Source organism: Podarcis liolepis (assembly GCF_965112155.1).
Source record: "Podarcis liolepis genome assembly, chromosome: 6".
In the NCBI taxonomy this organism is placed as follows: Eukaryota; Metazoa; Chordata; class Lepidosauria; order Squamata; family Lacertidae; genus Podarcis; species Podarcis liolepis.
This window is the reverse complement of record NC_139559.1, coordinates 16,148,827-16,437,184: the sequence shown is the minus strand read 5'-3', so window position 1 is coordinate 16,437,184 and position 288,358 is coordinate 16,148,827. Positions and strand designations below refer to the sequence as shown.

General features: G+C 43.9%; 3 protein-coding genes and 1 long non-coding RNA gene across 6 annotated transcripts; 1 reads left to right on the top strand and 3 right to left on the bottom strand.

The window, feature by feature from the left end:
• Nucleotides 1–97,403: 97,403 nt before the first annotated feature.
• On the bottom strand, nucleotides 97,404–122,654 carry CBLN4 (cerebellin 4 precursor). Its single transcript, XM_083508300.1, has 3 exons — nucleotides 121,664–122,654; nucleotides 110,887–111,003; nucleotides 97,404–99,015 (listed from the first exon to the last, which is right to left on the bottom strand). The coding sequence occupies exons 1-3, from the start codon at nucleotides 121,952–121,954 to the stop codon at nucleotides 98,818–98,820; spliced, it is 606 nt and encodes a 201-aa protein (XP_083364426.1). The 5' UTR covers nucleotides 121,955–122,654; the 3' UTR covers nucleotides 97,404–98,817.
• A 20,997-nt stretch (nucleotides 122,655–143,651) lies between these two features.
• Nucleotides 143,652–225,373, bottom strand: LOC310709012. Of its 3 annotated transcripts, XR_014527289.1 has the most exons (18): nucleotides 225,028–225,373; nucleotides 198,590–198,724; nucleotides 196,097–196,183; nucleotides 190,698–190,871; nucleotides 190,348–190,496; nucleotides 181,301–181,474; nucleotides 179,539–179,938; nucleotides 177,172–177,334; nucleotides 174,380–174,491; nucleotides 172,797–172,887; nucleotides 171,546–171,632; nucleotides 168,302–168,454; nucleotides 157,996–158,125; nucleotides 157,835–157,867; nucleotides 155,736–155,839; nucleotides 152,897–152,980; nucleotides 145,782–145,873; nucleotides 143,652–144,599 (listed from the first exon to the last, which is right to left on the bottom strand). XR_014527289.1 is itself a non-coding variant. In XM_083508062.1 (17 exons), the coding sequence occupies exons 1-17, from the start codon at nucleotides 225,061–225,063 to the stop codon at nucleotides 144,495–144,497; spliced, it is 2,217 nt and encodes a 738-aa protein (XP_083364188.1). In that variant the 5' UTR covers nucleotides 225,064–225,370; the 3' UTR covers nucleotides 143,652–144,494. The 3 variants fall into 3 exon arrangements, 2 of the variants coding, with proteins under 2 accessions (XP_083364188.1, XP_083364189.1); XM_083508062.1 differs by lacking the exon at nucleotides 145,782–145,873 and having other exon boundaries at nucleotides 225,028–225,370; XM_083508063.1 differs by lacking the exons at nucleotides 145,782–145,873; nucleotides 198,590–198,724 and having other exon boundaries at nucleotides 225,028–225,369.
• Nucleotides 225,374–240,140: 14,767 nt separating this feature from the next.
• On the top strand, nucleotides 240,141–242,516 carry MC3R (melanocortin 3 receptor). The gene is made up of 2 exons (XM_083510060.1): nucleotides 240,141–240,313; nucleotides 240,536–242,516. The coding sequence occupies exons 1-2, from the start codon at nucleotides 240,160–240,162 to the stop codon at nucleotides 241,564–241,566; spliced, it is 1,185 nt and encodes a 394-aa protein (XP_083366186.1). The 5' UTR covers nucleotides 240,141–240,159; the 3' UTR covers nucleotides 241,567–242,516.
• Nucleotides 242,517–268,830: 26,314 nt separating this feature from the next.
• Nucleotides 268,831–271,300, bottom strand: LOC310709158. The gene is made up of 3 exons (XR_014527369.1): nucleotides 271,202–271,300; nucleotides 269,728–269,845; nucleotides 268,831–269,546 (listed from the first exon to the last, which is right to left on the bottom strand). It is a non-coding gene; the product is annotated as an uncharacterized lncRNA (long non-coding RNA).
• Nucleotides 271,301–288,358: the final 17,058 nt, after the last annotated feature.

Genomic DNA, 288,358 nt, shown 5'->3' with positions numbered 1-288,358 from the left:
TGCTGGCCACATGACCTGGAAGCTGTCTGCGGACAAATGCCAGCTCCCTCGGCCTATAGAGCAAGATGAGCACTGCAACCCCAGAGTTGGCCACGACTGGACCTAATAGTCAAGGGTCCCTTTACCCTTTTTAAGATGCTACTGGAAGGATTTTTTTAATTTTGTTTTGTCATTGTTGTTGTTATTGTTGCTATGCTGTGTTTGCACCTCATGCTAAGACAAACCCATCCAGCTGGATTTCCCCAGCCACTCTGGGTGGCTCCCAACAGAATATTAAAAACATGATAAAACATCAAACATTAAAAACATCTCTAAACAGGCTTGCCTTCATATGTCTTCTGAAAGTCAGATAGTTGTTTATTTCCTTGACAACTGATGGGAGGTTATTCCACAGGGCGGACGCCACTACTGAGAAGGCCCAATGTTGGTGGCTCCCTTTGCTTCCCCTGGGCTTTTTAGCTCAGTATGTCATGGCAGCTAAGCCAAAGTTTGGCTTAGCACGTGGGCCAACCCCAGGATTGTGGTTACCCACAATTCATAGCCAAGGTTTGTCCTATGGTTACAGGTTTTTGGTCAAGGGGGAGAGAACTAACCTATGATCCTGGGTTCAGGTGACATGCTAAGCTTAGCTTTGATTTAGCTGCCACCCTGAGTCAGACCATTGAGTCAGACCATTGGTCCTTCTAGATGAGTATTGTCTACCCTGATTGGCAGTGGCTCTCTGGGATTTGTCTCCTAGCCATACCTAGAGAGGCTGGGGACCTTCTTCATACAAGGCAGATGCTCTACCACTGAGCTACTCAGAGTAGACCTATTGAAGTTAATTACTATGACTACCTTATGTTTATTCATTTAAATGGGTCTACTTGTGAGGAAGACTAGCATTTTCTGCAACCCCCCAAAAAAATAGTGGAGCAAGATTATTTGAAAAGGTAAAACTAAACTCAACTGATTTCAAAAACAAAACCAGTAAGTTCTATGATCTCGGGTGCTTAGTATTCAACCTCCATAGCTTCTTGTGCCTTAGCTAAAGCTCTAAGGAAGACGTCATAAGGTAACTTTTTCCACGAGGTTTTTTCAGATCCGGACGTACAGGCCCAAATGACAACAGTATGCAATATGTATATTTACAGCTTCTTATGGATTGTACTGCATGCTTCAAGTGTTGTTTGTGAGATTTATCTTTCTAATCTAGAGGCAGTCGTGAAAGTTTTGGCCAGATAAATATTTGTCTTCAGTGGTATTTGAGACAGGAAAATATAACTCTCCATTGGCAGGAAGAACCTGCAGGAACAGTCCATATGTGATTGTATCCTCAAGCAATCTTACCTAATAGCCATTGATGGACCTCCATGTCCTCCATTAATTTGTCTTGTGAACTAAAATGAACTTTCTGAGAGAGCCAGCAGTCCTAAAATACTTACATGCAGTCAATTTAAATTGACTAAAAATCAATGTAACTCAGTGCCTATGCAGAAACCTTTTGGATTGCAGCCTTTTTAAAAAATGTGTTGCTATAGATTATTTCTCACTTAATAAAATCATAGGGATGGACAGACTCTTGGCATTCAAGCCACAATAATGCACTGTCTGAACTCTCATATTTGAAATCAGCAGCACTCTGAATTCTTCAGCTAAAGGTCTTAATCTTGGCTGGATCATGCCTATTATCTTTGGCAGGTGCCTCATATCCTAGCTTTGCTGGTTTTTCATCACATCCTATTTACTTTAATGCTGTTCTGTCACATCCACACCATACATTTAAAGTGCACACCTTCCACCATAGAATCCTGGAAACTGTAGTTCTCCCCTCTCAGAGCAATAATTCCCAGAAACGTTAATAAACTACAGTTCCCATGATTATTTGGGGAAGACACGTACTTTAATTGTTTCTTATGGATGGGACATCAATCTGTAAGAATACTGTTCCTGGCAACCTTGAGATCATTGGATAAAAGTACATTTTTTCATTGTAATTAAAACTGTTTTAGAATGTTTTTGCTTTATTTTTTAATAGCATGTCTGTTTCCGCTCTACTCTCCTTGTGGAAGAAGGATGGTTAGCTGTGATTCGTGCCTTGCAGGGGGTTGAATGAGACAACTCTAGGGTTCTCTTCCAACTCTAGAATTCTATGATAAATTCAACAAAGAAATAAATACAGTACAGTCATACCTCATGTTGCGTCCGCTTCAGGTTATGTGTTTTCGTGTTGTGTCCCGCGGCAACCCAGAAGTACAGGTTACTGCCCGGGTTTCGCTGCTCACGCATGCGCAGAAGCACTAAATTGCACCACCATGCTTCTTCCCCAACTTTCTAATTGAGGCAAGTCTCTGGTCTGAACTATAGTTGAGAAATGAAAAGCAAAAGCAAATCCTGTGCAACTAGAGAATAGGAAAAAGTTAATGAATGTACTTCCATTTTTTTTGAATGAGATGGTGTGAAAGTGTCTAATTCTTTTTACCTCCAGATTACACTTTCTGGCTTCTAATACTGCTGAATTTTGTTAGTACCAAAGACTTAGCCAATGGGTTTCTAATTGTTTTCTTTTATCAGCATGGCTAATGAAATGTGCATGATAAGGAGCCACACTAAGAGTCAAATGAGAGTATTAAGAGTTTTTCATATGTCAAGAGTTCTGTGTGAGAAATTAAATTAGACTTCAGACTTATGGAAATTTATAACTCAGACCATGTCATGGGCTGCAATATTTAATTAAAATGATAATATATTTTGCTGCAGAGAAGTGAAATTATTTTAAACGAAAGCTATTTCTTCTGGGGTCTTATTTAGGTGGTGAATTAAAAGATGTAGATATGTACAGATAAGTAATAAGACCTTTGGGGACTTTGGCCAGTGCTTATTGTTGCAAGTTTGCTACAGCCAATTCAAACAATCTTTTAGAATTAATACTTTCTGTAATCATAATTAATGCATTAAACAGAATATTTTTTTCTACACTCTTGGTCCCAACCCTCCCCCACTCCCACTGTAATTAGAAATATAAAAATCAGCTCCAGACTGCATGAGCCCTGATGGACCCTGCTAATACATCAATTTCTTTTATTTCTGAGTCAAGCTCAAAAGGAAAACTGTGTAGTGAAAGACACCACAATTGAAATGACTTATGCTGACCAGTACAATTTTCTCTCCTTGTATAGTCTGTTTAGTGTTACAAAAATCATTCAAAGCCAGATTGTTGGTGCCACACATCTCCTCTGACCTTTAAATCAAATTTAGTATTTCACTTTCTAGTATGCCACCAAGCAAAACTTGACAGCTTAATAAAGTGGAAATTTTCAGCAATAAATCTAACATCTCTTTTCCCCTCCCCCTATCATTCATGGGGGAGGAAAAAGAGAGATCAGAACTCTTTGGGCTTTGCTTAGAAATGTCTTCAAAACAACTGCACACACGAAACAGGATTTAGTATTGTCAGAAGTGAATGTCACACTCAATTCCATAACAGAACATAGTACCATCTTTTATTGTAACAGCAGCATTGGTGGGTGGCACAATATTCCAGAGACACCATAAGTAAAAATCAATTAGTTGGACAAAGAGGTTGTATTACTGTTGGTGAACTGCGAATTGCCGCACATCCTACAAATGCAAAAGGAGCATTGAACAAAAGGATGCTCCTCAGACAGACCAGCTCACCTGCTGTGAGTTACACAGATTTAGATGCAGCCTATGCTCCCAACAGAGAACTCCACTTATTTCACCTGGATTGCCCTATTAACTGCCTCCCAAGGAAGATGTGTTTATGGCTAAGATCCAACAAAGACAGTTTGGTTTTACATTTGGATTTTTCAAAAGCAGTTACTCATATTAACCACATAGTTGCCGTTATTTAGCAAGGAGGATTTGCTCTGCTGAATCGAGTCAGTAGTAGCCCATCAGATGAGAAGCCCACAAGAAGAATGTTAGTGAAGCACCATTCTCCCCACTCGTGATTCCCAGCAACTGGGATTCAGAGGCACACTGTCTCCAACAGTAGAGATAGGAGCCATGGGTAGATTTGCCCTACGTGAGTTTGTCTAATGCCTTTTTTTTTTTTTAAGCCATCCAATTTGGTGGCTATCACTAAACATTTTGGGAGCTGTTTAGCTATGTGCTCTCTGAAGAAGTGCTCAGATACTGAGCCTGTGAATACACAAGGGTAGGTACATTAGCTGGGCTAAATGGCCTGAATCAATTTCCCTATGAAGACTGGGATGTGCATCCCTATTTCCGGCTCCTTTGAGACTAGCTGCCTGCAGCTAGAGCTGGTCTGGGACAGCTACAGAGTTGAGTATGTTCTGATTACTCCACATAGGCAAACTCAGCCCTCCAGATGTTTTGGGACTACAACTCCCATCATCCCTGACCACCGGTCCTATTAGCTAGGGATGATGGGAGTTGTAGTCCCAAAACATCTGGAGGGCCAAGTTTGCCTATGCCTGCTCCACAATAACAGAGTATTATTAAAAAGCTGCTAATACTGATGGCTCTATGCAGTTTTGGCATTCAGAAGCAGTATGCCACTGAATACAAGCTGATGCAGCAGGAGCATAGCAGGGTTGCTTGGAATCATAGAATTGTAGAGTTGAAAGGCACCCCAAGGGATATCTAGTCCAACCCCCTGCAATCCAAGACTCTCAACTAGATCATACATATACAGTCATACCTTGGGTTATGAACGCTGCAGGTTGAGCGTTTTCGGGTTGCAGACCGCGCCGAACCCAGAAGTACCAGAATGGGTTACTTCCAAGTTTCGGCACTCGCGCATACAAAACAAAATGACATCATGTGCATGCACAGAAGTGCCGAAGCGCGTCACACACATGTGCAGACACGGCGCTTCGCTTTAAGCTGCAAATGTTGTGGGTTGCGAACGTGTCTCCCGCATGGATCACGTTCACAACCCAAGGTATGACTGTAGAACTGAGCACACAAATGTGTGTGTGTATATTCAAAATACCAGGTTGGTATGATACCCATTTAGCAAAGAACATTGCATTTGGTCCTTCATTGCACTGAGACTAATTTTGTGAAAATGTGCTTGACTTCCCGATAAAGTCAATGTAATTTTCGGCACATAAGCTACATTTACAATTCAATGGATTCTTAACCTGTTCTGCAAGAGCAAGTCATGGTGTCTTGATTTTTTTTTACAGCATTGAGCCCTTGACCAAGTACTTCACATTAGCCACTAGACTGTGTCATAAGAGAGTGAAGTATAAATGTTAAGAACAGAGGGCACTGCCTTATGTCGGACTGCTGGTCCATCTAGTTCAGGATTCTGCACACCTGGGATAGAGGACTGCTGAGGACTACATTTCCTCGGACATAATCTGTCAGGGCTGCAAACTAGCAGTGAGCAGGGCTGGAGCTATTTTCCCTCTCTCCTTCTGCCACTCACTTTCTCCCTCTGCCACCCATTTTTCTCACTCTTTCTACCACACCTTTTCATCCTCTCTGTTCTGCCTTCCTTCTACTTTTGCTTCTTTGGATTTTTTATTTTTTTTGCTTCTTACCACTCACATAAATGTTAGGTCAAGATTGCTTGCTCATGATTTACACAGATTTGCAGCACCTCTTCATCTCCTGCTCTAGAGGGTAGGACTCGAACCAAAGGCTTCAAGTTACAAGAAATGAGATTCTGACTAAACGTCAGGAAGAACTTTATGACAGTAAGAGCTGTTCAACAGTGGAACAGTTTCCCTCAGGAGGTGGTAGACTCTCCTTCCTTGGAAGTCTTTAAGCAGAGGTTGGATGGCCATCTGTTATGGATTAACTGAAATTCCTGAACTGCAGGGGATTGGACTAGATGACTCCCGGGGTCCTTCCAACTCTACAATTCTGTGATTCTAATATTTCATTCAGATACCTTCACAGACCTACCTGAAGATTCTGGGCATTGAACAATAGACCCTTTGTGTGTGAAATATGTCTTCTTTCACTATAAAATCTTCCCATCTTGGATTTCCTACAGAACTCCCAGGTCTTCCCTACTCTGCAGTTCCTTAGGACACATTGTGTACAGGCTTAAGAGGATTGCCAGCATGTAATCCCATTAGTGATGTAGTGATGTGTGGAAGTGATAGCTGGACCATAAAGAAGGCTGATTGCTGAAGAATGGATGCTTTTGAATTATGGTGCTGGAGGAGACTCTTGAGAGTCCCATGGACTGCAAGAAGATCAAACCTCTCCATTCTGAAAGAAATCAGCCCTGAGTGCTCACTGGAAGGACAGAGCCTGAAGCTGAGGCTCCAAGACTTTGGCCACCTCATGAGAAGAGAAGACTCCCTGGAAAAGACCCTGATGTTGGGAAAGATGGAGGGCACAAGAAGGGGACGACAGAGGATGAGATGGTTGGACAGTGTTCTCGAAGCTACCAACATGAGTTTGACCAAGCTGTGGAAGGCAGTGGAAGACAGGAGTGCCTGGCGTGCTCTGGTCCATGGTGTCACGAAGAGTCGGACATGACTAAATGACTAAACAACAACAAATCCCATTATTGTTCCATGCATTCCTTCTAGCAGGTATATACCATTACTCCTGAAACTCATTTTAATAAGAAGATTTTCTAAGATTTATTCCAGAACCAGAGCATATCCAGTTGGCCACAGCTTTCCCATCCCTTTGCATTTCCTCCCATCCCTAGTTTATTCATATTTGCATATGCATTGAAAAAACACAGCAAAGAGCCAGTCATACCTATGATTGCATAAATTATTTTCATCTAGTTCTGTACCAATGCACACATTCACCCTTGCATATCTATATAACAGCCTGCAAAAATCATTTTGAAGCACCCATCATTCACTCACTCAAGGGGGTCCAGTTTGCATGAAAGGAAGCATGAGGAGAAGTGTGGGGCTGCATGAGCTAGCCTAACCATCCATGCATATTGACCATCCATGTACATTGGAAAGGAATACTTTGAGCATTCATCTATTTCGGAATATTTCCTGGGGAAGGAAGCTCCAATGTCCTCTGCAGAAGGCCTATGGATATTTGTAGTGCATGTTTCTTGGCAAGCTACAAATTAATATACACTCTGGCAAAAGGAGGTAGGCTCCCTGCTCTGGATGTTCCTCCGAAGACAACCACAGATGAATGTGCTCCCAGAGTAAAGATACGTTATCTCAAATTGGCCTTATATTTAAAGAGGAGGTGATTCAGCATTTTGTGGTGTCAGCTAATGAAACTGCTGGGGGAAATCTGCAGATGAAAAATAGACAATTAAATAGTTTCTTTGCAAACAAAAGAGAAAGAGGATTTGCATACCTCCCTCCAGAATGATGACTTGACTTTTCTTTCATCATGAATGTAGACAAAAGGGCAAATGTATATTGGAAATAAGTGGGAGGGCCACTTGAGGTTTGTTGAGTTATTGGCATTGCTGGTGCTGACATTAGCAGCTGCAAAGCTTCAGATAGGATTATATACACACACCTATCTTCCAACCTTTGGGAATCCAAAATAGGGAGATTTAAACTCCCCCCCCCTCTCTCTCTCGGATGTCCCCCTCAGTGGACAAGACAAAAGTAAAGATCCAATGTCGCTCCCATTTTGAAAGTGGGCTTATGTTTGCCTCTACTTCTCTGCCTTCAAGAAAGGACTCATGAGAGATATCGACTCCTATTACTGACTGACTTGGTGAGCTGCTGGGTTTGACGCTCTCAGGACCTGGCATGTGCCACCTGCTGGCACATTTGATCATGCCAACTTGAGTGATGGAGTTGGTTTGGAAATTCTATACTTGCCTGTGCAAGTTTAACCTTCCAGTGCCTGTTATGGGAGATTGGTCACAAGTTTATTCTTTGTTACTATTTTGAAGCATGCAACATTTTATGAATTCCTGTCTTGCTGAGTCTTCATTCTGGGTGTGGGGCAATCAGATACTGTTTTCTTTATTGCAGCTTACTATATTTTAAGCATGTAGATAGCAGTGTTTAGTGGTGTTTCAGCCAATAGGATTTTAACTCTGTATCTGAATTAGTTTGGATTGCTTCTCCCAAATTCCAAGCAAGAATTTTGAAGATGCCAGCCAAGCTTGAAGCCTCAGCAGCAGTTTGAAACCTTGTTCCACTGTTTGAAAATTCAAATGTCAGTATCTCAATTTAGCTGGCCACCAAGGGACTAATTAGGGTTCTAATGTAAAGTTTTTAAAACTCTGCTAAACCTGAGCAGCTAAATAACTCAGTCGGAAATCTTCCATGGCTTCAGATCTGATCTCTGTAAGCAGTTCAGTTTAAGTATGTGTGTCACAATTAACTTGTAGAAGAAGCTGTAAAACTTTCATGGCAACTTAGCTGTGTTTTGAAGTGGTTTGATCTAAAAAGCTCAGGTCCTCCATTTACATTAATTGACAGTAACATTGGTTTGGTAGCCACAACGACAATGAAATCAAGCAGAAGCACTAGGGAGACTGTGGAAATCAGGAGTGGGGGAGATATGCTGTGGAACTGCGTCCTGCTCTTTGAACGAATTGGTGACTCTGAACTTGTCATGCAGGCACAGCTTGAACTGGAGAAATTCAGAAGATGAGTCACTCATCAGCTTAGACTGAAATGATATATCCATTTAGCTGGAAATAAACACCATTCAACTCATTTCCAAGAACTGTAGAGTTGGAAGGGACCCTGAGGGCCATCTAGTCCAACCTCCTGCAGTTTGAACTTACTTGTTTAGGATGGGATCATTTGTCTGATGCAACAGCTACCACTACTGCTGGACAGAGAAAGCCAACCACTAGTTAGCTATACATTGGTGGTAACTCTCTGAACTGTTGTATTAATTTGTAGATGGGCTGCATTTGATGACTTCTCAGAAATTTTGGCCAGAAGCAAGGTTAGTAAGTTTTACAAAACACCTATCACCAGTGTAATGAGTATGGGTTGCTCGTGCGTAAGTTGCCGCCTCTCCTGGCTAGGTTGCCTGGTTAAACCTTTCTGCCTGGACAGCCCTTCACTTCGTGGCTGCCTCAGTCGCTAGCAGAATCCGTCAGTGGGCGTTTCTTAAACCTTTTCCAACATAAAAGTTGTTTGACGCCAAGTCTCCTCGTACTCTCTCTGCGCGGAAGTCTTCTGCGCAGGGAGGGCGTGGGTAGCGGAGGACCCGTGCTCTCCCCGCTGGTGTCCGGTGAAGAGTCCTGGAGCCCTCTCGCCGATTCCCCCATCTGCCCCCCTTTATCCCTGGTGTTGCGCTGATTTGCTTCCCCATCTGCTGAGCTGCCTCTCTCCCTGCTGGGCCCTTCTCCAGCATCATTTGAGAGCCTTCCCTCCACCTCTAGCTCCGATGTCAGTTCCCTGACATCCAGTTCCTAAACAGTTACACCAGTCACAGATCCATTTCCAAGCACAATTCAAAGTTTTTATAAGGTCTAATATGCTTTTAAAGACATTTCTGTTAGCATTTCACTCCTCCGTTGCTAGATATGGGATTGTTAGATCACATGTCTGTGTTTACTTTCTAGGCTTGGAAAGTGTGAGAATGGAAGCCTGTCTAATCTCTCTTCCATTTGTGATTGTACTGTTGTACTTTCTCTCTTTGTCTCTTGGAGAAGAATGACATGATTCCCTTGTCCTGTATATATTCCTTAATAAATACTTAGAATGCACACACCAAGCTCCACTTCGTTTCTGCTCTGCTCTGCTGAGTTGAGAGATTGAGCGTGCACATAGACTTCTGTTATGTGTCGCTGGAAGTGTGCTGGGTGGGACTGGAGATCTATGGATGCCCCAAGCTGCGCTTCATCAGGAAGATGTCGGAGAGGTTTGTCTCTCCCAGGGGCTGCATGGACCACCAACAATTTCCCCTTCAAAGTATCCTGGGTACTGTTCATAGATCTACAATTGTCGGCACCCTTAAGAAACTACATTTCCCAGATTTGTGGGTGTGGTTGTTTAAAGGTATGTTGTATACACAGCACTCGCTACTTAAAGGACAGACTACATTACATTCATCACCTGAACCTGTCCTCTGCGTGTCCCTCCAAATGGGCCCATGCAGTTCATCGTCAGCATCTATGGGCAGTGGCTTTCCAGGGTTTCAGTGAAGGGACATTCTCAGTCCTTTTTGGAGATGTCGGGGATTGAACCTGGGACCTCCTGCATGCAAAGAAGCTTCTCTGAAGCCATTGAACTGCAGCCCTTCCCATCTGGTGTTAGGTTGGGCAGTGGCGTAGCATGGGGGGTGCAGGGGGGGGCCAGCTGCACCGGGCACAACATCTGGGGTTAGGGTTAGGGGGCGCAAATCCACGGGTTAGGGGGCGCAAATCCATGGGTTAGGGGGTGCAAATTACTTGCCTTGCCCCGGGTGCTGACAATCCACGCTACGCCACTGAGGTTGGGCACAGGCAGAGAGAGGGTTGTTTTAGTCACAGCACCCTGATTACACCCTGCCATCCCCAGAGAGGCTTGCCTGGCACTGAGTTGTTTCTCAAGGGCAAGTAAAACATCTTTATTTGTCTGAGCCTTCTAGAATAGAATGTGTTAGGGCTGTTTGCATTTTATCAAGGTTGATTCATTTTATGCCTCTTCTTCCACTCTGGTCTTCATTTGGTGTGTTCACCATTTTATGTCCCACAAGAAGAGTCCTGATGGATCAGACCAAAGGTGCATCTAATGTAGCATTCAGTTTCCCTCAGTGGCCAGCCAGATGCCTCTGCAAAGCTCATAAGCAGGACAAGAGTGCAATAGTCCTTTCCTGCTGTTACTGACATACATACACATGCACGGCTGTCCACGAAGGCACAGGTCAACTCTGTGTCCAGGGCAGCTGTCTACCAACTCCATCTGGTACACCAGATGAGATCCTACTTGCCCACGCACCGTCTCACCAGAGGGGTACAAGCTCTGGTTATCTTATGCTTGGATTACAACCATGTGCTCTATGTGGGGCTACCTTTGAAGGTGACTTGGAAACTACAACTAATCCAGAATGTGGCAGCTCAGCTGGTGACTGGGAGTGCCTGCCGGTACCATGTAACACTGGTCCTACCTAAAGGATCTGCATTGGCTCCCAGTACATTTCCAAGCATGAGTCAAAATGTTGGTGCTTACCTTTTAAAGCCCTAAATGACCTTGGCCCTGTATACCTGAAGGAGTGTCTCTACCTCCACTGTTCAGCCCAGAGGCCTTCAGAAGACCACCTTCAAAGGCCTTCTGGCAGTTCCCTCACTGCAAGAAGTGAAGTTACAGGAAACCAGACAGTGGGCCTTCTCAGCAGTGGTGGCTTCCCTGTGGAACGCCCACCCATCACATGTCAAAGAGATGACTAACTATATAACCTTTAGAAGACATCTGAAGGCCGCCTTGTATCAGGAAGTTTTTAATGTTTGACTGATAGGGGTGGGGGGCATAAATAGAAAAAGAAGATGAAGATGAAGAAGAAGAAGAAGAAGAAGAAGAAGAAGAAGAAGAAGAAGAAGAAGAAGAAATAACCATTGTTGATCTGCTAGGGTGTACTTGGCTAAAATGTGGGAGAAGGCACAAGCACAGCTAGGTAGCCCCACAGTTGACCAGGTAATGATGATAGCATCTCAGCCATGGTTAACTAAACGTCCCAAGCTACAATGCAAGTGTTTGATCAAAAGTTCTGCTTAATTTTCCAGTGAAAGAATAAAACCCCAATTCACAACGCTAATGGTAACTCATTATTAACTTCACATACAGACTAAGTACCTCACAGACACCAAGTATAAGCAGATGTGTGCCAAGTGATTACAATAAGTATCCACACTTTACTCAGCACAGCAGGAAAGCAGGAAAGATGTGTATACATCCTGCTAATATAACCTGCCTTCCCAATAAGCCTATTCAATATGCATTGATGGGCCATTATTTTCAAACAACCTGTAATTTTAAGTCCATCACTGCAACCAATCTAAAGGCGCAATGGATTTGCTTCCTAAAATTCCCCTCAGAATGAAATACTCTTCCGTGAACCTTCTGTAAAAACAACAGCCAGATAGTCTATGGATTGCTGAGGAACATTTGATGTTCCAAAATACTATTTGATATTTGAAACCTAATATGCAAGGATATTTCTTTTTTGGATGGGGTGGGGAGGGATCTGTTGGTATACTGTCATGTTTTGAAATTGACACTATTGTTGGCATTCTGCAAAGATCAAGACATCTGTTAAAAAGTAGCATTCTGATGTGCTGCAGCAGAACACCACACCCAAACAATTTCCCTTCCAAACAGCTAAATTGATTTGATTTGATTTTGATTTCTTAAAGTTATATACTGCCCTTCATCTGAGGATTGCAGGGCAGTTTACAGTATAAAAACACAAAAATACATACCATAATAACAAAACAACAACATAAGCACCCAACCACCCACACAGTTTAAAAGTCCTCTTAATTAATTGTTTAATTAGCCAAGGGCCTGGGATTTGATTTTGATTTATTAAGCTTGATTTTTAAATGCAGTGACTACGGGGACAGTCATTTCATATCTAGAGTAGCATCTCCAAGATGGACAGAAAGAGTAGCACCACTAAGATAAAAAAAGTGTTAAGTTATAAAAAGTATAATTTATATACAGTTATAAATATATAAAGTTTATATACTTTATATATTTACACTATACCTAACCTAAGAGACAGCCGCTGATTTTTTAAGTGGATTCAATGTTTGTGGTCCTAGTGGCTGAATCAAGGATAGAAACCATACATCCAGCCAGAGGCAGAGCAAGGTGGGGGTGGTGGGGGAGGTTTGCCCCAGGTGTCATCCTTAAGGGGAGTGACATCGCCATGGGCAGCACCCCCTGGGATGTTCCCCACCACCGGCTCACCCCCCTGGGATGCAGGCTGCCGCTGCTAGCTCCGCTTCTGCCCATCCCTATGTGTGCCGCGCGGCACGATGCACCCTGTCCCTAGCTCCTATAGGTGCTGTGTGATGCAGCGCTCCCTACCCCTATGGGTGGTTTGCCCCGCCCCTGGGTGCACCGCCCCAGGTGCCCAAGAAGCTTCCTCTGCCACTGCATCCAGCACCCATCTGAAGGGCCATTGCCTCTCCAGGTGAGGCTACCTGAAACCCTGGATAACTGCTGCCAGACAGTATAGACTATCCTGATCTAAATGGCACTTGGGTATAAGGCAGCTTCCTATATTCCTTTGTGCAGTTCCTCGTCCAGCAAGGAGTACATTTATGGACTCCTGCATCCATGCACATATAGCCGGAAGTGGTTCACTGGATGTGGTGAAGCCACAACTCGAGCTTTCCAGCAGGGGGATCATTGTTGTTGTCAGGGAACTGACATCGGAGCAGAGGGGAGAGGCGGTACTTCCCGATTCTGCAGAAGAAGGAACGAGTAAGGGTAGAGAGAGAACGTCATCTGGGGAAGAAAGTCCAGGTGACACCAGGAAGAAGGAAGAGGGGGAAAGCATCTTGGAGGAGAGGCTCCGAGACTCTGGCACTGAAGGCAGTGAAGAGAGTGGAGGGCCACCCCTGGGCACGCCCACTCTGCGCAGAAGGGTTTCGTGCAGAGAGGGGAGGCGGAGATTATCCGTCAAGGAGCTTCTATGCTGGAGGAAATTTAGAAGACGCCCACTCACGGATTCGTTGAGCGACTGAGCAGCAGCAGCACCCAGGCTGCTCAGTCAGGGAAAGACACAACCCACCACTAAGCAGTTTGGAACCGCTAGAGGTTTACACACAAGCAACCCCAATTCCCGTGACAGTTGTTTACTGGGAGGGGTGAGATGGTGGGTTGATGCAAATGTCCTGGTGGAGCCAATCCAGTGCCCCTGCTGTAGGATACAGCTTCTAATTGGGTTGGGGGCAATGAGGAGTCTTCACTGACACATTTGGGCATAGGGTATCGGATGTAATTCCATTTCGATGAACCTCTGTTTCACTGAACGCTTTGTATCCCTCTTCCACCATCTCTCCTGCCAGTTTTGCTCAGGTCATTTGGATAAATGGAGTGCATCATTAAGCGATTCATCTCAGCAACCTCCGGAGCATTATGCATTCACAATAGGTACATATCATATGGCTTTGCAGGTGCGTTCACATGTGAAATTGCTCGATTTGTGTGCTGTCGCAGGAGGGTTTTTTTAATGAAATCTGCTTTGCAATGGAAGGTCTGCAGATCCTTTAATTGAAGTCAGGATGCGGAATCATAACCAGTGGCGCTACCGACATGTGTGTGAATGGTGCAGTTTTGGCTACATAAAGACTTGACGCTCCAGGGATGTGTGTGATATTAGTATATTGAATTGTGCTGCAGTCTCTTCGTGTGCACACAGCTATGTTTTCCCAGCATTGTTTTCCCAGTTCTCTGGGGGTGTACCTTCAGCACTACCTCCAAAGGATAGTTAAAGTTGGGCATTTGCAGGGGCGCCGACTTATAAAAAATATTGGGGGGGGCCCATCCCGGGGTCCATACTGGCGGCAGGATGGCAGTGGTGCTTTTGCATGCAAGAACTGGCCTGCCCTCCCCAGGCTTCGCGCCGGGAGGCGGCCACCCCCTCCTACCAACGTCACCTTAGCCGAACCCATAAAAAAAGCCCCGCTCCGGCGGCGGGAACTCCCGTCCCCTCCATTCTCCCCTCACCCCGGTCCCTCGCCGGCGACGAAGACGCCGTTCCTCGGCCCCACGGCTCCATTCCTTTCTAAAGTCCCGCCGCTGGGGGTCTTCCTCTGACTGACCGACCTGCCCGCCCCTTCTCAGGAGCTCCCGGTCACTTTGGGAGGCGTGCGCCGGAGTCCCCTGTGCGGTTTTTGGCAAGGTGCCTAATAATTTTCTTAAATTATTGGGGGGGCGGAGCCCCCCCAAACGAATTTTTGAGGGGGCTCGGGCCCCCTCAGGCCCCATGGAGTCGGCGCCTATGGGCATTTGACAGGACCATAAGACTAGGGACTAGGGACATGGTTGGCGCTGTGGGTTAAACCACAGAGCCTAGGACTTGCTGATCAGAAGGTCGGTGGTTCAAATCCCCGCCACGGGGTGAGCTCCCGTTGCTTGGTCCCAGCTCCTGCCAACCTAGCAGTTCAAAAGCACATCAGAAGTGCAAGTAGATAAATAGGAACCGCTCCGGCGGGAAGGTAAACAGCGTTTCCGTGCGCTGCTCTGGTTTGCCAGAAGCGGCTTAGTCATGCTGGCCACATGACCCGGAAGCTATGCGCTGGCTCCCTTGGCCAATCAAGCGAGATGAGCGCCTCAACCCCAGAGTCGGTCACGACTGGACCTAATGGTCAGGGGTCCCTTTACCTTTACCTAAGACTAGTAGAGGGTTACTGCCCTATGTGTGTTTTCATTTCCATTTTGCGCAGAGTAGCCAAGAAGATCAGATGCAGCCTTAAGATGATACTCAGTTTGCAATTCCTGACTCTTTCTGTTTAAGAGGGGACTCAAGGTGCCCTGTCCTCACCCCCTCTCCCCAAATCCTGTTTCCAGGTGAAACTCTGTTCTTCTTCTTTTTGCAGAGGGTGTCTGTGTGTGGATTTCTTGCTCTTCTGAAGTTGTGTGCTTTTTCCTATTTTGCAGCCAGCTCTACAAAACCAGGCTTCCAGTCTTCTGCCAACTGTGCCTATGGGGATTAAAATTACTGTCCTTGGAAAAGTGTGTGTGTTTAAAACCAAACCAAACCAAAGGGCAATTGTGAAATATGGCAAGTGATTAGTATTTTAAACACAGATTTGAACTAGCCACCAGCAATCTTTCTTAGTACCTCTCAGAAAGTTTGCTTTGGACGACAAAATTAGAACAATTAATGTTGACAAGTTGGGTACTTTATGCTAACTCTTGGTCGGAGCCAAGGGGGAAAGAGCTTCTTATATCAGAAACATTTCCATGTAATGTACATGATTTCTTCATGAGCTACTAGAGTTGGACAAGGAGAAATGGGGATCCTTTGGGAAGCCCTAATGCAATGTTGGGCTACGTTATTAAAAGTGTCATTAATGTAGGTCTATGAGGGCAAAGAGAGAGAAAAGGAGAAAATAACATACTATCATGAATTCTGCTCATATTAATCCAGAGCAGACCCCAACATACAGTTAGCAGAGTAAAAACATAAAAACGTTGCAGGAGTCCCAGAAAACAGATCAGAGGTAATTAGCATCATCCAGCAGACCTTTATTTTTACTACTAAAGACAAATGAGCTTAACAGTCACAAATCCATACATCGTCAGGATTGGCATAATCCATAAGAAATCCAATTGCAGTAAACTTAACTTAAACTTACAATAACACTGAAACCTTAACACTTAAACATACTATGTACAGAACACCACACCAGAAGGAAAGAGAGACAGAAAGTGAAACTCAGGCTCCTTCAGCATGACCTTCAGTGAAAGAGAAAACAGAACCAGTTTGAACCACCTGTTCAGCTTTTCTGAAGGAATAACCCAAACATCAGGAACCTTCTGCTTGTCTCTAAGCAGAATAGAAGCTTGCTTGTTAGCTAGAAACTTCCAGCTTGCACCAGCTTGTAGCACACAGAGAAGCTTCCAGAATCCTCATGAATTAATTTAAACCCATACTTTCAGTACCAAAAAATGCAATCTGACACATGCAATGTTAAGCAGTGTATTCATGGATACATTGCAATGGAGATAAAGCCAGGAGGTTGTATGCAGAACTATCCAATCCCATTTATGCTGGACTGGGGCGGAAGAGGTTGGATCTAGTGGAGAAATCCTCCGCCCAGCAGTCCTTGTTGAGCTGGCCTTCCATCAGCACTGATCTCCCACTTTCACTTGCCAAATATGTGGGCAGGTGGAAGACATGCTGGTGGGTTCTTTACCAGCAAAGACCAACCTGCCTGATTTCTGATGACAGGGATTTCCATAGAGTTGGACTCACTACACTCAACTGATGACTTCTCATTGGCATGAGTCATGTTTCAGATTCATGGGATGGGGAAACCATTAACAACCACCTCTTAATATTCTCCAATTTATGGATTATTGGTTGAAGTGTAGAGTTGGAAGGGACCCCGAGGGCCATCTAGTCCAAATCTCAACTAAAGCATCCAGGACAGATGGTTGTCCAACCTCTGCTTAAAAACCTCCGGTGAAGGGGAGTCTACAACCTCAAGAGAGAGTCTGCTCCACTGTTGAACAGCTCTTACTGCCAGAAAGGTTGTGAGAAGGAAGTCAGTGACAATGCACTGGTTGCTGGTTTAGTCATACACTAGCAAAAAGAAAAAAGAAAAGATGAGGAAGATCTTGAAACTAGAAATTATATTGAGCATGGTCTTTGAAGGGCCTTCTCCAAGAAGGAGTTAAAATAAACTTGAGTAGAATTTAAAAATGAAAGAGTTAAAATGCTGGAAGAGAAATTGTTGCTAGGCATGAGTATTTGGAGGAACCTGGTAGCAAATTCACCTAGCATTGGATCATAGACGAACAAATTAGCTGCTGACAGGAGACACTGTCAGAAGTCAAGTGCCATCGCCTGTAAATCGAGGAAAGATTTGCTCTGCTAAACCTCTCAGGTACAGCGTGTGTTAGACATCCAAGCCTTTGAGTTGAGAATCAAACATAGCGCTAAATAAATGTACAGGTCAGCCTCCGAATACTAGAACTGCAGTGTCAAATGTTGGATACCATTATCTCTGAGAAGCATTTCAAGGTTAAACAAATTATGGGAGGCTGAGTTACTGCTGGTCTCTGGTGAAGACTCCGTTTTCTAAAGAAAGTTGGCTTGCCTTTGAACCACACAATTCTTTGCATCCCTTTGTGACCACATTAAATGTTTCAAACAGCCTTCAAGCGAACAAGAGCAGTTCCCACTCAATGTTCCCACTCAAACATTGTTGTGTGAATATAGCAAAGGAAGTGGGCGGGGCATGCTCTTTTCCCTGCACCATTGTGGGTTCCTCCCTGCTCAGTCAGTAGCTCCTTCTGTGCCACTTTGTTGCTGTTCTTTAAATGAGTTTCAGCTTCTTTGCTTTCTGAATTTCCAACCAATATTGGATATAGGATTATGTGGCCTGCCTGATTAGGCAACAGTGTTATCATTTAACCAAACAGATTTTTGGTTATGTGACCACACCACAAAGTCAGTTCAGAGAGAAGGTCAGAAACATTGCCCTTTCTCTGAATGGGTGGCAAGCAGAGACCTCTGCTAGTTAAAAATAAATAAATCACAGCTGTTCATGACCATCACCACCCCTATAAAGATGTCTAAGTGGGTATCCTTGAGAATTTTTAGTGGGGTACATGTGAAAAGCTTAGGAAAAGCACCCACTCATTTTGCTCTGTATTTTCTTACATGAGCATGACTTGAATGAAGGAAATAAACATAAGCCAGGTATAATAATAATAATAATAATAATAATAATAATAATAATAACAACAACAACGGGTGGTGCTGTGGGTTAAACCACAGAGCCTAGGACTTGCTGATCAGAAGGTCAGCGGTTCGAATCCCTGCGACAGGGTGAGCTCCCGTTGCTCGGTCCCTGCTCCTGCCAACCTAGCAGTTCAAAAGCACGTCAAAGTGTAAGTAGATAAATACCGGTAGGTATCGCTCCGGTGGGAAGTTAAACGGCAATTCCGTGCGCTGCTCTGGTTTGCCAGAAGCAGCTTAGTCATGCTGGGCACATGAGCTATACGCCGGCTCCCTCGGCCAATAAAGCGAGATGAGCGCCGCAACCCCAGAGTCGGTCACGACTGGACCTAATGGTCAGGGGCCCCTTTACCTTTACCTTCTTACATGAGCATGACTTGAATGAAGGCAATAAACATAAGCCAGGTATAATAATAATAATAATAATAATAATAATAATAATAATAATAAATTTATACCCCACCCATCTGGCAGGGTTTCCCTAGCCACTCTGGATGGCTTACATCATATATAAAACATAGTAAAATATCAAACATTAAAAACTTCCCGATACAGGGCTGCCTTCATATGTCTTCCAAAAGTTATGTCATTCTTTATGTCCTTGACATCTGAAGGGAGGGCGTTCCACAGGGAGGGTGCCACTACTGAGAAGGCCTTCTGTCTGGTTCTCTGTAGCTTTGTGTCTCGCAGTGAGGAAACCAGCAGAAGACCTTGTGAACTACCACTCCCATTTAAGAAAAACCAGACAGTGTCAGCATGCTTTGAATACTGAGGTAGTGAGAAAGCAGCTAAGACACAACTCTCTCAACTTCACTGAAGAATTCAAACAGTGCTTTTCTTCTAGAAAAATGGTGTTGGTATTTGAGTACTCTCAGAAAAAAAAGCACTGGATTCAAGGTATATTCCAAAAGTCATAGCTTTTGGAAGTTAAACTACTTTGTCCATGCCTGGAATGGAGAACTGCATTCCACCGTTCACTGTGGAGTTATAGTAATAATAATTCAATAATAATAATTTATTACTTCCCTAGCCACTCTGGGCGGCAAAGTAGAATGGAATACATCAATTCCAGCATCCACCAAATTTTCTGAGTGGAATCAAGCATTTCAACTCATCCCCACTCTGAAATGTTCCCTAGGTATGTATCTAACTATATTTGACTTTTCTTACAGTGAATGCAGCCTCAAATGATGTTCTACAGGATTAGTGAAACATATGTTTTCCCCCCAATCCTATGACATGCCATATTTTCAAATGTCATGCTTCCATGAAGAACTTAAATGTCACATATCACACTGTGAAAAATTCAAGCAGAGTCAGCAATATTTTATCTTAAGGCTGGTGTGAAAAACTGCAAACTAACTTTGGGAAACCATTTTTTGAAGTAAGTGTTGCTGGCTAAACTGCTTTCTGATTTGGGAGAACAGCATGCTCAGTTCTTACAAATTGAACAGCCCCACATATTGCTAGGTTTGTACCATTTTAGGAATCTGGGAGATAATGCCTCTTAAACTAAATGAGGATTGGGGAATCTGTCAACCTCCAGATGTTGTTAGGCTCCAGCTCCAGCCAGTCCCAACCACCACAGCCAATGGTCAGCAATTATGGAAACTGTAATGCACTAACATCTGGAAGGCCACAGGTTATCTACATCTGGTCTAAGTACAGGTAACTGCATTTGTATATCCTTCTCCTGTTTATTCTCAACAGCTCAGCACCTTGGTGAGGAGGGCTAGGCTTCTTTAACGTTTGGCTCTCCATTGTGGTAGCAATTCAGATGTTTCTCTCCATCTTTGCTATTTGTATTGGGGGAAAGCTCCTGTCAGATGCTGTGTGGTGGTTGCTCATGAGTAACCAGGCAGGACTCCGACCTGTCTTTTACAGGTTTTATTGTGCAAACTATTTACAGTGCAGATGCACAAAGTTCATGTCTGTCTTAGTCACTTGCAGAATCCGGGAGTGGCCCCTTCTGGCTTCTCCCCCAACATAAGAACTTCGGTACCCCAAGGCTCCGCCTCCCCTCCTTGCATTTGAACCCTCTGGGCAAGGTAGGCGACGGACGTGGCATGCATCCCTCCTGGCCAGCCTGGCTAGGTGAGGCGCCGGGGCTCTCAGCAGCATCCTCGAGCCCTTCCCTCACTTGGCTGGCCCCGTCCCTCTCTTCTCCACTGGAGGTGTGGCTTTTCCCACCGCTGGAAGAGGAACTGCTCCTCAGGAGTTTCGGAAGCTCCCTGTATCCCAACAGCCCCCCTGCCTCCCTCCCCTGTTCCGATGGCAGTCCCCTGACAGCTCCCATTGGAGTTAATGGGAAATCCCCCCCCAAGAAAAGAAACTCCATGCAAAAATCAGTTGCTAGGGCCTAATGTGAATCAGGACTAGTTTCAGCAAGTGCAAAAGCATTTTTAAAAAAAACACCCTGCCCTCAACACAAAAGTCCCAGTCTGAATGACTCGGCCTTTGCCTGGAATTTATATTTGGAAATAAACTTTAATTTGTGAGAAAGGCGGCTCATCTTGTTGGCTTTCAGGCTGTAGGATCCTTGCAGCAGGAGCCTGAGTTCTTCCTTATTTTAGACTGGCTTGGTTCTTAATTCCTTGTGAAGAACTGTCACTGAAACACAACAGCTTGAATGCCGAATGCTAGCTTTTCAACAATACTCACATGAGTAAAAAAAAAAGGGGGTGATCTTTTGCTAGACATATTCTCATTATTACCAGTCACACACAAAAAATGCATTTTCAGTTTTAAAAAGACACTCTTTATTGACTTATCTTGATATCATGCACTTTTCCTTTGTTCTGTGAAAGATAATGAACAAGAAATCCAGATGAGAGAAATTAAGTACAATAGGACATGATCACAAGAAAAAATGTAAAAATACAAAAATTGATTGCACTATTTTCATGTTGATTCCCTCCCCCCCCCCCGTATAATTCTTTTTGTTCATCCTTATTTGGAATATATAAGTAATTAAGTCTTGCAAGTGGATTGTTAAGCAAGAATGCTCATCAATTACGTTTTTAATTTATTGTTGTGTGATGGAGCTTCTAAATCATGTTCCTTCATGCTCCTGCAACTAGGCTATGCTGCACTACGTGTGCTCTGTGTGTGGCTGCATTTTAACAGTGACTGTCTACCAACTCCAGCTGGATAGACAAGATGTATCAGGAAAACAGGAAGACAGAGCTGCTGGAAGTGTATGTTTGGGCCATAGCTTTGTGCTCTGCAAGCACAAGCTTTCGCATCTATTCTCTACTATTTCTATTTGAAGAGATTTTGGGTAGCAGAGCCGAGTAAGGCCATAGTTTGAGACCTCATAGTGACACTGGCAGCCACAGTACGCAGTATATCAGCTTCATACCTGCAGTGTGTGCTACTTCATGGCTTGTTTCAGTGTTTGGATCAAGGATGGACAACCTGAAATCCCTCCAGTTGTCATTGAATTGCAACTCCCATTATCCCTTACCATTGGCCAGGGTGGTTGGAGCTGATGGAGTCCAACAACATCTGGTGGACACACACGTTCCCCATCCCTGTGTTAGAGTGATGGCCTAGGACCAGAACTACCCAGGTTGAAATCCCAGCTTAACCACTGCTCAGCCTAAACTGAGGATAGTGATCTTGTGGTTCTCCAGATGTTTCTGGACTCCATCCCCCAGATCCAGTCAGCAGGGCAAATGGTCAATGATGGTCATTGACAGGACCAATGGTCAATGATGATGGGAATTGTAGTCCCTAACCCTAATCAAAACTGTCATAGGGTTGGGAGGGAAGAAGACAGAGCCGGCCCAGCTATTAGGCAGGTGAGACTGGTGCCTCAGGTGGCAGAAGCCCCCAGGGTACCCCACCGCCCCTGTCTCCTCTGCCAGTGGTAGAGAAGCAGTGGCATCACCGGTGCCAATTTTGGGTAAGATCACATCCATTTTGGGCAGAGCTCCTGAATTTTGAAGCCCACACAATTCTGAGACACACCCATTCCTCCTGTGGGTTCTTTAGCCTATGCACAGAGCTTGGAGAAAGGAACTGATCCACAGAACCAATCAATTTGTGACTTGGCTAATAAGCCAAATGAAGATTTCTCAAATCTTGATAGTGGGCTGCGGGAGGTAGGGGTGGACTAGAATATTGGTGCCATTGATTATTTTTACATGTGCATTTTTTTGAATCTACTGGGATCCACTGGGATAAATAATAAAACCTGGCAAAATAAATCTGGGGAAAGTGGTTTCTTGCTTGGAAAAGTATAAGAAGCAGCTATCACATACTTCTTTTTGTGAATTCTTAACCCATATTCATAGCTGTTGGACAGAGCTGGGGGAGAGAACATCAGCACAAGTAATCCGATCCATTTGCATTCATGTTAGTAATCTGTTTGCTTTTTCATTTTTCCAAGGTGCTTGCTGAATGACAGCATGCTCGCTGAACTGTGGGTAAACAAGGCAACAGGAACACCAGCAAATCAAATTATTAAGCTTCATTCACACCAGTATTTGCAAAGCCTTTGCCAAAACCTGTTATCACAATAGGCTTTTCAGCATCAGTAAATGCAAGAAGCGTCGCCTTTTTCAACCGTGGCTTCCATGGAGAGGTTCCATGTCTCACGCAGTTGCTTAAAATCACAAGACTTATGATAGCACACAAGTAGAAGCAGAAATGCTAGTACAGCTGTCCTAGTGCAAGGAAAGATCGGGAAAATGTGCAACAATATTGAAGAGTCCTACACATGTTCCAAATCCCACAAATTTACTAGGGACAGTCTCTATTTATTTAGTTTTTGGTTGCCATTCCTGTTACACAGGTATTCAGCCACACTGTCATTTTAAGCAAACCTTAAAATGTGCACTTAAAAGAATATGCCTCCACCTTCTGACACAGAAATATAACTTCTGGAAATGCTAGGGAGGAAGCCAAAGAATGGCAAACTGAACCAGGCATCCTTACCACATTGTCATGTTCCCCAAAGAGGAATTGTTTCAAAGTGGCAGCATGCAGTATATAGAGCAGGCAGGAAGTGTTCAGCAGATATTTCGAACCACAATTCCGATCAGTTTAAAGTTGCACCAAACCCAAACTCCATTCAGCAGTGGGGAAGCTGCTGATATTGGGTCTGAGTTGCCAGGTCATGTGACCAAGCTGAACAGGCTTAGGATCCAACCTAACCCCCCCCCCCCCTCTCATCCCACACCTACCATGTCCCAGAACACCTCCTTTGGGGGACTTACCTTAACTGAGCCCCAGGTGAGCTGGATCAACAATTTATGATAGCATATTTTTGGCTGAATCAGGGTTGGCAACTTCACACGGACTGAGCCAAGAATCGCACAGATGAGCCAGAGATCTGATGCTTGCTAAACTGCTCATACCAGCAGATCTTGACAAAATGTTGCCCCCTTAATCTCACCCCACATCCAATGCACAATTGGGAAGGGAGAAAGTTCTATTGAAATCAGTTGTGGTGCTTTCTTCTGAGTAAGCCTAAACAGGACTGGAGCAGACTTCTTTTTTAAAAAAAATAAAAATCAAAGTTGCTTTCACATCAGTTTTCACTTCTGAGCTGCAGAAATAATATTTTATTGATAGTAGGTTTCCCCTGCTGCATTGAATTCCAGCCCAGCTTCCCAGGCTCAATATATTTTTGAATAACTATTTTTAGTCTTTGGCGCTCTTAACAATGCACCGTCCAATAGGCAAAAAGAGAGGCCACTGCAAACATGGCAATGTGCACGCAGCAAGGCGTACAGCAGGTAGAAATATGTATCCTTTCATTGATGTTTTTTACATTGTCTGTGACAATGCCTGGATTCTGTAGCTGGAAAACCGCTTGACGAACTCATTATGTTCTCAAGTTTTGTGATGCAGGAGATAGCATGCTGGCCCTGGGTACGAGACAGGCAGTTTCCAATCCTTGCTGAATCACATAGGTCACTGGTTGGTATTGGATTGACTGCTGGAGACAACAGTGCAATCCTAACCATGGCTGCTCAGAATTTAAGTCCTGGTGAATTCAATGTGGTTTACTCGCAGGTAAGTGGAGCAAGGATTGCAGCTTCATCACATTCAGGGCTCTCTCCCTCGCCCCCAGCCAGAACTCAATGGATCTGGCACCTCTCTGGTAGGCACCATCGCCATTATAAGAGAACAAGGAAGGCATTAAAGGAGAGTTCTGGCACCTTTTTTTCTAGAAAAATAGCATTGATCTCTTCAAAGAATCAACCGAAGAGGTTCCATCTCTGCAGTCCACAAATTAAGCTCCAAAGTTTGAGCTTAAAGGTAAAGGTAAAGGGACCCCTGACCATTAGGTCCAGTCATAGCCGACTCTGGGGTTGTGGCGTTCATCTCACTTTATTGGCCGAGGGAGCTGGCGTACAGCTTCCGGGTCATGTGGCCAGCATGACTAAGCCACTTCTGGCGAACCAGAGCAGCACACGGAAATGCCGTTTACCTTCCCGCCAGAGCGGTACCTATTTATCTACTTGCACTTTGTTATACTATTGAACTGCTAGGTTGGCAGGAGCAGGGACTGAGCAACGGGAGCTCACCCCGTCGCGGGGATTTGAACCGCCGACCTTCTGATCAGCAAGCCCTAGGCTCTGTGGTTTAACCCACAGCGCCACCCACGTCCCTTAAAGTTTGAGCTTAGCTCTGGTCGATATTCCTTTCTGCCTCTACCATGCTTGTCAGGCCCAACATGGAACCATTCTCACCAAACACACAAATGCATATGTGATGTGGGAGGAGAATTCTTTAAGGCCTGAGACCACTATGTTTACCCCATCCAAAGGCTTACTGGATCTGGACATGAAACTGTTTCAAGAGCACAAGTATATTGAACTCTAAAGGGAGGCTGCTATTGCGGGTGCAACAGCTTTAAACAACTTTTATGACAATACAGTGGTACCTCAGGTTACAGATGCTTCAGGTTACAGACTCACTAACCCAGAAATAGTACCTTGGGTTAAGAACTTTCCTTCAGGATGAGAACAGAAATCGTGCGGCAGCGGCAGTGGGAGGCCCCATTAGCTAAAGTGGTACCTCAGGTTAAGAACAGTTTCAGGTTAAAAACAGACCTCCAGAACGAATTAAGTTCTTAGCCTGAGGTACACTACAAAAATGTTCTATTTGTGGGTATAGACATCTGCTTGGACACAGAGAAGAAGACGGTGAGCGAGGTGCCTTGATGTCCTTCTTAAGTTCTTCTTAGTAAGCAAAAAATATGGGCCCAAAGGTTAATTCAGGGCCCAACAAAAAATTATTACTTGATCGTTATGAAGTATGATGGTCATTTCTGTGATCTCCAGGGATTTATGGGATTCATCATCTCTTCCTTTGCCATTATTAGTAGTTTTCCTTTGGGATTGTAGTAACTTGAGCCTGTTAATGACAACAAATGAAAGAGACTTCTAAAAATTATTTATTGACTATCACTTGCTCTTCTGAACATAGAAATAGCAGAGTTAACTATAAAAGAAGCAATAAATAAACAAAAAAGAGAAACTATGGAAAGAAATTGGCTCCCAGTTTCTCAAATAAATATATGGAGCAGCTCAATTTTCTCCTAATTACACTAGAAAATAAGGATCTGTTTTAATAGGAAATAAATGAGATGGGTAACATATTTCTACTGACACACAGAGAGGCTCTGTGTTTTGCATAATTCTCATAAAGCAATACAGTAAAGCAATTGATTTAGTGTATTAAATAAATGATGAAAGTGCAATAAGATACTGATTGTGGTTTGTAAAATATTAATCTTCTGGAAACATCTCAGATTCAGAATAAAGAATTAGGCTGGTTGCACAAAACATCAAATTCCTTTTCTGTTTTAGCTGATTTTACATGCTCCCTAGCCACCATCCTTTGATCCTACCACACCCTTAAAACTGGCCCACATTTGGCATTAAAAACGCTCATAAAACAAACTACTTTCATTCACTGCTACCGGTGTGACTTTTGTAGAATATACATAAAAGTCAGAGATAACGTGCTCTTAAGAATACTAATAGCAAAAACCACCAAATCAAAGCAGGAGTCTCACCTATGGCTTGTCTTTGTTGATGCTGAAAGAAATGAGAAGATTAAAGCTGAAATTATCATTTTTGCTCTGCGTTTCAGCATGCTTTATAATTTTATTTTAACCTTTATACCAATCCTGTGAGATTGGTATAGTTGATTGAGATGGCGGTGATGGTTAGCAAAAAAAAAAAGTTAGCAGTGGGTGGATAACAAAAACAGCCATGGGCAGAACCAGGAGGGGACTTTATCCAATTCATTGAAATTGACCCCTTCCTGACTTAACCCTGTGCCTCAAAGACCAGCCCAACTAACTATATATTATTAAACTGTTGTAGGTTTTTAGGAATGGTAAGTCTGGATAATGTCCTGAGTCCCTTCCAGTTCTTGGGGTCCTGTACCCAGTGAGGGTTGGAATCTAATGGAGGAGGTTGCTGAACTGGTCAGACAAGTTTCTTTGTAAGATAATGACCTTAGTTGGCCACTTGTGTCCTGGAGTACAGGATCAGGTTTAAGGTGCTGGTTTTAACCTTTAAAGCCCTATACGGCCTAGGACCCTCGTACCTATGGGGCTGCCTCTCCTGGTATGTCCCACAGAGGACCTTACGGTCTTCAAATAAAAACATCTTGGAGATCCTGGGCCACAGGCTGGCCAGGGCTTTTTCGGCTGTGGCCCCAGTCTGGTGGACTAGGGCCCTGCGGGACTTGACATCTTTCCGCAGAGCCTGCAAGACAGAGCTGTTCCACCAGGCCTTTGGCCAAGGCACAGTCTGACCCCCTCCTTCTGTAATCCTCATAGAACTCTAGCCCAATGGTTGCCATTAATTTGACTCTAAATTGATTTTAAAATGAATTGATTTTAGAATGTATTTCAATTAATTGATAGTGATTTTATGTAAACTGTGTTATTTTACTGTTGTTAGCCGCTTTGAGCCCGGCTTCGGCTGGGGAGGGTGGGATATAAATAAAATTCTTATCATTATCATTATCATCAGCATCTCAAATGAATGAGCTAGGTTGCAAGAGCTATAACTAAGTGATGGTGCCCTCCAGGCTAATTTCACATAGCTGCTAGGTAGAAGAACAATAGCCAGAGTGGTGTGTGTTAGCTGAGCTGGAAAACAGACTGGAAGCTGTAGACACAGAGACATGCTTGCTCTGTGCTGGATCCAATGCTGTGACTAGAGGAGAAGGAAGATCTGTTGCAGGTGTCAACCCTGTGAGCCCCTCTATCCCATGTTCAGGTTGCACGCATGTGTAAATAAAGCCATATATCTTAAAGACATTGTAGCATCCACTGAACTTCATTCCAAGGAAACAGAATGCTGAATGAGTGCTGGATCCCATGGAATTTCTCACCACTTAGAGACTGGTATGTACTACATTTTTTGAATGATGCTCAGCCTTGGATACCTGATTGTTACAGTAAAAGTACAGAAGCTGTGGTTCCTCAGCCTCCTCCAACAGCACTGATGTACTGATGTCATGTTCACAGGGCATGTTTAAAGGGAGCATATGTAAAGGTTCAAAACTATATGAAGGGAACCCTTCTTTCTGAGGGCCCTTCCCATTTAATCATACCCAGGCATGATGTGGGGGGGGGCATAATTGGAGCAGGATTCATATGATTGGCCATTACCATGTAAGTGCTGAGCCATTAAAAGTTACACCAATACCATTGGATGACATCATGGAAAAGGCACTGTCAATGCTGTTGTAACAAAAGGACACATTGGACTTGGGCAAGTGCATGAAGAGAGCCAATAGGTACCTCTCACTTTGTACCTTCTGCAAAATGAGATGTTGGTACTTGTTATGAGAGAGAGAGAGAGAGAGAGAGAGAGAGAGGTCCTTACTACATGATGGAGCCATCCAGTGACGATGCTAGATACACCTCAGTGGGGAAGGAATTCCACAACGTGCAGACTGTCACAGAGAATGCCTTCTCTTAGGACACCCTTCCCCCAACATCTGAAAGTGGTGGAATGACCAAGAGGGCTCCCCTGTGAAGTGTGCCTGTTGGGATGGAGGTGGTCTTTCAGATATTTGGGGCCTAAGTCATATAGGCGTTTAAACACCAAGGTGACTATCTTGAATTGGGCCTGGAAACAAACTGGCAGCCAGTACAGCTATTTTAAAATAGGCATTATATGAGCTCTGAATGGAACCCCAGCCAAGTAACCTGGCAGCTGCATTTTGGACCAGTTTCCAAGTTGTCTTCAATGACAATCCCACATGGAGTGCTTGGCCACAATCCAATCAATTCAAGTAACACCTTGTGGGGTGGTAGTCAACTAACTTTTACTCAGAGTAGATGCACTGAAAGAAATGAACATGGCTAATCCATTAATTTCCATGGGTCTCCTCTGAGTAGAAGTCTGTTGATACCCCAACCCTGATTATCAGTTTTCGTAGCAACAATCCAGTTAGCTTCATACGCTTCAGAGCACAAGGTAATAGAAGGAAATCCCTCATGTAGGATAGTGTGTTGGCAATACTAGCAACCAAACACCAGCAATACCAGTCACCAAATTCCTTCTCCCACTGCGTGAGACATCATAAGATACTCCACACCAAACCCTACACTTTACTACAGCACTGCACTGGAGCAACTTACAATTTCAGTGTAAGAAAGAGTATTGTTTTTTGCACTCTCATAAGTCAGACCTTTCATTACAATTAATTGCTCCCCCCCCACACACACACACAAATCACACATTGTTATGATTATATTGCTTTTTTAAAAATTAATAAGGTGCCAGACATAGTCTGGCACTCTACGGCGCCTGCCTACCCAGCATTTGGTTATTCCTGCTCTAACGTCTGTTGAAATCGGTGGCAACAATTCAGGAGGTATGACTGAGCAGAGAACCACAGCCAAAGAAAAGTTTAAATTGAGGGCTCGTAATCGAATTGAGATGGAGATGCCTTCTGCGAATAAGGTCCTGAATGTCATCTTTAATTGTAGATGCCTACACTAATTACATTATAACGTAAGGAGAGCCCTACTAGATCAGATCAAAGGCTCATCAAGCCAACCATTTTCTTCTCACATGGTGAACCAGTTGCCTGTGGGAGGCCCCACTTGTGATTCAACTGATATCCAGAGGTAGAGCATAGCCCTCATAGTGAGTTCCCTGCAGAAGTGTGCACATTCTGACCACTGGGCCTGCAACTCATAAGAATTTTTAGGAGGTACTGATTACATGAGCTGGGTCACGGCAATGGTAGGAAATGGTATGCACACGCACACACACACACACACACCACCCAATATCCCCAAAATGTGTCCTTAAAAAGACCCACAAAAGAACATAAAAAGAGCCTGCTGAATTGAACCAACGGTTCACCTAGTCCAGTATCCTCTTCTCACAGTGGCCAACTAGATGCTTGTGGGAAACCCACAAGGAGGACCTGAGCACAAAAGGACCCTCCCCTCCTGCAATGTCCAGCAGCTGGTAATCAGATCAATTACTGCTTATGACCATGGAGGCAGTGCATAGCTATCATGGCTAGTAGCCATTGATAGCCTTATTGCCCCATGAATTTGTCTAACACTCTTTTTAAAAAGTCATCCAGCTTGGTGACCACCACTGCACCTTACGGAAGGAAATTGAGAGAGACCTCAGTGGACAGAGATCTCCGCTGTGGAGCTGCTGCGGATCACACCGGAAAGAAGACAACTAGATGGACCTATGATTAGTGACGAGGGGAAGGAGTACGGAGGCCTACTAGAAACTAAAAAGACAGTTAGTGGGGTGGGGCAGGTGGGCTGCCCATTTTCACGTATCTTAACAATTTCCATTTCCTCATGAAGTCTGTCACTTCTATGTTGCATAAATATGCAGAGACGCCCAATCATATTAGCAGAGGTCCCACAACTGCCTTGCCCCATCAGGCACATTGCAAGGAGAAACTCTGAAATCTGTGGAGAGAAATGAAGGTCCAAGAATATTATTGACATCGTGAGAAATGGGAACAGAGTGAAGAAGAAGAAGAGTTTGGATTTGATATCCCGCTTTATCACTACCTGAAGGAGTCTCAAAGAGGCTGACATTCTCCTTTCCCTTCCTCCCCCACAACAGACACTCTGTGAGATGAGTGGGGCTGAGAGACTTCAGAGAAGTGTGACTAGCCCAAGGGCACCCAGCAGCTGCATGTGGAGGAGCAGAGATGCGAACCTGGTTCCCCAGATTATGAATCTACTGCTCTTAACCACTACACCACACTGGCTCTCGTGACCATCCCACGTGAGGTTTACAACTTTATGGAGTTACATGCATGCCACACCTAGGGTGGAACAGGAAGTATGTGCTGGGAATTGATGTCAAATATGTTCAAAAAAGTTAAGGCAATAATATTCAGGGCATGGATTAAGGTCATAGCAAGCCAGGGTGGGGTGGGCATAGGGTCTGATGGTCACAGTATGCAAAAATTGTAAGGGAAGTTTGACAATGAAAACAATTACTGGTGGAGGAAACTTCCTCCCTGGAAGTTTTCAAGCAAATGTTGGACAACTATTTATTGGGGGTGCTTTAAGCTAGCTCTGGATTTCTTGCATCACACAGCAGGATGAAGTAGGTGCCCTGCGAGGTCCCTTTAGTTCCATAAGTCTATAACACAGAGATAAGGAACATGTGACCCTCCTGAGACTTTTTGCTCCAATAGGAGAGCATGGGCCAGGGCCAGTGAGGGGCATGGCATGAGCTAAGTGAGTGAAGCCAGGGGAGGCCAGGCATTTGATCCTTGAACCTGAGGTTTCACACCCCAATTAAGGCTGTGCTACAGAAACATTAGAAAGTCACTTGGGCTGGCCAACAAGGGAATGCTGCAACAACCAAAACTCTTAAAAACAACGCTTTTAAATCATGAAACACAAGATAATATTTGGAGAGTTGGGAAGCTTGCCATTTACATCAGAAGGTTCTCTTTCCAACAACTGTTGCTGATGCATAATTATTTATGACATTTTAAAGTAACTAGAAAGCGGATCTTGCAAGATAGAGTGGGCAGAAAATATGGAGGATGAATGAATCCTATGAACACCAAATCAACTTGCACATGCATTAGAGACAAATGGAACTTGAGGGAAAAGAAAAGCAATATTTTGGAAGTGTGACTGAAGCAGAAGACACCTGTTCAGCCTTAGCTGGGTGCCTGAGAATAATCTCCTTAGGGTCAGAATCATCTCCAGGGAGAGAAGTTCCAAGCTGGTGGTCATTGAACTTGGCAGGGCTGTTTTCATGGAGATGTGTCAATGAGGTCACAAAGGCATGGCCAGGTTCTGGTTTTCTCTCCTATCCTCCTCCCTTGCAAAGTTTCTGTTGTACCTAAGTTGCACCTTAGCACCTAATTAAACTTACTTTGATTCAGAAGGGGTCATTGCTGTCACAGTTGCTTCTCTCTTGGGAGAAAAGTTGTATGGCCTCTACCTATTCCAGTTCTCTCCTTCTCCTTTGTATGCTGAAAACTGCAAAAAGAAAGAAAGAAAGAAGAGTTGTGGACACTTAAACATTGTAGTTGCCCACCCCAAACTTAGCGGAGGCATGACATGCAAACTCAGAATCCTCTTAGGTTACAACTGAACTAGGACTGGAAGAATACAATGGGAATGATACCACTTTTAGGGCATTGGTCTTGGGCCCAAGAACATGCCCAATCTTGCCACCCTCTCGAGTTCACCCTAGAGCTGCTCACATTGCACGTTAAAGACAGGCACTAAGGCCACTGCTCTGCTCTACCAAAGGAGGAACTGAGAGCCTCCAAAAACATACGTCACAATTCAGAACCTATCTCAATGGTTCTGCTGCACTTCAGGACCTAAAGAATGTAGCATATTTTACTCTCCCCCCCCCCCCGCTTCAGATTTATGGAGTCGAGCTATTATTATCCATAATTGCCTTGCCAAATGACCTGCCCCCTTCCATTCTTGGGATCCTGAGTTTTTAATAGACTATTTTCAGTGAAATGGGACTTAGAAAGCTGGAAATATTACCAAGACGGAGACTGGGATATGCACACTGACAGCCACTTTGGAGACCTTAAAAACTCTTTTTCTGCCATCTTCAGCATACAATCCCCCTTTAAATATTAATGCCAGGAAATGAAATGAACGGAAGGAAATGTTGATGTTATTTTTGATATCAATTGATGGATCTCTTCAGCAAAAGTCTCTTTAAAAAATAAAGCACTCTTTCTGTCTAGCCTTAAATATTAATAGTGATCCTTAAAAACCAATGAGGGAGTTTGGAAACATGCTTCACCTTAATTAGCATACTGAAAAATCCAGATAAGTGGTATAAATTGGACTGGCTTCAGTGAGTTAAAGGGAGCTGCTGGGATCTCAGATTGAGAGCTGTGTGCAATTGGCCTCTGGAAATGCTCCACCATATTTGTGGGCAGAGAAAATGGAGGAGACCATTTCAATCTGCACTGCACATTTAAAGCAATGTAACACCACTTTAACAATGTGTTAAAAGTACTGAGAGTTGTTTGCAGACCCCCATTCCCCTCATACAGGGTTACCATATTTCAAAAAATAAAAACCCAGGACACCCCAAAAGTGTTGTCCTGGTTTTTTTTTTTTTAGAAGACTTGCCTAAAATCCAGGACACAATGTTGCCTTTCAGAAATCCCCCCTGGACATCAATTTCAAATTTGAAATCCCTGGAATGTTCCCCAGGAAGAGGGACTAGTTATTAAACCACTCTGGGAACTGCACCTGTCTCCTAACAACTCTCAGCATCTTTAACGAACTGAAGTACCCAAGATTCTGTGTAGGAAACTATTACTGTGAAAGTGGTATCATAGTGTTTTAATGCATGGTGTCAATGTGGCCTCTGGAATTCCGCAGTCGATGAGATGAGATTCTTAAGGGGACACAGCTTGGAGAGAGTCTTGAGCAGGGGTAGGCAACCTAAGGCCCGTGGGCTGGATGCGGCCCAATTGCCTTCTAAATCCGGCCCGCAGATGGTTCAGGAATCAGCGTGTTTTTACATGAGTAGAATGTGTCCTTTTATGTAAAATGCGTCTCTGAGTTATTTGTGGGGCCTGCCCGGTGTTTTTACATGAGTAGAATGTGAGCTTTTATTTAAAATGCATCGCTAGGTTATTTGTGGGGCATAGGAATTAGTTCATCCCCCCCCCCTCAAAATATAGCCTGGCCCACCACATGGTCTAAGAGATGGTGGACTGGCCCACGGCTGAAAAAGGTTGTTGACCCCTGCTCTTGAGGACCAGCTTCCACCCTTGACCTAAGATGCCCCTCCTTTGAGCTGAGAAAACATTGGCAGAGGAAATGTGAGAAATGGAGGACCATTCAGGAAAGATCTATCAGTGGGTCTAACAGCTAATGAGGAGGAGGCAGTGTTCATACAGGACAGTGGTTGGGAGATTCAAGCCCAAGTATTCAGAGGTCTTAGGATGACAGCCATTATTATTGTTGCTGTTGTCATTCTGAAGTCCACCACAGGTCTGGTCAACCCTCTGAGAGCCGGTTGTCAAGTGGACATGGCCAAAATGTAACAGTAACACTAGAACTCATGGCCATTTAAATAGCATTCTCCAACGTCCTGTGAAGCTGAATGTTGGAAGATCTAGGACACTTAAAAGAAAGCAATTCTTCATGCAGTACATAACTATGGGGTAGCTACCACAGAAGGCAGTAATGACCAACAATTTGTATTAATAAGCAATGATAATGATGGTTATGATACGCCTCCATGGTCAGAGGCAGTAACACTTCTGAACACTAGTTGCTAAAAACCTCCTCCAAGGGAGAGAGTGCTCTTCTGGTTTCCCTCAGTCATCTGATTGGCCACTGTGAGAACAGGATGCTGGGAATTGATCCAGCAAGCTCTTCTTATTTTCTTATGTAAGTTTGGCCTTTTTTTTAAAAAAAAAAGAACACATTTTAGGAGCAAGGTGGAATGTTCTTGCCAATCTGGCACACACTGATCAATACCTCCAAAAAATCCTTTTGAGTTGCAGACCTAGTGCTGCCTGGGTGTACACATGTCTACAGCCAGTTATGTGAGAACCAGAGTGTTTGGACTGGGCATTTATTATTTCCATTTACTGTTCCTGCCCTGCCACCGCAAACTGTCCTCTCTGTGTCAGTATAATACCTCAGGTGCTATTTTTCCTTGGTGACTTATCAATATACCACCGAAAGCTGCTCGCAGGGCCGTAAAAATAAATAAGCATCCATAGTACTTTAGAATTGAACTATTTATTTTGAACTGAAGCCATATATTCCCCAGTTATGGTCAAGAGGGCAGGATAACTAGGTACTTATGCCCCAGCTACAGTTATTTACAACTTTGTGCAAATAACATCCACTCTTTGAAGTCACTTAGTGAGTCCCTTGTGCACTCACCTAATTAATCCAGAGTGAACTCCCAGACTAAAAGTGAGCCTAAGGTTAAGCATTTGTTTTGAAATTTTCCTTCCACTTCCCATTTTAGTTAAAGATTCTTATGGGCAGGGAAGAAGGAAAGGGAGAGAATTCAAGAGAATCCTTTCGAAGGAAGCACTATGGGAAAAGTACCACTATGGCGATTGTTCCATCAGTGCAAGTAGAGCTTACCCAATGGAACCATCTCTCTGCCTCACATGCTGTTCTTGGCCCACTTGGCCAGTTTGGGGGGGGGGGATATGGGAGTGCAGAGTAAGAAGAACACAATTCATCCTTCCATAGGAATTGTTTTGCCCGCAGATGGGAGGTCTGTGCAATCTAGGCAAAATCTTAGGGAGCTACACATGGCACCTCCCATGTCTTCACTCAACATGTTGTAGGGGTTCGGAGCTGCACCAGCTAACCGTACTTTGTTTCCACCATGCTTGATGGCCATGCGTGCACACACATTCACTCAGCCACAGTGGATAGGTCATACATGCATACACAAGGCGGAATCCTTGGCTGCAGGTGCCCAGCTTGCCATTTTCAGCTTGGAATTTTCAATCATGCAAATTGGAGCCAAGAGAGGGAAATGATAGGACCTGTGGCTGCTGCACACAATTGCCCTAATCAAGGGATCCCTTTCCTTCCTGCTGCCATTCCTAGGACTATTAAGCATTAGATGGTGGGTGAGGAGTCTTTCCCTGTTTGTTGCCTTCTCTTTTTTCTCTGCTTTCTGGTGATACTTCTGCTGCCTCCAGGGGTGAAGCGGTTCAGAATAAGAAGGTGAACAGAGTTACACATTCAAAGACATCTGGAATGTTATTGCAAAGTTATTTGTGCCCAGTGCAAAGGAACCAGCAGCAGAAAGTGACAAAACAGGTGACAAAAATCATACACAAAATGATCTTTCCAGATAGCCGAGGGTTATGGTTTGAAGAATATAAGGAACTAAATTAAAGCATCCCCTTGCATTGTTGTCCTGGCAGCTTTTGAGGGTTTCAGGTGTCAGCATATGAATTCCTAACCTAATCAAACAGCTGAGAAGGCAAAGGGAAACAGGGGGGGGGAAGGGGAAAAAATATGGAAGGTTTAGTGTTGAGAGGCTGATGTTCAGATATTTACATTAGAGAATTATCCTAAAGTGAAACTAGTTTTTCACACACACCCTCTAGAAATGTTATATGTAGCGAGGCATTAATGGAGGATGGCAATAAGCACAGGCTTGCTAGCATTAGGCAAGTGATTTCGTATCCCTTTTGCGCAAATTATACAAATCCTGCATTTGGATACATGGCAAGAGCTGATTGATGGGTTTAAGGATGGAGAACTTCATCAGGTGTTATACATGCTGCATGCATTATGGATAGAGCGCCTCACCCATATTACAGATGGAAATAGGCTTAGGGGTGATGTTCAAATGCATTTCCAAGTGTGAAGCTCTGCATCTTATTTGCATGTGCAGTTATAGTAATTGTGCATGTAAATTGGTAACTGAAATATGCAAATTGTTATTTATGTTTGCAATTGCCTGATTGGGATGCACAGCCGTGGGAATTGTTCATTCAGATTAGGAATGCAATTACACACACATTTAATGAACATAATTGCATGGCTGAACTGTATGAAAATCAGTCCATTTAATTCATCTAATCTACACCCTATGGACTGGTACAGGACTGTTCTATTGTATAAGCTATACCCGCCTGTGCCTCTAGGATGCCTCTGAAGACTGAATTATGTCCTCAATAGTGTATTCCATCAGCACTTTCCAGATGTTCATTTAATTAACAGTTAGTGAATACTATTGAAGAAATTCTTATCTACCGAATTCCTTTTCTTTTAAATATAAATCCTACTCATTTAGGCAATGTAGAATGTGGCTCTAGTCGCATTACTTTCCAGAACTGGCTGCAAAATGAAATTTCCATAATGTGTTATCACATTTAGGCAATTGGAATAATCTTTCCCTATTTGGTTCCAAATCTTTGTTTTTAAACATGGCGTGGGTAACATGGGAGAAAAAAAAGAGGGGGGGGGGAGAGAAGCAGGAAGTAAATTCCAGGTTTGATCACAAAAACACCCACCCCACTCACACGCGAAAACAAAGTTCACCACAGCCAATCCCAAACAAACAACCACACCCTAGGCCAACCCCAACCTCTCTCACCACCAAAGCAACACAAGTGAATAGTAAAGAGAAGCGATGACACAAAACCCCACACATACATTAAGTAAAATAGAAACATTGCCACCCAACTCCACACCCACTCACCATGCCCCCTTCACCTCTTTTCCCCTTTTCTTCCTAATGTAACACTAATGTCTCAACAAATGAAACTGATCTGTAGAAAATGTAACTTGAAAAAAGAGAGATTGTGAATACTTTAATAAAATCTTTAATAAAAATAGGTTTTTTTAAAAAAAAGAACTAAGATAACAGGTGACACCACATTGAGAATATCCCCCCCCCCATGAAATACTTAAAGATATGGGAAATCTGTTGTGCTTAAGCCAAATAAATAATAATAATAATAATAATAATAATAATAATAATAATAATAATATTTTTTTATTTATACCCCACCCATCTGGCTGAGTTTCCCCAGCCACAGGGCTGCCTTCAGATGTCTTCTAAAGATAAGATAGCTGCTTATTTCCTTCACATCTGAAGGGAGGGCTTTCCACAGGGCAGGCGCCACTACTGAGAAGGCCCTCTGTCAAAGGCTTCTTCTGCAGAGAGACATCTTTGGGAGAACTCTCCCCCCCCCCTGTGTTTTTGTGTGTGTCCTCAATTCACATGTAATTATTGTAATTATTCAGCATGAACAACAATGTTTTTGGCCGATTAACTTGTTCTTAATACAAAATGACTCTTCTTATAAACAAGTGATTTGGACTGTGGGAGATATGTATGCGAAACCTGGAGATTTCAATATCAGGAGATGCACCACACACAACTTGCTCCTAGGGTAGCCATTTATGCATCACCCTCCAAGTCGAAGAGCATGATGAAAAGAGAGGGTGCAGATTTGCATAAAATTTAGATGTGCCAACTTCTATGCACAGATGTAAATTTAGTTATATTTCTTGTAATAATTCCAGCTGCTCTGGGCGGCTTCCAACACAATATTAAAAACACAATAAAACATCAAACATTAAAAACTTCCTGATAAAGGACGGCCTTCAAGTTGAATAGTTGCTTATTTCCTTGACATCTGATGGGAGGGTATTCCACAGGGAGGGGGCCACCACCAAGAAGGCAAGTCGACAAAATGTCCGTGAAAACTCAGACATATTTTAAAAAGCTCAACAACTTTGTCCAGATTTTCACTTTGGGGATTATTGCAACCTTAACCAAAAGGCCCTCGGAGCTGGATCTGTGTCTGGGCTGGACAATAAGGGTGGAAATGCTCCTTCATGTATATAGGACCAAGGCCATTTAGGGATTTAAAGGTCAGCACCAACACTTTGAATTGTGCTTGGAAACGTACTGGAAGCCAATCTGGATCCTTTAGGACCAGTGTTAACTGGTCTTGGCAGTCACTGTCAGTCACCAGTTTAGCTGCTGCATTCTGGAGTAGTCGTAGTTTCCAAGTTACCTCCAAAGGTAGCACTTGGTGCACATAAAATGGATACAGTTTGCAACCTAGGAATGTTTCCTTCTCATGTAGTTCTTTCATGGCCTTGCCACATGTTGGAGTTAAAAGAAGGTTTCTGCATAGAAAGAATAGTGTTGCCAATTCATCTTATTGGTCCTTCCCCCATGCCTCCAACAGCAATCTAATGTGCAGGAATTAAGCAGGTGGAGCTTTGTCCATTGGCATGCTAGCTTTCCAGGTATTGAGAATGTCTTGCATGATGTGATTTCCTACTCCCTATAAGAAAACTCAAGTGGTGTGGCGGTCCCAATCAGGCTGTGTTATGTGATTCTCCTGAATACATTCTTCTAGAGCTGGTAAACAGGCACACTGAGTTGGAGGGGGCACATCATGTGTGCATGATGTCGCACACATGACATCCCCCCCAACCCAGCCAGATCCACTCAGCCTGCCATCCACTGGATGCATTTTCTGGAGGGGGTGTCTAGGCACACACACCCCGGCTCCCATCAGAGCCTGGCTCCCTTGTGTGAGGGAGTTGCTAAGGCAGCCCCCTCAATATTGGGGGAGCTGAGTTCCATGCCCCAAATATCCACTCCATATACTTGGCACCGCTGCTGGTAAAGATGAGTGGGAAGAGGACCTTGGCTTCCAGCAACTCGGCTCCATTAAGTTACACTCTGAAGCTGCCCAAAGTGCTACACTCTTAAGTCAGAACTTTCCATGATGGTAACACTCTTTTTAAAGGTAAAGGTAAAGGGACCCCTGACCATTAGGTCCAGTCGTGACCGACTCTGGGATTGCAGCACTCATCTCGCTTTATTGGCTGAGGGAGCTGGCGTACAGCTTCCCAGTCATGTGGCCAGCATGACTAAGCCGCTTCTGGCAAACCAGAGCAGCGCACGGAAACGCTGTTTACCTTCCCACCGGAGTGGTACCTATTTATCTACTTGCACTTTGACGTGCTTTCGAACTGCTAGGTGGGCAGGAGCAGGGACCGAGCAACGGGAGCTCACCCCGTCACGGGGATTTGAACCGCTGACCTTCAGATCAGCAAGTCCTAGGCTCTGTTGTTCAACCCACAGTGCCACCCATGACCCACACTCCTTTTAGACATGCATAATTTCGGGACACAGTAATTCAGTTTTACTACAAACTGGATGTTAAACTGATCCCTTTCTAGCCCCGGGAGGAGCGTGGAGAGCGTTGGTGTGACACACCTACACACTGCAGCCGACACACAAAGTAAATACGTCCTGCACAGTAAATTCACTGATGAAACCACAGTTAGCAACCTTCAAGTAAGTTAGTAGCCTAGGACTAATTTTAGAATCATTCTTCCACTTCCTCCCCCACCTTTTTAAGCTTTTCAACTAGAATTAAATGGAGAAGCACTGATGGAGTGTCATTAGTTGTTTTCTTTTTTGAAAAGTAAAAAATAAAACACTGCTGTTGCTGAAGTAAATTAGAAAAGTTTAATGGTCTCACTTCTAAGCGTCAAACTCTGGTCTTCGCCAGCTACTAGGAGGAAGCACTATTTAATTGCTAGTGCAGGAGATCAACAAACTCTATTGATTTCTTGGAAGCCTGTTGCGCTGATAAGTGATCCTTTTAAGAAGCTAATACTGTGAAGATGGTCTTATATGTGGTCAGCTCTCCAAGTCAGCTGGGAAGAGCTGCTTTGAGGCAAACATTGAGCTGGAATCAGGAATGAGAAAATTCACATAAGTTTGATAGGGCACATCCTTGTTACATCAAGAAATGCAGCAGGGTCCACAACTTTGGGCTCACCTTGGTAGCCAACCAAAATTTGTGGTGACTGGGGCTCTAATCTTGTTAATTAGAAGGACTGGGTTTTGTCCCTGCAGTCACATTGAACACATAGCTCAAATGGCACTACCAATGCACTAAAGATAGCAACAAGACATGAGGAAACCCCAGGGGTTACAGAAATTCAACCAAAAATAAAATCTGGCAAACAAAATCCCTGGAGTATCATTGGAGAAACTGAGCATTGGGCACCAAATGCTGACCACAAATTGGAGGAGGAATCACAGCATCATTTTGCTGCTGGTTCCACTTTTCATGACAAATAGCTGTTTGTATGTCTCTAATGAAAATGAATGGGAAATGTGTGTTTTTCTGGAAAGGAGCAGCCCTTTTAATATTATTTTAAAAATTGGAAGGAAATATCTACTGTTAGTGTTGGAGGAAAATGTGAAAACCCTTTATAAGGAAATTATTTTTGAAATTACGAAGGTAAGGGTGGGGTGCAGTCACACTGAGATTTGCTGCTACCAAAACAAAAGGGAAAGGGAAAATAAAACTCAACCTACAGTTTTCAACACAGTCATGAACATCAAGGAGTTAGAATAGGAATCAGCAGATGGAAGCTAATGGGAAAATTTGGCAACCTGGGATGGTGACGGTGGATAATATTGCCACTTAACCGTATTCATATCTGTATTCTTATTTAATTTTGAAGAAACCTTATTAATTATAAAAATAAAGATAAAATACAAACAACATCAAATATGCCGATTCAAAAGGAAAGAAGAGAAGAAGAAGAAGAAGAGGAAGAAGAGGAGGGGGGGGGAGTTTGGACTTGATTTCCTGCCTTTCACTTCCCTTAAGGAGTCTCAAAGCGGCTAACAATCTCCTTTCCTTGGATAAAGTGATTTTTTGATGCCTTGGATTGTGACTATATAAGATGTATCCCATGAATAAATGTAGGGTGTTATCTTCTACTTCCTTCTCCTTCCTTTTATCCCTTCTTCTTCCTCTTCTTCTAAAATATAATGTTTCCACAAACATAATTGGACCATTGGGGGAGGTCTGTGTTCTGTCTCATATTGACATACATAATTTTTTTGGACCAAACAGCATAAAAGTGATCTGATTTAGATTCCACCCCCAGCCTGATTCATGTATACGACACACTCTTTCTATGCCAATAAAGGAGACTGAATTGAACTGATTCCCCCCTAGTTCTTTGATATAAGAGGTGCTCAGAGAGAGCTCTATTCCAGACTCTACCAAACCGAAAATCAACACTGTAGGAGGTAAGCAAGGCTATTGGCATTCTTGCCACTACTAGTAATAGAAAGACCAGTGTCTTTTGAGATACTTTGGAATTTGTATTGCTTTCTGGCAAAAGCAAGGCCAAGGCAGGATATGGTGTTTGTGATTGATCTATGGTTTGAGAGATACAGTGGTACCTCGGGTTACGAACTTAATTCATTCTGGAGGTCCGTTCTTAACTCGAAACTGTTCTTAACCTGAGGCACACTTTCGCTAATGGGGCCTCCTGCTGCCACCATGCCATTCTCATCCTGGGGAAAAGTTTGTAACCCACGGTACTGCTTCCGGGTTAGCAGAGTTTGTAATCCGAAATGTTTGTAACCCGAGGTGTTTGTAACCCGAGGCACCATGGTAATGGTAAAAACCTTTATCTAAAAACTACATAAAGCTTCCCATTCCCACCACATATGCATATAAGTTCCAATAGTATTTCAGCCTTGCCAGCATAGTCGAAAGATATTTGTATTGATGTTGGAAAGGCACTGAGCTGATCAAACCTGAGACCATCTGCATGCAAAGCAGATGTTCAATCACTGAGCTGTAGCCCTTCTCAGATAAATGTATGGTTTCTTGAAAGCAAGTACAGTAAGTCTACAAAAGCTATTCTTAGCTAACTCTGAAAAAGTACCTTGGGCAACGAACTTAATTCATTCCGGAGGTCCGTTCTTAACCCAAAATCTGTTCTTAACCTGAGGCACGCTTTCGCTAATAGAGCCTCCCGCTGCTGCTGTGCTGCCACCATCGCCACACAATTTCCGTTCTCATCCTGGGGCAAAGTTCACAACCCGAGGTACTACTTCCGGGTTAGCGGAGTTTGTAACCCAAAGCGTTTGTAACCCGAGGTACCACTGTACAGTTCTGCAATAATCAGTTCTATATTAGAGAATCCACCAGAGTGCTCAAACCTGTCCAAATAACCTAGAGAACAGTAGGTTGGAGAAGGCTGGAATATACTCTAAGTCAGTTATGCACTATGTGCTGCCCTCTCGATGTTAATTGACTCCACCTCCCATAAGCCCCACCCTGGATGACCAATGGTCAGGGATGATGGGACTTGTAGTCCAGCAGGTTGTAGCAGCCACAGGTTCTCCAACCCTGCTGTAAGTTGTCCTGGTATTACACAACTTGTTGACATTTAGATTTCAAACAGCAGAAGCCAATCTTAAAAATAAAAAAGCTTAGCTGTTTCCCACATTGTTCCATAGTCTTTCTACCATTCAGCTCTCATTGCCCTCAGCAGGCACGGCTAAGTGAAGGAACAGAGTTCTGAGACCTAGCCTCCTTTTCAAAAAGTCAAATCCCTTTCATAAGCTATTTCGCTTTTTTGCTTATCACATTTGTAGGCAAGAGCTTCTTTTGGATTTGCAACAGTGATAAGATTGCCATTAATTGGAATTGCCTGCTCCCCCTTTCCAATCAGCCTTTAAAGTCTTTACTGATAAACATCAAGCTCTTCCCAAAACATATTTACATTTCTGCTGTTTGTTGCACTGGTAGCAAAGTTTGTGTATGCTTCTTGCATTTTCATTACTGTCTCCTACTCCCTCCCCAACTCCACGTATATCTGATCCAATATTACAAATTAAGTTGATTCATCCACAGATATGCAGCTTTACATCAACAATACCTTGGGCCTTATCCTTCAACTTCAGAAAGGAACAGATTCTCTTCATTATACTATGCTTAGCATAGGGAGCACAGACTCCAGCAACAGGTAGTGGTGATGTGAAAGAAACACATTTAAGGCACTATCAAATGACATCTTCAACATCATGTGTACTTTAACCCACTTCTACCTATACATGTAGGGGTTCATAAAAAATAAAAATAAGGGGAAATAGAAGGGGAAAGAGATAAGAGGCTTTCTTCTCTGCCTCTGCTCTCCATGGCAGGTGTTATTTCATGCTATCTTTCTTCCCCCTCTCCCCTTTCATTTTGTTTAGGGTGCCCCCCCCAGTAAATCTAGTGAACCTCTGAACAAAGAAAAAAGCCCAAGGGCCAACTTAACAAGTAGAATAAAATGAAAGTCTGGACAAGAGTGTCCAAGGACAGTGAGGGCAAAAAAGGAAGACAGAAAATGGTGATAAAAGGAGCCATCTATGCAATGCAAGTGCAGAAAAATGGCCCTAAAATGATGGAAATGTTTCCACACATAAGTTAATGAATTTGAAGTGTGGTGTTGAGACGTTTTGGCTCAGCAGTGGGAGTCACATGAGGAGTGAAATCCAGTGTGCAGCACAAGATCCCACTGGCATGTGGTTGGCCACTGAGAGAAAAGGACATTGGATGGGTCCTTAGCGTGATCCAGCAGTCTCCTCTTAAGTTCTTAAATGGATGTCCACACACAGAATGGGGCCTCTCCTTCCTCTTCTCCTCCCTACAGTACTCCACATGCAACATCTGCTCCAAGGGTTGGGAGACTGTCTGCAGCAGATTTGAAGGGTGCAAAGGGAGCTGGAGGAGGAAGAGAAACTGGAAGTCTCATTGCCTAAACACATCTCCATTGCACAAGTGAGTTCACAGGTGGGGAATCATCTGTGAGATTTTATCTAGGATGGGAAAATAAGAAGTAGCTGCTTGAATGGAAATAAAAAGGTAGCATAAAAAACCTCAATACGAAAAGTTTGAGGGAGAACTTTGCTCAACTCTGAAAAGTCTCCCAGGCTGCCATTCTTCATATTCTCCTCATCACTGCTATTACGCAGGGTGGATGAACCTTAACCCTCCAGCTGTGCTCAGCATAACTTGGAGCCCATCACATTAATGTCAGTAAGAGTTATTCACACCCATGGACAAGAGGGCAGCTTTTTCTTCCAATTCCTTTTCATGCACACAGAAATCTTAATATATTCCTTAATGCCATGATTTAATGACAGATCTTATTTTTGTCAACTGGATTTGGTTAGCATCCGATGCCCATAAAGTCCTCAGGAATACTCACAATTGGAAAACAAATCATGTGGGCTGTTGTGTGATTCAATTTGTTTGTGACCAAGCACAATGCTTTAGCCATGCTATGAGGGGAACGATTAAGCATTATAAAACCAGTGAAGACAAAGAATAAGAGGATGGGTAGAGTGATGGCAATGACCTTTACATTAATTTTGCCATGGGTGGATGTATTTCTATGCATGCATGCACACACATGGTGGGGTAGGCCATGGGTGTCTAACTGCATTGCACAGTTTGCCTCAGATGGGATGAAGACCAAAGTTACAAACCAATGGGACAATGAATCAATTTGGTCTGTAGCAGAAGGGAGTCCTTGCAACAAAATATTTAGGGGAAATGGAACACTCCTGACAGGTAAAGGGTTCATCTCTGCAAGTATTTGTGTACCACTATGGAGGGAGGAAGATGGAAAACACAGATTAATGTAGTCATATAACCAGTGCTAATATTCTAGAAAAAGAGGTACCAGAACTCACTGTGAACACCTCCCTTGTTCTCTTTTAATGGCAATGACGCCCACATGAGAGATGCCGGAACTGAGTTCCAGAGAGTTCCAGCTGATAAAAAGCCCTCCATATAAACTCATTATTACTTTCCGTCCATGTTCCTGAAACTTTTGCAGCTCACTTTCTGTTCCTTTCCCAACCCAAGCTGGGTCTGCATGCCTCTGATTAGCCTCCTCTTTCCCCATCCTCACCCCGAAATGGAGACATGAGACATGTAATGGGATTTAAGACAATTGTATTGAATTAAAGGCTTTGTAACAAGAAGGGATGGGGCAGAATTTCAATTCAGTTCCCACTTAAAGGCAAGCTTTCATTCACCTTCCTCTAGTAAGCAATAGACAAGGATAACATCAAGTGCAGGCAGTCTTTCTGAATAAAGATGAATGTTTCCCCTCACTCATCTTGTAAGGAAAATCCACCCTTTCTCTTTGCACTGGGCCATTGAGGTTATTGATCTGTGCCTATTGTAGTCTGCATGCTAAATGCAGGGTGGGTGGGATCTGTTGAACCACCACTACCACCACAGCCCAATATTTAGTGGGGTAAAGCCTAGAGATCTCAAAGGTAGCTCCCAACTCAAATTCCCTCAAGCCAGCAGTAAGGATTATGTTGGGGAAACAATTCTTCATCCCATGGAGGCTTCAATGTGGAGTTCCTCAGGATTCAGTTTCATCTCATATGCTGTTTAGCATCTACCCAAAACTCCTGAGTGGGGTTATCCGGAGGTTTGGTGTACGTTGTCAACAATATACGGATGACACACAACTCTACTTCCCCTGGTGAGGCAGTAGATGTACTTTAAGCCGCACGAGCAGTGGATGTGCTGGACCATTGTCTTGCCTCGGTAATGGACTGGATGAGAGCCAACAAACTGAAGCTCAGCCAAAGTAAGACTGGGGCACTGTTAGTGGGTGGTTCCCTAGACTGGATGGATGGGAAGTTGCCTGCTCTTGATGGGATGAAGGAGCAGGCACGCAGCTTAATAATAATAATAATAATAATAATAATAAATTTTTATTTATATCCCGCCCTCCCCAGCCAAAGCCGGGCTCAGGGCGGCTAACAACAATCAAATAAACAATCAAATAATAACACATTCTAAAAATATTTCATTATAAAAATTAGTTAAAATCAAATTGATGGCAACCGATTAAACAAAATTCTGTGCAGGTTGCCAGAGGAGGGAGTCAGGCTGCGCCCTGACCAAAAGCCTGGCGGAACAACTCTGTCTTGCAGGCCCTGCGGAAAGATGTCAGGTCCCGCAGGGCCCTAGTCTCTTGTGACAGAGCATTCCACCAGTTTGGAGCCGCAGCCGAGAAGGCCCTGGCTCTAGTTGAGGCCAGCCTAACCTCTCTGAGGCCTGGGACCTTGAGGATGTTATTATTTGCAGACCGTAGGTTTCTCTGTGGGGCATACCAGGAGAGGCGGTCCCGTAGGTACGAGGGTCCTAGGCCGTATAGGGCTTTAAAGGTTAAAACCAGCACCTTAAACCTGATCCTGTACTCCACCGGGAGCCAGTGCAGCTGGTATAATACCGGATGAATGTGCTCTCGCAGCGAAGACCCCATAAGGAGTCTCGCCGCGGCATTCTGCACCCGCTGGAGTTTCTGGGTCAGTCTCAAGGGCAGCCCCACGTAGAGCGAGTTACAATAATCCAGTCTGGAGGTGACCGTCGCATGGATCACAGTGGCTAGGTCAGGACGAGAGAGATAAGGGGCCAACTGCTTAGCTTGGCGGAGATGAAAAAATGCCGCCTTTGTTATAGCTGTAATCTGCGACTCCATAGAGAGGGAGGTATCGAAGATTACACCCAAACTCTTAACGGACGGTGCTGGCACTAATTGCACCCCCGCAAGAGATGGGAGTTGCCCCCTCGATCCCATATCGTCCCGCCCCAGCCAGAGGACCTCTGTCTTCGAAGGATTTAACTTCAACCGGCTCCCACGTAACCATCCAGCCACCGCTTCCAGACATCTGGTCAGCGTGTCTGGGGCCGAGTCAGGATGGCCATCCATCAACAGATAGAGTTGGGTGTCATCAGCATACTGATGGCAACCCAGCCCAAAACTCCGGACAAGCTGGGCGAGGGGGCGCATAAAGATGTTAAAAAGCATCGGGGAGAGAATTGCACCCTGAGGCACTCCACACACCAAGGAGTGACGTGATGACAATTCCCCCCCAAGCGCCACCCTCTGTCCCCGACCAGAGAGAAACGAGCGCAGCCATTGAAGGACTGTGCCCTGGATCCCCACGTCGGCAAGGCGGTGGTCCAGGAGTTCGTGATCGACCATGTCAAAGGCTGCTGACAGATCTAGAAGAATCAGCAGCCCTGACCCGCCTCGATCCAGCTGCCTGCGGAGATCATCTGTTAGGGCGACCAGAGCCGTCTCGGTCCCATGACCAGCGCGGAAGCCGGACTGGAATGGGTCTAGAGCAGATGTTTCATCCAGAAACCTACCAAGCTGTTCATCAACTGCTCTCTCAATCACCTTACCCAGGAATGGAAGATTCGAGACCGGGCGGTAATTGGATAGATCTGAGGGATCTAATGATGTTTTCTTTAAGAGCGGACGCACCACCGCCTCCTTCAGTTCCCCTGGGAATATCCCGGTGCCAAGGGACAAGTTGATGATATCCCCCAGGGGGCCCCGCACCTCGTCTGGACACGCTCTAATCAGCCATGACGGGCACGGGTCAAGAGGACAGGTGGTGGGCTTTCCAGCTTGGAGGAATCTGTCCACATCGGCTGGAGATATCCGGTCAAAGTGGTCCAATACTGGACCCGAGGACAGTCGAGGGGCCTCCAGTTCCTTTATTGTATCCAAATTGGCAGGGAGGTCATGGTGGAGCATCAGGACCTTCTCCGCAAAAAAGCTCGCAAATGCCTCACAGCTGTGTGTCAGATTGTTATTTAAATTTGGCAGTCCTTCAAGGGACGTTAAAGACCGAATTATACTAAATAATTGTGCCGGGCGAGAGCTAGCGGATGCAATGGAGGCCGAGAAGTAAGACTTCTTAGCAGCCTTCACTGCCATCTCATAGGTTTTCATAAAAACCCTATAAGATGTTCTTGAGGCTCCGTCACGGGCACCCCGCCATACTCGCTCTAGCCGTCTGAGGTCCCGCTTCATTTTCCGAAGCTCCTCGGTAAACCAGGGAGCCCGGTTTCTGCGGGGTCGCAGAGGGCGCTTAGGTGCGATCTCATCGATGGCTGCCAGGAGCTGGGTATTCCAGCCCTCAACAAGCTCAGTCAATGAGTCGCCAGGGGGAGTAAGGTCCCGCAAGGCTTGACGGAATCTATCCGGGTCCATCAGCCTCTGCGGGCGAGCCCAAATCGGCTCGCCACCTAAGCAGGGTGGGGGTGGAAAGTCAATCCTGGCTTTCAGAGCGTAGTGATCAGACCATGGCACCTTCATCGAAGGAGACATGATCACATCTATACCGGCGCCAAAGATCAAATCCAGCGTGTGGCCTGCTTGATGTGTGGGGCCCGAAACAAACTGGGAGAGCCCTAGTGTCGCCATGGAAGACACCAGGTCCAGAGCCTGTGAGGAGGGAGTGGCATCAGCGTGGAAGTTGAAGTCTCCCAATACCAATAGGTTAGGGAACTCCAAGGCCCAGCCGGCCACCGCCTCCAGCAGGCCTGACAGGGTGGCTGCTGGTGCGCTAGGTGGCCGGTACACCAGCCAGACAGCCAAGCTCTCCTCGGAGCCCCACACCATCCTCTGCTGTCACTTGAGGCTTGTTTGTGAAATGCTCTCCCCAGGTAGGTTTCTTTAGCACCTTCATTATATATCTTTAGTCACTAGACAAAAAAGTTCCTCTTCAACGAGGTCTTAAAGTAAAGGTAAAGGGACCCCTGACCATTAGGTCCAGTCACAGATGACTCTGGGGTTGTGGCGCTCATCTTGCTTTACTGGCCGAGGAAGCTGACGTACAGCTTCTGGGTCATGTGGCCAGCATGACTAAGCCGCTTCTGGTGAACCAGAGCAGCGCACGGAAACGCCGTTTACCTTCCCACTGGAGTGGTACCTATTTATCTACTTGCACTTTGACGTGCTTTCGAACTGCTAAGTTGGCAGGAGCTGGGACTGAACAATGGGAGCTCACCCCGTAGTGGGAATTCAAACAGCTGACCTTCTGATCGGCAAGCCCTAGGCTCTGTGGTTTAGACCACAGCGCCACCCGCATCAACCAGGTCTTGGGCTGATTAATATTCTACGGTCTTTTTAATGCATTTTTGGGGAGGGGTATTGTTTTGTTGTTTTTGTTTCAATTACTTATTTGTGTTTTTAGCTTGCATTTTTATCCTGTGAACTGCCCTGAGATCTTTTGATGAATGGCAGTATATAAATAACAACAACAACAACATAACTAGTGTTGTGCTCAATGATTGGATGAGCACCTACAGTATATGTTGTTGTTGTTGTTGTTTAGTCGTTTAGTCGTGTCCGACTCTTCGTGACCCCATGGACCAGAGCACGCCAGGCACTTCTGTCCTCCACTGCCTCCCGCAGTTTGATCAAACTCATGCTAGTAGCTTCAAGAACACCATCCAACCATCTCATTCTCTGTCGTCCCCTTCTCCTTGTGCCCTCCATCTTTCCCAACATCAGGGTCTTTTCCAGGGAGTCTTCTCTTCTCATGAGGTGGCCAAAGTATTGGAGCCTCAGCTTCACGATCTGTCCTTCCAGTGAGCGCTCAGGGCTGATTTCCTTCAGAATGGAGAGGTTTGATCTTCTTGCAGTCCATGGGACTCTCAAGAGTCTCCTCCAGCACCATAATTCAAAAGCATCAATTCTTCGGCGGTCAGCCTTCTTTATGGTCCAGCTCTCACTTCCATACATCACTACTGGGAAAACCATGGCTTTTACTATACGGACCTTTGTTGGCAAGGTGATGTCTCTGCTTTTTAAGATGTTGTCTAGGTTTGCCATCGCCTTTCTCCCAAGGAGCAGGCGTCTTTTAATTTCGTGACTGCTGTCACCATCTGCACTGATCATGGAGCCCAAGAAAGTAAAATCTCTCACTGCCTCCATTTCTTCCCCATCTATTTGCCAGGAGGTGATGGGCCCAGTGGCCATGATCTTCGTTTTTTTGATGTTGAGCTTCAGACCATATTTTGCGCTCTCCTCTTTCACCCTCATTAAAAGGTTCTTTAATTCCTCTTCACTTTCTGCCATCAAGGTTGTGTCATCTGCATATCTGAGGTTGTTGATATTTCTTCCGGCAATCTTAATTCCGGCTTGGGATTCATCCAACCCAGCCTTTCGCATGATGAATTCTGCATATAAGTTAAATAAGCAGGGAGACAATATACAGCCTTGCCGTACTCCTTTCCCAATTTGGAACCAATCAGTTGTTCCATATCCAGTTCTAACTGTAGCTTCTTGTCCCACATAGAGATTTCGCAGGAGACAGATGAGGTGATCAGGCACTCCCATTTCTTTAAGAACTTGCCATAGTTTGCTGTGGTCAACACAGTCAAAGGCTTCTATACTGATCAAAAAAATGCTTGGGAGGGGGACTTTATATAGCTCTCAATGCAATTTTACATTGGTTGCTGTACAGCGCCCCTGGTGTCACATTTTTATAATGCATTTATAGTGTTATAACTCACCAGTTTAGATTTGTGAGTTAGACTATTGGTCCATCTAGCAGTATTGTCTACACTGACTGGCTGTAGTCCTCCAGGGTTTCCCAGCCCTAACTTGAGATGCCAGGGATTGGATTTGGGACTTTCTGCATGTGAAGCAGATGCTCCACCGCTGAGCTGCAGCAACCTCCAAATTCATCCTCATACCCAGTGCTTGTTCCCTTCTAATCAGCCTGGGTAGCTGATTCTGACAACAAGCAGTTACAACCCAGAGAGCTAGCCTGTGCTTGGCAATTGAGTCAGCATCTATACTAGTGATGTTGCCGACTTTCATCATTTAATATTGACAGCTCATGGTGGTCCCCTCAAATATTATGAGTATTATGGTACAGAAAATTCTCCTCCAGCTTGGATTTTAATATGCATTGGAAAAGAAATCACCCCATGTGTCCAAATCTTCCTGGTACCTGACTCATAGTGTTGCCTTTTAGACACTTTTACTGTGATGTTATATGTATTCAAAATTCTTTGTTCAGGGTCCCTGAAGGGGCTCACAATGAAGGACTGATACAGAGACAAATGCTTTGTTGCTCTCAAACATCAAATAACATCATATGGAATCCAACATAGTGCTAAGACAATTGTTCCATCGGCGCAAGGATTTCTGCTTGCATAATGGAATAGTCTCCTTTTCTCTTCCCCTCTGTGTGTCCGCTAAATCTGTTCTAGCAGTTCTCCCAACCCTCCGAGATAGATCTGGGGAGGCTGCAGGACATGCATGGAAGGAAGGAGAGAGGAGAAAGTTCTGTTGCACAAGCAAAGAAATCATTGTGCTAATGGAAATTGTTAGTAGCAGTGCTTTTTTCTGGGGGGACGCATACACCTAAACATTTTGTAAATCTAAGTTTGGCCTCATTGAGGCCAATATGTATTTCAATATGAGTTGGAAAATGAGAGTACCCCTAAATGTTATTTTAGGGGGGAAAGCACTGGTTAGTAGTATACTGCCCATGGATTTTGCACAATAATTGACACAATAAAACAGAAGACTGCCTTTCTAAAGTTCTGTCTTTCAGGCTGCTGCCACAAAATCTCTTTTGCTGCTTTCCCTCTCATTAGCCGCTGTTCTCTTTTGAAGCTTGAGACTCCTAGCCACAGGCCATTGCATTTATATCTCACCTTTCTCTCCAATGAGCTCAAAGTGGTGTGCATGCTTCTCCCATTCCTGTGAGGTAGGTTAAGCTGAGAGGCAGTGACTGGCTCAAGGTCACCCAGTGAGTTTCATGGCTGAATGGGGTTTTGAACCCTGGTCTCCCATGTCCTAGTATGAAACTCTAAGCTAGCCATTCTTAACCTTGGCTCCTCAGATGTTGTTGGGGAATGCGACTTCTATCATCCCTGATGACTGGTCCTGCTAGCTACGGATGATGGGAGTTGTAATCCAAGAACATCTGGGGACCCAAGGTTGAGAAATGCTTCTCTGACCACGACAGGAAGTAGCCAAGTATCCTTTTGTCTAACCACCAGTTCCTAACTGCACTGAGGATAGTAATCGCCCTTCCTTACAACAGGTTTGCTGCCTATAATGGTGGCTGCTCCATGCTTCAGTTCCCTACTAAGCATGTCCACAATCCTTAAAGGAACATACACCAGTAGGTTACAACAGCAGTGTGGCAGCAGCCAGAGGGAAGCAGGGAGAGTGATAACTGCCTAAGCGTGTGGGAGATGGAGAGAGAGATCAAACTCTACTGTGTTCCTGATTACGTCTGCAGGGCTATGACAGGATCTGACATGGAATGAGATTGGGCTCAAAATAAAAGCCAGCCCCTTAGAGGAAAACAGCCTGGGCTTAAGAAAACAACAACACCAAAACCCAATCTAAACCTTAAAATCAAATTGGGGGAAAGGGACTCTGGGAAGGAACTGGCAACTAGAAACCAACAAGTAAGTTCGTACTGAAATAATTTGGATTTACTACCCGAAATGTGTTCCATGCCATTTCTCTCTTATTTGTCTCTATGTGGTCCATGATGCCTCTGTAGACCTTCAAACTCTGGACTAATGCATGCAATGTTTTTCAGTAAGAATTACTGAGCCATCAATTAGCATTTGCCTTCTCCCAACTTCCGCCCTTAGCAAATTATTTATTTAGAGAAATTTCGCTTAGCATTCCTGGAGCAGAGTCAGCATTTTCTGCAACTTTGCCATAAAAAGGAGGTGGTTCAATCTATTTGTAAAAAGAAGAAGAAAATATTACCAGGTATCTAAATCCCTAATGTAGCCTCCCATGCTAATTGTGTTAAATGTCACTCTGTGAAAAGTGCTATTGGAAATATTAACTTTGTTCCCCAGTCAACATCCTCCACACAGACAAATGTGTTTGTGTCCCAAAGCACCACATTTTAAAGTTTTATTGATATGTTGTCATTGCTTTGGCCAAATCCACGGCATTTCTGCAGGGGCTGGCAGAGAAATCACAAAACAATCAAGCATCTCTGATACGCAGCATGTTTTATTGAAAATGTTGAGACACAAAAGTGGAAGGAAGGAAGGAAGGAGAGAGACACAAACACAGAGAGAGAAAGAGAGAGAAGAAAGAAAGAAAGAGAGAGAGAGAGAGATCTGGATTCACGTTCCCTGAATTGAAAACAACCATACTAGCTGTAATACTGTAATTATCTCTTTTATTCCAGTGCATGTATATGTGTGCATAATGTGAGAACTGTGACTTATATCCAGGGCTGGCCCTATCATGAGGGGAAAGTGAGACAGCTGCCTCAGGCGGCAAATACTGAGGGACAGAGAGCAGACCGTACTGTGCTTCCTGCCCTGCATCCTCTAACCTAACTTTCTGTCTTTGGGTGCGGTAAGGACCTTTGCGCCATTGCTAGAGTAGAAATAAGATTCAAAGCCAAATTAGGCAGCTTTTGCACCTTTAATGGGACACACACAATCTTGTCTTTCACCTCAGGCAGCACAATGCCCTGAGCTGGCCCTGTTTTTATCAGTGCTATGGCATGCACTGCTCTTGCCTCCCAATGTTGCTCACTCTTCCTGAAAGAGAATAAACCTAATGAAATAATTGAAAGTGCAGGTTTAGCATGTCTCCACAGAGCCCTCTTTTTATTTGCATCCTTATGCCATGAATCTTTGTCTCCCAGCTCTGGGAAATGAGTGTTTCATTCTTCCTCTCTCTCATGTCTTCGTTCGGTCTCCATTAGCTCCATCTCAAATCCCTCACATCACATTAGAGAGCCTTGTTTTATTTATACTTGAAGCATCAGTGCAGTCATATATATTGAATCCTTTAGAAAGAATGCTCTCAACTGTCTCCTTTTGTTGGGGTTCTGGGCAGGGTGCATTAAGGTTAATTACCTAATAATTTACAGCACAAAATGCTTCTGCAGACATTTTGATTTCCACTAATTGTGAAACGGAACAAAGTAAACAAACAGGTTGCTGGTTTTCCAGCTTCAGGAACTTGGCAAGAAATCCTTTGGTGGAGATTTTGGCTGGCCTCGCTTTGCCCTTCATTACAGTGGCACTTCGATGGCATTCGCTGGAGGGATTTGATTTTCTTAATATAACCCACACTCTAGAGTACAGATGAGCCACATTGCTTTGCTGCAGCATATCAAAGATTTGACTCTACACCATAATACTAATGAGTTTCAAAGGTTGAGGATTTCCATTTATTTATTAGCTTGCTTGCTTTTTAACACACAAAACCAAGGCTGCCATCCTATATCCAGTTGAGATTCCTGCATTGCAGGGGCTTGGAGTTGATGACCACCAGGGTCCCTTCCAACTCTACAAATCTCTGATTCATTTGTATGAACTCAATGGGACATACTCCTGAGTGGACATGCATTGAATTGCACTGCAGAAAATGAAACCAAATGATGGAGATTAGCATGAAACACATAGAAAACACTCTGCCAGTGTGGTGTAGTGGTTAAGAGCGATAGACTTGTAATCTGGTGAACCGGGTTCGCTTCCCTGCTCCTCCACATGCAGCTGCTGGGTGACCTTGGGCTAGTCACACTTCTCTGAAGTCTCTCAGCCTCCCTCACCTCACAGAGTGTTTGTTGTGGGGGAGGAAGGGAAAGGAGATTGTTAGCTGCTTTGAGACTTCTTAGGGTAGTGATAAAGCAGGATATTAAACTCAAACTCTTCTTCCACCAAGTCAGATCAGAGACCCACATAAGAAGAGCCCTCTGGATCATGCCAGTGGTCCACCTATTCTAGCATCTTGATCTCACAGTGGCCATCTAGATGCCTCTGGGAAGCAGCACCTCAACTCAAGATCCTTCTCCCCTCCTGTGGTTTCCAATATTTAGAAACATTGCTACCTCTCACTATGAAGGCAGAATATAGCCATCACAAGTAGTAGCCATTGATAATCTTACCCTCCATGAATTTATCCAGTCCTCTTTTAAAGCCATCCAACTTTGTGGGCATCACTGTCTCATGTGTGGACAAGTTCTGTGGGGCAAACCTGATCTGCCTTTCAAACTAAGTGAGCCCCTTTTATCCCAATCCACAAAGCTCCAGGAAGTATGAGGTACCAACAGACACTGTAGGAGTGTCTTAACTCCAGCTACAGACATTGCCTCTGCAATTTGAACCTTCCTTAATGATTGTACCATTTCCCAATTAGATCCCTGACTGGGTAAATTTAACAAGTTAATCCCACAATCTCCGAACAAACCACATGTAATTTTATAACCGTTCATTTCTGCCATAAGTGGCTCTACATGATTGATTAGGCTGTGAATCTGTGACTTGTCCACTACACATTGAGCTTCGTTGACTGAATGGGGATTTGACTTCACATAACCTCAATCCAACTCCAACACACTATCTGGTTAACGCATCCCTCTGACTACAATCTGCAGTATCTTTAGAGACTGAGTTGATTCCAATTCATCAAATATAAGGCAAAGGTAAAGGACATCTGGACAGGATCATCTGGATAGCAAAACAGATTGAAAAAGGGATGAGAATTATATGAGAATTATATGAATTATATGAAAATGATGTATCGTTGGTACTTAACTCCTAGTAAATTAGCTAAAATGTCTAAAACAAGGTTAAATACATGCTAGAAATGTAAGGGAAAAGAAGGCACCTTTTATCACATGTGGTGGACTTGTAAAGTAATAAAATAATTTTGGGAGATAATAATAATAAATAATAATAATAATAATAATAATAATAATAATAATAATAATAATAATAATTTATTTATACCCTGCCCATCTGGCTGAGTTTCCCCAGCCACTCTGGGCAGCTCCCAATCAGTGTTAAAAACAATACAGCATTTCATATTAAAAACTTCCCTGAACAGGGCTGCCTTAAGATGTCTTCTGAATGTCAGGTAATTATTTATCTCTTTGACATCTGATGGGAGGGCGTTCCACAGGGCGGGCGCCACTACCAAGAAGGCCCTCTGTCTGGTTCCCTGTAGCCTCACTTCTCGCAATGAGGGAACCGCCAGAAGGCCCTCGGCGCTGGATCTCAGTGTCCGGGCTGAACGATGGGGGTGGAGACGCTCCTTCAGGTATACAGGACCGAGATGATATAATGAACTGAAAAAAATGTTTAAATGTTTTTTTAAAAACCGAAAGCTTTCCTTCTAGGAATTCTAGGTGCCAAGATAGCAATGGATCAGAAAAGACTATTCAAGTACGCGACCACTGATGCTTGGATGTCCCTACAGCAGATTAAATTGATGGATTATGCTGAAATGGCAAAAATGACCAGAAGAATTAGAAACTAGGAAGACGAAAATTTTAATAAGGAATGGGGGAATATATAAATTACCTTAAAAATCATTGTAAACAATTAAAATTATTAGTAGGATCGGAATGATACTTGTAGTTTAATGTTGAACTATGGTTGTAATGGAGATTTAATGGATTTGGATTAATAAAGAAGATGCGGGAGGAAAAAAGTTAACATAAGGACCCACAAAGGAGAGGAGGGAAGTTCAGTGGATTCTGTGAAATTCTCCTTTTATTCTGGTTGTTTGACAATTGTTTGTAAATTTCAAAATCTGAAAATTAAATATATTTTAAAAAAAGAAAAGAAAAGAAAGATATATGTGGAGAAAAGTGGATAGAGAAAGTGGGTGTGCATGTAAAAGAGGGGAATTTAGGAGGGTTCCCACATCTCTTCTGCACTTTATTGAACCTCTATGTTAGCATAGAATCATAGAATTGTAGAGTTGGAAGGGACCCCGAGAGTCACTTAGTCCAACCCCCTGCAATGCAGGAATCTCAGCTAAAGCATCAATGACAGATGACCATCCAACCTCTGCTTAAAAACCTCCATGGAAGAAGCGTCTACCACCTCCTGAGGTATTCTGTTCCACCGTCAAACAGCTCTTACTGTCAGAAAGTTCTTCCTGATCTTCAGCTTGGGATTTCACCGTTCTGCCAATTTTAGCATCCCCTTCTTTTTTTGGTGAACGTGAACCAATCAGTCTTCCTTTCCATTTGAACATCATTGATGGATGGTACTAGTATAGAGTCACTCTTAATCTATCCAAATGGCCATGGTGGAGCATAATGAAGGAAGCTGTCTTTAAGGCATGCATGTTTTTAAATTAATGATTTTTGCGTACCTGCTGAGCACAGTAGGATTGCTCAGTATTAGGTGTTACTAAATCAGACCTTTTAAATATATACATAATACATCAGTAGTAAGAAATGCATTTTAGCAGAAACATTACAGACCGAATACGTATAAAATGGTGTAAACTGATCAGCCTTTTCTTCAAGCAGGTGGAGAAAAACCTAATTTATGAAGATTTGCTCCCTGCTGCATTGTTAAACCAAGAATGTTTGCTTTTTAAAGGAGCCTGACAAAAGCTTCTCTCAGGGACACAGCCCAGGCAATCTGAGCTGAGCTTCGTAGGGTTTGCATTTAATGGAAAATCAATGCTATTGATTACCTGAAATAAAAGATGCTCTGCAAAAAGTTATTGTGAAATCTAGTAGTCTCAAAGCATTTTAAAATTATTTTCAGCTGATAAGAATCAGCATGAATTTCCCATGGAAAATACAGTAATGAGCATTTAAAATGATTAACTGGATGTTTTGCCAAGGAAATGTGTGCCGGTAGTTTGAAAGAGCACCTCATGTTCCTACTTCCTTTTTGACCCAAGCCTCTCTGCATGGAAGATTTTCCGGAGATGCTTAATAGCAACATTTAAAGATCCCCCACCCACCTTTCTAATGATTAAATACAGATATTCATCAAAGAAGTGTCAAAATCATGAAGGGGCAAGAATTCATTTATGACAATGCAAAGCCCTTAAACATAAATGGGAACTTATTGGCATGCATTCGCTATGCATCATTCAGTAATACTTTTAACACAACATCTTCAGCATTCAGATGAAATGTTGAACCACAATTCATAGGTGCATATATTCATCCAGATTTTATTCACCTCAGAACTTCCTTTTCACAAACAACCTTCAATACAACATCCACATTCAGTCTAGGGTGTGGGTGCTGGCATGATATAATAATAAATAATTAGGTAACAAAACAACAACAACACAACACAGCAAATTGGAAGTGTGTGTGTGTGTGTGTGTGTGTGTGTGTGTGTGTGTGTGCAGCTTTTCAAAAACTTAGAATTTCCTAGATCAAGTGTTCAAGTAGTGGCACACATTGTGAGGAACTTTGAATTTGGGATTGGGGCACATCATAATCACCTAGAGGCCACCTTATGGCAGCTTGGGGGTCCAGGGTTGCAAACTAGTCCGGTGCTTGGGATAAATAACAGCAAAATTCTCAGACTCTTGGCTGAGTTCATCAGGAAGCATTATCTAGAATAAATAACATTTGTTGACTCATAATTTTCCTCAGCAGATGGACTAGGGCAGTGATGGAGGATATTTTTCAGTCTGAGGCCTTCATTCCATCATGGTATATACTACTCAACCATTCCGTCTTAAGCGAGACATCTCTCCACCCCAGCTTCTGATTCCATCCCAGGATGTTCTGTTTTGGCTCCTGTGCTCTGGCATGAGTCAGCTGGCTCGTGCCAAAGCAAGAGACCAAAATATGTGTGTCTTTTGGCTCCCATGCTCTTCTGTGAGTCAGTTGGCTCCTGTCAAAGCACAAGACATGTGTCTTTGGGTGCCGTGCTCTCACCTTGATCCTGCACGCCACCCTTTCCTCTTCCTCCCCATCCTCCATGTCACATGGCTGAAGCGGCACTGGCCTCCAGAAGTCCCCCCCCCCCACTTAAAATTTCAGCTGGAAAGAGGTAGGAATCATTGCGGCCCTAGTGTATGTGTTGAGGGCTGGGTGGGGGAGGGGGCCGGAGAGCAGCAGCAGCAGCAGCAGAAGAGCTTGGATTTGATATCCCACTTTATCACTACCAGGAGGAGTCTCAAAGCGGCTAACATTCTCCTTTCCCTTCCTCCCCCACAACAAACACTCTGTGAGGTGAGTGAGGCTGAGAGACTTCAGAGAAGTGTGACTGGCCCAAGGTCACCCAGCAGCTGCATGTGGAGGAGCAGAGACACAAACCCGGTTCACCAGATTACGGGTCTACTGCTCTTAACCACAACACTACACTGGCAACCGTTGGGGGGGGGGGACAGCAGTGCAAGGGCCCATCAGTGGGATGATGCGGGGGGAGTGGTTATCCCTGAGGGAAACAGGGAGCCAAGTGATTGGGGGTCTGAATGAGAGGGGTGGGCCCTCCATCAAGGTGTTTGATGGGATGGGGAGACTCACTAAGGATGCTGGATGTATCCATGGAGAGGTAAGGACCTGCTGTGAGAGGTTTCTAGCCCCCTTAATGCCAAACTGTTGCAAGCTGATTATTCAATAAAGGAATGGCGAGTTTTCACCCCATCTCAGCGCGCTGGATTTCAGTAGCCCTTCCTTGCTCCCTTACTGTGGGTGAAAAGAAACTCTGTATCAGGGGTCCCCAAACTAAGGCCTGCAGGCCGGATAAGGCCCATGGGACTCGTTTATCCAGCCCGCGGTGCCCCCTGCCACCCACTCTTACCGGTGCTGCGCTGCACGGCTGCCTACTTCCGGGTCAGAGGAGCACCAGAAATAGCTTGTGCGCATGTGCAAGCATTATTTGCACATGCACAAGTGTTATTTCCGGTTCACATCCGGGTCGGAGGAGGCCCGTGCACATGCGCACAAGCTATTTCCGGTGCTCCTCCAACCTGGAAGTGCGCCGGAAATAACGTGTGCACACGCGCATGGGCATGCGCTCCCCCGTCCTCCGGCCCGCCACGCGATCGGCGCTGGAGACACCGGTAAGTTTGCTGACCCCTGCTCTGTATCAACTAAAGAATGGCCCAAGAGGGGCTTAACATTAGACTTCTGCTGGTGTACTTTGCATTGAATTTCAGCGCTAATGAATTTATTGGCCTTCTGGAAGCAGAAATGAGACTCTTCAATTGGTATCTAGATGGGCAAAGTGAATCTGCAATGGGATATTTAAAGGCATGTAATGAGCTAAATGGTGCCCTTGCCTGGCATAAAAACCAAACATTTCTACTGAGCAGAGCTGTATGTTGCTTTATTAATTGTTTTGTGAGATTAAGGGGATTTTTTAAAAAGTCTATTGTTATTTGTAATCATCTGTTTTACATTTACCTTTTGCTCAAGGGTGGGTGTTTCTAAAACATATTTTTATCCTAGGAATAAGCCTATTTTATGAAATGTAAACAGAGTAAGGGGAGCATACAGCTTTTGCCTTCTACCGAGACTGAAGCATTTCACTCAGTTTTGTCTACCATAATTGCAGACCGCAGAGGTGTTTCCCTGCACAGCTGTTCTGCCAAAAGTTCTGGATGCCTAAGGCAGGGTTATTTAGAATTCAGATAGAATTTCGGGATATGGAAAATAAAGAACAGATCAAAAGGAGATAGGCAAGATCTTACAGATCTTTCCGTTCTTGGGGAGGCAACAGGTGAAACTCCTTACTCTGTAGCACTGAGATTCTCTTTGGCCCTTGGTGGGCTTATATGCTATCTGGTGCTGCTGATAACACTTGAGAACCTGTTCCTGGGGCCTTCTCCCCATGGCTTTGTCTTGTGAGGTCTTCAAAGGGATGTTCTAGCCTCGATATATTATGATTCAGATGGGGATGCAGAGGACCTTATCTCTAGAGGACATGTGGCTGCACATCTCCCACTTCTTTGCTTCTTGACGAAAGATAGGCAAGACTAGAGGTGCTTCTGCTGTGGCAGATTGGGTACAGAATGATCTTGCCCAACTGTCAGGTGAGCACACCCTTGTTAATGAGCCATTCCCTCAAGATTTCAAAGAAGAATAAAAACAGCATCACATGAATAAGCTGTTATATTGCATTGCCCTGATTCTTCTTCACCAGCTGCTCATGATGCTGTTCCACAGGATACAGAAGATGCATTTTGTTGTAATTAGAATGATAAGAACAAACTGCTTGATGTTTATACAGGGTAAAAGCCTCACATTCCCCCAACCCCAGGTTCATTCTCCTAATCCTATCCACTGGTGCTGAACAAAAGTTTGCCCACTTTAAAATTTGCAAGTTTCTCTACGTTGGCTTCAAAATCTTCTCTTTTCAACTTGGAATATTTCCACAAGGCTTGAAATTTTGCAGTGTTGAATTCTGACTGCAAAACTTCAGCGCTGGCAATTTCTATTCAGTTTTCCACAGCAACAGGCAAGGGGAGGAAGGCTAAGCTCTTCTATACTTCAGATGACTGAAATACTATTCATTGGAATCCAGGTACAAGGCAGAGCTTCAGGATATTAAAATGACAATAGTATTAGAAATGTTACAGCTTTTATTTAACTTTAAGAGAGAGAAAATAAAACAAGGTGGAATCTCCATATCCAGATATTTAAGATATTAAGTGTTGAGACAAAGCTTCTTGTTTCTAATGGTCATAGGTAATGAAACAGATATTGCCATTGGAGGCATCTGCAATCGTTCTGACACCAGATTCGCCCTCCCCTATAACATGTGATCAGCACTAGTGATTAGGATTGTCTTCTTTCCTTTAATGTTCTTCTGTTTAATTTGAGCTTTAGTTAAACTAGGAGAAATTCTAAAATTAATTCTGGAATTGGAGGGTTGTATCCAAAGCCTTCTGTGCACAATCGTAATGAACTTCCACTACTGCAACAGGATTTTACCTTTCTCTCCTGATGCTGTGGTCTAAACCACAGAGCCTAGGGCTTGTCAATCAGAAGGTTGGTGGTTCGAATCCCTGCGACAGGGTGGGCGCCCCTTGCTCGGTCCCTGCTCCTGCCAACCTAGCAAAGCACGTCAAAGTGAAAGTAGATAAATAGGTACCGCTCCGGCGGGAAGGTAAATGGCGTTTCCGTGCACTGCTCTGGTTCGCCAGAAGCGGCTTAGTCATGCTGGCCACATGACCCAGAAGCTGTACATCGGCTCCCTCGGCCAGTAAAGCGAGATGAGCACCGCAACCCCAGAGTCGTCCGCGACTGGACCTAACGGTCAGGGGTCCCTTTACCTTTATCCAAAGCCTTCTGTGCACAATCATAATGAACTTCCACTACTGCAACAGGATTTTACCTTTCTCTCCTCCCCACAGCTCCTCAACTGCCCCTGAAATCTGCCCCAGAGGGTGCCCCAATACCCCAGAGCAGATTTTGAAGAAGTGTGGGGAGCTGGAGTGGGCAGCAGTGAAGAAGAAAGTGAAGTCCCATTGTGCAACATTAGATTCCATCCAGAGTGTGCAATTTGTTATGACTTTCAGTTCCTAAGCATAAACACGCATGTACATGTACACAAGCACAGTGTTGCTGATGTGCTTGTGTGTCTGGTCCTGGAAAGGATGAGCCTACCATGGATTTTGGAGAAAGCATGTCAAGAACTGGCCTACAGCTGATAGATGAAGCAATGAGACTAAAAGGCAGAGAGAGTTGATGGCCTACTTTGAAAGTCAAGAAGCTGAAGTAGGAAAGCAAGAGTGGACAGACCCCACTAAGTGCTGGTGCTGGATGCTGACTGGGCCCTTATATCAGGGCTGGGAAAACTGTGTCTCCCCATATCTTGTTGGAGTGCAACTCACACCATCCATGACCGTAGCACATGGTGGCTGAGGCTGGTGGCAATGAGAGTGCATCAATATTTGGAGACCACAAGTTCCCCATCCCTTCCTGGTATACTTCCAGAGTCCGTCTACCCATCACAGACCAGGTCTGTGTGTAACAGAATAGGTAGATTTAAAGAGGCAGCCCTATGGTCTGCAGTGAGGCCATCAATCATCTCTCCATCACTGGTGGGCAGATTGCTTGAGGTGATGAGCAGTTTTGCCACTCCAGGAGGGTGCTCTGGATCATAGGCTGAAGCCCCTGAGGATTCTGGCTCAGGAACTTCAGGTTTGGGAGTCCCAGGCTCCAATAGTTCCTGGTTGTTGGACTTGGGCTCCATGTTGGGTCCCAAATCTAGTGTTTCTGGATTTATATTACAGAAATATAAGTTCAGGAAGACTTCCAAAACATGAGAGTAGCCAGCAAACAGGACAAGTTCCTCAACATTCTTTGGTGTTCTGTAGAGGTGCGAATAGTAGCTTCATTTTCTTGGAACACTTTCCCCCACACCCTGTAACCCAAGCTAGCTAGTTTTCAATAAATTAGCAGTGTGATTCATGCTTACTTTTAGAAATCTCCTGTGAACATACATTCCTTGCTTCTCTTTATAATGTTGTGTTATACATTTTGTGTTAGATATGTTTTCCATTATGCATCTGTTACATTTCATATATAAAGTTCAGGATATAAGCCTCCTGGAGCCTAAGGGATTAGAAGGATAGAAATGTAATAATTTAATAATAAATATTAAAACCCTGCTACTGCTTACTGTGGAATTTTCATTTTGCAGTCTAGCTAATTCACACTTTTCTATTAGGTAGCTAGGTACTAATTTATCTCTTCAGTTCTGACTCAACAGACCATGAAATCTCATACATCCAATTGACTTTGATGGCTGTTGAACACTTCCTTGTTTATCACAATACTATCTGCGACGTTTATTATGTGTTTAATTACCAGAAAACTTTTCAATATGCTTTGCTTTTGATTTCTATCATTCATTTCCGCAGTCATTTCTGGGGAGAAGCAAAATCTCATTGAACTATTAAAATCCATTGATTCATTAGTGTGATGTACAGATTAATTAACTTGGTAATACATGTAAAGTCATCATGTTGGGAATTGTTTTCTCAGTTGTCTAAAGGAGGAGTGGAGAACCTCAGGCCCAGGGGCCACATGTGGCCCTCCAAACCTCTCTCCTTGGCCTTTGGAACACTTCCTGGATCATGCCCACTCCCATAGGTCTTACCGTCCTTGAGTGTTTTTTATCTGGCTGGAATGTGTCTGCAAGACTAGATATATAGGTGGTTAGGAAGGCCCAACAGAGACTCCATTTCCTCAGGGTCTTGAGAAAGAACAATGTTAAACAACAGTTGATGACCTCCTTCTACCGGTCCACAATAGAAAGTGTCCTCTCATATTGTATCACAGTGTGGTACGTTAGCTTGACAGCCACAGACAGAAAGTCTTTACAGAGGGTGGTGAACAAAGCACATGATATCATGGGCTGTCCCCTGAGCCCACTAGATGGTATTGCAAGGGATCAATGCCTTAGGAGAGCGAGAAAAATTCTCAGGGACAATTCACACCCCGGCCAGCACCTCTTTAATCTTCTACCCTCGGGCAGGAGATACGGAAGTATAATCAGTTGTACCAACAGGCTAAAAAACAGTTTCTTTCTGTGGGCTGTTAAGCTGCTGAACGGAAAATAATATAGTGCAATTGACTTTCGGGGTCGGTGTGTTGTGCGGCAAGCACACAGAGTGCAATGAGATTGAGTGTTTTGCAGGGGGCGGGGAGGCTCGGTTAATTTCATTGTACACAGGTTGTACATTGACAATAAAAGTATTATTATTATATTATTATTAGATGGGCAAATAATAATAATAATAATAATAATAATAATAATAATAATAATAATAATTATTTTTATTTGTATCCTGCCCTCCCCGGCTGAGGCTGGGCTTAGAGCGGCTAACATCATAAAAACAACACAATATGCATAAAAACAGACATCAATTAATTACAATACATCTTAAAATTAATTCAGACAAGTTAAAATCTGGGCAGGTGGCAATTATCAGGTTGGAATTGAGAGTGGTTAATACTTGCCAGGACCAACTGTTTCCACTGATTATACAAGGCTGTGTGAGCGGGTTGGGGGCCTCCTTCGGGCTTGTTTTATACAAAGAAAAGTAAGTCAAACTGCATCCTGCCCAAAGGTCTGGTGGAACAGCTCTGTCTTGCAGGCCCTGCGGAAAGATGTCAAATCCCGCAGGGCTCTGGTTTCTTGTGGGAGAGCATTCCACCAGGCCGGGGCCACGGCAGAAAAGACCCTGGCTCTAGTCAAGGCCAGTCTAATTTCCCTGGAGCCCAGGATCTTCAATGTGTTCTTGTTAGCAGACCATAAGTTCCTCAGTGGGGCATACCAGAAGAGGCGGTCCCGTCAGTACTTGGGTCCTAGGCCTGTGATGAGGCAGGTCTATTAACCATAATGCTTAACCATGATGCTGCCTCTTACCTGTCTGGAAAGAGGATGGAGTTATGAGCTTTTTGCGGGAACCCCTGACTTTTGCATGGCTGGAATGTAACAACCAAGATGTTGGCTGTAACATCCATTGCTTGCTGCTCACTGTTGCATCTGGCCCCAGAAGGTTGACCATGGGAGAATGTGGCCCATAGACTGAAAAGGGTCTTCTTTCCTGGTCTAAACTCATAGAATTGTTGGATCAGAAGGGACCCCAAGGGTCGTCTAGCCCAAACCATGCAATGAGGGAATCATGGCTAATGACTCCCTGATGGGTGGTCATCCAATCTCTGTTTAGAAACCTCCACGGAAGCAGAGTCCACCACCTTCTGAGGCAGTCCATTCCACCGTGAAACAGCTCTTATTGTCAGAATGTTATTCCTAACATGTACTTTGTTCCAGGACTTTTGAACTGATTGATTGGATGAAAGTGGTGATCTAAACCAGACAATTGCTTGTTCTGACAAATTGCCAATGTATGTCCTTCTGTGCCGAAATTTCAGAGCCTCTTTTTGCTCCCAAGTTGCTGGTAACATCCCAGAAGGCCACCAACAGTGCAATCTCATATGTAGCTACTCAGTAGGAAGTCCTGTAAGAGTTGTTGTTGTTTTTTAATAATATTTTTTATTGCTTTTTTCCAAGGTCAGAATACATCATCCATAATACAACAAAAGCGATTTTACAAAAAGAAAAAAGAAATTAAATAAAAGAAAATTCACTTTTCCAGATCTTTTTTCATAATCAACTGGACTTCCCCCCATCTTCCATCCCCTGCATTCTTTACAATAAAAAATAAACAGCAAATTGATACCTTGTTTCATGTGTTTTTGTACTTTCATCTAATTATATAGTCTAAAATTTAAACTTTTCACGGTCATAACTTAATTTCCATCATTTTCAAATCTCAATACTGAAGCATGTTTTTCCCAAAACTTAGCAAATTCTCAACATTCATATAACTTATAATGTTTTTGTAGATAGTCCTTAAATTTTTTCCAAATCCTCTTCCACTGCCTCTTCTCCCAGGTCTCGGATTCTGCCAGTCATTTCGGCTAATTCCATGTAGTCCATCAGTTGCGTATGCCACTCTTCCAGCGTGGGTAGCTCCTGTGCCTTCCAATATTTGGCTATAAGGATTCTTGCTGCTGTAGTTGCATATAAAAAGAAAGTTCTATCTTTCTTTGACACTCTCTGGCCTACAATGCCCAGGAGGAAGGCCTCTGGTTTCTTGTGGAAGGTATACTTAAATACCTTTTTCAACTCGTTATAAATCATTTCCCAAAAGGCCTTCACCCTCGGGCATATCCACCAGAGGTGGAAGAATGTTCCTTCAGCCTCCTTACATTTCCAACATTTATTATCAGACAAATGATATATCTTTGCAAGTTTGACTTGGGTCATGTACCACCTGTACATCATTTTCATAATGTTTTCTTTTAAGGCACTACATGCCGTAAATTTCATACCGGTGGTCCATAACCTTTCCCAGTCTTCAAACATAATGTTGTACCCAATGTCTTGTGCCCATTTTATCATGGCTGATTTAACTGTCTCATCTTGAGTGTTCCATTTAAGCAACAAGTTATACATTCTTGAAAGCACTTTCGGGAAGTCCTGTAAGAGTTGAATGGGTGTGGGATTGGCATGGGCCTGTCCAAGAACGCATTGCAAAAGTGGATTAGGAGATGTAAACTGAAATGCAGGATTTAATGGAGTATGTTCTCCTTTGTTCAGTTTTGAACCAAAGCCACCACAAATGCAGGGGGGATGGCTAATTTGCATTTATTGTGCCATTTGGAAAGTCTGTTTTGAAAAGTCTCTCAATCAATGTGCTTAATCATGCTTAACTTTGTGTTGGTTTGTAGCCAGGAAGCTTCTGAGGCTGACTCCTCAGAAACCTTACAAAGTGATTTTAAAGTTTTTTTTAAAATAATGATTGCCCATGCTAATGTGAGGATAATTGCTTGTGTGAGTTAAATGCCAGATTAGTCCTTAAAATGACACTTAGACATTTCATTCGTTGCACCATGTCAGAAGTCATTAAGTCTCACTGTCTCAGGGCTAAACTGGACACGACACTGAATGCGTTGTTGAATTTAATATACATGGGTTCCTTTAAAATATACAAATAACTCCCTGGAGTGGGGTGGGGGCTATTGGTGGAGGACTGGGATTATGGTGGAGAGGAATTTAGCATTTTCCACATACTATGATCCCAATGGCATTGAGGAGAGGTTTGTTTACAATCCAAATAGAAGCACTGATATGGTCATCAAGAGGTGTCTCACTTCCATGGGTTCTTTTTTGTGTGCAGAGGGAAGTTTAGGCAAGATGGTTACCCAGTGGTAACCGCCACTTGCTCCCTTCCTGCCCAGCCATGGTGGAGACCCCAAGTCCTTGACCACCCAGCGTGTCTGTACTTGCCAGGGCTGTCACCTGAATGAGGCAGCAGGGGTGGAGCAGCCATCAGTCAGATAGCAACTACAGTGCAAGGCTGAACATTTCCCCAACATCTTCCAGCTGAGCCACATCAGTTGTAGTGGTGGTTGCAGCAGCTGTGGGCCCTGCCAGAGCCCTGGACTCTGGAATTTGTCCAAGGAGTCTGTGTGATAGCCTCAGTCCAAGTCAGTACATAGCAGACATCACCTTTCTCCTGGTGGCTGGTAGAGTGTCTGCGCATCCCCCACATCAGACGATGTTTCACATCAGTTGTTTATCCTTTGAAGGAAATAATTAACTGAAACACATATCTCCATCTAAAGCCAATGGCTCCACTCTCGAGAATGGAAATCACAGTTATTTCTTTAGTCATCCTTTTCCCGTCTCCAGTTGCTGGAGACATTTGAAGAAGTGAATCCTGTTTCTCCCTTGATATTTGTAAATTCTCTAATGAAGGTAAACACCTGCTTTATCCTAAGCCCAGTAAACGAATCTCTGTAGCCCTTGCGCTGGTACCCTTTGAAGGTATATCGCTTGATTCAGCAATATGCTGATATATGGGTTTTGCTGTGAAGCAGGCTATTGTATGCTAGCCTTAAAATATCTCTGCAAATTATTCAAAACATGAGTGGAAATGGATCCAGAGTTCATTCCCGTCACCAGGTATACATGGCTAAATCTTCAACAAGACTTATGCATGCGTATCAAGGAGTAGGATTGCAGCCTAAATCAGTGGGTTTCTTTTATTTATAGCTATTTCTATTATCTCACAAATTGTGCTTTAAAAAAGGACTTGGAAAAATTTAGAAAGTTATATAGGACCTCATTGTTGATGGTGGTGGTGGTTAAATTTGTATACCCCTTTATACCCATAGGTCTCAGAGTTGTTCACAACAGAAATTTACAATATACAAAGCACAAAATGAATAATAACAATAATAATAGCATAATCAAAACAATTAACAATGCTAATGTATATATGCTAATAAACAATACACCCCCAAAAAAGCCCCTAAGCAACTGCAGCCCATAAATAGAAACATCAAATTAACATATAACATTTTAACAACCATTTAAGACAACCCCACCCTCCAAATAAAACAGCACCTACCCAAGTTAAAACCCCATCCCAGTTAAAACAATAATGGTCAACCAGTAACCTGAAATAAAAAGCTTCATGTGGATTCCCCTCTTCCTTTATGCAGAATAGACACTATTGTGTTCAAGTCCTGTTTGTTTGCTTCCCAGACGTATCTGATTGGCCATTGTGAGAAGAATATGCTGGATTAGATGGGTCTCTGGCCTGATCCAGCAGGGCTCTTCTTATGGAAGTTACAGAAATTCCAGCTATTTGTTTTAACAAGTAGTCTTTTATAGGAATTAGCACCATAGAAATCATAGCGTTGTAAAGGTTCTCAAAACCTTTCTGGTCCAGCCCACTGTTGATGCAGGAAACCCAAGACTGCAGCATCCTGAGAGGTCAGCATCCAGCCTCTGCTTAAAATGAAAGACATCTGTTCCCCCGTCAGACAGCTCATACTGTCAGGACATTCTTCCTAACATTTAATCTAAATACCTAATATTTTTGAAAGTGAATCATTAATGAATCATGCGCTGTGTGAAATTCCTTCCTTTGACTTGAACCTACTGTCAATCAACTTTATTGGGAGACTGCCCAGTTTTTGTTTTATGAGAAAAGGAGGGGGTGGAATTCTCTCCACACAGCTCTTCACATCAGTTGCAATTCCGCAAACATTTGTCACATTATGGATAAGAAGAACATATCTCCATCAAGACAAAGGCATCACCTTTCTCCCAGTGGCTGGTAGAGTGTTCTAACTTAACTGTCTTTTTAATTAACCCCAAAGCCATACACACTTTTGTCTTTCCTCATAGAAAATTTCTTCATTTATTTGATCATATGTTTTTGTTGGCACCCATCTGTATCGGGAGACAATGGAAGTGTGCGCCTTTGTGGGTGAAGTCAAACTGTTGGAAGGTTGCAATGTCTGCTGCGGCTGGAGATACAGGAGAATTTTGTTGCTGTTGTTGCAGCTAGGGCAGATGAAGGCATCCGATTGTGCTGCTGCAAATGCACCATAACATTTCTTATCTCTGCGCTCCTCCCAGTGATAATTTAAGCCCGCCTATATTATTATAATTATTGTTACTCTACTTATTTATATTCCACATTTTTCCCAGACAGGGACTCAATGCAGCTTGCAGCAAAAAATAGAAACAGCTAAAAACAAAGAAAAAAACATCATTAAGAGCAAATAAACAGTAATATAGATCTAGATTAAAACATATAGAGAATACAATACAGTGGTACCTCAGTTTATGAATTTAATTCGTTCTGGAGGTCTGTTCTTAAACCAAAGCTGTTCTTAAATCAAGGCGCGCTTTCCCTAATGAGGCCTTCAGCCACCGGTGCCCTTCCACCGTTCGGCTTCCGTTCATAGACCAAGGTAAAGTTCGCTAACCGGAACACTACTTCTGGTTTTGCAGAGTTCTTATACCGAATAGTTCGCAAACAGGGCTGTTCTTAAACCGAGGTACCACTGTATATGGCTTTTACAGTTCTGTGACATCCTTTAGAGATGGGAAGACAATATTCCAAAAGTGGATGCACCACTCCTGTCCCCCCAAAAGTGTCCACTCCTGTCCCCCCAAATTTGTGCAGGCACTAAAGCAGGAATAGCCAGGGGCAGAGGAAGGAGGGTGCAGTGGGGGTGGGTTGCCCCAGGTGTCACCACTGAGGGGGGTGACAAAATGCCGGGCAGCACTCACCACAGGACCTGCAGCGTGCCTGAGCCATGCATCTCTCCTGGGAGTTACATGGTGGCTTGGGTATCCGCAGGCTCTGGGCTGCCCCCAAACAGTTTGCCTGCTGCCTCCCCCTCAGCTGAGTGGGAGGGTGGCTGAGTGGGAGGAGGCAGGCAGGCAGACTCTTTGGAGGCCTCACAGAGTATCCTGGCCTGGCTGGCCCCACCCCATGGGCAGCTGGCCCCATCCCTGGGCACAGGGCACACACACCACCCCAGGCGCCCGATTGGTTGCTCTGCCACTGGGAACAGCCAACATAGTGGGGTGGTATCATGCTGCAGAGCAGAGCAGTGACAAGGGCAGGGTGCACAACTGCACCAATGGAAGTGCCTGATTGGGTTTTGCAAAGCCCCAACCTCACCCTGCCCAATTCTGGTAGCCAGCCATGATTTTGCCAGAAGGACAGCAGTGTATCACCATCCTACTGAGCCAGCCACTCCTGCATTTGCCTCATGCCTTAATTCAACTCATGAAGAGGAGATTGGTGACAACTGTGTCGGCTGCACTTCCCCTGGTGCCATCTCTGCTGCCCTCCATGAGTTGGAAGGTGACTGCTTGCAATTGCACTCTCCCAATGTTCCACATTGCATGGGCAGCTTCCATTAATACATGAGGTTCCCTTGATTCAGTTCACATATAAAGGTGAACTTATTTAATTTGCACCTTCTGAAACAATATGTGAACTGAAACACAGCCCTCTTTCGTAATTCATACTTTTCTGAATTAGCTAGAACTTTTTCCAAATTTCACAACGCCAAATAATACGTACAAGCAAAGACTAGGCATGAAAAGCCATATATTAGTGCACATAGCATGCAAGATTGCTTTGCAAAAATGTGTATATTAGAAGAACTTTGCACCAAAATGTTAATGAATTTTCAAGGGTCTTTTTAAAACAAATAAACAACAACAACTTCAAGTTGATGTAGAAATGTGGAGAACTGAACCTAATATTGGGGGGAAATGAGAAACTCATTTGAGAAATCAAAATTGGCAGATTAACTCTTCCCTGTTCCCCAGTACAGATGGATGCCCTTTAAGTTATAGGGGACAACAAGGAATGGATAGAGCTGTTACAGTCATCACTGTTATCCACCCCCCTGCACATATTGAATTAATGTACAAGACAAATTCCTGAGCAGGGCTCAAATGTCATGGCCAGCCACACTTAAATGAAACTGTAGCCTTTTCTCTCTCTCTGAAACCATAGTCCTTTTCTCTTTCTGATATATACTGGATTTGCTTTATTTTTATTCTGGGGTTTGCAGTTGGGTGAGTACACCAGCAAGCTATTGGCACATAAATTGCACCTTGTCTATAAAACAATTCCCCCAGTATCATTGCAAAACTGAAATAATTCTGTTTCACTTACAGATACTTTTAGGAGGCTAAACTGGTTTCCCTTATCTTCTGGGGGGAAATGAGCTTCTCGAAAACATGGTGCATAAATACATAAATAATCCATCCCCTAACTATTTCAAAGATAAATATCAGCTGCTAACCTCAATTCACTGAGACAACATCAGATGGAATGCTAAAGGGAATATGAGTTTTCCTGAAGCTAGTATGAATTTTGACAAAACATCTTTAACAAACTGAACTACACTGTGCATTATAAGTTGGTCTCTGACGGCATCCCCACATCTGGAACTATTTTGATGTTTCAGAGGGGAATTCAACCCTCTGGTTGATGCTTGTTTCTCCAGTCTTTTAAAGCTGTCCTATGCTATTTTTCTAAGTGTGTGGGAAAGGGATCTTCCACAGGATATCTCCTCGGTTTTGATGGCCAGAGGTTAAAGCAGGACACACGACCACCCCAATACCCAAGCCCATGCAGAGCTTGTCTGAGGCCTGGAGGAGGAGTCTCATTAGAATAAAGTTATAAGTAAACTCAAACAAAAAAGCAGATGGTCCCTGGTGTGCTGGCCCACCCCACTGGCCAGGTTAGCTCTCCAAGGCCTGGGGCAAGTCTACCCAGATGTCTTTTCCCTCTGCACAGGCCTGCCACCAGCAGTTCCATGCCATTTTGCTGGGCAGATGTCCTACCCCTACCCTTCAATGCCACATGGTCCTTACCCTTCTAGCTAGTCCAACCCTTTGTTTATCCTACTGGTACGGATATAGGACTATTCTGGCAGAAATGGGAGCTGAAATTGCAGGTGTTCCCTTATTTTCAGCAAATACAATAAGTGTTCACTGCTGTCATTGCTTTCAATCCACAGACAATAAGTAATCATTTATATTTCTCTCTATTTGCACTGCATTTCCTTTATATTGCAATCACAATGAAACTAATATAATTTAAATGATTACATGAATCCAGCGGAAGATGAACAGTGGTGGCATGGAAACAGTGCTGCCTGTGATTAAAACAGTGCGGAACAGAAAACAATGCCTTCTTACATCCCAACATAGCTGTCAACCGTCCCTTATTTGGCGGGAAACTCCCTTATCCCAGCGCCGTGTCCTGCTGCTGTCCCTTATTGATGCTGTCCCTTAAATTTCCCGGGTTTCATGTTCGCCCGGCTCAGGTGGGAAGCAGCGGCTTGGGGTCCTTCGCCGTGAGAGAGAGCATGTGCACGAGCTGCCGCGTCTCCGTCTCTCCCTTTTCCCCCTCAGGGGTGCGTTGTGAGAAGATGGGTGGCAGCGGGCGGGCAGGCAGCCCCTCTCTTGTGAGACTTCCACCGTGCTGCCAGGGGAAGCCAGAGGCAGGAGCAGCAGCTGAGGAGGCGGCCTGAGGGAAGAGGAAGAGGAGGAGATGGGGAGGGACACAGAAGGGTGGCACTTCAGGGCCGCCGCCACGCCGCAACCTCCTCATGCCAGGCTCGTGGGTGGTGTGGGCGAGAGTTTCTCTCCCTCCCCCCCCTCTCTCGGGTGGGGAAGGGCCGATGGAACTCCTCGTGCCAGGACGACAGCAGCCCCGACGTGCTGCTTAGCATACCCCCCAACCAGTGCAGCATCTTAATGTAGTGATTTCCGCCTCTGCATCCCTTTCATAACTCAATTTTTATAAATCATTTGTCCATCCATAGTTCAAATTTTTACTACAAGTTTTCTGTCAATCCTACCAATGTATGTAACTCTTGACAATAGCTTTTCAAATAAATTATAAACTTTCCCCATTCTTTATTAAAGAGGTCCTCTTCCTGGCTTCTAATTCTGCCCGTAAGCTTTGCCATCTCGACGTCGTTCATCAGTTTTGTCTGCCACTCTTCTTTGGTGGGAGTTGTAGACCCTTAGGATTATCTAGTCCAACCCCCTGCAAAACACAGTCAGTTGCAGCAAAAGCAGCATGGCTCCATCAGTGGCGGATTTATGTATAAGCTAAGCAAAATCCCTTATTTTGGCTGCTGATCCCTTATTTTCGAGGCTGCTGGTCTCCCTTATTTTCAAATCTGTAAGCTGACAGCTATGCATCCCAACCTTCCGGCTTGATTCCATATTATGGAATGAGAAACTCTTGTGTGCCAATGTCTGCAGAGCAGAGTCAGAGAGGGTTAAGAAAGCAGAAAAAGGGAATGACTCAGTGACAGAGAGGGAAGACACAGATAGATGAAATACTAACCAGGAAATAACGCAGCACTACAATACAAACAGAGGTCAGGAGAGGCACAGAGAATGAGTTTGAAACAGGTGTGCTTAGCAAAAGACTTCGTTTCATCTAATTCCTGCAGCTGATACTTCTGTGGTTGAAAACATTGTTTGCTTCATGTTAGACTACACATGGCATCCTGCCCAGCTAGTTAGGTTCACCTGATTGAGAAACTTCCATTTGCTCTCCCAAAGAGGAGAGCAATAGACAATGCTGGCCCAGTGTTGGGTCGGCAAACTACAATGACATAAAGAGTAAAAACGGCCAATTTGAGTCCTACATACCTTTGCCAAAGCAAAGTGCAAGTCACCAGTTTTGGAGATGCCCTAAGAAAATCCTGAATGCGTGCCAAGGAGAAACTGTCAAGAAAAGTTTCCAGGAGAATGTGACTCATTCATTGAACCTGCCAGCAACCAACATTTTGAAGGTTATGTCTGCTGGCTCTAGCCAGCAGAAAGCAGGGATACTTTAAAGCAAGATCACTATCCACTGGTGACAGGAGAGAGGTGGGAAGGTGGGCTAGAGAAGGAAGGAAACATCCCTAGGGAAATCCATATGGGAATTTGTTTCACTCTTGGAGAAGGCTGTAAGGTGAATCAGCTCTCTCCAACTCTAGCTCCCAGAGCAGAAATGGGGAACCTATGACAACAAGCAACATTCCATCTACTATTCCAGCATGACCACTGGTCAGGGACAAAGGGAGTTGTAGTACAGCAACTTCATGAGGACCACTGGTTCCCCACCCCAAATTATAGAGGCCATAAAGGTAAAGGGACCCCCTGACCATTAGGTCCAGTCATGACCGACTCTGGGGTTGCGGTTCTCATCTCGCTTTATTGGCCGAGGGAGCCAGCGTACAGCTTCCGGGTCATGCGGCCAGCATGACTAAGCCACTTCTGGCGAACCAGAGCAGCGCATGGAAACGCCGTTTACCTTCCCACCGGAGCGGTACCTATTTATCTACTTGCACTTTGAGATGCTTTCGAACTGCTAGGTTGGCGGGAGCAGGGACCAAGCAACAGAAGCTCACCCCGTCGCGGGGATTCGAACCACCGACCTTCTGATCGGCAAGTCCTAGGCTCTGTGGTTTAACCCACAGCGCCACCCGCGTCCATAGAGGTCATAGAATTGTAGAGTTGCAAGGGATCCCAAGGGTCATCTAATCAAGCTCCCTGCAATACAGGAATCTCAACTAAAACATCCATGGCAGATGGTTATCCAACCTCTGCTTAAAAGCCACCAATGAAGGAGCTTCTACCACCTTCCAAGGGAAACATTTTTAGCAGGCACTGAAAGAAAATATTCTGATGGCATCTGCCTAACATCAATGAGCAGGGAGTTCCAGAGTGTAGGAACTGATGCACTAAAAAATCAGTTCCTTACTAGTGCTGCTGTACTATACGTACCTACTTCATTTGTCATTGACCTCAACTTCCGTAAGTACCCAAGTAGTTTCCTTGTTATTATGAAATGCACATGCTCATCCATATGCTCTATTTTTAAATGTCAAATGTTGCATGAAATGATTCATGTTACTGATGTTCCTAGCTAGGACCTTCTGAGCTGTAGTGTGTTTTGTTTAACCTCTGGGCATGAGAAAAGCAGCACTTTTTTAAGGTTTACAAATTCAGCTTATAGAAATACTGGACAACTGCAGCCAAGCAGAATTAATAGCTTGCACCTGTGAAATAAAGAGCTTCAGGCCACAACCATGCCTACAAAGTTAGGCGTTTTTACCCAGATATCCAAAATTCCATAGGTCATTTTGAACTCCTGTATTTGTCTTTAGCATTTTCACATTCATTCGTTTCTTCCCTGTAAATGGCCCAAGATCTTTCCCCGCTAGTCCTTGCCTACCCCACTGCCTTTTATGTTTTTACTGCAATTTTACTGGTGTTAGCCGCCCTGAGCCCGGCTCTGCCCGGGGAGGGTGGGGTATAAATAAATTTTATTTTATTTTATTTTATTTTATTTTATTTTATTTTATTTTATTATTATTATTATTATTATTATTATTATTATTATTATTATTATTATCTCACCACCCTCTATCAAAAGAAGGCCCATAACACAGTGTCAGGGAACACCATTTATGTGCTAAAAGTCCTAGTTTCAATCACCAGCCTCTCCCATTCAAGCAACTCAAAAGCCGAGATGGGATTCCTCAGACTGGTACCCTGGGAAGCCAGTTAAGAGTAGAAAACACTGGACCAATGATCCAATTCAATCTAAGGCAGCATCATGTGTTCATCTGCAAGAATTGCCCAGCTAAACAGACAAATTAAGCAGGAAGAACTTGGTGCAATTAATGCATGAGAACCTGAAGTAAATTACTTGCAAAAGGAGAAAGAGTTGAAGAAAATGGGGCATGAAATCACTTGAGTGCAAGTATGCATTGGAGAGGTGCATTAGGAACAAAGGAAACTGTTGTTAAGTCAGAATATTGGTCCACCCAGGTCCACCCAGTGGCTTTCTGGGGTTTCAAAAATGAGTTTTTTCCCATCGGGCCTGGAAAATTCTAGGGATTGAACCTGGAATCTTCTGCCTACAATGCACATGCTCTGTCACTGAGACACAGTGCCGGTGGGGAATTAAATGGTTATTTTAGTCTTTAAAATAAAATCTGGAATCCTGAGTATTTGCAAAATAATAATAATAATAATTAATCAAAAAGTGAACGTGCTATCAATACAGACATTGGATTGCACTGCTTGCTGCATTTCACACTTCAAGGTCCATGCTTCATATTGTGGAGAAAACTGCTTGTGTGTCGAGGTCCCCAAGCCACCCCAATCAAACACAAATCACACATAATTTTTGTTTAAGGTTTTTGGCATAATCTTGGCCACAACTTTATTAAAATACAAAATTTGTGGGTGGTTGCTTAGGCATTGGTTGCTACTGTCTGACCCCTCATGTGGACAGACTGACATTCGCCCGCCCGCGAAAGTCAGAAAGGGAAAACATTTGGGGGGGAAAGATGGAACTGGGTACCATGCCCTCACCTGTCCCCAAATGCTCCCAGGGGCTCTTGTGCGGCCCTAGCCCCTTGACAGGGGTTCGGACAAAAGCATGGTGAGCCCCTGGATTCCTTTAACGGAATACCCTTGCAGCAGCAGCATTGGAGGGGCAGGCACAGCCAATCCATGCTGCTCCACCAACCAATTCAAAAAACCAATGCCTAACCGCAACCTTACAAGTTGTGATGATTTGCTACACAGTAGGCAAAAGCCAAATGGCACCAGCCAATCAGCCAAATGGACAAAATTCCTACCAGGCCCCTGCCCCAAAAGCAGGGGAGCCCAATCACTAAGGTGGCCAGCTATCTTTACCCGCCCAGCAACAGGGGGATGTCTTGACGGCCCCCACCACAACACGTGCTCTCCATGAAGGAGAACACACTTTCTCATATAAGAACTGGTAATTCTAAGATGTTTCTCTCTCCATTTAACTACTTGGGATGCCTCCACTGGAAACTTGCCTCCTGGCAGAAACACTTCCCCCAAAACGTTTGTGGTTCCAAAATATCAAGAAGTGAAGTTGAGGAACACATTAGCCACTTGAGGGACTAAGAGGCGTCACCAACATGTCACCCATAGGTGCCAATGTGCTTGCCAATACCTCGTTTTATGTAGTATTTTGTAGCATGGGCTATGTTATTGTTATGTACTGAAGTTCTCACCCTGGGCCAGCAGGGGGGTACTGTAGATAGTTTTCACTCAGGTCAACATATGCAAATAAGGAATTGAAAGAGACGTTCAGTGATTGGATAGTTACAGAAAGTTGTTACTGTTGCCTTGTAGTGGAGCTCTATATAAGCAGGTTGGCTGAACCCTTCAGTTCTGTTCTGTTCTGGGCCTGTGAATAAACAAGAGCTGTTTGAAGAATCGCTGTGTCGTCTGATATGTTCACCCACAGCTTAACAGTTAATTTGCACTGCAGCTGTGAAATAACATTTTTTGGATACTTCTGTGACATTAGAAACTCACCTGCTGATAGAAAACCAGCAGAGCAGGTTGGCCAAAAACATCTCTGTCTAGTATGCTAGGCTTCTGTGTCCACAGATTATTTCATTTTTCCTACCTGGGGAAGCGTCCCAAAGGGTATCCCTGACATGTAGTCCAAAGGAGTTCATTCCATTCTGATACCTTATTCTGTTGCATGTGCATGTTGAATGGTTTCTTTAAATGTAAAGGTTCATCATTGTTCCACTCCATGTGTATGTCTTTAAGGGGCCAGAGCAAGGGCCAGAGCAAGATAACGAGACCCAGCTTTACAGCTGTGTAACATAGCAGGTGCTGCTGAGTTGTATTTGATTAAGGTGTGTCAGCATTTGGGTAGAGTATATAAGGAGCAGCATCTAGCTCTCCCATTACCCTGGGGGATGAGTTGGTGGTTGGGTCTGGTTGGTTTGTTGATGTATTTAGTGTAAATGGAGTTTTTGTTTTTCTTATTAAAACCTTTAAGTTATTTTTGAGTCCTTTCTTTTTAATGCATGATCTCCCCAGCAAGCTCTCTGCAGCGTCACTATACTGCAAAAAGCCAACAGTGCAGGCCTACCCTAAGCCATGCTGAAATCAGTGGCATCAATTTCCAAGCAAAGACTGATATTTCTGAGCTGCAGAAGGATTCAGAGCTGAATTCCATCCCATTCATTTTCAGTGCCAAACGACCATCAGAAAACATAAATAAGCTTTCTTCTTTTCAAGTCAATTTAACCTGGACGTTGTCTGAATATCAACCTCACACCCAAATTGAATCCATCATCATTCTCCTTTCAAATGGGCTAAATTGTTCAGTTATTTAAACCCCCAGTTTTCCAGGACCTCTGGGCTCAATATTACATTTATTTAATAAAAAAAACAGCCATTATTTACCTTACCTGTAACAGTAAGCACTTTTCACTTCCCTCAAAACAGATTAGAGTTGACTGCATGCTCTATTTTTATTTTTATTTTCATTATTGCTACAACTGCACAAGTTTACAAATCACAATTGAATTACCAAACTGAAGGAATGAATGATTATTCCTGAGGCTATTGTGAGGGTTCCTGGCTTGTTTTCTTTTTAAGAAGCATTTAAAGAATTAGCAATAAATGTTATCAACCAGAGCTAGAAAATGATGCTGACTTATTACTTTGTGATGGCCTTCGGGGGCACCATGAAAAAGAAATTTGATCACTGGGTCTTCTTGAGGGGGGAGTGTGTGTGTGTGTGTGTGTGTGTGTGTGTGTGCATACATACTGTATATAAACCGACAGCTTCTAATCCCCCACTGTGCGACCCCTTTCTGCTTAAAATAGAAGCTGATGGGTCTTGATGTTGAAGAGGAGCAATAGGTCAGTGGTGGATCATCTGCTTTTCTCAACTGCCAACATCTCCAGGTTGGGATTGAGAAAGGACTCCTGTATGAAAGCCTGAAGAGCTTCTGCCAGTCAGTGTAGACCAGTGTTTCCCAAACTTGGGTCTCCAGCTGTTGTTGGATTACAACTCCCATCATCCTTAGCTAGCAAGACCAGTGGTCAGGGATGATGGGAACTGTAGTCCAACAACAGCTGGAGACTCGAGTTTGGGAAACCATGGTGTAGACAATACTAAGTTACATGAGGCACTGGTCTAATTCAGAAAAACTCAGCTTCCTATCTTTCTATTATGTTAGCATGTGGCAAAGTAGAAGCAGAACAAGGCATTGGGAAGTTTGGCACTCATGACCATCTGCCCCCCCGGCAGGTATTGTGAGGGGGGTATTATTGTATTTGTGAAGGGTGCTGATATTTGTTAGCGTCGGGGAATTGGAGGCAGAGAAGGGGGAGAGAATGGGGACGTATAGAGATAAGCCTCCGATACTTAGCAGTTGTACTTCCTTGGAGGAGGAGGGTGATGAAGGGCTGTCAGAAAGCAATGACTCAGAGAGGGGGGAGCAGCTTCCGGGGCCCAGCCACTCTCGTAACAGAGGAAGGAAAGGGGGAGGGTTCCGGAAGTGGTTATGCTGGAAGAAAGCAAAAGCATCACCAGTCTCTGCAACTGACACTCCATGATGCAGGTGTACTCTCAGAGCTCCGTGTAAATAGCAGAAAGAAACCAATAAATCCTGTAAATATGGCTGGATTCCCGGACTCTTATCTCTTCTAGCACTCACCAATCACTCCTGACAGTTAGGAGACCCCTGTTCCCCTTACAGAGGTACAATTCTCAGAGTGGTTTAATGGTCAATCCCTCTTCTCAGAGAACTCTGGGAATTGTAGCTTTGTGAGGGGAACAGAATCACAGAATTGTAGATTTGAAAGGGACCACAACAGTCACTTAGTCAACCCCCTGCAATGCAGGAGCCTTTTGCCCAATGTGGGGCTCGAACCCACAACCCTGAAATTAAAAGTCTCATGCTCTACCAACTATGCTATCCCATAGGAAATCAAATTACAACTCTCAGCACTGTGTACACACTTCTGAGAGTTGCACTGGCTCTTCCTCAGTGCTATTTATGCCCTGGAGGGATGTCTGCAGTGTGGCAAACTGCCCAAAGTACATCAGTTGTCCAACGCTGAGCAGACAGCCCCCAATGTGTTGAGAGCATTAGGGGAGGGGCTTATGTGGGGTGCACTCCCTCCCCTCTCCCTCCTCACATGGTTGCATTTATGTGTGCCTGAACACCAGAACAAGGTGTCAGTGGGATGGTAGACTGGGATGTAATATGGGTAGCGAAGGAAACAGTTGCCTGCACAGAAGGATTACCACTAGCACAATAGGACTTTCCCTCTTCTCTTTCCCCTGGGCTGTCCCCAGATCTGCTGTGGAGGGAAACTCCAAGCATATTTAGAGGGGTGGGGTAGAGGACAAGATGGAGAATGTTCCATTGCACAAGGAGAAATCATTCCTCTGATGGAACCTTAACCGTACAATAATATAATAATTAATAATAATTTATTATTTGTACCCCGCCCATCTGGCTGGGCTTCCCCAGCCACTCTGGGTGGCTTCCAAAAAATATTAAAATACTATAATATATCAAACATTAAAAGCTTCCCTAAACCTTAACACCACATTGAATGCAACCCACTATTAAGAACACTCATGGGAGTCCTTTGCATGAGCCAAAGAGAAATGTAGCCACCACTATTTCAGCAGTTCCTGAGTGTTCTTTTTTCAACCATCTTGATGCTGTTAGCTTCTAACAATGCATTAGGGGCAGGCATCTCAATGTTAAGTAACTCCTCTAAGCTGGAAAGTAGCCAGCATCCCCCCCCCCCCCCCGAAGACCTGCAGTTAACCGAAAATACACATCAGTTTACTTCCAAGCCACCCAAAAGCACTGGACTGGGAGCAGCTTTTCAAAAATTAGGCAATGATTTCATTTTGTTCTGAGCTAACTAGGGCTCTCTCTGAGGGATCTAGGACATTTTTGTGTATGTGCACTAGCAGAAACATTCACTTTACTTTTTGATTGTGATTCACGCCACTTCCTCAGAACCTTGGTGGTTCTATCTCACTCTGCAGAAATAGTGATGTCCTCTTCTTCTCGCCTTCTTAAGGTCACCTTCTCACTTCAAGACAACCTGCTTATGGAGCATCCTCATTCGTTTTGCACAAAATTTGTGAGGATGTTAGGCAACATCAGCTGTGCATCTGGCACCTTCAGTTGTACCAAAGCAGCTCCAGTCATATTCCTCCAAAACCTTGCAATCATGAGTAAAAAATAATAATCTTCTGTAAAAAAGATGAAGGAGTGCTGGTTATGGTGGCAAAAATAAATTTGACACTTTACAACAGATCCAATCTCTTGGAAGACTTTGGTGTTTGGACAGTCCCCTATGGCCTGGCAACCCTGCCAACATTTCAACAAGTTCATATATGACAACCCAAGCAGTGTGAGATTCCATTGATGTAGTAATTTTAACATGAGTTTCCTATTCTTTGCTGAAATGGAGTGAAATGGTGCTTTGTTCCATAAGGATGTCCAATAAAACTCTTAATTCTATTGCCAGCTCATGCGCCCATAACTGCTTTAAATGGTTTACTGTTTTTAAATTTGTGTTATAATTGCTGTATCCCCATCCTGAGACCTTAGGGTGAAGAATAAGTAATAAGTTAGAATAATAATAATTAATAATAATAATGCTCATTTGCTATGGTTAGCCTAATCTGACAAGCCAATAGGCACTGCACTGACTATGGTGAAGCAGGTTTTCAGTCTCTTGATGGCATCTGTCTGTCTCAGGAGACAATGACATGTGCCTCATGGGGGGAGTCAAACTCTTGTGCCAAGGAGGTGGCAGTTCTGGTCTCCAAAGAGCATGCTGGAGTTTCCACTGCCACTGTAGCAGTGGCAGAAACAGGGGCAATGCATTCATTGTAGGCTGGATCTGCTGCCTCTGTGGATTCTACTACCTGAAGCAAGTGCCTCACCTTGTCTTGTGGGTGGGCCAGCCTTGTTTATAGTCCATCGACACCTAGAGGGTCAGAATTTCCCCACCTCTGGTTAGGATAACCCAGTGAGTTAAGAACTTGAATCCAAGGTAGCCTACACGTCTGAGATTTCAATTCTTGCTTCACACTGCCGGAATGGCATAATTAAATGACTACAGCAATCATCCACTGACCTGAAAAGAAACTCATTTTCTATATCATTCAGTAAAAATAATTCATATAGACACTCAAAATTGATGGCCAAATCAAGCTTGATGAATCATTGTTTACGAGAATGTACACTCTGGCTATCTTCCTTAAGCTGTATTGAATTCAAGACAAGAAAGATAGATGATCTGTGAGTTATCTTCTTTGGAAGCTCTTTTGATGGTGATGATGATGATTTTAAAGAAATCCATTTCAACAGGACATCCAAGAAAACCAGGGGAAAGTGCAGATCACAGCATTGTGTTTATTTCCTTTCTATAGCTGTAAGCCCCCCTCATCCTCCTATGTTTTACAGAGCCCATTAATCAAAACTTGCTTTCTTGGTTTGTAGGGTCGTTGCTTTTTGCTTTCTCAAAACAAGGGTTTCTTTTGGTCCTACAAAATGCCTTGTGTGTTACAGGTCACTCTTCAAAGCAGTTTAACAGAATTTAGAGAGCAGCACTCCTTCCCTCACTAGCTATAAATATCTGTTCTGCAAACGGATCTGGCTTTTTAAACTGCTGAACTCTTTATGACTAGCATGCTCATGCCACAGAACTGCATGTTACTGGATGGCAGTAAAGGCCCACTTCTTTTCTAGGAGCTATTGTAGTCATCACAGCATTAACAGCAGCTGCTGTGCAAAAAAGTAATATCTTGAGTCCCAAATATCTGAAAGACTGCCTCCATCCCTACAGATCTTCTCAGGTGTTAAGATTGGCAGAGGGAGCTCTCTTGGTTATTCCACCATCCTCTATTTTTGAAAATAGAGGCCCAGGAGAAGACTTGTGGGCATATGTGTAATGATGTTGGGAAAATACATGGAACAAAACAAACATGAGACATTTCTGGAGCAAAATAAGGTCACAACTTTATTGATTGATTACAGGGTATATGTTTGGCATAGGCATAGGGCATGGGTCCCAAAATCAACTAGCCCAAGTGCTGGTTGATATGCTGTCATAGCAGTACGGGGTGCCTAATGTTGTTCTAGGTCAGGGCTTACCAACATATCACCCACGGGTGCCAGTGTGACTGCCAGTACCTCCTTTGACACCCTAAAAAAGTATCAGTAAATATTCCCACAATGCACAAGAGACCATTGCTCTTCCTGTTCAGATCCTCTGGCTAGGCCTCTGCTTCATTGAACAAACCCCTCTCAGACATGTCCACATTACAGTGGATGCAAGGATGGTATAGCCACCCTCCCGTCAAATTCTGAAGGCAGAAGAGTTGGAAAGAGATTCTTTCTGTGAGTGAGCTGGTGGTTTTTTATTTACCTTGATTGGAAGGGAACTGAAAGGGAGCATGTCCACAATGTTTTGTGGTTCTATACCTTTTTTCAATTCTTTTAGCTATGGCAGACCTTTCATGTTATGCCACACCCTCACAGAAGCCATTTTACATTATGCCATGGCAGCCATTTTGTGACTGGTGCCCATGGCACTTCCTTAAAATCTAAATGTGCCAACTGCCCCAGGAAAGCTGGTATCACTACTACATACACACACTGTTTTCAACTCCTACTTTGAGCTCCTGTCCCTAAGACGGGAGGGAATTTTGTTCTTACCTGAAGGCAGAAAGCTAAATTTCTTTCACGCACAAAAGTATATTTCTTTCGCAAACAAAACAGGCAGTTAAGCAGTGCATTTGAAACACAAGGCTGACCCACAAGAAGGATGGTTCCCTACCTTCCTGTGCAATTTTATTTTTAAACCATTATTTTACTTTACTCTGAAAATGAATTCAGGAAACCTTAGCAAACAAGTCGGCTTAAGTCTATACAGAAACCCCAATGTTTTGATGGTTATAGCTGAGGTAAACTTAGAACGAGACGACAGAAGAGGATATGTTGATGTTTTTAACTCCTTACCTAGGATTCATCAGGGAATCCTTGGAAGATGAACAATCTTTTAGCCCAGGTTGATTGAAACGACATTGCAGCAACTGCTAGCATTCACAGTCAACATAAACAGCTGCCAGGAGCTGCAGCAATGGAACAGTTTGCCTAGGAACGCCTGCAGCCTTCAAGAGATGCTATACTTCCCTTCCCCTCCTATCCTGATGCCTCATTGAGTGGCACTTTCCTTCCCCCTCTTTTCTTGCTCTCTCTTTGTCTCTGTCTCTCTCTCTCTCTCTCTCTCTCTCTCTCTCTCTCTCTCTCTCTCTCTTTCTCTCTCTCTCTCACACACACACACACCTGCACAACTGCAATGTCAGGCTACGTACAACAGAGAAGGCTCTCTGGAGATTAACAGCTGGTCCAAACCCTTTGGCTGCTTGCTTGACGGCCTCTAAAATTCTCCAGCCTGCTTACTTATTTTTCTCTATAAATTACATATGAAAGCAATTTTTTTAAAATGAAAAAAAATTAAATGGTGGAAAATATTCAGAGGAATTACTACAAAGTGACTTCCCTTGCCCCAGGAGTGCAGGGATGGGGAGGACTCAATAATATCTTCTGGGAAAATGTATTCTAATAAATTTCTGCTCACCTCTAGACAGGCCCTGCCTCACTGGAGGGGACTTGACTCTCATCTTCTGGATTGCACCCACTGGGCTGTATTCAATTAAATTGTTGCACTAGCAGAAACTTGCACAACTCTTCCTGTTGGTGCAACTGGCCTTCCTCACCTCTCCTCCCACCATGTGTCCCTTGCATTCTCCCCAATTCTACTCCAGAGGACGAGGAGTACCCCCAGAACAGCACATGAGGGGGGAGGAGAAATCATTCCATCAGGCAAGCGGAAAGGTTTGCACTGACAGAACTATCTCCTTAGTGCTACATTGAATGCAACCTTATGGGCTCGATCCAACAAACTCATTGCATGAGCAGAACAACTTTCATTTGCACAGCAGAACTTTTCTTCCTTCCCCTCACCAAGCGCCCCATGCATCCCCTCAGATCGTCTATAGATGGTTGGAGGGAAACCCAGAGCAGATTGGCATGGGAGGAAGAGAGTGAGGGAACATTCCACTTGCACAATGATTTTGTTTAGGTTTGCCATACGTCTGAAAAATTCCTGACATGTCCTGGCTTTTGGATGTGAAAATGGCGTCGAGAGAATTTTGCCAAATTAGCAAAATGTCAGGGAAAACTCGGATGTATGGCAACGCAATGGAAAAAGCAGCGGAAATAGCTCCCAAAGCTTAAAATTAATATTCTGGGGGGGGGGTAGTTTTCCCAAAAAAGCTCAACAATGCGGGGTTGCTCCCAAAATAATTCTGGGTGTCAGGAATTTTACTTTCTGAAATATGGCAACCCTAAGTTTGTTGGATACAACCCTAGGAGCTGAAGCTGTGAAGGCCCTACCGTTCAGGTCAGATCAAAGTTCTAACTATCATAGTTAGTCCTTCTCTTTTTAAAAAATCAGCATAAATTGATTTAACAGGGCATTCAAAATGGGAAAGTTAAGATTGTGATTGCACCATAGGAGAAGGGAAAAAATAGTTTGTGATGAGTAGTTGAATCTTTGACACTGACATTCAGAGTGCTGTGGGAAGCATGCCAGGATCAATTCAACTGCTTCGTGTTTAACTCTGCAGGAAAATACAGGTGCATTTTTTCGTTCGTGCGATTCTTTTTTCTTTCTTTCTTACAGCCCACTTGCTGTTTAATTGCTCATTCCTATGATGAAAAAATTCAGCCTCGCTGTTTACAGAAAATACTGCTCTCCAAAATTTATTTTAAGAAATTGCTCATTATATATACATAATACAGATGTATAATGTATGTAGCACCTTGGCTTTAAAGTCCTATAGCCTTATTATAAATAGATGACCATTTACACACACACACACGTGTCTAAAACAAAGCCATAACCATTATTTTAAGCATAATGCTAGAATATTATCATATAAATGGGTAGAATCCAAGCAATGTTTGCCGAGTCAATATTTTCAAAACCTTCAGAATTAGACCCCAAACTCTTTGTATATGTAGAATTGTAGAGTTGGAATGGGTCTTCAACCACCCTGTAGTCCAGTGCAGCAGCATAAGTAATATAGGACGCTGCCTTGTACTCAGTTGTACCAAAGATCCATCAAGCTCTGTAATGTCTTCGCTGCAGCAACTCTCCAGGGTTTCATGGAAGAACCTCTCCTTGATGATGCTTGGAATTGTACCTAGGACTTTCAGCATGCAAAATCTGCATTCTGCAACTGGGCTACTGTCTTTCCCCATGCTTACAAGGAGGAACATAAGAAACAGATTGTACCGAATCAGAACATTACTCCAACTAGTTCTCTGGGATTTCGGGACTGGATTCAACCTTGAACTTTTCTGCATATAAAGCAGATGTTCTATAAGCTATAAGCCTTCCTAATAGGTGACCATCCAGTTCTGCCTCAAATCCTCTAACAAAGTCCACCACTCTCCAAGACAATGTGATCCCTTCATCATACAACTCAGCTTCAGCATAAATGGATTCCCTACCTCTGCAGTCACATCTTTTAGAAGGAACTACGTGGATTGGGTCACTGGCATCATTCTTTCACAGCCAGAATTCCCCCCCCCCTTTAGTGCTAGGCCAGTACTCACCATGAAGTTGTTACAGTAAGTGCCACACTTTTTAACAGCAATTAAAAAGAGGTGTCCGTACCCCCTGAAGAAGAAAAAAGCACGGGCATACATCTGTTAAATGTTGCTGTCGTTGTCAACATCATAGTTATTGTTTTTACCCAGCCAATTGTGGTTCTCAAAGTGGCCAAATGTGCTTGTTCCTCTATAGATGTGCCATTTTAAAATGTAACCACTACAAATGCCCTTTAAGTACACTGGGATTCGAGTAGGGGAGGTTTGCAGCTTAGTCTTGATTCTATAAACTTTAGAATTGGTTCACACTTGCTTGTCCATTGCATGATATCTACAGCGTAAAAGTGATGTCTTGCAAATTTCAATGACCCTTCACAAGTATGCACTGCAGATGGAGCTTTTCTATCACCTCACGTCACATCAAATGCCAATGAGTCCATTCAGGGGTAACCCATCACATTTCACCAACTGAGGTGAAATGGGAATGCATGGCACCCTGCCCCCCTCACTTCTGCCACCACCAAAATGCCTAACTCAGCGAGAGCTGGGGTGCTCCACAAGCCATTGCTGCTCGTATTCTATGTCCCAGGGCAAGGAAGACGAGCAGCAGCAGCGCTGTATATAGGGAGTAGAGAGGGCTTCAGCTCTCCCAATATTTTGGGGCAGGGGGCAGTGCCCCCCAAATATTGAGGGGGCTGCCACCCACTGCCAACAGGCACCCTCCATGTGCCCCAGCCCCAGCCTCCACCCAGCAGCCCAGGAGCCAGTTTGGATAAGCATGGGCAATCTTTCCTTCACTCATCCCAGCCACAGCCCGGCAGCCAACTGGGACGAGCAAGTGTGGAGATCGCCCTCCACGCATCCTGCCCCCACATGGCGCAGGCCAACGGCATCATGTGAGGCACCCCGTGACACATCACATGACTACACCCCCTCAATGTGGAGGGCAAGTCATCACCCCCTGATGAGTAGTAACACTGCCCTCCATAATGCCTCCCTACCACCAGGGACAGGAGGTGGCATTCTGGCAGCAGTGGAAGCAGTGGGGCAGGCGGGGCACTGCTCCTTGTGCTTCTGCCACCTGAGGCAAATGCTTCATCTTGCCTTATCAGTGGGCCGGGTCTGAAACCATTTACTCATTCAGCTGCCAGCCATCAAGTAAGTGCAGAGTAACTGTGTTTCAGGAGAGTATAAGAAGAGCTCTGCTGGATCAAACCAAAATCGCAATATTCTGTTCAGTGGCCAGCCAGATGCCTATGAGAAATATGTTCTGAATGTTGTACACTGCCCTGGGATCTTTTGATAAAGGGAAGTATATAAATTGAAATAACAACAACATCAATGCAGAATGCATTCCTATATTCCCCAGCAACTGGAACGCAGAGGCATATACTTCCAAGACACCCAGTGATGTACACATATGTGTGAACTAGCCACTAAAGCAATGTGGAAGGAACTGGAGAAGGGCTTCTGATCCACACAGAGACATGCTATTTACAAATCAGTAATGGTTTTTTTTATATAAGATATTTATTAAGACTTTTTAAAGATATTACAATACAAAATGAAAAAGAAAAAAATACAAAATAAAAATGATTAAAAACCACTCCATTTTTCTATTACTTATTTTCCTTAGCTTGTTTCCCCGGACCTCCTCATACCTCCCTTTTTTGTATTCCAGTTCAGTTAGTTGGCTCAGCAAATCCTTACCCTCTTTGTTTATCCTAATCTTTGGTTTTAAAATAGTAACATTAGATTTTTCCCTATTAACAACCCATTTTTCATATTCCCTTAAAGCATTACAGCTGGAAACCACTTAATTTCTATCCAACATCATTCTAACATTCATTAATTTTACAATATTTTACAATATTTCTGTAGATAGTCTTTAAATTTCTTCCAATCTTCTTCCACCGACTCTTCTCCCTGGTCTCGGTTTCTGCCAGTCATTTCTGCCAGTTCCATATAGTCCATCAGCTTCATCTGCCATTCTTCCAGAGTGGGTAAATCTTGTGTCTTCCAATACTTTGCGATGAGTATTCTTGCTGCTGTTGTAGCGTACATAAAAAAGTTCTATCCTTCTTTGGCACCAATTGGCCGACTATGCCCAGGAGGAAGGCCTCTGGTTTCTTCAAGAAGGTATATTTAAATACCTTTTTCAGTTCATTATATATCATTTCCCAGAAAGCCTTAATCCTTGGGCACGTCCACCAAAGGTGAAAGAATGTACCTTCAATTTCCTTACATTTCCAGCATTTATTATCGGGCAAATGATAGATTTTTGCAAGCTTGACTGGGGTCATGTACCACCTGTAAATCATTTTCATAATATTCTCTCTCAAGGCATTACATGCCGTAAACTTCATACCTGTGGTCCACAACTGTTCCCAGTCAGCAAACATAATGTTATGTCCAACATCTTGTGCCCATTTAATCATAACAGATTTCACCGTTTCATCCTGAGTATTCCGTTTCAACAGCAAGTTATACATTTTTGACAAAATCTTAGTTTTAGGTTCTAACAGTTCTGTTTCTAATTTTGATTTTTCCACCTGGAAACCAATTTTCTTATCCAAATTATATGTCTCCATTATCTGATAATAATGAAGCCAGTCTCGCACTTTGTTTATCAAAACTCTGCAATTTCAATCTATCTCCGTCTTGTTCCAAAATTTCCCAGTAATGTTATGTATGAATGGGCCCACCATTCATACGTTTGGTGGGGCAACCAAAGCGTCCCTTCCTCCCACCCACCCTCGCAAGAAAAGTCATTGCTCTTCTCGTCAAATAAAAAGCGCAGGCTTTTCACTTCATGCACTTTCGAAATAAAACATTTTCTGAAGACTTAGTTTGATTTATGGGCCCATATTTTTTTACAGCTCAGCGGATCCACAAGAGGGAAGAGCACGAAATCAAAAGGGAAACAATGTAGCCAGCTTTTTCCTCCCCCAAATTGCGGAGATAGAGATTGCTTTCATCAAATGCCATAGATCACAGCCTTTGTTAAACAGGCTGGTCAGGTGAGTTGCCCCTTTCTTCTCATCATCACTTATATAACAGCATCTGATTTTATCATCCAGTTTTGTATCCCTTTCCCTTAGTGCTTAAGGGATAATAGATAAATAACATCTTAGCTCACTGTCTGAGACAATATGTATCCTCAGAGGAGCTCTTTGTGCCTGGACAACATTGCAGAAATATGCTATTGCGGCTTCAGCTGAACAACAGATTCTGTCTCATCTCTACCAGGAATCATATTTACTTACGTTTGCAGCTTTTGTTGCAAACTTATCTTCCAAGCCAAATATTTTGAGTGTGATAAAGAGTTGTTGCTAAAAGATGGGAACGTGTGTGATCCCAGACACACAGTGTAGGGATTTTTATTTTGAGGGATATCGCAAGTCAAGCTGCATACCAGAGAAAGCTTTTGTTTGTGAATCACACTGTAAGGTCTTGTCAGAAGAAATAGTCTAGAACAGCATACCCCAACCTGGTGCCCTCCAAATGTTGATGGAATACCATCCCCATGAGCTACAGCTAAGCTACAGTTGGGATGATGGGAGTTGTAGTCCAACAACATGTGGAGAGCACCGGTTTAAAGAAAGGTTGTCTCAAAACAAGGCCATATTTAAAATTGCATATCTTACTATAGAATATTTTGAATTATGGTGTTGGAGGAGACTCTTGAGAGTCCCATGGACTGCAAGAAGATCAAACCTATCCATTCTGAAGGAAATCAGCCCTGAGTGCTCACTGGAAGGACAGATCCTGAAGCTGAGGCTCCAATACTTTGGCCACCTCATGAGAAGAGAAGACTCCCTGGAAAAGACCCTGATGTTGGGAAAGATGGAGGGCACAAGGAGAAGGGGACGGCAGAGGACGAGATGGTTGGACAGTGTTCTCGAAACTACAAGCATGAGTCTGACCAAACTGCGGGAGGCAGTGGAAGGCAGGAGTGCCTGGTGTGCTCTGGTCCATGGGGTCATGAAGAGTCGGACACGACTAAACGTCTAAACAACAACCACAACTATAGAATAAGAAAAAGTTATCACACCACAGTTTGTGTGGTGGTTGGCCATGTAAACAGCAGCATGTCAGCAGCGGATAGTGATTGAACAAACCAAGAAGGACAGCAGCTCAGGAGGGTTTTCCATATTTGCCCTTTCATGGTCGTTGCCACCCACCTGCCTGCTCACAACAGGGTACAGGAAGCCCAGCGTATGAGCAAGCAGGTGCCCCAACTGAGGGAACGAGCAAACAGGTGAGTAGTCTGCTGGAGTGAGAGAGCAGACAGCTGGGCGGGTGGCCCAGGCAGACTTTCATACTCTCACCCATCACTGTTTCCGCGGCCACAGGTTGAAATCTTTCTCCCATTTGTACCACTGTGCCACCAGAAGGAAACATGCATTTCAGTATTCATACTCCCTTCTGTCGGCAGCAGTGAGGGGCAAAGGGGAGAAGGAATTTCTCCTTCTCCTCCGTGATTGGCAGCAGCAGGGAAATATTTGGATGGAGGTAAGCTGCTTGTGGGAAAGAGAGTTTGGGGCAAACTGTAGCAGGTGGGGATTTTCATTGGTGTGGGGAGGATGGAGCATAAGCAAGGATGGGAGGTTGAAGGAGCTGTGAGTGGTTGAGGGGTTGGCAAGGATGTGTGGAGTTTGGTAGGGCTGGCTAGCAATGTGAGCTGGTGGAAGAAACTGAGAGCATTGAAAGAGTTGTGAGTGGATGGGGGTGTTGAAGGAGCTGTGAGGGGATAGAGCAGTGATTTCCAAACTGTGTCGTGACACATTAGTGTGTCGGCTGCAGTGTGTAGGTGTGTCGCACAAATGCTTCCCATGCTCCTCCCGGGGCTGGGAAGGGTTAGTTTAGCCTCTGGTTTGCTAGCAAAACTGAATTACTGTGTTGCGAAATGTCGCATGTCTAAAAAGTGTGTCACAAGCATGAAGAGTTCAGAAAGCTCTGGGATAGAAGGTTGAAAAACCCGCGAGAGGAGGGAGGATTGGCAAGGGGGTGGGGAGTTTGGCGGGGTTGACGAACAACACAAGCAGGTGTGGCAGTCCCTAGCGATATTTTAAAATATTCTAAGTAGAATACACTATGTACAATATAAAAGCAATATCCAGTAAAACACAAAGGCAGCCTAAACCCAATCAAACAGTATAAAAACATAAAAGCAAATAAAAGAGATTCAGGAGGTTCAATCACATAAATCAGGGTCTAAAATGATGGGTAAGGGAAAGTCTGCGGTGGGGAGGCCTTTACAAAACATTTCAAGCAACTGATGGTTGCGCCTTCAGTTATGGCAGAGGAAAAGCCAATCCAAAGAACAGAGGCAGCAGCAAAAAATGCCTATGGGGCATTGGAGGGGGGGCACCATCCTATGCTATTCTGCAGGGGTCAATGCCATGAGCAGAATTTCCCCAGGTAGTCTACATGATCTTACAGGGGCATTCTGGTCCCAAATTGTTCATGGCTTTCTATGTTAGCGATAAGGTTCTGAACACAGCCCAGTAGCTGATCAGCAGCCAATGCAGTTCCCACAGCATATGTGCAACATATGCACCTCCATGTGCCGCAATCAATATGTTTTGCAGCACTGAAAAGCCGTTCCCTTCTCTTTTTTTTTACACCCCTTGAGAAATGTTGTCCTGTTGCAGAAGTAGCCAACATAGGTGCTCTCCAGATGAAGATGGACTTCAAATCTTACCATCCCTAACCATTGGCAATGCTCGTTGGGGATGATGGGATTTGGAGTCCAATAACCTACTGCAATAGTCTACTGCCCTGTTAATTTACATTGCTCTAACTTGTTCTCACTTTCAGTTAAGTTCACTTCCTCTTCATGATGTGATCCTGTAGACAACTTTCGGTATTTTGATATCATTGTCACATCATCCCCACCATGCTGAGCTTATACTTAAAATATCTGATGTTACCATATTTGAAATTAATGTGATACCTATCATTATGCATTCCTTGAGCTTCAAAAGACATCATATGTTCAGGGGCACATGTAAATGAATGACTCAAATTAGGGGAGCATAAAATTACCTATTTTCCATAGATTTCTATTACAATTTCTATTTGTATTCTTTCTTTCTTTTTTACACGGTGTTATATAAAGCTGTTCTTGGAGAAGTCAAAAATTACCATGCCTCATACCTCATTCAATTATGTGTTGCAATCCTACTTTAATTAACATATATCCTTTTAGAACTTGGTGATGAAGTTTGATGAGATGTAATTACAAATGTGTCAGTGTTTTATTTCTTTTGCAAAATGTAAATCATTGAAAATTCAGCCAGTGTGTTACCTTTCTAGCAACAGAACTTTGCTTGAAAGTAATGGTGCACTTTTTATTTCCCCATAACCTGTAAATACATATAAAATTGCTCCCATTCAGAGTATAATGCTTCACATTTCATATAAACTTAACTTTTCATTTTTAGACAATATTCCTCTGCTGAAATCACTGGACATATGGGCAAATCTATGAAATGGACAGGGCTTCTGGGAAAAAAAGTATTTTGTGGGATTGTGCATCAGCTCTGCATGTCCCCAGAATAATGAGGTGAAATTGTGATGATTTAGGTCATGATCTCACATTCCAGAATAATATTGCACCATTTACAAGATATCTTGAGGTGGATTAGAAACTCCCAAAGTTGCCAACTCACTCTGTGGCCTCATTTTTCCAAAAAGTTAAATGCACAGTGCATATACACTACTCTCACAGCCCTAAATCCACCCCAGACCTTTTTCTCCATGGAGTTCCTCATTTAATCCCCAGGATGACAACCTTGTGAGGTAAGATAGGCTGAGAGTCAGTGACAGGCCCAACGTCACCCAGTGAGCTGCATGGCCAAATGGGATTTGAACCCAGATCTCTAAGCCCTACACCACACTGTAGATCTATTGATAACTGTTTTTCCTTTTAAAAAACCAGTTTTTTGTTTTGTGTAAAATTCTTTTTAATACATAATTATATGTTTTTAGACATGTTGCCCAAAAAGAAGGATAATTTTTACCAAAATGCTATTAACAACCTCCATAAACTTAGATGGAACACTTTGAAAACCTTCTTTCCTTCTTTTTCCTATTATTTTAAAGCATATCATATATATTTATCAGCTCATCCATTTGTCTACTAGACTTTTTTTTAAAAATGACACACAGTTGTTGTTGTTTTTAAATAAAGCTCCAGCAAATCGTTCACTTTCCATAGGCACTTTGCCCTCACTCAGATTAATCATTTGGAAAAAGTTGCCGAACAGCTCAGAAAAAGGTACATTTGAACTGAATCTGGTGAGACCAAATCACCCTTAATCCACTATAAACATTATATTTTTGTCATCACCCCAAGTCATTTCAGTTTAATCATGTGAAGACATTACTGTCATCAAACCCCTACAGAAACACCATCTGTATAGTACCACAGTTCCAAGCTACAATTAAACCCTGGTGCATTTTGGTGTGCACAGAAAGAGTCAATATTTGTATAACCATCAGGTGTCTTCTTAAATTAATCTAAGTATGAACTGCTGCCTTCTTCCACCTGCCCTAATACCAGTTCCTCATGTGCTTCATAGCATTTGTAGAGAACTCAGGCTGCTACAGCTCAGAGCTACGATAATGTCCAGCAGCTTATAATTAGCTAGACACAGAAAACCCAGGCTCACCATTTCTCCCTGATATGTATGGTAACTGATTTCTCTTGTATACATTTGAACTTTGCATCCGGCTTTGAGGTGGGGGGTAGCACATGTATGTAATGAGGTGGACCCTATTCCACAAAGCTATATATGTCACACATAACACGCTTTTTTTGTTTTTTACTTTAAGGTGCTACAAGACTTTTTTGCTGTTGTTGTTGCAAGTCTAACTTTGTCATCCCTCTGAAGTATAGTCCCTGTCAACTCTGTGCCTATCACTCTGGCCTGATGATACCCAGCTCTACCTCTCTTTCAAATCAGAACCAGTGAAGGCGGTGAAGGTCCTGTGCAAGTGCTTGGAGGCAGTTGGAAGATGGATGGAGGCTAACAGATTGAGGTTGAATCATGACAAGACAGAAGTGCTGTTCTTGGGGGACAGGGGGCGGGCTGGTGTGGAGGATTCCCGGGTCCTGAATGGGGTAACTGTGCCCCTGAAAGACCAGGTGCACAGCCTGGGAGTCATTTTGGACTCACAGCTGTCCATGTAGGCGCAGGTCAATTCTGTATCCAGGGCAGCTGTCTACCAGCTCCACCTGGTACACAGGCTGAGACCCTACCTGCCAGCAGACTGTCTCACCAGGGTGGTGCATGCTCTAGTTATCTCCCGCTTTGACTACTGCAATGCGCTCTACGTGGGGCTACTTTTGAAGGTGACCCGGAAACTACAACTAATCCAGAATGTGGCAGCTAGACTGGTGACTGGGGGCAGCCACTGAGACCACATAACACCGGTCTTGAAAGACCTACATTGGCTCCCAGTACATTTCCGAGCACAATTCAAAGTGTTAGTGTTGACCTTTAAAGCCCTAAACGGCCTTGGTCCAGTATACCTGAAGGAGCGTCTCCACCCCCATCATTCTGCCCGGAAGCTGAGGTTCAGAGCCAAGGGCCTTCTGGCAGTTCCCTCATTGCAATAAGCAAAGCTACAGAGGGCCTTCTCGGTAGTGGCGCCCACCCATAAGATGTCAAAGAGATAAACAACTACCTGACATTCAGAAGACATCTGAAGGCAGCCCTGTTCAGGGAAGCTTTTAATGTATGACATCTTAATGTATTTTTCATCTTTGTTGGAGTCTGCCCAGAGTGGCTGGGGGGACCCAGCCAGATGGGCGGGGTACAAATAAATTATTATTATTATTATTATTATTATTATTATTATTATTATTATTATCATCATCATCATCATCATCATCATCATCATCACTACGCTTAGAAAATCTGAGCTACAGTACCACTTAAATCCATAAGGTCAAGCTTATGCAAATTTTCTGCTGACCATATAGGACATGTGAACACCACGCAACAGGGCCAGCCCAAAACATTTTGCCACCTGAGGCAAGCCACAAAATGGTGCCCCCAACCAACCCCGGCCAGGGAAGAAGAGATGAGTGAAGATCTAAATCAGAAACGAAGGAAGGAAACCAATCAACCTTACCCGATGCTTGAAGTGGGAATCAAAGGCCATCAGGGCAGGGAAAGGGGCCAGGCAGGTGTAGAACCCAGGAGACCCCAGATGGTGGTCCCTACAATTTTCTCCTTAGAGGTGGGAGGAGAACAGCAGTATCTCCTATTCACCAAGGCTGCTGTAGAGGAGGCATTTGGGGGGGGGGAGCTGCCGAGGAGGCAGAAAATCCAACCTTGCTACTCCCTTGGTTGGAAGTGTGGGATCTAAATTCAAATCCTCACTGTCATCTTCTGAGTAGGCTAATCATAGCTGTCAACTTTTCCCTTTTCTTGCGAGGAATCCTATTCGGAATAAGGGAATTTCCCTTAAAAAAAGGGAAACGTTGACAGCTATGGTAGGCTTATGGGTTTATGAGTGCTTGGCCCATGCTGGGTGGAGACTTTGAGTGGCAGGAAGTATGAAAGCAAAATTTGAATGCATGGTTTCTCTTGTCCATCTATTACACGTTCACCCTTCCTCTACAGACCTTAGAGCAGTATGCATGATCCCCATCTCTGTCACAAGAATACTGTGAGGTCAGTTAAGCTAAGAGATTGTGAGAAAGTTTGAGTTCTCGCCCTTTCTCACTAGCTCTGAAAGCACTTGGGGTTTTTCAAGTATATACCAGTCAGATACATCAAAGGCTTTCTCAAGCATATCAGAAGAACATGCACCAAAGCCATGGGGCCACCACCACTGCCTCTGCCTCCGCTTCCTCTACCCCAAAGCAAAAAAACCACACTTACCTTGGGGAATGAGAAGTGGTGGGTCATCCCATACACATATGAAGTTCTGGCTCTTCTCTCCAGGATCTCTACTTGGAACTCACCCTTGTTGTGTCATTTGTTGCCAAGGAGGTGGTCCAAGTTTTTTAAGTTATTATCCTTCTGCCTCATTTCCCTACCCCTGGTGGATTCATGGTGCTTTAATGAACAGAACTGCCGCACAGGCAAGTACAATTAGAAGACTGTCAAACAGTTCACCAGCCATTGGGTCTTTGTGAGCTACAAAATTTTAGTTGCTTTGATTGCATGCTGATTTGTTTTCTGGAATTTGACAGAGTGGAGTGGAAAATCTCAGCTGTTTCCTAGAGTTGTTCTTTTATCTTGCACAAAATAATGCTAATTGACACCGTTTTAAAACAATATTTTTCAAGAAGCCCAAGGATTAAAAAATAATAATACACTAACATATATTAACTTTTATTATGTAACAGCAACATAATAAATAAATTTATGAATTCATATGGCCTTTACAAAAAGACAGAAAAGATATTGCACCAAGTTCAGGTACCGGCTATTTGGATTGAATATTTGCTAAACAAATGAGGCTCAGTGCAGTCAAAGCTAAGCACAGTTAAGACCTATTGATGTTAGTGGAAGAATTAACTGCACACTTTAACCTCCCCCATTGAGATCAATAGGACTGCAATTCTATATACACTAACCTGGGAGTAAGTCCCATTGTACTCAGTGGGACTAACTTCCAGGTACATGTGCCTGGGACTGAGCTGTAAAAATGCTTAACTTTGCCTGGACAAATGCCCACAATATCTATCATCATATATACATTTGCGGAGTTAAGGCAAAACCAGATGATACCTCAAAATACAACAGAAGGCTTGAGAAACAGACATAATTAAAAACAAGAGGGGAGCATTTCCATCTCCGACTAATGAATTAGCTGTGTCTAAGGAACAAATCCCTTCGGTTTTTTAATAAAGTGGTTATTATCAATCATGTTAATTAAAGGTGAAGAACAAGTGTAATTTTCCTATAGAGCAAGGCTGTTTTGCAGAGCTTTGCCAAAATGATCCCATTTAACCCTGGTAAGCATTTTTTTTGTTAGCCTGATAATCTCTTCCCGTTACTAGAAAATACTTTCTGCAGAATATAAACTCCATCCATGTGCAAATAACATCCAACTGTGACCTACAGACTTTCAGTCGGGTGGTCCTCTTTGAGATACATTATCTGAAGGAAAACATCTAAGTGAATCATCCAACACACTGTACAAAGAGGAGTAATGAAGTCAATCACTTATCAATAACCATTATCTATTCCTTCCCAACTGAACAGGATGGATTTATGTTAATTTTTAGAGCGAGGGGAACAAAGACATGATATAACTAATATATCAATGAACGGTTCTTTGGCAGCTATGTATTAATCTTGATTGAAGACTGAACTCAAAGATTCTTAAATTATAGACCTGGTTGCCAGTCTTTTAAAAATATAATTGGGGGAAGGGGGAGCGACAACAATAATGATCCACTTCTCCCACAAATCCCATATGTCCAGTAAAGGAACTCTGAATAAATCTTGCAGGCAGCTTTTTTCGGCAACATCAAGCATAGATATTTACTGTCTGCTTTAGGTCGTAATCCAAATGCACCGTATTTTAAACACACAAAATTCGGTGAAATCTCAAAGGAGTTCAGAAAGGGTCAAATGCCATAAATAGAATCCATATTCACCCATGAGAAACCAAGAAAGAAAACATCAATCCAAAGGATGAGAAGATGATCTTCGGAGAACAGAAGCAATGACTGGTCCACACCTGGGTGAATGTCATGGAGAAATCGACCTTACAGGGGAAAGACCAGGAAGCCAGAAAATGTAGAATACTGCCATCCACCAACCAGATTACCTTTCTCCAGTTTCAGGTAAACCTTGTCTTCCTTGTCTAGATAAAGTAGGACTCCATTTGTAGCAGCTTCACGGGTGACATCCTTGTCCCCAGCAAAAGCAGAAATGACCGGTTTTCCATTGAGCATCAAGTTAACCTACAAGAGAGAGAAAAATCGCTGAAAAAAAGTTCAAGGTAACAGGGAAACCCATCTATCATTAGCAAATTCTATGCAAAGGATCGTTAGAAGCCACAAATACCTGGAGTCCACAGACTGTTTGCTGTTCTTGAAACATCCTTTCGGGAAACAGCAGTTACAAATACTTAAGGTATTCCATATGTGGAAAGGGAGGGACAGGGCAAAATGTGTTGGTGAGTATGGGTCTATAGCAGGCTCACTGTAGGAATAAAAATGCAAGAAGAGTCCTGCTGAATTAGGTCAAAGGCTCATCTAGTCTAGCATCCTTTTCTCACACTGGTCTACCAGATGCCCATCAGAAGCCTGCAAATCAGACCACAGTATAGCACTTTCCCCACCTTTGATTTCCCTCCTGACACCAATCCCTTTGTAAACGGTTTTGCATCTTTTCAAAATGGTGTGCAAAAGCTGCTGACCAGGTAGACCTCGTATTGTGGAGGCCAAAATGTTCACCAAAGTCACCCACCTTTGTGGATTAACCAAAGAGAGAACAATGTCACCCCAGTGATGGCTCACTGTTATAAGCAGGCAATTGTGTAGAGATATCTAAGCACATCAAAATGACTGGGTGCCAATGAAAAAGGAAAAAAATGCACACATACCCCCAAACACCCAAAATATGTTAAAAGATATAGGTGTTTATAAGCTAGTGCTAGAATCCTAAAAACCCAAATGGCAAAAGTAGAGTCTCTGATACTAGGGCGTCATCTGCACTATAAATTTAAAGTATATTGTACCATTATAAACATTCATAAAGGTAAAGGTAAAGGTAAAGGGACCCCTGGCTATTAGGTCCAGTCGTGGCCGACTCTGGGGTTGCAGCGCTCATCTCGCTTTATTGGCAGAGGGAGCTGGCAGACAGCTTCCGGGTCATGTGGCCAGCATGACTAAGCTGCTTCTGGCGAACCAGAGCAGCGCACGGAAACACCGTTTACCTTCCCGATGGAGCGGTACCTATTTGTCTACTTGCACTTTGACGTGCTTTCAAACTGCTAGGTTGGCAGGAGCAGGGACCAAGCAACGGGAGCTTACCACATCGCAGGGATTCGAACCACCAACCTTCTGATAGGCAAGTCTTAGGCTCTGTGGTTTAGCCCACAGTGCCACCCGCGTCCCCATAAACATTCATAGCTTTTCCAAAAAAACTGTAGCTGTTTGGAGACACCTGTTGCTCTCACAGAATTGCCATTCTCAGAACTCCCAAGGAAGAGGGGTTGATTATTAAACCGCTGTGCTGATTCTAGCTCTGAGAAGGGAATTGGGGTCTCCTAACAATTCTCAGCACCCTTAACAAACTACAGTTCTTTTTATTTTAGAAGGGAAGCCAAAAGTGATATGAAAACGCTTTAAATGCATTGTGTGAATGGGCCCTAAAAGAGAATATAGTAAATGAGAAACCTGGTGGGTCATTGAAATAAAGTAAGGTACATGTACACACTATGTTATTCTGGAGGTGGGAGCAAAGTGTTCAAAGCATTTATAATTATGATTATGATTATAATTATGATTATTAATTTACACCCCCACCCATCTGACTGGGTTGCCCCAGCCAGTCTGGGCAGCTTGCAGCATAATAAAAGCACAGCAAAAATGTCAAAAATTAAAAACTTCCCGATTAGAAATCTTCAGTGAAACAAGCATATCTACAGAATCATGAGGGTAGGAATGATCCCAGGTGCCAAGGTAAGTTAGTGCTGGAGCATACAATCAGGTTACTCTAACCAAAACTCTAATAAGGATCTTGGGATATAGAATGAAATCAAAAGCAGAAGGTTGGCACAATAGCTCAGCAGTGCATCACCTGATTTACATGAAGAAGATCTCAAGTTCAGCTCCTAGCATATCTTGTTCTTACTTAAGGACTCTTATAATTCCAGATGGTTCTAACTCTTACATAGCAAAATCAGATCTATTGGCATTGACTTGGAACTCTTGTATAATTCAAGTGAGCCATATATTTATCGCAATATTCAAACCAGATTAAAGGACATTGAAAAACAAAACACGGAGTCAGCTGTAAATAAAATGTGCTCCCCCAGGTTCTATGGTTTAAATATGACAGATAACAGGGTCACTTATATCTCGAAATTAATAATTCCAGTCCAGCGACTGAACGTTTCCCCCTCAGCTTTTGTCAAGGACAGATATTCAAACATCCCCAGAAAAGATAGACGTTGTGGGTGTTCTTTGAACATGCCGGACATTGTAGAACATATTCTTTTCTACTGTCCATTGTACAACCAGCTATGCAAACACATGCTATCCCTTTTTGGGGTAGTCTAACATCACGGCACAATGAAAATATAAGATTCTATCTGTCTGACAGTAACCTGGAAGTAACTACCAGGGTGGGTGAGTTTTTGTCAATGGTATCTTCTTAGAGTGGTGAATGGCACTATTTAGCAGGAAGAAATTCCAATGAAAATCCTCATTAGTGCATATTTTACATGGCTGTTTATTTGTATATATTTTACAATTTCATATATGGATGTTTTATGATGGCCTATTCTTGTAATGCCTAATAAAGGTTTGGCAAAGTAAGTAAGTAGGCATATCTTCTTAGCAGGATCAGGCAGTGGGAAAGACCTCTGATTGAGATTTTTGGGCAGGGATGGCTAATGTGGTGCCATTTAGATATAATTAGACTACAACTCTCATCAGACCCAGCCAATGTGTTAGGAGTCACAGTCCATTGACATCTGGAGCACACAGTATTGCTTAACTCTGCCTTAGAAAGCTATCCCTAGTCAATAATAGTGATTTAGATCAGGGTAGCTAATATAGTGTCCTCCAGATATTGCTGGACTACAACTCCCATCATCCTTGATCATTGGCTTTGCTGGTTGGGACTTATGGGAGCTTGAGTCCAATAACATACAAATTTATTGGCTATCCCTTATATGAGTGGACCAATGGCTTGGCCTGATATAAGGATGCTTCCTCTGTTCTTCAACTGTGGGGAGGGGCAAAGTAGAAAATGTGCTAACAAGTGATTATTTCAATTACTCTCAGATTGACTGGCTAATTGTAAATTTGTGTCACAGCAAGCTGGCAAATAAATAGGCTTAAACATTCTTAGCTCTAAATTGGACAGTGCCCAAGAGTTTTAGCTATAATGAATGAGTGTGCCTTTACCAACACTGAGTCATGGAGCCAGCGACAAAGGAAATGACACTTGATTTAATCCTAAATTATTCCCAGAGCAGTACAAGAAGCTATAAACACTGTTGAACTTCCTGGAAACAGTGAATACAGCACTACCAAGTTCACCATATTATATGACTGGAAAATTGCCCAGAAAATCCAACAGAGTCATATTTCATTCCAAAAGGGGGCTTTTATTGTCAAAAGTGAGAAGGTTAGCTAGGAGGAAACTGAAAGGTAATGTCAGAAGGGTAAAATCTCTCAAGGGAGCATGGGTACTATTTTAATGCAGTATAACAGAAGTTCAAATAAAATGTATAGCACGGCTTTGAAAACAATCCTAAAAAGGATACTTTTGTGAATTACATTGAAAAGGCACAAAAATTAGCTGTAAGTTTTAAAAGGTGAGAAAGCTCACATTACAAAATGGAAGGCTGATGAAAATGAGAAAATTCAGGCAAATTGAATGTAAACCTACAGTAAGACAAAGCCAGAAGAAAATTGGGGGGCAAATGCCAAAAATATATAGAAATAATAAGAAGAAGAAGATTAAAAGAATTTAAATATAACAGAAGCAGGAAACCAGCAAGATTTCCTGCAAGATAAAGTTAGCATAACTTGTTAGCAGGGTAAAATTAGCAATAGTTAAAAGAAGCATTCAATTTCAGTGAAGATGCACAAATTCTTTGCATCAACCTTCACTGCAGATGTTGGCCAGATGAAATCACCTGTACAGGTGAAAATGTGAAAGCTTTTAGCTCAGCACTAACCTGAACTGACAGGAGCTGATAATACAAGGTGTCAAAAGAAGGTTTACAATTAATTGAATTAAAAAACACACACACACAAACCCAGCCATAGGGCTGGGTGGCACTCAGCCAAGATTTCTTAAAGAACTCAGATGTAACAACATTTTCTCATAAGGCAGTTGCTACAACCCATTGATCATTTTGGTTGCCACTTTTTGAAACTTTTTCCAGCTGGAAAAGAGTCAAAGTGGTTGAAAATAAATGCAGCATATAAAAATAAATTAAAACAGGAGCAAATTTAAACGCTAACCATTCAAAATACATAAAAAGCCCAAATTAGTACAGACCAAATCCTACCCACCACACCAAAAAATAAGCACAGTGTAGGAGACAATATTGATTAACTGACCACCTGGGTAGACAGAAAAGTCTTAGCTGGGTATCTAAAAGTTGGCAGAGGTGGCATCTGGAAGCAATTGGCAACTAGTATAGACTGTGTTGACCTCTAAGTAACCTAGGGTCACAACATTGGGACAGTGAAGGAAGAGTACGCAAAGCATCGTTGTCAGTGAGCACTGAGATGCACTAAGAAGGGTGTGAGGATCCTTGAAGTTTGCTACCCAGGACTGTAGTTCTTTGAGGGCAGAGAGCATGACTTCTCTGGGGCACACCTGCATCATTTACTCAGGCCTTCAGACCTGGGAGGTTATGACTCAAGCCCTCAGCACCGAAAAGGTGTGACTGAGAGGACAGCGACAAGCAGTGCTCTGTGTATGTTCCTAAAATAATAATAATAATTTATTGTTTATACCCTGCCCATCTGGCTGAGTTTCCCCAGCCACTCTGGGTGGCTTTCAATCAAGTCTTAAAAACAATGTTAAATATAATTAAATATTAAAAACTTCCCTAAACAGGGCTGCCTTCAGATGTCTCTTAAAGATAAGATAGCTGCTTATTTCCTTCACATCTGAAGGGAGGGCGCTCCACAGGGCGGGCGCCACTACCGAGAAGGCCCTCTGTCTGGTTCCCTGTAACCTCACTTCTAGCAATGAGGGAACTGCCAGAAGGCCCTCGGCCCTGGATCTCAGTGTCCGGGCTGAATGATGGGGGTGGAGACGCTCCTTCAGGTATACAGGACTGAGGCTGTTTAGGGCTTTAAAGGTCAGCACCAACACTTTGAATTGTGTTCGGAAACGTACTGGGAGCCAATGCAGATCTCTCAGTACTGGTGTTATGTGGTCCCGGCGGCCACTACCAGTCTAGCTGCCGCATTCTGGGTTAATTGCAGTTTCCGGGTCACCTTCAAAGGTAGCCCCACGTAGAGTGCATTTCAGTAGTCCAGGGTGCATGTGAGAACTGCAGGCTTGAGTGGAAACCATTGCTTAATGGCACAATGTGCTTCATATGTGTTAAATGACTGAAGGTGTGGCAGGAAGGTCTTTGCTAAAGTCTTGTGATCACAGAACCTGGCGATAAACCGATGTTGTGCCCTCCAGAAGGTTGTGGGCTCCCATCATTGTAAACCATCAGCCTTCTTTCCTGGGGCTGATGGGAGTTGTAGTTCAGCGACTTCGGGAGCTCACCCTGGCCTATGTGATGTGTAGGAAAGACAAGGAATAACAATCAAATAAAATAGGACAACGCCCTAGCCAATCAGGGCTGTAAACAGCAGCAAGGAGGCATTTTACTCCTGCTCCAGAGGGTAGGACCTAAAGCAATAGCAGGAGATTGCAGGCGAGAACAAGAGATTCCCACTAAACACCAGGAAGAACTTTCTGATGGTGAGAGCTGTTCAACAGTGAAATGGACTCCATCAGAAGGTGGTGGGCTCTCCTTCCAAGAAGAAGAAGAAGAAGAAGAAGAAGAAGAAGAAGAAGAAGAAGAAGAAGAAGAAGAAGAAGGGTAGTAGTAGTAGTAGTTTGGATTTGATACCCCACCTTTCACTCCCTTTAAGGAGTCTCAAAGCGGCTAACATTCTCCTTTCCCTTCCTCCCCCACAACAAACACTCTGTGGGGCTGAGAGACTTCAAAGAATTGTGACTGGCCCAAGGTCATCCAGCAGCTGCATGGAGCGGAGGAGGAGCGGAGACGCGAACCCGGTTCCCCAGATTACGAGACTACCGCTCTTAACCACTACACCACACTGGCTCTCTTGGGGGTTTTAAAGCAGTGGTTGGAGGGCCATCTGTCACGGATGCTTTAGCTGAGATTCCTGCATTGCAGGGGGTTGGACTAGATGACCCCAGGTTCCCTTCTAACTATACAATTCTATGATTTCATGAGTCACTGCCATAACCATTCTAGCAACTGACGTGTTCCCTCCATATTTAAACATTACTGGAGCAGCAGGAGACTAGATGACGTGGAAATAGATCACACACTGCAGTGGCAATATATTCAGTGAGCCAGAGATAGGCTTGGCAAGAGCAGAAGAAAATACACTGCACGTGACCATTCATTTTCGCAGAGACATCTCCACATTCTTATCTTAAGCAATCTTGCTCTTTTCTCCAAATGAGGCAATTGCCTGAATATAGCAAGGGCATGAGGTCTTCCCATAGCTGGTATTTATGATGCTTTTGAGCATGATTTCAGTGTGCACATTACATAGTCTGGAAAGGCACCAAAGGAGAAGTGCAAAGGGGCTTTTAATCTTGCGCCAAAGAACACAATGACATTTCAGCAACCCGGGCAGCTGGGATTTTCTTTTAGCATATCACCCATCACTTGGAATACCAGCAAAGCTTCATAATCATCCTTGATAGCCATGGGTCAAAATAAAGCAAATGCACAAGCAGGTGCCTGGTCTCATCCTGTGCTCTCTGTAGTCATATACTCAAAGGTATATGACACCACCCATGTTTTGAGAGGTTTGCCTGAAATGGAGCTTAAAATCCTATTAAAATAAAAGGACATTTTAAGAACATGGGGATGGGGCTTTCTCCGCTTACAATTTACAGTGGTGTAGTTGCTGTCTGATCTGATCTTTTTAAATTTTGCAGCTGATTCGTAGCACCTTTGGTCACATGTTGCTGTTGGCAGTGAGTGGGTGTGAGGTCTCCCTTTCTATTCTGCAAGCAGGTTGTATCCAAACTGAGAAAAGCTCCATGGCTGTAGCCATGCCCCTTGCATTCCTCCAACCAGTCAATGTTGGCATTATGAGCATGTGCCTTTTTGCAGCACACACACACACACACACACACACACACACACCCCTTTAATGCCCAGAATTCTGGAATTCCAATCTTGAGGGAGTATAGGAGATTCAAATGGAAACTATATAGGCTGGATCTAGACACATAGAAGAAGCATTTCAGTTTAAATTGTTGCAAATTTAAACAGGGAAAACAGGTAGCCAAAAATGGGACTCCATGTCGCCATCTGGTGGCGCAATATTATATCGCACATACAACGCATATAAATCGCTTTTTTATTTACCAGTCTAGCTGAGTCATATATGCTCAGGTTTGTGCTACACCAAACCTGGTTGCCATGATGACATTTTGTCTGCAGCCAATGATGGCTGTTCATGGGCAGTGCCTTGACTCAGCAGCAGCAGCATCTCAATCTGCTGAGATGTTTCAGGACCATCAGCTCAATCTGCAGTCTCCTCTGAACTGAGCTTGCAAATGGGAAGGCCAGAGGGTAGTGGCACAAAGCAGATGTCTGACAAGCCATGCCCATCAGCCCCAACCCCCTCCACTCAGAAAGCAGGATCCATTCTGGATTTTTTGATTTTTTTGCAGAGAGGAAAAATCTGCTTTTTAAAAAGTAAAATGTGAGGAATTCAATGTCACACTAAGGCAATCGTTCCATCAGGGGAAGCATTTCAGCTTACTTGAGAGTAGGACCACTCTCCTCCCCCTACATGCTGTTCTGGAGGTTCTACATGGGAGGAGGATAGTGGGGGGAGAGAGAGAGAGAGAGAGAGAGAGAGAGAGAGAGAGACCCAGCAGCTATACTACTATAAATGGTAGGCATGGGAAGACAATAAGATAAACTGCTGGGTGAGTCCAAAGGCTCATCTAGCCTAATATCCTCTTTTCATCTGTGTGGTCTGCCAGATGCACGCAGACATTCTGTGCAAGCAGTGCCTGTTCTCAGTGTCTCATATTCAGAAGTACAAGTGGCATAGGCAACAAAACGTTGCAGCATGGACTGCTGCTGATAAGGATTCCAGCCACTCCACTCCATTCCACTCCACGTATTTTCTGTCCCCCTCCACAACAAAAAACAACAAACATGAATCAAAATTCCATGGCCACTGAGCATGCTCAGTTCTCGCTGGTCTGTTTTTCTTTGGAAGGGTCCCCCATTTAAGGCTATTATTATTAAAGACTTGAACATGAGCGGGGGGGGGGGGCATGTTCACCACCACTCGCACTAGTCAACCTTTGGTGCTGACAATGCTCCACAACCCAAGGGTACAATGAAGTGAGTGATAAACCAGCCCCCTCACCCTCCAGGGGTCTCAGGGTGTTGCTGCCACGGCTAAAAATTGGCTGCTGTTTCTTTAATGCTAAAAGAACTAAGTCAGCATGAGTCAACAGCCTATAATGACTCATGCAATCTTTCACCAAATTGTACCAGCATATATAGAGTGGTCGGTGTTAGTGTTGGGTGTGGGTTGGTTGGATGGTAAAAAGCTGGTTGTGTTTGGTGTGTGTAAAAAAGGCTGTCGGTTGTGGTTGGAGAAGAAGACTTTTAAAGAATAAAAGTAGCAATACTCTGCAAGAACACTCTTCTCAAAGACTCTTTTGTGCCAACTAAGATCTGAAGACTAGGCAAAGGAGTAAAAAGGAGGTCAAAACCTTTTCTTTTTCAAACACAAACAGGTTATGGGCCCAGTGTTTCTGAGCGTGTGCAGAGTGCAAAACAACTGACAGTATCTCAGCAGGGAGCTGGTGAGTCCTGATGGTGCAGCTGACCATATCTGAATCTGTGCCTACACCCCATGCCAACATGACCCAACAAATACTTAATTCACAAAGCCATCCCAACTGGCTCGCCAAAGTGGAAATGCCCCCAAGCCAACTGGATACAGCCCAAGCAACCCATGGGACATGCATCGATCAGTCAGACTAATAATCCAGCTTCTTAATATTTGCCAGTTTGGAGTAGGTAAAAAAAAAGGTACATTCGAGGCACATTGCTGGAAACTTTATTTTATATCCTATTCAGACGTGTCATTAAGTAATCCATGTACATTTTAAAGGTTTAACTGATTCTTTCTGTGTTTTACTGAAAATTATCTAGCATATGCGGGGGGGTTTTAAACAGCTTTGTGGATTTTAGATAGGGGGGGGTTAATCCATCATTGTATTATGAACATTGCTTTGAGAGTTTGGGATCAGGTGGCCTATACATCTTTCTAAATCAGCAAATACAAATTAGTTAATGTGGTTGTAGCCAAAATAAAAACCCCTACGCAGTCCCTTGGAATGATTGATTATTCCCACATGATACCAGGCCCTAGTGGAAAGGGGTTTCCCACAGGAAACCAAGAGAAGGTGGGACTGGTTTCTAAGGCTGGCTATGTGACTGAGGCCAGCATCACCCCAACATCAGACTGCTAAAGTGAGGAGACCTTCCTTCCCCTACTTTCCTGATGTTCCACCAATCTCCTGCCATAGGCTTGCCACTAGGATTCTTCCTCTCAGGCCTTGACTTCAATATCTGTTTCTGGTTGTATTCTCACTTGCTCAAAATGTGAGGGATCCCCATTCCAAAATGCTCTTCTCCTCTCACCTTTCTTTGGATGCTGCTTTAGAAGGCACTTGTTAGGATGTTGGACTAGGACCTTGGGGGTAAAGGTAAAGGACCCCTGACAGTTAAATCCAGTCACGAACAACTCTGGGGTTGCGGCACTCATCTTACTTTACTGGCCAAGGAAGTCAGCATTTGTCTGCAGAGAGTTTTTCTGGGTCATATGGACAGCATGACTAAGCTGCTTCTGACGAAACCAGAGCAGCGCACAGATACGCCGTTTACCTTCCTGCTGGAGTGGTATCTATTTCTCTACTTGCACTTTGACATGCTTTTGAACTGCTAGGTTGGCAGGAGCTGGGACCGAGCAACAGGAGCTCACCCCATTGCGGGGATTCAAACCGCTGACCTTCCGATCAGCAAACCCTAGGCTCTGTGGTTTAGACCACAGCGCCACCTGCCTCCTGGTAGGACCTCAGGGGACCAGGGTTCAAATCCCCACTTGGACATAAATCTCAGTGGGTGACACTGGGTCAGTCACTGCCTCCTAGCCTAGCCCTACCACACAGGTTGTTGTGAGGATTAAACAAAGAGGAGGATTGCACCCTGAGCTCCTTGGAGGAAAAGGTGTGCTATAAATGCAAAATAATAATAAAATATCTCTCTTCCCCCAAACTGCTCTCTCTGCAAATGGGGTGGAATGCATTTCCACAATCCATCTCTTTCTCACTCTCTTCATTCTCCCAGGTTTCCTCCTCCTAATGCCTCATCAGAGCCTGTGTGGTGTAGTGGTTAAGAGTGGTGGACTCGTAATCTGGTGAACCGGGTTCGCTTCCCCACTCCTCCACATGCAGCTGCTGGGTGACCTTGGGCTAGTCATACTTCTCTGAAGTCTCTCAGCCTCACTCACCTCACAGAGTGTTTGTTGTGGGGGAGGAAGGGAAAAGAGGTTGTTAGCTGCTTTGATACTCCTTAGGGTAGTGATAAAGTGGGATATCAAATCCAAACTCTTCTTCTTCATCAAGTCCATACATCCCTCTCTACATTCCTGCATAATCTCTGCACCCTGAGGGGAAAAGTGTGATCGCCAGCCTGACCTGATTTACTGCTAGCGAGCCCTTCTGCAAAGACATATATAGGCAGAGCAGCACAGTTCTGCTCACACAAGTAAGAGGGGAAAGGGAAGTGGCTTTCATGAATCCCATTCTCCCTCTGCAGGTAAAATGTAAATGACCCCCTGGACTGTTAAGAAAAGACGACTATGGTGTTGCAGCACACATCTCGCTTTCAGGCTGAGGGTTTGTCCACAGACAGCTTTCTTGGTCATGTGGCCAGCATGACTAAGCTGCTTCTGGCGCAACAGAACCCCATGACAGAAACCAGAGCGCACAGAAATGCTGTTTACCTTCCTGCCGCAGCAGTACCTATTTATCTATTTGCACTGGTATGCTTTCGAACCACTAGGTTGGCAGAAGCCCAAGAGGCTCAGTGGTTTAGACACAGCACCACCCGTGATACTGTGTGTTCCTCAGAAAGGGGTCCTTTGGAACAGCACTCCAAGCTTTAGGGCCAAAGGGGAATTGTTTCCCCACATCCTTCTTCCATTATGTAGACTCAACCATATTCCAGTTCCTTCTGTGAATGGAAAGAGCCCTTCTGTTCACAAAGGGGCAGGGCTGGGTCAAACGCAGTCATTTTTCAGTCCTACTGATTTCACTGTTGCACTCAGATCTTGTTCATGGGCTTCTCAGATGCATCTGAATGGCCATTGAATTGGACAAGGGACTAAACGTGTCTGGCCTGATCCAGAAAGCTGTTCTTATGCTGTTACATCAAATTCATGCTTCCTTTCATTGTGCTCATAGCATTTATTATCATGAAATTACTTCCAACAGTCCCCAATGTGAGATTCACAGAAAAGTTGTAGCACATAATTAGAATGCAAGCACTCTCTTTATTTTGAACTCTCAAGGCCATATCTTGAACTGGTGAGCAACATTGTTATCTTAAAATGTCACTGAAATCCATTTGTTAATGGCCAAGTTGAGCTATTTGCTGTTTCCTAACTCATCAACATGGGTGCATTTAAACTATTTCTATTTACAATAGAAAATGGATTTTCGCTATTATCCATTTATCTATATATATTTTTTAGGGAAATGGGGAAGGGGAGAAGGAAGGAATGAAATGCTAACAAATGTGTTCCAACAGATTTTTTGAATCAACATACCTGGATTGTTTGGCTCTGGTAGACTTTAATTACATGAAAATTAAAACTGTAAATTCCTTTTCTTGGTGCTACAAAGACAGACTCCAGCGTAAAGAAATTCCCCACATTTACTAGGATCTACAAATTAAAGAGAGAGGAAATAAGAATTAATGGAAGCATTCTGTGTTCTTGGGGGGAAATATAATTAATTTGCAACAGACACAAAATTTCTCACCATGCCTACACATCTAAAGCAAAGGTGTTTATTTTTAACCCCAATATTTATTTATACTAATTTATTGTACATAAAATTAAGATTTCCAGACATAAGAAATACTTTCCCCAGCAAGATTAAACTGGCCTAGACATCCTTTCTTTAAGGTTACAATTCTGTGCATGCTTAGTTCATACCCTACAACATTTCTCCGAGGAAAATGGGGACATGCCATTCCATAATGATAATTTTACTATAGATACCCCACACATCTTACTGGGTTGCCTCAGCCACTCTGGGCAGCTTCCAACATATATAAAAATATTAAACATTTTTTAAAATTCCCTATACAGGATTGCCTTCAGACATCTCAGGGGGTCAGATAACTCCATACCCTGCACTTCTCCAATGAAAATAGGGACATCCTAAGGAAAGGTGGGACATTCTGGGATCAAATCTGAACCCGGGACGGCATCTCTAAATCAGGGGCATCCCTAGAAAATAGGGACTCCTAGAAGGCCTGTTAGGTAAAGGACCCCTGACCATTAGGTCCAGTCGTGGCTGACTCTGGAGTTGCGGTGCTCATCTCGCTTTATTGGCCAAGGGAGCCGGCGTACAGCTTCTGGGTCATAAGGCCAGCATGACTAAGCTGCTTATGGCGAACCAGAGCAGCACACGGAAACGGCGTTTACCTTCCCGCCGGAGCGGTACCTATTTATCTACTTGCACTTTGATGTGCTTTCGAACTGCTAGGTTGGCAGGAGCAGGGACTGAGCAACGGGAGCTCACCCTGTCGCGGGGATTCGAAACGCTGACCTTCTGATCGGCAAGTCCTAGGCTCTGTGGTGGAAGGCCTGTTAGTTCAGGTCAAATGGGCCTGCTTTTGAGTTTGCCAGGATAAGGTCCATAATGCACAGACTGTATCCTGAAAACTGAACAGCTCCTTAGTTCCACTAAAGCTCTTGCTGAGTTTTAAGTACTGCAGAGTTTTAAGCCACCTCATCATAGTGAGGGGAGAGGCTCATATTTATAAAATCTGTTTTGCAGCACAATTCTGGTGATGTAAGCCCCACCACAGTAGCCAGGTAGGCACAAGCAGAGCACACAGAATGCCGACAGCTGCATCAGCAGCACAAAGGCATGATGTTACACCAGCATTACAGTGATGCAGCACAATGCTTCTGACACTGCAGGATGATCTGCGCATGCAAATATTTACAAGTTAGGGCATACTCCTCAAACCAATTATGTCCTGATGCTAGATGTCGATGGTCCATACCCAGAGTAAAGAAGTGAGCTCCTTGCACATCGGGTTCACTAGGGACATAACTTTAAATACAGCATGGGAGATTTTCAAAATTATGGCAAACTTGTAAAAGAATGATCTAACAAGACAATCCAAGCCCCAGCTAGGAGGCCATGGCAGAAAATGGCAAAGCAGCAAAGCGACTGCTATATCCACAACTCTGGGTGTATATAGGTCAGAAAGCCCTGGGGGCACGTCAAGGAATTTCCTTTCACCATCAGGCTTTTTCTTTCTTTCTTTCTTTTATGTCTATTTATGGATATATATTTTTGAGTACAAGTCTCACAGGTAAGTAACAGTGCTGCTACAAAAAATTAGGCACACCTAATAGCCGTAACGTTATGCTCAAAAGATGCTGCCCACGTTCTCTGCTGTTGTGCCCAACCTGTTCTATTTGGTATATGTCACCACACACTAGTTGCCAGTAGCACCACCACCCAAAAAATCAGCGCTGAATTGGTGTGGGGAAAACTGTTTCCCTTATGGCAATCTGATCCATTGGAGCTGGACCCTGGAGCTACCTTTGAAGGTGACCTAGAAATTACAACTAATCCAGAATGTGGCAGCTAGACTGGTGACTGGGAGTGGCCACCAAGACCACATACCACCAGTCCTGAAAGACCTACATTGGCTCCTAGTACGTTTCCGAACACAATTCAAAGTGATGGTGCTGACCTTTAAAGCCCTAAACGGTCTCGGCCCAGTATACCTGAAGAAGCATCTCCACCCCAATCGTTCAGCCCGGACACTGAGGTCCAGCTCCAAGGGCCTTCTGGTGGTTCCCTCCCTGCGAGGAGTGAGGTTACAGGGAACCAGACAGAAGGCCTTCTCGGTAGTAGCGTCCACCCTGTGGAACACCCTCGCACCAGATGTCAAGGAAATAAACAACTACCTGATTTTAGAAAACATCTGAAGGCAGCCCTGTTTAGGGAAGTTTTTAATGTTTGATGTTTTATTGTGTTTTTAATATTCTGTTGTGAGCTGCCCAGAGTGGCTGGGAAACCCAGCCAGATGGGCAGGGTATAGATAATTGTTGTTATTATTATATTATTATATATATATGGAGAGATGAGTGGGAGCCAATAAGGATCCAAAGAGGTGGATAGGGTTAGGATCTGGGCTTTTATGCCTCCCTATTATCTCAATCCCACATTGGTTGGTTGGTTTGCAGGAACATCCCCACAATAGCCCTTGCGTGCCCCTCACCACAATACCACCCCCAACCCCAACACCTTTCCAGATTGTTAAAGCAGTGTGATTATTGGGAAGGAAAACCTTCCGATGTCCAGTGGAGTACAGAGCCAATTTGGATGATCTCCAGTGTGGTAGAAGTACTAGATGTGCAGGGGGTATGGGTGTGCATGCGCACACACTGCTATGTATGTTCATAATGTGCCATCCATCACATGTCTACCAGGCATTACACACATCTGTCTGCTTCACACAGTCTTTCCATGCCCTTATTGAAATCTGCACATGCATTCCTTTCCTGTATTGCAACACAGAGTGTTCGCATATATCAAATGATGCACTTGTGACATCATATATATGCCTGGTGTGAGCTGCATGCATAAGTCCAAGCCACACTCTGTGTAATAGTACACTTGAGCCATGGGAGCACTTATTTTCATAGAATAGCCCCAATTAGCTGGCTTCCCATAAACAAAGGGATTTAGGGATTTATTTGAAGTGCTTCAACTTAGAAGAGCTTGAATGGAAAGGGCAGTTGTGCTTCCAAAGGGATAATAATAATAATAATAATAATAATAATAATAATAATAATAATATTGCATGGAAGTGAATGGGAAAGCCCATTTCTGCAGGAACTTCACAGGTATATCAGAGCAAGCAACGGGTTTTGGAGCATAGGGAACAATGATCATTAATGAGACTGCAGGTATAGTCAACTACAGAAAGATAAGATCCCCTTATGTCTCTTGCAGACATAAATCCTGGCCTTTCTTTAGGTAGCTTTGGGAATGGCTGGGTTGTGTTACAAATGGGTCCAATCCACAGAAAGTCAGGCATGTGTGAGCCCTATTGATTTTAATGGAATTTATTTCTCAGTCCTAAACACAGCCTTTAAAAATTAGCCTCATTGATCTCAAGGAAGTGTACTTCCCAATAAGTGGCTTTGGGCTGCAGTTTATAACTGGAAAAGCAAACCTATTGATCAAAATGGGGAATGTGTGTATATATATTGTTCAAAATGGGGCTTGTGTGAACAAATATATTGTTCAAGATTCTAACTTTTAAATCCTTGCATAACTTTGAGATCACTTGCTCTAGTACATATCTCCCCCTGTCCTTATATCATCAAATGAAGCCCTTGTTTTACCCAGCTTTAAACTACAAAGGAGCACAACTGGACCATTTAAGGTGTTCTTCCTATGGAGGTTAGGATGCCCCATCCCTCTCAAAACATTTCAACCACCACTAAAGGAAACTATTTGTTTTCTTAGGCATAAGCTGGGCTTGGAAGAGGTTGTGGGAGGTGCTTTGTTGGTTGCTTTGCAGCATTCTGTTTCATTTTTATTGTGGATTTTGTTGTGTTTTATTATTATGCACATACCATAGTTGATTTTAGCGCTTCTTGGTTGGCAATTAAGAAAAGGGAGGGAGGGAGGGAGAAATCTTGATCTGAATTGCAGTACAAAACCTCCCCAGTGTATATGCATGGCTTCCACGGCTGACTATGGAGGTGACAGGCAAAGTTCTATAAACACTCAGGGTCCTTTTCCTTTCTGTAGGCATCGATCAAAGCATCCTTCTTAGGAAAGTTACTTTGCTGAATCATGGGTCAATGTGTTCAGGATTGTGGAACTAAACTGGAGAATTCACTGACTAGCCCTAGGGTCTTCAGTCTGGCTCCAGGAAAAGGATCTGAGGGTAGGTTCTTTCATAATATTAGTGCTCAAATTACGAGAGAAGAGGTGGGCATGTTAATGAAACACACAAGCTTCACTCTTATATTGTCTCAGTTTTAACCATATTATGGTCCCCAGACCCTGGGGGTGGCAGCTCAGATGATAAGGCCATTAAGCGCCTCTAGCCCCCTATAATTCTAGCACACCTAGCCTGTTGGACAGGGTGAAATGCTCCGGTGCTTCCAAAACTAATCCCTGCATTCAGATATTCTTTCAGATTTAAAAATAAAATAAAAACTATTAATATTTGGCACCCAGCACATGATGGGGTTGTTTCCCCAAGACAACATTCCCCCCAGACAACAGTGGCCGTTCAAAAAGAAACTGTTCCATGCAGAAAAGTCATCCTGTTTTGTCATCATCATCATCATCATCATCATCATATATTATTTATACCCCGCCCATCTGGCTAGATTTCCTCAGCCACTCTGGGCGGCTTCCAACCAAATATTAAAAACAATACAGCATCAAACATTAAAAACTTCCCTAAACAGGGCCGCCTTCAGTTGACTTTTAAAAGTAAAATGGTTGCTTATTGCCTTGACATCTGCTGGGATGGCGTTCCACAGGGCAGGCGCCACTACCAAGAAGGCCCTCTGCCTGGTTCCCTGTAACCTCACTTCTCGCAGCGAGGGAACCACCAGAAGGTCCTTGGTGCTGGACCTCAGTGTCCGGGCTGGATGATGGGGGTGGAGACGTTCCTTCAGATATACAGGACCGAGGCTGTTTAGGGCTTTAAGGTCAGCACCAACACTTTGAATTGTGCTCAGAAACGTACTGGGAGCCAATGAAGATCTTTCAGGACCGGTGTTATATTGTCTCGGCAGCCACTCCCAGTCACCAGTCTGCCTCATTCTGGATTAATTTCAGTTTCTGAGTCACTTTCAAAGGTAGCCCTACGTAGAGAGCATTGCAGTAGTCCAAGCGGGAGATAACTAGCACATGCACCACTCTGGCAAGACAGTCTGTGGGCAGATAAGGTCTCAGCCTGCATACCAGATGGAGCTGGTAGACAACTGCCCTGGACACAGAATTAACCTGTGCCTCCATGGACAGCTGTGAATCCAAAATCTGTTAAGACTGTCTGCAGATCTGCAGTTGAGGACAACTGAGTTCAAAGTGGATCTGGGAGCATTATAATAAACATGTGCTGTAAAATCAACACAAGCTTATCAACCTGAGTGGTCTCAGGAGACCTGTTTGCATCAGATCCCAAAATGTTTCAGTAATAGTGTACATTATTGTACTTGTAACAGGGGTGGGGAACATGTGGTCCTCCTGATGTTGCTAAACAGTTCTCATCAATGGCCATGCTGGCTGGAACTGAGGAGGAGCAGGCAGTCCAACCATATCTAGAGGGCCACAGTTTCCCCATTCCCCGCTCCAATGAAATTATACTGACATGGAACCTGACATGCCCACCCCTTGAGTACTTAATTCCTGAACTTAGGATAGGCCTATCTCTATCTGCCTCCTTCACTGATCTCTAATAAAAGCATATTTTCTGAAAATAGCAATAACAGCAACAACAACCCTGGATTTTGCTCTAGGGTATCTCCCACCACCTACTAGGAATCTTTCTTGATGAAATGTTGGTCTCAATTTAAAATTAAAGAAGTGATGAAAATCGACTCAATTGTTGTTTTTTAATTAGATCTCACATACTTGGGAGGCAGGCTACTTATTATCCACAGAGGAAGTGACCATGATTCAGTGGTAAAACTGCTTGGAATGATTTCATTGAATTTCAAAGTAATGTCACCTCCCCCTTTTTCTTCAAGACCCTCCTTAAAATCCACCTTCCCATGAAGACTAGAGCTTAACTCAGGGATGGCGCTCATGTGTCCAGTTCTCCAGACTCTGAATCCCATCATTCCAAGGGAGCAGGGCTAAAGGATGGGGATGATGGGAGCTGTAGTCCATGTCTGGAGAGCCCCCAGTCCCTCAGCCCTGTCTTAACTCCTTACTGCTCAGCCTCTGCTCAAACGATGGCTAGGTACATATAAGAACCTAATAAGAGCCTCCTGGATCAGGCCAAGGGTTCATCAAGTCCAGCATCCTGTTCTCACAGTGGCCAACCACAGCCACAACAACATTCTGCCCAACTGCAGTTTCTAGCTACTGGTATTCAGGAGCATTGCTGCCTCTAAATGTAGAGGCAGAACATGGGCATTAGGCTCAGTAGCCATTGGTGGGCTATAAGAGTCTAACTCTCTTTTAAAGCCACTCAAGTTGATGGATGGCCACCACTGCTTCTCGTGGGAGCAAACTATGAGCTGGCTAGAGAAGTACTTTCTTTTACCTTCCTTTTACCTTCTGTGTGGAGACTTGAACCCTGGTCTCACAGGTCCTAGTCTGACTCTCTAACCACTACACTATACTGGCTCTCTAGTTGTATTTGCTCACTTTCATCACTTGTTAGCCATACTTCTCTTCCCTCCCTGCTGCTTCCCCTCCCCCTCGCCAACTGAGGCAGCAATCGTATGCCCACCTGTCTGGAAGAAAACCGCATTGAACTCAATGGCACTACTTCTAAGTACACATGAATCGGATCACATTGTCAGTGTAATATAGCAATATAGTGAGAAGGTAAGAAACTGAGCAGTGATTCATGCATTCCTTGGTTTGAATCTCACCTCTGCCAAAAGCTCATCCAATGGCCAGGGGCACACTTTTCTACTCAGCCTCCCACCTGCAATATGGGGGTGATTGTGCTGATCTACCTACCCTACAGGGTTGTTGTACGGATTATCAGGACTGACCCAAGGCATTTTGCAGCCTGAGGCAATGAAGAAAATGGTGCCCTCCACTCCAAGTTAAGATGCATAATACCACTAACTCAAATATAATTAGATATAAAAGAACATGATCATTTAAATCAGTAGATGGCGTAAACATAATCCACTGTATTATGCTGCCTGCCTTCTCTTTCCATAAATTTATGGATAAGATATTCCAAAACTGAAAGAACTGAGGTGGGGCCAGAGATAAAATATTTGCTATGAGGTATAGTATGTTTCTGCATCACACCCCTTTTGCTGCATGCCCAGCACATGCTCCTTGAGGTGGCCACCTCATTTTACCTAATGGTAGGACTGGCCCTGAAGACTGCAACCAATGTGAAGTATTACAGTTATTCCTCTTCTTATATTGTAAGCTCCTTGGAGAAGTTCCAATATGTGTATGTTGCCCTGTGAAGTTCTCGTTATACACTGATGACATCATAATATATTGATAATACTCTTGAGAAGATGAAAAGGAAGAGGTAGAGGAGGGGGAGGGGGAAATGGTAGCAATATACGTTTTAAACCTAAGGTCTGAGGCCCAATGTACAGCATCTTTTGGGGAAGGGACTTGGGAACATAGGAAGCTGACATATACAGAGTCAGACCAATGGTCCACCTCAGCACTGTCTACTCTGAACTGTCTACATGGCATATTTAGGAGGAGATGGGAAATTCATGTTACACATTTTATATACTTGTACTTTTGTAATATTTTGGGGAAATGCAAGAATTAATTTTATATTTTTAGAAGTATTGTTCTGACTAGCAGTGACTCTCCAGGGCTTCAGATAGGGGACACTTCCAGAGCTACCTGGAGATGCTAGAGATTGAACCCGTGACCTGTATGCAAAGAGGATGCTCTGCCACTGAGTCATGGCCTTTGTGCCATGAGAGCTGCTGGCAGTCTGGGCAGACCATACTGAGCTAGATGGCCTGTTGACGTGAAACAGTCAAAGGCAGCTTCATCACATTTCTGACTCTGCAGAAGTCCAGGGGGGAAATATTTACGGGAGTTGCACCTTGGTCATTCTTAGGAGGCAGCTCACGTACCCCTTTACGTGCGTGGCTGTCAGCCACACACTATACTGGTGAAAGTGATCTGTAATTCCCTCCCACCACCCCAATACACCTCAGTCCTAAGTACATTTGCATGAGTTCAATGGAAAGTCAGTTTTAGTTAGCTTTGCCACTGCTAGCTGAAATCGGTTGGAATTTCTTCCAAACATAAATGCACTTTCAGATCTGTTAGTGTGGGGATGGATTCCAGTTGTCGTGGCAATTGAGGAAAAACAATGTCTTCACATATATCACACAACATATGTTGGCTCCTTGCTCAGTCTTGATTGGAACGAGTGTGAAGGCATGAGAGGTGAGTGGGTAGTTTCTCACAAGAAAGCAGGAAGCAAAGAACATAGTAGGAAGAGGAGAAATTAATTGCATGGCACTTTTAGGTTCTGCACAAGTGATGGGTGGGCACGAATGCTTTTAAAATTCAAGGCTCATAACCTGTACCTAAGGGGGAGAAAAGCCCTGCATCTTGCCTTGCACTCCCTTTCAAAAGATACAGGCAGCTGTCTGATGCCCTGGCCATTTCCATGTCTCTTACATATCCACCTGTCTCCTGGCATCTTGAAAAGGTTAATGGCAGTGTGACTTGAGCAAGGTACAATATTCCCAGAACTCTTTGTAGTCTTGGGAGAGAGTGAAGATCCATCATTCTCTCTGAAGAATATGCTGTGAAAGACTAAAGAGTAACTTCCTGGGGCTTAATTAACCCACTGCGCTAATATTTGCAAAGATAGGCTATTCCACCTGCTATCATACATAATCAGAAGGGGGTGATAGAGGAAATAGCTGAGGGTAGAGTATTAAACAATTCCCAAGAAGGCAGAGACATTTCAAACTGGAGCTGACACAACATAATTACAATGCCTTCCACCACCATTTCTTTCTTTCTTTTAAAAATACATATGGGTCTGATCCAGCCCAAACTGCACTCTTGTATATCATATAGATTTTAATGGGAGAAACTGACCCACATGTTAAACTCTTGCATTAAAACAAATGGACTTTTAAAAAGGTAGTAGCATTATCTCATAGATAGCTGAAAATATAAAGTGTGTTGTTGTTGTTGTTTTAAAAAATCTTTTTTGTTAAAGGATTCATTCTTATTTATAAATGACTTAACATTGACAATGCAAGACCTTACTTTGGAGTGGGGATGAAGAACTCTTTGTTTTGTCTAACCATTGATCATATGCCTGGACAGAGGGTATGTTTGGTGTTTGTCTCTGAGAGGTAGGTCAGGGGAAAGTGAAACAGGGTGTCTTTCCAATATTGCAACATTCTGCAGTGATACAATAAAGGTGCAGTGGATCTTTCAAAGGACTGCCTCCATATTCCTGTTACCTGACTCTGTTTGATTGCTATATACATGCCAATGTGATTGCACCAGAATAAATAGATTTTGGGTTACGAGGGGTGCCTAAATTCCACTTACGGATTTTGACACTTTATAAAGTGATAAAAGGTTTGGACTGCTGTGAAAAGGTGGCTGGAAAGCAAACAGGAATATCCCACAGAGTTAGATAGGATATTTGGACATATTCAACTGCACACAATGCCCTTCCTTAGAATCTTAAAAATCCCCACACTTTCCCTTCAGGTATCAAATCATCTGAGCTGGAAGGCTATAATCCTATGCACACTTAACATGCCCACAGCGGGGCTTACTTCTGGGTGAATATTCTCAGGACTGGGCTACAAGAGTGCAGAAACAATAAGGTCTCTGCATTGGTGACTACCATCACCAGTGACTGCAAATAATCTAAAACTGGATGCATTCCTGAGCAGTCTGGTCTTCCTTCATTAATCTCAGATACACAGACCTTGTTTAAACATACCTTTTTTTCATAAGGATGCAAACTTTTAGGTAGTAGGTGACTGTCATTTCTGAATACTGAACTCTGGAAACTTATGTAACCCTGCATGAGTTATAAGAGAGTGGAATGGTAGGAATCTAAATCAATAAGTAGTAAAACAAACTGCTGTATTCTCAGAGCAAAGCAGTCTGCGTCTTCCTGGTTACAGCCTTATGATTAATTCAATCCAAAGACTTACAATGTGCAAATGCACTCTTGCTTGGTAAAGTGGAATGGCCATCAAACTTCACTGCAAAGGCAAGGAAGTGTCGGTTGGAAGGAAATGAGCCTATTGACCGAGAGTTTCCAATGCCACTTGGTAAGTTTCAGCCCACTGCTTGTAAAGGAGCATTAAAGAGTTCACAGATCGACTCCCACCTGTTGATCCCCACCTCCTCCCCTGAACTGATCTCGTCTCAGCTTCATGACCGGTTGCCTCGCCACTCCACTTCTAATCGAATCCCTTTTCCAAATGATAACACTTCTCTCTATATATTTTAAAAATTGCTCCTCCCTTGATCAAAACTACTCATCCTTTGACCGATTCTTCTCTCGCTCTTTTTCTTAACCTCCTGGCAGGGGGAAATGATGAGAATGTCCTGCCTTTTAAGAAAGAATTTGCATTCATTCACTTCCTATATTACCTGATCGAAGTAGATTATCCTGGTTTTGTTGCTCATCTCGGAAGGTTCGTGGTTGGTACTCCTGACTGCCGAGAAAGCAACCTTGGAATTAGCAGCCCGTACGGAGATCCCCAGAGGAGAAGAAGACGATCCTTTAGAATCGGTAGCCGGGTTGGAATCGCACACGACCAAGCATTTCCCTTCCAGGACGATGGGCTCCGTGTCGTTTTGCGCCCAGACGGGGAAAGTGGGAAGCGCCAACGCCAGGAGGACGGTAGGCACCACGGACAGCGCCCTGCTTGAAGCGCCCATGTTCAGCACCAAGAGAGGCGGACAGCGAAGCCTTGCTCGGAGCGCCCCAGCGACGCCTCTCGTTCCTCCTCTCTCCACGCTTACACACCAAGCTAGCGGTAGCAGCCCTACCAGCAGTTGGGGGGGAAAGGGGGAGAAGAAAGCACACCCGCTACCCGGCGCACCAGCAGCGAAATCTTCCTCTTTTTCACTCTTCCAGCAATTCCAGCAAAAAAAAGTCAGTCTTCCCTCTTCCTTTTTTTTTTTTTTTTTTTGGTCCTTTAAAGAGCTCTTGGAAATAACCTCCCGGACAAAATCAGCACTCCCCAAAAACCCTGTTCTTCCCGGTCCAACCCCCCCTCCACTATCCACAAGGAGCAGAGAGGGGGGGAAGCCCTAAGGTGAATTATTGATGAAAGAGAGGAAAAGAGAAAGAGAGAGAGAGAGAGATCAGGACGAAATAAAAACATTTGACGTAGCCATGATTCGTTGCATGGCGAGCCTGTCTCCTTTTCTTGTCCTGCAGGAATCTGAGCAGACGTGCCCAGCTCCTGACGGCAGGAGCTTGCCCTCTACGCTAGCTCATGCACTGCTGGCTGAGCTCATTTGCCAGGATGCTTTGCAAAAAGCGGAGTTCCCTCGCTCTTTACCACAATTCCCCCCCCCCCAGCGTCATGGCACACAGAAGCACGCCCAGCCCTTTCTCTTCCCCTCTCCCTCTCCTCCGCACACCCCGCTGCATTTTAAGCTTTGTGCGTCTACCAGCCTTTCCCCAGGATTGCCCTCCTAGGCTGTCGTCCCAGACAGAACTCCCACCCCCACCCCAAACAAAACAAATAGAATATTTTGGAGAGTGCAGAACAGGACGATTTAACCCCCGATGAAACGTTGGCTACGTGCCTTAGGTATATATATATTTTTTGTGGCAAGCATTTAAAATATTGACCCAATGATCAGGGAGGTCTTTATAGGACTACAACAGCCAGGCAGGCAAATTAACCCTTTCAGGACTGCAGAATAGCTTGCACTCAATGAGACACAAACTGTGGTGCTCTGCAATACGTAACATGCGTAAGAGAAGCACGCACACCGTCTATCTCGTTTAAAAATAGATGAGGAACATTACACTTAAAAATCTTCAGCTTCTTGGCAAAACATCCCCAAAATGCCCTGTGTCATACAAAAGTAATACGGAGTTCCAGTGTTCTCCCACTTTTGGAACAGGCTTGGTGAGGTTATACTCTTAGTGCACTGCCTAGTGGCTCTTGTTTAGAAATGTTACCAGGTGATGCAGGAATTTATTTCCTTAATGTGTGCTGTGTAAGAGAACGGTAAGAGCTACTGACGAAATCTGACAATGGCAATCTTTGCGCTTACAGTTGCATTACAAGGCTGGCTCTTTTAGTTTAGCTTCCCCCCGCCCCTCCCCATATCTGAACAATTATTCAGTCTTTCTGTATCACATCCTTCCAGCCACTGACATAAATAAGGTTAACATCTGTTTAAGTCTTTGAAAGAGACAACAGGGAGGGCTAATTTATTATTAACATGTTTATGGCCTACCTCTCGTTCAAAGATTCCCAAGGTGGTTAAATACTTATGTAAAAATAATAACACACTAAGATCCACAGTGAAATTGAAAACAGTGCAATGCAATGGTTAGAGTATTGGACTAAGGTGGCAGAGATGAGGGTAGTAGACTCCACTCAGCCATAAACTCACAGAATCATCTTGGGCTATCTCTCAGCCTCAAGGGACTGTTGTGAAGATAAAAATGGAGGTGAGAGGAGAACCTTGTACAACACTTTGAGCAACTTAGGGGAAAAGCAGGATACAAATGCAGCAGGCAGGTAGATAAAACAAACAAAACACAGAATGACAGAATTCATAGATCCAATATCTTTACATGTCTGCTAAGCAACCATCAGCAAACACATTTGGTGAATGAATAAGGGAAGGAATTCCAAAGATGAGGTGCCAAATCTGAAAAGACCCAACTCTTCATTGCTACCTATTGTGCCTCCGAAAATGAGGGTACTCTGAGCAAAACTTCCAAAGAGGAACTTAGTAGTTAGCCAGATTCAAATTGGAGAACATAACCTTACAAGTGCACTAGGCAGAGGCTGTCTAGGCCTGGGTGTAGAGGACAGTTCTTTGGAATTGTGCTAGGAAACAGATGTTCAGCACTTCCCCTAAATGCTAGGGTTTCACTTCTCCTAAATGATCATGCTCACAGTCTTGAGGTGCTTATTGATCCACAACTACCATTAAAGGCTCAAGTGACCTATGCAGGCCTGAAGCACCTTTTATCAGCTTAGGCTAATATGCTAGCTGTGACCACAATTACCCACAATTCAGTAACAACTTATTTAGACTATTGTAATATAGTAAAGGTAAAGGGACCCCTGACCATTAGGTCCAGTCGTGACCGACTCTGGGGTTCTCATCTTGCTTTATTGGCCTAGGGAGCCGGCGTACAGCTTCCAGGTCATGTGGCCAGCATGACTAAGCCACTTCTGGCGAACCAGAGCAGTGCACAGAAATGCCGTTTACCTTCCCGCCGGAACGGTACCTATTTATCTACTTGCACTTGGTGTGCTTTCAAACTGCTAGGTTGACAGGAGCAGGGACCGAGCAACGGGAGCTCACCCCGTCACGGGGATTCGAATCGCCGACCTTCTGATCAGCAAGTCCTAGGCTCTGTGGTTTAACCCACAGCGCCACCCGCGTCCCTTATTTTAATATACATGACCTTTAAAAATGATTCAGAAACTGTAGCTGTGAAATAGTGTTTTGTCAGCTGCACTGGCCCCAAGCCTGTTTCCAGGTTCGATTTAAAGTGCTACTTAGTTTTAACTGCTAAAGTCCCAAATGAATTGGGATTGGGCTACCTGAAAGAATGCCTTCTCCCACATTTGCTTAACATCTTCTTTGGGCATCCTGCTCTAAGGTTTATTGCTGAATAAAGTGAGGTGGGTAACCACCAAGGAGAGGACTTTTTAATAGTGGTACTCTGGTTATGGACTAAGCTTCCCAGAGAGGTTCACCTGGAATAAGGTAAAGCCTTTTTGTTTCACAGACTACATGAAATAATTCATGTAGTCTGGTTCTCTAGGTTTTCAATTCTATATTTTAACTTTTGGGTTCTTGTGGGTTTTATTTTCTTGCTGCATTTTTTGCTTAATGTTGTATTTTATATTTGAATTGTTTTCACACTCACTTATTGTAAGCTGTCCACAGAACTTTTTGTTATCAGACACTATAAGTTTGTGTGTGTGTGTGTGTGTTTATAGATGATAGATAGATAGATGATAAATAGATAGATGATAGATAGATAGATAGATGAGAGAGAGAGAGAGAGAGAGATGCAATGAAAGTTAAGCAGTTTATGTGCTTAACTGCCCATTACGCACATTCAACAGGCCTCTTGGATAATGTGCACATAATTCTTACATGAAGAGCGAATTATATATATTTCCTGGTCAATATACATAAGCTCCAACACACTTTGTGAAATGTGCATATCTCAGCTGAATTTTGTACATTCTCTGACCATTATGCATAATCCCCAGCAGTCCTTGAGTAATGTGCATATTCTGACAGTGTTTTGTACATGCTCTGGGCAATATGCACATTCTCTAATCAGAATACATGGATTTCCAGAAACATATCTTTGTTTCTATCTCTTGTTCAGAAGCATGCAATGTACAGTCTCTGGGTTGACTCTGCCCCACTGCTTAATTGGGCCAATTTGGTGGTATCCTTATTGCCCTATGTTGAGTTCCTCTGCCCAGAGAGATCTGGGGAGAATTCAGTCTTGAGGAATGTAGCGTGCTTCTTCACAAATGCCTTCACTGCAGGAAATGTGCTTTCAAAGCACAGGATTGAATCCTCCTGCTCTCATTCATGGTGGGGTTGTGGTTGGGATAAGGAGTTATTTCATATCCTTCTTCCCCCTCCTGACCATATGTTTATTTAGGGTTTAAACACCTGTAATTAAATATTAACCTGATCCCACAAATAGATTCTAGACTGGATTGAAGCTGGATCAACTGTTTCCTGGGTCAGCCTAAATCAGGGACCAGATTGAGTTGGGGTCTAGCAAAAATAATCTTGTGCCATAATTACACAATCAATGCATTCATCGAGCAGACAGTGTTTCAAAACTTTCAGTATACAGCTAACAAAAGAACAAGCAAAGGGTAGAAGGACACATTTCAATTTACCATAAATTCTTTCCCAGCAACTGTTCACTTTTACAACTTTACAATAAAATACAGCTTTGCATCAATAGTGTTCAGGGTGATTTCTAAATCACTTGGCGAAGTGCTTTGAAACATCAACCTCAAAGGTTGCAGCCCCAACAACACCTTTCTTTTAAAGTAATCCCATTGGCTTCAAAGGATGGCTCTTGAGTAAGATGCTTGAAGTTTGCTTCTACTTTTTTAAGACGAATCAATCCCAAACTTACCCTCTGTGTTCTATGATCCTAATTTGTTCCTAAGGGCCTTAACAATTCTGCTTACTTTTGGGTAACACAAACCTTGGTTCCTTTCTCGTTTCCAAGCTGCCAGCTCCTTTCATCTCATCACATTTCTCTCGTCTTGAGTTGCAAGTTTCTAGCCTTGCTGAATTTTTAACTTTCTTAGCTACATGACTATTCACTATCAGTTAGATGAAATGACCTGGCTTTTCAAGAAGTTGCCTTTCCACATTGTGCATGGGAAGATGAAGGGCAAGGGTGAAGAACCTGTGGCCTTCCACGTGGTTTGAACTACAGTTCCCATCACCCCCTGACAGCATAGCCCATAGTCAGAGATGATAGGTGTTGTAGTTCATAAATTCCTGTGTGTGTTTACTTGTGATTCAACACCACTAGACTCAGAGGGACTTATTTCCCATAAACATGCGTGAGAATAGGTGGCACAAGTAGGAACTGTGTGTTCAAATCTTGATGCATAAAAAAAAATAATGTTCTAGATACCCTTGACTAAACCTCCACTTTCTCTCTTGGAACAGTGTGGATTTAGGGCAATGCAGGTGGGTCCCCCACACACATGGCACCAAGCCGAGGGGGTGCAAAATTGAGACAACCCATAACAGAGAAGATCCATTTGGGGTCACCAAATTTTGACCTTGCTCATATTACCAAAGATTTCCAAACTCCACCATTGCATGGAACATAGTGATAATATTCTTGATGTATATTATTTTTGTAAGAAACAGATGGTTATGTAATTAATAATAATAATAATAATAATAATAATTTGTACTCCGCCCATCTGGCTGGGTTTCCCCAGCCACTCTGGGCGGCTTCCAACAAAGATTAAAAATACATTAAAATGTCACACATTAAAAACTTCCCTAAACAGGGCTGCCTTCAGATGTACTGTAATGGTGATGAAGATGATGATTTGGGCCCTAAATTGTTTTGCAGTGGGTGGTGATGTGCATATGAATCAAAGATTCCTACAGTGTGGAGCAAGTGAAAAGGGGACATCTAAAAAGCCAATCAGGTCTCTCCCCCCCCCCCCGGCCGCCTCTAAAAAAAAATTCTTAGCCCCTGGAAAAGCCCACATTGTAGAGGGAGCGAGGCTGAGTGCTGCAAAATAAGGTGGATGGGTGGAGCAGGATTCAATGACATCCTGTTTGCTCCCCTCCCATTAAGCATTCCTGCCCATGTGATCCCCAACACCCTTACCCTATGAGAGAGAGAAAGAAGCAAATTCAACCCTGTTAAAGAGCAGGAATAGCATTACCAGGAAGAAAAAAAGGAGACAGAATGACTCTGGTTCTTCTATGTGGCTTATAATGTCCCGCCCTGAATCTTCCCTGATTGACAATCAACTTTAGTTAAGCATATCTGCCAAAGGTGAAATTCAGCACTTTCCCCAGTTTGGCTTGCACTTCAAGGAGAATATTACTTCCCCAAGCCAAAGTGATTAGTGGCTAATATCACTGGACAGATGGTAATGTTGTCTAAGCAAATATTGCTCGTTAGATCTCCATCCTGAACACATTTATGTATGTAGTTTACTTTGTAAATATGAGCTGATAATGAGATGTGCCAAGATGCCATGTGTGTAAAGTGGGACAAACCGGTTTCACCAGCATGCATCCCAAACAAGAGACTTCAGAAAGGGCCTTCTACCACATAAGAGTCACAACAACCCTCACAAAACCACCATCTCCATGGCTGATGTTGATTTAATTGGGGTGTGGGGGGACATTTTCAGGAGAATCAAACTAGTCTTGTTCCAGTTTGTAGCACAGATGAACACTGAAGCAGCAGTCCTGATCTCACTTACACTGCTAGCATACATATATCTGTCTGAACCTTCATTCCAAAGAGTTTGGGGCAGTATGTAGTAGATTTCTCCTTCCTCCTTTTATCTTCAAAGTAACACTGTAAGTTAGATGGCCCAAGGTCATGTAGGCAGGGTTTGTATGTCTGAGCAAGAATTTGAATAGGTGTCTTTGTCCTAACTGCAATTTTCTGACCGTTACATCACTTGGGTTTTAATGCTAAAAGAGATTATTGTCATTGATGATCTGAGCATAGCTGTCAACCTTCCCTTTTTTTGCAGGAAATTCCCTTATTCCTGTGCTATTTCCCACTGCTTCCCGCTGCTATCCCGGATTGTTAGACATCCCGTAGACTGTCCCCGGGACAGGTGAGGCTGCTGATCCCTTAATTTCGAGGCTGCTGATCCCTTATTTTCAAATCTGAAAGTTGACAGCTATGGATCTGAGAAGAGGCCTGTGTAGCCCAGGACCCACCAAGCCAAAAGCAATCTCCTCACTGACCATGTGTGGTTGGCTGCTGGGTGCTAGCTTATTGCTTGCTAGCTAGTTTGCTCATTGGTTGATTGGGCTTACGTATTGCTTCTTGTGAACAAAACTCCCTCTCAAAGCAGTTTTACAATCAAATAAGCACATATCAATAAAACATCTAAAGCTAGAGTGAAAGAAAGAGGTGGGGGTTATGCATAATGACTCAGGAATGTTGAGATATGCTCATACCACTGAGCCTGGCTGGGGATTATGCATTTTAGCCAGAGAATATATAAAATGTGGTCAAGCGATGCAGATTCTTCAAAGTCCTTTGGAGAGTACATATAACGACCAGGAAATGTGGAAGATTCCATCTTCATCAGCAGATTCCCTATGTGAACTGATAAATGGCTGGTTGTTATGAACATTAACCGCTCAACTTACATTACCCCTAAGACAGGTAGCTAAGGAGAGACAGACAGACATAATACAATGCAATACAAAGTAATTCTCTTAAATCAGCAGCATAACATCCAGCATCCTAAATTAATCCCTAAAAGCCAAGGAAAAGAGGTGAAATTTTAAGGCCCGTTTTAAAAAGACTGAAGCTGGCCTGACATAATGCAGAACTGGGTTCCATAATTAGGGGAACCACTGTAGAAAAACCTCTCTTCTATGTGCTGGAGTTTGGTGGATCAGTGGTCTGACTTGGTATACAGGTTGGCTTTCTATATTCCTGTGTTGCTAGGTATTTTTTTTTAATTATAAAATCAGAATTCCATTGGGCTTCATACTTCTTCCCTTTGTAATTTGCCCTACATCTATACGTGTTTACAAATTAGTTACCTGATAAGTTTGGCACATTTTGTGTGAAATGAAATATGCTGTGGTGCTTAGTAAATTGGAAAAGATTTTATTTATAGAGATGTTTTTTCAGGTTTTTCTGTTAGGCTGTAAAGTAACCCAAGTTACACAACCTTCTCTTAACCCTGATGTAGCTGAAGCAGCTGCCGTCACCCTGTGCAATGCTAAAATTTGCCCCCCACCACATCTTCTGTTATACAGCATTGTTGTTAAGTTCCCTGCAGTGCAGCGCCCAGTGCAAAAGCTGCCCTAAAACTGCCTCTGCCTCAACCATTCCATAGAAAGCTTGGTTTCCAGAGTAGTTTACAACAATCAATGCATTTGTTTCCCTTCCCTGATCCAAAGGAGCCATTCCATGATGTCCCACTCCATTGTGTCATAGCATTGTGTCAACCCCAATTAAGTTCTACATGACTAGACCCATTGAAATTAATAGGACAAATTTGTCATGACGATTAATTCCAATGGGCCTGCTCAGAGTACGACTGGCATGGGATACAACCTGCTATCAATAGTATACAGTACGTGTGCATTAGTCATTTCCCCTCAATGTACATTACCTTTATCTAGCAATTATTGAGTGTTAGATCAAGAAAGTGCCTTTAATATTCACAAACTGTCAAATTTCCCTTTCCATCTCTTTGTCTGCAGCCAACATTTCTGCCTAATGTATTATTATTATTGCTATTATTATTAGTGAAAAAGAATTGCCAACCCTTTTTAGCAAGAAGACTCATCTGTTGAAATTATTTAAAAAAGCAAAGCAAAGCAAGACTTTCCAAAGTGAACTAGCCCCTGGCAGCCCTTTAAGACTGGCAGAGCGTTGTTTAGCTCAACTGCTGAATACTAATAAAATGGCAGAACTTTTTGTAGCTGAAGCATTTAGCATCCAGGCAAATAATATGCATATTTTGAGCTTTTCATCCACATGCAGAGACTTCCAGTAATACAAGGGCTTTAGCACTTGCAGCTCCCCTTCCTTCATTTTAATGCATGTTGCTTTTTCTCATAGGAAAACAGCAGTATGAAACAGACTAGAAGAGTGTGCTTGGAGTAGGGATGGTGGAGAAATTTGAATCAGTTCACATTCAAAGCAAGTTATCTAATTCGCACAGTAGATGAATCGAAAGACAACTTATCCTTCAAAATTTGCACTTCTCCAATTTGCAGCCAAGAAATGTGTGCAAAAATATTGGGGTCAAATATACATAAAAATGAATACAGTGGTACCTCGGGTTACATACGCTTCAGGTTATAGACTCCGCTAACCCAGAAATAGTGCTTCAGATTAAGAACTTTGCTTCAGGATAAGAACAGAAATCGTGTTCCGGCAGCGCGGCAGCAGCAGGAGGCCCCATTAGCTAAAGTGGTGCTTCAGGTTAAGAACAGTTTCAGGTTAAGAACGGACCTCCAGAACGAATTAAGTACTTAATTCGAGGTACCACTGTATACGGGTGGAAATTGCACATACACACACACACACACACACACACACAAAATGTGTATATTAAGATAAATTTGCACTTAAACACTGATGAATTTTTATTGGGGCTTAAAAAAAATTTCTCAGACTGATGTAAAAACGTGAAGAATTCAGCAAATGAGAAACTGAGAGTGGGGAGCCTGACAGATCCTTAAGAATGTAAGAAGAGCCTGCTGAATCAGGCCAATGGCTCATCTAGTCCACGATCCTATTTTCACTGTGGCCACTCAGATGCAGGACCCGAGCACAAGAGGAATCTCACCTCCTGTGGTTTCCAGCAACTGGTATTCAGAAGCACTGCTGCATCCAGTTGTAAAGGCAGTGCATAGCCATCATGGCTAGTGGAGATCCATACATCCCTAGCTGATATATTGCTGGCATCTGTCTGTCTTGGGAGACAATGGAGGAGTGTGCCTTTGAAGATGAAGTCAAACTGCTGGAGAGTTGCAGTGCCTGCTGTACCTGCAGAGACTAATGCGAGGAGACATGCTTTGTCACAGCTAAGGCAGATGAAGGTGTTCAGTTGTGGGCAGATGCACCATGACATTTCTTCTCTCTGCCCTCCTCCCAGTGGTCATTCCTCCTCTGGATTGTCTGTCTCCAGGCCCTGCAGTCATCTGCAAGGGATTCCCATGTGGTGGAGTTGATATTGCCAGCCTTCATGTCTCGTTTGCGGACATCTTTGTAACGCAGAGTTGATAGCTACAGCATGGTTGGTAGCCCAATCAAAATATCACAAAATAATCTGCAAGCTCTGGAACACTTCATCAGGCAAGATGAGTGGATGGGAAATGAAACCCTTGTGCCTGCATTGGTTCACAGTCTAAAGGTGGAATGGGGGAGGCAATAGTAGACCTTCAAATGAGACTCTTTTTGGTTGCACCAATTGAACCAAAACCTGATGTAAACAAGAAGCATAACAACACTGGATTCAGAATCACTGGAAACACAAGAACTGGTAACTCCATTTTTCGGTAAACACACAAAAGTTCCACGGCAGGGCAGAAAATGGGGATCAAGAGAAATGAGGCAGATTCTCTGATGTGGTCATGGATGAATGAAGGTTACACCATTGTCAGGTCTATAGTGAATATTACAAGCAGGATTTAGACAAAACTAAAGCAATGCTAAGTTCCATTGATTTCACTAAGAGAGTTTAAAGCATGTGCTTAAATCAATGGGACAGAAAAGTGCCTAAGTTTGATTATATCGTGCAGATGGTAGAAAAAGAGGAGAGAAGAAGTTGGGGGTTTCCCAAGGATACCGGAAAGAAAGACAGAGAAATAAGGGGTGGGGGAGCAATGTTGCTAGGTGGATAAGTTGAGGAAGGGGCATAACCCCAGGGATAGAGAAGGTGAGTTGGATGCAAAAGGTCCCTGGTATCTCCAGTTAAAGGAACCTCATGCATCCAGGAAAGCATGTGCATGGTTCTCTTCTCTAGAGCAGTATTCTCACCTGAAGAAAACAGATGAACATCATGTGAGAGTCATATGCCCCTTATTTCAAGAAATGGTTCCTAATGTACTTTGTCCATTTGTTATTAGATTTTATCTTGCTTCGTTACTTTAACCATTCTCCATCAGTTAATGAGAAAAGAAAAAATATCTGTAACTGAGAAAAGAAACTGCATTCAAAAGGATGAAAGGTGGCTAGAAAATTTTAGTGAAATTCCCATAGATTCAGCTCTGGTGCTGAGGTTTAGTTGCACTTACTTTATTTTTGAGGGGGCTGAGGATTGTTTGTGAGTGTCCTTTCTTTCAAAAGAGGGCGAGGAAAATGATAAGGGGTGTGTGGACAGGTGTATGAAATTATGCCCACAGCATGGAGAAAGCGGGTGGAGAAATGTTTTTCTCCCGTAGAACTCAAGGTCATCCAATAGCCAGTGGGATATTTAGGGCAGACAAAATTAAATGCTACTTCACATCACGCATAAACTATGGGTTTCACTATTGCAAGATGTAGGTAGCCATGGCTGTCAAGTTAGATGGTTTCAAAAGGGTGTTGGACAAACTGGTGGAGAACGATGCTATCAGTTGCTACTTGCCATGAAAACCACCCCCTTCCCTACAGCAGAGGGGCTCATTTTGGTGGTTCCTTCACCCTCAGAGGCTCAGGGGGCTGGCTGCCTTGGAGATGAAATTCTTTGTGGCAGGCCCTAAGAAATGGAGCACCCTCCCCACATCTGGCACCTTCCTTATGTCTTCAGTATTCTCCAGAAGATGTATATCTCTTTACCCCCTTGACACCTGAGGTGTATATTTTTAAGACCCACCTTAATTTTGTGATTGTGACTTGCTTTAAATTGTATTTTTAAATACTGTGTTCTAATGTTGCAACCCTCCATGGGACCTTTGGGAGAAGGGCAGGTAATTAATGGTGGTGGTGGTGATGTTACCTCCAGAACACCCAGCGTGTCTGTGAATATCTCCCTGGGGAGCAACAACAGGAGAGGGCTTTCATACTCAGGTCCTGCTTGTGAGCTTCCCATAGGCATCTGGTTGGTCACTGCAGGGAACAGAATGTTAGACTCAATAGAACCTAGGTCTGAGTCAGCAGGACTGCTCTTATGTTCTTCCTCTTATTATTACCATATTTTTCGCTCTATAGGACGCACTTTTCCCCCTCCAAAAATTGAAGGGAAATGTGTGTGCATCCTATGGAGCGAATACAGGCTCCTTAGCTTCAGCGATAGCAATGCTAAGCCTCCGAAGCGCAGAGGGAGCACTCCCTCCGTGCTCCAAAGGCTTTGCGTTGCTTTCGCTGAAGCCTGGAGAGTGAGAGGCATCGGTGCGCACCGACCCCTCTCGCTCTCCAGGCTTCAGGAATAGCCGTGCGCAACCCCTCCAGCAGGGAGAGGCTGCATGGGGCTATGGCTTCTTTAGCCCCACGCAGCCTCTCCCAGCAGGGAGAGGTTGCGTGGGGCTAAAGAGGAAGCCAAAACAGCCAGTGGGATGGATCCTGCTGGCTGCCTTGGCTTGTGACATAGCCGCATGCAACCCCTCTGGCAGGGAGAGGTTGCACACAGACTGTACGCTGCTCTTTGGGGCTGGGGGGGGTGGGGAAATAAGATTTTTTTTCTTGATTTCCCCCCCCCCCCAGAAACTAGGTGCGCCCTATGGTCCAGTGCACCCTATGGAGCGAAAAATACGGTAATTATTGAATTTATATACTGCCCTATACCTGCAGGTCTCATGGAGGTTCACATGTTCTTAGCTGGGGTACACAACATAAAAATTCTGCATGCAATCCCCGCCCCCATGCAATATTTTACCATGTGCAACTCATGCAATCAAGGGGAGAGTGGTCCACCTGAGCTGAGCTTTGGTTTGCCTATGGCATTTGCATTCCAATAGAATTTTTTTTTAAGACAAAAAAACCCCAATCATATTATTCTTTGCAGGTTCCAGTTTTCACATCTGATATGCACAGCCTTGACTATATGCCAATGAAATAGTTTCATTGTGTCTCCATTGCCTGGTTTCAATGCTGGAAGAAAGTGAGGCAAATATTGAATGCTGGGTTCCTTTCTTGCGTCATTTTTCAGAGTGGGTCCTTCAACTCTGCAGTATGTTAGGGATATTTCCCCCCCACTCCCCCCTTCTCTCCTGCACAATAGCAGCCGTTGGTATCCATTTTCGATTGGCTAGCACTTCCGAGATGCTTTCTGTTGGCCCCCATTCTGCCTCCTAAAGGGAAGAAGTAGTTGTATGTCATGACACACCTTAAATTGTAAGAAAGCAGTTTATGTTCACAACAAGTGGCTTTCTCAGGGAATTTGAGTCAAGAGAGTGACCTGCTGCTGCATGATTTACATTGCTTTAAATATACAGAGAAGCTCTTTTAAATTCATTTGCAAATGAACTGATAGGAATTTCTATAGCCTGCCTGCTCCCTGTTTCCTTTATGCCTCTTTTTTTGTTTGGGGGGGGTCTTTCTGCCAGTGTGTGTGTGTGTGTGTGTGTGTGTGTGTGTGTAGAAAAACATGCCAAGTGGTTTTACAACTGTTAAAAATAAACAAACTCCCCCTCCTCCTTTTCTAAAGGGCCTCCTGGTGGTCCCAATAACCCAGAGGAAGGAAGAAAAAGAAAATGATCGTGACCATAGCTTATGCTGTTTGGGGATGTGGGGAATCCGGATACCATGGAAATAGCAATTGTGCTCAGTGTAGTTTTACATGATTCACATATAAATGAAGAGCATTTCAAATGGGAGGAACTTAATGAGCCACAGAAAATAGTGTGCATGCTGAAATCAGCTTAACTTTGATTAAAGGTGGCATATTGCCACAAATGATGGTGATAAAAACAAGGAGAGATATTGGGAAGTGAAAGGCATGGTCCTGGGTGAGGGGAATAACTACTCAGACCCCTGGTGCAGAGCAAAACCTTTGTACATCTGCTTGTTTTTCTGTTGGCCAAACCAACATATTGTTTCATGTCACCCTAATCTCTGAGTTGGGAGAGATTCCAGGGTAACCAGGTTTGGCTTCCTTGGAATGAAGGTCAGCAGAGACTGCGGTGTGTCTTTAGGATGTGTGGTTTTGTTTATGTTCGGAAACCAAAGCACAGCTTCTGAATGGCTGCAGGAAGCTCCTGCGGCCAATCAGAAGCCCTGTCGGACATTTGGCTTCCAAAAATAGTTCGCAATCTGGAACACTCACTTCTCAGTTTTCTGCGTTTGGGAGCCAAAGCTGTTCAAAAACCAAAGTACGACTGTATATACAAGCTGAGTATAAGATGGTAGGGCTCACAGCATTTAACACCCATTGCTTCTCCATTAGTTGCAGCTTGGATCTAGCACAGAACAAGCCTGTCTCTAGCTTTCACACACTTCTCTGGCTATAGGTCTTCTACCTAGCAACTAGGTGGGGTGGCAAAAAGGCCCACCCAGTTCCTCTATGGCACAGAGCAACTTCTTTGGCTATGCTAATCATGGTGCTTAACCAGTTGTGGTGTTCATCCAAGCCATTTCCTAGCCAACCTTGCTCTTATGTACCCCACAGGTACATGATCTCAAAAATTGGAAGGGACTCAGGGGACCATCTGGAGTAACCCTCCTGCCGCAACTTGTAGCATCATGCTTCTATGGCTCCCCTTCACTTCTTTGTGTGTTAAGAAGTTCCAAGGTAATACTATCCATTACTCTTGACCGTAGGCAACCACCCAAAAATGGCATCTTCCTGAAAAGTTCTCTGTTCTCTTGCTCATCACATTTCCCCACCTTGATCCAAGTGCTGGAGAAGAACTGTAGCTCAATGGCAGTGCAGGACGTCCCACGTTCAATCCCCAGCAGATAGAGGGATTGTCTGAAGCCCTGGAGAGGTGACGTCCATGCATACACTGCTGGCTAGGGTAGATACTGTAATATTGAACCAGGCGGACTGATCGTCTGACTTTTAGAAGACAGCTTCCTAAATCTTACCTTGTCTCCCATTGCCATTCAATATAATTGGCTGGCAAAGAAACATCGCATGCAATGAAGAAGCACTAAATGCTATCGGTGATGAGAGGAAAGAAGGCCTCAGCATATTGCTGTGTGATGTGTCATCCCAACCTGGTGGAGAACTCCCTGGGAGGACAGATTATCAGAGAACTGTTGTGCTTTGTAGTTTCTGTTTACTTAAAAATATGCAAGTGCAGCATTGGGGGAAAGTGGCTGCATAAATACCTAGACTTTTGAAATGCCTCCATTTCCTCAAAGATAGACACTATGCCTGTATCACACACCGCACCCTGCAAGCACAACCGTCTCTTCCAGATGTCCTCCCTCTTTCTCCTTCACTCATCACATTCAAATAGGGTGGTACTCAACTCACTGAAAGTAATCATCTCACTGAAAGTAATTCTGTCATGTTCATCCTAATTCTGTCATGTTCATCCATTTCAGTGGGTCTACTCCTGAGTAGAACCTAGCTGAATAGCACCCAAAGTTTTGTGCTTCAGCTTTCATCTTAGCATCTAATTAGCTGCTAGCCACCAGCCATCAATGTTCATGTCAGCAAGCACCTTCTAGCCATCAGTGGCTACCCAGGGTACATATTTGAAGGAAAAGGTCATTTGCTATCTTTGCATGATGTAAGCATATGAAGATTTCAAACTTTTAACGTGTTCAGGTTGCAGTCCTAGCACCACTTTACCTGGGTGTAAGTCCCACTGAATTCAATAGGGCTTAGTTCTGAGTAGGATTGCATATAGATGTCTAATTCCACTCCCCCACCCAACGGCATAGCATTCCTCATCCATTTGATGACGAATATGACCCACAGTGAAAGGAAAGCCTAGAAAATCCTGGTAGATTATTCAATATCTGTATTTATGCCAAACATATTTCAAAATGTATGCTGAAAAGCAAAACATTGCATTGCTTCAGATAACTATGTGCATTAAGGCTGAATGCTAATTTTAGGTCTTCAGAATTCTGCTGCGCTTGAAGATTTGAATCTAGTCATCTTAGTAATGCTGCGCCAAAAAAAACCCACCCCACATTTTTCTTCTTCTATCAAACCATTATTTATCAATGAATGAAAAAAGAAAGAAATTAAATTCTAAAATTTGCAAAGGGAAAAGAAAAATTTAGATAACTTCTCTTGGGTGGTGTGAGAGGGTTTTTTTGTTGCACTGGCCTTACTCTTGAGGTGGCAGATTGGTGTTTGTGAGTGTCCTCATTTTCATTCTACAAACCATCTCTCTACATCCTTGATGGTCCCACTTAATGAAAAACCCTGTCAGTTCCTCAGCTAAGGTTACCTGTAGAGGTTTGGAAGGTACAAAAGTTGCTTGCCACGTACACAACAACTGTCCCTTAGTAAAGTCTTCTTTGCTTTTAAAGAAATCACAGTGGTAACCTTTTTGTTTTTAAAACAAAGGACTTCACTTAAAAAAGAAGTTTCCCTGGCTTCCCATCTCTCAGTTAAAGCTTGGAGAACGATATCATGAGACATAACCTACTGAATAGCTCAGCTGGTAAGAGCATGGTGCTGATAATGCCAAGGTTCAATCCCCATTATATATACAGTGGTACCTCGGGTTACAAATGCTTCAGGTTACAAACTTCGCTAACCCGGAAGAAGTTGCTCCGGGTTGCAAACTTTGCCCCAGGATGAGAATGGAAATTGTGTGCTGGCAGCAGCAGGAGGCCCCATTAGCAAAAGCGTGCCTCAGGTTAAGAACAGTTTCGGGTTAAGAATGGACCTCTGGAACGAATTAAGTTCGTGTGTATATATATATATATATATATATATATATATATATATATATATCGCCATATATATTTTTCTCACCACGGGGACCGACTTCTGGGTTGGAAGAGTGCCAGAAATAGCATATGTGCACCGAGAGGTCTGCCGGGGAGTAGACCGGACCAGCCTCAGAAAACGTTGCTCACCCCTGGACTAGATTATCCTCAGGGTCCTTTCCAGTTCTATGATTCTAACTCCTCCAGGAGTTTGTTGTATTTTATTTTAATTTATTTTCTTCCATTTATAGTCAACCTTTTCCCCCATCATGGGATCCAATGTGGTGTAGTGGTCAGAGTGCTGGACTAGGGCTAAGACCTGGGAAACCAACGTTCAAATCCCCATTCTTCTCTGAAGCTCACTGGGTGACTTTGGACCAGCCACTGTCTTTTAGCTGAACCTACCTCACAGGGTAGGGACACGGGTGGCACTGTGGTCTAAACCACTGAGCCTAGGGCTTGCCGATCAGAAGGTCAGCGGTTCAAATCCCCGCAATGGGGTGAGCTCCCGTTGCTCAGTCCCTGCTCCTGCCAACCTAGCAGTTCGAAAGCACGCCAAAGTGCAAGTAGATAAATAGGTACCGCTCCAGCGGGAAGGTAAACTGCATTTCCGTGTGCTGCTCTGGTTCGCCAGAAGCGGCTTAGTCATGCTGGCCACATGACCCGGAAGCTGTATGCCGGCTCCCTCGGCCAATAAAGCAAGATGAGCGCCGCAACCCCAGAGTCGGTCACGACTGGACCTAATGGTCAGGGGTCCCTTTGCCTTTACCTTACCTCACAGGGTCGCTGCAGGGATCAAATGGAGAGGCAGGGAAACCATGCCTGCTGCCACCTTGAGCTCCTTGGAGGAAATCTGATAAATAAAGACCCGTGGTTCCCATCTGAGCACTGATCGGTTCCCATCCCAAGCAGTTTCCCATCTGAGCAGTGATGAGACCCAGGGCTGCTTATATTCCTATATCTTCAAACCATACCTCCAACTAGCTGCGGAGGCGGCAGAGAGCTGGCAATGTGCTTAATGGAAAATAACACACATACACACACACATCTTGGCCATCTCATACCGCTAATGAAAGCTGAACCCTGCACCCATCCTTTCTTAAAAAAATAAAAATAAAATCTAAATCACCGCGCAAATGAGGCAGAAAAACAAAGGCCACTTTCTCAGGGGAAGAAAGCTTCTAAAAAATTGAAGGGCAAAGCACAGAGTAGTGCTACTTCTTAATGCGTGGTAGATGAACTAAGGTCTTCCGAAATCTGTCTACCGGATATAGAGCCAACCTATCCAGCTATCTTCTTAAGTTTAGCGAAGTTTAATTAACACTCCGCTGAGAGTTGAACTTTGATATAATTTAGCAATTGAGGCTCATTTTAGGCTCATTTTAATTAGCTGGCAAGAAGCGGCTTGTTCCACAAAGTGCATAGGTTCGCAGCCAATGATAGTTTTAGTTAGTTAAGATTTACTTGCTACTCTATCCTGAGGGCTGAGGCTGGATTACAGCTAAGTGAAAATTAGCGCTGAGCTAAAACTACTTACAGCGTCATATTCATGATCGCAAGCTGGAAGGATCCTTCAGTTCTCAGCAGTTTAGCACATTCATTTTTAAAATGTTAGCATTGCTTTGGTGCTGCTCAGCACCCTTTCATTACTCTGCCTGCTGCCACTTCTCGATGCCCCTTTCTATGCCCTCACTGCCCCTGGGCCTTGCTTGCCTTCACTGCCAATAATGTCATGATTCTATGCGGTGACATCATGGGTAGCCATAAGTAGAATATTGTGGGTTGTTGCAATCTATAAAACAGCAATGAAGGGAAAGAAGAAAGTGACGAGAAAAGGTAGTTAGAATGTGTTGGACCACAACAACAATGTTAGTGTTTGGCAAAGTGATTTTTTTATAATAAGAATAAAAAAATAGTCCAGCTGCATCACATAAACTAATTTTGAAGCAACACTAGAATTTGGGAAATCATTTGATCCCAGAATGTCCCTAGTTTCCCCGCCAGTGCCGCCAGTGCCAAGCTTGGGGAAGAGGATGAGCCAGCGCTTGTCCCAAGCGACTACGATGGCAGCTGCAGAGGCTGTGAGGGAGTCTCCTCCCTTGGGAGGGGCAGGGGGGAGGAGAGGCTGCCTCTGCCAAGGCCCAGCCCCATAAGACACACTGGCTCTAAGGGGCAGGCAAGGCCAGGGCCGTCTTAAGCATATCCGGTGCCGTGGTGCAAAGATCCCTCCGGCGCCTCCCCCCCTTTCCCAGTGTTGTTGACCTTTACCCAAGCCTCTGTGGGGATTGCTCTCCTCCTGAGAAGGCTTGGGAGGCAAGCTTCACACCCACCAGCCATATAGTTTGCGGGGTGCAGCTTCCATCCTAAACCTCTGCAGGGATCGCTCTCCTCCTGCGGAGGCTTAGGAGGCAAGCTGCACACTTGCCAGCCATATGGTTGATGGGGCACAGCTGGTGGGCTTGCAGGGAAAGGGGAGGCCACCGGAAAAGCCATGCAGTTCCCCCACTTGCTGGGCACCCTTGAGAGGCCAGCGCCCTGGCGCAACACGCCAGTGAGCCCAATAGGAAAGACGGCTCTGGGCAAGGCCACCCTGGGTGGGAAGAAGGGGGGAGCAGGGCACAAGGAGTCTATTTTTATTTTAAAAAATACTTTGTGGATCCACATATAATTTTGCCCCTTTCTAAAATTTATTTATTGGTGTGTGCTTTTCTTTTTGTAAATCTACCAAAGAATAAAATTGGGATTAAGGAGTTTTCTCAGGGCAGTGGAGGGTATGTGTGCTGGGTCCCACGGGTGCAGCAGTGGTGGCACTCAACGTTCTTCTGATAGGAAATTCTCTATGGGGGGGCATGGACACACACAAAAATGGGGGGTTGAGGAGGACCAGTTGTGGGGCAGAGTGAGAAATACTCCTATTTTCATCTGAGGAATGATGAAGGATATGCCAGTGCGGTTTAACAATCCATGTATGAACTCTCACCAAAAACAACAAGAGGTTGTTTCAAGTAAACCTTGTATTCTAATGCAAAAGAATGAAAAGTTGAGAATACATGATAGGTGATTGGCTAGACAGAATAGTATCATTGGATTCCATCAAACTATAAACTTACCACTTTCTCAATACCTTTTATTTATTTCTTTTTTTAAAAAAACCTCTCCCAAGCTTGCCTCATACTATCTTGGAAATGTTCTGTGAACTTCTCCAAAGAGTAGGACTCAGTCAGTCCCTTGGTCCATCTACCTCAGTGTGTATCAAAGAGGTTTGTGACAGCTACACATAAAACCTCGCAATAAAAACCATGTAAGAAAGTCAAAATTGGAAATCAGATATTATGAAAAGATGCATTCTTAATTACCTGACAGAATAGACAGTTTTTCAGAAGAGGTTTAAAATTTGAAACAGAAGGCACCTGCTGAATTTCTATGTTTTGGGGGTTTTGGATGATAATATGAAGATTGCAGTCTCCATTTCCAACCATCCCAATAGGCACCAAATCAATGAGGTTCTATCTTGCATGAACACCTAACGGTTAGCAGCTGCCCCATTGTTCGGCTAAAGGTTCATTCTTCCTATTTCAGGAGCAGAATAGAAAGATAGGGTAGAACAACATTTCTCAGTTATCCTTTCCCAGTCACTATATATAGCACATGTAACACCCTTTTCCACTAACACGATAAAAATAATTTTCTCTGTTCATTTGCAAGTCCTATGCCCCCTCCCCCTGATCTCACAGGCAATTTGCCGTCCTTCCATTTATTGTGTGATTATTAAAACCAACACTCAAACCGGCAAATATCTGGGGGAAGTGCAAATTTCTTTAGCGAGGCAAGTTAGTTAGCTATAAAATGCATTGTGACGATTCTGTGAAACTAATTGCTTTTGTAACTTTTGCTTCTGTTCCTAACATTTTGCCCCTTCCATCAACATAATGCTAGTATATTGAATCACTCCGACAGTGAACTATGCTAAAACTGGTATTAGCCTCTCTCTCTTTTTATTTAAAAAAGGTAGGGCAACATCATGCAATTGGAACCGACAACGAGACATTGCAATGTATCTTTAGTTTCAAGGTGCTCCTCTTCAAGGTTTCTTCCTTCCTTCCAACCAGCCATGCCCTCATCCAGATACTTACTCTTAAATGGAAGCCTAGGATGGGCATTCCACTCCAAGCTTTTTTTCTGTTCCACCCTGGATCCATTGCATGCGACACTGTGGCTGTTCCACTGCAATTCGCCTTCCACACAAAACTATGCTATTCATCTAACTGCCTACTGGTTTTGAATTTATGTAACGTACATGATTAAGTGCATAAGTGACCTTGTTGCGTTTTTCCACTCCATTCATTTCAGTACAAGGGAAACACAATGCCAATGGACAAAGAAAGGTCATCAGTTATGTACTGTTTGCAGACAGAAAGCAACAGCAACCAATCACATTCACTGGATTGATTTCCATTCTAGGCATGGGACGACTAAGCAAACAACAAACCTGAAATGCAATGCAATACAGTGGTATCTCAGGTTACATATGCTTCAGGTTACAGACTCCGCTAACCCAGAAATAGTGCTTCAGGTTAAGAACTTTGCTTCAGGAGGCCCCATTAGCTAAAGTGGTGCTTCAGGTTAAGAACAGTTTCAGGTTAAGAACGGACCTCCAGAACAAATTAAGTACTTAACCCGAGGTACCACTGTAGTTTGGAATTCACTGTTATGTATTTGTGAATTTTAAGTTGACCTGATATGAGAAATGTATTGCACATCTATCACACATTGACTGCTGCTGTATGTTGGCAGTCAAATGCTGAGGGCTGCAAGTGAGATTTGATGAAGTCTTGAGCCCTAGACCTGGACATGAGTGTTAATAGTGCCTGTATTCAGCAAAACAGGAGCAAGGATCCAGTGGCGTAGCGTGGGGGGTGCAGGGGGGGGCCAGCCGCACCGAGCGCAACATCTGGGGGTTAGGGTTAGGGGGCGCAAATCCACGGATTAGGGGGTGCAAATCCACGGGTTAGGGGGCGCAAATTACTTGCCTTGCCCCGGGTGCTGACAACCCACGCTACGCCACTGCAAGGATCCTGGTTATGCTGTAAAGACCCACTTTGATGTCAAGCCGGGAGCCGGGAGCTGGTCAGCAATAACTCACATGTCAGTGAAGTGAACTCTTTATTCCAAGAAACAAAAGAGCTCAGGCTTAGTGAGCACAACAACTCTTCCCAGTAGGCTTTGCCACAAATTCTTCCTGCTCCCCAGGACTACGTTTCTACACCCCTGACCTAGGATGCTGGGCTTGGGGGTGGAACTCAACAGCTAAAACAACAGTAATTCAACCAATTTTTCTTCATTTGAAAAGATGGAAATACTTACTTTCATGATCAGCACTGCAGCATTGTTTATTTTTATTATGAGTACATTTTCAAACAACAGTTGCCCATTCAGTGGAATCAGCTTGCATTGAAGTGATCTGTGTGATCAGGGATAGGATGACGGGGACAAGCCATGCATCCAATCTATGCATTAATCAACTGTGCTACGAATGCAGTCAGAAAAAAAGGTATTCAATAGAGGGCCACTGAGGATGCTCCTCACCTGGGGCACTCTTTGGTCCAGGGCCAGCACTGAGGGCACCTGTACACATGGATGCTGTTTTCTCTAGTTCAGGATACCTGAGGTCAGTAGAAAGCACTGCTCTGCTATCCACATACAATAAGGGCAAAGTGATAGATTTCTATAATTTATACCAAAGGTGGCCCATAAAAGGGCTTTATATTGCTTTCAAGTTGCAGGGCTACAGTGGCACATCACTGTTCTTCTGTGTCAAGCTGATGCCTTCTGGATGTTCAAAAACTGCTCCAGAACATCTGAAGGGCAGCACATTGGAGAAAGTGGCAAATCATATATAGTCCATGGTCTTTCACAAAGTTAGGAAGTTCTTGGCTTACATCCAGAGACTGGTTCAGGCCTGAGTACAAATCAACTGTCCTGTTCTCCTTACTCTACCTAGCTGAAAGAACTATTGTAAATCCCATTTGGGCCTTCCTGGCAGCAGTGGTTTTTCAGCACAGGGTCGGCAAGGTCATTAAGAAAGTTACATTCAAGCAGAAATTCATTGATGTACAAATGACTAAAACAATAACCCCACAAATCATCCGATTTCTGCTGACACCCTCAAGGCAACACTGTTCAGTTTTGCCGAATCAGTGACTGCACTCATGGTATCATCTCGGCTGAGATTCTTCTGAAATCACTGATAAAAGTTGAAATCCAGGCAAAAAGCTCTTCTGAGTCTCGATCTTCTGCTTCCCCAAATTTCATCTGCAAGATAATAACAATAATAATGACTAGCTGTTTAATGTTATTCACATATGAGCCATGTAAAGATTATTATGGATTGGAAAGATCAGGCAGGAGTGACGAGCTGAAATATAGCCTGCTTCCTCTATGTGAGTGTAGGATTTGTCACAATGAAGGCCCAGGAAGCAAAATGGCACTTAAACTGTGTTGGCAGGTTCTGTTACAAAAAGCCAAACCCAAATGGTTTACAAGCAGAATTTATTGCTGGAAGCACCTTGAATACAAATGGTATAAGGATGGCAACTGATGGCAAGAAGGTCAAGATAAGCAGATCCACCACATTGCAGAAATGCTATTCCATCCTCTATGTTCACTCCTGCATTTCCCACATGTATCTTAAAGTGAGAATCAGGCCTCTTTATGATCAAAATATACAGGACCCAACACACTTAAACAAGGACAATTGCCTCTACATTTCTAAGATGCTATGTACTGATTCCTTATTGATACGTATTGTTGCATGCCACACAAATCTCCAAGCAAGTGTGAGATTCCAGGGGTCCCAAGCGCTCACCCAGGGTTTCTGTTTCCTTTTGGAAATGAGACACAGTGGTGACTGTGGTGTCTATATGATATATGGTTTATTTACACATATATACAACCTGAGCCTATGCGGTGAAATTTTTCATAGCAGAACAGTTAGGGCCAGAGGCACCAGCTTGTGAGGATGATTGTGGGAGGAGTGTGCATGATGTCACAAAGTTGTGCATGTGAGCGTCGCACCTCCTTCCCAAGCTGGGCAGGACCTTCTGAGGCTTTGGGAACAAGGTGCCAGGGAAACATTTAGGGAACTGGCCTAGTCCTCCTGGTTCACTGACCGCACACCATTGTATAGGTCATTTTGGTGACTGTTTCACAATGATGGGTTTCCCTTCTCCTGAGAGGCACCCTAATTTGAGCCCAGGCATCATTTGAAAGAATACTAGATTTTAAAAATTATTTCCACCACTATTTGGGATTAAATACAGTAATGGGTAGTTAGCTTATTTCACTTGCACAACAAAAATTAAAAGCAAGGATTTACTCTTGAATTACACCTGCAATATATAATCTTTGAGAAATTCTAAATCACATCAAATTCCTTTTCGATTCTCATTCCAGTAATTCAGAAAGAGGATACTATTATTGAATATATAAGCACACCTGTATCCTCAATGCATTCCCTAATTAAAATCAGGATAGTTAACTTGTCAACTTCATCTGTTTCTCACAGTTTGTTCAACCAATCCACTGCCCTAAGTGAGAAAATCACATTAACATTTTTAAGCTATTTGGATAAAGAACAATTTGGCCAGAGTTAACAAGTTTGCCATTAAATCCATACTTGGAATTTGCCCAGTTCCTGGATGCAGCATAAGGAAAAGCTATCTCTGTCATTGGTTATATCTACAACATTCTATATGTCTTAACCTGCAATTTCTGCCCCAAGCATTTAGGATAAGAAAAGGGAGATGGAAAGAAATATTGCCATCTTTTTTCTGGTGGAGGCTCTGTGCTTTTCACAATTGCATTATATGGGTGGGATGATGAGGATTGAGGTACAGCTCTTAGGGGTCCAGAACAGCCTTTCTCAACCTACTGCCCTCCAGATGTTTTGAACTACAATTCCCATACGCTCCAGTTGGCATTACCATCCAAACCAGCTGAAGGGTGTCCAGAGTCTATCTCAAGAGAAAATGGTAGAACTTATGGTCAGCTCAAAGGAGGGCAACAAATATTTATTCTTTTAGCCAATATATGTGCCATTTGTTCAAAGGATTTTTTCCTAAAAATGGTGACCACTAAAAGAAGGTACATAAAACAATACATAATTCCAAACATCCAAACTGTTCAATACAGTCAAATAAGTACTAATGCAAAAGATGATGAGGGACCTGGAGTCCAGTCGCTATAAGGAAAGGTTGGATATATTTTGTCTGGAGAAAAAATGGTGGAGAGGCATTGCAAAAGCATTTTTCAGATATACGGGCTGTTGTGGCATGCTTATGTTAGAATCAGAGAAACTAGAAGTCAGGGTGGAAGGATCTGTCACTTTTCGTTCTCCCAGTTTCTTATTTTTCTGATCTTAAATTCAGTTCTCCACATTCTGCAGCCATAAAAAACCCTCATGAAAATCCATCAGTGTTTTAGTACAAATTTCACCTAATAAACACATCTTTATATGACGTTTTCACTAATGTACACATTTTTCCCAAACAATTTGCCCTAATATAATGTATTTCTTTGTTATGCTTTCACCAATATATTTATTTATTGTATTTCCCTTAATATATGCATTTTTAAAACATTACTTGGCGAACTGCATAGCAAAATTCAGATGAGTGCAAATTCTGAAAGGTAGCTATGTTTCGGTTCACATATTTATTTATTTTTTGGAAAGTGAGAATTTAATAGATTCTGCTTCAGATGAAATCAAAATTCTCCTTCCCACCAAGCTGGAACCTCACTACTGATCCCTCATCACACAGCATTGCTTAAAAAGCAAACTCACACTATGGAATTTGTTCCTACTTCTAAGCAAAGTGAGGACTGTGAAGTTGCATTATGGCCCAACATCAATTGCACAGAATGGTTTCAGCAAAGTCTCCTTATCCTTTGTTCTGATGGTCAATTGATTATTCATTTGCTCTGTTTCTCTTTATTTTGGCGTATCAATAAAACGCATAATCTGACAACAGACTCTTACAGGGACCCAAAGCAAAGAGTCACAAATCATTCCAAATCTAATTCACTCACCAATCAACTAAACTTCCTCTATCAGTGACTAATCAATAGCTCTCACAATGAGCTCCTAATTGCACCTCTGGGGTGATGGAAGCCTGTAGATGATAACATAGCCCACGAAAGGTTTGCCAATAATTAAGCAGTAGTGAAGAAAAGATACTATTTCTACAGCTAACGACCAAACATCTAGAAGGTGTTGATCTCCAGCGGGGTAAATTGAAGGCAATCCTACGCGAATCAGATGTTAATCCCATCATATTGCCTTATGATGAAGCACGCACACATACCCCAAAATTGGGGAGTAACAAGCGCAGCAACCAATAGATTTATCTACACTGTTGATAATGCAGTTGCTACCAATAGCTGTGGGATCCTCTTAGGAGTATTGACAGGCTTGGGAACTCTGTTTGCTATAGATGTTCAGTGGGAAGAGTAGCACATCCAACTAATGCATGTGCTTGTTTGGCTGCTTGTTTTATAAGCAGTCCCTTATGAGCATCCTATCAATAATAATAATAATTAATAATTAATATTTTTATTATTTATGCCCTGCCCATCTGGCTGTGTTTCCCCAGCCACTCAGAATAAAATGTTCAAATCCAAGAAGCAAAACAAACCAAAAAAAAATCTGAGCATTAAAAAATTGAAGGGAGGCGGAGAAAAATTGTGCAAGACAATTTAGGCAAACCCCACCCAGCTTTTGTTTAGAATGCTAGTTGCTTAAAATGTGATTTATTTATTTTTTTAAAAAGTAGTCATTAGTCACCAAAATGTCCACCAGGTAATTCTGTTCTGGGAAGGCTGTTCCATAAGCAGAAGAGTACAACCTCAAAGGCTGTAACATAGGAGTCTGTAGTTGCACAGTTTAATTCAAAAGCTATAGTAATGATATGGCTTGAAGCTTCTGAACAGCTGCTGTGTCAGTGTTCTGCAACAGATTTTTAAGCACCCATTTGAAATGGGTGGAAAATCACAGCCTCCGGGTAGAATCCAACAAAGATTAGTCTTAACTCATACTGCAGACTTAGGCACACCTACTCAGAAGTAAATCTCAGTGAGACTCAATGGAAATACAATACACTAGTGATGCAAAGGGGTTGGATCAGCCTGACTGATACTTCCTGAACCAATAAACAAACTGAAACACCCCTACCATTTGAAATTCACAGTTCTCCGAATTTTGTGTAGAAGGTCTCCATTATTTGAGTGAAAACATTGTGATCATTTAGGAGTGTTGCTTGCAAATATGTGCATAGTAAGAAAAATGCACTCAAAAAGCAAATAATTTGTGTGTGAGAGAGTTTTTAAAATAAACTGATGCAGAAATGAGAGGAAAATGAAACAGAGAGAAACTGAAATCAACATATCCATCCAACTTTGCATTCTGTTCACTTTCATAGCACTGGCTTCCTATCAAGCATGCGCAGGATTGCAACCTTAAGGTATGGTTACCAGATTTTTTCAATGAATCCGGGGACCTTTGAAGCTGAGTAGCAACAGGGAGTCAGTAGTGGGGATGGTGAGGCAAAAGACCCTGGGGCCAAGCACACATGCATATTGGATAAAGGTGAAAAGCCCTTCTTTCGCACCCTGTGAAGCATAAACACACAGAGGTTTTTTTAAAAAGCTGGGCAATGGCACGCCACCCACCCATGACTCCCGAGCCTACCCCCTTTGTTTAGACAGAGTGGGGGAGGCTTGGGAGTCATTGGCAGGCGGCCATTGCCCAGGAGGGGCGCAAGGCACATGGTTTCTCTGCCAGGCAAGGTGCAAAGCCCCTCTTTCGCACCCTGTGAAACATAAATGTGCAGAGTTTTTTTAAAAACTGGGCAACAGCTGCCCGCCTGCGACTCCTGAGCCTCCCCCGATCTGTCCAAACAAAGAGGGAAGGGGGCAGGAGATCAGGGGAGGCTCGGGAGTAGCAGGTGGGCAGCGCGCTGTAGCCTAGTTTTTAAAAACCTGCACATTTATGTTTCACAGGATGTGAAAGAACTGCTTTGCACCTTGCCCGGTAGAAAAATTGCACACAAGACACACCATATGGGGACTTCCGGAGAGGAAAAATGGTGGGTGCCACAGCAGCTAGCAGCTCCTGAAGCCAGCCACAGCCAACTGCGCTACCAGACTGGCTCCAGGCTGCTGAGGCTCCCGTTACCACATTTCCCAGTGACAGATATGCAAATCCAGGGACTGTCCCCAGGAACCAGGGATGGCTGGTAACCCAACTTAAGGTGCAGAGCAGAAAGAGCTAGCTGAGTCAGGCAGAGACCCTGCACTAGCTTCCTGGCAGGTGGATTATTGATACTTACTATGAGGAGGATGGGTGAGGCATCAGGGAGTCTGGCATGGTGCAAATGCATGAGCTGAACCAGTCCAACACTCCCACCAGCGCACTATGCTGATGTCCACACCATGGTCCCCTTTTCGTCTCAGTAAACAACAGTGACCCACCCTCCAGGAAGCTAGCAAAACTGATCTGCTCCCTCTAGGAAGCCGCTTCTGGTGCAGAGCATATTCAATGTTATTTGCAGATGAGAATGTGTATGTAGAGAGGTGATTGCTTCTCAGTTTTACATAAAACATTACAGAAAGGGATGGTGAGGCCCCTCAAGCATTTGGGAGCATCATCTGAACAGGAGCAGAAGATTAAAGCAATGCTGGACCCAGAAAAATGCAATTAGTGAGGTTTTACTGAAAATAACCTTTTCATAAGAATATGTCAAGGTCTTTTTCAGTGTCTCTCTTGTCTTTTATTTTAAAAAGTGTAGCTACACAGTGGCATAGCAAATTAGGTTTGAGAGTTATCATTTGTGATCCAAGGCTGCATCTTCAGTACATGTGATGTGGGGAAAGGCATGGAGATACATGGAGTGTAGAAAAAGCTTTAGTGTAAGCAGTTGCCTTTCACATCATCAGAGAACCCACACAAGGGAGAAAACATTTAAATGCACGCAGTGTGGAAAGAGCTTCAGTGTAAGCAGTCAACTTACTTTACATCGAAGAACCCATGCAGCGAGAAAACCATATAAATGAACAGAGTTTCAGGAGAGCTTTCGTGGGAGCTGAAACCTTACCCAACATTAAAAACCACAGATGGGAGAATTCGCCTAAACATGAGGAGTTGCTGTGGTCGAAGAGGTGGCTTTGGGTCATAGTCCCAGGAGGTAACCACCTCTCGGGAAAACTCTTGCCCCAGTGGGCTCCCCAGAGCAAAACATTTTGAACCAGGATAGTCTTTTCTTGGCAGGACACCCAGGAAAGGAGGAGGAGTTTGCAGGTACTAGGGAGAGACTGGGGGAGGGGGTAATGAGATCCACCTGCTCTCCCAAATTTTATAACCTTTGTTCCCATACTGAGAATGGCAATCCCAACCAGATAAGTCTCTGAAGAACATGGAGCATAGCCTCTGATGGGGACCTTTTCTAGTCTGAAGGCCACCGGGCCTTATGGGAAGGTTTCCAGGAGCCACATGACAGTGGTGGGCAGAGCCAGAGGCAAAAGTGGGTGGGGCAACAAATGTGAATCTTACAGTAGGCTAGTTATTACAAATACTCTCACAGCCCTCTCTGTCCTCCATCTAAACAAGCAAGAAACATCACTGGAGCTCAATGAGATGTTCCAGCCAGGCAACACTCAAGGAGTCAACTAGAGAGGCCTGGAAAGCTATGTTTGATCTCCAAGCCCAAAGGATAAATGATGGTCTTTCCAACAGCCATGGTCTAAACCATTTAGGGCTTTATACATAATCACCGACACCTTGAATTGTGCTTGGGAACTTTGGCTCACAGTCTAAGTAGTCAAGAACCATGGAGGTTATCAAGGGCCTGGTGAAATCTAGCCATCTCAGGCTGGCTCAGATGTCTACAGCAGAAAGTAAGAGCCATAAACATCCATGATGGGTGTGATCTGAGGCGGGGCTCACCGGATCCTAGCCTTGGAACCTCTTCCCAACAACATCAGAGTTCATCCTTGAGCTGCATGGAGCGGTAATAAAGAAGAGAGCATATGTAGAGCACCTTTTCTTCTTTACGGAATAACTAGCATCCACCCTGCAAGCTCATCATCCATACTTCCTCCATTGACAAACAGAGCAGAAAGAAGAAGAAGAGGAGGAGGAGTTTGGATTTGATATCCCGCTTTATCACTACCCAAAGGAGTCTCAAAGCGGCTAACATTCTCCTTTCCCTTCCTCCCCCACAACAAACACTCTGTGAGGTGAGTGGGGCTGAGAGACTTCAAAGAAGTGTGACTAGCCCAAGGTCACCCAGCAGCTGCATGTGGAGGAGCGGGGAAGCGAACCCGGTTCCCCAGATTACGAGTCTACCACCCTTAACCACTACACCACACTGGCTTTGCAGCTTTGCTGCAGCAGCTCTCACATTGCTAAAGGCAACATCCAAAGTGGCCTCACCCCAGCAGTCATTGCCACTGTGAGAACATGAACTTGAAACATAAAGTAGGTACAGCATGTTCAGTCAAGATGTGCAGAGAGAGTGCAATGCGTTTGAGATTTACCGCAGCTGGAAAATTATGGAGAATTGTTTTGCATCCTTCTTCTTGCATACTACTTTGCATTAGCCATGCATTCATCATATTTTTTTTAATTGGATTCATCACCCGTGAAAGGAAATTCAAAGATAATAAGTGTTGATGCAAAGAGTCACTTCATTCAGGAAATGCATTAGGAATCTCCATACAATAAAGGTTTTTGTCTGTGTCACTTAGTGTTATTTGCTAGAAGTCCCTGTTACTTTAATTAAGTATTATTTATTTGTTTATTTATTTATTTTGAAAAAGCACTTAATAAACTGTGCAAGTTGATTAAATGAACAGCAGCAATCTGATTTAAAACAGATGGTGCATTCCTAAGCATAGTTAGTGGAACAGAAGAAATGCCTCCTATATGCAATGAGATTTATTCCCATGTAATACATGTATGTTAGGACGCGGGTGGCGCTGTGGGTAAAACCTCAGCGCCTAGGACTTGCCGACCGCATAGTCGGCGGTTCGAATCCCCGCGGCGGGGTGCGCTCCCGTCTTTTGGTCCCAGCGCCTGCCAACCTAGCAGTTCGAAAGCACCCCCGGGTGCAGGAGATAAATAGGGACCGCTTACCAGCGGGAAGGTAAACGGCATTCCGTGTGCTGCGCTGGCTCGCCAGATGCAGCTTGTCACGCTGGCCACGTGACCCGGAAGGGTCTGCGGACAGCGCTGACTCCCGGCCTATAGAGTGAGATGAGCGCACAACCCTAGAGTCTGGCAAGACTGGCCCGTACGGGCAGGGGTACCTTTACCTTTACCTTTTAATACATGTATGCAGGACTGCTGCCTTCAATAATTACCTAATCCAATGCACATTTACTCAAAAGTGCACTGTGCTCAAGAGCTCGCTCCCTAGAATGGGTGTGTGAGAATGCAGCCTAAACACTACACTAAGAATCATATTTGTCAAAGGTGATATTTCTCTGAATTTCTAGAGGTCACTGTTGATGAGAAAACAGCTTATCTGACACTTATATTTTAAAATAAAACGTACCAGTATGTTGTGATAGGCCTTTTTCATTTCTTGACAGCTTCTAAATAACTGAGAAAGGTCGCCTTCATATGCCTGAATCAAATCCTGAAACATAAAGCACAATCTGGAATGAGTGTCACATTAAAGTCTAATGTGACCTCAAAGCCACTTACAAACATCAATTAAAAAAAGATCACAAACACTGGGTTGGAGGGAGTCAAACTTGAATGTTCAGAATTCGCACACACATGCACCACACTCAGACACACACACACACACACAGGCATCCTCCACTCCTTTAACTTCTCCATCATAGTGGTGGGGTGAGAGGAAGGCTTAAGCAAGGAGTGGAGAACCTCAGGCCATCCTGCAGACCTTCCCTGTCAGGATTCTTCTCAGGCCATGCCCTTCTCCAATCCACACCCCTCACCAGGTGTGCTCTGCAGCCTCCTTCAATGCTTTTCCCTGGCTTGAAGGTGCCCATGAGCTGGGAGAATACTTCTTGCTCGCCTGAATGGAGAAATTTGAGTGTGGCTTCCGTGTGGAAGGAATGTAAGGTAAAGGGACCCCTGACCATTAGGTCCAGTCGTGACCGACTCTGGGGTTGCGGCGCTCATCTCTCTTTATTGGCCGAGGGAGCTGGCGTACAGCTTCCAGATCATGTGGCCAGCATGACTAAGCCACTTCTGGCGAACCAGAGCAGCGCACGGAAATGCCATTTACCTTCCCGCTGGAGCGGTACCTATTTATCTACTTGCACTTTGACGTGCTTTCGAACTGCTAGGTTGGCAGGAGCAGGGACCGAGTAACGGGAGCTCACCCCGTCGTGCGGATTCGAACCACCGACCTTCTGATTGGCAAGTCCTAGGCTCTGTGGTTTAACCCACAGCGCCGCCTGCGTCCCTGGAAGGAATGTAGTCTACCATAAAAGATGCAGCTTTCCATTTTTGCCACTGGCCCCAGCTCCTGGAAGGTTGCCCACAAGGGAATGTAGGCTTCACACTGTAAAGGGTCCCCCATTCAGGTTTAAACAAACTATCCATCACACAGCACCAAGTTGAGAGCAGAAGTTCAAATATCTCCTCTCATACCAGCACTAGGAAATGGCACAAGCCCACCATGTTATCTGCTAACAACCCTAACCAGAGGTCCAGCTCCGAGGGCCTTCTGGCTGTTCCCTTACTGTGAAAAGTGAAGTTACAGGGAACCAGGCAGAGGGCCTTCTCGGTAGTGACACCTACCCTGTGGAACGCTCTCTCGTCAGATGTCAAGGAAATAAACAACTATCTGACTTTTAGAAGACATCTGAAGGCAGCCCTCTTTAGGGATGTTTTTAATGTTTGATATTTTATCATGTTTTTAATATTCTGTTGAGAGTCACTCAGAGTGGCTGGGGAAAGCCAGCCAGATGGGTAGGGTATAAATATCATCATCATCATCATAACAACCACATCTGCTTGGAAGTAAGTTCTATTCTATTCAATGAGCCTTGCTCCCAGGTAAGTGGTACTAGGATTGCAGCCATAGTATTTTAATTTTTTAAAAAACCTTGTTATGCTGTGTATCTTTCTTCTCTGTATTCATTTGATGATGATGATGATGATGATGATATTTATTTTAGCAAATTGACACGTGCTAGCCAGCTGCTTATCTCACCATGGTATACGTATGAACTGGGCTGTAAATAGATAATAAATTCAATTCCAGTAATAACCCTCTGAAACGCTATTCCTCAAGGTCAGAGAACCCTCTGGTGTGGCATTCAAAGAAATGCATATGGCTACAGCTAGAGGAGAAATTGGCAATACACAATCACATAGACATGAGTCTGTGGCATATGCAGAGGATTATTGATCAAGACTGACAATTGGCTTGGCTATACCAAATTACATGACAGGTCATCTTCAGATCCTGGACAAAGAAGGAAAATGCTCCACTGCAGTGATGTCTTTGATGGTGGGCTTAGAGGAACATAAACTTTAAGCAATAGCAGTAACATGTTCTCCTGGAGCAGTAGGGTAATTGACAGCATCTCCTTGCTCTGGCAAGTGATGGTGAGGCTTTCAAGCTTTCTTCTTATGTGTGACAACTTGAAGCTAGTCATAGGATGAGGAAAATAGCCAAACAGAGATTGGATACTTATTTCCTTCTCTTTAACGTTGTTTCTACATCATGCTAGGAGTTGCAGCCATGCAACTTTCTAGAACAGGAATCTACAACATGTAACATGAATGGCGTCAAACTGACATGGATCATGACCAGTCAGATGGCCCATCTGTGCAGAAAGTCCCAGGCAGGGACAAAATCCAAGAGGTTTGCTGAGTGCATGGTGGGCCGCCAAATATCACTAGTGGACATCCCAGAGTCTGTGGTCTAGATCTTGCTTGGTTTTTTCATTTTTTTTTGGTGACTTGAAGACAAGTTTCTGTGAACGAGGAGTGGGAAATCCTTTGCATTCCCCCATGGGGAATTTTCTGGGGGACACAGACCATGGAGGATGCAAAGCCAGAGGCAAAAATGGGCAGCTCTGTGGATGTGACCCATACCTACATACAGCAGGACACATTTCAGCCATGCAAATCTGTCCATGCCTCTTTATCCTCCATCTAAGCAAGCAAAATGCATTATCTCAGTTCAGTTATTCATTCATTCCAGAAAGCAAATGTACTGTGAGAGGTGTGGCTTGGAAAGAGGGTGGGTAGTCCAGGAAGAGTCGCAAGGGGCTGTAGGGCCACATTCAAAATTTCCCCATTCTTGTCATAAACCCTTATTTCCCTGCATCCAAAAAACCCCTTCACATCTGATCTCTGAAATTCTGCATGGTATATACCCATTTAAACATACTCCTGACCACAGTTACCTTCAGCTCTTTGTAGAACTGTGTCTCCACAGCTCCTGCCTTGATAACCTTCGGTTTCATTAGTCTTCTGCACTCAGCAATGCTGTCTAATTCTTTCCGTAAAACTAATCACAAAACAGAGAGGAAGAAAATGAGGCATTTTGCCTATCACACTGTTCTGACTTTATTCATTCTATTTGTTTCAGGAGCTGATACTTCTCAGGCACTAATCAATCAATCAATCAATCAGAGAAGAATGATAGCTTAATGTGAACCTTTAAGCATGTCCTTTGAGCATGTGGTGCTTCTTCCTGCAATATCCTATTCAACACTTGAAGACAGTAGGCATCAATATGGGAAAAGGAATGTCCATAGTGGGCTTCTCATAACATGCATAGCATACCGTCTGTACAACACAATAAAGTAGGCTACTGGCTTTCCCCCAAATCATTGCTTTTTCTTCTCGATCTTTTCCACCCCACCCCAGTTTGAAGTTCTCTGACAGTTTTATGCCTTTGGTTATTGCAAGCATCTGATCAATATCTCACTGCAATCAGTCAACTGGAGTCTTCCCATCAAACCTTATGGTTTTTCAATTTGGTTTGAAATTCTCTTTCATAGCTCTCCCAACTTCTATCTTGCATTTGGCCAGCAAATTTGGTCCCTTTTCAACTGGGATTGGATATAAGCACTGGGACCAAATACATATTCAAAAATATGAAACGCAGAAATCCTTGCACTTCCAAAAATACTTTTTGAAAAGTCAAAGTCAAAAGAAGCTGGAATTAAAAAGGAATTAGTAAGGAAAATTTGGATATGGATAGGGATCATTAAACTAACATTCAGAGACCTCCAAACAAGGCAGCTGGAATGTGTGAATGGAATCCAATAATACAGATAATTATAAAGGAATTTGATATATTGCTGATACAATAATTGATTATATGTTGGTATATGTTATAGGAAGTTTATAGTTAAGATAAAAGTACTGTAATTGTATATTTGATTCTTGGCATATGACAGGATGCATTTTTGGAAATGGTAAATTATTTTGTTGGTTGGTTAATTAACTACTCTTTCTTGCATGCAATTCATTTTGTAAGATACGCACACATGCGTCTTTGAATTCTTTCTGACTGTTCCATCTTCAAAGGTTTTTGGGCTCTGAAACCTAAACTAAAGTTGCCAGATCTTTCCGAGAGTGGAATTTTGAGGACAATCATAAAGTTACATAGGAAGGTGCCTTATGTCAGCCGGTAAGACAGTTTCTCCATCTGGAGAAGTACGATCTACTCTGATGGGCAAAGTATTTTGGCAGCAGTACCCTGGAGATTTGAAGCTGGGATATTATGCACGCAAAGCAGGTGCTCTATTACTGAGCAATGGAAAATAAAGACCATGCTTCCTTCAACCTGCACAGTAGGCCTCCTGCAGGGATTGGCACTACTTGGGTGCCTTCTTCAGAATGAGACCAGAGAGATTTTCTGTAAGGACATAAGAAGAGCCCTCTGTTGGAGGCACCATCTGGTCCAGCATCCTGTTTTCAACAGCAGCCAACAAGATGTCTCAGGAACTTTCCTTGCATCCTTGGCCAACACTAGCATCTCTTCCTTACATGCCTAGCAGAGAGCACTGGAGCCAGGATGGGGACACGTTACCTGTTAGTCCAGGGGACAGGAGAGATCTGGGATGATTTGCTGCATATTTCCATTATCTCAATGCCCAACTCAAAGTTTTGATTTAAATTACTTCCCGAGTCTTTGTTTCTCAACCACACTAAGTTTCTTCTGCCTCCCATACCTCTTCTAAAGGTCAATGGAGCACTGGTTTAAGGCAAAATGAAATTGACTTCTCTATGCACAATTTGGAAACTTCATGGCCATTACTTAGATATTTCTCCTCAAATTCCCTTGCAGAGACATGACAGGTTAAAATATTGCCATGGCAACCACCCCCCTCAGTAGTTTGAATGTGGTTTTTTTTATTATAAAAGAATCAAACAAACCCTAAAAGCTCTTCTCTTTGAGACCTACAAGCTCAACACGATGGAACCCAGTTCCAGGTGACTTCGCAATGTGTGAAAAATGCTTTCGGTGAATTCTGAAACCATATTTACATACCTTCAACTTCAGCACTGAGACCTTTGATGGAAGCTGTGGCAAAGCAGAAAAGAAGTCAGATGGTGAACCCAGATAAGTATCACACATATCTAATATGGAAATGGGTGTTTTGAGAAAAACAATATTTGCAAGAAAGGAGGGAAAGGAAACAATCCTCTTACCAGCAGAAACAGCTTTAAATTCTGTCAACTCCTGAGAAAATGTAGCCAAATCTGGCTCATGTAAGAAGATCTGTTCCACAAGGGCATGGAGCAAGGTGAAATTCCTCTCCTTCCCTCGTAGCAATGATAACTACAAGCAGAAGACAGCAATGTAATTGACAGGCTTGCCTAGATTTGGGGTGTATTATTTTCAAAAATGGAGGCAGCGGGGAAATGTTATAGCTCCAAGGAAAATTTAATAAGAGCAGAAAAGTGGGGTTAAGATTTCTTTAAGCTCCTATCCAACCTAACAGGATTCAGAGGTCTTTCTGCAAAGGGCCTGTACTACCTTTCTCACTGCATCCTCATGAAGGATGTTGTGAATTCAGTGGTACCTCAGGTTACAAACACATTAGGTTTGTACCTCAGGCTAAGAACTTTGCCCCAGGATGAGAATAGAAATCGCGCGGCAGCAGCAGGAGGTCCCATTAGCTAAAGTGGTACCTCAGGTTAAGAATGGTTTCAGGTTAAGAATGGACCTCCGGAACGAATTAAGTTCGTAACCAGAGGTACCACTGTAGGATTTGCCAGAAGGAGGTGTACAAGGCCCCATCCTACCACCTTAGGGACTCCAATCTGGATTTGTGTGTAGGGTTTACTTCTTAGCCTTTTCTTCTCCTGAAGATGTTCCACAAGGCAGCAGAGGCTTAGGATCAGATTTTCATTCTCCTAGATGGGCTTCCTTCCCAGGTTGGCAAGCCCCACCTGTCCCTTACTTCCCTCTACAGCATGTGCAGAAACCACTGTCTAGGCCATTGGTCTTGTCCGCTCAGTCTGCCAGAGCCAAGGGGTACAAGGGAAGTCCCTAACTCATAGATGGTTTGAGATCCAATGGCTACCCTTACCTGTTTTAATTGGCCAGTTGAAGCCATTCCCAGGGTATGACCACTGTTGCGTGCTGAGAGCTGAGTTCAGGATGGGGACCAAAGGTGGGTGAACTACCTCAGAAGGAGCATGATGTGTCCCCCACCAGAGGTGTCCCCCACCACTACCCAACACCTCTAATGTATAGCTCTGCTTTCCCTGGGAAGACATCAGTGAGGCCAAGAGAGGAGTCTTGTCTTCTGGGTAGCCCAGGACCTCCATACACCCTGCCCAGGCTTGTGTCCTGGGGAGGTCACTTTGGTGCTACTAATGCAGTGGTTTGACTTTACCGCTGGAGGTGCACTCCATTGTCTCTTGAGACAGTCAGGTGCCAACAACGCCACTTAGGAACTAAAGCTGAGAAATACTACCACAGCTAAGAACCAGCCTGGCTATTGCAATGTTCTTCAGAGACCCTTCAGTGTTTTCTCTTGCCTTCAGAAATGAGGTAGGTGGTGATCTCGGACAGGGCCTTCTCCATTGCGACACCCATGTCTGACATACCTTTCCCAGGGAAGCTTGCCATGAGCAGTATTCTATTAACTCAGCTCAAGACTTTCCACTTTCATAATGGGACTCCCCCCGCCTCCTCACCTGACTTGTGTCCTCCACAAACCCACTCCAGGAGGTTAGGGAAACTCTTAAAACAAAATTAGGGGGCACAGGAGGAGGGGTGAGCAGTGCATTGTGAAATGCTTTCACTGACAGAAACAGAGATCTAGGCACCACATTGGATTCTATGCCTGGTGTTGACATTGAGTATTTTTGGTGCCAAATGAAGACCTTTTTATCTGACTTATAAATTTTGTTTTTGTGTTGTGCTTTAACATTGCCTCTGTTTTAAAGTTTATTTTACACTACTCTGCTATTTTGGGCTTTTTTAGGATGTTCTTATCACTTTTGAGCTGCTCTGAGAAACCTTTTAGAGGTTGAAGAAAGCCCTCTGCCAGGCTGCCACACACACCAAGCTTCTGAGGGCAGAGGAACTACCAAGAGGGTCCTCTCTGCTGAGTAAATATTACTGCTGGGAATAATTCTTCCGAAGGTTTTATATTTTAAATAGATACAATAACCTATGCATTTTTCACCTTTTGGTATTTGTCCCATTCATCCATTTTTGGGGTGGGTGGGGGTTTATGCACTAGAGAGACAGAAGCCCCCTCCAGAAATTATTCCTCCACACCAGTTGGCAACAGGGCACCCTCCCAAAATTGAATAACTTCAGCTCTCTGCACCCGACCTTTGGCCATGCTGGCTGAGGCTGATGAAAGCTGGAGAACAACCATATCTGGAGGGCATCAAGTTGACTACTGATGCTCCACAGGTTCTCTGATCTCCCGCAGAAAACTTGAATGTATTAAGGTGTTGCCAGCAGGGATGGAGGTGTTGAGGGTGCTGCTCCCTCACATATGCTTTAAATACAGAGAGAGAAAATGTCTGAAGGGGGCTTGACTGGCAAAAATAGCTATACACCCATGTACAAAAAGGAAAGCAGGTAATGTGGTCTTGGGAGTAACCCACTGGACGATTTTAACATTGAAAATGGGACATATATATTTCCTAGACAGTGACAAAAGGTTTCACACTCCAGTGTAAAACAGTAAGAATAGTTCATGTAAAACAATGCTTTAAGTCTCCATAGTGGGATCGAGAAAGATGTCGTCTGGCACAGTAAGCTTTTGTAGATATTTTTCATAATGATAAATGTGGTAGTTCAGCAGAAATATAAAAAAAGGCAAACATCCAAATTGGGGCTCTGAATTGTCGCTTGCATCATAAATCATTCACTCAATATACTGAAATCCCTGGGAAGTGCAATGGTGGGGGAAAATAACTTCCACTTCTATTTAGAGATGTGGCAGAATTTGATAATATGCTTAAAGGTTCAAGGCTGCCTAGAGAATATGCAGTCAGTAATAGGAGCAGCCAAACACAGAGTTTGAGGCAAAGGAAACTGCTCTTATTGCCAACATTTTCAAAGGCAAATCATCAGTCCTGCAAATGGATCACAGATAATACAACCAAAAAAGTCACTTTTACATGGGCATATCCTATTGCATCTTAATTCTGGCCAGAAACTGTTGTTCATTAATTTCTGTTTCGGACAAAATTTTGTTTTTTGCACATGTCCACACATTTTTAATGATATTCCTGCAATGTGGAGACTACCAGATGGAAGCCACCATTCTGGGCAGCTTCCAATATACCGTATTTACTCAAATCTAATACAGTACTCACCTTTTTGAGCCAAATTACATTGTGAAAATAAGGGTGCACATTAGATTTGATGGCACGTTTACATTCACCAGCAAATACTTTTTTTGGTTTCAAGGTTCTGAAAATTGAGGTGCGCATTAGATTTGATGGTGCATTAGACTCGAGTAAATATGGTATGTTAGGGACACGGGTGGCGCTGTGGGTAAAAGCCTCAGCGCCTAGGGCTTGCCGATCGAAAGGTCGGCGGTTCGAATCCCCGCGGCGGGGTGTGCTCCCGTTGTTCGGTCCCAGCGCCTGCCAACCTAGCAGTTCGAAAGCACCCCCGGGTGCAAGTAGATAAATAGGAACCGCTTTATAGCGGGAAGGCAAACGGCGTTCCGTGTGCAGCTCTGGCTCGCCAGAGCAGCGATGTCACGCTGGCCACGTGACCCGGAAGTGTCTCCGGACAGCCCTGGCTCCTGGCCTCTAGAGTGAGATGAGCGCACAACCCTAGAGTCTGTCAAGACTGGCCCGTATGGGCAGGGGTACCTTTACCTTTACTAAATATGGTATGTGTGTATACAGTGGTGCCTCGCAAGACGAAAATAATCCGTTCTGTGATTCTCTTCGTCTAGCGGTTTTTTCATCTTGCGAAGCAAGCCCATTGACGGATTAGCGGATTAGCGCTATTAGCGGCTTTTAGCGGCTTATCTGCTGATCGGATCAGCTGATAAGTGGCTTAGCGGCTTACAAAAAGGGGGGGAGGAAAAAAACCAGCAGGAACTCACAAGACATTGTCATCTTGTGAAGCAAGCCCATAGGAAATTCATTTTGTGAAGCACCTCCAAAACAGAAAACTCTTTCGTCTAGCGAGTTTTCCGTCTTGTGAGGCATTCGTCTTGCGGGGCACCACTGTATATATATATATATATATATATGCAGGTTTTGGTGTCTTCGGGTGTCTTCCCGTGTAAGAGTTGGGGTGTCTAGGCGACGTTTCGACGAGGTCTCACTCGTCATCTTCAGGCTGGTGCTTTCGGCTTCTTGTTACTGGAACAGAGCAGGATCTCAGTGTTTGAGTTCCTATAAATACTGTTGAGGGGGTGTGGTGTATAGCCTCCAACGTTCTGGGCAGAGAGGAGGTTCCCAGGTTAGTGTGCCTTTTCTTCTTTTGTTCCTTAATTACTTGAGGGATATCTTGAGTGATTTCTTGAGTGATATTCTGAGTACCACTTAGGTGGGTCATTAGGTGTGGATTAGTTGCTAAAGCTTTCGTGTCTTGACCTCTTGAGCTTGTGAAGAGTTTTTCTGAGAAGATGGCTGTACTGCACTTAGTTGTGCTCTGGCTTGGCTTCGTGTATAGGGGCGAGCTGTGGTTTTGTGCCCTGTGCCAGCCAGATCTGTGTAGGGATTGCAGGGGGGTGCAGCATCCGGAGGTGCCACTATGGTTTGGTTACTGGATGGTGTCTGTGATTTATCTGTGGAGAGGGTCTGGGTTTGGGTCTGGTGTGGTTGATTGGTGATGGCGTTCTGTGTGCCTCTGGTTCTGGTGTCGGTTTTTGTGGGGAGGGCTAATTTCCAGATGTCTGGCAGGCGGGACGTGTCGTCACGCTTGTTCATGTTGTGAGGGTGTTTCTCTATCTCGATGGCTTCCATGATAATTCTCTTGTGGTGATGTTCCATGTTAAAGAGCAATTTGGAATCTGCAAAATTAATTTCGTGTCCTGTTTCTTTCATGTGTTGGAAAAGAGAGGAAGTTTTTTCTTCTTTTTTGACGGCATTCTTGTGTTCTGCGATACGTGCATTTATTCGTCTGTTTGTTTGTCCAATGTACGTGGCTGGGCAGACTTTGCAGGGTATTTCATAGACCCCTTGGTTTTCCAACTGGATTTTATCTTTGGGGTTTCTGAGGATATTGGCTATTTTTTGGTTGGTGCAAAAGGCTGTTTTGATATTGTGTTTATGGAGGATTTTGCTAATTTTATCTGTAGTGCCCTTGATATAAGGAAGGAGGGCCATGCCATTGTTTTCTTCTGTGTCTTGGTTTTTGGGGGGTGTTTCTTTTTGGATTAGCTTCGTAACCCTGTTTTGCTGGTATCCATTGGCGATTAACACATTTGAGAGATTCTGTAACTCAGTTGTCAAGTGGTCTTTGTCAGCCAGGCGTTTGGTTCTGGAGATGAGAGTCTTGGCTACGGAGTTTATTTGTGCAGGGTGGTGGTGTGATTGTGCATGTAAGTAGCGGTTGGTGTGTGTTTTTTTCCGGTAGATAGTGTGTCCTAGGGAGCCATCAGGTTTTTTGTAGATTAGGACGTCAAGGAAGGGAAGTTGGTTGTTGGCTTCTATTTCCATAGTGAATTGTATTTTGGGGTGTAGGCTGTTGAGATGTGTGAGGAAGCTATCTAGTTTTTCTTTCCCGTGTGGCCACCACCACCCTGCACAAATAAACCACCACCACCCTGCACAAATAAACTCCGTAGCCAAGACTCTCATCTCCAGAACCAAACGCCTGGCTGACAAAGACCACTTGACAACTGAGTTACAGAATCTCTCAAATGTGTTAATCGCCAATGGATACCAGCAAAACAGGGTTACGAAGCTAATCCAAAAAGAAACACCCCCCAAAAACCAAGACACAGAAGAAAACAATGGCATGGCCCTCCTTCCTTATATCAAGGGCACTACAGATAAAATTAGCAAAATCCTCCATAAACACAATATCAAAACAGCCTTTTGCACCAACCAAAAAATAGCCAATATCCTCAGAAACCCCAAAGATAAAATCCAGTTGGAAAACCAAGGGGTCTATGAAATACCCTGCAAAGTCTGCCCAGCCACGTACATTGGACAAACAAACAGACGAATAAATGCACGTATCGCAGAACACAAGAATGCCGTCAAAAAAGAAGAAAAAACTTCCTCTCTTTTCCAACACATGAAAGAAACAGGACACGAAATTAATTTTGCAGATTCCAAATTGCTCTTTAACATGGAACATCACCACAAGAGAATTATCATGGAAGCCATCGAGATAGAGAAACACCCTCACAACATGAACAAGCGTGACGACACGTCCCGCCTGCCAGACATCTGGAAATTAGCCCTCCCCACAAAAACCGACACCAGAACCAGAGGCACACAGAACGCCATCACCAATCAACCACACCAGACCCAAACCCAGACCCTCTCCACAGATAAATCACAGACACCATCCAGTAACCAAACCATAGTGGCACCTCCGGATGCTGCACCCCCCTGCAATCCCTACACAGATCTGGCTGGCACAGGGCACAAAACCACAGCTCGCCCCTATACACGAAGCCAAGCCAGAGCACAACTAAGTGCAGTACAGCCATCTTCTCAGAAAAACTCTTCACAAGCTCAAGAGGTCAAGACACGAAAGCTTTAGCAACTAATCCACACCTAATGACCCACCTAAGTGGTACTCAGAATATCACTCAAGAAATCACTCAAGATATCCCTCAAGTAATTAAGGAACAAAAGAAGAAAAGGCACACTAACCTGGGAACCTCCTCTCTGCCCAGAACGTTGGAGGCTATACACCACACCCCCTCAACAGTATTTATAGGAACTCAAACACTGAGATCCTGCTCTGTTCCAGTAACAAGAAGCCGAAAGCACCAGCCTGAAGATGACGAGTGAGACCTCGTCGAAACGTCGCCTAGACACCCCAACTCTTACACGGGAAGACACCCGAAGACACCAAAACCTGCATTCCTGTACCCGTGAAAATCTACGAAAGCAAATATCTCACCTCTACGGGGAGGAAACCTTCCAGCTGACAAGAACCTACGAGAAACTAGAAATCCGAAGAGCCACCATCTTATGTGATCTCTTGTTCCTACGCAACTGCCGAGACAACAACTTAATTCCCACATGCTTCCAACTTAAATTCCACTCTAAAACCCCAGCTACCGAAAGGATCCTGAAACGAACTGAACTATCCCTAATCAGAAACGAAATACATAAGAAAAGATACCTACTAAACCAAACCAACAAAGATCTGCTCACTCTTCACCTCAAACTCTGTAACAAAATCCACCCTGCACTCTGGGACAAATGCAAACAACTAGCCGTCTGGAGAGCTGAAACTGAGACCTCACATAAGACAGACAGACACACCAACAAACTCCACAAACTAGAGAAACGCCAGAAGCCCAGCCACCCTCCACAACAACCCATGAAACAAACAGTACATAACATATCAGACAGGATCCTCACCTCAACTGAAACCAAAGTACTCTCCAAAGGTTTCAACTTTGCAGTCGCCCCGAGACGCATCCCCACGGAAAACATCATATGCGGAGTCGAAGCTAGCCTAACCAAAATCAACCCAGATGAAGCCAATAAAATCAGACTTGAAGTCACCAACATCCTCTGCTCCAGCAAACCACCCAGAAGCAATTTACACAAAGAAGAACAGAAAGCACTCACCAACCTGAGGAAAGACAACAACATAATCATTCTCCCAGCAGACAAAGGTAATGCCACTGTTGTGATGAACACATCGGACTACCAAGCAAAACTATCAAATCTACTCCAAGACCCTACCTACCAACCTATAAAAACAGATCCCACCACCTATCTGGAAAAAACCACAAAATCCAAAATAAAAGCCTCTCCTATCAGTGAAGAAATCCAGCTAAGAATCATCCCCAGAGAAAAATCATCCAGATGCCCCAAACTCTACGGTCTCCCCAAGATACACAAAGAAGGAACACCACTCAGACCAATAGTCAGCTCCATAGGCTCACCTCTACAAAATCTCGCTAAATTTCTCGCTAAGCAACTTCAGCCCTATGCAGAATCCATCGCTTCACACGTTACAAACTCCTTCCAGTTCATAGAAACAATAAAGAAGCAAAACCTACATCCCGATGACCTACTTGTGAGCTTCGATGTTGCATCTCTCTTCACACAAGCGCCCATTAATGAAGCCTTGACAGCCATTCAAAACAAATACAATCCCCCCGAATACATCCTGGACCTGACCAACCACTGCCTAACCAACACGTACTTCATCCACAATGGACAAAGATACAAACAGATAGAAGGAGCACCTATGGGATCACCCCTCTCACCGGTCATCGCAAATTTGTACATGGAACACTTTGAAACCAATGCTTTAGACAAGTCAGAACACAAACCCAAACTTTGGCTCAGATATGTTGACGACACCTTTGTAATTTGGCCACACGGGAAAGAAAAACTAGATAGCTTCCTCACACATCTCAACAGCCTACACCCCAAAATACAATTCACTATGGAAATAGAAGCCAACAACCAACTTCCCTTCCTTGACGTCCTAATCTACAAAAAACCTGATGGCTCCCTAGGACACACTATCTACCGGAAAAAAACACACACCAACCGCTACTTACATGCACAATCACACCACCACCCTGCACAAATAAACTCCGTAGCCAAGACTCTCATCTCCAGAACCAAACGCCTGGCTGACAAAGACCACTTGACAACTGAGTTACAGAATCTCTCAAATGTGTTAATCGCCAATGGATACCAGCAAAACAGGGTTACGAAGCTAATCCAAAAAGAAACACCCCCCAAAAACCAAGACACAGAAGAAAACAATGGCATGGCCCTCCTTCCTTATATCAAGGGCACTACAGATAAAATTAGCAAAATCCTCCATAAACACAATATCAAAACAGCCTTTTGCACCAACCAAAAAATAGCCAATATCCTCAGAAACCCCAAAGATAAAATCCAGTTGGAAAACCAAGGGGTCTATGAAATACCCTGCAAAGTCTGCCCAGCCACGTACATTGGACAAACAAACAGACGAATAAATGCACGTATCGCAGAACACAAGAATGCCGTCAAAAAAGAAGAAAAAACTTCCTCTCTTTTCCAACACATGAAAGAAACAGGACACGAAATTAATTTTGCAGATTCCAAATTGCTCTTTAACATGGAACATCACCACAAGAGAATTATCATGGAAGCCATCGAGATAGAGAAACACCCTCACAACATGAACAAGCGTGACGACACGTCCCGCCTGCCAGACATCTGGAAATTAGCCCTCCCCACAAAAACCGACACCAGAACCAGAGGCACACAGAACGCCATCACCAATCAACCACACCAGACCCAAACCCAGACCCTCTCCACAGATAAATCACAGACACCATCCAGTAACCAAACCATAGTGGCACCTCCGGATGCTGCACCCCCCTGCAATCCCTACACAGATCTGGCTGGCACAGGGCACAAAACCACAGCTCGCCCCTATACACGAAGCCAAGCCAGAGCACAACTAAGTGCAGTACAGCCATCTTCTCAGAAAAACTCTTCACAAGCTCAAGAGGTCAAGACACGAAAGCTTTAGCAACTAATCCACACCTAATGACCCACCTAAGTGGTACTCAGAATATCACTCAAGAAATAACTCAAGATATCCCTCAAGTAATTAAGGAACAAAAGAAGAAAAGGCACACTAACCTGGGAACCTCCTCTCTGCCCAGAACGTTGGAGGCTATACACCACACCCCCTCAACAGTATTTATAGGAACTCAAACACTGAGATCCTGCTCTGTTCTAGTAACAAGAAGCCGAAAGCACCAGCCTGAAGATGACGAGTGAGACCTCGTCGAAACGTCGCCTAGACACCCCAACTCTTACACGGGAAGACACCCGAAGACACCAAAACCTGCATTCCTGTACCCGTGAAAATCTACGAAAGCATATATATATATATATATATATATATATATATATCAATAGGCATTAAACATTAAAAAACTTCCCTATACAGGGCTGCCTTCAGATGTCTCCTAAAGGTTGTATAGTAACTTATCTCCTTGGCTCAGGGATCACATAACTCCATACCCTCCAACATTTCTCCAATGAAAATAGGAGACGTCCTAAGGAAAAGCAGGACGTTCCAGTATCAAACCAGGAACTAAGGCAGCTTCTGCAGATTTGGGACTGTCCCTGGGAAATAGGGACACTTGGAGGGTCTGGAGTTTGCCAGAATAGTTTGCACTGAGTCTCAGCATTTCTTTGAGGGGTTTGGAGCATCTAGAAAACATTCATCTGAAGGGAATGACATTGCTGTATTATTTATCTGCACTCAGGAGAAAAAGAGAGAGATTTACACACTTTTTTTAAGGGAAATTGTACTCTCCTACAATCCAAGCCTTTCCCCAGCAAAACCACTTACTTTAGCCAGAGAAGACAGCTGAAAGCCTTTGGCCTTCTCTCTCCCAGCATTTTCATTTAAGTAGTTCCCAATGGCTAAGATATATTCCAGCACAGCAACAAATCTCGGGTTGTCCTGCAGCTGTTTGCATGCCCTGATCTTCTGGTTTATGAGCTGGAACACAAGGAGGCATCGTTTGATTAAATTGTCACGGGTGACTAAATGGGGCTCTCTGCATTGTTTCTGGTCAGTCAGGAATTAATCTAGACCATGGGAATCTCAAGCCATAAAAAGGGCTTCTGTAGGGATCTGCCATGAAGACTTCATAGTCAAGATTGCTACATTCTCACACACTGTAATGGCAGGGATCTTCGGCATTCGCTTGTGGGCACATTGTGCAACATGTCACTGATGCAATAATAGTGGATTAGCAGTAGATTTATACTGGACCACTTTATTAAGAAGAGTTTGGATTTGATATCCCGCTTTATCACTACCCGAAGGAGTCTCAAAGCGGCTAACATTCTCCTTTCCCTTCCTCCCCCACAACAAACACTCTGTGAGGTGAGTGGGGCTGAGAGACTTCAGAGAAGTGTGACTAGCCCAAGGTCACCCAGCAGCTGCATGTGGAGGAGCGGAGATGTGAACCCGGTTCCCCAGATTATGAGTCTACCACTCTTAATCACTACACCACACTGGCTCTCAATTATTAGTTGTTCCTGCAATGCTTCCCTAATATTAATACGTTTATTGCTATGTGGAGAGGCACTTTTGTGCTATAACAGGCGAGGAAACTGGTAGACCAAGATTGCCCCACAGGCCTCCCCATTTGTCCTGCAAGGCTGCTTTTCTGTTAGTCCTGTGGGCACCATGTTGGCTACACTTGACTTGGAAAGTAATTACATACAATAGCAGCTTCAGAAAGGGCAATTTGGAGCAGTAAAGGTGGTGAGAAGGGGTAACTGGACTCTTCGTGCTGCTTCTTTGTTCCTAATCTTCCCTCCCCTTCCCTGTAGGGTGACAGACACAGATTGAAGGATCTGTGAAAAAAAAGTCTGCTTTTTGGACCTCACAGGCAGAATAAGAGCTGTGAAAGGGCAACTCTGAGCAGAAAACCAACAGGCAAGGAAAAGGTTAATATGCCACCATTGCTGCCACTTTTCCACTTCATGTTACCCCTTTGCAAAGTTGCTTTTGCTTAGAAATAGCAGCCTTTGATGGCCTTTGACACATTATTGGCAGGTAATGTGCCAGTCATTTCATGCTTTGTGTTCTCAAAGAGATACACTGTTAGTTTCAAAAATCAGCAGGAAGAAATAGCAGCCTGAATATTCAATACAGGCAGTAGCTTGTCTTATCTGCCTCTTATGTGCATAATCATATGCCCCCCTGCACCCAGACCACAGGTGTCTTCCTATGGAGGGTTTGTGCAAATCACTACTTCTGCAACTACACAGTAGGGCAAAAACAGGGTGCAAAAGGTTACTCTCTCTTACTCTCCCAGTGCACACTTGTCAATAATCCCAACACATTCTTATTTTGACCCCAGTGTGCTCTTTCAAAACTGATTTCCATAATGAAAAAAGGGTGTGCAATTTTAACTTGTTCAGATCTTGTTGGGTTGGTTATTCTTTTTTCTTTATTTCTTTTGTCTCTCCCAATATGGATGTATATTTTTCGCCCTTCCTTATATTGAGCTCATTAATTAAAGAAGGATTGCCTCCCTAGAGCTGCTATTAGCCATAGAGGGAGAAACATGTGGACTTTAAAAATTAATTTTTCATATTTTCCCATCCACAAGTTATAGCAGCTCCAATTAAATAAGGGGTGTATGTAATCTGGACCAGGGCTATGGTGTGGGGAAAAGTGTGTCTCTCCTCATGCTGTGACCCCAATCAAAACCGGTGCCCCATACCTGCTTTTCCAAAAATAGAATGACATTGGGAGCACCCAACAGAGAGCTGTTATTTTCAACCAGTATCTGGGAGCAATTGGCTCTAGTTCAGGTTCAAGGCTCCAGAGAGGTTTTAGCATTGATGCTTAGTTGCAATTGACACAATGCAGGAGGTCCTTTGAACCAGCCTTTGGGGTTCAGGTTAAGTTCAGCTCCCTCCCTGCAGCCTCTTCAAACTGGATGATTGGCAGTCTTTTTGAGATGTGGACACCTTGAGCCCCAAACCAGATTTTCATTATTATGTAAAACAAAACAGTCAATGTTGGATGTATTGCTTGGGCACCTAGACTGTGTTTCCATAGGTAAACAAGAATGACAAATATCTCGAAAATTAAATCTCAAACAATATCTACAAGGTATCAGCTGTGTTGATTGGCATGGACTGTGTCATCATTCATGAGGTATTACCTTCTGGAGGTGCTATTTCCGCTAATGAACTCTCAGGTTTTGACTTGCCCAAGGCTATTTTAGATACCCCAGCAGGTAGCGCATATTGTATTTCAAAATCTAGACGATCTCAAATTTACTTTCATGCTAGTTGTGACTCTCTTGGCTATCAAATCCAGGAGCAACACATAGATCATCAAAACCTTTCCCCACATTTCTTTTGAATAATGCAGTGAAATGACAACTTATACATCAGGCTGCCCACATTATTACAATATGAATGTCAACGACATGACGGGTGAGTTGCTTTTTCCAAGGAAAATCTCTGCTCACACACATACGTAGATAGACACGCCGGCTTTTAAAACTGACATGGAGGGCATCTGGTGCTTTATAGTGCATCCCTAAGCATGTTGACTCAAGAGTAAGGATGGCGGGGGGGGGCAGGAATTCAGTTTAGTTCACATTTAAAGGCGAACCTACCTAATTCTCACTTCCTGGAACAAAATGCAAACCAAAATACAGCCATCCCTCAAAATTTGTGCTTCTCCAAAGCTTGCAGTGCAGTTCTCCAGCCAAGTAACATATACAAAAGAACGTATTGAAATGTATAATTCTTCTGTTTATTTTATATTTGCCTGTTTATCTTTGGCTATAACATGCATTAGGTTCCCTTAATGATAACTTCGATTTAGCTTATCCAAACTGATGTGCTAATGTGGAATTACGACTGGGGGCGGGGGGACAAAAACACCAAGAGAAAGCAAGTTTGACAGATTCATCCCAGTCCCCTGAGTACAAAGGGGCTTTATCCAATGTAAGTATGGATAGGATTACAGCAAGCTCAGTGTTTAAATTTATTTAAGGCACACACACACACAAATATAATATGCTTACCCACAGAAATCAAGGTATGATACTTACTGGCCCCAGTTCAGCCATGGATTCTGGTAGTTCACGAATGGAATGCAAGAGGTCAAGTTTCTTGCATAAATTAGGTATTTTACACATCTGCATAAAGGAAAGGAAACTCAGAAAAGATTCCTGTTGTCCTACATAAAAAAAATTAAGCTGCCTTGTTAAATCTTGTTCTAGGGGTTTCCACAACCCTCTGAAGCAGATTTGAAGAGGGTTTGGAGTATGTATGCATGGAGGAAGGAGATGAAGGGAAGGTCCACTGAGCAAACATAAATCCTTGCTCCAATGGAATGTATTCATTTGATACCAGCTCGTCAATTCCTGAGAAAATTGTGCTCAAAAATGATCAAAATGGAAAGGGAGAGGGAAATTGGTGGAATTCCCAAGCACGAGCTACAGGGTTGTTGTTGAATTTCTCTCACTTTCAAGGCACCCATTTACAAGGTAGTGAAGCAGCATTTGTGAGTGCCCTTTCATTCAGTCTTCAGTTTAATTCTCCAGTGGTCTGCACTCTGCAGCCTTCCTGTGTGTTTCCTGAAAACCCCTGAAGTCTGCTCAATGGCCAGCTTACTCAGAGTAAGATGACAGAGCTTTTCCCATAGAGAGCCAAGAGACTACAAAGTGCTGGAGAAATGGAAAGGAAAAATGCATATGCCCATTCTACCCACAGCCACCTTGCAACAATAACAAAAGCTCAATTCCACAGCCACAAAATGTTTTTAAAAATTCTAAAGTGTCCTGAGAATGAGGCAGCCTCATTTGCAGTGGAAGAAAACTTTTGAGAAATTTGGGGACACGTTTTGGCATAGCACCAGCAAAGATGTTGGAGGCTAAACTTGGAACCAGACACATCTGTACTGAACTATAACCCTAGGTAAAAGCTCCCACCTTGGGATATATCAGCTATAGACATGCATCTTCAACAATGCATTGACCTTAAGTCACACAACTGCTGTTCTGTACTTTAAAAAACACAAATGAAATATTTTAGAAATGCTTTTTTAACGTTTCAGTTTGAACTTAATTCTAATACTCTAACACTGTGTCTTTTGCACAATCTTCTGTGTTAAGGAGACAGATCAGGATGTTTGAATAAATAAAGCAACCCAGCTGCTGCAAAGGATTTCTTTGTTCCAAGAAAGTTCGATGAGTTGCATTTTCCCAAGTTTTAAACTCAGCATAAAATCAACAGAGAGCAAGAAGCAGACAATATGGCATGTACAAAACCACGACTTAAACCGTAGATATACTTCTTACTTCTAGCATAAATTGATCCACCAGATGCAGGTCTGAAGGAGACCCTTTGAACGACATGTACATTTCTATATCTTTCGCGGTGGGCTGGTACCTATGGGAAATCGATACAAATTAGCATTCCTGGTTCCAAGACATCAGTGTCAAATATGGGCATTTTGCAGACAATGGTAACAATTTCAACAGAATACTTAAAACATGGGCTCATTTGTGTGCTAAACCAGAGTAAACAACAATGAACGTTTTCCCATTTTAATTAATTGGGGGGAAATATAGCATTTTTGTATTGGCTTGTTTCAAATTCATTAACCACTGCCATCTTGAATAATTAACTACATTCCATATGTGTATTTTTCCTCTTCTGCCCACCTTCAGATTGGGAAAACAACAACAGCTAGAACTGTTTCATTGGGCCTTCCCACAGGTGGAACAAATTCTAACAGTGTTCATTTGTTTGTTTGATGTAATACATTTCTATGCTGCCTCATAGTCAAATTGCCTGCACTGTTTACAAAACTTAAAAGCCACAATACCCACCATAATGCAATACAAACATAAACGTAGCAGATAAAAGCACAGTTAAATGTCAGAGTTTAAAACAATGTCTTGTTGAATAAATAGCCCTTTGCTTGGCATTCAGAATACAGAGAGTTGGCACCAATCAAACCTCCCTATTTATTTAGACCAAGCAACACAAACTTGTTCTGACACACAGAGAGTTCTTTCAGCAGTCTCTGTATTCTCCCTTCCCCTTGTGACTGCTAGAGTAGGTACTGTAGTTCAGGGGTACCAACCACGGTGCTCTTCAGATGCTGCTGTATTTCAGCTCCCATCATCCCTGACCTCTGGCTATGCTGGCAGGAGTTGGAGTCTACATCACCCAGAAGGCACCACTGTAAATCCACATGCCTCTTTCACCTGCCTCCGATAGTCTGCAAAGCAGCACCATGGAATCTTCCCGGTCCAAGCACACAAAGCAAGTGGAGAGAGGTGAACCACATTACAGGGAAGGGCCATAGCTGAGTGCTAAAGCAACTGCTTCTCCTGCAGAAACCCCAGGTTCAATCCCCAGCATCTCCAGGTAGAAATGTCCTCTGCCTGGAACCCTGGAGAGCTGTTGCCAATCTGTGTGGACAATTCTGCATTAGATGGACCCAATGGTCTAACTCAGGAGAAGACGGCTTCCTATGTCCCTAAGGCATCGTGGAAAGTTATTTGAAGCTGTCTCTGGATGGGTTGGGGGAAATAATGCAAAAGGGTGGCCCATAATCATGTCAAGCATGGGATTAATTTATTTTAAATCCAAGCCATTTGGTTCAACTGGATCGAATTGTTTTGTTGCTCACTTTGCTTAAAGCTCAGCATTACAAGCAGCAAGGTGGCTTACGGTTCCTCCAGAGAACAATGAGTAATAGAGCATATGTATTTTTTTTAAGTTACATCCCTAATTTCCAATGCAAGGAGCTAGGTACATCAGGTGCTTCAGTAAACACATCCTTTCGCTTCTCCTTTCATTTGCCCAAAAATGATGCTGTTTTCAAAAAGTAATATCTATCATAAATAAAGAATTCTATCCAAAAGGTTACCTTCTTAGTGCTGTAATCTGCTCAATGCTAAGTCCACCACTGTCTTCATGTATAATGTATAATTTTTCTTTCAGCTGGCTTGGCTTTATGCGGAAACTTTTAAGAAAAATGTCTGGAGGGGGAGAATGGTTCTTTGATTACTTGTAGATAAATGCACAGGGGAGCGGGGGGGGGGGAGGAAGCAGAGAAAGAACACTGGGACATTTATACTGTTGTTCAGCCCACAGAATTACCTTGTGCTTGTGCCCACTAAAAGCTAAGATGAGTCAGTGCTCTAATATCTTGTACAAATAGTATCCTAGCATTCTAGTACGAATGGCATCGATGTATCCATATGGATGTATTTGATTGAAGTGCAGTCAATCCATTAGTCAGAAGAATAAATCAAGAGAGTGTCTCCTGATGGCACTCAAAACCTTACTTTGAAAATTATTTTAGTTAAGTATACAAAAAATGTACTGCTGATTCTGGGATTGAGTTTACAGAGCCCACTGTTTCGTTCTCCAGAGTGACCACTCAACTCCCCCTGGGAGCTCACAAACAAGGTGGAAAGGTGACAATCGCTCTCACTGTCATGTGATCAAAGCATCAAGTAAACAGGGGTACACTGCCTCTGAATGAAAAGTGATACCCTTATTGAATTACCCACACCTGAATTTGTCCAGTTTTTCCCCAAGCATGTTTTGAGTCTTAAGTTTGCTAAAAGAAGGGGCTTGCCCAATTTGCGTAGTAGAAAAGAGTGATTTCCTGGAAGAAACAAGACTAATTTGGAGGATTAGAAAGCACTGTTTAAAGATGTCTTTATCCTCACTAACAACATCTTAACATGTACTTCCCCACCACCACCACTTTAGTGTCAGTCAATGGATGCAATAATTTCCCAGCCCAGGTGTCCCAATTAACATAATGATTACACCCTTCCAATTTTAGTTCATGCAAATCCTTCACAGGTTTATACGTCACACAAAGGATTTCCAATTGTGCTTGCTGGAGGCCCCTTGCGCAGCTGCCTCAAGTGCTACAAAGGATCCTGCGAAGTACTATAAAGCACACATACACTTAGAGTGTTGTGCCAAAATTTTACCCCCCATTTCTTCTTGACCATGTTCCAATACTGAGAGGGGAAATGCATTCAAAAATTATCAAAGAGCAAAGGAAAATTTGGAGTAATTATAAAGGGCAGGGTGAACTGTTTTGGCTGCATTTAGCTTACTTTTGAGTAGGCATGGGGGAGAAACTTGGTTTTGTTTGTATTTTAATGAGAAACTACATAAGGTGCAGTTTTCAAGCTTACACATGAACTATCCTTTGAAATTTGTATTTCTCTGAATTTTGCACTTCTCTGAATTTTACAATACGGTCCACTAACCAGAAAATGTGTGCCTGCATGCATTAAAAAGCACACAGCAGTGAAAATGACATGCAAAAGTGCAATATATGGGAGAAATTTGTTTACAAAAATATGCATATTTGTCAAAACTGAATACAAAATGTCTACAAATTTTCATGTGGATTTTTTAAAATTAACAATTAATTTTTTAAAAAAATCACAATTTGATGGAGAAATACGGAGAACTAAAAACTGGAAAAATGAGAAACTGATGTTGACAGACTCATCCATTGGTACTTGAGGGAAGGACCAAAGTTCAGCGGTAGAGCATCTGCTTTGCATTCTGAAGGTCCCAGATTCAATCCCTGGCATCTCCAGAAAAGGCAGGGGGTGACCCTTGTCTGAAATTGTGAAGACTCGGCCAGTCAGTGTAGACAGTATTCAGCTAGAGGGACCAATGTCTGACTCAGTAGAAGGCAACTTCCTAACTCAGGGTCAGCGGATGAAGCTGAATGGCAAGAGATTCAGGACAACAACAAAGCATTCATTGACACAGCACACAGCTAAACTACATAAATTGCTACCACTAAATGTAGTTATGACCACCAACTTGGATGGCTTAAATTGGGGATTAGAAATGGAGGATAAGGCCATCAATGACTACTTGTCACGATGGTTGTGTACTACCTCAGGATCAAAGACAGTTGTTAGGGAACTGCCATCGGCTCAGAGGTGAGAAATAGAAGGGCAGTTGTGTTACAGAGAGCCTCTGAAAATCTTGTGAAGCAGTTCCTCTTCTGGGGAGGAGGAAAGCCCCACCTCCAGTGGGGAAGAGGTGCAAGGACCAGAGGATGCTGGTGGGAGCCTTCTGCGCAAGCTGGACAGGAGGGAAACACGCCCTTGCCATCGCCCATCCTGCACAGTAGTTTGAGGCGCAGAGAGGGGAGGAGACGTTTGGGGGTAACAAAACTCTTATGTTGGGGAGGTCCAAAAAAAGACCATTACCAGATTCTGCTAGCGATTGAGCCAGACATGAGCTTTGGGCTCTTCACTGTAAATAGTTTGCACCAAAATAAAGCCTGTAAAACATAGGTCGGAGTCCTGCCTGGTTACTCTCAAGCAACCGCAACAGCCAGCTGACAACAGTATTCCTTTAAACATCTGTTACAGGAGAGCTATTGCACTCATGAACTGCTTGTGGGTTTCCCACAGACATCTCTTTGATCACTAGGAGAACAGAATGCTAGACTGGGTAAACCTTTGGCCTGATCAAGAGGTCTCTCCTTATATTCTTGTGTCAATGATTCTGTGATCACAGAATAACATTTGATGGACTGCTTTTCGCATAACTATTGAAATTCAATTGAAATTCCACAGCATTTCCTTCTGAGCCTCTTAAAAATCTTAGGACTCACGAGTAAGGGGCTACTCCTAGTAAACAAAGTGACATTTTCACACTTACTGAAGTTATGTGCAACTTTTGAGTTTAACATAATTTGTTGTGTCGGGAGAGGCTCATTGCCATGAGTTCCCACCACTTCTTGAATTCGAAACTGGTTGTGAAGCCGAGCCACATCTATGGTTTTCTGGCCCAGGTGGCAGGATGTCCAGATTGATTTCTCTATCTAAAAATATTAAAAAGCTGTAAGTAAATATGTCATGGCATCTCTATAATTAGGACGGGCAAGTTCCCAAGGCTTGATTTGGAATGAGCTTACCTAATGCAAGATACTTTGCAAGCAGTTCAGCTCATGTCCAAAATTAGTTCATTTTAAGCTCACATATTCCAAGCTCCAGGTTTTGTCATATTTTCAGGGATGCTTTTATAAACACACAAAGCAATGAGAAGTATCCCCACTCCCAACACATGCTCCAACCACTAGGGAATATGATGAGTCCTGCAGACCCTTCATACTCCTCTCTGACACATTCCCCCATCCCTGTAAAAAAGCATACCTGCAATGGTGAAATGTAGCCTTAATGCAGCAAAAGCACCAGGAACCCTGAGAATTATAGATACCCTATGTATCTTTTGGTAGCTGATTTCCGGTGACCTGTAGTTTCCAGGATATTTGTGAGGACCTCAAAGGCCATGGAAACAACATTTCCCACCAGTCTTGTCACTTAATAATGGCCTAATGAAGGTTGCAACAGCCCTCCTTACCACTGCTGCCAGGTAAGTTTCAGCCAGAAATGGAAGGGGTCAACCATGGAAGTGTTATATGCTGGTTTTGAAACTGGGGCTAAACTAATTATGAGTGAAGACCAAACTTGGCTAATAATTAGCCGAGAAGCCCAAGACTAGAGAATTCCATGATTCAAAAAATGGGATTTGGTGAGCCAAGGGAATGTATAACTATCTTATAGGACATCCAAGTAGGATCCCATGTTTCTGACTGGGTATTGTAACACCTAACTTAGCACATAGGAGGAATCCTAGGAATTGCAAGTACCTTCTTCCTGAGGTCACTCTGTGATGTGTAAATGGTAGTCATGACATTCTTTATGGACAGTCGTAACCATAAAAAGACAATAGATTCCCATGGGGCTAAGAGCTTGGGGATTCCTCTTGATGAATCCACATAGATCTTGAATTCCATCATAGTATTTTTCACTGTATTCCTCCAACTGAATGATTACCAGGGGACTGTATGTGGGCAAGGGGCAGGGTGGAGATTCCATCTAAATAGGCCATAAAAGAGCTTGACTCACGATATAGGATCATGACCTCTCTGTGGCTTGGTGCTACCACATCCCTCAATGGGCAAGAGGGTGATTATGAATCATGAGTCATTATATCTAGGACAGTGGTGGGAAACCTCTGGCCTATGGTCCTAATTAGGCCCACAAGTTATTCCCACTTGGCCCAAGGGCCATGTCAGGCAAGCCACAGCCACTTGTCCATCACCCAGCATCAGATGACTTCAGCTATGGGTAAAAGCATGACTTGGAAAAGCACCATATTCAAAAGGGAGAATCAGGAGTTCACTCTAAATGGACCCCTGATTCTTCTTTTGCAGACCTGACTTGAATTCAAATGAAAATTCCATTGCAATTCAAGCCATAGTTGCAGAGGTAGAATTTTTGCAGCTGCAGTTTGACTTCTTGAATTCAGGCCGTGTTTCTTTGCAGTTCAAGCTGGGACTGCAAAGGAAGTATCTTGCAGCTGCATATTGAAGTTACCATTACCTGGCACCCGATGCCATCAGCTGATTAGCAGGTAGCCAGATCCACCCACCTGTCACGTGATCTGTGGAATGCTGGCTGCTTCTGCTCAGCCCTCCTCTAACAGGATAGGGACTATGGTTATAGATTATTCCCATTTATTAACCAATGGTGTTCGTCTCTTGCCCATTTTACCTCCTAAGGAACTCAAGGCAGCAAGGATAGGTTCCCCACCAGCCAATTTAATTCCATTAAATGCCTACCATGATCACAATACTCTCCTTTGCAAAGGAGGCTTACATCACATAAGTTGTCAGGATTATTTGAATGGGCATGTGAAGAGGACATGGTGTATGTACTACAAGGATAGCCAACTTGGTGTACTCCAGATGTGGATGATTTCTCCCATACTCCCATACTGAGAAACAATGGGAGGCTGGGTCCAAAACATCTGGAAAGAACCTCAGTGGTCACCCTGGTGTACGACTTGCTTTCTCTATTTTGTTGCTAAATTCCTACATGGACAGCATTTCTATTCTGTAGAAGGATGAACAATCTCGTGTTAAACCACATTATGATTATGATGATGACAGCTTGCAACAACAGAGAATAAAACACTCATGGATTGTATGCGCCCTGTTCTATGCAAAATATAGTTTCAGACCTTTTCCTGAGGAACTACTTCCCAGTGGAACACTTTTGTTCTTGTTGATGTTGGAGGCTGGCTGGACAACTTGGGAAAAGGAGGCGGGGCTTTCCCATCTGCCGTTCTTCCAGGAAGCTGACCCAATGCTGAAACCAAAGGACGCTTCTCCTGGAGAGTGTGGGCTAAGGTCACAGCCTCTGGAGCTGTAGGAGATTCCAAACCGAAACAGATGGGCTGTTCCATCTTCCCTTCATTTAAACAGGGAGCTTCCTCACACACCGCTTCTGAGACGTTCCCCTGAGTCAGGGATTCTGCCTTTGGCAATGAGCAGTATCTGTCTATGAGCAGCATCCACTCATTTCGGAGCTTGGTAATGTCCTCTAGTTTGTTGTTCTGGACAGTAAAGGGTATTTGGAATCTACAATTCAAAAACGGTGAGTCTGTGAACCCAAAATAGTGCACATGAAATGCCAATAAGCACAACCACAACCATTTCTGTTTCATGCTCATTGATGTTACAGACAGTTTTACTTTTCAAGAAGGCCAGCAGTGCTGACTCTGACCTTTTCAGGCTGACTTAATTGCTAAGACTTTGAAAGAAACAAGAATGCTGAGATATAAAGATATATATTGCAACATATTGACTCAGGTGAACAATTTCCGTATAATTTTGTGGCCTCTGGGGTCAAATGGAACATTTCTACATTCTGAGAAGACATAGCTACAGCTAAACACTGTCTCCAGCATTTAGATTTTTCATGTGAGTCAATTTACTAATTAATCCTTCTTTGGTTTGTGAGCAAGGAACAGAATGTTTTTGACACTGAGATACGTCGACTTGGCTAGCCACTAGGAACTGGAACTGAAATATGTCCAGCATATTAACATGCTTTTGAGCATGTGCAGAGTGTCCTTCCCACATCAATAAGTGATGAAAACTTAGCACCTCTTATTTTAGATATGAAACATGCACATCCAATCATATATTCAATGCCGAAATTGTGTATCTGGATTCAAGTGACTAATCTGACATGCCTAGCTTTACTTTTAGGGAAACTAAGAAAGCAAAACTTCTAACAATTCATTTATTCCCAAGCCTTCAGCTCTTTCACACAATCTCCAGGGTAATATTAGAGCCTATTGAATTTGGGTGTACATGTATATGGATGTCACAATGTGTGGTAGCTGATGTGTGTGCAGACTACAGCTGGCAAGAAAAGGTGATCAAACATATGTGAAACAATTCAAGGAGGAAACGGCTTCATGAATGACTCCCCACAGCTTTGTTTCACCGACATCGCACTGACTCCTATTCCCCCTTACAGAGCTATAATTTCTAGACTGGTTTAACAGTCAATCTCTCTTCCCAGGAATATCTGCATATTGTAGCTCTGTGAGTTCCTAACAACTCTCAGCACCCTTAACAAACTACAGATCCCAGAATTCTACAGAGGAAGCCATGACTGTTTAAACTGGTATCGTAGTGCTTAGAATGTATGGTGCAAATGTAGCCAGAGTAATTTTCTGTTTTTTGTTACTCAGCAGTCTTGACGTGTGTGCGTGTTTCTCTTCCTCCCTACACAGCATCCACAACAGAACATTACTCAAAGCTCACTAGCATAAATTAGCATGGTTGGTACCACTTGTGCAACCTTGACTTAGACCTTCTGGGCTGGGCGGGGTATAAATAATAAATTATTATTATTATTATTATTATTATTATTATTATTATTATTATTATTATTATTCCATTTGTTTCCGCTGTATTAGGTACACTTACAAGTACTTAGCTTCCTTTGTTCGAAGCATGAAGGTGCTAGAACCATCCTCCTCGCTGACAACTGCATCTCCACTTGACAAGTTAATTGTTTTTGCTACAGGAGCCACCGTCTCCATCTGGCGTTGGTCGATGCAATGTAAGCTCAGCTCCCGTTCGCTCAGCTGAACAAAGTGTCTAGAGGACAAAAAAAAAGAAAAAGAAAAGAAAAGGTGCTGGCAAACTCAGGTAGTTAGGTGCATGTAGATCCTTTGATTCAATGCAAAAATACACATTTCATACTGGTGAAAATAATTTCTTTTAAAAGGATTTGCGAAGGACCTTATTGTTTTATGGTTTGTGAATCAACTTAGGAGGTTAAAAGATTCCTCATTAATGGAGCCTAAAACATTTAGAGTGTTTTGGTTATCTTGGTGCTCTATGCTTTGTATTTATTAGGTTAAAAGGGTTTGTGAATTGCTAGTCTGTCTTAATGGCATCTGAAACATTTGAAGTGTTCAGGGTTTCACTAATACGGGGCTATAATGCTCTGTGCTTCTTCAATTAAATTTATTAAGTGAACTATGTTTTTCTAATTGAAATGAACACTGTAATTAATAAGAGGTTTCTTTTTTAAAAAGAACTTCAGGATAGAAATTCAGGGATAGGCATTGGACTGAAAATGAAGACGAGATATTGCAAAACATTTTCTTTGTTGCACAAACCCGGGGATGAGGAACCTGCACCCCACCATCAGACACTGTAACTACTCTCTGATGGTTTGACTTTACCCCCAAAGGTACACCCTTCCATTATCTCCCAAGACAGACAGGTGCCAACAGCAACAGCTCCAGCCAGCCTAGCTTATGATCAGGGATGACAAAAGTTGTAGCCCAGCAACATCTAAATAAATATAGGTTCCCTAGCCCGAAAATAGAGTAGCTGTGCTCAGTTATCTCCAAATCTGTCTTTCTTGAAATGGTTAACTGTACTCTTATTCTTGCTATTAACAGTGGGGAGGGGTCTTCTCAATGACAGCTCCCTGGTTATGGTATAACCTAGGGATGGGAAGCCTCTAGTTATCCAGAGGTTGTTGGACTACAACTCCCATCAACCCGCACCCTTGGCCATACTGGCTAGTGTTGATGGAAGCTGCAGTCCAACAATATACAGTGAGGCACAGGTTCCCCATCCTTAAAAGATAACACTCAAGATAGCTCCCATCTGCCCTACTCTGCCCTTCTTTGCTTTAAGTGGCTTTAAGTGGCTGCGTTGTTGTTATTATTATTATTATTATTATTATTATTATTATTATTATTATTATCATGCTTTAAACCTCTCTTAATTGTTATATTTTGTACTGGTTTTAAAACTTTTCAGTTGTTTTTATATAACTCACCTTGAGACTCATGGGAAGGAGATTCATAAATTAATGAAATAATGGATGGTAGCAAACTAACTTGTCCCATCAAGTTACTGAAATTTCCCTGCTTCTCCTCCCCCCCCCCATGCCCTTCTCAGATCTGCTCCAGAGGGTTGAGGGAACCCCAAGAACAGATTGTGGGGACATACAGGGAAGAGGGGGGAGTTCAACTACAGAAGCAGAAATAATTTGTTTTCATTAAGACCCGTGTCACATGCAGCACTGCTTCTATTCCACTGCAGTCTGGCTTCCAACAAAAACAAAAACAAAGTTATTCATCTTGCTATCCACCGTGGCAGAATTTTACATACTTAAGTAATAAGAAGAAGAAGAAGAAGAGTTTGGATTTGATATCCCGTTTTATCACTACCAGAAGGAGTCTCAAAGCAGCTAACATTCTCCTTTCCCTTCCTCCCCCACAACAAACACTCTGCGAGGTGAGTGGGGCTGAGAGACTTCAAAGAAGTGTGACTAGCCCAAGGTCACCCAGCAGCTGCATGTGGAGAAGCGGAGACGCGAACCCGGTTCTCCAGATTACTAGTCTTGCTCTTAACCACTACACCACACTGGCTCATTTCAGTTCAAAGGAAATTCAGTGCAAAGGGAAAGGACCAGGACTCATCAATTAACCACCATTTGCAGACTGAAAACAACCACTGATTGTATTTTTGTATTTCCATTCTGGAGATGGAACACATAAGTGAACATCTTTGACATCTTTGCACATAACTCGGACTCACAATCATGCACAGTTCTGGATTACATGGGATGCTTTGCATGTACAGGTACATATAGGAAGGCCCTGTCACTACAGATGGATATGAAGTCTAGGGCTCAAGGGTGGATTGGCAAGCCCCCACTCCAGTGTGGGGCAAACACTGGAGCATCAAGAGGGCTCCAGTTGACTACTGATTGTGTGGGTTCTATCCAGCTAAGCATTATTAAGCATTAAGTAAGTAAACCCACAAAAATTAATAGGCCAAAGTTAGTCATGGTCATTATTTTCAATGGGTCTAGTCTGAATACAATTAGCATTAGATTCAACCCTTTGTGTTTAGTTCTGATTTATTTAGTGTCTCTCCTGAAAGCTTAGCTGAAAGATAAAGAATTCAAGTCATTTTGGCTACCACTCCTAACTGAAAGCATCCATTATCTCTACATCAGTGTGCAGAGTCAGAGTTCTCCGTATTGTTGAACAGAGCTGGCCGTCTTATTGCATTCGAATTCCTTTCACAAAGAACTTGCAGCTTAATTGTTCACTGTTTACTGCTTTGATGAAGGAAGCAAACTTGGGCTTTGCTCCACAAGGTGAACAACAAAAAAACCATTGTGTTCCCATGGCCATCCATGTGTGGGGAGAGAAGTGTGGTGCAGTGGTTAGAGCATTGGACTAGAACCTGGAGGACCAGAATTCAAGCCTCCACTCAAGTTATGAAGCTCACCTGGGACCAGTCACTGTCTACCAACTTAATCTACCTCACGGGACTGCTGTAAGAATCAGAATCGTCCTTGCCACTCTGAGCTCCTTAGAGGAAATCTGGGATATAAATGCAATAAATAAATAAATGAAGAGCCTGCTCTATATATGTAGGATTTGTGTAAATGTAGAACCCTGTGCAACCAGGGTGCTACATCACACAGGGAGCTACATAACCCCTTTCTTCTCAAACACATGGAGGGCAGCAGGGCTGAGAAACAGGGAAGTGATGGAGAAAGAGAGACCAGCAAATATAGACTCACTCTCCCACTTATGTGAGAAACTGAACACCTCAATTGTGTCCTCTGCTTTTCAGACACTATATGATTATTCATCATCGCTAATCACACGAAGAGTGCTTCTAGATGGGGCCTTAACCAAGGTGAGATACTGCAAATGGATCGCTTCTAACGCATGATGTTTTGTTTATCGTATTATATGTTATGTACTGAAGTTCTCACCCTGGGCCAGCAGGGGGATACTGTAGATAGTTATGCAAATGAAGGATCGAAAGTGACATTCAGTGATTGGATAGTTTGTATGCAAATGAAGGATCGAAAGTGACATTCAGTGATTGGCTAGTTACAGAAAATGGTTACTGTTGCATTCTAGTGGAGCTCTATATAAGCAGGCTGACTGAGCTCCTCAGTTCAGTTCTGTTCCAGCTTACAAATAAAGAGCTGCTTTGGAAGAATCGCTGTGTCGTCTGATATGTTCGCCCACAACTTAACATTATATATTCAACCAGAAAGGGTAAATCCACATGAAGGGGAGTGGGCATTTTGATGCCAGTGGTGCTACATGGATGCTGTGAAAAAAATTGCATGCTCATCCCACAATTAAGAAACATTTGGAAGCACCCAAGGCCGCTGCTCCGCTGCACAATGACTTCGTTATAAGAAGCCAAACGGGATTAACGGCCAAATTAAGGTAGCAAGTCCTTCTAGCGGAAGCCCCCGTGCAAGGACCTTCACTAACACAATTGGGCTTTTCTGCAGTCCCCCCCCATTCTCCCCTGTGCCCAGCCCCCTGCAAAAAAGTAGCTCAAGTGGGTCCAGAGAACAGCATGTTGGGGAAGGAGACTGGGGTCATTTGGTCCGGCAGGCTGTAACTCTGGTGCCAACAGAACAATTGCCATAAGGTTATACTGAATTCTTCCCTGTGTGTGACAAATGCACTTTCTATTAGGGAAGGCAGAAATCCTCCTAATGAGGGAGGGAAGCCCTTTTGTTTTGTTTTTTGTTTTCTTACAATTTATATTGATGGCATTGCTATATATTCTAAAAAGTAATCTCACTAAATGCTCTTTTTATGTTATTAAAGGAATATAAATGTACACCTAGGCAAAGAAAAGAGGGAAAACATAAAATAATAATAAATTACAACCACTGCCATATGTGTATACAGTATATGATGTTCAACTTTATGGAGGACTTTACTCAAAGCAGGGCCATTGAAATGAATGGACATGACTGTGTTAGGCCCATTGATTCCAACTGCTCTGCTCTGAGCTGAATGCCACCCTAGATTTCTTATTCTCGTTTCTCAAGGAAATTATGCTTAGCCATTTATCTATGTCCCCCTAGCTTATTTTTCACTTCAACAATGAAAATGCATCAAATCATATTGAGTTGTATTTACTTTTCATATAACTGATGGATCATGGACTTTCAGACTGCTCCGGCTTATGCCGTCCTCTCGGTCTTACTATCTCAGTAATCTTTGACACGCTCACAACATGCCAAGCTTTATTCAGCTGTTCGCATTCTCTGCTTAGTGGCCAACTACATTTCGGCAGATCTTATTAAGTTCCCAATCAATAGTGTATAGTGCTGCTTAATACTGGCTCGAGACAAAGGTCCATCTAGTCTCACATCCTGTTCTTACAGTGGCTTACCAAGTGCCTATGGAAAGCCCGCAAGTAGGACATGAATGAAACATCCCTCTCCCCACTTGTGCTCCCCACAGTTCCCAGCAACTTGCACTGAGACATGCACATTGTCTCTGATACCAGAGACAATGCACAGCCATCATGACTTGCAGCCCTTCGTTAGCCATTATTATTCTTATTCTTATTATTATTATTATTATTATTATTATTATTACCCCACCCATCTGGCTGGGTTTCCCCAGCCACTCTGGTTGGCTCCCAACTGAATCTTAAAAACACAATACAGCATTAAACATTAAAAACTTCCCTAAACAGGGCTGCCTTCAGGTGTCTTTTAGAAGTAAAATAGTTGCTTATGGACTGCAAGATCAAACCTCTCCATTCTTAAGGAAATCAGCCCTGAGTGCTCACTGGAAGGACAGGTCATGAAGCTGAGGCTCCAATACTTTGGCCACCTCATGAGAAGAGAAGACTCCCTGGAAAAGACCCTGATGTTGGGAAAGATGGAGGGCACAAGGAGAAGGGGACGACAGAGGATGAGATGGTTGGACAGTGTTCTCGAAGCTACCAGCATGAGTTTGACGAAACTGCGGGAGGCAGTGGAAGACAGGAGCGCCTGGCATGTTCTGGTCCATGGGGTCACAAAGAGTCGGACACGACTAAATGACTAAACAACAACAACAAGTTGCTTATTTCCTTGATATCCGCTGGAAGGGCATTCCACAGGTCGGGCACCACTACCAAGAAGGCCCTCTGCCTGGTTCCCTGTAACTTCACTTCTTGTAGTGAGGGAACCGCCAGAAGGCCCTCGGTGCTGGACCTCAGTGTCGAGGCTGAACGATTATTCTCCATTGATTTGTCTAAACTACATCCTGCGGCCACTACAGTTTTTGTTTAGATTATGGAGTTTGTCTCTTTTTCACCATTCAGCCTTGAAAGTTTCCAAGAGCAGGTCTCTCACTAAGAATCTTGCCCTCTCCACTGAAATCTCTTGCATTTAGTGTTACAAAAAAATGGCATCCTTGTCAATTCGCTTGTGTGTTGAGGGACAGTTTCATGTTTCTGCTTTTGCTGTTACCCAAAACTGGCACCAGAGAGATACCTGTTCCAATATAGGCATGCAAATTCAGGTGTTTTTTCTCCAAAGAAATAGTTTTAAGCTTCAAGAGTGGGTTAGATATTAGCTTCAAAAGAGGTATTAGTACAAGAAGGGTTTACAATGAAGTTCAGGAAATGACGGGGGAGGTGATTTTTTGGGAAAAGGTGGGGAGATGGACTGGCCATAGGAACAATTCATCTCTTGTCAGTTTTTGGGGGGGAATCAGTCTGGTGGTACCTGGCCTAGGCCCCTTTCAATTCTTGGGATCTTCTATCTGTGGGAGTAGAATATATAGGAGCAAGCATACCGAATCAGTTCCTTTGTCAAGGTAATGGCTTTGGCTGGTTGGTTAAGTAAGTTGGTTACAAATCCAAATAGGTTGTCATAGAAACAAATGGGTGGGCTTTTCCCAACACCCTCACTGGGTTTAGCCAGAGTTGTGTGTGTGAAAGAGAGAGTTGAAAAGCTGGATGCTGAAAACTGGAGACAGGGAAACATGTTTGCTCTATACTGGATTTTGAGAGTCCCTAAAAGGGAAGCAAAATCTGTGTGAGTGTTAATGCTGTGAGCCCTTCCATCTTATGCCAAGGTTGTATATATGTGTAAATAAAACCATATATCCTAAAGACACCAGAGTCTCCGCTGACCTACATTCCAAGGAAACCAAACTCTGAGTAAAGCTCAGCCCCATCTGGTGTCTCCTGGAGACTCCTGGTGCATAAAAATACTCTCTTCAGTGAAAGACTCTCTACTGCTTGAGTTGGAATATATAAAGTCCAGGAATAGTCTGTAGAAAAGCCAGAGAGGTAAAGTGGAGTTCTAGGGCTCTAGGAATTCAAATCGTATCCCTTGTCTTTCTTCTAAAGCTTGTTCTTTTTCCAGGTTTACTCCATACTTCCATTCTAACACAAGGCAACAAGCTGCAAAGGGAGCTGGTGAAGACAGCAAAGAATACACCCTGGGTTTGTGGGGCAATTGACTGAAATCAAAGAAGGCTAGTTCTGAGTTTTGGGTGGCCTTGGGAGCGTTTGGTATATAAACAGCTATGTAGAAGAGCCCGGTGGGACAGTAAGTGTTTTCTCCCCAAGCACCCAAAATGTGTTTGAAGACATGTCTGGCTCAATTAACCTTCATTCAGTATTGCAGCAAAGCACACAAATAATGAAAGTCTCCCATTGCTCCCATGAGATACCGCTTTGCTTGAGTCATTCTTTTTTTAACAGTTGGCTTCAGTGCATGAAACCACTGCATTTTGGATCAGATCTGCGGAAAAGGACCAGAAACTCAAGGCCAAGCTACAGGAATGGAGGACCTGTTGCCCTCTGCATGCTATTGGACTCCAACTCTCATCAGCCTGGCCAAAGATCAGGGATGGTGAGAGATGGAACCCAGCAACACCTAGCATGCTACAGGTTGCTCATCCCTGCTACACACATTGAATGCATCTTTGAACCTAACATGCAAGATTTTTTAAAAAATGGAATTGTGTCAGCTGGTGGAGGGCTGATATTGAGTGGGACCACAGCAAGCAGGGAAGGGGAATTTAACCCTTTCTTCCCCTGCCACAGTCCTGAAGCCAATCCATCTTCTGCAGCTAGTATTTGCTTTCAGAGGAAATCTGCCACTGGCACCCAACTTCATGCCTGCTCAGATCCCATTTATTCATTCGCTGTCTGTCTGTCTGTCTCTCTCTCTCACACACACACAAACAAACACACATCTAATGCAAATTACATTTGTTAAAACCTGCACATGAGATGCAAAGACCATTGAGAAGGGAGTGACAGAGGCAGGCAGAGACACCACCATAGGATCATGGAATTATAGAGTTAAAAGGGATCCAAGTGGTCATCTAGCCCAACCCTCTGCAATGCAGGGCCTGCACCACTCATGCTGTTCCCTTCCCCCACAGGGCTGGAGGAACATCATCTACCCTTTGAGAAGGAAGAAGGAAGGCTGGGAGAAGGGGTTGGTTGTGTTGGGTTGGGTTTTATTTTTACCTGCTGGTGAATAATGGGAGAATCATAAAATTGTAGACCTCCTTGGGCAAAAGGGTGATATATAAATGCAGTAAGAAATTTAACATCTAGGAGGCCGTATGCCCTGCTTTACAAAGGAAAGTCAACTATTTGAAGGGCTATCTGGTTCAAGTCCAATTTAAAGATGAAACTACTCTAAGGAAGGAGAACAGGGTCCCTACAGATGGGAGCTTTATTGTGGGTGTATTTTGCAAGATGCTCTTTACACAATAATAGAGCATTAGTGGTGGGTTTATTCTGCTTCCCCACTGCCACCACATTACTGCTGCTCAGAGGGCCTGTGGACCACAACAAAAGCAGGACAAAAACAAAACAAAACCCCAGAACATCTGCGGTATAAAAGGATACAGGATTTCAGCAGGAAGTTACAGGTTATGCACAAATTGGAAATGAAGCAGTGTGACCACCCAAAAACGTTTGCAGTTGCAAACAGCACTGAAAGCAGGGTCGTTTGAGACCCCACGGTAGCATCATGAGCATAAAGCATCATGGTGCACAATAAAAAGGGTGTTAAGCAGTTGGACCACAGGCACTCACGTCACTTGGTCACAGTCTTCCCTATAACTAAAACATATTCACTAATTAATATTGGCGTTTTATCCCAGTTTATCAATGTGATTTATTCTTTTTTTATGTTCTCATTATTATTTTAACGCTGTTGTTTAAAATGAGTGTTTTAATGGTATTTGATTTTGATTTTTAATAAAATGCAAGCCACCTTTTATTAATTTACATGGGGTTTTAAAACATTCTCAGTAAATTAATTAACTGAGGCCGGAGTCCTAAGAAACTTAGGGACTGTCCACACCTTCATTTACCCCACTGTTTTCCCCCAGGGAAGCCCAACCTTCAGTGCTGAATTGGGTTTTCCAAAGATTGGTGTTTGTTCCGATTTAGCGCTAGAGAGCAGGTTTTCCAGGGTGAAACAGTGGGGCAAAGGCAAAACTGCTGGGACCCATGCCTTGAAAGCATGCGATAAGCAGAAAACTGCTTGGGCCCATGCTTTCTAGGGATAGGGCAAGCAGAAATGTAAGTGAGCCCTTTCTTGAGTGTTTAATGGGAGTCACTTGCAAGCAAACATGCATAGGAGTGCACTGTAAATAAGGCACTGTCGTTACTTCAGTTATCTCTAAGTTTCGTACTTCACCCATTTAATGGACTTTGGCGTCTCTAGCTGTAGATCCAAAATTCCTTCGTGGATCACATCACATTTTTCAGGCTCACCGCAGCAAGGTTCTGCCAGCCCTCTGCAGGCGTTACTCTGTATAATCTTACTCAGGAGATGTGTTATCTGCAAAGCAAACATTGGAAGAAGCAGGGTTCGTAGAATCGTGGAATTGCAGAGTTGGGAGGGACCCCAAGGATCATCTAGTCAATGCCCTGCAATGCAGGAATTCTGCCCACAACCGTCCCTGGGTGGGCTTGAACCACCAGCCTTCTGGTTAGCAGCCAGACTAAATGGAATTGCTGGGAGCTTTTCAACATCACTTACCTTATTTTTATCATCCACCGATGCTGCTTCCAGTATATAGTCCTCGCGTCCATGGAAGTTAATTCTGAAACGTCTTCCTTCACTGTATGCACAGGATTTGACTTGGGGAAACGGGAACTGTTTTTTGATTATCCCTTTCTCTATGTTAAAAATTGTCTTGGTGCTCAGATCAATCTGCGGAGGGAAACAGTGATTTTTCTCGGTGAGGTATTTTTCACGGCCAGTCTTTTCTCCCTAGTGAAGAGCCAACAGCCTCTCCTCAAATTAAGATGCGCAGCCATTTGGGGGTTTTTTTAAAAAAAAAGACTGAGAAAATGTATCTTTTTATTGATGATAATAATCAAGACAAACATTCTCTTCATCACTTAGTCACCATAACATATTTATTTAAGTTAGTGACCGAATAGAGATTGATTCTGTCTGCTGCTTCCTTATCCCGTTTTCTTGTGATAAATATGCATCGATTTATCATTTTGAAGTGTTATTTCCTTTGAAATTTTCCAGCCTCTTGCTCTACCTAAGGCAAGAACCTCAGCTTGTATGGAAGGATATTAGCCAGATGCAAATGCTTGATTCAGTCTAGTACCTTCACTTGCACCATCAGGGAAGGATTTGAGGGCAGATGTCCAGGGGCCCTTTAACAGAAAGGACTCCAAATGCAGCTAGGCTGGCTTGCCTCGTTCTGAAGTGAAGCAACATGCATTGCAATCTAAAAGAGGGAGGCCATTAAGTCTAGACTCTGAATACCCTGCTTCACAAAGAGTGGCATGGACACAGGGCTGTTTTCAGCATAGGCAGCCCCAGGGTGCAAAGATCCGCCCGGCATCCATCCGTCCCCGATTGCCCAGTCCCAAGCATGCAGGAAAGTGGAACCGGCCAACCGCCTCAGCGTCTCACTGGCTCAGTCACCCCCGGAGCACCTCGCAGCAAAAGAGCCCACCGCGGTGCTCCGGCTGACGGACGGGCTATTTCCTGGACTCAAATCTCCGGCCCCGGACTCTCAGCCTGGCACCCCTGAGAGCCCCGCACCCCTAGCGCCTATGAGTAAGACGGCCCTGCATGGATATACTTGAAGATGTGGGGAGCAGTTGGTGGGGAAGAACACACAATTCCCTCTGTGTTCTCTCCCCCCCCCCAGTTGTTTGTATTTAGTTGTTGGCATCTGTCTGTCTCAAGAGACAATGAAGTGCACCTCCTCCAGTCAAACCACTATGTTAGCAGCACCAAGGCTGTGCAGTGTGTATTCAGGTCCTGGGCTACTCAGATGACAAGACACCCCAGCCCCACAGCCTCACTGGTGTGGTCAAAGTTTGGCAGAGCAATACATTTGGCTAAGGGAGCTGGGCATGTTTAGCCTGGAGAAGAGGAGGTTAAGGGGTGATATGATAGCCATGTTCAAATATATAAAAGGATGTCACATAGAGGAGGGAGAAAGGTTGTTTTCTGCTGCTCCAGAGAAGCGGACACGGAGCAATGGATCCAAACTACAAGAAAGAAGATTCCACCTAAACATTAGGAAGAACTTCCTGACAGTAAGAGCTGTTCGACAGTGGAATTTGCTGCCAAGGAGTGTGGTGGAGTCTCCTACTTTGGAGGTCTTTAAGCAGAGGCTTGACAACCATATGTCAGGAGTGCTCTGATGGTGTTTCCTGCTTGGCAGGGGGTTGGACTCGATGGCCCTTGTGGTCTCTTCCAACTCTATGATTCTATGATTCTATGAAAAGCACTCGACACACACAGACCCCCTATCTGCATCTCCTCTTTGTCTCATTTCCCCCAAAGCTGAACACACATTCGGCTCATGCTTGGAGAAAAATGAAATCTGAAGAATCACTCTAGTATCCCATGCTAGTACATTTTCTAAAAAGCATCCTTCACCAAGGAATGTCCTTCACATATTCACCAAGGCACTTATATTACTATACTGCTTCTATTAAGAGGACACTCATTCCTTATGTATCACACCCATTTCACAAATTCCCAGGTAGATAACTTTTACAACTCCCTCCCCTTTTGTCGCTTTGAAATCACTAACCAAGTGGCAGCATTCTGTGCGTCAGCCCCGGGATGGTTAAATCTCTCTACCCACCAAACCAACACTCAGCAATGCATTCTAAGAGTGACAACGCACACACATTACTTAGTCCTTTTTTATGGTGTGCTGCTAATTCCTAACACTCTTTTGCTGCTCTGTAAACTGCAAATCGCAAATTGCATTTGTTTGACTGTAACTTAGTTACTGATCTGTGGCCATAATAATAATAAAGATTGAAAGATGTACCAATGTGAAGAAAACAAGGATCATTGGAAGGTTGGGTGGGGGTTGTTATCTCAGCTTAATAACTCACGAAAGTTTGTTTGTTTTTAATTGAACTGAAATGAGCTGCATTAGGTCGCAATCTTACACAAGCCTCACTGAATGCACTGGAACTTTACTCCCTCCACCTTCCATAGGATCAGACCCCCTGCTTGCCTGTTTCAGCAAGAAGGCAAAATGTGCTATGCTCCACCCGCTTAGAAACTACAGCTGAGCAGACAGCTTCCAAGGGAGCCCCTATCAGCTGAAATCCAGGTGTTTCAGATCTTGGGTGTCTGTCTTCTGCCAAGCCCAGTGGGCTTGTACACCACCAGCCATGCTAAAGGGCAACCTTTTGCTGCTTTGTTTTTGCTTTGATGTTGAAAGCTGAGCCTCCCCACTGAGTTTCCCTGCTGAGCTCAGTCCGGAACTAAATTAACCCTGTATTTGCTGGTGCTTACTATTAGCAAATGAATTATCCATTTGCCATCCGGCTGTGAATACTTGAAGGCCTACTCCCTGCCTTGCAGAGCATTTCCCACCTGGCCTAGAAGGGAAGGACCCCAACTGACTGACTACAACAGCTGAGGTTGCCAAACAGATTCTTGGGCTGGGGTGTTGTGGCTATTGGTGTTTTGCATCTTTATTTTAGTTTCATTGTGATTTACGTGGAAATGGTTCAGTTTGTTTTTGTTTTTTTAAGTTTAATTTATTGCTATTGACTGCTTTTGCTATGCTCTAGCTATGTATTTTTTATATTGTAAACTGCCTTGAGAGGTAGGCATCTGAAACTTTTCCTGCTGTGGTAATTTGCGAGGGGGGAGGACAGAGAGGTGGAAAGTTACCCTTGAATTTGTACTCTTGAATTTGGCTGTCCAGCTGCTTAAAGATCCAAGACCGCTTCCAGAGGGAGAGGAGATTGCCAACTCTGCTCCACTCCAGAATGGCTTCCCTCCATTTTTGTTGTTATGTGGCAAATGAATTTATTGTGGTCAAGTTTTACTGGGCAACAGATACATGCACTGAGTACCGACTGACAAGCCATTCTGACTCTGGTTGCTATGCAGAACCTGAAAAGAGGTTAAAGAGTTGATTATGAGTGTACTTCCCAGAACAGTAGTATTTGCAGGCTGTTGCTTATAGCTAGACAAGCCATTATAACACCAGTCGGTTGCTATACTTTCGCACAGTTTGACTTCTGCTTTCCAAGATAGATACCATGCAGAAGCAATCTGATTATCTGAAGGCAACTCACTGGAAGATTATCCACAATGTATTGCTGACAAAGGGCCAGAATATCTTGTTTTGGTGTTGAATAAAAGTGATGACATCATGCCTTGCCCTAAGGTACTTTCCACCTCTCCACCAGGGTAATTCTGCTAGGAAATGACCAATGAAAAGCAAGCTAAGGAGGTATCTTCAAACAAAGAATTCCCCTGTGCTGTGAGTTGTTTGCACAGCAGGATACAGTCAGAGATGAAAATCACAGCCAGGAGTATTGACTGTCTCACTCCAGTACACAGCATTGATTTCTAATCATGTGTGAAAATGTAGTAAGTGGCTGAAAGAGAGAACACACTCCAGGCTGGACGGCTAAGCAGTAGCACTAAACGTACACACTGTGATTTCCTGCCGACTAATTATTAAATACTTCCGAATTTCAGCAGCAAGGGAGGCAGAGCTTCTAATGAACCTGATGGCAAACAAAGGTTTGGTTGGTAAGCCATTGACTGGACATTGATTAGGGGTCAAAGTATGAATGATGAGAAAGGTTCAGTTTTTTTTGCTGTTTGTGTGTGTGCATTGCAGTGAACGTTCAAACTGTGCTGAATGCCAACTTTAACAAAACAATCCTAAATTAATTTTGCGGCTGCCTGATTCTGTCCAAAGATGGATGTGGAAGATGCCTGATTATTATGGTATGATTGCGTCTTAAATGGGTTTTCAGTTCCAAGGGTTCTGTATATACATGAAAATCACATATCCAAACCCTTGGAGCTGCCCCGGTGCTAGCAGATGAGAGGGGAAGAGAGAGAGAGAGAAAGCTAGGGATGCTCTCACAAGAACTCTTTGCACCCTTGAGATCTTGCAAAAGCATCACAGAACCAGCATGCTGAGCAAGCCTTGAACTCCACCCCTACCCCCCCCCCCGGCCCAAAGCAAGGCAGAGAGCTTAAAAGCTCTTTCTGCACCAGTAAACCCAAGCAGGCCCAGTGCAAATAGAGCTTTCAAGGTCTCTGCCTTCCTTGGATTTAACTTGTGAAATTGTATGAAATCGCACAAGTTAAATGCGAGTGAGATGCAATTGTACTGTGCATGAATTTGTTGCAAAGATTCAGCTCAGTTTCTCCTACTACTTGGGAAACGGTGTGAGGTTTGCTGCTTTAGTTCCTGTTCCACGTCTTGAAATGCGCATACTGTTTTTGGATCAACACTTTTGACTGCATGCATGCATGGAAAAAATAAAATCCCTGCATAGAAAAATAGTAAATCAGGAAGAAACGTTTTCATTAGCATGCCTGTTCTGTAGGTGCTGAAATGTTTTAGATGGGAAATTCCATAGACACACAAACCACCTGCAACTGGAAGTCCAGGAAGAAATTTATCTTAGCAAAGTCACTTAAATAACACAGATGGAGACAAGAGAGAAAATAAATCCTGGTTACACTGTACTGTGGTAACACAGGAAATCTGGACAAAAATATATGATTTGAGGAGACATAAGCAAAGAGCTTTTATCTTTCTTACATTTCAGGCAGCCATTCAACCAAACACACAGAAGAAAAACTTCCTCAAGGTGCATGCTACCTCAGTGAAGATCACACCGTGCTGCCTGGTCACTAAACACCACCACCTCCAGCCTCTTGGGTAGTTGACTAATACTGTGAAGGCAATTAACCCTTAAGTTGCACACTGAACGATCCCTTCTGTTGCACTTCCAACACTTTACCACTTATAAATCAGTGGAAAGGAATGGCCTGGCCCTTTGACTTTGGCAAGACTCATCATAGATATCCATCACCTAACCTGCAAGTTAGAACACATAAATCATCCATAAACTGTTGTGTTTGGAAAAGGGGGAAAGTTACATTTGTAGAGTTACCTGCAAAATCCTTTTCTGCCACCGGTAGCGGTTATATTTGTAGACAATGAAGTTGAATTGCGAGCTGTTTGGCAAATCCAGGGAATCCTGCAAGAGATTAGCGTACTTGAATAAGTCATTGCTCTCCTTCTGTTCATCTTACTGCACTGTTCCCTTTTGTGTCTCCGTGATTTGCAGCACATCTGCCCTGGGATGAATTGTAGCACCTTAATGGATTGATTTTTGGAAGTGTTCAGCATCCACAAATCCTAATGATTTGTGAGCAGTGGGAACTTGGAGCATAAAAGGGAAAGGAAGGGATCTGTAAGCAAACCAGCCAAGACAGATAAAGGGCAGGCCGATAGTTCAGAATAATGCAGAAACAAGGTGTTCCATATTCACAAATCAAAGTTGCCTATTTAATCCTATTTGTGTTTGCAATCTGAGTAACTTGGCAAATTGTAAACACTTTCAATAGCTCTCCTAAGAGCTATTGAAAGCTCTCCCGATTCCATGGGCTCCTGTTGGAGCCAATTACTGTGGCTGCTGTATCAATGCAGTGGCGCAATTTTATGTACTGTGCTTGCAACTCAAGCTGACCCGGACCTGCCAAACAAGAGCCATAACTTTCATCGTCAGGTACACCACACAGCATATGCAGCAAACAATTGGTGGAAGCAGCAGCAGCAGCAGCAGCAGCAACAACAACAACAACAACAACAACAACAACAACAACAGCAACAACAACAGCAACAACAACAACAACAACAACAACAACAGAAATGAAAAGAAGGCTGCAAAAAGAAGGGGGGAGGAAAAGGAACAGGCAGTGAACAATGATAATCAGTAGCTGCCATGTATGAATTGCAGCCATGCCTAATTGGCTTTCCCTGTAGCATTTTCCCAAGGAATAGAATATTGAAACAGAGCAAAATCTCAGACTGTTCAGAGCCCCTCTGAGGGATGGATGAGGGGCACCTTGAAAGGTGAGGAATGGCTAAGTTCCAGGGAAGAACGAGATTCTGCATCAGAGACAATCTTCCTTGTCTCACCAGGCAAGATCCAGATAGACTGAACGCAGCCCTGCCATCAACATGTGGAATTTCTTGGGCAGTTGTTTGGGTCCCATTATGTCAGCGACTTTGTCCATGGAGTTTTCTTGGCAGGGATACTGGAGTGGCTTGCCGTTTCCTGCTCCAGGTGGACCATGTTTGGTCAAAACTCTCCACTATGGCCTGTCCATCTTGGGTGGCCCTGCACGGCATAGCTCATAGCTTCTCTGAGTTATTCAAGCCCCTTCACCACGGCAAGGCAGTGATCCATAAAGGGTCCGTATAGTTAAAGCTATGGTTTTCCCAGTAGTGATGTATGGAAGTGAGAGCTGGACCATAAAGAAGGCTGATCACCAAAGAATTGATGCTTTTGAATTATGGTGCTGGAGGAGACTCTTGAGAGTCCCATGGACTGCAAGAAGATCAAACTGATCCATTCTTAAGGAAATCAGCCCTGAGTGCTCACTGAAAGGACAGGTCCTGAAGCTGAGGCTCCAATACTTTGGCAACCTCATGAGAAGAGAAGACTCCCTGGAAAAGACCCTGATGTTGGGAAAGATTGAGGGCACAAGGAGAAGAGGGTGACAGAGGACGAGATGGTTGGACAGTGTTCTTGAAGCTACCAGCATGAGTTTGACCAAACTGGGGGAGGCAGTGGAAGACAGGAGTGCCTGGCGTGCTCTGGTCCATGGGGTCACGAAGAGTCAGACGTGACTAAACAACATGTCACGACTGGTTGGATGCGGAGGAATAGTGGGAGGAGCCAGCTTGGGAATCCCCAAGGGAAGAAGGCTCAGAGGCCGGGGTGGTGGGATGACAATGAATAATCAGAGGGAGAAGGTTGGGAAAGAGCAGGTGTCAGAAGATGAAGAGGTGTCAGGGAAGAGCCAGAACGCGCTGCTTTGTCAGTAGCAGGGGAGGTTTCTGAGCAGGAACTGTCAGAAGAGGAAGACAGGGAAATGACACATGAAGCAGAACAGGGGGCACAGAGTAGTCAGGCGGAGCAGGGGGTCAGAGATGGAGAAGAGCCCTATAACCCACCAGAGCCGGGAGAAGGAAGTTCAGACTCAGAAAGTGGGGGGAGCATTCACATCAGCACAGGCAAGGAGGGAAATGAAACACGTCTCGCGAGGTTTCCACACCTACTTTGTTGGTGCCAGAATCTAAAGAAGCCACTCCCCGAATTTGACTCAACAGGTTCGGACACATGATTTTGAACTGTAGCTGTCTTTTTGTATGTATGTAATATAGACTGTAAATATCACGCTGAGTGTACTGGAGTGTTACTGCAAAGAGGGAACACCAGCTTGACACTTAGTGAGTTGGGAAAGTGGGTGGCAGAGAGAAGTGGCAGCTTCTGATTATGTATGATTGCTGTATAAAATCATACATAAATAAAAATAAATAAAATATGTTTTGTTAGTAAACATATCGCACATGGAAGGAAGGTGGGGTACCTTACCGCCCACGATGCAATCTGCTTTTCTTCTTTTTCTTCTGCATTTCTCTCTCTTTCTGCTAAATCCAGGGCTTCTTCGACGCTCAGTTCTTTGTTTTTCACCATGTTCATAATTTTCAAGATTTTTCCTTGGCTTAGCTTGAGAGAGAGAGAGAGAGAGAGAGAGAGAGAGAGAGAGAAATGTTTTTGAACAATAAAAAAACATTGAGCGGGGAGAACGGTGTTCGCCCTACCCACCTGGCAAGTCCAGCTACAGCAAGGCTTGTGACAACTGCATTGGCAGTGTATCGGTCATTAAATTACTATTTCATTCATATTTTATGTTTTATCGACAACTTGCCCAGCAAATATAATCTCCCTTTGAAGCCAAGCAGGAGCCTACAAGATATCAAATATACAGGGCTTTGTATGTTTTTGAAAGACAGGGTGGTAGTATTTGGCGCTCAGATTGCTCCGAGGAAATCTCCCTGGCTTGGCTGAGCCTAGCAAGAAGGAAGGATATCAATTCTGAATGCTTTCTGCCGGAGTCTCTCTCTGCTTGCACAAAGCACTGCATAACAAATAGCAAGAAGCTAAACTGGTAACATCAGATATTTAGAGGGGACACAGCTAGTTTTGTGTATGGAAATGCATTCGCTTCAGGTTTTAGCTGTCTCTGAAACTTGTCGGAAAATGTTACACTTTGCCCATTGAACGTAAATGAAACAAAAAACCAGGGGAAGCTGTTCATAACATTACTCAACAGGGATATTATTTATTGCTCTTAAATCAACAAACACAATCCTATGGCCCCTGGGAGAGCATCCTGGGGGCAATAGGGTTTTGCAGACAATGGAAATCTTTTTTTAAAGGAACAACTTGGCTAACTTACACCCCACCTAACCTTCTGGTCTACCATGGCAAGACCAGCAGTGCTTTGGATTTTAGGGGGGGGGGGTAATCTGCCTTCAAGTTCCCCCTTTCCTGGCCAGGTAGGATTACACAAAACAAGTTAAAGGTTATACAGTAGTCCTTGATGAACTTAGTCTTTGCCAATTCCTGTGCAAAATGACCTCTAATCTGCACATCTTGAAACTAATAGGCAAATCAATATCCACTGGGTTTCACACTTCTCAAGTTTTATTGAGACAAATATTCCTGCCTGTTCAGATATAGAAGAACCCTGTCATGTGGTCCCCAGTCCTCCAACTGGCAAGAGGTTTCAGGGACACAACTCTACTTGGGTTGGGTACCCATTGCAAGGTGGCCATTGGAGGGCTACTGGCATCTTGTAATATTTGGGGGGGGGCAATGTAACAAGCTTTATTAATAGTCTTACAATACATTACTTATATATAGTACATCTCATAGAGTAAATTGAGATTTCGGGCTGAAACAGAATGGATTAGAATAAACACATATTTTAAAACATTTTTTAAAAAGCCCAGAAGCATACTGGAGCAGAATAATAGGTAAGAAACATGCAAAAGTGATCCTGGTAATAAATTGATAGATATGTCCATCCCACAGCTTATTAAAAAAAATAGTATGGAACTAGATGTTATCTTGGTAGAGATGTGGTGCCCAGTGGCAGAGCTTCATGCTCCAGCACCAGGGGTTGGAGAGCAGGTGGCGGCGGGGCTGGCACATGTCCTGGGGGTGGGGCAAGGCGTCTGCAGGGGCGTGGTGCCCAGCACGGGCGGGGGGGCAGCCACAATAGCACCCCACAGGGATCGCGCTGCCGGGGACGGTGCCCTCCTCTTCTTCCACCAGTGGTGGTGCCAGCGCAGGGGCTCAGAGGAGCATATTTAGGGAAGGATAGAGAGGCAAGAAAGTCTCATTTTGGAGCCTGCATTGGGGTGCAGGTATGAAAACACAGGGGACAGCATTTCCATTCCAGAATTGAAAAGGAAAGAAGCATCCCTTCTTCCTGCTCCTCCTTCAATTCTTCTCTCAAAGGGAAATCCTTTTGTTTAGGTTTGGTAAAAAAACCTCAGTATCAATCTGATAATCACTGAGGGCTTCAGCCTTTGAAAGGGGAGCTCAAGACTATGGCTGCAGGCTAATTCTTCATGGTGTGCACAGCCACACACAGGTTGCTTCCAGGCTGCCACTATTTGGAGTGCGGTATTTATTCACATACCGGCAAATTCAGGTTGTGCAAAAACATACTTTTTGCAGTAAGTTAAGTGACAGGAAAATGCACTGGGAAGTGTGGGATAGCACTTTTTTGAGGCAACATCATCTACCTTCCCCACAAGCAAATCAGAAATAGATGCCCATTAAATAGGCAATAACATCTAATCTCCCTGCAAACAGATGAGAATGAATGCTCAAGAAACCACAGCTGCTTATAAAGGCATTATTTTTTCCTTTTTTAAAGAAAACCATTTGTTATTATTTTCATTAAACACTACCAACAACAAATATAAAACCACGCAGAATCATTTCAGTTGCAAGCCCGTACAAAGCAAAACACAGCAAAGAATCAGGGAAAGTATCCACCAGTGTAATATTGGTAAGCACTCTGCTCTCATGCATGCTGTGATTCATTCTGTTGAAAGAATCCTGTACCTCATGCATTACCCTACTTTCAGTCAACCCCCATACAGCCTCTCCATGGAGGGGCTTGACAGGCCGGAAGATATAGAGTACGCTGTCCCTTCTTTATGAAGCAAAAGAACAGAGATCAAAGCTGTCCCATTTTGAGACACCCTTTAAAGCCCTCCTCCTCTGTGTAAGACGATCCATGTCTATGTTCCAGACGGGATCAATCCAGGTGTTCATTAGGGGCTCCAACTTGGCTTTCCAAGGAGGAGCAACAGTAAGTTGCGCTGCACCAACAATGGGGGGGGGAGAGGAAGTTCTTTTTCTAATTGCCACTTCCTCATATTCTCCTCCCTGGGGAGGGATCGGAGCCCGTGCTTAGAGTGCAAAAAGTGATGGGGGGGTGTTATGTATTCAGCGGTCAGTGTTTGCCTAAGCTTGAGTCTGGACTAAAGATTCTGAGCCCCTGTGTTCTGATTCGATACATGATATCCAATCACAGAACATTTCAGGATTTGGGACTCTGACTTATGATTCGAAGCTTGGAATTTTGGACAGCCAATCACGTTGGGAGTGGGAGTGTCCGAGGCCTTAAGAAATGTATATAAGTGGTTGCTTTGCCCCTGTTGTCCTGTTCAGTTTGTTCTTGCTGTTATCACTGTGTCTTGCCTTGTAGGAACCCACCTACACTTCAGGGGAAACTTCTACCCATGATCCACAGCAAGTCAGAGTGGAGAATGGTGAGCTAGCTCTGGGGTGAAGCAGATGAGAACAGACGAAGTCCCCTGATGAACTGAGCCAAAGGCCCATCTACCCCAACTTCATGTCCTCACAGTGGCTAATCAGATGCTCATGAGAAGCCCGCAAGCAGTTTGTTTGGACTAGATGATTGCCAGGGTCCCTTCCAGTTCTATGATTCTATGAAACGGGACCTGGGTGAAGTGGCACACTGCCCACCTTTGATTCCCAGCGACTGATATCCTTTTTCTCTTAGTCAGACATCCTCATACGTTTAACTGAAACGGTTCTGCTTCCCTGCAGTGTGACTGCAACATGGAATGGCCTTCTTAATTCTCTTCATAATGTATGAAGACAAAGCATTTTCAGGAAGGAAACAAGTCTCTCTCCCCCCCCCTTTTGTAGAATCCCCCCCCCCTTTGAAAGATTAGTTATGAAGTTTGCTTACTGCTGTTGGAGGCGTTCCCCAGAGACAGAGGGAAGACAAACAATGCAGGGGGGAGCTCTCTTAAAAGATGTCGCGTTTTGTTCACAATCTCAGTGCACATCTGTAAGCAGATGTTGGAGGGATAAGAGAGTGTTTTGGGGTGTGTGTGTGTTTTTAACAAAATAAAAGAAGGAAATGACACTTCTGTCGGCGAGATTTCTCAGAATTATTTGCCTGAAGACTTCTGATTTAACTGATCTTTCTGACAGCAATAAATTAATTCAGTATTTCTTTTTAAAACTTGAAAACAAGTACTTGAAAGGAAGAAGCACGTCCTGACATTTTTCATTTAGCAACTAGATGGTGTGTTTTTCTTCTCCGCTCTCCTCTCCGTTGTGCTCAGAACATTTCTTTTCCTCCCCCAACTGCCCCGTTCTTCAATGGATAACAGGTTTCTTCCAGTGAAATGTCACAAAGACAGATGATTGTTCAGAGGTCTAACAAAATGTGACTGGTGAAACCAGATGTAATGAACCAGACACAGGGCCGCGAACTGAACTCGGTGGCAACTTGTTTTCAATCGAGCAAGCCTTGAACTGTAGTGCTGGGAGTCAGCTGAAGGTCTTCTAGCTCAGCCCCTGGAACAGAGGCTGGCTGACTCACACTCAAACCTCATTAACTGACAGGCGATTTAAAGCATCTTCCATGTTGCAGTACAATCTGTCACTTCTGCAGCTCCCAGCCACATGCATTTCCCATCCCTGCCTGTTCTTTTTCCTACTTTTCCTTACCAAATACTTATTTCTGTTAGGATGGCGTCATACACCTCACCAAAAAGAAAAAGACAAAAAGAGGGGGGGAGACATCAAGGCACACTTTCGCATAAGCTTTGCTCATTTATATGTACAGGTGCAAATTTAGTAATAATTGCTGTCCTTCAAATAGAAATGCAGTACCTCCCATGCGTAGAAGGCAATGGCCTGTGGGCCAGCTGTTGATTTAGAAGACATCAGAAGACAGCCTTGTATAGGGAAATTTTTAACGTTTGATGTCTTACTGTGTTTTAATTTGTTGCAAGCGACCCAGAGTGGCTGGGGTAACCCAGTCAGATGGGTGGCATATAAATAATAATAATAATTATTATTATTATTATTATTATTATTATTATTATTATTATACTTGAAGGTGCTCTCCCATCTAAGGTTCTTTACCTTTAAACCAGACTCAGATTCCACAACCCTTCAAAAAGAGGGCTAACCTTTGCAAAGTAGGACGTGTGATCCTCATCCCTTTCACTCTCTGCCTCATTTCTTTGGCAATCACTTGTAGCTAAATAAGATTGTCTTCCATAAGCACGGTTTTAACAGTGGGTCCGTAAGTGACTGTGGAGGCCAGTTCTGGATCCACACGTCCCACAGTGGGGACATAGGTTTCTGGGCAGGAGGTATCACAGTGAGTGTTTGCCAAGCGTGCCTTCCTCTTAGCACATTTCTCCCTTTCGTCCTGAGTTTGAGCATCTTCAAAGTCTTTCAAGAGACCTTTGATAGAGGCTGTTCTCCAGCTGGAGTGCTCGCAGGCCAATGTTTCCCAGTTGCCAATGTTTATTCTACATCTTTTTAGATTTGCCTTGAGAGAGTCTTTAAATCTCTTGTTGACCATCAACATTACGCTTTCCATTTTTTAGTTCGGAATAGTTGCTTTGGAAGACAATAATCAGGTATCCACACAACACGATCAGTCCAATGAAGCTGATGTTGAAGAATCATTGCTTCAACACTGGTGATCTTTACTTTTTCCAGTACATTGGCATTAGTTTGCTTATCTTCCCAAGTGATGTGTAAACATTTTCGGTGACACTGTTGATGGAATCTTTCAAGGAGTTAGATATTATAAGTGGTCCATGTTTCTCCATGCCTTTTTTACAACCTTCTAATCTTTGGCACTTTGTCCCTTGGTCTGGGGCCTGGTGTCTTCTCTAACATCTCCTTCTATTCTGCCATGCCTGACCTACTGTGAGAATCAGGCAACTCAGCCAATCACTGCCACAGGCTTTTCCACCACAATCAACATCACCACTAAGGCCACAAAATTAGTTGGGATTCCTGGATAGCAGAGGGTTGCTCTAGATGACCCCTGGGTCCGTTCCTACTCTATCATTCTATGATATCCATTACAGCAAAGGTGGCTAATCCCAAGCCAAGGAGCTGGATGACCACCCTTCTGCCCATCAAAGTATATGTAGTACTGAGTTGGGATGAGAGGTTTAAATCTGTCCTGATAGGGAGGCAGATTGTCCCCTCCTCAGTCATCAGATGTCCCATTTGATAATTATTTGCTGCATTTGGGGGGTCTCCAGCTCATTCCGCTGAGTGTGGACCTGGGCTTCTGCCCTGAATTTCTGCTCTGACAGTACCACTGCGCAACTTGCTTCTTAGCCAGATTGCCTCCATGAAGCGTACAAGCGGACCAGGAAAACTGAAGTGTTTGTCCTTGGCATCTGCTACATCAGGGTATACTGCCATGGATCAAGGAGGTTCTACTTTAGATGCAAATGAGCAAATGCCTTTTGTTGCTGTCCTTTTGTAACTGTGGAGAAGTAATGAGTCTAGAAACAATGATGCCAACAGACTGCAGACAATGAGAAGAGAACAAATGTGGAATTGTCTGGCAAACAAACGTCATTAATATCAACCAGCTTTTTAAGCAAGCAGATGAAGCCAGCAGACATGTATATAAACAGTGCCAGAAATGTTAATAAATGTTGCTTTTCATATCCCAAGACTATAAAATGTAAAATATTCATGCCAAATGTGTGACTCATGTAGATATAACAATATCTTCCGTTCAGCGATCATCAAGCCAGTTTAGTCCATTAAAACCATTTAGAGTACAAAGCTATCACTGAAATTGTTTGTAGATTTGATCAGCGTGTCAGCTGAGTGAGGAATTAAATGTGCAAAGTTTATTTTACCCTTTTTTAATATTCAAAGCACATCCTAACATGTCACTGAAATAAGAGGCAAACACATACGAATGGTTTTTTAATGGAACGGGAGAGCATCTACAATAGACCAATATGTGTGGTCCTTGCTCCAGAAGTTACGAGTTCCCATTGTGGCAAAAGCCCACAGTGAGCCCTCCAAAATTAAAAGTCCTCCTAGGTCTGCTCTTCTATTTCATAATCCAGGTGGGAGGGGCAAAGCTGGCTCCATATCTGTGTGGGCCTTGGGGCAAAGGACTTGGGGATCAGCACTCCCTCTTATGTGGAGGGACCCCCCCCCCGACTTAGCTGCAAGTGATGGTGGCCCCAGTGGCTGGTGGCTGCCATCTTAATTTCAGAGTGCTTAGCACAGTGTCATTCCAAGGCATTTGTGGGAAATTTAAATGGAGCCTGCCCACTGTAAGGGGCTCAAGGCACACGTCAGAACTGGGGGGCTCTGCTAGGGCACTGGGGTCTAGGCAGCTGGCATAAGCTTCCAGGTGCTGCTTGCAGGCCTGGGAAACTGCATCGCTGAGTAGCCCCTTACAACAGAGCTGGATTTAGGGTGGTGCAAGCTATGTAGTGAGAGATGGACCATAAAGAAAGCTAATCGCCGAAGAATTGATGCTTTTTAATTATGGTGCTGGAGTAGACTCTTGAGAGTCCCATGGACTGCAAGAAGATCAAACCTCTCCATTCTGAAGGAAATCAGCCCTTAGTGTTCACTGGAAGGACAGATCCTGAAGCTGAGGCTCCAATACTTTGGCCATCTCATGAGAAGAGAAGACTCCCTGGAAAAGACCCTGATGTTGGGAAAGATGGAGGGCACAAGGAGAAGGGGACGACAGAGGACGAGATGGTTGGACAGTGTTCTCGAAGCTACCAGCATGAGTCTGACCAAACTGCGGGAGGCAGTGGAAGACAGGAGTGCCCGGCGTGCTCTGGTCCATGGGGTCACAAAGCGTTGGACATGACTAAACAACAACAACAAAGCTATGTAGTCGCAACCAGGTGCGCAGCCGAGGAGGGCACCTTCTCAAATCCCAGTAAGCACTTGCTTGGCTTCAGGAAGGAGGCGTGAGGGTTCTGACAGGGTACTGGAGTCTTCCTTCCTCCATCCCCAAGCTTGGCAAGTGCTTACTGGGCATTGGGAAGGAGATGGGAGGGCTCTAGGACCCTGTCAGAGCCTCACACCTCCTTCCCAAACCCCAACGGCAGCAAGAGCCCATGGCCTCAATTAGGTGGCATATTACCAAGGTCCACACCTGCTTACAGCAAAAACAACTCCCTGCATATAGAAAACTAGCAAGGAAGCAGTGCACCTTCAGGTCACCTGAAGGTGGTGCCTCAAAAGGCCTCGGTCCACTTCCAATCCTTTTTGGAGCAAGTTGTTCATGAGGCGCTTTGCTCCTCATCCTCTTCTTGCCTCTCTGAACTCCCTTTTACCATCATTTTGGGTTTGCCCCAGTGTCTTCCCCTCCCTCTGCCTTGGGCAGAGCATTTCACTCTAACTTCTGGCTCTAACTTCTCTTGCCACTTTTCAATCCCAGAAAGGTTATATTTTATTTTCCTTCCCCTGTGCATGGAGGAGTTGTTTGCCTACATATAGAGACATGCATCTCACGCAAGGGTGGCAGCAAGGAACCCAGGCTGCGGGCACCATGTTTAGGGTGCTGCACCCTTCATTTTGTGCCTTTATTGTATTTCCATTTCTCAAATGGTTTTGGCAGGTTTTTGAAGTGCTACCCGAAAAGCCTGCAAAGCCTGTAAATATGAAATAAAGATTCACTCCATGAACACTGATGCTTCTCCGTGGACAATGGTGCTTCTCTCCTACCACCTTTGGTTTGCACACTGCAGTCTGTCTCCTGCCATGGAGAATCTGCCAGCCAGCAGCAACCACCCTCGACAGAATGAATCAACACCATGAGATCAACAGGCAGCTCATTCAGTAACCCACATTGCAGCATTCTCTGCATATGAATTAAGTCCCAGACCTGAATACCGTACTAAGATATGACCATGGGTTCCCCACTCCCACCCCCAAGCAAAACTTCAAAAAGAATCTCCCTGGCAGATCACCATTTATTAAGCCAGTGCACATTCTCTGTGCTGTCAGAATGGGATGCAAGGGACGGTGTTCTTTGCCACAATAACAACAAGAAGGAAGAGGTAGGGAAACAGTTTTGTTACAATTGGAGCTACAGAATACTTCATCAGAGCTGACAGGGCATGGCTGGGTTTTACGCTGCCTCAGCATTGCTGGCATGATAAAGTAGCAAAGAACAAGGCCCATTGGAAAAGCCCTTTGCAGCAAAGTGACCCATCACGAGAAATATGCTGAGGTTCCCCCCACTCTCATTCCATACGGACCCAGATCCCATTTGAACATGGCATGAAATATAGCCTGGGCAATAGGGAGCAAGGGAGAAGATGATGTGCACTCCCCTTTCCAAAAAAAAGGGGGGGACCTCTTTGAAAAATTGCATTTTGATGTACAAGCTCCCAAGACAATGCTAGTTTGCGCTGCACAATTTATATATAGGTGATCTATTTAAAAACAATCTCCCCACAGGCAGGCAGAAGGATGGGGAGGAGGGTTGCAAAGGAGAATGTGGTGGCTTGTAAATTGTCTCCATCTTTCTTTTTCCCTTTTCCAGGATCATGTTAAAAATGACAAAATACAACCCAGTTGGACTCCTTGCTGCAAGGCGTAGGAAACTGCTGAAAAATGCATCCAACTATCTGTCCACCCAGTTCAAGGGATGCGGGTGGCGCTGTGGTCTAAACCGCTGAGCCTCTTGGGCTTGCTGCTTAGAAGGTCGGTGGTTTGAATCCCCATGATGGGGTGAGTTCCTGTTGCTGTGTCCCAGCTCCTGCCAACCTAGCAGCTTGAAAGCATGCCAGTGCAAGCAGATAAATAGGTACCACTGCAGCGGGAAGGTAAACACCGTTTCCATGTGCTCTGGCACTCGTCACAGTCCTCTGTGCACCAGTAGCAGTTTAGTCATGCTGGCCACTTGACCCGGAAAACTGTCTGTGGACAAATGCTGGCTCCCTCGGCCTGAAAGCAAGATGAGCGTCGCAACGCCATAGTCACCTTTGACTGGACTTAACCATCCAAGGGCCCTTTATCGTTTTAACCTTTTACCATCCAATTCAGTACTTTGTGCGCTCCAACCTACAGCACCTCTCCAGAGCTACCTTTAAAACTGAAGGTGCAAGGGATCAAAGCACACATTCTGCCACTGAGCTATGACCCCTTCCCTAGTACTGCTCACCCTTCAGCAGACAGAGCTACCCAATCCAAACTGCAGTGTGCCACGAGCAAGCCCTCGTCAGAAAAAGCGCTTGCAGAGCAAATTGCTTCAGGCACAACACAGTAGGCGAGACAAAGTCAAAATATAAATGAATGGAGATCAGACATTATTAACACGATTCTCGGTTACTGGTTGGCCATTTCTGTGTTAGGTGGATCAGAGTTTGGCAGGTAGCAACCTAGGGGTGGCAGAATCAACATTTGCTTTTAAGCACTGCAAGAAGAAATGACGTTCACTCACACTTTCTGACACTGGGTGGTGCAGCCATCAGCACAGATTCCATGGATGTTCATGTTGTTGTTGTTGTTTAGTCGTTTAGTCATGTCCAACTCTTCATGACCCCATGGACCAGAGCACACCAGGCACTTCTGTCTTCCACTGCCTCCCACAGTTTAGTCAAACTCATGCTGGTAGCTTCAAGAACACTATCCAACCATCTCCTCTGTCGTCCCCTTCTCCGTGTGCCCTCCATCTTTCCCAACATCAGGGTCTTTTCCAGGGAGTCTTCTCTTCTCATGAGGTGGCCAAAGTATTGGAGCCTCAGCTTCACGATCTGTCCTTCCAGTGAGCACTAAGGGCTGATTTCCTTAAGAATGGATCGGTTTGATCTTCTTGCAGTACATGGGACTCTCAAGAGTCTCCTTCAGCACTATAATTCATAAGCATCCATTCTTCGGTGATCAGCCTTCTTTGTGCACAAATTGTAGCCCTCATAATCGCCTCCACAACTCCACATATATCCAGCCCATGATAACAATGAACATTTTGCTAGTGATCAAATAATAAACAGGCAACTGAGCATTCAATTAACAAAATATTGACTGGTCACCATGACCGGCTTCCTAACACTCGATTACTATCTTTTTCTTTCTTGCCAGCAGACCACAATCTGCATTGATTTTGATGGAACAGCCACAATACCTCTATAACACCCCTTACCTATTTTTATTTTTGTTTTCATTTTCTGTAAATTTTAACCCCATCTCCGAGGCAGAAAGCGGCATTCCATAATTGTTTGCAAACTGCCAAACCTTCTGCTGCTGGCTCCTTGAGCCGTCACAGAGTTCCCCTGTGCAGTTTCAAATGTTTATTACTTAATGAACTATGCATAAAATAATATAGAAAGCTGTTGACATATCCCTGCATCTGTTCATTACCTAGGTAATAATGCCCTGTGCCTTTTAATGAGTGATTAAAATTATCCAAAGTAATAAGAACTGTATTATCATATTGCTTATTAACATGATAATCCAATTAGCCTTGTGTTGAAACAATGATTATCAGGTTGTTAAACAGTGGCACCTAATTATTTTTAGAGACAGTTTGGTGCACTCTGAGCTCACAGGTCTGTATACTTGACCTGCCTTGTTCAGTGGAAAAGAGCCAGTCTGTTAAGCACTAAAACAGATACTGTATGCGAAATTACAGTTCTCTGGATGTTATTGGACTACAGCTCCCATGTTCCCTGACTGTTGGCTGTGTTGGCCGAGGTTTTGAGACTTGGACTCCTGGAGGGACAGAGGGGCTGCTTAGAAGTTCACTAAAGGCATTAAACAGAAGTTTCAGACCCAAAATCAGGAAGCCACAGGGAAGCATTGTGCTGACCTTCCTCCAACTTAACATGGTGGTTAGAGTGATGGACTACAACCTGGGAGACCAGGATTAAAATCCCCACCCAACCGTGAAACTCACTGGGTAACCTTGGGCCAGTCACTGTCTCTCAGCCTAACCTACTTCACAGGGTTGTTGCGAGAATAAAATAGGGAGAAGGAGAACCACATACAACATCTTGAACTTCTTGGAGGAAATAAGGAGATGTAAATGTATAGATTTTACTTTCTTGGGCTCCATTATCACTGCAGATGGTGACAGCAGCCACGATATTAAAAGATGCCTGCTTCTTGGGAGAAAAGCAATGACAAACCTAGACAGCATCTTAAAAAGCAGAGACATCACCTTGCCAACAAAGGTCTGTATAGTTAAAGCTATGGTTTTCCCAGTAGTGATGTATGGAAGTGAGAGCTGAACCATAAAGAAGGCTGATCACCGTAGAATTGATGCTTTTGAATTATGGTGCTGGAGGAGACTCATGAGAGTCCCATGGACTGCAAGAAGATCCAACCTATCCATTCTGAAGGAAATTAGCCCTGAGAGCTCACTGGAAGGACAGATCGTGAAGCTGAGACTCCAATACTTTGGCCACCTCATGAGAAGAGAAGACTCCCTGGAAAAGACCCTGATGTTGGGAAAGATGGAGGGCACAAGGAGAAGGGGACAACAGAGGATGAGATGGTTGGACAGTGTTCTTGAAGCTACCAACATGAGTGTGACCATGTTGGGCCTGGCGCGCTCTGGTCCATGGGGTCACGAAGAGTCGGACACGACTAAACGACTAAACAACAACAACAAAAATGTATAGCTTACTTGGGCAAGTGTGGGAGGACCTGTATAACTTAAAAGAAAAAGAACAAGATCCAGCCTAACTAGGTCTCAGCAATCCAGTTTTCATTTGGCCACTCAGTTTATCCACTGCAAGATGATCAACTGGAGATCACCTTTTCAATCGTCTTGTTGAAGTGTTCAAATCAGCATATATGGCTAACATAATCTATAAAGAAACTGGTCCCAGGCTGTTAAGTGTTTTATATATCAATAATAGCACCTTGATCTCAGCCCAGTAGTTCACTGGCAGGCAGTGAATATATTTGAGCACAAATGTCAGTCTGGCATACTGGTTAGAGTGCCGGACTATGACCTGGGAGACCAGGGTTCGAATGCCCACTCAGCCATGAAGCTCACTAGGTGACCTTGGGCCAGTCACCATCTCTTAGCCTAACCTACCTCATAGGGTTGCTGTGAGGATGAAATGGAAAGGAGGAGAACTCAGCAGTGGAGGAAGCCTATCGGGCAGCTGGGGTGGCGCACATGCCCTGTGCTCAGCGGTGGAGCCAGCCACCTGCGGGGTGGGGCGAGCTGGGGCAGGATGCTCCGCGGGGACTCCGAGGAGTCTGCCTGGTTCCTCCCACTCAGCCACCCTACAGCTGAGGGGGAGGTGAGGGGCAGACCGTTTGGGGCAGTGCAGAGCCTGCAGGCACCCAAGCCACCACATCACTCCCAAGAGAAACACGTGGCTAAGGCATGCTGCAGGACCCGCTGTGAGTGCTGCCCGCCATTTTGTCACCCCCCTCAGTGGTGACACCTGAGGCGGACCACCCCCACCCTCCTTCCTGCGCCCCTGGGAGAACCATGTACACCACCTTGAGCTCTTTGGAAGGTAAATGTTATGTACTGAAGTTCTCACCCTGGGCCAGCAGGGGGATACTGTAGATAGTTTTCACTCAGGTCCACATATGCAAATGAGGGATTGAAAGTGATGTTCAGTGATTGGATAGTTACAGAAAATGGTTACTGTTGTGTTCTAGTGGAGCTCTATATAAGCAGGCTGGCTGAAACTTTCAGTTCTGTTCTGTTCTGGCCTGTGAATAAACAAGAACTGTTTGAAGAATCGCAGTGTTGTCTGATATGTTCACCCGCAACTTAACAGTAAAGGATAATATAAATGTAATAAACAAAAAAGCAATTGTGGTGCAGCATTTTGTGCTAACTGTAGTTTACAGGCCAAAAGAACTTCAGTTTCTGTTCTTGGTGATCTTGCCCATTCTAGATTTCCCAAACCTATCTGTGCATGAGTCCTGTTGTACAGTCTCATCACTTATGAAACCCTGCTCAGCTTCTTAACTAAGGCAATTCGTTGTTTTGTTTCTTAAATTGTCAGAATATCATACCACTCCCAACGCCCGTTTAAGCAAGCAGCAGAAAAAGCTCAACAACTTTGGGGAAAACACTAAAAAAAACCTCAACTTTTTCTGTCCAGATTTTCACTGTTTGAAATATGACAACCCTAATTTTGAGCAACCAGTGTTTGCAGTATTCTTTGTAACTGCCTTTTCCAGATCCCGATCTGACAACAAAGCACAGTTGACAGCAGAGATTAGTGTGTTTGGAATTGGGCAGGGCACCCAATATTTATTCTCACCCTGAGACCACTATAAAACCTGTCTAGGTCCAAGAATCACCCAAAGCCAGAGCCAATCCTGGTATAATGCCAGAGCTGAGAGAAAAAATGTTATTTTCTATGCCTGACATCCAGCCATCTCTACAAAACTAGCTATTGCTCCCTGATCAAAGTGAATGTTCAGATTAGCAGTTCAGCACCTACTTATCACAAGAGGTTGAGGAAGGATCTCCTTGAAATTACTGAGCATTCACCAAACGAAGCTCCCTCCAATATTTCATTCATAGTTCATTGAATCATAGAATTGTAGAGTTCAAAGGAGCCCAAATGAACTCCCTGCAATGGGGAATGACAGCTAAATAATCCCTGGCAGTTGACTCCCTCTATCCCATCACCTGAACTGGGCAAACCTTTGGAAAAGATCCAACAGCAACCAGCCTAGAACATTCAAGAACCTGTGATTCTTCCCAGTATCTAATACTCAAAGGTGTGCTGAATATGCTTTATTAGCCTTATCAGTAGTCAATGACACTGTCAACATAATGGGTGCTTCCAGGCAACCTGTTCATGGAGCACTCCTTCTGATTTGCTTGTGCAAAGTTTTCAGAAAGGTGGTATTAAGTTAGCTGCTTATGGCACAGTCATTCTGATGGCAGGGAAGGCTTAAGTCATGTCACATCAAGGACTGGCCGTCCCACACTCTTCAGGGCACTTTCTGCCTCACTTTCCTTACTGCAAAAGTCCACTTTCCCTTTCTTTTCTTGGAAGCAGGTTTGTAGTCCGAGAGTGCCAAATCCACACTAATTGAGCACCCTGAATCTGGGTGTGAATCCCACCCATGAAGCAAGGACAGTCTGGATGTGTGCAATGTTTAAGCATGGCTAAAGCAGTCGGGGAAATTTGCACTCCTAAAGGGAGGGGAGGGGTTTTGCCATCCCGCCGTGTCCTCTTTGAATTCTTAAGCAGTCAGTCAACACTACATCCGATGTGGCTCTATGAGCAAAGTAATAATGACAAAGGACCTGCAGGTCTCCCCTCTCTTTTCTTACTTGATAAAGGCTTGGGATAATCTAGTCAGGCGTAATAAAACCAGAAGGTGCATCACATCTGCTGGAACACAGCCCTGACACACTCACAACAGCCCGTTTGCCGCTACTTGCTGCTTGCCTTTCTGACACTAGTGGCAAGCAATTTCCTTGGAGATGTTTGATCATTATTTCCTGCTCCGTTTGGCCGAGCACTTTAGCTGCCAAATGTTTTGACGAAGTGTAGCTGCCGACTAGATCGGCATCATAACTCCACTCATGGAATGACCCTGTTGCAAAAGGTCTTGTGACACCTAACCAAGATTCGCAGTCCATCTGGCTTATGAGCATTGTAGAAATGTGAGTGAAGAGACAGGGATGGATTCACAGCCAGCCCAGCGCTTGAGTTTAGCCGAGTCATTTTCGAGGGGGTATTAAATGCTTGTCTCATTAGACATCTTGTCCAATTTCGACCTTGTTGCCACAATCGGAGTTTGGTAAAGAGATATAGATTGCAGTGGAGTGCAGAAATAAATAGTCTGGGAAGACTGCAGGTTGAAAGAATAAAGGAGGTTTAATACTCCTGGCAAACAAAGCCATTCTGAGCACAAACTTAACTATGGCCATCGTGGAGTGATGAGGTTAATAAAGGGATGGCTCAACACTCACAGGCTGAAGAAGAAGCAGGAGAGAAGTAAAGAGAAAACAATGTGTAAGAAGTTAGGAAAGAATCAGCAAGGGAAGAATAGCTACTCAGCTCATTAGTAAAGAAAAGGCAAATTGGATGAACTATATTTGGATGCACTATAAACATGCAACACCAGATGGCACCAGAGAGCAGGAAATTTTAAATGCAGTTTTCCATATACCGTATTTTTCGCTCCATATGATGCACCAGACCATAGGGCGCACCTAGTTTTTAGGGGGGGGAATAAAGGGGGGAATTATTTTTTTTCCCAGCTGCGGGGCAGGGGCGGGGGAAGCCTGAGCTTCCCCCAGCCCCAGCCCCCAGAACAGGTCTAGGAGCAGCAGCAAGATTGTGTGCAACCTCGCCGCCGCTCCCAGAGCTTGCAGGGCTGGGGGTGGGGGAAGCCCGAGCTTCCCCTGACCCCATCCCCCAGAACAGGCTGCTATCCACAAGCCTTCAGAGCCTGAAGGCTTGCGGATAGCTGCTTGAAGCCCGGGGAGCACAGCGGAAGTTGGCGCTGCGCTCCCCGGGCTTCAGGCTGCAGGCTGCTGTCCGCAATCCTCCGGAGCCTGGCGGGAACTCCCACCGCACTCCGAAGGCTTACGGATAGCTGCCTGAAGCCTGGAGAGCGAGAGGGGTCAGTGCGCACCGACCCCTCTTGCTCTCCAGGCTTCAGCGAAAGCCTGCATTCGCTCCATAGGACGCACACACATTTCCCCTTCATTTTTGGAGGGGGAAAAGTGCGTCCTATAGAGTGAAAAATACGGTATATTTTTTTTTCTTTTATTAAAACAATCTAATTTCTGACTTATTTAAAGCGGGTTTTTCCTGTGTTTAGATCCACCCTAGATGGGGACTTCTGAGCAGCTCCTGAAGCCAGCCAGAGCTGCATTTCCTGGGGACATTAGATGAAATCTGGGGATATTCCAGGGATGGGATATGTCCTGGGACTTATTTGCAAATCCAGGGACTGTCCCCGGGAAATGGGGACATCTGGTAACCCTACCCTAGATTGTCTTTTCTATCGGTCCCCTACTGGTTCATGTAACTTACTGCAAGCACTGTTGTTTTACTTCCAACAATCAGAAGGATTGTAGCTCAGGGACAGAGCACCAGCGTTAAATGCAGAAGGTTCCAGGTTCAATCCCTGTCATCTCCAGGTAAGGTTGGGAGACCCCTGTCTGAATCCCTGGAAAGCCATTGCCAGATAGTCAGTGTGGGCAATACTGAGCTAGATGGAGCAATGGCCTGACTCTGTATAAGACAGCTTTCTCTGTACTCTAGCAAGTGATATCTGTGCACTCACATGCATATGGATGCAGATGTGCATTGCCACTCATATCCAGTCCCTACAGAACTTAATGGATGTGTCTCTTGCAGACATCATGGAGGATGTTGTTATCCACACTATTAGTGCATGTATGTGCACATGTGAACCAATATCTTACAGATACATTCAAAGAAATGTCGGTCTGGGTATCTTTTCTGGAGATGACTGAACTTTGCGGACCTACTTGCAAAGCACATTTCTAGTTTAGAAACACCAATATTGACTTGCTTATTTCTCTTATAAGCAGGAAGCAACAAGGATCAACCTAAATAATAATAATAATATTTTTTTATTTATATCCCGCCCTCCCCAGCCGAAGCCAGGCTCAGAGGGCTAACAACAGTAAAATAATACAACATTCTAAAATCATTTCATTATAAAATCAGTTCAAATCAAATTAATGACAACCATTGGGTTAGAGTTCTGTGAGGATTGCCAAAGGAGAGGGTCAGGCTGTGCCCCGGCCAGGGTCTTGCAGGCCCTGAGGAAAGATGTCAAGTCCCGCAGGGCCCTAGTCTCTTGTGACAGAGTGTTCCATCAGATTGAACCCACAGCCAAAAAAGCCCTGGCTCTGGTTGAGGCCAGCCTAACTTCCCTGTGGCCCGGGACCTCCAAAACGTCTGCATGTGAAACTGCTTCATCAGCTTGAAGCACCAATACTGGAAGTGAAAATAGCAAAATGGATAATGGATGTAATTCACACAGGCTACCTACTCCCACATGACATGGACCATAAACTTCTAAAGTTCATCTTATCAACTATGCACATTAGTTTATGGTGGGGAAATTCCCCAGGGAATTCCCCAACTATTATGGATAGGCTATTTTGTAGGAACCACTAGAGCTTCTCTGGAAGGGAGTTTACTTAGCTTGAACTATCACATGGTTCCCTTCAATAGTGCGATGCTCATTGCTCGGAGCAGAGCCAAAGTAAACACATTATTTGAGAACATGAGCAGAGCTTTAGTTGAACTGAGTTACTTAATAGCAACTACTAGCCCATCCATGGCTACTGGTCACACATTCAACCCGCACATTCAGATCCTGCATCGCACTGAATACCAACTGCTGGGACCAAGAACAGCAAAGATCTGCTGCATTTGTGTCCTGTTTATAGGCTTCCCAGAAACATCTGGTTGGAGAAGATGAAGCACTGATCTGATCCAACACGACTCTTGTGTTCTTCTATCCCTATCTGAAGCTGCTAGCTAGGTACTACAAAAAATAACTAGAGTTGGATAAAGACCTTCAATGCATTGCATATACATTATTTCATTGATCATTCTAATGCTATAAGGCTGGTCAGTATTATTGCAATGTAAGGGGGGAAGGTAGTGGCACCTTCTATCATATGTGGTGGACATGTAAGGTAGTAAAAGAATTTTGGGAAATGATATATAATGAATCCAGGGGAAAATGTTTAAAATAACTGTTTGTCAAAAAAACAAACAAAAAAAAAAAACCCTGAAGCCTTTCTTTTAGGAATTCTAGGTTCCAAAATCCCAATGGAGCAGAAAATACTATTTATGTATGCAACCGCAGCTGTGCGGATGTTATTGGCCCAGAGATGAAAAGAGGACAAAGTCCCGACCAGAGAAGAATGACAGATTAAGTTGATGGATTATGCTGCAATGGCAAAAATGATTGGAAGAATCAGAAATCAGGAAGACCAAAACTTTAATAAGGAATGGGGAAATTTTACAATTGACCTTAAAAACCACTGTAAACAGTTGAAATTGTTAGTAGGATTGGAATAACACTTGTAGTTTAATGGTGGATTTTGGATATAATGAAGATGTAAAAGATTTGGATTATTATAAAAGATGCAGGAGGAAACGATTAATAATAGGACCCACAAAGGAGGAGGCAAGTCCAGGAGATTCTTTGGAATCTTGTTTTTACATTCTATGTTGGATATGTGATTGCAAAATTCTAATTTGAAAAACCAAACAAATAAATTTATAAAAATAAAAAGTGGCCTTTTTTTAAAGCTAACAAGTCCATGACTGTAGCTTACACTCTGAGCCATCATTCATTTACAACAGCTCCCTTAACTCTCCCCAATGTAGGCTCCACTGTCACAGTCAGCTGTGGTCTCTGCTTTGCCAGCATCCTGTTATAGCACACCAGACCTGACTCTTTAGCGCAGTCCAGCCTTGGCTGCTTCTCTGAGTTAATAAGTCCATTTGGCGTCAGCACCAGCTCCCTCAAGGGGTTTAATAAATTGAAAGCCTCCATGTGAAATGCAAGTCACGCCCATTATGTCAGTGGAATGTACTTCCAAGTGTATTTAGGATTATATCTCCAGCAGTTAAATCAAACATGGGCAGACTTTCTGGAAATAGGTGTAATGCTTCAAACCAACTTTGGAGCCACAATTATCTAAATGGCTTTTAACCAGCAGTCTGCCAAAATTGCATCAACACAGAAGCACTTTCATCAGAGGGGATTATGCGTTCAATGATCTACTTGTCACATGGGGGCTTTTCTGCCAGCAATACAACCCCAAAATAGCCCCCTGCCATTTTCTTGGAGAATTATGTATCGGAAAAGAAATGTCTCCACTTTATCCTAAAGTTTGCAGCTTGAGATGCAGGAGAAATTTGGTTTAGTTTGGATTTCAATGCAAACCTACCAAATGCTAGGACAATATGCAAACTGAAACACAGCTATCTTGCAAAATTTTGTGCTGCTCCAAATATTATGACACAGTTCTCCAACCAAATAATGCGTACAACAATGTTCATATTGGAGGGGGGGGGAATATAAAAATGCATACATTTGTGAAAGTAGCACGTAAGAATGCCATTATATTACAGGAAATTGCATGGAAAAAAATGTGTAGCAAGCAAAATGACAAACCAAAATGTGTGCATTGGGAGAAATTTGCACTATGATGCTTACAAGTTTTCATGAGGACTTTAAAAGAAATATTGCAAAGCCATGCAGAAACTGCAAGAAACCAAAAATTGACATATCCATCCCTCCCTGATTACCACACAGTGATATTGCTCATTTTGTAATGCTAGACCAGCCTTCCACCAAGCCACTGGCCTTCAGATGTTTAGGGATACAACTCCCATAATCCTTGATTATTGACTACCCTACCTGAGACTGTAAATCCAGAAGAACTGGAGGGCACAAGGTTGGGAAAGGCTGCAGCGGACATTACTCTGGGAGGGAGTCCAGTGCTTTCAACATCAGCCACACATCTCCCAGCATGCTTAGCTTTGGCCTCACTGTTGTGGTGAGGGTTGCTATTGTGGGTGCCCCTACAATGCTCAAGTCATAGGCAAAGCTTCCACCCACACAATCACAACAGATTGCCTGGTTATGCCCCACAGATTATTTGGATATTTTGTGGCCTCATTTGTAGATCTCTTCCCTCAACCCCAGTGCTCTGTATCTTGAGAATGCTGAGAAGACCACAGCTCTTGGTATCAGGGCTGTAAGCCAAATGACCTCTTCCTCCTCCCTTTATAGTTCACTTAGTTTTAATCAACCACTTTGCAGCACCATATTCCCCAGGCTTCTTATCAATTTTGTTAGACTTTTAGTTAAAGGCCACCTCTCCTATGCAATTGATTTCCCCCCACCGGTCCTTGGCAAGGTTGTTTGGGGTTGAGTTTTCACTGTATATATACAGCAAGTGATCGATTGCATTTAAATAAGGCAAAATTAATCTATATCTCTTGGTATGTATATTCATGGACTCCAAAGAGATCTTTCGCAGCTCGATTCATAGACTCTCTTTCTTTCATAAACGTTACTTTTCAATGTAATTTTCTTCAGGGACTGGAGAAATTGTTAAATAAGACCTTCCAGAAAAGCTCAGTTAGTAGGGAGGTCTTGTAGTGAACTTAAATGGATGCTCACCACTCCAGATTCACATGAAGAAGCCAGTTTACCTCTGGTTTACCATGGGTCAATCAGGTATCACTGTTAACATTGATTGGTGCTTTCTGTACATGAATAACATGGAGGCTCAACAGTGGTCGGTCAATGGTAGATATGCTGTCCATGTTCCTCTAATAATATTTGCTTCCATGGATATTGTTTGGCTGTTGACTTTGCTGCTGGTGGAATATATGATCACTGTTGGCCGTGGCAGAGTGGCTACACAGCAATCCAGGATCTTTGGATTGACATGCCCAGTTGCCAGTCATTGTTACAAGGAAATTCTTCTTGCAATTCTGCAATTCTGGGCTGCATCAATAGGAGTATAGCATCTAGATCAAGGGAAGTAATAGTGCCACTGTATTCTGCTCTGGTCAGACCTCACCTGGAGTACTGTGTCCAGTTCTGGGCATCACAGTTCAAGAAGGACACTGACAAACTGGAACGTGTCCAGAGGAGGTGTCCAAAATGGTCAAAGGCCTGGAAACGATGCCTTATGAGGAACGGCTAAGGGAGCTGGGCATGTTTAGCCTGGAGAAGAGGAGGTTAAGGGGTGATATGATAGCCATGTTCAAATATATAAAATGTCATATAGAGGAGGAAGAAAGGTGGAGCAATGGATCCAAACTACAAGAAAGAAGATTCCACCTAAACATTAGGAAGAACTTCCTGACAGTAAGAGCTGTTTGGCAGTGGAATTTGCTGCCAAGGAGTGTGGTGGAGTCTCCTTTTTTGGAGGTCTTTAAGCAGAGGCTTGACAACCATATGTCAGGAGTGCTCTGATGGTGTTTCCTGCTTAGCAGGGGGTTGGACTTGATGGCCCTTGTGGTCTATTCCAACTCTATGATTCTATGATTCTATGATTCTATGAAAGACCATCTTCCATATATTTGTTTTCTTTACTTTACTACTTTACTACTATGACAGTAGAACACTGGGAGCAAAATAGAATCAAAGCGTAAACCAGAGTAAGCCAGTGTGGTGTAGTGGTTAAGAGCGATAGACTCGTAATCTGGTGAAACCGGGTTCACTTCCCTGCTCCTCCACATGCAGCTGCTGGGTGACCTTGAACTAGTCACACTTCTCTGAAGTCTCTCAGCCCCACTCACCTCTCAGAGTGTTTGTTGTGGGGGAGGAAGGGAAAGGAGAATGTTAGCCGCTTTGAGATTCCTTCAGGTAGTGATAAAGCAGGATATCAAATCCAAACTACTACTACTACTACTACTACTACTACTCTTCTTCTTCTTCTTCTTCTTCTTCTTCTTCTTCTTCTTCTTCTTCTTCTTCTTCCCCTATCTCCCAGCCCCACCAATTAATATTTGTCTTCGCCAACTAAAACAAGTGTACATTTTTCAAGATAAATCATGGCAGATCGGAAGTTAAGGATGCTACGGTTTACTAAGTGGGTAAGCCAGTAATGCAAAAATAAATTTAAAAAATAAATCACAGACTGTTAGCAAAAAGGTAGCCTTGGCTAACAGGACAGGATCATGAACCAGCATGAAGCAGAGATTCACCAGCTCTCCACCATCCAGCAAAGAAGAAAAAAAAGGGGGGACAATTCAGAGACATGAGTACTCTGTAAAATAAATAAATAAAGGTTAAACTGCAACCCTGGTTTAAATTAAGCTGGTTAAAAGCTATTGGCACCCAGTGCTTTTTTCTAGGGGGACGCAGGGGCACACTAACCCCTAAACATTTTGTGAATCTAAGTTTGAGGGGAAGTATTTCAATATGCGTAGGAAAATGAGGGTACCCCTAAATATCTTTTTTTAGGGGAGCACTGTTGGCACCAATAGGATTTAAGCAGCCAGCGTACATATTGGCAGCTGAAAGCTTGATTAATCTACTACTGTATAAACTGGAAAAATCCACCATCCCTGATTTCAGCTAATTAGAAAGCAGATGGGGATCAAGACAGTGTGGGGCATTTGCTTTGGTGGATAAGGGAACTGTAGAATGACAGTTGGAAAGGGGGCACAAAATAGAAAATTTAAATGTTTGCATTACTACACAGATTAGCTGCAGTATTTTGAATTAGTGCATTTTCTAATCCAATCAGCTGATCTGCACAAATATGTTTTCCATCATACCAATATGATGTTGCCCACTTAGAGGTTTTCTAACCATCAAGTGTGTGTGTGTGTGTGTGTGTGTGTGTGTAATAAATAAGATAAATAAATAACAGAGTACAAAACCCAATCTTACTAGTTAATTGGAAAACCATTTAAAATGCATCACCTAAGGCAGCAGCCCAAGAACCAGAACCAGCCCTGCGCAAAGAGGGTTTGGAGTGCTCTGCCAGCAAACACTCTGTTTTAGTGACACTGACTCCAACATGAAATACCATCTCGTGGGGAAGCATTTCTGATTAAAAACCAATTTTAAAGCTCTCATTTTTAATCCGTGGTTAATGAAATCATTGGCCCGCTGCCACAATTAATCAAATAATAGTAATCTACATTAGGGATCGTATTTCAAGTAGCCCTGGGGAAAACTTTGCATCAGCACAAGGATTTCTCTTTGCACAAGGGAATGTTGCTTGGCGAGTTCCTGCCTCCCCCCACGGAAATAAAGACACGAGACACCAGAATTTAAAGTTAAGGGGTCAAATTAGGCCACAACTTTATTGATTACAGGAATTGAGGGGTATTGGCTTAGGCATTGGTCCTGTCAGCTAACCGGCTTCAGCCCGATTGGTTGAAGACCGGCAAGGGTTAACCACCAGTAGGGGGAGTCCTGCTGATGCACATCAACTAGGAGCTCCCCTGGGGTCACAGATCGGGGGCGTGCCGTAGGCCCACACCTCCATAGGCTTAGGACAAGGCGATGCCCCCCAGAATCCTTTACCGGACTACCCTTCGATTTGGGGGAAGGTGATGGCACCCTCTTCATCTGCAAAACAATACCCCTACCAATGCCTAACCGCCAATGCCCAGGAAGTTGTGACGATTGCTACGAGGTAGGCGAAAAGCCAAATGGCTGGTGCCAATTTGCCAATTGGAAAAAATTCCTACCAGGCCCCTTGACAGTGACCAACCGGAGTCCATAGCAAGGTCGGAGAGCCTAACGGTTCGGCGGGATGGGAAAATCCGATCAGCTGGAGCGCAGAGAGGAAAAGAGGGCGGTCCTTGGCCGTGCCGGCCCATATTTAGGGCCAGGCCATCCCCCCCCATGCCAGCCGATTGGCTGGCAGGAGGGAATGACACGTCCAAGGATTCCCTTAGTATCGCGGGGGCTGTGCCTGAAGCCCGCAACCCCACCTCCTCTCCAGTTCAGAAGAGGCTTTCTCCCCCTCTCTTCCCCTCACATTCCCCCCTACAGCTGCTCTGTGGGAGGGTGCTCCCCACATGTGTGGTGTGGGGAGTAGGGAAAGTCCCATTGTGCAAGCAGAACTTGGTCCATTTCGAACAAGGGTCCATCTGGCGCAGTATTGTCTATATTGACCAGAATCGGCTCACCTGGGCTTCAGACGGAGGTCTCTTGTAGCCTTACTCTGATATGGTGGAAATTAACATGGCACCTTCCGTATTCAACTCAGATGCTCTCCCTACTAAGACCCTAAGTACCAAAGATTGCTGATGATCTTACAGCTGTTACACTCTTGTAACTTCACACTGGAAGATGGAGGCACTAATGGTGTTCTTAGGGCCAGATTAGATGTGAGGATCCTGCTATATCCATGTATCTGTTCAGCAGAAAGTGTATCTTTCATTTTTAAACATGTAATGAAACATGCAGGTCCACTGCTCCAAACATTTTTATAGAGATAGATAGATAGATAGATAGATAGATAGATAGATAGATAGACAGACAGATAGCATTGTAACCAACCCACTCCCACCCCAGCTCAGCTCACTTTAGTCAGAGAATCCAACTAAACATTAGGAAGAGCTTACTGACAGCCAGAGTTGTTCTACAGTGGAGTTGGACTACCTTAGAAGGTGGTGGACTCTCAACTGGAGGTCTTTAAACAGAAGACTATCTGTCAGGGATTCTTTAGCTATGGGATTGGACTCCATGATCCTTCCTTGGTAGGGGCAGACTTTGGCAATCTTTGTTAATGCGGCATCCTGTTTGAGGCCAAAATTTGATGCCCCAAAAGGAACTTCTCAATTATGGATCTTCTCAACATTGCACCCCCTCAGCTCAGTGCCCTATGCAGGGGAAACTGCCTGCACTGCCCTAAATCTGACAAGGGATCCTTGGGATTCCTTCCAACTCTACAATTCTATGATTCAATGAGTACAGTGGTACCTTGGTTTACGAACTTAATCCATTCTGGAAATCCGTTCATAAACCAAAACCGTTCTTAAACTGAGGCACACTTTCCTCCCGCCACCAGTGCCCTTCCACCGTTCAGATTCTGTTCTTAGACCAAGGTAAAGTTCTCAAACCAGGACACTATTTCCTTTATTTTATTTTATTTTATTTATTAAAGTTCTTATGTTACATCGGTAAACATTATCATATTACATCACAAGGCTTATTATACTATAATTTTCAACATGTATACAAAGTTTATATACTAAAAGAAAATAAAGGGGGGAAAGGGGAAAAAACAAGGACAAAAAACTATTCCAATATCATATATGTACCGACACTTTGGACTTCCTGTCTATCCCGTTGTATATTCCTTTTTTACAAATGAATGTACTCTTATTATTGTATATTTCTTTACATTTTATCTAATACATTCCTATATCAATATGTACCCTTGGTCTTATTTCTCAACTTAGTCTCTCTCCCACATCAACTGATTGCTAGCATAGATAGTGAACCTTTACTGTATTTTTGAACATATATCTTATATCTCTCTCCCAAGACACTATTTCCAGTTTTGTGGAGTTTGTAAACCAAATCGTTCTTAAACCGGACTGTTCTTAAACTGAGGTACCACTGTACTGAAGCAATGCAGGGAAAATACAAAGCAACAGCGAGCAATGAGGGAAGAAAGCAGAGGGGCCTCACTCGACTTGCCTGCAGGATCCACTTAAAGTAAAGCATAGGCATACACACACACACACACACACCACAACTCTCACTTGATACATGAATGAAGCAGACACAGGAATAAATGCACATGTGCCCATCACATCTACTTTGGTCCCTAACAGTTACTTAATGATTATCTAGGCTCTTAGGCTGCTATCTCCAAATCACTTAAGCTTGCTTAATCTTGACAATGGGACAAAAGTGGATCCTGTGAAGTATACTGCATTAAGAAGTCTGTATGATCGCTCTATAAGGAGCTAACTCAAACTGATAATTCTTATCCCCCAGCAGCCATGTAAGTGAGGAGCACAGGATTGCAGTCTTAATTGATGGACTCCTCTTCCTATGTTAGACAATCTGGAACATCCCATGATTTTGGGGCTTCCATATAACAAAATCCCAGACAATGCGGCTTACAAGTTGCTTGCAAGCAGGCTCATATTAGTTGTGCCTAGCAAATGCCATTGGCAGCTAAAGGGAGAAATAATCTATTCCTTTACCTGTGGAACGACATCCAGAGCTTTTGTGTTCTCCATCGCTTCTCCTTATTTCAGCAGTTTCCCACAAGAGTCCATTCTGTTGTTTATTTATGAAGAACACTTGCTTTTCCACAGTACAGCTTTTCCCTTTTCCCACTCTGCTTCTCAAAAGTTCTCGACCAGAACAATTATTAATTAATTGACCATTTCTTCCTCGTATGTGCTCATATCTCAACGAGAAAGGGAAGTTACCCAGACGGTTTCTGGTAATTACCTCTGAAGGGAGGGGAGGACAAAGCTTGTTTGCTTTATTTCTGGTTTCCCTTTTCGTTACTTCCTTTTAGTGGATATATCAGAGACATAACCTAGTAAATACACCCAGGTTTATTTGAAAGCAGTGTCTGTTGGTTGCTGGAGCAACATTTGAATAGGGAGAGCCAGTGGCGTAGCGTGGGTTGTCAGCACCCAGGGCAAGGCAAGTAATTTGCGCCCCCTAACCCGTGGATTTGCGCCCCCTAACCCTAACCCCCAGATGTTGCGCCCGGTGCGGCCAGGCCCCCCTGCACCCCCCACGCTACGCCACTGGGGAGAGCTGTAATCTATGGGGTTGTTCAGTTCTCCAAGCACAGGTTCAGGTCTAGGAGCACTAACGTCTTTAGCATATGCGCCGCCGGGGTGCAAAGATCTACCCAGTGCCCCCAAATTTAGTTTAGCCGCCCCCCAAAGGTGTCAAAGGTGCCACTGACCTCGCTGCTGCATAGCAGCTCAATACAATACGTAACATAATATTTTGACGTAAGAGTTAATTTCGCATGCATGGAGCCGTTGAGAATGACAAGCGCCATCATTGAGTCTGACAAATGTTGCTGTTGTGAATGACAAGCGCCGCCGCTGGTGCAGCGCGTCTTTGGTAAACGAGCGCACAAAGTCGAAAATCCTTTAGTAAAACAGTAGGTATACATTTCAGTAATGCCTAGGTATATATGTATTTTGTTTTTCTAGCTTGATCAAAATTAATTATTATTTCATCACAGGTAGATAGTTAAGAGCTTAGGCAGCTTCAGCAGCGGGCACCTGGCGCCCCCCAGAATTTGGCGCCTGGGTGCCCCTCACCCCTTGCACCCCTGGGTAAAGATGGCCCTTTCTAGGAGTGATCAATTTCATAAGAAAGTGAGCACAGCATTTAAGCAGCAAAGATTGCACAGTTGTAGCACCCTGGGGTGGTATCCAACTAACTTACTTCATCAGTGCAATGATATTTTATCCAGGATTTTACAAGATATGCAAGGAATAAGAAATTGCAACAATAATACACAATGAACACATCACAATTCCACCCGTCCCTGTTGGTACCACTGTATTCAAATGTTACAGAAATGTTACAGTTATTTTCCAGCTGTGGAGAAGCCATGGAGCCCAGATCTTGACCTCCACACCAGGGGAAGGCATGCATCTTGTGAATGGCTATCTTTTGCAGACTGAAAGCAAGAACAACAGCAATTACTGATCATATTCACTGGTCTGGCTTCTATTTGGGACATGGGATGAGACCTGCATTTGTGGAGGCCTGATCTGTACAATCACACACCCACCCTTTCTTCAGGGGGTGGAGGACAAAGTCCCCCAGAAGTGGGCCCCTGAGTCCCCCTGAAAGACCTTCCTCCAATGTTTATTATTGTTTGATCGCAAAAACTATAATAACTTCATGAATATGACCCAGAGATGGAGAAACTTTAGAGAACACTTAATCCAGACAGGTGAAACTCAAAGGCCCTAGGCATGTATAGAATACCATTCAAACAGTAGCAGCCGGTCGGGTGGCATGGCTTCCATCCCAATGCGGAAATCATTGCTGGCAACAAAGAGGAGGAGGGAATGAGGAGTGGAGGTCAGTGTGGTGTGGACACAGTGGCAAAACCAACCCAATGCTCCTCCCACTGTGCCCTGAACCACACCAACTTCCCTGCAGTCTCGCCCCTCCTTCTCATAGCAACTTCCACACTGGGAAGCCAGGTAAACCATGCTGTTCCACCCCACCAACCACAACTGTATTCATATTTTGTAGCCTTTTTCAGAAATCCTTTTTCAGATGCTCGTTGTAGGACATCTCGGTGGAAATCTCCAATATTTTATTTTATTTTATTTTTTATTTTATTTTATTTTATTTTACTAATGAACTCTTGAAAAGAACTAAAATGCTTATCAACCTTGGGTTTTACAGACTGCTGTTAAGGGCCAGCACTTCCATTAGGCAGAGTGAGGCAGAATCCTCAGGTGGATGATTTTGAGTGTCACAAAGGGACAGCAAATTGTTAATTATTTAGTCTATTTTCCTTTTCAACCAGGGAAAGGAAGAGGCTTGTGGGATTTTCTGTTTCAGGTGCCAAAATAACTGAGCGAGGCTTTGGTATTGTACACCTTCCTGTTCTGCTTCAGGCAACTAAATGTTTTGGGACAGCCCCATCACTGTTGCAACAGGCTTCAGGGGATGCCTTCTGGTTTTTCGGGGAAACAGACAGCCAGGTAAGAAGGAACAGGGCTCGTTTTGTTAGAATACACAGCTCAGCCAGAAGGTCTGCTCACTACAACTAGAGCTGTCATTAAAAAATAAATAAAAACAAAAACAAAATTTAGTATGTCTAGGCAAGTCCTAACCTGAGCACATGGTTTGCATGCAGAAATCTCAGGATCATTGGCTAGCATCTCTGATTGAAAAGATCAGGTAGAAGGTAATGGGAAAGACTTTTCGCTGGAGACCCTGGATTGCTAATGCCAGACAGAGCAAATAGTAGTAACTGCTAACTGAACTAACAATCTGAGTTGGTACAACAAGCCCCCTCCCGATGTTGCTGATGACAGGGGCGTCTTACCCATAGAGGCTAGTGGCGCAGGGCGCCTGGGAGCCAATTTCTGGAGGGCACCAGGAAAGAGGCGGAGGCTGAACGCGGTGCCTCCCAGCATTAGCTCACCGCCCTCGCCCTCCCCCGCCATGCCGCGCCCGGAGCCTCTGCCTGCCGTGGCCACCATGGCACAAAGCAGCCAGGCTGAGCTGCCGCGTCCAGCCTGTCTCTTACCCACCGGAGGAGCTGCCCTCCAGCTGCTGCCCGCCTCCTCCAGCCCCGCAAAGCTGGGCGCGTTGCCGGCAGCACTGTCCTAAAAAAGATCAGCAACTCTAGGAAAGGGGGGGGGCACCGGAGGGATCTTCGCACCACTGTGCCAGATATGCTTAAGACAGCCCCGGCTGCTGACTTAGAAATGAATCATTCTAATAATGAATATATAGATATACTACAGGGTAAGGTGACTCTCCCTTTAGAATTAAGCCTGAAACATGGAATCATATAATTCCATGTTAGAAGGGGCCCAGGGGCCATCTAGTCCAACCCCCTGCAATGCAGGAATCTCAACTAAAATATCTATGACAGATGGTCATTCAATCCTTGCTTAAAAATCTCCAGTGCAGGGAAGTCCACCACCTTTGGAGGGAGTCTGTTCTGCTGTCAAACAGCTCTTACTGTCAGAAAGTTCTTCCTAATGCTTAGTTGCACTCTCCTTTCTTGTAACTTGAATCCATTCGTTCCGGTCCTACCCTCCAGAGCAGGAGAAAACAAGCTTTCTCCACCTTCCACGTGACAACTCTTTAGATATTTGAAGATGGCTATTGTATCTTCCAGGGAGTCCTTTAATGCAGTTCACCACAACCGCCTGAGGTCAAAAAAACACAGTACTCCTAGTTACCAGCTCAGTCTCATAGGGCTGTTGTGAGTCTAAAATGAATGGTGCAGAGGGAACATTGAAAGGGCAACATAAAATATATTTCCTGTTCATCAGGATACTCTGTGCCGGGAATGCAGTGTGTGGAACACAATGCTTTAATTCTTCCAGAGCAGCAAAAAAGCTTGAGCTGGGTTTTCCCCAAGGGCAGTCTTGGATTTATTTTCCTAAGGGCTTTATGTGTGTGCTTCTCCTGCTCAACCTGTATTTGCTGTACCTAAAAACAGCATTATGTGTTGGCTGCTGAAGATCTTCATTTACTTCCTCATTCCTAACCTGAACTTCATCTGTTGCCATAGGCAGTGCCTTCTGTTTTGATCAAAGTGGAAGGCAATCTCTGTCATGGGTGCCTCCCAGCCAAAAGAAGCACACGGCAGATAGTTAACTCTTTATTGTCAAATGAGGACAACTACAGTGGTTTCTACAGCTCCGAACACCCATACACACCAGTCTAGCATCCAGGAGTTAGTCCCTGGTCTGCCCTCTATGGAGCAGTTGCAGCAACCAGCCTTCCACCAGCTTATGTACCTCCCCCTGACAGACTGCTCGCACATATTTTGGACTCACAGCTGTCCATGGAGGCACAGGTCAGTTCTGTATCCAGGGTAGCTGTCTACTAGCTCCATCTGGTATGCAGGCTGAGACCCTACCTGCCTGTGGACCGTCTTGCCAGAGTGGTGCATGCTCTGGTTATCTCCCGCTTGGACTACTGCAATGCACTCTACATGGGGCTCTACATGACCCGGAAACTACAAGTAATCCAGAATGCAGCAGCTAGAGTGGTGACTGGGAGCAGCCGCCGAGACCATATAACACCAGTCCTGAAGGACCTACATTGGCTCCCAGTACATTTCCGAGCACAATTCAAAGTGTTGGTGCTGACCTTTAAAGCCCTAAATGGCCTCAGCCCAGTATACTTGAAGGAGTGTCTCCACCCGCATCATTCTGCCCCAACACTGAGGTCCAGCGCCGAGGGCCTTCTGGTGTTTCCCTCACTGCGAGAAGCTAAGCTACAGGGCCTTCTCAGTGGTGGCGCCCGCCCCGTGGAACGCCCTCCCATCAGATGTCAAAGGAAAAAACAACTACCTGACATTTAGAAGACATCTGAAGGCAGCCCTGTTCAGGGAAGTTTTTAATGTGTGACATTTTAATATATTTTTAATCTTTGTTGGAAGCCACCCAGCGTGACTGGGGAAACCCAGCCAGATGGGCAGGGTACAAATAATAAATTACTATTACATGTGTGGAAGCTGTCTCTGTTCTTCCCTCTTCAATCCCCTCCTAGTTCTGGGATGCAGGAGGGGGTGGGGAAGCACCTGACCACCCCACTTGCATGGCCTGCCTCTTCCTCCTCTTCTTACGACCCATCCTCTGCTCCATACTCCAGCTCTGAAGCTTCCCCTGCCTCTGCTTCTTGCCTCCTGGCTGGTACAGGTCTCCACAAATCACTGGCCCCCTCTCCTGGGTCAGACTCCAACCCCCCTGCCCCCGGTGCACACTTGTCAGTGTCCTTCCAGTCCCTGACACTCATGCACAGCTAAGGTGGAAGAAGGGAAGAATTTCAAGACAGAGTTATATTTGACATCTTTTCTATAACAGTCAGGGTTTAATGTCTTGCAGCACAAGCCAAACCCAAGATCCGCTCAAGTCAATGTAGATTCTGCCAGCTTCCTAAACTTAGTATTGCATCATTCACCTGTAGATTGCATCATTCATATATTTATCAATTATATTTTGTTGTTCTCCAGTAGAGCAAATTGTCCCAGCAACAGCCATCACCTGCCTTGTCTCCTTCTTTACAACCAGTCCATTGGGTGGTACTGGCTGTCAGACGTTCCCTCCTTAGTGTCAGTCTTGCTCTTGCAGAACTCAACAGGCAGAATGGAGCCAAAACCAGGAATAGTTGGCTCCACCAGGATCATTGGCTCTTCTACTTCTGAGCTCCCTGTCTTCCGCCCTACCATTCCCAATAGCCATCACCCCCAGTGCTTGTTCTCCATGTTGAAAGAGGACTCTTTCTTTCTATGCTTCCATAGAACTGGTGGTTACTGTTGATTATAAAATGTTTGCTTAAAATAGCATTGATAGATGGTGGCTACTAACTTTAGTTTGCACCCAGTTTGCTTGGATGAGTGCTAGAAAAGAAGAGATGAACTGCTGCCAGACTTCAGTCCAGGCAAATACATCTGGGAGGTGGTTGTTATGAGAAACATCCCACAGTAGAAATAAGCTGAAGGGTTATGTGGCTGAGCTGCCCTATTAGAAAGAGCAATCCTTGTTTCAAAGGCACGTCATGCGACTCTTTCCCACACTACCACCTCCTCTAGGCATCATTTATGCAAACAGCCAAAAAGGGGTGGGGAGGGAGGTTTGGAGGAGAGAGAGGTGTCTGGACTGTTTAATTTTTGTTTCCTGATTCCAGTGAGGAAAAACAAAGCTCAGCTAACAAGGATCAGATGGGGAGCCTACATGTACTGAAGCAAATACATTTTGCAAAAAGAGGGGGGGGGGAGAAAATCCATCAGTCAGCCCTGGCTAATAGGTACTTGCTGCGATGCAGGATACCAGTTCAGTGACACTGTGGGTCTCCAAGGACGGCAATATCACAAGGAAGGCTGGCAATGGACCACGCACCAAATAAAGCAGAGGTTTTGCATTGAACTTCAGCACACAAAGAAGTGGAAAGCAATACATTTAGCAGTTATGGATCTCCTGGGCAGGATAAAGAGGCAGGTCAAGAAACATTTACAGGAGGAGAGAGTGTGAAGGGCGGCGGGAACATCCTCCCACTCTTTGGGTTTGCTGTACTTAAATGCCACAGTTCAGCAGCCGAGCTCCAAATGGGATAATCATTGACTCAGATCTCGGCTTTACCACTTCAGAATGCAGGTTGGGGATCACACTACTGGATTTCATCTCTATACAAAAATAAATAGGAAGCTGACATGTCAGGAAGAACCTTCTTTCTTTCTTTCTTTCTTTCTTTCTTTCTTTCTTTCTTTCTTTCTTTCTTTCTTTCTTTTTACTTTAGTGGAGGAGCAAGCATTCAATCACTTTGCCACCAAAGTCATGAAGTAGGGTGGCCACTTATTTATTGCTAAAAAAAAGTATACAGATTTCATAAAATATGCATCTGACCATTTCTATGTCTAGCTGCAAATTCAGAAACAAATGGAAATGCAGTCCCTCTTATCATAGTGGGAAAAACTGTAGCTGGCTTGTTCTCCAGCTGCAGCTACAAATATCCATGGTATCTCTTATTGTTTTTTGTCTTTAAACCAGCCCTGGACTGGGTGGCCCTTCTGAGGGAATAGTCTTTGAAACATACAACTGTCCTCTATCAGCCCTTCGAGTAGAGGACAGCCCTCTGTAAAGATGAGCACATGGACAACCAACAGATGGGCTGCATTCAGATTAGGAAGCCACAAATTGTGAAGGTCTATATCTTCTACTGGGGTGGGGTAAGGCCTGGAGAAGCACTTTCCACCCAAGGGCTGGATTTGAATCCAGCCAACCTTTTGAGGGCCACATTCCAACATCAGGAAGGGCAAAGGGGGGAGAGATGAAACATCCATACATGCAACATTCCAGGCAAATCAAAGCTGCAATCAGAATATAGACCATGTTCTACATTAGACGTTTCAGCTCTAGCCAGTATGGCCATCAGTCATGGATGATGGGAACCGCAGTCCCACAACATCAGGAGGTCCACAGGCTCCCCATTTCTGCCCTAGAAAATGTATGCACATTTATCTGGAAGCAAGTCCCTCTGAATTCAGAAGACTTGTATAGAATTGTGCTGTGAGTCCCATTTACTTTAATGGGAAATATAGGCATCATATCTTACATTTTACACACACACACACACACACACACACACATTTGTCTTGTCAATGAAAATGTAGTTTGAAAGTTCATCCATGTGTGCAGTTAAATTATGATCCAATTTTCCCCAGAGAATCTTGAGAACTACAGCTTATCCCTCATGGAGCTACAATTCCCAATGCCTTTAACAAGCTACAGTTCCCATGATTCTCTGAAGGACACAATGTGCTGTCAATATACTTTTAAGGAATGACGTGTGTGTGTGACCGCATTTTGCATTACAGCTTGAGGATGATCAGATCAGAGGGATTTTATTGTGCATCACGTTTGAATAAAGAAGGGGCGGGGGGGGAGAACCTGGCATTTAATTATTTAAATTATTGTGTGTGTCTTGTTTAAATGTAGAATAAACTTTTGGCAGAGCTCGTGAGAATGAATATGGAAAGCCAACAGAGACATCTAGTGGACAAGGCATTCCATACCATTTTAGATAATAATAATAAAAATCACTCAGGATGGCCACTTTTTAAATAATAAAAAATAGGAATCCTGTTACTTTAAGGTTGCAGTGCTAAAGATAATCACCAGTGCTTCACAGCATAACCCTAACCATGAATAAAGTTGCAGTAGCTTCAGTGGAAATTACTCCCAAGCATGTGTTCATTGATATTTTTGCAAGTTCAGATTTGTTTTCTCCCCTTTTAACACTGTGGCATGGCAAGCTTCAGTTTCTGAAATTCCCTCTAGTACAGAGCTGGGGAGCCTGTAGACTCCAAAGCCCAGCAGTCCCCAGACAATGTGGCTCAATGGTCAGGGACCAAGGCTTTTTAAAGGCTCTCTCACCTCTCCTTGGAGGGAGTGACCTCTGGCTTAGAGCCAGACTTAGTTTCCCATGCAAGCCAAGTATCCCCGGCGGGCATTCTAAGTACCCCTTTGTATTTGGATAAAACTGGAAGGAGACACCCCAGCTTAGATAAGTGTTAGGGTCAGGAGACCAGCGTCCTGTGTGACAAGCAGTACTTTATCACTGGAGGCAATACAACCCAATTCTTTCAGCAAAATCAGAGTTCCGTTTTCCTACTGCAGGTAAGACTGCCACTTCCCCTTCTGTCTGTTCATTCAAGAAGCCCAAGATCTCACCAAGTAGAATCATAGAATTATAGAATTGGAAGGGATACAAAGTAGAGTTGGAAGGGATACAAAGAGCCATGTAGTCCAACCCCCTTGAGTGCAGGAATCACAGCTACCCCCCCAAATTACTTCCCCCATTTCATTCATTTTTTGCTTTCAAACCTAAGCCTGCATTTTTATCTATGTAGTTGGTCTGTACCATTGTTGTTGTTGTTGTTTCTTGGTTTACAAAAGTATGTGCAATATCTCTTTTTTCAAGTTGCTTTTTCTACAGATCAGTTTCATTTGTTGAGACATTAGTGTTACATTAGGAAGAAAAGGGGGGGAGAGGTGGAGGAGAGCATGGTGAATGGGGGTGGAGTCGGATGGCGATGTTTCTATTTTACTTAATGTATGTGTGGGGTTTTGTGTCAGCGTCGCTTGTGCGGGTTCTCTTTACTATTTGCTTGTGTTCCTTTGGTGGTGAGAAAGGTTGGGGTTGGCCTAGGGTATGGTTGTTTGTTTGGGATTGGCTGTGGTAAACTTTGTTTTCATGTGTGAGTGGGGTGGGCGGGTGTTTTTGTATCAGGTTAGCCATATTGATTTGTATGCTGTCAGGGGATTCTTGTCATTGTCTTGTTGGGCTGTGTATGTTATAAAGAGGAGCCATACCAGGGTGAAGTCATCTTCTTCTATTTGTCCCCATGTCAGTTTCAGTTTATTGGTTTGTTCTTCTAATAAGACTGTTTCCCATACTATTTGATACCAATGGTCCATGCTTACTCCTGACAGGTCTCTCCAGTGTCTGGCTATGATGTTTCTAGCTGTTGAGAGTACCTGTGTTATGCGCTCTTTGTGCTGTAAGTGGGCATTATCTTAGAAGATGCTTAGTAGGGCCAGTTCTGGGGTGACTTCTAACACTTGCTTAGTTATTTTGCATATTTCTTTTATGATTGCTGTCCAGAAGAGTTGGATTTGGGGGCATTCCCACCACATGTGGAAGTATGTGCCTGTGGAGGTGCATCCTCTCCAGCATTTTGGTGAGGTTCCTGGACGTATTAGTGCTAGTTCCCATGGTGTTAGGTATCATCTGTAAGTGAGTTTCAGAGTGAGTTCTTTCCTTTTCACTGATATGGATTTAAAGGGAGGTTTAGACCACATTCTGGTCCATTGGATGGGGTTAATCTCATAGCCTATGTTGTCCTCCCATTGTTTTTTTATCATGTCTAGGGGGTCTGTGGGATATTGGAGTAGTATTTTATATATTGCAGATACCATCCCTTTGTCATGTCCCTTTGTTGTTAGGAGGAGGTTTTCGGAGGTTGTCAAGGGCCTAATTGCTGCTAATTTTACTACTGGATTGTTTAAGAGGGCATGCAATTGGTGATGTGTTAGCCAGGGCATTTAGGTGTCTCCTAGTTTTATTTCTTGTGTTGATAAGGGTTTGTTGTTTTTTGTAGAAGTCTGCTAGGCGGTATAAGCCTTTGGCCTGCCAGGTTTTTATCTGGAGGTTTTGTGCTGTGTGGTGGAATAGTAGGTGGTGTGCCAGGGGATGAGGTTGGGGACAGTTTACCTTCTTTTTCTTTCCATGCTTTGAGCACAGTCTGTGTAAACCTGTTTGTTGTTGTGGGGATTTTTCTTAGTTGGTTTGGGAGGAATGGGTATGTTGTGATGGAGGACTTAGTTGGTCTGTAGAAGTCCTCGCCTTCTCTGCCCCCTGTGTTTCTACTCTTGTGGGTCTAACGCAGTGACTATATTCTCCATTCCCAGGAAGTTGTCCTTTAAAATAACTGTGAAAGCCAGAAGATGGCACCAAACCCTTCTTTACTGTCATTAGAACTGGTGTGAAAACTGAGCTGACAGAGTAGGAGGAGGGCAGAGTCTGAGACTAAGACATTTAAACCACAGTGTCTTCAGATGATTGCAGACATTTAGGGATGGTGCCAAAGCTCCTTGGCAGAGTTATTGCTTTGCATGAAGAAATGAACCCTCTGTAACACTAATTTCCATCAGCAAACCATTCTGGACTATTAACCAGCAATTTGCCTAGAAATGAAATTATCAGCCAGAAGGAAACTATAAAACATAAAAGGAGCCCTGCTGGATCCAAGGAAGCGGTAAAGGTAAAAGTACCACCTGGCTGGTTGTTAGAAAAACAATAGGAGATGAGTTGTGGGTGAGCTGAGCTGAAAGCAGGCTGAAAGCTGGGACAGAGGCTCAGGCTCGATTTGTGCTGGAATCCAAGGGAGAAGCAAGACCTTCTGGGGTGTTGATGCAGTGAGCCCCTTATGTTCAGGTTGTATATAAACCATATATACTAAAGACACCACAGTCTCAGGTGACCTCAATTCCAAGGGAACCAAACTCTGGGTAAGTGCCTGGAACCCCTGGAATCTCACCGCTTGGAGATTGGACGCTGGGTCTCCTCAGCACTGTTTGCTTCCCCTTCTTGGCAGAGTGAATTCTCTTCTCTAAAGCTTTAGGATTTAGGATTATACTATTAATGTCCTTGGAGGGTATGTAAATCTAATAACCCTCTATCAAAAGAAGATTGTCCATGCCAAAGCGCCATTGAAATCCATTAAATTAATTGTGACTAACTTGTCTCATTGTATGTTACAGGACCTAAGAGTGTCTGGTCTTTTTTGGATAAAAAGCCATTGGATTTAAGCAGGGCCATTTAACAATTGATTTCTGCATACTTATTCCTTGATTGGAAGCTACAGAAGTGTGTTTTTGTGTGAGAGAGAGCTGTTTACGCGCCTTGTTTGTTTATGGGGTTTTTTAATGATTTGACGATTGAATTGTGTTGTTGTTTAAAATGATAGGAAATCCAATATGTGTTTAAAAATTAAATGTGAAGGCTGTCAGCACACAGAAACTATTCCTTTTGGGGAGGAAGGGATTAAAGGGTTGAATATAAATGCCTTAACCTGCTCCACCGCCACCCATAAAATTACTCTCCACCATTCCAAGGCTGCGGTAGACACTTACTTTGCAAACATGAAATCGATGGAGCTTAATTCTGAATTAACATTGTATCTGCCTCGCGATACAATGAAGGAGTGTGCCTTACGGGCGGGAAGTCAAACTGCTGGAATGCAAATTTAACAAAGCAATCCAAACCCCCTTTGGATTGGGGTGGGGTGGAATTAGAAGGCATGGAGGTGTCCCTCCACCAAGCCCAGGCAGTTTCAGTCAGCTGCCTATCAGTTACCACCTATGGAATGATGCTAGCTCAAAGTTTCCCTTTCCATCTACCAAACATGCAGGCCTTTCTGGGAGCAGGGAGGGACTGTCAGAATCTCGTCCTACTCTCGAGTAGGACCCTGGCAGAGACACATGCCCAACTGGCATGTTCCCTCCCTCCTGGTCAATCGTTTGGGAGCTTCAAAAGCTTTCTTCTGCCCGAACATCATAGCGACCGATGCCAACAGACATCAGCACACTTAGGGATCTGCAGAGTTTGCGCAACTTGCATAACAGACCTCAGCAACTCAGCATTTTGGCTAATCTACTTTTATTTACATATAAACACACACGGAGCACTGCAACATGGCTCCCTCTCTCTCTAGCATAAGACAGCAAAGAGAAAAAGAAGAAAGCACAATAGTCCCACTTCACGGAACACAGTAACACAGACATCCTGTCTCCATCACTTCCCACTCTGTGGAGTCAAAACATATACCGTCATGTGATAGACAAAAATCCCATGACTGCAATCATGGAGCAGGAATTCTAACAGGGACCAGGGGCTGTGGTAGCCCAAGAGCCATTAAATCCCAAGCCTTCCCCACTGCCATCATGTGATGGCATCAGGCCTAACCTGGGTCCAGTCACAGGCTGGCACAGCAGTCTCTCTGCCTGCCACCTGCCACTGCAGCCACCATATGTGGCAGGGCTATGGGCACAGCAGTGGTCTCACCAAGCTGAGGGGGCGAGTTAGGATTGCTCCCTTCATAAATACATGTTACAGGAGTTACAGAGTTGTTGCTTCACTCCTGGTTCCACATGACATTAGATATTGCCCCGCCCTCATAGCTGACAGCCAATGAAAAGGTGGAAATGGGACAACATGAACCATGGCACACATTGGGTAATACTCAACTAGGTTCTTCTCAAAGTAGACCTATTAAAATGAATAGACCTAAGTACATGTCCATTAGCTTCAGTATGTCTACTCTGAGTACAACTAGCACTGAATAACACCTGCTGGGTTTACTTAGATTTCATGAGGGTGATGGGTCAAGAATCCTAGAGTTGTACCAGCTGTTTATACAATCTTCGTTCTTCTTTCGTTTCAGATGTTTTCACTTTTGGCGTGTGAAGAAAGGAAAAATATGTTTCATCTTGGCTTTTCTCAAGAGCATTGTTGTTTCGTAGCAAAAAGTTGGAATTTCTGCCCTAGGGGGGAAATGCAATGGAGTATTTTGTCCATGACAGTTTGCCTTAACTGTAATTACAAAGACCATGAATGGCCAAGGCTGAGGTGACATCTCAGAAGAAAACCACGAGAGATATCCAAGGAGCTGACGCCATGTAGACAAGGAAGTGTTGGAGTGATGCAGATGAGATGCACTGAACAGCCTTGAGATGAGGACTATTTTTGTTATTAAAAAAAAAAATGCTTCTTGAGAGTTTGTGAAGAAAATGATCATAGCAGTGTGGGGAAAATAATAACAAAGCATTCAGCAGGGAATGATACAGAAAGCTTTGACATAATGAGCGGTTAATGAGCAACAGAGCAATCCTAACTCTGGCCAGGGAGCAGAAAGGCAGAAGCAGGGGAGCCATTGTCACATCTGAAGTCTTGCCTCTTATTCCAGCCATGGCAGAAGAGGGCAGGGGAAAGCTTTGTTGACAAACTCTGCTGCACCAGCTTCTAGGTGGTGCAGCCATGATGCCTGAATCGGGCCCCATGCCAGGAGCTAGACTGCCTTAGGATCCAGGGGAACCTATGGTTGGCCTAGCTCTACTCTCGCTCCTATACCATTCCTTTTCTGAGCCATTCTGGGCCACGTTTTCTGCAGCTGCAGTGGGCAGCCTCCCTAGTGGCAGGGTGCCCTCTGCTGGTGGAGGCCAGAAACGCATAGGGATGTCTGCTCCATGGGTAGGCAAACTAAGGCTTGGGGGGCGGATCTGGCCCAATCGCCTTCTAAATCTGGCCCGCGGATTGTCCAAGAATCAGCGTGGTTTTACATGAGTAGAATGTGCCCTTTTATTTTAAATCATCTCTGGGTTATTTGTAGGGCCTGCCTGATGTTTATCATAGAATCATAGAATCATAGAGTTGGAAGAGACCACAAGGGCCATCGAGTCCAACCCCCTGCCAAGCAGGAAACACCATCAGAGCACTCCTGACATATGGTTGTCAAGCCTCTGCTTAAAGACCTCCAAAGTAGGAGACTCCACCACACTCCTTGGCAGCAAATTCCACTGTCGAACAGCTCTTACTGTCAGGAAGTTCTTCCTAATGTTTAGGTGGAATCTTCTTTCTTGTAGTTTGGATCCATTGCTCCGTGTCCGCTTCTCTGGAGCAGCAGAAAACAACCTTTCTCCCTCCTCTATGTGACATCCTTTTTACATGAGTAGAATGTGTGCTTTTATTTAAAATGCATCTCTGGGTTATTTGTGGAGCATAGGAATTCGTTCATTATTTTTTTCTTCAAAATATAGTCGTCGTCCCCCACAAGGTCTGAGAGAGTTTGCTGACCCCTGGTCTACTCTACGGGTTCCCCAAGTGGGTGCTGCTGCCTGCGGGCTGCAGGGAGATTAACTAGTGAGGCACTAAGACGACAAGGGTTGGCAGGGGGTGCTTGAAGTGTAAATGACTATCATACTTTGAAAAGCTAGTATCATTGGATCAAGTTCATTAATTTTGTTGAATTAAGCTAAATAGTTAAAATTGGATTTCGAATAAATTAGTCGTTACTAATAAGGTAGGGGAACCAATGGGGTGGTAGCCTAAAAACCTTTTGGACCTCTGCTCTATTCTATTCTAACCTCTTCCAGCAAGATGGATTAGGAGTTAAGACTGCATCTTTAGTTTACTGCTCTGATACATGTATCCTTGGATTGGCAAAATGTGATGCATTATTCCTCCTGGCAACCACTCGCAGCTTTTTGGAATGAAAAAACAACAGTGAGGAGTGAATGTTGTCATAAATGCACTTTAAATGTAGATTAATTATATACCCAGAACCTGTAATTTTTCTTCTCAGCTATATTTGAATGCTTTTCTCGGTTGTCATGTAATAGACTAATGACAGGATTTTTTAAAAAGCGTACATATTATCTTTCTGATCTGCAGAGGGCACCAAATAGTTTTGCAGCAGAGACTTGGAGCAATGGGAATTGTAACTGTCAGTCAAAGAGGTACTTGCTCTCCAATGGTCATTGTGAGACACAGAAGATTAAGTAGGAGTGTTTTCCCTCCATGCATGAATGTATAAAACCCAATGCTCTTTTACTGTTCCTGCCCTCCTTCTCTCAGATGAATCAGGAAGAGATGCTGTGAAGTGCTTTTTAAATCTCCGCTCCAACCGCAGTCCCAGGACATGGGAGCATATCACAAGGACAGTCACTTTAAATTCAACAGGTGAATCATAAAGGGGGCTATTGTTGCCATGATTTCAACTTTCATAAATTTCTGTAGCATTTGCTGTTTCATCTGATTTCACTGAAAGAGGGGGCTTTTCTTCCCCCAGCAATCCCCCAGCTGGTGGATTGAATGAAGAGGACTTTTCCCCAATCAAGTCTTCCTTGATCTCATTCAATAAAGAGCACTAGAGCAATTCTGAACGATTCTGTCTTTTTACAGATGCTGTTTCCATAACCGCTTGCAAAGCTGAACGCCGTCCCTTAACGATGAACACGACGGTACGCTGGGCTCTAACTTTTCAGCCTGTGTTGGTTAATGCCACTGAAGAGTTCAACGATTCGGTCCTTCTCGGCAGCAGGAGCGACAATGGATTCTGCGAAAAGGTGTTCATTAAAGCCGAGGTCTTCTTGACCCTGGGGATCATCAGCCTTCTGGAGAACATCCTCGTCATCCTTGCCGTGATCAAAAACGGCAACCTGCATTCCCCCATGTACTTTTTCCTCTGCAGCCTGGCTGCAGCAGACATACTGGTGAGTATGTCCAATGCCCTGGAAACCATCATGATTGCCATCCTGAGCAATGGCTATCTCATCATGGAGGACCGCTTCATCCAACATATGGACAATGTCTTTGACTCAATGATCTGCATCTCTTTGGTTGCCTCCATATGCAACCTTTTGGTCATAGCCATCGACAGGTACATTACCATTTTCTATGCACTCCGCTACCACAGCATCATGACCGTGAAGAAAGCCCTGGCTCTCATTGGGCTCATCTGGGTCGCCTGCATCTTTTGTGGCATCATGTTCATTGTCTACTACGAGAGCAAAACTGTCATTGTCTGCCTCATCACCATGTTCTTCACCATGCTTTTCCTCATGGCCTCGCTGTACGTCCACATGTTTCTGTTTGCGCGCCTGCACGTCAAGCGCATCGCAGCCCTCCCGGTGGACGGAGCTCCCCACCAGCGCACCTGTATGAAAGGGGCAGTCACAATCACTATTCTCCTCGGGGTCTTTGTTGTCTGCTGGGCTCCTTTCTTCCTTCATCTCATTCTGATCATCTCCTGCCCAACCAACCCACACTGTGTTTGCTACACCTCACATTTCAACACATACCTGGTCCTTATCATGTGCAACTCCGTCATCGATCCTCTCATTTATGCCTTCCGGAGCTTGGAGATGCGAAAGACGTTCAAGGAAATATTCTGCTGCTGTTACGGCATAGGCTCAGGACAGTGCATGCTCTGAAGTGCTCATCTTCTGCTGTCTATGAAGGCATTAGGTGGCTAGCTTTGAGGCAAAAATCCTAAATACTGTCTGAAAGTGTCATTGCTAAGAATGATAAAGGGGGAAAGCTTAAGGACTGAGGGTAAAAGGGGGAGAGCTATGATTTCCTCGCTGCTGCCACCTTTCAGTTTTTAAAAACTAAATGGCAAAAGAGTACATTAATGCAGTATGCTTGCACTTTTGTAGGGATCACAGAAGCAAATTTGCAGTACTTGAGAGGAACTGGTGTAAATTTCAGTACCCCAGCACCCGTGCTTCTCACTGTTGCATATAATAAAATTTCAGCAGATATACTTTCTCGTGTTGTGTGACACTGCAGGCACTTGGCAAGTTGCACCTGACAAGGAACAATGAAAAGGATCTATGAAACCTCCAACATTGGCTGAAAGTTTGGCTATCCTAGCTACACATACTGGGGGGGGGGGGACTCCTTTGAACACAGTAAGACTTGGTTTTAAAAAGATGTACAGAACTGTGTGACATGGCTGCAGTCCCATGAACATTACATAAGGGTAAATATTACTCTTTATGCAAAAGAGTAAACCTGATTAGGATTACACTGTAACTAATATCCTTTTTACTATGTGCTAGCAAATCATAGTTGCTGCTGTTGCTGCTTTTCAGTGCATGCCATCAGCACTGTGCTAAAGGTCTTATCTGGAGCAGGCTGTATGATGAATGCCACACTTTTTTTGCCAGACGGACGAAAAGCTAGCAAGTCACAGAACTGCTGTTGGAAAAGACTTTAGATACTCATCCTTGTGTTCTCAGAACAAACATGAGAAAGATACAGTCAGGTGACAGCTTTCATTGCCTGCAAATATTCTAATTCCTTAAAAGATACCAGCAAATCTGAGATCACATGTGTTTCCTAAGAGTGTATTCTATTGCTGTTCCATTATTGAGAGAGAGAGAGAGAGAAAACCCACAGTTCTTTTCTAGCTTCTTGGATGGTGTGTTCGCTAAGCTTTCCCTGACAGTAGACTTGTTCAAAGAGTGAACACCTGTTTATTTGTACGGCTCAACTCTTTTATTGCATACATATTGTTGTACACAGGCCTGCTATTTTATGGCATGGTAAATAATATAATTTAATAAATAAATTATTGTGCACACAGATACATGGACTGTACACTCATTGAAGGTTACATGTGAATAACTGTAGGATCATGCAGCTAATCTATTTGTGTACACAGAAGGCTTGTACACAATGAGCACAGGCACAAGCTGTCTCTACATGTATGCAAATGCCTGTGTGACAGAGTGTCCCCTTGTTCAGCTCAGCTATTTTGTACACAGGTACGCAAATTGTACACTGGTTGGATGCAATGTGTGAACACCCCAACTTAAACAAAATGCACACTTGTTGGATATAATATAGTTGTCTTTTAAAGGTTATGAGTAAAGGGGTAAAAGGTAAAGGAGCCTGGACAGTTAAGTCCAGTCAAAGACGACTATGGGATGTGGCACTCATCTCACATTTCAGGCCAAGGGAACCGGCATTTTTCGACAGACAGCTTTCTGGGTCATGTGGCCAGCATGACTAAACTGCTTCTGGTGCAACAGGACACTGTGACGGAAGCCAGAGCTCACGAAAACACTGTTTACCTTCCCACCACTGTGGTACCTATTTATCTACTTGCACTGGTGTGCTTTCAAACTGCTAGGTTGGCAGAAGCTGAGACAGAGCAACAGGAGCTCACCACCATTGTGCAGATTCAAACCGCCAACCTTCCGATCAGCAAACCCAAGAGGCTCAGTAGTTTAGAGCACAGCACCACCCGTGTCCCAAGGGATATGAGTAGCAACCCCCAGTAAGGATTGAAAATGCTGTCCCTTTAGCTGCTTGTTCTCTGTAACAAAGTGCAGGAGCAAATCCATGCTACCATGAAGGAGCATTTCCACCCCATCCCCACCCCCCATCGTTCAGCCTGAACACTGAGGTCCAGCTCCGAGGGCCTTCCGGCGGTTCCCTCACTGTGATAAGCAAGTTTGCAGGGAACCAGGCAGAGGGCCTTCTTGGTAGTGACATCCGCCCTGTGGAACGTCCCCCCATCGGATGTCAAGGAAATAAACAACTATCTGACTTTTAGAAGACATCAGAAGGCAGCCCTCTTTAGGGAAGTGTTTAATATGGTATGCTTTGTCATATTTTTAATATTCTGTTGGGAGCCTCCCAGAATGGCTGGTGAAACCCAGCCAGATGGGTGGGGTATTAATAATAATAAATTATTATTATTACCAAATACTTTCTGCCCCCACAAGCATGTGATAAGTGCAGCATAGGAACAAAGGAATCTACCTCATACTGAGTCAGATCCGGTGGTCCATCTAAATCTATATTTTCTACATGGATTGAAAGAGACTTCCTAGCCCTACCTGGAGATGCCAGGGATGAAACCTGGAACCTTCTATGTGCAAGACAAATGCTCCACAACTGAGCTATGGCCCTTCTCTAGAGGTCATTTTTGTACCTCTTCTGGACAACCTGTTCTATGCATTCTCGGGACACCAACTGCATAGAGTTGCTCCTAGAGAGAACTGATACACAGCTGATTCTATAATCAGCCCCACCTTCCTACCTCCTGACGGAGGGGGATAATTTTCTGTTTTCAACTTAGAAGAAAACCCTAAGAACACTGTGATGGAAGCACAGAAATGCCATTTACCTTTCCACCGCAGTGGTACCTATTTATCTACTTGCACTGGTGTACTTTTGAACTGTTAGGTTGGCAGGAGCTGGTACAGAGCAATGGGAGCTCACCCCGTAATGGGGATTCAAACCTTCTGATCAGCAAGCCCAAGACGCTCAGTGGTTTAGACTACAGTGCCACCCACATCCCATACTATGGGTTGTATTCAATTTTAGTTAGGGAAGCTTTTAATATTTGATGAATTGTTGTATTTTAATATTTTGTTGGAAGCCACCCAGAGTGGCTGGGGAAACCCAGCCAGATGGGTGGGGTATAAATAATAAAATATTATTATTATTATTATTATTATTATTATTATTATTATTACAGTGGTGCCCCACAAGACGAATGCCTCGGAAGACGAAAAACTCGCAAGACGAAAGGGTTTTGCGGTTTTTGAGGTGCTTCGTAAGACGAATTTCCCTATGGGCTTGCTTCGCAAGACGAAACGTCTTGCGAGTTTGTTTCCTTTTGAAGCGGGAACTGGGCTGGCAGGGAGCGAGGGAGCGAGGGAGCGACCTACCTTTTCCAGAGGGATCCTCTTCTGGAGAGGGCACAGAGGAGGAAGGTGGGCTGGGATCCAGTGGATCTGGCTGGGTCTCTGCGCCGCCGCCTCTGCCTCTCTCTCTCTCTCTCCCCCTCCCCACGTGACTGCTAAATTTTGCCCTAACTGCGCGAAGGCAGGAGGAGGCGGGACAAAGGAGGAGGAGGAGGAGGAGGAGGCATCCACTGTGCTTGGGCCACCGCAAAGGCACCTTTGCGGGGGTGGGAAGAAGCCGGGAGCAGCTGCCGAGACTGTGGGGAGCCCGGCGGCGTGGCACAAGGTAACGGGGGGAGCAAGGGAGAGTCCGCGCCGGGCGCTTCGTGCGTCCGCCCTCGGTTCCTGGGCTCGAACTTCCTTTGGCACCTGGTGGAGAGAGAGGGAGAGGAGCGGGCTGGAGCTTTGATGTGGGACGCGGTTTGGAGGAGCGAAGACGCGGCAAGGCTTGGCGACAGAGGAAGGGGGGCTGTTTTCGTGGGGAGGTGGGAGGGGGTGTCTTTGCCTCTTCCTGGCAACAGATCCTCCAGGCTGGGGAAACTCCCGGCAACAGATCCTCCAGGCTGGGGAAGCTTTGTGCTTTGCCCGCTATCCCATTATAATACAGTACCAGGGTGCATCCGTGCTTCGCAAGACGTGCTTCGCAAGACGAAAAAATCCGCAAGACGAAGAAACTCGCAGAACGGATTAATTTTGTCTTGCGAGGCACCACTGTATTATTATAACTCACATTAGACCCACTGAAATTAATAGGCATGACGAACTTATCTTTATTAATTGTCATGAGTCTCCACTGAGTGAAACTTAGTTGGAATCAACTGTATTAATTTAACATTTTATAAACCATTTCACAGCCAGAAACATAGGAGCCAACTCCTAGGGGCTGAGGTCCCTTTGCCCCCCCCCACTAAAATATTTAAAGGGGCTGCCCTCCCAAAGTTAATGAATATTGCCATTCAACTGGTCATGTCATGTGATCGATTATGTGGGGCATTATTATTATTTTCATAAATTCAATACTTCAGAGGAAAAGCCCACTCAAACAAACATCTACAGTAGCTACTTAAATGATAAGAGGCTAGGTACCTGACTAATTACCTGGTACCGTATTTTTTGCTCTATAAGGCTCACTTTTTCCATCCTAAAAAGTAAGGGGAAATGTGTATGCGTCTTATGGAGTGAATGCAGGCTGTGCAGCTATCCCAGAAGCCAGAACAGCAAGAGGGATTGCTGCTTTCACTGCGCAGAGATCCCTCTTGCTGTTCTGGCTTCTGAGATTCAGAATTTTTTTTTTTCTTGTTTTCCTCCTCCAAAAACTAGGTGCGTCTTGTGGTCTGGTGCGTCTTATAGAGCAAAAAACACAGTAATTAATTCCAGAGGGTTGCAGCTGCAACACTAAAAACCCTGTTGCTAGTGTAAATTAAGCGCACCTCTGGAGCATGTGGTGGTACTCTCAGCAGTGCTTCTGTATTTAACAGAATTTATATGCCGCGTAAACACAGATAACCCCTGAACAGCACATTTGTGAGGCAGAGATCTATGGGGCAAGGTTTGGGATAGCAGTTTCTTGTGTGGCATCAGCCTAATACTATCGAGTATCGGGTTCCACAAATGCTGGGGGCATCAATATCACTGTTTGGAGAAGGGCTGCAATTCTGTAGTAGACCACATGCTTTGATTGCAAACTGTCCTGGGTTCAATCATCAGCAGCTCCAGGTAGGACTGGAAAAGGCCTGTCTGAAACTCTGGAGAGCAGCTCATGGAGGATAAACAAGGCTTCTTTGACAATCTGAGCTCCGTATGTCCCCGTTCTTAAGATTCTTTATTGCGATCCTGCTTGCTATATGCTCTGCTGGAACCCAATTGCATTTGGGGGAGTTGTCATTTTAATAACATATTTGTGGCATTCATTTCACTTGTACTTGATGTTCTCTGAAGCTCCTCTGCTGGAAAAAAGAAGACGCAATGAACTCTTGAATAAAACTGCTCTGAAATTACCTGCCAACGGTTCTGTGCTTCATATACAACATTAATGGGCATGAGCTCGATAATTGACAAGTCATTCTAGTGTGCAGGAAAAGTTTCCAGCAAGGGGTAGCTACTATTACAACCCCCTAGAGCAAAGTCAATTATAGTTATATTGGCTCTTGAGAGAGCCTTACCTGGTTTGTGATTCTTAAAAGCCTTTCACCACATTCCTTTCGCAATTGCTCTTACTCTCTGAAAATGTTCTTCATGAACATAGAAATTACAAATTCCTCAGGAATGGAGGTTGCTTATAACTCAAAGAGCTGCGTAGCTCTTAAGACGAAACTACATGTTGCATTAAATGTGATCATGTAATTTATGTATATGGGAGTTTTAGCAGTCATGTGGGAGGGGGAATGATCTTGGGATCACAGCACATAAGGAAGAGGGTTAACCCTTTCCCCCATGAGGCAGTCCAGGGTGAAATCTACACACATATATAAAGCGCTGTGAAAATGCTTTTTAAAAAAAAGTTTTGAAAAATACATTGGATTTTGCATAGCTTACTGTCACATTTGTATATTGCACTTTACAACACATTTAAAACGTTTTATTTGCAGCTGTATAACTGAGTCCCTGTGGCGCTGTGGCTTAAACCACAGAGCCTAGGACTTGCCGATCAGAAGGTCAGCAGTTCGAATCCCTCGGACGGGGTGAGCTCCTGTTGCTCGTTCCCTACTCCTGCCAACCTAGCAGTTCGAAAGCACATCAAAGTGCAAGTAGATGAATAGGTACTGCTCTGGCAGGAAGGTAAATGGTATTTCTGTGTGCTGCTCTGGCATTTCCGTGCGCTGCTCTGGTTTGCCAGAAGCGGCTTAGTCATGCTGGCCACATGACCCAGAAGCTGTACGCTGGCTCCCTTGGCCAAAAAGCGAGATGAGCGCCGCAACCCCAGAGTCGGTCACGACTGGACCTAATGGTCAGGGGTCTCTTTACCTTTACCTAACTGAGTCCCTGGTGAAAAAATCACACATGCACAGAAGATGCTCCTCATTCAAGAAGAAAAACTGTCCTTACCGAGACAAATAGCAGCTAGCAAGGGCAATTTTAATTGAAACCATGCCTCTGGGGAAGAAAAATTTAATCATCCCTTCCTGCCCACCATAGTCCCAATGCTTAACAACCCCACCTCCCTCCTCAGCATGGCTTAGCAGCTGGAGGGGAGCAGGGACCCACACAACCAGATGCAGTCAATGGGCTCTGGAATTGCAGGGGCCCAAACTTAGCTGTGATTCCTGCATTGAAAGGCTAGATGGCCCTTTGGGTTGCTTTTCAACTCTACCATTCTGTGATTCTAAGATCCAGTGCATGGGTGTGGAACCTCAGGGCCAGGGGTCAAATGTGTCCCTCTAGGCCCTTCCAAGTGGCCCTTGGGACTCTGGCCAGGCTATGACCCCTGCCAAGGCTATACTACTTGCTCACCCTGCTCCCCACCCTCCTCACATGCTTTCCTTTGTTCTTGAGCTGTTCTTGAAATACATTATACTGTTATGGGCAGTGCTATTTTTCTAGAAAAAGAGGTGCCAGAACTCACTGTGAAAAGTTCCCTCGTTCTTTTAGAATGGCAATGGATCCCACATGTGAGTTCTGATGAGTTCTGGCTGGGGGGGAGCCCTAGTTATGGGTTAGTTGGGGAACAGAGATTCTCTAGGTCCTTGGGTGCCAAATTTCCCCCTCTAGATTATTGGGTGCCAGGGTTTAATGAGAGCTGAAAGTCTGGGCTTGTTTTTCTGAGGGGCAGGGGAAGATGATATCATTAAGCCATCTACAAGACAAAAGGCTCTAAGGTGAGGGGAAGCTTGCTAGGGAAACGAGGGCATAATGTCACACAGAGGTTTTTTGGCAAGGTGTTCTGGGAACAAGGAAGGAAGTAAAGAGAATTCCATGCAGAATTCCAATGCAGAGGAGTTCTGCACCAAGAGACTGGGAGCCATGACTGACTGCTACTACGGGCCTAAACTTGCTGGAGCTATGAGACGAAAAATGAAAAACTCTTGGGATGTAATGTTCTGCACCCCCTCCACTGAAGGCTGTAGGTGTAAATATGTGTCAAAAAAACAAACCCACCATATTTCTTAAAGACACTAGTGTCAGCTGTGCCTCGATTTCCCAACGGTAAGTGCCTAGAACCCCCTGGAATCTTGTTCAGCAGATATTGGGGGTGGCATGTACAATGCCATTGGAGTAGCACATACAAAATGGCTGCAATCATTAATATATGTACAACTCCTCTCCATAATGCCACAAGGAAGCTTTGGCAACACACGAACAGCAAAGCATCATCTCAGTTCTGGTTGGTTGGTGAAAGTTAAGTCTCTACCTGGTGTTGAAAAAATGTCAGTGAGGGCACCAGGTGGACCTCCTTGGGAAGAGCTGTCCACAGGTGGGGAGCACATTCTCCGAAATTCCCTCAGAGTGAGGACTTGGAGAAAAGTATCAGAAGAAGATTTAAGGTTCAGGGTACATTAAAACCGGAAAGATGTTCCAGCAGTTACTGAGGTCTACAGCTGTCAAAATTAACGCTTTGGTCAAAATATTGGCATTTCTAGCAAGCATCATTTTGGATATATAGGAATCCACACTCTGACAATGGGTTTTCTATTAGTTTAACAGCAACCATGATATTAAAGCTTATATAGAGTTTGAAAGCCTGAAGGAAAAAGCTGTGGGCTGCACACATACAGGAAATTGATGTAAAAACAAAACAAAAAAACAAAAACCCTATCTCACTGAAAACTGGCTACAATTTGAAAATAAACCCCTGAGCTTTAATTGAAGTACATGAGGTCAGGAAGGCTGGCTATTGAGCTGCTGAGATCGATGAAATCGCTAATGTTGATTTTAAGGGAAGTGCTTTCTTTTTCTTTTAAAAATATTTCCTTGTTGGTTTCTTTAAAAGAACTTCATTTTTTTTAATTAACAGGTGTTAATTACATCACAGAAGTATCCCTGCTTCCCCATTATTTCAGGAAAGCCCAGCATGAAATTCTCATTTAACAGAGTCACCCAGGAGGGCAACAGAATGCAGAACGCTTGAGAGATCATTTGGAGAGTGAAAGGGCACTTAGAAACACCTTCTGAAATTAAGGAAAGTGTAGCAAATGCCCTCCACCCTTTCCAGGAAAATTTCACTGAAACTTTCTATGATAATTTTCAAATGCAGCTTCTTTTCTTGTTAACTGATAGAGAATTAAAAAAAAACAACAACAACAACAACAGGTTTTGGCACAGGATTCATTTTAATCTGTATGCACTTCTCCCTTTTGTCAGGACTTTCATATCACAGTTTTTCCTCGTGCTCCCCCACCTACTATCAAAGGATGGTTTCCCACAATGGCCTTAACCCCATATTCAACTTCAAATTGCTTCCATTCAGCATAATGAAAGGATAGCCCAAAGCTGCTACATTTTGTTAAAAGGCATTATTTGTGACTGTCACTTCAGAGATGAAGTAGCTCAGTCACATTGTATTACTCACAGATGCTCATTTGCTTACTTGTAACTATAGTGAAGGCCTTGCACAGGGATTTTTGCATTATTTACCTCCTGGTGTTCATTTAGTTTTAAGTGTATCTCCAAGGAAACAGGGTTGCCCGATATAGGTATAGGGAAGAAATTCAGAGCTTGTGCATACCCTCCAACATTTCTCCGATGAAAACAGGGACAGCCTAAGGAAAAGTGGGACATTCCTGGATCAGTTCAGATACCGGGGCAGATTCTCTAAATCAGGGACGTCCCTGGAAAATAGGGTCTGTCTGTGTGATGTAGTGGTTAGTGTGCTAGATTGGTACCTGGAAAATGGGGTTCAGATTTTTATTTAGTTAGTCAATAAAATTTATACACTGCTTGATTATTATTTTTTAAAAAACAACCCTCAAAGTGGTTTACAAAAGAGAAAAGAAGAGAATCAAGAAAAAATTACAACCCTATTTTAAAATAATAATAATAATAATAATAATAATAATAATAATAATAATAATAATAATTTATTATTTATACCCCGCCCATCTGGCTGGGCTTCCCCAGCCACTCTCAGCGGCTTCCAAAAAAATATTAAAATACTGTAATACATCAAACATTAAAAGCTTCCCTAAACAGGGCTGCCCAGAAGGTGTCTTCTAAAAGTCTAGTAGTTGTTGTTCTCTTTGGCATCTGGTGGGAGGGCATTCCACAGGGAGGGCGCCACTACCGAGAAGGCCCTCTGCCTGGTTCCCTGTAACTTACAAGTCTGCTGCCCTGAGGCAATTGTCTCACCATACCTCACGGCAGGCCAGTCCTAGACCCAGACTAGCTTTCCCCTTCATGCAGACACAGCAACCCAGTGGCCATCCATCTCCTGATGGAAGCCAGAGCGTGCTGCTCTCCCTTCCTGGCATAACTCCAGTATCCCAATATAATGAATTTGTAAAAATGTGAATTGCCAGTCTCATTTTGGAAGAGTTTTTCTTTTAAGAGAACCAACATGAGCTCCTGCTGAGGAGAAAAGAGAAAGTAGCATGGTTGCCAGAAGATGTCAAAATAGAAAAAACCTGAGCTGCTGGTGTCAAGATGAAAGCGAGCTCCTGCTGTGTTAGAGCTGAAGAGTGTGGGCTTTACAAAGTCATATGAAATCCCTGGCACTGAGCCCTGTGGGAGACTCAGCAGTAGAGGTCTATTTACTGGGGACTTGCTCCAGCATGCTAAGTTCTACATTTCTGTGAGCAAAGAATACAAGGTGTTTGCCCCAAATCACACTCACTTTGGCACGTTGAATCTTTCAGCTTTCAAATTCCAGAAACAATGGGTGCTAAAATGTTGTAACGTGACTTGGGAATGTGGAAGATATTTTAGTTAGATTGATATAATTTAGTTTTGCTTGGCAAGTAAGATGTGTGTCCTGAATGCCTGGCCTACCTGGCAGCAAGTCAGTATGCCGAGTCCAAAGTTAAAAGTGCCAATCCATGCAAACAAAGTCCAAAGGTCAGGAAATGCAGTCCAGGGTCAATCCAAGTAGCCAAGTCTGAAGTCCAGCAGTCAGGATACAGTCCAGAGTCAATCCCAAAACACAAGCAAGGTCTATCAACATGGGCAGTTGAGCATATTCTGCACCTCAGCTCTGCTTCCCTTTTGTACTTTCCATTCTTATTGCAGCATCTGGGCTAGAGGAGTCAGGTGACCCTCAACTGTTCCAAGCCTACTCCATCTGAAGAATCACACACCTTCTCCCAGAGTTAGCAAGCCCCATCTGGTCAGTTGGGGAACTAAGCTGTGGGCCCTTGCCTGCCTCAGCCTCCTAGAGTGGCCCTCCCACTGCTCCCTATGCCTCAGAGCCCTCCGTGTTTATGGTTTGGATTTGATATCCCGCTTTATCACTCCCTTTAAGGAGTCTCAAAGCGGCTAACATTCTCCTTTCCCTTCCTCCCCCACAACAAACACTCTGTGAGGTGAGTGAGGCTGAGAGACTTCAGAGAAGTGTGACTGGCCCAAGGTCACCCAGCAGCTGCATGTGGAGGAGCAGAGACACGAACCCGGTTCCCCAGATTACAAGTCCACTGCTCTTTACCACTACACCACACTGAGAGAGGTCCCTCTGGCTTTGGTGGTGGGTTCTGCTGCTCTGGTTCCTGTGCAGTGACCTCCATCCCCTCGCAATCCCCCTTCACCTGTGAGTACTTCCTTCCCCATCCCCTGCTTGCCCCGGTGTGTCCCAGTCCCAGCTCCTTATCCTGCAAGTTCATGACAATGTGTGTAATATTGCACATAAATCATTAAAAATGATTGCCAGGTACTTGTAGTTATATTATTGATATTAATTGTTGTTGTTGTTACATAGCATAACCCGACATTTTCAGAAGGTAACATTAAAATTATTATTACTGGGGCTTTCTGAAAGCAGTTTGTGTACTTCTTCATTAAATGTAGACTTACCAAGCTAAATGTTGCCCAACCACAAAAATAATAGCATGTTTGAATTCCTCACACCCGAAAACGTATTTTTAAGACCCTTCACTGAAGAAATTTGCATAAATTAATTTCACCCCCTAAACTGGTACACCCAGTCTAAAGCCTAATCAAAGCTAGAGCAGATTGCATGTATATGAGCCAGTTTAGTCCATCCAAAAAACTAAATCCCCATTTTTTGAGGACTGTGGTGTCAGTTTGCATTTCTTAGTACAGAAAGTATTGATCTAATGTATAGAGATCTTTCCTGTTCTGCTTAGTTCAAGAGGATACTGAAAGGTTTCTACTCTGTGTGAAAGAAGGTTCTTTTTTGGGTTATTCCTTCTGGGAAGCTGAGTACAGCTGGTTTAAACTGGTTCTGTTGTCTTTCAGTCAAGATCATGCTGATTATAATAGTCAGGCCAGAAGGAGCCTAGGTTTCACTTACTCTTTCTATCTCTTTGTTCTGGTATGGTGTTCTGTTCTGTATACAGCGTTCAGTTTTAGTCTTATTACAAGTTTTCTTTAGTTTAAGATAAGTCTGCTGCAACTGGATTTTTTATGGACTGTGCCAAGCCAGAATGTATTGGATTTGTGACCATTATGCTCATTTACCTTCACAGTAGCAGTAAAGCTCTGCTGGATGAAGTACAGTTGCCTCAGGTCTATTTTTGGGAACTCTGCAACGTGTTTAAGTTTTTTCTCCACATGCTCAACATGTGGTGCCCAAGCCACAAACCAAATCAATCTCTTTGCAGAAATACTTTCAACAAATGAGCCAGAGAAAGGTGCAGCCAGCCTGGCAGTGGAAAAATCACTAGCACAGTAGTTCTCAAAGGGTGTGGTGTGCCGGTGTGCCAGGAAGTTTCAAGGACAATCAAATAAACATTTAAACATTTCAGTGTAGTATAGCAGTGTTTTTCAACCTTTTTTGGGCAAAGGCACACTTCTTTCATGAAAAAAAATCACGAGGCACACCACCATTAGAAAATGTTAAAAAATTTAACTCTGTGCCTATATTGACTATATATAAAGTAATTCTCTTGAATAGGAATCAAATAAACACAAAGAAAGTATTTTATAATTACTTTATTATGAAATAGTAAGTAAACAGAAATGTGAAAAATTATAAAATACTTTATTTTTAAATCTTTCGAATTTTTCAATTTTTCCCACGGCACACTAGGCAACATCTCGCGGCACACTAGTGTGCCGCAGAACAGTGGTTGAAAAACACTGTAGTATAGTACAGTATAGTATCAAAACAAAACACACACACACACACACACACACACATATATATATATATATATATATATATCTTCAAGAGCATTAGCTATTCTTCTACAGTACTCTACGACATATTGTTTTGAACAGGGAATTTCATCTCTGACAAATATGAAAGACGAGAAAAGAGAAAGGCTTCATTGTGTTGATGAGGAGATGAGAGTTTGTCTCAAGTGAGACCTCATATAAATGAGATTACCTGGCAAAAGCAAGCTCACACCTTTCATTGAGCCTGTATACCTACTTAAGGTACATATGTAAGAGGCTTGTTCCTAATTATATTTTGGGGATGATTCATGTTCTTATGCAGATGCATTGGTATACTTCCTGAATGTCCCATGATCATATTATAAAGTAGTTGTGTTCTGTGTTATAAATCAAGCACTACTGGGAGTCATTTATTTTTGTTTTCTAATGTATTTATTATCAATTAAAAAATGGGTGTAGCGTGAGAAAAATTTTCTTGTGAAAGTGTAGCCCAGAGAAAAAAAGTTTGAGAAGCACTGCACTAGGGTATAGGAGGAATGGCCTATTAATATTCATCTGACTTGTGTTGAGTTTTACTTCTGGTTATGGTTCTGCACATATGCCCATTCCTGTTTAAATGAAAGTTATATCTTGGGTGCTATGAGACGCATCCAAGTCTTAATTCTGAATTCATGCATTTAGGGCATTGATCATTTCTTCCTCCTTAGCATGCAGGTGCAATGAGCACTTCCTATCATGCTGTTTCCCCTGGTACCATACTCCCTTTCATATGCCAGCAAGCAATCTTTGGCTCCTTGTGTTTCCAGCATCACAGAGAAAACAAGCAGGGGCAAAGAAGTATTGACAGCACTGGTGTTGTGGAGAGGAAAGTTAGAGGAGAATAGCTCTGAGATGCATTGAAAGAGCCAGAGCAAGGAGGGGCTGTCAATTACTTTGTTCTTTCATAGATGTCATCACCAGAACACTAGCAGCTTTCTCCCTATTGAAGTGCAGAGTGTTTGAGGACAGGGACATTCGCAGGGAAACCAAAATGCTTGTTTACAAAGCTATTATACTACCAACCTTACTGTATGCTTGTGAAATGTGGACCACTTATAGTCACCATCTCCAACTCCTCGAAAGATTCCATCAACAGTGTCTCCGACAAATTTTACACATCACCTGGGAAGACAGGCGAATTAATGCCAGTGTACTGGAAGAAGCAAAGATCACCAGTGTCAAAGCAATGATTCTTCAACATCAACTTTGTTGGACTGGTCATGCTGTGCGGATGCCTGATTATCGTCTTCCAAAGCAACTACTCTATTCCAAACTTTAAAATGGTAAGCATAATGCTGGTGGTCAACAAAAGAGGTTCAAAGAATATCTCAAGGCAAATCTAGAAGAAATGTAGTATAAATGCCCACAACTGGGAAACACTGGCCTGCAAGCGCTCCAATTGGAGAACAGGCTTTACCAAAAGTGTCATGAGTTTTGAAGACACTCAAACTCAGGACGAAAGGCAGAAACGTGCTAGGAGGAAGGCACACTTGGCAAACCCTCACCGTGATCAACTCCAACCCGGAAACCTACCGTATTTTTCGCCCCATAGGACGCACTTTTTCCCCTCCAAAAATGAAGGGGAAATCTGGGTGCGTCCTATGGGGCGAATGCAGGCTTTCGCTGAAGCCTGGAGAGCGAGAGGCATCGGTGCCCACCGACCCCTCTCGCTCTCTGGGCTTCAGGAAGCTATCCGCAAGCCTTGCAAGCCCGGTGGGAGTACCCGCGGGCTCACAAGGCTTGCGGGCAGCAGCCTGCAGCCCCCGCGAGTGTCCGCAAGCCTTGCGCGCCCGGCAGGAGGTCCCACCGGGTGCGCGAGGCTTGGGGCGGCAGCCTGTCGCCCAAAGCACGGGGAACTCTCCGGAGGGCTCCCCCTGCTTCGGGTGAGTGTCTGCAAGCCTCCCGCGCCCGGCAGGAGGTCCCACCGGGTGCGCGAGGCTTGGGGCGGCAGTCTGTCGCCCGAAGCACGGGGAGCCCTCCGGAGGGCTCCCCCTGCTTCAGAAACCCTCAAGAGACAAGGCTGCTCCTTTTCCTTTTGCAAAGAGAATGTTGTTGCCAAGTGCATTATTTTCCTGGCTCCAGTTTTGATCCCTAGCAGGGCGAGTGTCTGCAAGCCTCCCGCGCCCGGCAGGAGGTCCCACCGGGTGCGCGAGGCTTGGGGCGGCAGCCTGTCGCCCCGAAGCACGGGGAGCCCTCCGGAGGGCTTCCCCTGCTTCGGGCAGGTGAGCGCAAGGCTTGGGGCGGCAGCCAGGGCTGGGGGGAGGGGGAAAAATTTTTTTAATTCATTTTTCCCCAAAAAAATGAGGTGCGTCTTATGGGCCGGTGCGCCTTATAGGACGAAAAATACGGTATGTCCCCACTGTGGAAGGACGTGTGGATCCAGAATTGGCCTCCACAGTCACTTACAAACTCACTGCTAAAACCATGTTCATGAAAGACAATCTTACCTGGCTACAAGTGATCGATGAAGGAGAAGAAGAAGAAGACTAGTAGATAGGGGTTATAATTAGATTTTGTTTTCCTTTTACATGATTTCTAACGCACTGTATCTTGTTTTCCTGTATTGTGCATGGGGTGAAAGAAGCCATTCATCGGCACCTCTGTGAATATATTTATTTAATACAGTTTTCTTCCACGTTTCTTCTGAGGAACGCAAGGTGGCATACATAGTTCTCTCCCCACCCCCAGCTCCATTTTATCATCATAAAACCCGTGCGGGGAGGTGAGGCTAGGAGAGTAAAACTAGTGCAGTATTTCTCAGTGAGCATCATGGGTGAGTGAAGATTTGAACCTGGGTGTCCCAGGTACAGATCTGATCACTACATCACACTGGTTCTGCATACTTCAGATCAGACTGCTGGATCCTGGGAGCTGCAGGTCATGAGCTTCCTGCTTTATATGAAAAGAGCCTAGTTTAGGGATGGCGAATGGTTTGGTTCACATTTTATTTTTATTTTTTTTAATAATATTTTATTAAGTTTTATCCATAAAGAAATTCAGAAAAATACAAAGACCAAAAAAAAAATACAGTTACAAAATACAAAAATGCAAACATTAAACACAAAAAGAAGGGGGAAAAACACATAAAAAAGAAAACAAAACTCCCTCTTTTTAAATTTCTCATCTTTAGTTAACTTATTTTCCTGATTTCCTCACGCCTCCCTTTTTTGTATCCCTTTTAAAAATTGGTTCAGCAAATTCATATCCTATTAGTTTATCTATTATCAATCCCATCTTACATTTTACCTTGTTGCTAGAACCCCTTCGATTCATTTCAATGTCATCAGCATTCAAAAATTTTACAATGTTTCTGTAAATAAGTTTTGAATTTCCTCCAATCTTCTTCCACCAACTCTTCTCCCTGGTCTCGGATTCTGCCAGTCATGTCCGCCATTTCCATATAGTCTATTAATTGCATCTGCCATTCTTCCAGAGTGGGTAAGTCTTGAGTCTTCCAATGCTTTGTGGTTTGGTTCACATTTTAATGCAAACCCACCTCATTCCTGAAACAAAACGCAAACTGAAGTTATCCTTCAAAATTTGCAGTTCTCAAAATTTTATGTTCTGGTTCTCCAACAACAACAACGACCAATACAAAAGTGTGCCTGCAAATATATATTAGGGCAAAGGGTGCATTAAGATGTATATATTTATGGAAGAAACATACACAAATGCATTACACGAAGGTCAGTTGCTTGGGGGAAAAGTGTATATTGCATACAGCAATTTGTATTAATAGGAGAAAGGACCATTGAAATGCTGGTGAATGGATAAGATTCATATATATGAATAAGATTCAGATTAGGAATAGAGGAAAAACTGAAATTGGCCAGTTTGTTCACCCCCGGCATAGCTGTAGCTTTGCCAGACCCCACCAAATAGATCCAATTCTAACAAAATGCTTCCCTGCCAACCTCTTCTGAAGGAAATGGAGCATTTGGAAAGGGAGAAAATGAATTATGAAACAGTCCTCAAAGGTGGGTTTAGTTAAAAAGCATAATGGATGAAAGACAGAGTACAACTAGAACACTTTGTGAGAATAGGATTGGCACAGAGAACCTCAGAATTCAGAGCTGTTTCGAAATGCTTCTCTCCTCACAATTTGTCGCTGATGGCTATTGTAAATTGGCCTGCACATTTCTGAGACTATAGTAATCCCACGCAAATAGCCCTTATTTCAAATTTAGGCTGGGAATGCTTATTGTCCCTGGCAGACGAGCAAAGCAATCTCAGCACCTTTGTACCCTCTTCCTCAGTCAGTGGCTCCTCAATTGCAGTATTTAGCTATCAAATTGAACAGCACATATTCAGCTAAAGAGCCCAACCAAAGGTAGCCATTAACTGGTGAAGGTCACCAATAAAAGAATATTTTACTTCATTCAGGAGAAGCACAAAGCCTATATTAGGAGCAGCATTCAGGGCTCAAAACCTACTATGGTCATACACTGTAATGTCCTCAAAGGAATCTGTATACACACGCAGATTGGATTCATTTGTTTTCAATTAAGTTATTTTTTTTATTGCCTTTCATATTACATCTTTTTTCCCAAGGAGCTCAAAATGACATACATGGCTCTTTCCCTCCTCATTTAATTCCCACAACTCCTCTGTGAGGGAGGTGAAACTGAGAGGCAGTGACTGGCCCAAGGTCACCCAGTGAGTTTCATGGGCAGGTAGGCATTTGAAACCTAGTCTTCTGGGTCCTAGTATGGCATTGTAGCCATGGGTGCCCTCAGAAGTGGAGCATGACGAAAAGGAAGCTTCCTCTTGCCCGTGGCATCTGGCAGGTTCATGGGGAACCCAGACCTAAATCATTTGTAGATTACCTGATTCTGGGTCAGGGTTTCATACAAACCACAGCAGTTCTCTCACTGCAATCTATTTACAGATAGGTAGCCGTGTTGGTCTGCCATAGTCAAAATAAAAAAATCCTTCCAGTAGCACCTTAAAGACCAACTAAGTTAGTTCTTGGTATGAGCTTTCGTGTGCATGCACACTTCTTCAGATACACTGAAACAGAAGTTGCCAGATCCTTCTATATAGTGAGAAGGTGGGGAGGGGTATTACTCAGAAGGGAGGGGTATTATCCATTCCCACCACCCTTCTGAGTAATACCCCTCCCCACCTTCTCACTATATAGAAGGATCTGGCAACTTCTGTTTCAGTGTATCTGAAGAAGTGTGCATGCACACGAAAGCTCATACCAAGAACTAACTTAGTTGGTCTTTAAGGTGCTACTGGAAGGAATTTTTTTATTTTGACTGCAATCTATTGAAAGCCACCCCTTGTTGACACATGGAAAATATGCCATACTAGCAAGGAATGAGATCTATCCCAGAGCATGATGGAAAGTATCTTCTTTCAAAGAAGGTGGGTAGGGAAAGGCTGATCTGTCCATTTCTATTCTCTCCAGTTCTCATTTTTATTATTTTAAATGCAGTTCTCCACATTTCCACAATGATTTTTTTTAAAAAAAACCTTATGAAAATTCGTCAATGTTTTAGTATGAATTTCTCCTAATAAACACATTTTTGCATGCAGTATTGACCAGCGTACATATTTTTGCAAGCAATTTCCCCCAATATAATACTTTTCGTATATATTTTTCTAATATGTTCATTTTTATATACAATCTCCTCTCACAGGTGCGTTTTTGCAAGCATCGTTTGGTTAGAGAAGCACATCACAAAATTCAGAGACGTGTGAATTTCACAGGATGGCTGCGTGTCTGTCCTCATGTTGTGCAAATTAAGCAGTTTCACCTCTAAAGGAAAAGGGAATTGATGCTTCATTCTACCTTGGATGTCTGGTTGGACAAAGTGGCCTTTGTTTGTGTCCGCTTCTGTGGTGGGTTTTTTAACAACAATTCGCATGTAGTACAAATCAGCTGCTTTTCATTCATCATCTCAAACTGTACAACAGTCCTGTGGAGCAATACTGGGGAACCTCAAGTCTTCACTACTAATTGGGTCTCCCGGGTTTCAGAGCTTGGCTCGCCAAGCCATTTTTTTGCAAACCGTGTCCATCCCCCCCCCCCCCCCGGTTTGACATCATATAAGATGCCAGAAAGTTCAAGCCATAGATAAAAGGAAGGAAAATCAAGAGCACATTCTTTGTTTGTAGCCAAAATCTGGGGGCTTTTTGAATTCAATGCTTTTATCAGTGGCTCTGTACGGCATCAAATTCAACAAGGGCTGACTTTTAGTTGCTAATGAAGACTTGAGAATGTACAGTGGTACCTCGGGTTACAGATGCTTCGGGTTACAGACGCTTCAGGTTATAGACTCTGCTAACCCAGAAATAGTACCTCGGGTTAAGAACTTTGCTTCAGTATGAGAACAGAAATCACGCGGCGGTGGCACGGTGGCAGCAGGAGGCCCCATTAGCTAAAGTGGTACCTCAGGTTAAGAACAGTTTCAGGTTAAGAACGGACCTCCAGAATGAATTAAGTTCTTCACCCGAAGTACCACTGTACTAAAGAGTTTGCTCCTGTTTAAGAACAGAATAAGAGCCTGCTGGATGAGGCCAGTGGCCCATCTAGGGCAGCATCCTGTTCTCACAGTGGCCAACCAGATGCCCGCAGGAAATCCTTAAGCAGGACCTGAGCAGAAGAACCCGCTCCCCTCCTGTGGTTTCCATCAACTGGCATTCAGAAGCATTCCTTCCTCTGACCGTGGAGGCAGAGTATTGCTATCATAGCACCGATAGCCTTCCCCCCCTTGAATTTGTCTACTCCTGTTTTGAAGTCATCCAACTTGATAGCTATCTGTTGGAATGAGAGTCAGACAGACGAGTAGAAGGTTTCATGAGAGGCGTCTCCTTGGGGCAAAACCCCGGGAGCTCTCTTTTATTGAATATTAACAAGCATTGCAATGGGTGTGCTAGTGGCTGATTGGTTGATACAGAAACAAAGAAACTCATCTCTTATTGGGTAGCATAAATACAAGGCGGGATTATATAAGTATATTAATCTTCAATACATCAAAGGCTAAGAAAGAGCTGGATCTTAGACAGGTATGACAGCTCCTTATCAAATTAAAATTAGAGATTGATTATAGCATGACTTAAAGCAATTACTAATGATTGATCATAACATAAAAAATATAATTGGGAATGGGTAAACATGAACTTCTGAACTGAGTACATGAGGAAAGATCTTTGGTATGTGGCCTTGATGCCTGGAACAGTTTGCGGCAAGGAGAGAAAAGATTATAAGCAAGACTTCCCAGAATGCAATAGGAAAGAAGCAAGGCTTCCCATAATCCAACAGTTATGTTCAGAAGGAAGAGTTCCCTTTATCTATCACTGCGTCCTTTGGGAATGAGTACTTTGTTTTATCTGTCCTGACTCTTCCAGCATTCAGTTTCATTGGGTGTCTGTGAGTTCCAGCATTGTACGAGAGGGAGAAAAACTTATCTCTGTCCACTTTCCCCATAAAAAAAATTCCTTCCAGTAGCACCTTAAAGACCAACTAAGTAAGTTCTTGGTATGAGCTTTCGTGTGCATGCACACTTCTCCAGAAGAAGAAGAAGTGTGCATGCACACGAAAGCTCATACCAAGAACTTACTTAGTTGGTCTTTAAGGTGCTACTGGAAGGAATTTTTTTATTTTGACTATGGCAGACCAACACGGCTACCTATCTGTAACTGGAACACTTTCCCCATGTTATGCATAATTCTACATAATTCTGTCATGTCACATCTTACTTGCTACAGTTATAAGTTTGAACATGCACAAAATGCTGGAGAACTGTCATCTAGAACCTCTTCACAGCTGTGGTGCAAGCAAAGCCTGCTATCAAAATTCTAATCAGGCGCCTCTCAGGATAACATCTGGCTTTTTGCTTTTCTCGACAGCTATAACAAGGGTTGCAATTATATTCATAAAGGTCCTGCAATGTATTACCAAGTGGGTGAGTTTGTAGTTGCCCTGTAACGCACGTAAGATCCATTAGTCATATATTACCATACGCTTATAGACTAAAGATGTTGGGCCTCTATTCTGAAATTGCAAAAGGGGCCTTTTGTTGTTTGGGGCACAAACAGCATGCAAACAAGTAACACTGAGAAATTTACGTGGTTGGACTCCACAGGGAGGGTTTTCCTGTTTGTTAATCTAAGGGCTCATCCATACTCCCTTTTGCACCCGTTTTTCCAGGCACAGGTCCACACGTTGCAGGTTCATGTCTGAATTGTATTGTCCTGCCACTTTCCCAGGGAAAACCTGCTCTTTACCACTGCAGAAAACTCGATTGCCATTTGTGTCATGGTACTGCCAGAGAATGCCAGGGAGGAGCAGGAACAGGCAGAGGGAGGTGGGCAGGAAGTGGCGATGGAGGAAAGAGGGGATAGCCAGGAGGCGGGAAGGATCTCAGATGCTGAAGCAGAGCCTCAGCACCGCACAGGAAGTTCTGGCACCGATAGTGAGATAATGCCTATTCTGTCTGCCAAGGAGAGGAGAGAGTTAAAGAGGAGGGGGAAGAGACATCACTTCCCCGCCTTTTCTGTTGGAGGAGAAGCCGGCGTAGGCCACTCCCAGAATCTGAACCGGAGGATTCAGATACATGATTGTAATGCATTGCTTGTACATATGTAAAATAAAGAACTGTATATATCTCTGAGTGAGCAGAGGTACTTATTGCGCAGAGCATTCACAAGCCATCACAATTTGTTCCGATTCAGTAGTAAGCAGCAGGTTTCCCCGGGGAAAGGGAAGCTATTCCCCTGTTGGGAAGGATTTCAGCATTTGTGGCTTTTCATTTCAGAGGAAAGGCAAGTAAGAGGCAACGTGATAGAAGTGTATAGAGTTAAGCATGGCATGCAAAGAGGGGATAAAGTTTTTCTCCCTCTCTCATAACACGGGAACTCATGGGCACCGAATGGAGCTCCTTTATCCTGGGAGGTCAGGTTGCAAGAGTGAGTCTGGCCTAAAGTGAGCTTCATGACTGCACAAAGTTTTGAACCTGGGTCCTAGTCCAACATTCCTGGCCTTGCATTCCACAGCAATGGGATCTGGAGTTTGGGAGTAGACCTGAGCTTAAAATGAGCTAATTCATATCCGTTCTGAGTTTATCAGTTGTGGGAAGTCTTCTTCTTTGGCAATCCCTTGTGGCTGAGTTTATCTTCCATGAACATGGTTTTAACAGTGAGTTCGTAAATGACTGTGGAGGCCAATTCTGGATCCACATGTCCTTCCATAGTAGGGACATTGGTTTCCGGGCGGGAGTTGATCAATAGTAGTATAGCGTCTAGATCAAGGAGCATCTAGATCAAGGGAAGTAATAGTGCCACTGTATTCTGCTCTGGTCAGACGTCACCTGGAGTACTGTGTCCAGTTCTGGGCACCACAATTCAAGAAGGACACTGACAAACTGGAACGTGTCCAGAGGAGGGCAACCAAAATGGTCAAAGGCCTGGAAACGATGCCTTATGAGGAATGGCTAAGGGAGCTGGGCATGTTTAGCCTGGAGAAGAGGAGGTTAAGGGGTGATATGATAGCCATGTTCAAATATAAAAGGATGTCACATAGAGGAGGGAGAAAGGTTGTTTTCTGCTGCTCCAGAGAAGCGGACACGGAGCAATGGATCCTAACTACAAGAAAGAAGATTCCACCTAAACATTAGGAAGAACTTCCTGACAGTAAGAGCTGTTCGACAGTGGAATTTGCTGCCAAGGAGTGTGGTGGAGTCTCCTACTTTGGAGGTCTTTAAGCAGAGGCTTGACAACCATATGTCAGGAGTGCTCTGATGGTGTTTCCTGCTTGGCAGGGGGATGGACTCGATGGCCCTTGTGGTCTCTTCCAACTCTATGATTCTATGATTCTATGGTGAGGTTTTGCCAAGCGTGCCTTCCTCTTAGCACGTTTTTCCCTTGCGTCCTGAGTTTGAGCATCTTCAAAACCCATAATACCTTTGGTAAAGGCTGTTCTCCAATTGGAGCACTCGCAGGCCAGGGTTTCCCAGTTGTCAGTGTTTATACTACATTTTTTAAGATTTGCCTTGAGACAGTCTTTAAACCTCTTTTGTTGACCACCAGCATTACACTTTCCATTTTTAAGTTCGGAATAGAGTAGTTGCTTTGGAAGACAATAATCAGGCATCCGCACAACATGACCAGTCCAAAAAAGTTGATTTTGAAGAATCATTGCTTCAACACCAGTGACCTTTGCTTCTTCCAGTACACTGGCATTAGTTCGCCTGTCTTCTCAAGTGGTTTGTAAAATTTTTCAGAGACACTGTTGATGGAATCTTTTGAGGAGCTGGAGATGGTATTTATATGGTGTGGCAAGTATAGTGGGTGGGGCATTGCAGATGATGACCAAGATGTGTTGTTTGGGGGGGGGCAGGATGGCAGTGCAGGGTGGACGGACTGCTGGGAGCACTGGATTGATTCTGCCGGTCTGCCAGTGCTGTCCTGATCTTGCCACCACTTTAAGTGACAGTGACACCACTATCTGGAGGACGGCTCTATGGCACTACCCCCCTGGGATGGAGCCCAAATTAGCTCATTATAGGCAAGCCCATTCTGAATCCAGGCCAGGAAAGTTCAATCATCCCTAGCCATGGCCAGCAAAACATCCTGATGTTTGCAGCCGAGAAGGGAGTTTGAACCTAATTCTTTTTGTTCCCAAACCTGGAATCAACAGCATGGCATTCCTCTCCTCGGTATAGCATTGTGCGGCTGCAACTTCCGTACCAAAATCATTCTTTGCATGAGATCCATGGAGAACTTAAGTTAAACACTTCTGGAGTCTCTCTTTGTCAAGGAAATGTGAATTCTTAAAACACACACTGCTTGCCTCGAGCAATGTAATTTATTATTTTATGGATTTCACATTTTGCATGAATTCATTTGACAACTTACAGAGCTAATGATTGCCTGTTTGGTTTGGCACCCTGCTGCTCAAGGTCATGCTGCCTCTACTACAAGCAAACGTCTGTTGCCACAGAAACCCACCATTAGCTGATGGAACAAAGTGTTCCCTAGCTATAACTTGTGTATATGCCTAAAAACACCAGCAGGGATGTGGAACCTGGGGTGATGTTGTGGCTAACAGGTTGTGGAGTGGGTCTCCAGTTGTTGGTAGACTACAACTCCCATCATCCCTATCTAGCAGGGCCAATGGATGATAGGCGTTGTAGTCCAACAAAAGCTGGGGACCCAGGCTTGAGAAACACTGGGCTAGTTGTATGCATATTTACTCAGAAGTAAGTCCCACTGAGTTTACTAAGACCTATTCCCAATAAACTGTACATAGGATTGCATGATCAGAGCACGAGGTGTTCACTGGAATGTCTACAGTTCTAGGATGGCTAATCTGTGGCCTTTTGGATGTTGCTGGACTACAACTCCCATCATGTCTGACCAATCTGCCTGTGGATGATGGGAGTTGTAGTTCATCAGCTCCTGGACCGCTCCATGCTGGCAACCACATGTCTATTCTGGCTGCCAACAGCACTTGGAGATCCATTCATTTCCCTACCCTGCCCTAGTCTTAAGTAAGTTACCATCTCTCAGTTTCCTTCTGTATTATACTGCACTGGTGGTTTAACCTACAGCAGCGGAGGGGAACTGGCTGGATTCTGAATCCTCTGTCCCCCTCGCAGGCACAACTTGAAATCTTTCTTTTGCAGTTGCATCATCTTGGGGCAACTGCTAAAGAAACTGCTGGCAACTGCTAAAGAAAGATTTCAAGTTGTGTCTTCAAAGGAATAGACGTTTCTCTTGAATTCAAATGGAGGATGCAAAGGAAGTTTTTGTTTTCATTTAGGGAAAAGGTGAGTAATGCCAGAGTTGTTCAGCAGAGTCCATGATCTGCACCTTGTGTGGAAATGAATTTTCTCCACCACAAGAACAAGCCTCAAAGCTTTACTGAGGAACATTCTTAAATACTAGTTACAATAAGATAGGGGATGTGTGTGACACTGTGCTCTAGACCACTAAGCCTCTTGGGCTTGCTGATCTGAAGGTTGGCAGTTCAAATCTGCAAAACGGGGTGAGCTCCTGTTGCTCTGTTGCAGCTTCTGCCAACCTAGAAGTTCGAAAGCACACCAGTGCAAGTAGATAAATAGGTACAGCTGCAGTGGGAAGGTAAACAATGTTTCCATGCTCTCTGGCTTCCATCACAGTGTCCCGTTGCACCAGAAGTGGTTTAGTCATGACCTGGAATGCTGCCTGTCGACAACCACTGGTTTCCTCGGCCTGAAGCGAGATGAGAGCCACCCTCCATAATTGCCTTTGACTGGACATAACCATCCAGGGGTCCTTTACCTTTACCTTACAATAAGATAAAAGGTGCAAAATAACAAAGTAAGACATTGTAAATGAGTAGTGGGGTTCAGTCTTTTATACAGTTCAGCAAACTTTTCTTTCTCTGGTCCCAGAGGGAGGTCCTAAACTGCTGCTGCTAGCCATCTCCCAACAAGCACACACGGATTTCTCATATTTCAGTTTCCTGCTGTGAGAGCTCTGCCGCTCCTGTTCCCAGAGATAAGTCATCAGGTAGCTTATCTCACTCTAATGGAAAAATACCAGCCTTGTCTGATGCTTTTACCATAGTGGAAAACTCTTGCCTAAAGTAAACTTCCTTTTTGCAGCACTGGCAGACAGGCAGAATCAATCCAGTGCTCCCACAGTCCATCCACGCTGTGTTGCCATCCTGCCCCCCCCCAAACCCCACATCTTGGTCATCATCTGAAATGCCCCACCCACTATACTTGCCACACCATATAAACACCATCTCCAATTCCTCAAAACCCTCCCTGTAGATTCAAACCACGTAACAAGTCAAACCACGTAAATTTCGCAGTGTTACTTGTTTGCATGCTGTTTGTGCCCCAAACAACAAAAGGCCCCTATTGCAATTTCAGAATAGAGGCCCAACATCTTTAGTCCATAAACGTATGGTAATATATGACTAATGGATCTCACGGGCGTTACAGGGCAACTACGCACTCCCCCACTTGATAATACATTGCAGGACCTTTATGAATATAATTGCAAGCCTTGTTATAGCTGTCGAGAGAAGCAAAAAGCCAGATGTTATTCTGAGAGGCGCCTGATTAGAATTTTGAGAGCAGGCTTTGCTTGCACTACAGCTGTGAAGAGGTCCTAGATGACAGTTCTCCAGCACAGCATGCTTCCGTTTATCCATCAAGCAGAAGACTGCATGTTTGCAAGTTGATCTATGGCCCGCTTAAGTCAGTGTGGCCCAGTAGTTGCGCTCTGACACAGTGCCAGAGTAGGAGCCAACCAGCTTCAAAACATTGTGCAGTCATGAAGCTCATATTCAGCCACTCACACTCTTGCAGCCTAGCCTTGATTTTATTGTTTCATCTTTTTATAAACTGCTTTGAGGTGTTTGGGTTTTGTTTTTGTTTTACAATTACGCAGCGTATGAATTTTATGAAATAAATAAAATAAAATAACCTCCCACAGGGCTGTATAATGTTGTGAGAATAGCAGAGCAGGGGGTCGGGGACCATGCATGCCGCATGGATCTCCTTGGAGAAGGGGCAGGGTATTGACATAATAAATAAAGTCAGCAAGGAGTTAGAGTCATAGTATTGTCACAAAAGCCAGGTGCCTGCCTCTCTCTCTCTCTGACAATCGGTGGCAAAAGCCCATGGGGTCCCAGGCACACACACACAGGGTCTGTGTCTCTTTAGAGAATAGAAGAAATATGGTTTATTCACCTATCTATACCTTCAGTCTGCATGGAGGGAGTCCAGATTTTACGGCATACACATTTCCAGAGGCAGGAGTGCAGGCAACCTTCAGGCCGCTCCCCTCCAAGATAATAATAATAATAATAATAATAATAATAATAATAATAATAATAATAATAATATTTTATTTATACCCCGCCCTCCCCAGCCAAGACCAGCCTCAGGGTGGCTAACAACCAATAATAAAAACATGTTGATTAAAATACAATTTAAAAAACAAGATTAAAATACAACGTTAAAACATTAGGATGCAGCCTCTTCACAGGAGGAGAAAGGAAAAAGAAAGAGGGGAAGGGAATCAAACTGATTCTAAGCCAAAGGCCAGGTGGAACAACTCTGTCTTACAGGCCCTGTGGAAAGAAATCAGATCCCGCCGGGCCCTGGTCTCATGAGACAGAGCGTTCCACCAGGCTGGAGCCAGTGTTGAGAAGGCCCTGGCTCTGGTTGAGACTAATCTAACTTCCTTAGGGCCTGGGACCTCTAGGGTGTTGCTATATATGGACCTTAAGGTCCTCCATGGCGCATGCCGGGAAAGGCGGTCCCATAGGTACGAGGCCGTGAAGGGCTTTAAAGGTCAAAACCAGCGCCTTAAATCTGACCCTGTACTCCACCGGGAGCGAGTGCAGCTGGAAAAGCATGGCTCTCCTATTCTTCATCCTAGAAAACCCTTTGCCCTCCCCCAGAGCAACCTCCCAAATCCCCAGCCAGTGTTCACACCTGGGGGAAGAAGTTAATGGCCCTCAGTTATACTCTTGATAGCCATAGCTGGACCAGGTTGGTTTTGCATATGCCAGCCCAGGAATTCCCTGTCTGGCACAACTCTGCAGTTTATGTTTTAATCCATATCCCAATTAATCAAAATCCTAGCATTTATTCATCCCTAAGCTTCAGGGGGATCCCCCCCCCCCGATCTATAACAGTATCTAAAAGGGAACTTGGGTATCATCTACCGCCTCCTCCTTCCAACGCAGGAAATCCACTATTACTGCAAATAGGTTGCAGTTGATTTAGAAGCAAAACCTGGAGGACAAATTCTCTTTCCATTTACCTGCTCCCAAGTGGAGGGTGTTTGCTTTAAAAATTATCAGTTGGGTCAATACCAATTTCCCTCCCATTCCTCTGATATTTCATTCAGGTGTTCACTTTGACTCTTACAGGTGTCCCTCCGTCAGACTCAGCTGAGCTCTGCTGGGCTCTGCCATCAGAGGTCCTCCACTAGCATGGATGTCCTCATTACACTTGTGAAAAGCATAGACAAGCAGATGCCAATAGTGACCAGCACGGGCAAGAAGAATCCTAAGCTAGTCCAGATACAGTGGTACCTCGGGTTAAGTACTTAATTCGTTCCGGAGGTCCGTACTTAACCTGAAACTGTTCTTAACCTGAAGCACCACTTTAGCTAATGGGGCCTCCTGCTGCTGCCGCGCCGCCGGAGCACGATTTCTGTTCTCATCCTGAAGCAAAGTTCTTAACCTGAAGCACTATTTCTGGGTTAGCGGAGTCTGTAACCTGAAGCATATGTAACCTGAGGTACCACTGTAGTAGCAATTTGTCTGATCCAGGACTGTCTGCTGCAGAAGCCGGCACAGTAGAAAACCACATTTTGCTACCCACCACAGTCCACCCTGAGTGGCAGAACTTCTCCTGGCCAGGAGTTAGGATTGCTCCATGTGTTAGGAAGAAACTCAGGTGCTTTAGCCACAGTGCCTGATGCCCAGGTTCCTGAGAAGGAAGAGGAAAGATCAAATGTTGCACCTGAGAGAGAAACAGGAAGATGAGCAGGGAAAACATAACAGGAGGGGCTGCTTTGTTCCTGGTGCTGTGTCCCACAAAAAGCACACACATGACAACCCCTCACAACAAATGCCCAGTACAAAAGCGGTTCAAGTGGCACTGCACTCACAAACAAAATTCTTCTTGTGCTTGCCAGGCTAGAATGACAAATCCACATTTGATCTTCCACTGTGTGAGTCATCAGTATTCTTCTCCAGCTGGGGAGTAAAAGGCCATAACATCGCAGACTGAAAATACACGAAAGCCTGTCAGCTAATGTCATGAAGACAGGGGGAAGGATAGAAACCTGTGGGTGGATCTGTCAGTTTCAGTTTGCTCAGTTTCTCATTTTTCCAGTCTTCAATTCAGTTCCCCACATTGCACCTTTAATGTCATCAGCCCTGTCCTATGGAACACCCTGCCAATAGAGATTCAGCGGATGCATCCCATGCCAACTTTTAAATGCCTGCTGAAAACTTTCCAATTCTGCCAGCCCTGTGCAGGTCTTTAAGAGTACACAATGCTTTATCGGTGTTTAATAGAATTGTATAGTTGGAAGGGACCCCCAAGGGTCATCTAGTCCAACCCCCTGCAATGCAAGAATCAAGGCTAAAACATTTTAAATTTCTTTTTTGCTTTTAACTTGTTTTTAACTTTTTATGATGTTATCGTTTGCTTTTATGTTATTTACATTTTTTGTAAGCCGCTGCGATGTGCTTTTTATGATGCAGTGGTCTAGAAAAGCTTTTATAAATAAAATAAATAAATGCAAATCGTTTCTGCAGCCATTTGCTCACCTAAAAAAAAATCCTCATGAAAATACATCAGCATTTGATATGACTATCTCCTAATAAACACATTATTTTGAATGCAATTTAACCTAATAGACACATTATTTGGACAAAGCAATCTTCCATTATGTAATGTAATTTTGCATGCTGTTTTTGCGGATAGCTGAATTCTTATACATATGGACAGCAAAATTTGGGAAAGCGTGAATTTCAAAGGATGGCTGTTTTGGTTCATGTATTCTTTCAGGAAGTGCAAATTTGGTTGGTTTGCCTTTAAATGCAAACTTTGTTGAATTTCTCCCCCACCCCACCTGCATATAAATAATCCACTTCCCACCCTGTATTCCACAAGACATCCTGCACAAAGCCTCTCAGTATACCAATTAGTGGGTTGACAAGTGTTTGTTCCTCATACACTGAGAGGGCTCTGAAGAGCGAAAATTGCCATTAACTATCTACTTCTGAATGCAGACTGATGAGGGTGTTTATAGGATGAAGCTAATTAGTAATGGTCAGTGCTAACACATACACACAGAAACACAAAACACAGAGGAAAAAAGGAGAGCAAAAGAAATATAAAGCAGCAGCTAGGAATACTAAAGTTCATCTTCCTACCATTCCAATAATGCACATTTATCCTCTGTATGCTTTTACCAATAAGCTCCTTTGTACAAGCTCTGGTAAAAAACAACAACCAGTTGCAACCTGGATTTATTTAATTCTCTAATTTCTAGCACTGCGAGATAATTAACAGACAGCACGCGGCTGCACATGGATTGCTTTATGATTAAATTCCTTTAATTGTCTACTGACCTTCAGCTAATTTGCTGGTTCTGAGATTTTACAGCTTCAGAGAACCCTTCTGCACTGAGGTGTTTTCACTGGAACGTACATATACAACCCTGGACCTTGAAGAGGACTCTTTGTGTTAAGTTGTGGGTGATCATATCAGACGACATATCAGAGCTCAACTACAAAGCAACAGTAACAACTTTCTGTAACTATCCAATCACCGAACGTCACTTTCAATTCCTTATTTGCATATGTGGACCTGAGTGAAAACTGAGTGAAAACTATCTACAGTATCCCCCTGCTGGCCCAGGGTGAAAACTTCAGTACATAACAGTTTGTACTTTGACAAACCTGTGTTCACCCTCCTTCGTGTTTCTCAGAGGCCCTGTTTGGACTACGCAGGCATTATCACTCGTTATCTAGATGAGCACATCATAAGGTCGCACTTATCCATGACTTGATCATGAAGAGGGCGCCAGCCTGCATTTTATTACCAAGACCTGGGTGGGTGAGCTAGGAGTTGATCTAACCCAGCTTTGTCCACCTGGATACTCAGTGCAGAATCAACACAGGCTGCAGTGCCAGAGGAGGGGTTGCAGTGGTCCACAGAACTTCTGTTTCCATCACCAGGAAACCCCTCTGTCTTCTCAAGTTGGGCCAAGGAGACAGTAACCTAGGACTACTGGTGATGTACTTTCCACCCAGCTGCCCAGCAGCTTCTCTCACCAAGCTGGCAGAGGCCACCTCAGATTTTGTGTTGGAGCAACCCAGAACAGTTCCGGGTGATTTCAATATCCATGCTGAAGCTGCGTCTAGTGGTCCAACTTGGGGCTTCGTGGCCACCCTGACTACCAACACTAGAAATGGAATCGTATCCTCCACTGCATCTGAGGAAAACTGGCTAATTTAGGAGGCCATGCGGCATATACAGCTCTGTCTTCCAACACAGGGAAATGTGCAGGGGTCTCAGGAGGAACTACCAGAAGGCAGCCACCATTGCCCCCAGCATCAACCACCTGATACAGTTGTCCCATTCTGCCCAGTGATAGGACTGGTCTGGTTGTAGCATACAACAGATTCTGGGAGTGACTGGGAGTGGCCGCCGAGACCATACAACACCGGTCATGAAAGACCTTCACTGGCTCCCAGTACGTTTCTGAGCACAATTCCAAGTGTTGGTGATGAAATTTAAAGCCCTCAACAGCCTCGGCCCAGTATACCTGAAGGAGCATCACCACTCCCATTATTCTGCCCGGACACTGAGGTCCAGCTCCAAGGGCTTTCTGGTGGTTCCCTCACTAAAAGAAGTGAGGTTACAGGGAACCAAGCAGAGGGCCTTTTCAGTGGTGGCGCCCACCCTGTGGAATGCCCTCCCATCAGATGTCAAGGAAATATCTGACTTTTAGAAGACATCTGAAAGCAGCCCTCTTCAGGGAAGTTTTTAATGTTTACTGTTTTGTCATGTTTTTAGTATTCTGTTGGAAGCCTCCCAGAATGGCTGGTGAAACCCAGACAGATGGGTGGGGTATTAATAATAATAATAAATTATTATTAATAATAATATTAATATTATTATTACCGAATACTTTCTGCCCCCACAAGCATGTGATAAGTGTAGCATAGGAACAAAGGAATCTACCTTATACTGAGTCAGATCCAGTGGTCCATCTATCTCTATATTATCTACATGGATTGAAAGAGAGGAGACTTCCTAGCCCTACCTGGAGTTGCCAGTTTTTCATATTTGATGTTTTATCGCATTTTTAATATTCTGTTAGGAGCCACCCAGGTGGGTGGGGTATAAATAAATAAATAAATAATAATAATAATAATAATAATAATAATTCCTTGTGCAATTTGGGTTGGATGGCATTGCTCATTCCACACACACTTTATTAAGGATATTTCACCGATTCCTTGGGACTTCTATCCTGATCTCCACTGTACCTTTTATACTCAGAACCAAAATTTCTCATGTCAGGGCCAGGTTTTAAAAAGAATAAAAGGAGTGGGCAGGGGCATGAAAGAATGCAGCACAATATCCAGGAAGGTTTCCAGGTCCTTATCAAAAGCTATGGCATTCAATCATAAAAAATGTCACATAAACAACAGAAATGAACTTTTAAAACAGCAGGTGGGTCTGGCTGGATTCAACCGACACTGTCAGCTGTCCTGCTTTTGCCACTGACAACCTGGAATATGGCATCAAATACTAAGCACAGGACTGTCACTTTTACAACAGGGAAATGGCTTGACATTTTGAAGTATATGAAGAAAAGAAAATAAGTGTTCGTCACTTATTTCTGAAGAAATGTTTTTGTTTTTTTCTTTTTACCCCACAACAAACATACAGTGGTACCTTGGTTCTCAAACTTAATCCGTTCTGGGAGTCCGTTCAACTCCTGAAACCATTCAAAAACCAAGGCACGGCTTCTGATTGGCTGCAGCAGCTTCCTGCAGGCAAGTGGAAGCTGCGTCAGACGTTCGGCTTCCAAAAAATGTTCGCAAACCGGAACACTTACTTCCGGGTTTGCAGCATTCGGGAGACGATTTATTCGACAACTAAGCCGTTCCGGAACCAAGGTACCACTGTATTAAGTCCTCACTGAGCTCTTTTGTTTTTTGTTTAAATTATGTCTTTATTGTTTTAAAATAAATACATTTGTAGAAAGAAAAAAGAGAAAGAAAAAACAAACACAATAATAGTATAACAAACATTATTTATATACCCAACAATGCAAATAATTATAAATCTTGTAAAGAGAAAAATTAAAAATGACTTCCAATTTGTCTCACTGTACATTATCTATTGGTTACCTTATACTGCAGAGTTACATAGTTCTTATATAGTCTCTCTTTACATCCCTGTGAACTGGTCAATTACTTTTTACACTATACAAGGGTCAGTCTAGTTCTGCCAGGAGGTAAGTATTCTTTAAAAATTCTCCATTCCTTATAGACTATTTGTTTTGTTTGGCCTTTGATCCTTCCTGTCGCCTTTGCTAGCTGCAGGTATTCTGCCATTAGGATTTGCCAATCTGCTGTGTTAGGTATTGTTGTATTTTTCCAATTTCTTGCTACTAAAATTCTGCCCACTGTTATCCCGTACATGAACAATGTTCTTTTCGATTTCCCTCTTTTTTCTGGCAGTACACTTAAAAGAAATATTTCTCACTGAGCTCTTTTGATTGGGGGCAGGTTTTCCACCTATATATATATTTGTACTTCTGCAGATCTTGGGGTTCTCACAAACCTGCTGTTCATTCTCTCTTGCACTTAAAGGTAAAGGGGCCCCTGACCACTAGGTCCAGTTGTGGCCAACTCTGGGGTTGCAGCCTCATCTCGCTTTATTGGCCGAGGGAGCCGGCGTACAGCTTCCGGGTCATGTGGCCAGCATGACTAAGCCACTTCTGGCGAACCAGAGCAGCGCACGGAAACGCCGTTTACCTTCCCGCCCGAGCGGTACCTATTTATCTACTTGCACTTTGATGTGCTTTCGAACTGCTAGGTTGGCAGGAGCAGGGACCGAGCAACAGGAGCTCACCCCGTCGTGGGGATTCGAACCGCCGACCTTCTGATCGGCAAGTCCTAGGCTCTGTGTTTTAACCCACAGTGCCATTTTGCCAACAGTCTTACCCACACCTGGAGAATTTGAGTTCGCTATTTACTATATATGGGGTTTTGCACTGGGATGTTAAAAGACTCTGAGAAGATGTTTTGGCAAGTAGAAGAGAAGCTTTGGCTAAGGTTGCCAGATGTTTACTCCGCCATCACCCCCAGAAAAGGCTCTTTAAAAGTGGTGCATATGCCAAAAACTCAACTGGCAGGGCATCACTGTACTTTGAGTTTGAAACCCTTTGAGTTTCCACCTGCCAAATCACTGTTCTGGACACATATCCTGGCAGAAGGCGGGGGGGGGGACATTCAACTAAATACCCTATTTCCCATATGCTTTCAGGAGGAACTTTAAATTTCAACAATACAGGTTTCTGAATGCATATTGTGCAAAGGTAGAACATACTGTAACATCATTGTGCAATTTAAGTGACATACGGATAAGCAATTACTTAATGTAGTCAAATCTCCAGTCTCTGCTCATTTAGAAGAATGCATCATCTTGGTTCCATGCACAACAACCCACAAAACATCTTTGGAATAGTTAGAGGGCAAAAATCTTCAAAGTTAACTTGGTAAGCAGCCAGTTTTACAGGGCAAGGTAAAAAAGCACTGGCACTGACTGAGATTATAGAAAGCAACATGGACTGTATTTTAGTCTAGTGGTTCCCAACCCCACTCCACCCTACCCCCCTGACTCTTAATAATTTCTGAGACTCCTGGCATTGTACTTAATGATTTTTCTGCCTGTGGTAGCAATCTTAATGCACTGTGCTAGATCTACGTAACTGTATTTTTAATTACTTCTTTTGCACTGTATTTTATTGTATTAAAATTTGAATTCCATAGAATCCCTCCCATGATTATCTGGTTGGCCACTGTGGCAGCAGGATGTGAAGGGACCACAAGGGTATCTAGTCCAACCCCCTGCAACGCAGGAAACCTTTGCCCAATGTGGATCTTGAACCCACAACCCTGAAATTAAGAGTCTCATGCTGTACTGGCTGAGCTGCTATAAAACAGCAGGATCTCATAGTATCACATCCCCACCATATATTCAAGGGTGTAGCCAGGGGGGCAAGGGGGAAACTGCCCACCAACTCAATAAAAAATAATAAAAATACTTAACTGAGGTTCTGCCCCCCCCCTCAAAAAAACCACAAAAATCCTGGCTATGCGCATGCATACAATTAAAGCACTCTTATACCATTGTAACAGGCATGGCTTCCCGCAAAGAATCCTGGGAACTGTAGTTTGCTCAGGGTGCTGGGAATTGTAGCACTGTGAGGGGTCTGCTATCAACGCTCAGCACCCTAAACAAACTACAGTTCCCATGATTCTTTGGGAGAAGCAATGGCTGTTAAAGTGGTAAAGGAGTGCTTTAAATGTGTGATTGGGTTGTGACTTTAGGCCAGAGGTAGATTTTCTGGAGTTACTGCTTTTCATTCTCCAAAACAATGAAATTGGTTCTGCAGTTCTCTGCCATGCACTGGCAGGCATCTGAGGAGTTAGCTGTGTAAATGCCAACTCCCCTGCCTTAGGCTAACGAATTTATTATGACATACACTTCCATGAACTACGGTTCATTTCGCCAGATGCTAATTGTTTTAACACTTAAGGGATTCTGAAGGTGCACACTTAATTGCAACATGCTGGTGGACCATAGAATTCTGTTATGATGGGTGGTATTGAAATGAAGCCATCCTGCTCTAAAACACATTCCAGCTCCTTCAAGGCAGACAGTTGCCAAAGCCTTGGCAGAAGCCTCCAGCAGCTTCAAAACATGAAACCACTCCATCTTCCTATTCCAACCTTCCCCACCCCTGGGGGCGGAGGAGCGCAATCCAGTAGGTTTCAGATGGAACAGATGCAAAAATGACTTTAAATATTTGCCTTAAAGTGGTCATTTTGGCCAGCGTGGACTGTCCAGTAAGTGACAAAAAGCCACAGCTGCCAAACTGCAACCCAAGGAATTTTTTAATAAAAACGTTTTTCGAAAAATGTAGAGCCATTGGTTTACTATGTGTTCCATTAGTCTAGGAAGCAAGAGTCCTTGGAAAGCTGTCAAGACTACCAATTTGCATTCCTTCCCTTTGCTCCCTATTGTTGTTGTCCAAGGTCCTAAATACTCTGCTTTCATTCACCAAGCCCAGAAAGAATATTACTTGGATTGACGAGCCGAGCATGTGCGTTGGTGGCGTTGAGAACTTGCCATTCTTCCCTGATTCTTCCAGTCTGACAGCAGGAACATTGCTATTATCATCAATAAAGAGCTGATTTTTACCTTCCAAGGCAAATACACATGAAGGTCATGTGGTGATTCTTTTATCATGCATATACCTCCTCACAGCCATTGGATCTGTACCCACCTAATTAATGTCATAAACACTAGTTTCTTGCACCTTTGTCTCCATCCCAGCAGCACAGCTGCCTTCTGCTGGGTGAAATCAACTATGTGTTTTGAAATCAACAACCACAATTCGTGCTGCTGGCGTATTGCTGATTAACCCACCACTGGAAAGGAAACTTTGACAGAATGAGTCTATTTTGTCTTTTGCTCAGCAAGCATCTTCTCAGCAGAAGTCTTCTCTGGCCCAAAGTAAACCAATTAAGAAGTCAGCAGAGATTGTCTCACGTGACCAGCAGATGCAGTTCAGGGAAGAAGCCTGATGTCTTTGAAGGAAGAGGACATTTTGGCAGGCATTACTCTCACGCAGTGGCATAGCGTGGGTTGTCAGCACCCGGGGCAAGGCAAGTAATTTGCACCCCCTAACCCGTGGATTTTAGCACTGATTTTAGCACTGTGAATGCGAGCGCGCGCCCCCCCAGATGTTGCGCCCAGTGCAGCCGGCCCCCCCTGCACCCCCCACGCTACGCCACTGCTCTCACGCTAATACCCAGGATAATGAGGGAAGGCAGCACTTTTGAAACTGGTAACTGCAGGAATTGCCACAAGTGAATTTATTTCTGTGGCCTGTCCAGCTGACCAGTCCTTCTGTCAAGTAGATCCTGGTAATTGTTCAGCAAGGTCAGCTGGTATCAGCTAATTGTTTATTCAGTGATGGTTTCTGGGGGGCTAGAGAATGTTTTTGAACATTTTAAAGGAAATATCTAACAGAGCTCAGATAGAGTGCTTCCCCAGCTAAGGAGAAGGGGTTGATAGAAGGGGTGTGTGAAGTAGGCATGCTTGAGGAATGCAATTTATGTGAATTTCGATGCAGGCTGGGCTGATTTCCTGGATTAATGTGTAAACTAGAATATAATTATCCTTTGGATTTTGCACTTCTCGGAACCATTTCATGCAATTTCCGGCTCCAAAAAAAGTACAAAAATGCCTGTTATTGTCTTTTTTTCCAAATAAATTACACTGTTCTGGTAAAGCATGTTGTGATTCAAGCACAGGGATTTTGTGTTGTGGCAATACTTCTCTGCAATTATCTTGCCTTAGGAAGTGAAGTGAGCCCCAACATTGTTACATATGCTCAATATTCTATTGAAAACTTTTCTCCCAAGTCTTCCCAAACGAGCCTATTTCATTTCTCCAGTTTTAAACTCTTGTTCTTTCTTTTCTTTTCTTTTTAAATCATTTGTTTATTCTGCCTCTGTATTCCACTTTAATGCTGGTTTTAGTTGTACCGTTTTATGCATTTTTGTATTTCATTGTAAGGTGGAGTTTGTTTTCGTTTGAATATTTTTACTGATGATTGTAAATAAATAAAATTGAGTTGAAATGTTTCTTTACATGCTTGTTTCCATAGGGATTTCTTTCTAAAAAGAAAAATGCAGATTGGTGCAGAAATGGAATGAGACGGGCTTCTGAAAGAACACATATGAAACTGGCACAGCCATTTGGAACAGCGGTGGAAAGAGAAGAAGTTGTCATCCAGTCAAAGGCACCTGGAGTGTTCTTGGGTTCTCTCTGGAGATCTGGTGTGGGGTTGCAGATAACCTGCCTGTTCTCTCTGCTTTTGCATTTTTAAAATTTATATCCCACCTTCCCTCCAAGGAGAACAAGGCAGCATGCCCTCCATCTTATCCTCACAACAATCTACGTTAGGCTGAGAAGCTGTGACTGGCCCATGGTCACCCAGTGAGCTTCATGGCTGAGGTCCAGGTCCTGGTTTAACCCTCTAACCACTACACCACAATGGCTTTATAAATATAGCAATTATTGCAAGGATACCCTGAGTCAGCAGTCCTCAGAGTATCCAAAGGAAACTGGCCTCAGCTAATGCTGTTCCCAGACCTTCTATAAGAGTTTGGGCAACCACTTGCTCTGTTGATCCTGGTCCATCATAGCTTATTGAAATTGAAATACTTTATTGTCATTTGTACAACTTGTATACAGTGAGATTACACGAGCACCCCCCTCTTAGCTCTCTTAATCTAAATTCCCCTTGTTTACTGACACACACACCAAACCCAAAAGTCAGTTGCCCTGCTGTTATCTTTTCATTCAGCAGCCTAACAGCCCACAGACATAAGCTGTTCTTTACCCTGTTGGTGTGACTAATCATGCTTCTATATCTTCTGCCTGAGGGCAGGAGATCAAGAAAGTGTCAACCCGGGTGTGAATCATCTCTGAGAATTTTCCTCACTCTCCTGAGGCGACGTTCTTCCACTATTTCATCCAGTGGATTCACAGGACAGCCCATAGTATCTTGTGCTGTATTCATCACTCTCTGTAGGCACTTCCTATCAGTTGATGTCAAACTAGCTTATGAAAGCTAGCTGAGAGTGGGGTTGCCATATTTTGAAGATACTGCTCTGTTGTGATTCTCTGCTGCAGACTAGTTTAGCCAGGTGCCTTATACCTGAGTCTAATGCGCTAGAAAAAATTCTTGTGTTACTGTAAATAAAAACAAACAAACAACGCCCCCCGACATTTGCCAAATTTTAAAAATGTCCCTGGACAGAAATTTTAATCCTGAAAAAGAGGACATGCCCGGGGGAAGAGGTCATATGGCAGCCAGACCTGAAAAAGAGGATGTGTCCTGGGAAAAGAGGATATATGACAACCCTAACTGAGAGGGGTTGACTAGGTGGGTCCAGGGAGTGGTTAATGCAGGAGGAAGTGGTGGCACATGTCCTTAAAGAGATACATCCCATCCTTAAGAGAACCTTCCTAGACATAGCAGTTTTGAATAGCTACCGCCCAGTCACAAATATTTCCCTTTTTGGCAAGGTGCTCAAGAGGGGTGGACCTGCTTGGGGGGAAATGATTCAGGCCTGGGTTTGAAACTGAAATGGCCTTGGTTTTCCTGGTGGGTTACATAGAATCATAGAGTTGGAAGAGACCACAAGGGCCATCTAGTCCAACCCCCTGCCAAGCAGGAAACACCATCAGAGCCTCCTGACATATGGTTGTCAAGCCTCTGCTTAAAGACCTCCAAAAAAGGAGACTCCACCACACTCCTTGGCAGCAAATTCCACTGTCGAACAGCTCTTACTGTCAGGAAGTTCTTCCTAATGTTTAGGTGGAATCTTCTTTCTTGTAGTTTGGATCCATTGCTCCGTGTCCACTTCTCTGGAGCAGCAGAAAACAACCTTTCTCCCTCCTCTATGTGACATCCTTTTATATATTTGAACATGGCTATCATATCACCCCTTAACCTCCTCTTCTCCAGGCTAAACATGCCCAGCTCCCTTAGCCGTTCCTCATAAGGCATCGTTTCCAGGCCTTTGACCATTTTGGTTGCCCTCCTCTGGACACGTTCCAGTTTGTCAGTGTCCTTCTTGAACTGTGGTGCCCAGAACTGGACACAGTACTCCAGGTGAGGTCTGACCAGAGCAGAATACAGTGGCACTATTACTTCCCTTGATCTAGATGCTATACTCCTATTGATGCAGCCCAGAATTGCATTGGCTTTTTTAGCTGCCGCGTCACACTGTTGGCTCATGTCAAGTTTGTGGTCAACCAAGACTCCTAGATCCTTTCCACATGTACTGCTCTCAAGCCAGGTGTCCCCCATCTTGTATTTGTGCCTCTCATTTTTTTTGCCCAAGTGCAATACTTCACATTTCTCCCTGTTAAAATTCATCTTGTTTGTTTTTGCCCAGTTCTCTAATCTGTCAAGGTCGTTTTTGAAGTTACCTTTGCCAATGAACTGTACATTATCCTTGATGTCTTGATGGATGTTGATACCATGCTATAATTATACGATTATGGAAATAGAAGCTCTGTGGAGGGAACAAGAGTCCCCTAGCAATGCTCTGCAACTTTAACAAACCACAGTTCCCCATTGGCAGAAGCCATGGCTGCTCAGTACTGTTGATGATACTGTTCTAAATCAGATGGAGCTTGAGGTAAACATGGCATGAAGTTGTCATTTTGGGAGGAGGCAAAATCAATGCCCCCTCTCCTCTTTCTAATTTTTCAAACATTACAACATTACAACAGAATCCTAGACATGTCTTCTTAGAAGTAGGCTTGCTCCCAGGTGTGTGGGGTTAATGCTGCTGCCCTAGTGAGCTAGGTAACAGCCCTGGGGCAGACAACTCTGTTCTGCTCTGTTGGGATTCCCTTATGCACAACTGTTGCTGCTCCAGTCCAGGGAAGGATAATTTCTTTGGAACACAACACAAAAATCTAGTAAGTGGATAGAATCTATTCACTGCAGATGAGGACATTTCCATTGACATCAGTCCAGAACAGTCAAATGTTGTTGATAGATGTCAGAGCACACATCACCCGCCTTGAGAATTAGTGGCAATTTTGACTGCCTCTGCTCAAAAAATTGCCATTGCCTCTAATTGACCAGTTAATATTCCTGCTTCACTGTTTAAAATAAATAAATGAAAATGAAATGGTCCTGTTGGGCCTAAAAAAATCCATCACGTTCAGCAAACAGCAGAGGAGCCACGGTGGATCAAAATGGGTGGCAAGGAAGGAGAAGCACAACTCTGCGCTACTGTGTGCAGAGACCATTGTATTTTTATTATATTTGCACATATATACAACCTGAGGCTCAACATGATTAACTCTCTGGAATGCACAGCATTGGATTCCAGCAGAAATTAGGCTTTGCTCTGACTCTCTGCCTTCCCAGCCTACTGGCTTGCTTCCAACTTGTACCTTCCTGCTCATGTAACTCAATTTTCAACTCTGGCTTTTACCTTTCTAACTACCAATGAGTTGATGTAGGGGGCCAATCCATTTTCTCTCTGGCACAGAGCCACTCACTCTGTTTCCTTAATGGACCTCACCAGGAAACTTGACTGACTATTCCAGGAATTAGAAGGGTCTCAGCATATAGCCTAGGGACGTGGGTGGTGCTGTGGGTTAAACCACAGAGCCTAGGACTTGCCAATCAGAAGGTCAGCGGTTCAAATCCCCGCGACAGGGTGAGCTCCCGTTGCTCAGTCCCTGCTCCTGCCAACCTAGTAGTTCGAAAGCACGTCAAAGTCCAAGTAGATAAATAGGTACCGCTCCGGTGGGAAGGTAAACGGCGTTTTGGTGCGCTGCTCTGGTTCGCCAGAAGCGGCTTAGTCATGCTGGCCACATGACCCGGAAGCTGTATGCCAGCTCCCTCGGCCAGTAAAGCGAAATGAGCACCACAACCCCAGAGTCAGTCACTACTGGACCTAATGGTCAGGGGTCTCTTTACCTTTACCTTTACAGCATACAGCCTACCCCTTCCCAGCAAATGCATAACAATATGTTTTGATTGAAACACTGTACATCAATCAATCTTTTTTTATTATTCTTTTCCATTACAATATTGAGTCTGTTGTTTTTATCACTGGTTATGCTTTTCTCCCTGACACCCCCCCCCCGAGCTGCTAATGTGCAAATCTGATCACACATAAGATAACCAAATTAACCCCAAATTTAGGATGTTGGGAAATAACTGGGGAATACCAGTTAATACTGAAGTTCCATGGGTGTAGGAAACTGTAAAAGAAAAATGGCTGACTGTCTTAATTTTAAAAGGGGGGGGGGCTTGACTCACTCTTTATGCAAAAGAGCCCCCAGCAGAGTTTAAAACAGAAATGTGCATTTGCAAAGTGCAGGAAATGTAGGTTGTTAGACCTTTAAATGTCCTAGCATTAAGAGCTCACAATTGTGCTCCCCCACCTCTACCCCTCTCGAAGTGAATATACCAGTAAGGAAGTTTAAATGCTTTACTTACAGTAATCTGAGGTCTCACTCATGCATCGTTTAATGCATGACACAGGCAAGGTAATTTGAGTTGCAAAATGCAGAAGTTAGTCTCAAACACATGGCCTGAGTCTGGAGTCCCGGTTTCAGATGTCTGGTGACATGGTTCAAAGGAGAAGAAGGAGAGACAGAAAGGAACAGAAAATAAGCCTTACTTCCTCCCTCCCCAAAGATGAGGGGGTGAGTCATAGCTGAGGCTTCTCTAGCAATTTTCAACTCTGTAGTCTTTAACCCCTTTATTTCCTAACTAGCGTAGGCATGCATTGTTCATTTGATGGCAAAATTCCCCACAAAGGGCACAATCCCTTTCCCTCTCACACATGACTGCAGCAACTGTTCCTACTGTGAAGTGTTTTTCTAGTTCTAGAAACTAGGAACATAAACACAGCAGAAACATAAACACAGCTAGGAATTTATTATTTTCCAGTGGGTGTATTTTATTGTCATTTAAAGTGCTGTGGAGAAAAGATATTGCAGGGAACCTTCACAGACATCCAAACGTCGTTTAGTTATTATACAGAAACGTGTTGTTGGGTTGGATTCTAGCTACACTGGGGAAATGGGGATGGCTGATGGTTAGAGACAAGGAAGAAGCAAAGGAAAACACAGGGAGGAACAGGTATTAGGGCACTGTTATACAGTGGTTCTGCTCCTTCCTCCTCAGCCGTGTTCAGAAAGTTGTGTTGGGGAACGAGTGTTCAGACCCCTGGGCTCTCACTTGTGGGGTGCCTCAGGGTTCCGTCCTCTCCCCACATGCTTTTCAACATCTACATGCAGCCACTGAGAGAGATCATCAGGGTGTTTGTGCTGGGTGTTCATCAGTATGCAAATGATACCCAGCTCTACCTCTCTTTCAAATCAGAACCATTGAAGGCTGTGAAGATCCTGTGTGAGTATCTGGAGGCAGTTGGAGGATGGATGGCGGCTAACAGATTGAGGTTGAATCCTGACAAGACAGAAGTACTGTTTTGGGGGGGGGCAGGAGGCAGCCAGGTGTGGAGGACTCCCTGGTCCTGAATGGGTAACTATACCCCTGAAAGACCAGGTGTGCAGTCTGGGAGTCATTTTGGACTCGCAGCTGTCCATGGAGGCGCAGGTCAATTCTATGTCCAGGGCAGTGGCGTAGCGTGGGGGGTGCAGGGGGCCGGCCACACCGGGCGCAACATCTGGGGGTTAGGGTTAGGGGGCGCAAATCCACGGGTTAGGGGGCGCAAATCCACGGGTTAGGGGGCACAAATTACTTGCCTTGCCCCGGGTGCTGACAACCCACGCTACGCCACTGGTCCAGGGCAGCTGGTACGCAGGCTGAGCCCCTATCTGCTCGCAGACTGTCTCACCAGAGTGGTTCATGCTCTAGTTATCTCTTGCTTGGACTACTGCAATGCACTCTACGTGGGGCTACCTTTGAAGGTGACCCAGAAACTACAACTAATCCAGAATGCGGCAGTTAGACTGGTGACTAGGAGCAGCCTCCGAGACCACATAACACCAGTCTTGAAAGACCTACATTGGCTCCCAGTACGTTTACGAGGACAGTTCAAACTGTTGGTGCTGACCTTTAAAGCCCTAAACGGCCTCGGTCCTGTATACCTGAAGGAGCGTCTCCACCCCCACCGTTCTGCCCAGACACTGAGATCCACCGCAGAGGGCCTTCTGCCAGTTCCCTCACTGCAAGAAGCAAAGTTGCAGGGAATCAGGCAGAGGGCCTTCTCAGTAGTGGCGTTCGCCCTGTGGAACACCCTCCCACCAGATGTCAAAGGAAAAAACAACTACCAGACTTTTAGAAGATATCTGAAGGCAGCCCTGTTTAGGGAAGCTTTTAATATCTGAATGACTATTGTATTTTAATATTTTGTTGGAAGCAGCCCAGAGCGGCTGGGGAAACCTTATTGTTGTTGTTGTTGTTGTTGTTGTTGTTGTTGTTGTTAGGAGATGAGAGGAAGGAAATGAAGACTCAGGCATACAGCTTAACGCGCATGCGCGTGCACACACAGACACACACACACCAAACACTCACAACAATATCCACACACATCAAGCTGCCAATAAGGGCATAGATACACTGGTTGGTGGAAAAGATAGCAACCTTATTCAGCAGGATGAAAGAGTCTGGCATCATTGTGGAAGATGCCACCTGTGTCCAAACTTGGCCCTGCCTCCTTCTCTGCATATACAGCATCTGAGAGGGAAATGAACTGGGGGGTGAGGAATTGAGGATGGAGGAATTAACTGAAGCAGAATGCCTGTGTAGCCCGAGGGCTAGAAGATTTTGAGGGTAGCCCTCCCCACCCCACCCCCACAATGCCATAGTGTCCTTTCAATTTCACAAAACCACAAAACTTTTGGTTTCTGAAAACAAGCTTTGTTCAGATGACACCACTGCCACTCTCTGCGTGAACCAGTTTGGATATCATCGTCCCTGAGTATTAATAACATCCTGCCATTTGAGAATGACGATTTTGGTCTTCGGGTCCATTAGTTTCAAATGATCTGGAAATGCGTGGGTGAGTCGCCTTTGCAACTGTTCAGATCATTTGCAAAGTTTGTTTCATGTCTTTGTGTAAATGGATAGCAAGTGCCCCTTTTGTCTTTGGCTTATGCTTTCAGCCTATTAGTCTTTTCTGATAAGAGTAATGCCGCATGAGGAATTAAATGAAAGAGATGCAGCTAGCTGAAAGCAGGAGAGCGGGAAGAGGGACAGATTAGCATCTTTCTAAAAATATTTCCCCCTTATAATGTATTAACTGTTCCAACTTTTTCAAACTAACTTTTACAAAGCCATCTTCTAATACGCCTTTCCTGCAGCATTTTTGTAGTAATTCTCAGGCATATTTTTTTGCTCTACTTCCTCTACAACTTCTTCTCAGGAACTTTTGATTTGGTGCATTCAGAAGTCTATTCTCAAGATTGAGTTCATTATTACTTCTTTATAGCACTCAGTCTCAATTTTGTATCTGTCTGCCATTATTTCAAGGAAGATTTTTTGGGAATGGCATTTTCTCATCTACCAATTTCAAAACTACTAAATTCCACCCCTCCCATCATATATTCCATTCTTCCTTGTTTCATTTCCCACAGTTTATCTTCCAAATCTTACCTAAGGCTTTTAAATTTTATCTTATTTTCTTCTCTTTTGTTCTTGGACATACAATGTTTCCATTTTCATTTGAAAATTTTCTCTCTTTGTGTTAATTTCCAGGCTTCAGTCTGAAATTGTTACTTCATTTGCAAAGTCTACCATGGTTAGGCACAGTTAACTGCAATTTTTCCAATTTAAATGCCTGTCAAACAGACTTGTCATTTTACCTGTATTCTAAGCTTTGTCCCAACCTTCTCTGAAACATCTCTACTATTAATCTACTTTACATGCATGTATTCCTGTTTCCCTTCTCTGCTTCTAATAGTGTTGACTTCATTACACGTTCAGAAATGCAGACATGTGCACTCCTAATATTCTGATACTGTTCTCCATTTTCTCTTTATTACATGTAAAATGTTTGTGTGCAGGTAAAATAAGGGGAAATGACAGCCTGGCTTGCACATAATCCTTGAGGATGGAATATTCAGAAGATTGCATTTGTTGTAGCTGGATGATGTCAGATATTCTCTTCTTTCTTCTTCCTTTGCGATCCCTCATAGCCGAGTAAGATGGTCTTCCATAAACACGGTTTTAACAATGAGTCCATAAGTTTATCCACATGGATCCACATGTCATTCCACAGTGGGGACATAGGTTTCCAGGTGGGAGTTGATCACAGTGTGGATTTGCCAACCGTGCCTTCCTCTCAGCACGTTTCTCCCTTGCGTCCTGAGTTCAAGTGTCTTCAAAACCCATGACACCTTTGGTAAACGCTGTTCTCCAATTAGAGCACTCGCAGGCCAGTGTTTCCAAGTCGTTGGTGTTTATACTACATTTTTAAAAGATTTGCCTTGAGACCGTCTTTAAACCTCTTTTGTTGACCGCCAGCATTACGTTTTCCGTTTTTAAGTTTGGAATAGAGTAGCTGCTTTGGAAGACGATAATCAGGCATCAGTTCCAAGTTTCTCTCGAATGTACTGAATTCCGCCGGCATTTGAAACATTGTCTTACATCCCACAGTTAAATTTATTTTGTTTACCTTTTGTCTATGTCTCTTTTACCCCCTCGAGGTGCTGAGACTTTTTTCCCTTTCTTTATTACTCAGTAGTTTTCCTGAAGTGCTGACTCACTCATAACGATTTTTCCTGCGCCATTTTCTCCACCAGCGTCGGGTAGGATTCCCTTAATTCCCAAACCGTTAAAACTTTTTCTCAAACCTCCTTGTTCTTTTGCTTCTATTCCGATTTTCCTTTTCATCTGCAGGTGTCTGAAGTGGAGGCAGCAGAAGCCATGGTTAACTTATTAAGGCTCTCTGGACTGCCATAGCGTGATCAGCCTTCTCATTATACACTCCTTCCAAATAAACTCAGCAGGATCGAGAAAGCCAGCCCAAGAAATAAACGTAACATAATCAACACAGCTACTGAAAAATGTTCCTGTAGACTTGTACTAGAGGATATTTTCCTGACACTTCAGAGAGAACAGCCAGCGCACAGAACATTATGCATTAGGGCTTTTTTCCCCTAATGCAAATGTTGTTGAAAGAGAAAGGGGGAATAAGCCCAACCATCACAGCAACTTACTCTAAATGTGCTTTGCAAAATAAATGGCCCCACTGTACCCAGTTCCATCCATTCTACCTTATCCATACAGCCGAGAAAAAGTGGAGAGGGAGAAAGAGAGCTTATATTTAGCAATTCCCGGAAACAGAAAGCAATTTTCTGAAAAGTACATTTCACGTCACCTTGCACCACGTGCATTTGATGTCCTCGAAGTGAGAAGTAGTATTTATCACACTCATTTGAACTCGGGCACCCCATCTAAATCTCGTCTGCCTTCGCCCCCATTCCACGCCACCCCACCATACCGCCAAACCATCTTTTGGGTGGCTATGTGGAGATTTTCACATGTGATGGATGCATCTTGCTGCTACTGGTACATCAGGCTGCATGGCCCAGGGCAAATCGATATAAAAGGTGGTGTTAACTGGAAGCTACCACCTTCCTTTCAAACTCAGCTTGTGTTGCATGGCAACTGGGACTCTTTGGAAACTCCGTGCATCGATCTGAAGGGCCAAAAGGAACAGCTCCTGCCTTTAACAGATGCTCACAGAACCAGCACAAGGTCTCAGAGAAAGAGAGGGCTGGCGGTCGCTGTTTGCTATTATGCTGCTTGATTAGAAAGGCAGGAAAGTGCCTTACGCCATCAGACAATTTGTCCATTTCAGGGATGAGGAATCAGATGAATTTTTTCATAGGGGGACAGTTAGTGCCAGAGGCTCCAGCTTGCAAGGGTGATTGGGGGGGGGAGGGACTCTGGCATA

Coding starts and splice junctions, on each gene's coding strand:
- CBLN4 (XM_083508300.1), bottom strand. CDS start 121,954: ATGGGCGCTTCAAGCAGGGCGCTGTCCGTGGTGCCTACCGTCCTCCTG. Junction 111,004..121,663: donor GGATAATCTACTTCGATCAG/GTAATATAGGAA, acceptor TTTAATTTGTAG/ATCCTAGTAAATGTGGGGAA. Junction 99,016..110,886: donor ACCAGAGCCAAACAATCCAG/GTATGTTGATTC, acceptor TCTCTCTTGTAG/GTTAACTTGATGCTCAATGG.
- LOC310709012 (XM_083508062.1), bottom strand. CDS start 225,063: ATGGAGAACACAAAAGCTCTGGATGTCGTTCCACAG. Junction 177,335..179,538: donor AAGTAGTTCCTCAGGAAAAG/GTCTGAAACTAT, acceptor TAATATTTTTAG/ATAGAGAAATCAATCTGGAC. Junction 172,888..174,379: donor CAGATTACAGCACTAAGAAG/GTAACCTTTTGG, acceptor GATTTCCCATAG/GTACCAGCCCACCGCGAAAG.
- MC3R (XM_083510060.1), top strand. CDS start 240,160: ATGTATAAAACCCAATGCTCTTTTACTGTTCCTGCCCTCCTTCTCTCA. Junction 240,314..240,535: donor AGTCACTTTAAATTCAACAG/GTGAATCATAAA, acceptor GTCTTTTTACAG/ATGCTGTTTCCATAACCGCT.